The following is a 288,282-nucleotide window of genomic DNA, read 5'->3' as shown; positions in this document are numbered from 1 at the left end:
ACGCATTTGCAGCTTCTATATGTGCCGAGGCCTGATGATGCTAGTGCAATCAATGAAGGCACTGGCTGCCCCAGAGTTTACACTTGATCTTTTTTCTAATTTACCAGAGTTCTGAGATGAATCATGACTGACCACATAATAAAAGATGGCATTACGGCTCTGACACTGTTATCATACAGTCTCTGTTCGATACATGGGCTAAAATGACCCATTAGTGGTATTTCCAGTTTTCTTTCAAGCAGATAAGTATCATTCGAACACTAAATAATTACTGTCAGATGATACGAATCTCATGCTGGATCTATTAAGGTTACTTCACCACAATTCCCACCACAGTGTTTAAGATAATCAATAGCAATAATAAACGTTTAGTGTTTTATGTGCAGAAAAATATATGACCACAAAAAGGATCAAATAAACAGTGTGACCCAGTATGAGCGAGTCTGTACATTTAAGGAATCAAACTTATTCCTTATTCAAACGGGGACCAACAAAGAAAATCAATGTGTATTTCTCTCTCAGTCAACAATAACAATTCGCCATCAGGCAACAATGTTTTACATTTATTTAACTCCTTCAATGGTTGCCAAGCGGCATTAGACTGAATTGGATATTGTACTTCTATCCATCAGCCCTTTCCAAAAGCTTTAGAGTAGTCATCAATCTAAACTAGACTTAGAATAGAATTAAAGAAATACTTTCCTCCCAAGAAACCTAACATTATTTTCATCCTGTCATGTTCAGTGTAACACAGCACGGTCTGGCATAGAAGTAAAAGAAAAACACACAATAAATCTAAACAAGGACGTTAAAAGAAAACAACAAATATGGCTAATTATATAATTCAACATTTACATGAATGATCTGTCTCAAATACTCAATCTTCATTATAATCCATGAGAAATGTCTGTTCCTTTGGGTTGAAACAGTACCAGAATCATCTCCAATGTGGCTCCAGATATTTCTAATGATATTAAGAGTGTAAGGAAACGTTTATATTCCTTTTATGTTTTGTTCCATTTATGTTCACAAATACAGTATCACAATTTAACTTGATTGTGATATCTATCAAGTTATGAAGATATGTTATTAATTACTTTAAAATATTGTTTTTAAACATCCATAATTCTCAGGGCTTTAATAGGGCTTTAATTTTCTTAGAATGTAATATTGCTTTTATTTTCTGACTAATACCACGAACCACGAATTTGGTTCTAGCAAAACCGAGTTAAATCACGATGTCTATTTAAACACATATTTGAATAAATCCTCAACTGGTTCGTTTGTGGTATACCTCTTGAATAGTAAGCTACAGGCTCAAGCTACATCTCCCATACAAACATATTAAAATATTTCTATAAAAAAAATCTTATAAGGAATGCTTTGGAGAGACAACCAAATGCGGGTTTAGAAATGACCTCATAATCTGACATGAAAATATGAAGTCTTTGAATGTGTTGCACAGATTTTTTCCATTTTTGGAACGAGCAGGCTGTGTGGCCCCATGACGCAAAATCAGGCAATTATAATACGATGTTGAACTAATGGATGGATGTGGTGTAACTCAACTGACAATCTGAAAGCTGCGCAACTGCACAGACCGTTACTTCTAGACTTCAAATTTAGAAAGAGCATTAATTTACAATGTGTTTAAGCGTCAGTTTTTGGGGATGAATGGCAAACGACAGCGAGATGCTTCAGAACAACCATATTGAGAGATTTTCAAAATATATAAATAATTGCAGTAGGGCCTATATCGTAGCCATAAAAAAACGAACAAAAATAAAATGTTTCAATTGTAATATCAGAAAATCCTTAAAATGTAGTCCTAACATTCCAGGATATTGGATTTAGCCTAGATTAGAGTCAACACAATGTTGCATCTCGTTCATGTGATCTTTATATAGTTTGATTCCGCACATCGCTTGATCCTCAGTCGCTGTTTCGATAGACACTTTTAAAGCTATTAACCGTCAAAATGTGTCAATTATTTAAAAAAAAAATTTGACTTAATATAGGCTGACATGTTTTACGTGTAGGCCTAAACATCATATAATTGAATGAAATAATATATTATTATTAGAGAAATGCTAACCAGACAGACTAAAATTACCCTAATTTTGTCAAAAGTTCTGAACATAATTTAACCCACGCATCATCTACACACTCAGCAAAATGTTGAATTAACGGATTTCCTGCTGAAAGATGCAATCAAGTTCACTGCGCATTTAGGCCTACTATAGGTAAAAATGTGCAGCTATATTTCCACTGATTAAAGATATACGCTATGCAATAATCAGTGGTTAAAGGCATCAATTACAGATCTTCAATTTTGCCAACATTGACAGGTCAGTGACACAAAGGCCTATAAGAAAAATGAGTTAAATATATTGTTTTAAATAATTCACTTTATTTCTTTCCAAATGTAAAAGGAAACTCGTCAGTTAAATATTTGCATTTCAATGGACAAATGTAATTTCATACTTTACAAAGAAAAACGCAAGATGCTATGACAAATGTAATCAATGCAAGGCATACATCTACAGCATTCTTAAGAACTCTTCAAATAGGCCTAGATCAACAAGAAAGTCCATCCAATTACCATTTGCCAAATACCTGTGTTTCCACAAGAGCTTCAAAAATCTCTATCACCTGAGATACAAATACACAATTTAAAGTCTGAAACACAACTCAAATATTCACAAGCACTGCTCATTAGCCAGGTCAGAAGTGCTGCGCTGAGTTTGTAATTTCTGATATTCTTCATGTAAACTGACGAGATGTGGAGACGCCGCGGAGTGGAACAGCGCAGGGGACGCATAGGGAGCGCAGGAGGTCAAAGCGGAAGAAAAGGTGGCATAGCGGCTCGGATTGAAGGACCCGATAGTGACAGGCTGTTGTGATTGAAGAAAAGCCTTGGCAGCGAAAGTGTTCCGGGTAAACAGGCTCGACAAAGCCGGTAGCAGGGTGCTAACAGGTGGGATGGTGGGAGCGCATGATGAGTGCGCATGGTGATGGAAGCCGAATGGATATATCTCCAAACTGGGTAGCTGAAGACCCGCTGTGCCGAGTCCATAAGTACCATAAAAGTTGTGAAAGCCACTGGGCTCAAGGGATTGCTCCTTGAGCACCCCGAAACGAAAATGCTGGCGTTTGAACCTCTTCCTTCGACGCAGAAAGCTCCCATTCTCAAACATGTCCGAAGAATTGGGGTCCAGCGTCCAGTAGTTTCCCTTCCCTGGATTACCAGGCTCCCGGGGCATTTTGACAAAGCAGTCATTGAGCGAAAGATTGTGTCTGATGGAATTCTGCCAGGCAGGGAACTTCTCACGATAATAAACGAATCGGTGGCTGATAAAGTCACATATCTCGCTGAGGGTAAGTCGCTTTTTTGGGCTTTGTAATATGGCCATTGTTATTAAAGCGATGTAGGAGTACGGAGGCTTTACCGAAGCTGGGCTTTTAATTGCTGCTGGAGGACACTTCGATGTGGGTGAGTAGTCGTCCCTATCCTCATCCTGCCCACTAGAAGACAAAAAAGTTTCGGGTTCATGCTCTGCGCTTCTCGTCTCTTCCAAAGGTAAGGACACGAGATGCTCATCTCCGTTATCCCTGAGTCCCTCTCCTACTACGTCAATAACAAAATCTTCCATGGGCTCCAAGTCCAATGTCATAGTCCACGGGCAGAGCCAATATCACCTGCCCCAACAAGGTGGGAAAGGGTCAGTTCTTTGAAAGGGATAGATGCTCACGCGCAAGGCTTTGCTCTCTCCATTCACAAAAAAAAACAAGCTTAAAATATGTGCGCTCCAGCCCCCTCTCACGTTAGTCATTCAAGAGGAAAAAACAACCCTTCAAAAAATCCAAAGCCTTTTATCTCCAAACAAACACAAAAATGGAACAACCTTTTAGCCTTAAACAGAGAAAAGGGAGGCTGAGAAAGTTATGAAGCACGGCGAGTCTTCCACGATGTCCAGCATCCTCTCTCGTTGGTTTCCTGTTGGAACTGTAACAGCATTTGATCAGGTGACTGTGATGTCATGGTTATGCTCGAGGAGAAGCTCTTAACAATTCAAACAAGGCAATCGGTACCAAAGTACCACCCGTTAACTATCATCATCCCATCACTCCAACATCAACATCATATTTCAAATTCCATTCAGTAAATTACCATTCGTTTAATAAGTGACAACTATGGGATCAATATGGTGGTGGAAAATGTTCACGTATTGCCTAATTCTGTTATCCATAGGCCTACTTGCAGATGGTTATTCGAAATATCAAATATATGTTGGAGTAGACATATAGCTGCCCCTGACATCTGAACTCTCACCACATCAATAACACATTTTAAAAACAAAATGGCCTATAAATTGTCATTTCGTGAAGCGTCAAAAACAAAGACAACTCAAAATAAGCCTATAACCATGATACATTTTGTACATATATGCGCGAATTGAATGTGAGGGTGGGCTGAACCATGAATCAAATCGTCGTTTTTCTGAATAAATAATAATGTCCTACTAAGGGCGCTTCGAACATTTTTCTTTTACTATTTTAGGAACATATGCCCATGCGCAAAACATGGAGGAGAGTATGAATTGAAGTATGAGTATGAATGAAAAAATATTAGCCTTAAGCCTCCATCACACCGACAGCTTATTTGTGTTTTGGTGCACCAGAAGTACATTCCTTTCCAATGGAACGCTGCGTTTGCCATGCAGCATTGTGTTACAGAGGCAGTTGCAGTCCGTTCTGTGTGGTGCATAGGTTGGATTTATCGAACATATGCATCTTATTGTATGCATAGACGGCGTGACAGAAACAGTAGCAGATTGTGAATGTAGAACTTTTGTTGCACACATATCCAGATGACGCTGCGTACATTTAGCGAATATCACTACAGGTGTGATCGAGGCATAAATTCTAACATTTTGCACAAATGGCACCGACTAAACAACTATCATGTACGGAAGCGTGTTGAGTTATACATGTTGAAAATACGAAGTATTAACATTAAGTTTAATAAAATCAAAGCGAGGAATCATTTTTATTAGGCTATGCTTCTTTCAAGAAATGATGTGCTTTGGAGAAAGGCATAATGCTTGGGAAAATATCACTTCACATACTGCAGCAAGAGGCCCAAATTCTAAATTCTGCAATAATTTAAAGGCTAGATGAAATAAATCCATCTACTGTAGATCGATCAAAAATAAACGTGGTAGGCCTATTCATTTTAGTCAAGGTAAGTGAGACAAATCAAAGGAGAGTGAAGATTAACAACACAACAATAATTGTGTTGATATTGGGGACTTGCAGTGACGGAAGAGAAGTATGAGCCAAATCCATAATCTATATCTATAGTGGCAAAAACAATTGGTGGACCAGTAGGCCTATAGGTCACCTTCAGAAGGTGTCTACCCCTATAGACAGAGACAATTTACGGCGCCCTGCAACTTTTACAATTTATAGAGGGAAATATAGCATATAGAAATGTATAGTAGCCTACTTATGCTCATACCATGCTGCTATTATAATAGCAAAAGGAATAATATTCGAGCATATTGAAACTAGGCTAATATGTCAATTAAATGTAGCAGCTAGCCTACTTGTTATTTCGTGATAGGCATATATTTTTTTATTTCACCTTTATTTAACCAGGTTGGCAAGTTGAAAACAAGTTCTCATTTACAATTGCGACCTGGCCAAGATAAAGCAAAGCAGTTCGACACATACAACAACACAGAGTTACACATGGAGTAAAACAAACATACAGTCAATAATACAGTAGAAGACTAAGTCTATATACGATGTGAGCAAATGAGGTGAGATAAGGGAGGCAAAGGAAAAAAAAGGCCATGGTGGCGAAGTAAATACAATATAGCAAGTAAAACACTGGAATGGTAGATTTGCAGTGGAAGAATGTGCAAAGTAGAGATATAAATAATGGGGTGCAAAGGAGCAAAATAAATAAATAAATACAGTAGGGGGAGAGGTAGTTATTTGGACTAAATTATAGATGGGCTGTGTACAGGTGCAGTAATCTGTGAGCTGCTCTGACAGCTGGTGCTTAAAGCTAGTGAGGGAGATAAGTGTTTCCAGTTTCAGAGATTTTTGTAGTTCTTTTCAGTCATTGGCAGCAGAGAACTGGAAGGAGAGGCGGCCAAAGGAGGAATTGGTTTTGGGGGTGACCAGAGATATATACCTGTTGGAGCGCGTGCTACAGGTGGGTGCTGCTCTGGTGACCAGCGAGTTGAGAAAATGGGAGAATTTACTTAGCAGGGTCTGTAGCCAGTGGGTTTGGCGACGAGTATGAAGCGAGGGCCAGCCAACGAGAGCGTACAGGTCGCAGTGGTGGGTAAGTATATGGGGCTTTGGTGGCAAAACGGATGGCACTGTGATAGACTGCATCCAATTTATTGAGTATATGACTAGATCTGGCTAAGATAAAGGGCACTGTGCTTGCTGACATATTTTTTCCTCCACGAGAAGCCTATTTAGCGAGAGGTAACAGGACGGTCATAATGAGAAAAATGTCATTGCTATGCCTTATTTCTCATGGACAAGGAAACCATCGGCCTGCTACTCAATTGAAAACACACACCTTTAAATATATAACAGTCCGTAATGACACTGTTAAATTGTATTTTATATAGGCCTATAGCCAACGGAGAATAAACTGGTATTATGCTGAAAGTAATAGATTTGCACTTGCCAATATATACAAGGAATGCCAGAAGCGGAAGGCACTTTGTATTGTTCGAAGGCCCTGGGTTGTTTGTGTTTAATGATTTAGTCCTTTGTTGGGATTTCCACATTTCTCATTCATACCCCAGGGCAGCGGACGACTGGGCTGGTGTGGGTGGGCTACGTTACCGACAAAGCTGCAGCTGATTTGCCAAATTCATCACGCATGTCTTCAGATTGGAAACAGGTCCAATACCGTGGCGGAAAAACGCGATGTGTGGTTTCAATAACAAAAACGATAATAATAGAAATTCGTCTGAATTTCCACAGATATGGTGCTAAAATGACAACAGCTGGCACGAGAAACATTATTCATTTCTCGTTGAGAAACCAGAGATGGAAATGATCAAACCAACAAAGGCCCTATACTGAGATAGCCTATTGGCTAAGTGACAGTTCATTATAAGAAACAATTGAAAGTTAACGCCCCATCCGATATTGTTATTAGATGCGATATAAAATATGATGCTGTCGCGTAAAAGTTGTAATGCATCGTCATATCACATCGTACATTATATTTAAAGCAGCGTAGTCCTACAGAGAAATAGAGCTAAACCCAAGTTAAATTCACCTGCTGATGAACTTTTTAGTCATTTGAAGTAAAGTCGTTCCATTCATTTGTTCTTCAGACCCCAGACTCTCTCTCACTCACTCACAAACACACACACACACAAATAATTTAAAACTATTATTCTTCAGACATTCGTCTACATATGTCTGTTTCCAATTCGGTCACAATATCCCTTCAATGTGTAAGCCTGATCATACTGAAAACAAAAAATGTAGACTAACAAATGTTTTTTTATTAGGAAATATTGAATAGCACTTCAAAGACAGGATGTTTTCTGTCAATTTTACAAAAACACCTCCTCAGCTTTATCCACTTAAAACCTTGGCAGTGCAGTGTTGAATGACTCAGGCATAATGTGAGAGGCATTGTATATCATGAATTACTAGTCCATCCACATTTAAGGAACTGCTGAGTCAAACAATAGTGATGTAAGAAACGAAATAACGGGAAGTGTGTTCATGTCTAATATTCTGTCAATGATGCTTGACTCACTCTCTCTGCATTTAGGAGGGCTCAAGTAAAGGTTGGAATTTCATAAATCATCAGGTCAGTAGGTTTTGCTTTACTAGAGTTTTCACCATCGCCTTGATCTGATGTAATTTTTTTGTGCTATTATATTTACCCCCCATGCCTTCAGTTTCAAATAGCTTTTGGCAAATAAACAAATATTACAGCTCTATGGAGGAGCACATTTCCAAGGAGTCTACGTCAACCACATGTTAACTACAGAGGACCAAAAGCAATTTATATTCTAGAATACCTAATCATGTTGAGTGTGTACTGGAGAGACTTTGCTCCAAAAGCGAGCATGACGCCATCTTGTGGCATAAATGAAAAATCACACCATCACGTTCAAAAACACAAGACATCATCAATTAACACTTAGAGCAGGGATGTGCAACTGGCTGCCCAACCCTTTTGTAGGCCCGTGTACCAATAAAAAATAGTAATAATAATAAACTACCGGTAAAAAGTTTTAGTTCGTTCAAGAGTTTTTATTTGCACTATTTTCTACATTGTAGAGTAATAGTATAGACTTCAAAACTATGAAATAGAACATATGGAGTCATGTAGTAACCAAAAAAGTGTTAAAATAATCAAAATATATTTTATATTTGAGATTCTTCAAAGTAGCCACCCTTTGCCTTGATGACAGCTTTGTACACTCTTGTCATTCTCTCAACCAGCTTCACCTGGAATGCTTTTCCAACAGTCTTGAAGGAGTTCCCACATATTCTGAGCACTTGTTGGCTGCTTTTCCTTCATTCTGCGGTCCAACTCATCCCAAACCATCTCAATTGGGTTGAGGACAGGTGGTTGTGGAGGCCAAGTCATCTGATGCAGCTCTCCATCACTCTCCTTCTCGGTCAAATATCCCTTACACAGCCTGGAGGTGTGTTGGGTCATTGTCCTGTTGAAAAACAAATGATAGTGTCACTAAGCACAAACCAGATGGGATGGCGTATCGCTGAAGAATGCTGTGGTAGCCGTGCTGGGTAAGTGTGCCTTGAATTCCAAATAAATCACTGACAGTTTCACCAGCAAAGCACCCCCAGACCATCACAGCTCCTCCTCCGTGCTTCATGGTGGGCACCACACATGCGGTGATCATCTGTTCACCTACTCTGTGTCTCACAAAGACACGGCAGTTAGAACCAAAAATCTCCAATTTGGACTCATCAGACCAAAGGTCCAGATTTCCACCGGTCTAATGTCCATTGCTCGTGTTTCTTGGCCCAAGCAAGTCTCTTCTTATTATTGGTGTCCTTTAGCAGGGGTTCCTTTGCAGCAATTCGACCATGAAGGCCTGATTCAAGCAGTCTCTTCTGAACAGTTAATGTTGAGATGTGTCTGTTACTTGAATTCTGTGAAGCATTTATTTGGCCAGGAATTTTTGAGGCTGGTAACAGTAATGAACTATTCCTCTGCAGCAGAGGTAAATCTAGGTCTTCCTTTCCTGTGGCGGTCCTCATGAGAGCTAGTTTCATCATAGCGCTTGATGGTTTTTGCGACTGCACTTTAGGAATCTTATATAATTCTTGAAATGTTCCAGATTGACGGACCTTCATGTCTTAAAGTAATGATGGACTGTCATTTCTCTTTGCTTATTTGAGCTGCTCTTGCCATGAAATGGACTTGGTCTTTTACCAAATAGGGTTATCTTCTGTATAGCTCCCCTAACATGTCACAACACAACTGATTAGCTCAAACGCATTAAGAAGGAAAGTTCCACAAATTAACTTTTAACAAAGGAACACCTGTTAATTGAAATGCACATTGTAGTTTAGAATGCATAAGATTCTGTATTTACGATAGAGTAGCTGCCTACGGCCCGTTAGAGACATCGCTTCTCCCTTTGTTCCTCAGTCTTCCCGCTCTTTCACTCAAACCCAGCCCCCTTTTGTGTAACCAGCGGCTATATCTATTCTGTCCGCTAGGGACGTTTTCCTTTATGATATAATTTGTAATCAAGGTATGATTAATTCTGTGTATATGTAATTCTGTGTGATTAGTTAGGTATTTAGTAAATAAATGTAGTAAATAAATAATTAAACCCAATTTTGTATTGCTGATTCAACTTGTTAGCCAGGGTTCGTGAAGATAACCAAGAATTTACAACTTTCAGATGAGACTGAAATAAGGTGACAATTAATATTGACTGCTATTGATGTAAAGTATTACGAGGTCTTTAAGAGTTTATTCGGAAGATAACAGCTCTATAAATACTATTTTGTGATGCCCCGACTTTCTAGTTAATTACACATACATGATTAGCTCAATCAGGTAATATTAATTACGAAGAAAGGATTTTATAGAATGGAATGTCATATCACTTAATCCGGCATAATTTTGGGTATGCAGACCCACTAGCCACTGCAGCCGCTCACGAGTTCCGATTTGTTTGTGTCCCCCACCCCATCAAATTTGCCCATCCCTGACATAGAGTAATTCATTCATAATTTACCACTTAGTGTAATAGAGCAATCCGACATACTGTGTTTGTTGACTAATACAATAAACTCAGAAATGTGCTGAATAAAAATGTGTACTCTACATTCTACTGTACATTTATTTGTTAAATATTTAACAGCGGTCTCTGCCATTAAATAGAATAATGCAACTAATATACTAACATTATCTAAAATTGATTAAATACATTTGTGTTGGTCCACACCTACAGTACATCAACATGGCTAGTTTAAAGCAGAAGTAATCTGATGGGGACAAACAGCACCCTGGACATATGATCAGGACCAGTCCTAGCTGGCCCGGTTATAGAGAAAATAGGCATAGAGAAAATGTTGCAGTTTTAAAGCAAGTTTAATGCAATTCTACACATTTTCTCATGTGTCAGGGAGAACATCTAGCAATTGTGTAACTCATTTTGTGCAATTCTACTAATTTTGCTATGAGGCAGACAGACATTTTTATTACAAATGTTATGCAATTATATTCATCTTGCCATGGCGCTAAACCCTGCAATGCACAACCAAATCCCCTCCCCCCTTTCCCCGTCATAAACCCAGTCTCACTCCCAGGCCCTGGTGGGGTTTCACTTCCTTTGTGACATCATGATTTTGCCCCATATTAAAACATCCGATGAAGGGAGTAGGCTAGTTGAAACACATAGGGGAAATCCTAAATCCCCCCTTCCCCTCCCTCGCCCATCCATTTACGCGTTAATGCACAAGCGTCCCAAAGCTGATGGAGTGAAAATGATCGAGGGAGCTGTAGCATCTAATTAGACCCTCTGGTAGGCACTTCGATTGAGCCTGCAACACTGCAGGCTTTCTTAGCGAATTGGAATACCATAAAGCACCACGTTATTTCACACAAAATAATGGAGAGGCGTGCCTAATTATATGACACGTGTATTTGTTTACAGTGTGTCTGCTGTCGAGATTTGACAAATGCAAAATATTAAATACCTATCAAATTAAATGTTTAACTGTTACTGAGTTGCTGCCATGCTATGTTGTTGTCTTATATGTCTCTCTTTAAATAGTGTTGTGGTGTCTCTCTTGTCATGATGTGTGTTTTGTCCTATATTTTGATTTATTTTTAATCCCAGCCCCCATCCCGTAGGCCTTTTTCCTTTTGGTAGGCCATCATTGTAAATAAGAAATTGCTCTTAAGTGACTTGCATAGTTAAATAAATAAAGGTCAAATAAATAATAATATTATTTGGAAAACAACGGGGGGGATTTGTACATTAAAAAAAGTGAAACATGAATTGCATCACGAGTGTGTCCTGAGGTTGATGGGTTTACTTATCCCCTCACCACTCTCAGAAAGTACCCACAGAGATTCGTCAGCAACAACTGACAACAGAACGCCCACGAGACTGTGGTTTGGGATTCACAGAAAAGTTGTTTGTGATTTACCTTTTTTCTGATCACATGACCTGGCCAGCAAAAAAAACTCCGGGCGCCTTCGGATCACTTTTGTCAAGTCCTTTCAAAATGTGTTGCATTATGGGGATATAAATTGTCCTACATGTCGACTGCATAAACGTTACAAAAATCATGTGATCAAAAGTAACAATGTTTTGAACGCAGCCATCGCCTGCGTTGTGTGACTCTATTGTCAGCCAATCATTAGTGCGTTTTTGTTTGACCCACGCCAGGGTGACGAAAAACGTGATTTTAACAGGAACCAACTTTGCGCAAATCATGTATACAGTAGATATGTGATATTTGAGACTCTCTCACAGTAATTGATTATACAATGTACACATATATATGTTTCCAGTGTGAGTGTGTAATATGGGGGTTGGAGACATGTTTATTTGGACATAACAAAGAAAAACTTGTTTAAACAATGCGAACACTGTCATTTTGCACTGACCCTTGCTGTTGGAAAACCACATCAGTAGCTAGGTTTAAATCCAATTGGCTACAGATTTTCATGCAAATATGATAAAATCCGCATAAAGAAAATATGTCAATTTTCCCATCAGTGGTGTGTTGCCACCAAACTGACTTGTGGATTAAAATCAGTGTTATGAGGTAGTGCACAAAAAAAAAGTACTTTTTTGCTTACGTTTTCATGTACTTAATAAATATCGAAAGTTCAATGTGTTTCTATGGCATTTTCAACTCATATTTTTGTCACAAAAACTGTTGTATTAAATAGAAAATGTGTCTACTCTGGTCATGACACATGCTCTCTAGCCAACAGCTCACAGTTACAGTGAGGGTAGTCTACATGATGAGTTTACTATGGATAAACACCCGTCTAGCATCAATAATAAGATACAGTGAGGGTAGTCTACATGATGAGTTTACTAGGGATAAACACCCGTCTAGCATCAATAATCAGATACAGTGAGGGTAGTCTAGTCTACATGATGAGTTTACTAGGGATAAACACCCGTCTAGCATCAATAATCAGATACAGTGAGGGTAGTTGTAACGGCGTTCTTCGTTTGTGGAAAGACAGTCGGACCGAAATGCAGCGTGTTGGTTACTCATGACTTTAATGAATGAAATGCGGTACATGAAATAACTCAGAATACAAAACAACAAACAGAACGTGAAACTAATTACAGCCTATCTGGTGACTACAACACAGAGACAGGAACAAACACCCACGAAATACAAAGCGAAACTGAGGCTGCCTAAATACGGTTCCCAATCCAAGACAACAAGAATCACCTGACTGATTGGGAATCGCCTCAGGCAGCCAATCCTTTACCACACCCCTAATCAGCCGCGATCCCAAATATTACAAACCCCAATACGACAACAACATATAAACCCATGTCACACCCTGGCCTACCCAAACATATAACGAAAACACAAAATATATTGACCAAGGCGTGACAGTAGTCTACATGATGGGTTTACTATGGATAAACACCCGTCTAGCATCAATAATCAGATACAGTGATGGTAGTCTAGTCTACATGATGAGTTTACTAGGGATAAACACCCGTCTAGCATCAATAATCAGATACAGTGAGGGTAGTCTAGTCTACATGATGAGTTTACTAGGGACAAACACCCGTCTAGCATCAATAATCAGATACAGTGAGGGTAGTCTACATGATGAGTTTACTAGGGACAAACACCCGTCTAGCATCAATAATCAGATACAGTGAGGGTAGTCTAGTCTACATGATGAGTTTACTATGGATAAGACTGAGAATATGTATATTTGTCAAATGGCAGTCAAGCATCGATCATGTCACCAGAATAAGACCCTCAATATTTATTGGAAAGGAGCATCAATCTCATAACAGTGCACTTTCACCACCCTGTGATTTTCATAACTTATTTCATCTGTAGCCTAATAAACTGCATGGTTTCCCAAGTAGTAATAATGGGAGGACCACAACACCATATCATAGCGTGACTCCAAGTTTACAGAATTTTCACCACCATTTCTCGCAAAACTCATTTTAAAAGACACAATGTCGAACGAGCAAATGATCTGTCGGCATTTACAAAATTGTACAGCTGTTGTGATGTGTTTTATATGTATGACTTTAATTGCATAAAAACTGTGGCTGGAAACGTGGTTAGTGACGGATTGATATTACTGTGGGGGGGGGGCTGGTACAACTCAAAATAAAAATGACCCGCCCCCCCAACATTGAAAATATTTTCACATGACCCTCCCCTTGTACTGTAAAATAAATTGAGCACCCTCCCTCCTCATAGAATTAACTGAAACTAATGTTTATGACCAAAAAGAACAATAACTAGCAACCCTGTGTTTATAAACATGGATATCGACTTTGCTACTTCAGCATGCTTTTGTGGCACAGTCCATGAAACCCAAGGTTACATGCCAGAAGGTTGAGGGTTCCACGTGCCTGTATGACCTCCCTACAACGCCTGGGCATGCTCCTGATGAGGTGGCGGATGGTCTCCTGAGGGATCTCCTCCCAGACCTGGACTAAAGCATCTGCCAACTCCTTGACAGTCTGTGGTGCAACGTGACGTTGGTGGATGGAGCAAGACATGATGTCCCAGATGTGCTCAATTGGATTCAGGTCTGGGGAACGGGCGATTCCAGGCCATAGCATCAATGCCTTCCTCTTGCAGGAACTGCTGACACACTCCAGCCACATGAGGTCTAGCATTGTCTTGCATTAGGAGGAACCCAAGGCCAACCGCACCAGCATATGGTCTCACAAGGGGTCTGAGGATCTCATTATGGTACCTAATGGCAGTCAGGCTACCTCTGGCGAGCACATGGAGGGCTGTGCCGCCCCCCAAAGAAATGCCACCCCACACCATGACTGACCCACCGCCAAACCGGTCATGCTGGAGGATGTTACAGGCAGCAGATCGTTCTCCACGGCGTCTCCAGACTGTCACGTCTGTCACGTGCTCAGTGTGAAACTGCTTTCATCTGTGAAGAGCACAGGGCGCCAGTGGTGAATTTACCAATCTTGGTGTTCTCTGGCAAATGCCAAACGTCCTGCACGGTTTTGGGCTGTAAGCACAACCCCCACCTGTGGATGTCGGGCCCTCATTCCATCCTCATGGAGTCTGTTTCTGACCATTTCAGCAGACACATGCACATTTGTGGCCTGCTGGAGGTCATTTTGCAGGGCTCTGGCAGGGCTCCTCTTGCTCCTCCTTGCACAAAGGCGGAGGTAGCGGTCCTGCTGCTGGGTTGTTGCCCTCCTACGGCCTCCTCCACGTCTCCTGATGTACTGGCCTGTCTCCTGGTAGCTCCTCCATGCTCTGGACACTACGCTGACAGACACAGCAAACCTTCTTGCCACATCTCGCATTGATGTGCCATCCTGGAAGAGCTGCACTACCTGAGCCACTTGTGTGGGTTGTAGACTCCGTCTCATGCTACCACTAGAGTGAAAGCACCGCCAGCATTCAAAAATGACCAAAACATCAGCCAGGAAGCATAGGAACTGAGAAGTGGTCTGTGGTCCCCACCTGCAGAACCACTCCTTTATTGGGGGTGTCTTGCTAAATGCCTATAATTTCCACCTGTTGTCTATTCCATTGGCACAACAGCATGTGAAATGTATTGTCAATCAGTGTTGCTTCCTAAGTCGACAGTGTGATTTCACAGAAGTGTGATTGACTTGGAGTTACATTGTGTTGTTTAAGTGTTCCCTTTATTTATTTGAGCAGTATATATATATATTTATATCTATATATATATATATATATAGATAGATAGATAGATAGATAGATAGATAGATAGATATATAGATAGATAGATAGATAGATAGATAGATAGATAGATAGATAGATAGATAGATAGATAGATAGATAGATAGATAGAGATACACCTTAGAGATACACCTTAGCCAAATACATTTAAACTCAGTTTTTCACAATTCCTGAAATGTAATCCTAGTAAAAATTCCCTGTCTTAGGTCAGTTAGGATCACCACTTTATTTTAAGAATGTGAAATGCCCACAACCCACAACCAGATGCATCTGGTTGTTGGCAATTCCACTAAGGGTGACCCCTGGCTCTACATGGAGCACAACATCAGGAAGTAGCATTAGCCACTAGTATGGTGGTGGAAAATTGTGTTTTGTAAAGAAAGAACACATATTTTCCCGTTTTTTTCCCGCCTTCTCGTCATTAAATCGATTTGGAGAGTAAACCGACTCCATTGCAGCCTGAATGGAGAATGTTTTATGTACAAATATATAAAGGAAGAGAAGCTTAGACTTAACATCAGAGAGAGAGATATGCCAAGGGCATGCTACAAAACCTAGATGCATTTCTTTATGTCAAATGGCTCTTGCGTCAGCTATACAGATAGAGACGTACAAAAGGAGGCTAATTCATACATTTTCAATCCAAATATTTGTATAAAGATAAGCATTATATTGTTAGATTATAGGAGTAACTCTGGTAGGCCTAAAACAGACTTCCTCACCTCAAGTTCAACTGTCTGAGTCAGTTGGAGAGCCGGGTCGGGAGAGCTGGGGCGCACTGCCTTCATATCACAGGTCTGCAGTAGCTTAAGCTTAACAATGACCACACCATACCAAACCTTCACACATGTTTCTAAACTTTATTAGGATAATATAGAAAGTAAGTCAAGCCATTGTTTATAGGGAAAAAACGGACAGAAGATTGAATGTAAACCAGGGAAAAAACGCACTTGTCACGTTCTGACCTTTATTTCCTTTGTTTTGTCTTTATTTATTATGGTCAGGGCGTGAGTTGGGGTGGGCAGTCTATGTTTGTGTTTCTATGTTTGGTTTCTGTTTCGGCCTAGTATGGTTCTCAATCAGAGGCAGGTGTCGTTAGTTGTCTCTGATTGAGAATCATACTTAGGTAGCCTGAGTTTCACTGTTGGTTTGTGGGTGTTTGTTTCCGTGTGTGTGTTTGTCGCCACACTGTACTGTTTCGGTTTGGTTATTTCACATATTCGTTTATTGTTTTTGTATTTCATAGTGTTCAGTGCTTTTCTTATTAAAATCGTCATGAACACTTACCATGCCGCATCTTGGTCCGATCCTTACTCCTCTTCCTCTGAAGGAAATCTGCAGTTACAGCACTACCATTCCCTGTGCCCAATAAAAAAACACACAACCCTCCCCCCAGTAGATTTCGACCTGTCCCTATAGTGTCTGACTTTCAATTGTTGCAGATGCACCTTGCTGACTTCCCTCCTTGACTTTTGTATACAAGTTGGTTGCTTTTGCCTCACCACTTAAATGAGCCCTCTGTAATTAGTTACTGAGTTTTCCCAGTGAGGTCACTTTAAAGTCAGAAAAAACTCCCTTCCCTATTTATAGCACATGCATTGCAGCAAAATCGGTGAACTAATTTATATAAAACCCCCCATCAATCTTATTACAATTTTCAAAAAAGACACACTTCCTCTCATAGATGGGGGCTGAATGGTCATTCATGGTGTGATGTCGAAGTTGTACAGGCCAGATGTGTTGGTTCATGTTTTTTTTTAATGTGTTTAGTTCTCACGGAAAGCTGAGTCTCTGGCACCCTGCCTGTCTGGAGGAATGTCATTTCAGTTACTCAATGTTTACTTAAATTGTATTGTTTGTCACTTCCTGTTTTAGTGAATGTAATGTTTATTACAGAACATTGTATTTAAAGTGTGGACAGAGATTGTGATATAGACTGAATATACCAAAGATTAGGAACTCCCCCTTTTGCCGTCAGAACAGCCTCAATTCGTTGGGGGCATAGACTCTGCAAGGTGTCAAAAGTGTTCCCCAGGGATCCTGGCCCATGTTGACTCCAATGTTTTCCACAGTTGTTTCAAATTGGCTGGATGTCCTTTGAGTGGAGGACCATTCTTGAAAACACACAGGAAACGGTTGAGTGTGAAAAACCCAGCAGTGTTGCAGTTCTTGACACAAATCGGTGCACCTTGCATCTATAACCATACCCCCCTGTTCAAAGGCATTTAAATATTTTGTCTTGCCCATTCACTCTCTGAATGGCACATAGACCCAATCCATATCTCAATTGCCTCAAGGCTTAAAAATCCTTCTTTAACCTGTCTCCTCTCCTTCATCTACACTGATTTGAAGTGGATTTAACAAGTGACATCAATAAGGGATCATAGATTTCACCTGGATTAACCTGGTCAGTCTATGTCATGGAAAGAGCAGGTGTTCTTAATGTTTTATATACTCGGTGTAAAGCATGCACAGAGATGATGATTTAAAGTGTTATTAGGTAGGTCTATTTTTGTAAATAAAACATCAGTCAGCTTTAGAGGCCCGGGTGGTGTAAAGTAGCCCTACTTGGAATAAAATGTAGTACTTTTAATAAAAGATTATTGAATGTAATTCAATTGGATTCAATTCAAGCCTGCTTTCCTCTACTATGTCTTCATTGAAACTCCCCATCATACAGTAATAGGTGAGCGAACATACAGTATATCATGCCCCATTCAATGGTAGAATAAAATAAATAGGGTCTGAGGCCAGGCTGTCAGGGAAAACTACTGGCCCTCATATCATAGTTAGGGTCAGAAGTTTTGTGATCCGGTGAGCCTAATCACTGGCGATGATGATTCTTTGTTGAAACGTTCCATCCTGTGTGACGAATGTCTTGTGACACAATACGCATATTTCAGCCATTTTTCCACAGCTAGGTTGCATTAGAAATGTTCTATTAGTCGATGCCAGTTAGGATTCCAATGTACTCATCTTAAATGTGTTAATACATAGTTGTCAGTGAGCAGTATAGCACTGTGCACTTTACTCTGGTTAGTAAAGAAAAAATCTGGTTAGTAAAGAATCATCAATGCATTCAAAACTCAAGCATTTCATCAAATGTCATGACACTTTCACTTGGCATTTTTCCATCTGTATGATGTGACAGGTTGTTCCATGAGAAAGCTGTTGATAAATCAAAATCAAATCAAATTTCATTTGTCACATGTGCCGAATTACAACAGGTGTTGTATTACCGTGAAATGCTTACTTACAAGCGCTTAACCAACAATGCAGTTTTAAGAAAATAGAGTTAAGAAAATATTTACAAAGTAAACTAAAGTAAAAAATGAAATCTATAAAAAAGTAACACAATAAAATAACAATAATGAGGTTATATACAGGGGGTACCAGTACCAAGTCAATGTGTCTTACTGTCACTCATGAGTTAAAGGGAGAAATTCCCTACCTCAATCAGCCCTCAAAGTCAGCCAAATCCCCGATTTCACAATCTTTCACATGCCACAATGACTCACTTCCAGGACTCGGCTTTAAAACAGCTCTCTCCCCACAGTGGCAGACAAAGCGGTTTTCTTCTCATAGCGGCAGATTCAAACTCTCCACAGACAGAGAAGGAAGGAAAGAAAGAACTCGCAACTGGACTGACAAAGAGAGAAAGATATAACAATAAAATACTTTACAATACCTGTTACCAGCTAGATAACAACCGTGGACTTTATTAGAGGATTTCTAATAGGATCACCTGTAACCCCAAGATGAGCATCAGAATGTCAGCCAGCCTTGTCGTTGTGCTCCTGGCCCTCCTGACCATTACTGAGGGTGAGTTTATATTATTACCTACATCACTCTGACTCAATGCATTGACACCAATGGACATGAATATAATGGTTATGAGCAGTAGGATTACTATTTACCTTTATTGTACTGTATCTTGTATCTTATTGTACATACAAATAAATCTGCACCTCTCTCTCTCATATATATATATATATATATATATGAAATATATACTGTATATATGCCATTTAACACACACTTTTATCCAGAGCAACTTATAGTCATGCTTGGATGACTTTCTCTCTTTCCCTCTCTCTAACTAATCAAGTGTGTTTGTCATCACGGTGGATAACTGTGTATTCCTTCTACCGCTGACCCATGACCTCTTACCTCTAACAGGGATGAGTCTGAGAGGCATGGGGGCTGACCTGCGATGTCGCTGCATTGAGACGGAAAGCAGACGAATTGGTAGACTCATTAAGAAGGTGGAGATGTTCCCTCCCAGCTCGCACTGCAGAGACACTGAGATCATGTGAGTCCTGCTGCTTCCTGATTATAGTCATATTACACTGGCAAATGCTTACTGTAAAATATGGTTATTATATGATGTTGACATTAAATGTGGTTACTATATAATGTTCATTTCAAAAATATATAACTTCAATTAATCAGTCCTACTCCCTGACTACCATCCAATTTCACTAGCTAATGCTGACACTAAAATGTAGTTATTACCAGGTTTCATGATTGTCTGACTGTGCTGTGTGTCTGTCCTGTAGTGCCACTCTGAGCAAGAGCGGTCAGGAGATTTGTCTGGATGTCAGCGCTCCTTGGGTCAAGAGGGTCATTGAGAAGATGCTGGCCAAGTAAGTACAATAAAAACTTGTACAGCCTAAGGATATAAACCGACCGGGTAAAACAACACAGATAGGATTACTGTCTTTTAACAAAGACAAAATTGGACAAAATGATGTCATATATACAGCAGAGCATGACTTGCTTCACCTGACAGAAATATGTCTAGTGACATTATTTCATCTTTCCTTATCTTTCCGTATCCTGAGCTTGGTGAATTTTCTGATCTAGCTTCACAAAAAGTTGTGAATTATCTTCACATGGGCAATTATATTGTAATAACGTAATCTTTTATTTTCCTCAACAGCAACAAATGAAGAGGGGGAATCATTCCATGAATACTCTGGGATTCTGAAGATACAAACCAAATAAGTATTTATAAGATTGATAGGCTGAATTCTATCATGTTCTATCCAGGTTGAAATACAACATTAGATTTAGAGTGGCATGAGACTGTTTTAAGTGAAAAGACAGTCAGTTTCTTATATACAACCAAGTACTATGTACTAAACTTATATTTTATTTTAATTTATAAATTGTTTTTCTTTCATTGTTATAATCAAATTATGAGATTTACATGCATTCCGGTTGTATTGGAATGATTTCGTAATACAAACCTCAGTATATTTATTGATATATTTATTTGCCTATTTATTCATATTAAACTGTTGGATCATGTTGAAACTTCCAATCTAATTCAATTACAATAAATGCGTGAAAAAAACCTCTGAAATCTGCCTCTCGCTGTCTCTATTTCCTGTATATAACCATTACTCTAAAATGCAATCACAGCTTTTTATAACAGCTGGACTTAGACAAGCCTTATGACACTTTTCCCTGAAGCAAGGGAGGGTAGAGCATTGTAACAACAATACTAACAAGCAATCATTCAGTAAAAATAAGGACATCTCCTCACAGTAAACCAAAAGTTGGATTTCCATTTGAAAGGAAAAGGGTAATTCATTGTTGCCCGTTTGAGTCATGGATTAAGATAGTGCTTGTTTCTACACAGTGGCCAATGAGCTCGGCTTGGATACAAGTCACTTTAGAGCAGTGGTTCTCAGCTAATTTTGCATGGGGACCCAAATTTGACAATGACAATTGAGTTGCGACCCAATATGATGGACTGTTGATGATTACATTTTGTATTGTTGTATTGCAGCTGCTTTCTTGGGCAGGCTTCACTTGCAAAATAGACTCAATTATGGTATTAAAGAAAGGCATTACACAGCCATATTAACTGAGAAAACATGTAGTATAAATTCATGAGAATAAGCCATTTAACTAAGCAACCAGTTCAGGAGTTGGGTGTAATAAATTACCAGACTCACAACATGACAACAAATCCAGCCCAAGAATGTTAATGAACTGTAACACATACCAGTGTTTGAAATGGAAGAAAAAAAACAATCATTAGGAATTCTTAATCATCAATTACCATGTGAATAGTTTCACAGCTTTGAAAATATTTTTTTTAAAGGTGTAGGTTTTTAACCCGTTTAATGATATGTTATATGAATGTCAGAATTAATTAACAATAATAACTAACATAGTGAACAATAACTCATTAACCTGTTTATGTATCTTGTATGTGTGTGTGTGTGTGTGGCCTGACAGTGTGAAAGCTGGGGGTGTTTCTTTAGTTTGATAAGTTCATTGAAGTCTGGGGTGATGGTTGACAGGGCAACTCGGAGGTCATGCTGGCAGTGCAATTTGTTTCTACTTTTAGTTTTCAGCACGGCCATAGTAGAGAAGTCAGTTTCACACAGATAGGTAGTGCTGAACGGCAGCATGATCCATGACAGGCGAGAGCAAGATACTCTCCCATTACACCAGAACTGTGGCAGTGTCATTTCCGTGAACTTCATGCTCCGTCCGCGATCAAATGACAGCTCCAACAGCAGATCCTTTTCGTTGCTTGGCAACATGAGGCTTCCTATCTCCACTCGAAAGGTGTCCGGTGTCCAGTCATCTAGTCTCCTGTTCTCCTCCGACAAGTAGTCGCAAAACTTTCCCTGCAGGTTGACAAGATGCTGTTTAGCGGGTTTTTTCAGTGTGTCGTGATGCGCTATGCTGATCAGATTCTGAATCTCGAAATCAGCATTGGGAAACATGTCAAACCTCCTGTTAGAAACATGATATGCCCAAACAGTAAGCTTAATCTTGAAGGAATCCACTTTGTCCATCTGTTCAAATTGATTGTGCCCCCTCCCTTGCATTGACACATTGAGCAAATTCAGATGATCAAAAATATCCGCAAGGTAGGCAACCTGCGCAAGCCATTCCTCACAATCAAAATGTTTGAAGCTCATAAAAGTGACCCAAAAGTTTACCCTGGAAAGCCAGTAGACCTCTGCATGATAAAGCACCTGCTGGTGCTCCCTCCCCATATCCCTGCAGAAGGCATGGAGACACCTGCTGGTGCTCGCTCCCCATATCCCTGCAGAAGGCCTGGAAACACCTGCTGGTGCTCCCTCCCCATATCCCTGCAGAAGGCATGGAGACACCTGCTGGTGCTCCCTCCCCATATCCCTGCAGAAGGCCTGGAAACACCTGCTGGTGCTCCCTCCCCATATCCCTGCAGAAGGCCTGGAAACACCTGCTGGTGCTCCCTCCCCATATCCCTGCAGAAGGCCTGGAAACACCTGCTGGTGCTCCCTCCCCATATCCCCGCAGAAGGCCTGGAAACACCTGTTGGTGCTCCCTCCCCATATCCCTGCAGAAGGTCTGGAGACACCTGCTGGTGCTCCCTCCTTTTTGAATAAAACTGTACTAAATATATTCATATGTCACCAAATAATTGATTAAATAATTGATTAAAATACACTGTTTTGCAATGAAGGTTTGTGTGCATTTGCCCGGCCATGGAAACCCATTTTATGAAGCTCCCGACAAACAGTTATTGTGCTGACGTTGCTTCTAGAGGCAATTTGGAACTCAGGAGTGAGCTTTGCAACAGAGGACAGACCATTTTTACAAAATTTGATGAACTGACTTCTTGGAAAGGTGGAATCCTATGACGGTGCCACGTTGAATGTCACTGAGCTATTCAGTAAGGCCATTTTAATGCAAATGTTTGTTTATGGAGATTGCATGGCTGTGTGCTCGATTTGCTACACCTGTCAGCAACAGACGTCGCTGAAATAGACGAATCCACAAATTTGAAGGGCTGTTCACATACTTTTGTAATATAGTGTATGATCAGAGCTGGGCCTAGCCTTTTATGTTTTAAAGTTAATTTCCTGCAATTCTATACATTTTGCCATTGACTATAGAGGAAGTATTGCCATTTTAAAGCAGGTTTTCTGCAATTCTACACATTTTGCCATGTGTCAGAGAGAACATCTAGCAATTGTATAACTAATTTCATGCAATTCGGGCTAGGGCCAGCCCAGCTCCCACAGCTCACTAACAGCATCACAACAAAACACACATAGGCTTTTGTTGAAGTAAATACTTATTTTCCTCTCACACTATCGGTTCCTCAAAGTGGTCTAATTCTGCCCCCTCCATTGTCCACTGCCCACCCTTTTCCCATCGTAAACCCCATCTCACAATTCAACCCAGGCCCTGATGTGGTATCACTTCATGATTTTGCCCCATAGAACATCCGATGAAGGGATTAGGCTAGTTGAAACACACACTTGAATCCCAAATCACCCCCTTCCCCCCTCCATTTGCATGTTCACGTACAAGCGTCCATAAACTGAAGGAGCAAAATTGTAGCATCTTGCCTATGCCGTTCGGCCATCACTCTTCCATATATTTATATGTACATATTCTTATTCATTCCTTAACACTTGTGTGTAAAAGGTAGTTGTTGTGAAATTGTTAGATTACTTGTTAGACATTACTGCACCAATAAAATTAGATTTGATCTAATTAGACCCTCCCGTAGACACTTCTATTGAGCCTGCAACGCTGCCGCCTTCATAGCGAATTAGAATACCATAAGGAACAGTGTTATTTTTGAGTTTGCGCAATTTCACACAAGAATGGAGAAGCGTGACTAATTATATGACACGTGCATTTGTTTATGTCTGAATTCGAGACTTTACCAATACAAAAGATGAGATACTTATGAAATTAAATGTTTAGTGTTTATTTAGCCTACTGATGTTTTATTATTTAAAAGTGGAACATGAATTGTCCTGAAGTTGATGGGTTTACTGATCCTGTCACGGCTGATGAAAGGAGCGGACCAAGGTGCAGCGTTGTGAGCGTACATGTTCTTTAATAAAGAAAAAGACGCAGAACAAAACAACACACTACAAAACAAAACCGTGACGCTTAAGGCCAAGTGCCATAAAGAAAGTCATCCCCCCACACACACAGGTGGGAAAAGGGTACCTAAGTATGGTTCCCAATCAGACAACGATAGACAGCTGTCCCTGATTGAGAACCATACCAGGCCAAACACAAAGAAATAGAAAACATAGAACACAAAACATAGAATGCCCACCCCAACTCACGCCCTGACCAAACCAAAACAGAGACATAAAAAGGATCTCTAAGGTCAGGGCGTGGCAGATCCTCTCACCACTCAATTCAAGGGACTTTATTGGGTAGGCCGTCATTGTAAATAATAATTTGTTCTTAACTGACTTGCCTAGTTAAAGAAAAGGTTTAAAAAATTGCCAAAGCACCACTGGAAGTTACCCTCTGAGTTATGTCAGCAACACGTGACAATAGAGGGCACTCCGAGCGAGTTGGTAGCCGTGTTGCCAATTTAGCGACTTTGTCGCTATATTTAGCGATTATTCAGACCCCTCTAGCGACACATTTTCAAAAAAGTGACTAGCGACAAATCGAGTGAACTTTTTCTGGTGTTATTGGAGACTTTTGGAGACTCTGACTTGAAAGCACATATCGTTCTTACTCTTCTCAATGAGCAGCGGGTGGGCCTGTCCCAAAGCACTCACAGGCAGCGCAGTCCTCGTGCAGCAGTCCCTCCCAGCTGCAATCAGAGCAGGAGATGTTCAAACCCTCCTCGTCCGGACTGCAAATGAATCGTGCATGCGGGAAGCCGCCACTGGCTGATCCCGCCCTGGCTTACATAAAAACATTTTTTTTACCTGAATTAGGGCCAGACTAGTTACCATAATTTTCTCACATTGCCATTGACAGTTTTTTCTATTGTCTCTTTTTGGTCAATTTAGATTTGTAGATTGTATACAATTATTTTTTTTTTTAAATGTTATGGTTAAAAATGTTCATGTTTTACTGTAACTTGTTGTAGGCTCCTAAGTGGACCACACGGTCAAAAACCAAACTGAATTAAGAAAACTAAACAAAAAAAATACTATAAAAATTAAATTAAAAACGAAGTAACTCTGCCAGAGTGTCCTTTTGGGTCACTTTTGCCAGTCCCAAGCCCGGATAAAGGAGGAGGAGGGTTGGAATTGTGACATAAAAAAAAACAAGAATTGACAGAAGAAAGTTCATTTGTAGTTCTAAACATATTTAGGGTGTTTTGTTAGTCACTTTTTGTCTCTCCCACAGCGTTTATTCCTCTCTCCTACATCGTCCATCACAATTACATGCACATGGCCAATTATGCAAATTAGGTGATTACGTCATCTAGCGACTGCTAGCGACATTTAGGACAGCCAATAGCTACTTTCCTTACTGAGGAGTTGGCAACACTGGTTGGTCGGAGTGAGACGGTGTTTGGGAATAACCAAGAAGAGCTGCATTCCAAACACTTAAAAGACACACCCTTTCCCCTCAAATTATGTGGATACTTCTGATGTCTGACGAGTTGACACTTGCAGGGCAAGGGATGAGTTAATTAATTTTAGATGGACCGCTCTTGCCTGGAAATGTCTCACTCTTCCACTGTTGTGTTTTCAGTTTTCAGTCATAATTTTTTTAGCAGATGTACAATAATCGTGAATTATGTAAATAGTCTTGGTGGCCATTTGATTAATTGTTCAGTAGTCTTATGGCTTGGGGGTAGAAGCTGTTAAGGAGCCTTTTGGTCCTAGACTTGGAGCTCCTGTATCGCTTGCTTTGCGGTAGCAGAAAGAACAGTCTATGACTTGGGTGACTGGAGTCTGACAATTTTTTGGGCCTTCCTCTGACACCGCCTAGTCTATAGGTCCTGGATGGCAGGAAGCTTGGCCCCAGTGATGTACTGGGCCGTACGCACTATCCTCTGTAGTGCCTTACGGTCAGATGCCGAGCAGTTGCCATACTAGGCAGTGATGCAGCCGGTCAGGATACTCTTGATGGTGCAGATGTAGAACTTTGAGGATCTGAGGTCCCATGCCAAATATTTTCAGGTGTTGCCCTCTTCACGACTGTCTTGGTGTGTTTGGACCATGATAGTTCATTGGTGCTGTGGACAATGATAGTTCATTGGTGATGTGGACACCAAGGAACTTGAAACTCTCGACCTGCTCCACTACAACCCCATCAATGTTAATGGGGCCTGTTCGGCCCACTTTTTCCTGTAGTCCATGATCAGCTCCTTTGTTTTGCTTACATTGAGGTAGAGGTTGTTGTACTGGCACCACACTGAAATAAGTTCTGAACATTACAGTGTTTGTTTGACCCATGCGAGGGTGACTGAAACAGGAAACAACTTTTCTGCAGTTCATGTATACAGTGGATATGTACAAATTAATGTGATATTTGAGGCTCTCTCTCACACTAATTGATTGTACAATGTACACATATATATTTTCAGTTTGTGAGTGTGTAAATATGAGGTTTGGAGACATGTTTTTTTTTTTTGTTAACAATGGGAACACTGCCATTTTGCACTGAGCCTTGCTGTAGGAAAACCACATCAGTAGCTAGGTTTCCATCCATTCGGCAACAGATTTTCATGCAAATATTATGAGAAAAAAGAAGGAACTCGCACACTGCTCTTGATAGTATCACTGCTCTTTAATGAGCTTTACGTGTTGGCCTCACGGCCTTCATCAGAGCGTTTGTGAGTAAACATTTTTTTAAAAGATCACCCTTACGTTAACCTAGCCTCACCCACATCTGTTCCACGCATCGAATGGGGTTGGAGTCGATATGATAAAATCTGCATAAAGAGTGTGTTTCCACCAAACTGACTTGTTGTTAAGTCAGTGCATGATGACATAGTTGACACAACATGTACTTTTTCCCTTATGTTTTCATGTACCAAATATAAATCTAAAGTTCAATGTGTTTCAATCGCATTTTCTACTCTACCGCCATTTTTGTACAAAAATAAAAATGCAAATGTGTCTACTCTCAACTTGACACATGCACTCTAGCCAACAGCTCACAGTTACAGTGAGGGTAGTCTACATGATGAGTTTACTATGGATAAGACCGAGAATATGTATATTTGTCCCCCCAAAATGTATAATAATAAATATATATAATATATATATATATATATATATATATATATATATATATTATGGATAGCTATGTGCACACTCCAACACTAACATCATTTACAAACAAAGCGTTTGTGTTTAGTGAGTCTGCCAGATCATGGGCAGTAGAGATGACCAGGGATCTTCTCTTGATAAGTGTGTGAATTACACCATTTTCCTATCCTGCTAAGCATTCCAAATGTAATGAGTACTTTTGGGTGTCAGGGAAAATGTATGGGGTAAAAAGTACCTTATTTTCATAAGAATTAAGACCTTTTGCTGTGAGACTCGAAATTGAGCTTGGGTGCATCCTGTTTCCATTGATCGTCCTTAATATGTTTATACAACTTGATTGGAGTCCACCTGTGGTAAATTTAATTGATTGGACATGATTTGGAAAGGAACACACCTGTCTATACAAGGTCCCACAGTTGACAGTGCATGTCAGAGCAAAAGCCAAGCCATGCAGGCGAAGGAATTGTGCGTAGAGCTCCGAGATAGGATTGTGTCGAGGCACAGATCCGGGGAAGGGTACCAAAACATTTCTGCAGCATTAAGGGGCCCAAGAACACAGTGGCCTCCATCATTCTTAAATGGAAGAAGTTTGGAACCACCAAGAATCTTCCTGGAGCTAGCCAGCGAGTTTTGATTAGGGTTCGGTTCAAATCAGATTTTAAGAAGATAAATCGTAGAACTACATGGGGTTTATGACTGTGTGGCTGTGGTAACTAGTGACAACCATGCTAGAAGTGGCTAATGCCTAGGAATGCTAGTCCCGGATGCTGATTGCTGCAACCTGATTGGCTGAACGCATTAGTCTGTTGTTTATGCCTGGCTAACCTAACAAAGCAGGTGTAAAAGAAAACGTCTAAGCGGAGTTCCCACATCCGGTTTTCAGAGGGAAAAAAAGCTACACTACATGACCAAATGTATGTGGACACCTCATCGAACATCTCAGTCCAAAATCATGGGAATTAATATGGAGTTGTTCCCCCCTTTTATGCTATAACAGCCTAAACTTTTCTGGGAAGGTTTTCCACGAGATGTTGGAACATTGCTGGGTGGACTTGCTTCCATTCAGCCACAAGAGCATTCTACAAACATTTCTGTATGACTTTGTTCACTGGGGTATTGTCATGCTGAAACAGGAAAGGGGATTCCCCAAACTGTTGCCACAAGGTTGGAAGCACAGAATTGTCTAGAATGTCATTGTATGCTGTAGCGTTAAGATTTCCCTTCACTGGAACTAAGGGGCCTAACTCGAACCATGAAAAACAGCCCCAGACTGTTATTCCTCTTCCCCCTTACTTTACAGCTGACACTATGCATTCGGGCAGGTAGTGTTCTCCTGGCATCCGCCAAATTCGTCTGTCGGATTGCCAGATGGTGAAGCATGATGCAACACTCCAGAGAACGTGTTTCCACTGATCCAGAGTCCAATGGCGGTGAGCTTTACACCACTCCAGCCAAGGCTTGGCATTGCACGTGTTGATCTTAGGCTTGTATATGGCTGCTCAGCCATGGAAACCCATTTCATGACGCTCCCAACGATGTGCTGACATTGCATACTTTTGTATATATAGTGTAGGTTGAATTAGCTGTATCCCTGAAAACCGGATGCATCCGGTTGTTGGCAATTCCACTAAGGGTGACCCCTGGCTCTACACGGGGCACAACATCAGGAAGTAGCATTAGCCACTAGTATGGTGGTGGAAAATTACGTTTCGTAAAGAAAGAACACGTTTCCTGTTTTTTTCCCGCAGTCTCATCATTAAATCGAGTTACAGAGAAAATCGACACCTTTACAGCCTGAACGGAGAATATTTTATGTACGAACCGAACGGAGGATACAAGTTTATAACTAGCTGTATACAACGCCTTTGGACAGTAAGATGAAAACACCTCAGGATAAGCTCAAGACCTACTTTCAAGGATTTTTTTATCCTTATAACATTTGACTGGAGAGGCTTGGGAATTCCCCAGAACAGCGAGCGTCAGTGGAGGAAGTGCAATGATGCGACGGTGTAAAAATTGTGCTGTTAAGGTCAGAGATTTGTCTCCTGAATATACATCTTTGTTCAAGGTGTACATACCTACGTCTCCTGATTACAAACCAATATGACTTATAGGTATTCATGCTCTCTTGAGAACCTTGATGATCTTGAAATGGAGTGGCAGTGATGAAGGCTCAGAGGTTGAGCCAGTCCAGGATGAAGAAGGCCTACCTGCGGTGACAGGTGTAGTGGAGACTTCCAACGTTTGCCATGAGTATTCTACCAGAAATGAGTTTAGACAGGTAGGAGTGAGACTTTTGTAAAGAGTGGATTCTTGCTTTTTGGCCAACCTATACATTGTGTCGGGCTGGGTAAAGGACAAACTGGGAATGGATGCATGTGAAAGTTTCCAGAAGTGGAATTGTTTCCATTTGTTGTGTATCCCGCCGCCCAGAGTAAGCACACGCTTTGAGTCACACGGCTCGGGGCTCACACTGTGGTGTGCTTTGCTCTCTGGAGCTGCTAAAAGGGGTGATCAGTGGGGTAGTGTTGAGTGTAAAAGGGGTGATCAGTGGGGCAGCGTTGAGTGTAAAAGGGATGATCAGTGGGGCAGCGTTGAGTGTAAAAGGGGTGATCAGTAGGGCAGCGTTGAGTGTAAAAGGGGTGATCAGTGGGGCAGCGTTGAGTGTAAAAGGGGTGATCAGTGGGGTAGTGTTGAGTGTAAAAGGGGTGATCAGTGGGATAGTGTTGAGTGTAAAAGGGGTGATCAGTGGGGCAGCGTTGAGTGTAAAAGGGATGATCAGTGGGGCAGCGTTGAGTGTAAAAGGGGTGATCAGTGGGGCAGCGTTGAGTGTAAAAGGGGTGATCAGTGGGGCAGCGTTGAGTGTAAAAGGGGTGATCAGTGGGGTAGAGTTGAGTGTAAAAGGGGTGATCAGTGGGGCAGCGTTGAGTGTAAAAGGGGTGATCAGTGGGGCAGCGTTGAGTGTAAAAGGGGTGATCAGTGGGGCAGCGTTGAGTGTAAAAGGGGTGATCAGTGGGGCAGCGTTGAGTGTAAAAGGGGTGATCAGTGGGGCAGCGTTGAGTGTAAAAGGGGTGATCAGTGGGGCAGCGTTGAGTGTAAAAGGGGTGATCAGTGGGGCAGCGTTGAGTGTAAAGGGGTGATCAGTGGGGCAGCGTTGAGTGTAAAAGGGGTGATCAGTGGGGCAGCGTTGAGTGTAAAAGGGGTGATCAGTGGGGCAGTGTTGAGTGTAAAAGGGGTGATCAGTGGGGTAGTGTTGAGTGTAAAAGGGGTGATCAGTGGGGCAGCGTTGAGTGTAAAAGGGGTGATCAGTGGGGTAGTGTTGAGTGTAAAAGGGGTGATCAGTGGGGTAGTATTGAGTGTAAAAGGGGTGATCAGTGGGGCAGCGTTGAGTGTAAAAGGGGTGATCAGTGGGGTAGTGTTGAGTGTAAAAGGGGTGATCAGTGGGGCAGCGTTGAGTGTAAAAGGGGTGATCAGTGGGGTAGCGTTGAGTGTAAAAGGGGTGATCAGTGGGGCAGCGTTGAGTGTAAAAGGGGTGATCAGTGGGGTAGTGTTGAGTGTAAAAGGGGTGATCAGTGGGGTAGTGTTGAGTGTAAAGGGGTGATCAGTGGGGCAGCGTTGAGTGTAAAAGGGGTGATCAGTGGGGTAGCGTTGAGTGTAAAAGGGGTGATCAGTGGGGTAGTGTTGAGTGTAAAAGGGGTGATCAGTGGGGTAGTGTTGAGTGTAAAAGGGGTGATCAGTGGGGTAGTGTTGAGTGTAAAAGGGATGATCAGTGGGGCAGCGTTGAGTGTAAAAGGGGTGATCAGTGGGGTAGTGTTGAGTGTAAAAGGGTGATCAGTGGGGTAGTGTTGAGTGTAAAAGGGGTGATCAGTGGGGTAGTGTTGAGTGTAAAAGGGTGATCAGTGGGGTAGCGTTGAGTGTAAAAGGGGTGATCAGTGGGGTAGCGTTGAGTGTAAAAGGGGTGATCAGTGGGGCAGCGTTGAGTGTAAAAGGGGTGATCAGTGGGGCAGCGTTGAGTGTAAAGGGGTGATCAGTGGGGCAGTGTTGAGGTTAAAAGGGGTGATCAGTGGGGTAGTGTTGAGTGTAAAGGGGTGATCAGTGGGGCAGCGTTGAGTGTAAAGGGGTGATCAGTGGGGCAGCGTTGAGTGTAAAAGGGGTGATCAGTGGGGCAGCGTTGAGTGTAAAAGGGGTGATCAGTGGGGTAGCGTTGAGTGTAAAAGGGGTGATCAGTGGGGCAGCGTTGAGTGTAAAAGGGGTGATCAGTGGGGTAGCGTTGAGTGTAAAGGGGTGATCAGTGGGGTAGTGTTGAGTGTAAAAGGGGTGATCAGTGGGGTAGTGTTGAGTGTAAAAGGGATGATCAGTGGGGCAGCGTTGAGTGTAAAGGGGTGATCAGTGGGGTAGCGTTGAGTGTAAAAGGGGTGATCAGTGGGGCAGCGTTGAGTGTAAAGGGTGATCAGTGGGGCAGTGTTGAGGTTAAAAGGGGTGATCAGTGGGGTAGTGTTGAGTGTAAAGGGGTGATCAGTGGGGCAGCGTTGAGTGTAAAAGGGGTGATCAGTGGGGCAGCGTTGAGTGTAAAAGGGGTGATCAGTGGGGCAGCGTTGAGTGTAAAAGGGGTGATCAGTGGGGTAGCGTTGAGTGTAAAAGGGGTGATCAGTGGGGTAGTGTTGAGTGTAAAAGGGGTGATCAGTGGGGTAGTGTTGAGTGTAAAAGGGATGATCAGTGGGGCAGCGTTGAGTGTAAAGGGGTGATCAGTGGGGTAGTGTTGAGTGTAAAAGGGGTGATCAGTGGGGTAGTGTTGAGTGTAAAAGGGGTGATCAGTGGGGTAGTGTTGAGTGTAAAAGGGGTGATCAGTGGGGCAGCGTTGAGTGTAAAAGGGGTGATCAGTGGGGCAGCGTGAGTGTAAAGGGTGATCAGTAAGCGTTGAGTGTAAAAGGGGTGATCAGTGGGGCAGCGTTGAGTGTAAAAGGGGTGATCAGTGGGGCAGCGTTGAGTGTAAAGGGGTGATCAGTGGGGTAGCGTTGAGTGTAAAAGGGGTGATCAGTGGGGTAGTGTTGAGTGTAAAGGGGTGATCAGTGGGGTAGTGTTGAGTGTAAAAGGGGTGATCAGTGGGGCAGCGTTGAGTGTAAAGGGGTGATCAGTGGGGTAGCGTTGAGTGTAAAAGGGGTGATCAGTGTGGTAGCGTTGAGTGTAAAGGGGTGATCAGTGGGGTAGCGTTGAGTGTAAAGGGGTGATCAGTGGGGCAGCGTTGAGTGTAAAAGGGGTGATCAGTGGGGCAGCGTTGAGTGTAAAAGGGGTGATCAGTGGGGCAGCGTTGAGTGTAAAGGGGTGATCAGTGGGGCAGTGTTGAGTGTAAAGGGGTGATCAGTGGGGCAGTGTTGAGTGTAAAAGGGGTGATCAGTGGGGCAGCGTTGAGTGTAAAAGGGGTGATCAGTGGGGCAGTGTTGAGTGTAAAAGGGGTGATCAGTGGGGTAGTGTTGAGTGTAAAGGGGTGATCAGTGGGGCAGCGTTGAGTGTAAAAGGGGTGATCAGTGGGGCAGCGTTGAGTGTAAAGGGGTGATCAGTGGGGCAGGTTGAGTGTTGATCAGTGTAAAGGGGTGATCAGTGGGGCAGCGTTGAGTGTAAAAGGGGTGATCAGTGGGGTAGTGTTGAGTGTAAAGGGGTGATCAGTGGGGTAGCGTTGAGTGTAAAAGGGGTGATCAGTGGGGCAGCGTTGAGTGTAAAAGGGGTGATCAGTGGGGCAGCGTTGAGTGTAAAAGGGGTGATCAGTGGGGTAGCGTTGAGTGTAAAAGGGGTGATCAGTGGGGTAGTGTTGAGTGTAAAAGGGGTGATCAGTGGGGTAGTGTTGAGTGTAAAAGGGGTGATCAGTGGGGTAGTGTTGAGTGTAAAAGGGATGATCAGTGGGGCAGCGTTGAGTGTAAAAGGGGTGATCAGTGGGGTAGTGTTGAGTGTAAAAGGGGTGATCAGTGGGGTAGTTGTTGAGTGTTGAGTGTAAAGGGGTGATCAGTGGGGTAGTGTTGAGTGTAAAAGGGGTGATCAGTGGGGTAGCGTTGAGTGTAAAGGGGTGATCAGTGGGGTAGCGTTGAGTGTAAAAGGGGTGATCAGTGGGGCAGCGTTGAGTGTAAAAGGGGTGATCAGTGGGGCAGCGTTGAGTGTAAAAGGGGTGATCAGTGGGGCAGCGTTGAGTGTAAAAGGGGTGATCAGTGGGGCAGTGTTGAGGTTAAAAGGGGTGATCAGTGGGGTAGTGTTGAGTGTAAAAGGGGTGATCAGTGGGGCAGCGTTGAGTGTAAAAGGGGTGATCAGTGGGGCAGCGTTGAGTGTAAAAGGGGTGATCAGTGGGGCAGCGTTGAGTGTAAAAGGGGTGATCAAGCGTTGAGTGTAAAAGGGTGATCAGTGGGGTAGCGTTGAGTGTAAAAGGGGTGATCAGTGGGGCAGCGTTGAGTGTAAAAGGGGTGATCAGTGGGGTAGCGTTGAGTGTAAAAGGGGTGATCAGTGGGGTAGTGTTGAGTGTAAAGGGGTGATCAGTGGGGTAGTGTTGAGTGTAAAAGGGGTGATCAGTGGGGCAGCGTTGAGTGTAAAGGGGTGATCAGTGGGGTAGTGTTGAGTGTAAAAGGGGTGATCAGTGGGGTAGTGTTGAGTGTAAAGGGGTGATCAGTGGGGTAGTGTTGAGTGTAAAAGGGGTGATCAGTGGGGTAGTGTTGAGTGTAAAAGGGGTGATCAGTGGGGTAGCGTTGAGTGTAAAAGGGGTGATCAGTGGGGCAGCGTTGAGTGTAAAAGGGGTGATCAGTGGGGTAGCGTTGAGTGTAAAGGGGTGATCAGTGGGGCAGCGTTGAGTGTAAAGGGGTGATCAGTGGGGCAGCGTTGAGTGTAAAGGGGTGATCAGTGGGGCAGCGTTGAGTGTAAAAGGGGTGATCAGTGGGGCAGCGTTGAGTGTAAAAGGGGTGATCAGTGGGGCAGCGTTGAGGTTAAAAGGGGTGATCAGTGGGGCAGCGTTGAGTGTAAAAGGGGTGATCAGTGGGGTAGCGTTGAGTGTAAAAGGGGTGATCAAGCGTTGAGTGTAAAAGGGGTGATCAGTGGGGCAGCGTTGAGTGTAAAAGGGGTGATCAGTGGGGCAGCGTTGAGTGTAAAGGGTGATCAGTGGGGTAGTGTTGAGTGTAAAAGGGTGATCAGTGGGGCAGCGTTGAGTGTAAAAGGGGTGATCAGTGGGGCAGCGTTGAGTGTAAAAGGGGTGATCAGTGGGGTAGCGTTGAGTGTAAAAGGGGTGATCAGTGGGGCAGCGTTGAGTGTAAAAGGGGTGATCAGTGGGCAGCGTTGAGTGTAAAAGGGGTGATCAGTGGGGTAGCGTTGAGTGTAAAAGGGGTGATCAGTGGGGCAGCGTTGAGTGTAAAAGGGTGATCAGTGGGGCAGCGTTGAGTGTAAAAGGGGTGATCAGTGGGGCAGCGTTGAGTGTAAAGGGGTGATCAGTGGGGCAGCGTTGAGTGTAAAAGGGGTGATCAGTGGGGTAGCGTTGAGTGTAAAAGGGGTGATCAGTGGGGCAGCGTTGAGTGTAAAAGGGGTGATCAGTGGGGTAGCGTTGAGTGTAAAAGGGGTGATCAGTGGGGCAGCGTTGAGTGTAAAAGGGGTGATCAGTGGGGTAGCGTTGAGTGTAAAAGGGGTGATCAGTGGGGTAGCGTTGAGTGTAAAGGGGTGATCAGTGGGGTAGCGTTGAGTGTAAAAGGGGTGATCAGTGGGGCAGCGTTGAGTGTAAAAGGGTGATCAGTGGGGTAGCGTTGAGTGTAAAAGGGGTGATCAGTGGGGCAGCGTTGAGTGTAAAAGGGGTGATCAGTGGGGTAGCGTTGAGTGTAAAAGGGTGATCAGTGGGGCAGCGTTGAGTGTAAAAGGGGTGATCAGTGGGGTAGCGTTGAGTGTAAAAGGGGTGATCAGTGGGGCAGCGTTGAGTGTAAAAGGGGTGATCAGTGGGGCAGCGTTGAGTGTAAAAGGGGTGATCAGTGGGGCAGCGTTGAGTGTAAAAGGGGTGATCAGTGGGGGGTAGTGTTGAGTGTAAAAGGGGTGATCAGTGGGGTAGTGTTGAGTGTAAAAGGGGTGATCAGTGGGGTAGTGTTGAGTGTAAAAGGGGTGATCAGTGGGGTAGTGTTGAGTGTAAAAGGGTGATCAGTGGGGTAGTGTTGAGTGTAAAAGGGGTGATCAGTGGGGCAGCGTTGAGTGTAAAAGGGGTGATCAGTGGGGTAGCGTTGAGTGTAAAAGGGGTGATCAGTGGGGCAGCGTTGAGTGTAAAGGGGTGATCAGTGGGGTAGTGTTGAGTGTAAAAGGGGTGATCAGTGGGGTAGTGTTGAGTGTAAAAGGGGTGATCAGTGGGGTAGTGTTGAGTGTAAAAGGGGTGATCAGTGGGGTAGTGTTGAGTGTAAAAGGGGTGATCAGTGGGGTAGTGTTGAGTGTAAAAGGGGTGATCAGTGGGGTAGCGTTGAGTGTAAAAGGGGTGATCAGTGGGGCAGCGTTGAGTGTAAAAGGGGTGATCAGTGGGGCAGCGTTGAGTGTAAAAGGGGTGATCAGTGGGGCAGTGTTGACCTATGTTCCAAACTCGCTTCTGTGCCTTTGGGGCCAAGGATTCAGACATGTTGCAGCAGTTTGTAGAAGGGAGATCCCACGATGTGAGAGTGCATAGTCAGAGAGAGAGAGTACATTTGGGATAGAGAAAGCACTGTGTCAACTGTAGGCGTGTACAAAAGCTGAAGAACAAACGCACATCCAGGTACGTGCAACAGCACGTCTTCAACCTCCGGAGGCTGAAGAAATTTGGCTAGGACCCTAAGACTCTCACAAACTTCTACATATGGACCATTGAGAGCATCCTGTCGGGCTGTATCACAGCCTGGTACAGCAACTACACCGTCCTGTCCAGAGGGTGGTGCGGTCTGCCCAACTCATCACCGGGGGGCACACTGCCTGCCCTCCAGGACATCTACAGCACCCGGTGTCACAGTAAGGCCAAGAAGATCATTAATGACCTCAGCCACCCAAGCCATGGCCTGTTCACCCTGCTACTGTGTAGAAGGTGGGGTCAGTATACTGTAGGTGCATCAAAGCTGGGACTGAGATACTGAAAAACAGCTTCTATCTTAAGGCCATTCGACTGTTAAATAGTCACCACTAGCCGGCATACACTCAGTACCCTGCACTGAACTGTCACTGTCACTAGCCGGCTACCACCCTGTACTAATAGAGACAGCTACCTTATGTACATAGTCATGGAACACTGGTCACTTTAATAATGTTTACATACTGTTTTACCCACTTCATATGTAAATACTGTATTCTAGTCCAGGCCTATCTTATTTAACTATTGGTTTACATATACTATCCATAATGTCTATACATCCCATCATATCTACATGTATATTTACATTCCGAACTCTGACATTGCTCATCCTAATATTTACATATTTCTTCATTTGATTATTTTACTTTAGATTTTGTGTGTATTGTTTTGTATTGTCAGATATTACTTCACTGTTGAAGCTAGGAACATAAGCACTTCAGTACACCCGCAATAACATCGGCTAAATATGTGTATGCGACCAATAAAAGAAGAAGAAAAAGAAGAATGAAACGATTCAATATCACCATCTGCTGGCATTTGGGTAGAGCAGCCAGAAGTTGGAACAGCGAGAGGACTTCCACTTCCAATTAGATGTTTGCAGGCTTCTTGTCGTGGTTCTCAAAATGTCTGTGCTGTATTTCTCTGTCTGCTCAATATTCAAGTATTCAATTGAGGCAAATGAACATTGCCATGAGTGTGTTTAGGTCACATAAAATAGAATTGAACCTAGTCGAGAAACAATGTTGCCAGTTCGAAAAACAATGACACGAAGAAATGATTACATACAATGCTTGTGGAATTACAAAATGTGTCAATAGGCAAATTTTCTGTCTCTCGCGGGAAAGACAAAGCCACACAGTTTGTGTGGCACTTCAATTGCTTTTGACAACAGAGGGAGCTCTTGCGTTGCATTTTAAAGAATAGGGCCAACAAGAACCTTTCATCAACAACAAGCAGTGGTACGTTTTTTTTAATGTTGTTTGTTATTGAAATGGAAATAACTTTCCCAACAGCCTATACATTTTATGATAAACATTAAATTGAAAACAGTGAGGGTAAGGTTAAAACACTTGAAGGCATACACACACTTTCATGCTGTAATATGGCTGAGATATTCCCCAGAGCACAAACACCACTCTGTTAGGTGTCTCTCTCACACACACTGACAGACAAACTCCTACCTCATTTAGCTTGACTTAATTACCTTCTTTGACTGACACCATACTGCACTAGTTAAATACTGCCTAGTCAAGTAAAGGTTAAATACAATTAAAATAATACTAGCAGCTGTGCTGGCTGTTACCTCCTGAGAAAGCAGTGGGCTACCACTACACATGTGTTGTAGAGGCACTAATTAAGATACTATATAATGATGGAATATTGCCAACCTGGACTCAGGGGGTAGATGTAACATAGTAAATGTAAATCCTTTTAGTATGACATGTTATGTTTGGTATGGTATGTATTAATTTGTGGATGTCCATCATCCATTTTGTATAATATGTTATAAATTACAATTCATACAATATTTTAGGAATTTGCAAAACGTAAGATGTGTTACGAATTCCAATTTGTTGTGGCTAAAATTGGCTAGGTGCCTAACACTAAAGTTAGCTAGGTGGCTAAAGTTAAATTCAAGGGTTTGGGTTAGGATTAGGGGAAGATGAAGGTAACAACTAAAAAGTAGTAAATAGTTGCAAAGTTGCTAATTATCTGAAATGATCAGCTTGTCCGTGATGAAATTCAAACACGCATCCTTCGGGTTGCTAGACCTTCGCGTTATATGCCGATCCATCCACCCCGACCAGCCATCCTGCTTTTGTTTTTGCCTTAAGTAGCCTTCTGTTTTATGTAACCAAACTTAACATATCCTACTGATTTGAGCGTCCCAGATTTACATTTACTATGTTACGTCTAGTCTATGAGACCAGGCTGATATCGCTGATAAAGGTATTACCTCAGCAGTTGGACATGTCAATTGTGTAGCTCTGCAGTAAAGATGGAAGCACAGATGGAAATCTTACCACACTTCCCATTATTGTAGCTACGGTTCTTGGCACCTAGAACATCCCTTTACCCAGTTGGCCTTGGTCAGTTGTTTGATATTTTAGGATGTTTGAGGGGCATTAAACATTTGTGTAATATCAATGGTTTTTGGTTGTGTTCCTCACTCAACTCTATGCAGATTGACAGCAGTGGTTACAACTCTGAAACAGTAGTTTCCCCTGAGTTGTTGTCAGTAATCCCACAAAGACTGAGAGTGAGAGGAATGCAGATGTCTTTTTGTTTTAAAGCTCAGTGTGTATCAAATTGACAGACACTCTTGAGGTCAGAGTACTAGGGGGGGATTGTGTACAGCAGCGAGTTGTTGGAGCGTATGTGAGATGAACAGTGTTATGACTGGGCTCTACTGGGTGAGGAATGGGGAGTGTAAACGTTAGCTCTCAGGCTCTACGCCTCTACAACACAGACAGGATTCTGAGAGAGAGATAAGAGTGTGAAGATGTACTGTAAAGATGTGTACCTGACAGCTTTGTGCTCCTCTCACTTCCTGTATCCCCTTCCAGGATCTAAGGGCTGCGATGTAATGCCAGTCTTGTATCTCTCATTGTTATCATAACAAGCAGTGAGTTAGGACTTGTCCACAAGGACCATTGAATCACGGTGTGTTTTGAAAAGCGTGGTTTGAAAAGTGTATTGTTTGGTCTAAGATCTGGAGGAACTGTGGAACAATGGGCTAGCCTCAGAGTAACTGGCAGGGATGGATCCTCTGATGTGCATACATTGGGTCTTGGCAATGATACACAATTCCACTACACAAACACTACCAGAAGGGCTGCAGCCTGCATGTGGTTTTCAACGGTTAGGATTTGGTGGTCCTCAGAGGTCAATAGGATGGACCACCTGGTTTCAGTAATCCCCCCCAAATATTACTGTAACGAAAGCTAAAACATGAGATTCCGGAGAAATGAACTCTGAGGCAACTGCACCTCTAGATAATCACTCTAACAGCCGTAAGGGAAAGGTGAGCAATATGTAACTTTCTGAGATAACGAGTTGTAAAATGACTGTCTGAATTATATTTGTAGGCCGTGATTCTATCCGTAGCGCAGTACGCTGGACATCCTGCTATGCAATGTTTTAAAGGTAACTTTCCAATTGAGCTGACATCTTCACATATACAGCGTTTACTGTGAACATAATTTCTGCAAATGTGGGAACTTTGCCTTTCAAGGCCGCATTGTCTACAACGCCCGTTCGGATTGAATCGGGTTGAGTATCTGTATGTAGACATTTAATGATGGTTTATTACTATTGCAGTGTAGTGTTCTCATCAGACAGTGCCAGTGATGTCGTCTGAAATGTTTCTTGCTTCAATTTCATTTAAAAAATGTTACTTATCCCCGAGGGCCAATTCGTTAGGGTCTGCAGGAACGACAACAACAAGGCAACATACCACAATGACAATACCACACACAGGGTTGGAAAGGGAGGACATATTACTGGTAACTTTAACTTAAGTTTACCAGTAACTACCAGAATTTGGGTAAGTTTCAAGTATTTATTTTATTTTATCACATGACATCTAGTGGCCTTTTTGGGTGCTTAAGATTATCACAGATGTTTGTAGTTATCTCTGGCTCTCTGTGTGGCATTATCACATGTAAAATATATAAAATAATAAAATAAGATGATTTTCAAATACAAAATAGACAAAGCTGTAAAATATTATTCTAAAAATAAACTGTCAACTTAGTGAATACCTTTAGTGTTTAATATGAGGGTTTCAGCATGAAATATCCTTTCTTTTTTATACACTTAGATTGTTTACGATGTAAATATGTCTGTCTTTTGGCACCAAACTGGTGGCAGTTGTGAAAAAGAAATAGTTGGAAGAGTTGCAGAGTTAATAGAAAACAATTCCATTGTTGATTTGATGCTTTTTTCAGTAATTACGCTATTTTCTCTTGAACCATGTTGTCTATCCACTAGAAACTCATGGACAATATGGACACATGGATAGAAAAATGTAATACTATATATGAACATGTTTTTTAAAAAAGTTATTCAAGTATAAATTACCAAAGTTACCATAGATTGCAATAGATTTTGGTAACTTTGCTAAATGACTGGTAGTTTTGCAACTCTAACCACACACAAACATCACATCATCATTAAAATCATCATAGACCACAGGACAGGACAATACCGGCATTCACATTGACAGGTTTAAAAAGCATAATATAATTTATGTCCATAATAAAAGGTCAAAGATCAAGTCCATTACCTGATGATGTATGTCTTTACATGGATACAGCCAGACAGAGGGAGCACCAGGCAGCAACTGCTTTCAAAGAGCCCTGGGGGTCATGACCCTGGGGTGGTGTGTGGTTGAGAGAGGGGCGACCGCTGCACTGAGGCCGCGTTGTTCTCGTACCCTGCCCAACCACCCTACACCCCTAATAAAGACACACACACACACACACACACAACCATCCAGGCAACTGCTCCTGACCCCCTCAGCTGTGACGGCACCACATTCCTCGGACAATTCTGCTGACAGATACATTCCGTCAGTGGCATTCTTTACACCCACCTGGGTCTCTCTATAGTTTAGATCACACACAAAAGGCTCCTCCATAACTCCTGTCAAACTAAATATTTTCTGTACTTTCTGATGTGCTAGCACAGCAGTCATATATATGACAGCCAGGCCTTTGATTACTGGTGAAGTTGCATGTTGTTTGATATTGATGGAGTAGGGGATGCATTCCTACAGTGTCACCAGTCTGTGATGTTTGTACACTTGTGGATACCTCCTATGAATACATTTTCCATGTATTCATGTAGGAGTGAGGTTGTTTGTGCCTGTAGATGTGTAGGTGGTGATTATGCACGTGGATGTCTGTTGAACTGCTGGCCTACATTCTCTCTGGGCAACAGGCAAGAGAATCTGAGGGGATGTCCCACTGTTCTCTCTGACTGCCTGCGAAATCCATTACTATCAGACAGGCCCAGGCGTAACATCACACACTTCAACCCAAAACAGCAAAGAATACACATCGGAGGGGCCATTTCATCTCCAGCTCATCCATTTGGGCCCCCTCTCTCGACACACCTACTGTAGAGACTGGTTGGGGGCCATGCTAAGACGGGTTGGAACACGTGTCAGGACAGTGCTCTGGTCAAGGATAAACAGTATTTTGTAAACTTCCCTCTCCTGGAGTCATGTGTCTGTGGACTGGGAAGCTGATTTAATTGGTACAGTAGATGTTTTTAAACCTTTATAAAGCACTAAGGACCCGTGAAGCCAGCTACGAGCTGGATAGTCGATGTGTTTATTAAGTTTGGCAGGAGGTTTCTTAGGCATTGCCACAGGTGATACTACATTTAGATGTAGCATTACATTTGGACAGCTGTGAAATATGTTTTACAATAACTTTACTGCAGGGAGTTGCAGTATATATGTTAACGGGCAGTATAGTTGCCATCATATGTCTGTCAGGACTGGGCATCAGTGTGTGAAACGTGTGGATGGTAGATGATGGGTAACAGAACTGCCTGCTTCACGGCAGCTTGTCTCTCTCTCTCTCTCTCTCTCCCTCCCTCCCTCCCGGTGATGAGTGTTCCTGGTGATGGGAATCCGGGTCACACACACACACACACACACACCTCCATAAAGCATCAGCCCACTCATCCTAAACTCAGCAGCTTGCTCCCAGGAGGTTCCCCATCCTCACATTCCTCTCTGCTGTAAACCCTCCGTTTCCTCATCATGAGGACATTCTACAGACAGACAGCAGCCCCACTCCACTCATTAGCCCTGACTTTGATCCCTCTTCCTCCCTGTCTGACTGTCCATTACCTGTCTGACTGGCACTCCACTTTAATGGAAGAATCGTCTGAATGTAGCACATTCTTCACTCTTGCCTACTTTAGGTTATCATTCACTCAATGCATACTGTTTGTAATGCTAATTATTACATGGCCTTATTGGTCTTCCTCCAAGTTTGGGTTATTGACATAACATGACATGACATGACTAAAGGTATGTTCGACAGGAATATGACCTTAACCACTCTCTCTTTCTCTCTCTCTCTCACACACACACACACACACACACACACACACACACACACACACACACACACACACACACACACACACACACACACACACACACACACACACACACACACACACAAATGCAAACAGTACAAATGCAAACAGAAATGTTATTTGTCCACACAGGATCACACACCCATCACTTTGACACTATAAGCTCAGTAAGCATTCATGACAAAAGACAAACAGGTCACAACAAGTCTGCATATTGTTTACAGGGTTGCTCAATTTTCTCTAGAACCAGAGCTACAGTACATTACCAACTACCCTTGACAGAGGGCGAACCGCCTCTGCCACTCCAAGCCAACTCATTTAAAACAGGTTTCTCAATGTGACACCACTTTCAGTTGTGTATATGTGTGGGAAAATGTCACTCTATCTCAAACAAATGAGCAGAGACACTCAAACTATGAGGAAATGTTTTCCCTCCTATTACAGTGAGGTCCCAGCTTATCAAGGCCACCCTAACCTGGGTCTGGGCCAAGAATAGCAGCAATGAAAGAGTATTATCTCTTATCTCCTTTGATTGTGTCAATGCCTTCCAGCTATGAAACTGTCTGGTAAAGAAGTGGATGTTTTTTAAGCTATTATTTTCAATTTGGTAAAGTAAATGATATGGTTAATCACACATACTGGCCTAGGTGTCACAGAGGAAGCAGTGAGTCAAAGAGATGTTGCCATTATCTGTCATTTGATCTTGTTTCTCAGCTTACCTCAAACAGATTTACAGGCTTTTGTATTGATCTACCACTACGCTGTATTTCTTTTCCTTCTCATTCTTTCTGTAACAACAAAACAACCAAACAGAAAGTAAACACAAAGTTCAGTTGAAGGAGAGAGAGTCCGGAACAAAGATGTACCAGTTAAACCTCTCCACCAGTTAAACCTTTCCACCAGTTAAACCTTTCCACCAGTTAAACCTCTCCACCAGTTAAACCTCTCCACCAGTTAAACCTCTCCACCAGTTAAACCTTTCCACCAGTTAAACCTTTCCACCAGTTAAACCTCTCCACCAGTTAAACCTCTCCACCAGTTAAACCTCTCCACCAGTTAAACCTTTCCACCAGTTAAACCTCTCCACCAGTTAAACCTCTCCACCAGTTAAACCTCTCCACCAGTTAAACCTCTCCACCAGTTAAACCTTTCCACCAGTTAAACCTCTCTACCAGTTAAACCTCTCCACCAGTTAAACCTTTCCACCAGTTAAACCTTTCCACCAGTTAAACCTCTCTACCAGTTAAACCTCTCCACCAGTTAAACCTTTCCACCAGTTAAACCTCTCCACCAGTTAAACCTTTCCACCAGTTAAACCTCTCCACCAGTTAAACCTCTCCACCAGTTAAACCTCTCTACCAGTTAAACCTCTCCACCAGTTAAACCTCTCCACCAGTTAAACCTCTCCACCAGTTAAACCTTTCCACCAGTTAAACCTCTCCACCAGTTAAACCTCTCCACCAGTTAAACCTCTCCACCAGGTAAACCTTTCCACCAGTTAAACCTCTCCACCAGTTAAACCTCTCCACCAGTTAAACCTCTCCACCAGTTAAACCTTTCCACCAGTTAATTAAACCTCTCCACCAGTTAAACCTCTCCACCAGTTAAACCTTTCCACCAGTTAAACCTCTCCACCAGTTAAACCTCTCCACCAGTTAAACCTTTCCACCAGTTAAACCTTTCCACCAGTTAAACCTCTCCACCAGTTAAACCTCTCCACCAGTTAATTAAACCTCTCCACCAGTTAAACCTCTCCACCAGTTAAACCTTTCCACCAGTTAAACCTCTCCACCAGTTAAACCTCTCCACCAGTTAAACCTCTCCACCAGTTAAACCTTTCCACCAGTTAAACCTTTCCACCAGTTAAACCTCTCCACCAGTTAAACCTTTCCACCAGTTAAACCTCTCCACCAGTTAAACCTTTCCACCAGTTAAACCTCTCCACCAGTTAAACCTTTCCACCAGTTAAACCTCTCCACCAGTTAAACCTTTCCACCAGTTAAACCTCTCCACCAGTTAAACCTCTCCACCAGTTAAACCTCTCCACCAGGTAAACCTTTCCACCAGTTAAACCTCTCCACCAGTTAAATCTCTCCACCAGTTAAACCTTTCCACCAGTTAAACCTTTCCACCAGTTAAATCTCTCCACCAGTTAAACCTTTCCACCAGTTAAACCTCTCCACCAGTTAAACCTCTCCACCAGTTAATTAAACCTCTCCACCAGTTAAACCTTTCCACCAGTTAAACCTCTCCACCAGTTAAACCTCTCCACCAGTTAAACCTTTCCACCAGTTAAACCTTTCCACCAGTTAAACCTCTCCACCAGTTAAACCTCTCCACCAGTTAAACCTTTCCACCAGTTAAACCTTTCCACCAGTTAAACCTCTCCACCAGTTAAACCTTTCCACCAGTTAAACCTCTCCACCAGTTAAACCTCTCCACCAGTTAAACCTCTCCACCAGTTAATTAAACCTCTCCACCAGTTAAACCTTTCCACCAGTTAAACCTCTCCACCAGTTAAACCTCTCCACCAGGTAAACCTCTCCACCAGTTAAACCTCTCCACCAGTTAAACCTTTCCACCAGTTAAACCTCTCCACCAGTTAAACCTTTCCACCAGTTAAACCTCTCCACCAGTTAAACCTCTCCACCAGTTAAACCTTTCCACCAGTTAAACCTCTCCACCAGTTAAACCTCTCCACCAGTTAAACCTCTCCACCAGTTAAACCTTTCCACCAGTTAAACCTCTCCACCAGTTAAACCTCTCCACCAGTTAAACCTCTCCACCAGTTAAACCTCTCCACCAGTTAAACCTGTACACAAATGATGTCTCCACTCTCCACTTGATGTTTCCGCTTGGCTACCAGCCATCCACCATGGCTCCCGCAGTTCAGCTTATAGCTGTGTCAGCTCCCTGGTGATGTTACAGTAACTGCCTGGCCTGGCTGTATGCCTTTAGGACAGTGCACTTCTACATAGCTGTAGCGGCACATCCTCTGAGTGTGTGCCAGACATGGAGCAGCAGATCAGAGCGAGGCTCTCTCTGTCCACAGGGACTCTTTACTGAGCCAGGGGGAAGATTTATGGGTGCAACGGTCCTGAGGGATGCACACTACACTGAATGTCTTCACTGTGCTGAAAACATGTGTTGAGTGATATTGGGTGAAAGAGAGATGTGAGGCATTTCACAACCCTCCCATGGGATCTAAAGGGCAAACCATACACACATGCAGACAGACCCCCCCCCCCCCCACACACACAAAGATACATACCCACACAGACACACACACAAATCAGTGATAAGGTAGGCCTTGATGCTGTGGTGTTAGAAAGAGGTCAAATGTTATTTCTGTACCCAATTTGATGTGATTTATTAATCCATCACATCTTGGAAACATCCAAAACTTTGACTACTGAGAAAAAACAAATCTATAAAATGATTGGACAAACGATGAACATCTCAAGTCTTACTGTACTTCCCATTGATTTTATTTATAAATGTCATACCGGTCCAAACCGGAAATCAATAATAATAATAATAATTTATTACAGTTCTGTAGCGCTTTTCATAGAATCTCAAAGCGCTTCAAGAGCAAAAAAACAAACAAGCAATATATCATGACAGCTCAACGAATTGAGGCCAAGTCTTTGAAAGCTGAATCCGACGACGACGGAGAGAGGGACAGTTGATGGCTTGACAGAAGGGAGAAAGACAGAGGACGGTAGATGATGGTGATGGAGTCTGCTGATGATCTTGTAGAGGGCAAGTGTGGGAACCAGCCTGAGTCATACAGCCACTGGACTTGGCAGCCACTGGAGTGACGCCTCAGCAGCTCTGGGTGCCAGAAAGCTCACCACACAAAGTTCAGAACAGTAGCCAGTCGTCTTCTCTACGATTCCTCTGCCTCAGCACTGCTGGATTCCTCTGTCTCCCATTCCAATCAATCTTCAGGCCACTCCTCAAATTATGTTCTCAAAAGATCAGGAATTGGCAGCCAGATGAAACAAAAAAAATACTGTCATCACTAAGCAGATGCATATGTAACATGGGAAACATAATGACTGACCCACCCACCCAAGAGTTCTGGTCCTGGAGTAGACTTTACCCAGGAGCACTATGCTGTCTGAAAGCAAGGCTACAAATCAAGCCTCCTGGCTGTTTAGACCTGTTCCATTTAATCTGGGTTGAATCCACACAGCCAGAGAAAAGCTCTCAGCCTTGAGCCTTCTGCCCTGGCTCGATGTGCTTGGCAGGAAGGCAGAAATCACACCATACCAAAATCCCTCACACACCGCATGAATTATGTGAGCTGCATCCCTTTCTCGCATTCTTTCTCTTGCTTTAGGCGAGCTTTGTAAAATGGATTTATTTTGTCTTCTAATCTTGAGTTCCTTTCTTCACCAGAAGAATCATGTGCCAGAAATAAAGTTCTGTAATACCACAGTATGGGAAAAGGAGAGTAACACAGGCTTACAGTTCAAATAAACCAAGGTTGTTTGAAGTTTGAGTGGCAATAAATCATCTTTGTCAATTTGAAATATATTCTTTCAGTGCTTCAACCGCAGTAGAGTGACATTTGACTGATGTTTCAATTCCAGGCATCTATTCAGAAGGTCACCCCATATTCCCCTGAGTTCTATGGGAAAGATTACTCAAAAACATACTGATTTCCAAGGATGAGGTTAACAGCTTAGTGTGAGTGTGTTCGTTTGCTGCTGAACGGGTGGCAGGTAGCCTACAGGTTAAGAGCATTGGGCCAGTAACCGAAAAGTTGTTGGATCGAATCCCTGAGCCGACTAGGTAAAGAATCTGTCAATGTGTCCATGAGCAAGGCACTTAACCCTAATTGTTCCTGTAAATCACTCTGAAGAAGAGCATCTGCTAAATGACTAGCGTGTGCGCATGCATCTTCTTGAGTGCACTTCAACATTTGTTTGTTTGTTTTTGTGTGTACGCATACATTTGTCTGTTTAGTGCGAGTGTACTACTATGTGTGTGAGGCAACTCCCTCTGATTAGAGGGTGGCGTTCTGCTTGCAGAGTTCCCATTGGATCTATTCACCCTGTCATTTTCCTCCACAACCCACACTCTCAATGAGGAGAGAGGGTGCGTGACCTCCTACCTACACACGGCCACAGGAGGTGGAGTTCCCCATTCACACACCCCTGCAGTTTAGGCCTCACTGACCCCTGCAGTGCTCTACATTATAGTAAACAGGAGCTTCTAAAGCTCCAGCCTCTTGCTCTTTTGTACTGGAGCTAAAACTATATGTCCATTGTCCTCCATATGATACAGTATATACTATGTCTACAGAAGTCGTCAGTGGAGATGAACTGATGACATTTATACAGGTTTAAAGCTGTCTTGTGTGGATTTAGGCTTCCTTCCCTAAATCTCTCTGAGCTGGAGAAGACACATAAAAGGGCCTAAAAAGACACTAATGTTGACCCAGGCAGCATGTCTTTGAGGATTTCTTTGTCAACCTTGTCTCTTTCCCTTGCTCCTCCTGTCTCTCATACTCTCTCACTTTCTCTCCCAGTCATTTGGTTTCAGTCTCTCCTGTCCCTACTCTCTCCCTCTCTCCCTCTCCTCTCCCTCTCTCCTCTCTCCCTCTCCCTCTCTCCTCTCTCTCTCTCTCTCTCTCTCCCTCTCTCTCTCTCTCTCTTCTCTCCCTCTCTCTCTCTCTCTCTCTCTCTCTCTCTCTCTCTCTCTCTCTCTCTCTCTCTCTCTCCTCTCTCCTCTCTCTCTCTCTCTCTCTCTCTCTCTCTCTCTCTCTCTCTCTCTCTCTCTCTCTCCCTCTCTCCTCTCTCTCTCCCTCTCTCCTCTCTCTCTCCCTCTCCTCTCTCTCTCTCCCTCTCTCCTCTCTCTCCCTCTCTCCTCTCTCCTCTCTTGCACACTTACACTGCACTCACCCACATCCAAGTCCTTCTAAAGACGTCAGAGTCCAGAACCATCCAGAAAGACAGAGGCGCTGAAGCAGGCACCACCGCAAAACAAACAGCCCGAGGGCTCCTTGGCCAGGCCATGGCCTCTCTCTGACAGATGGGAAACCTAGTGCCTCTGAAGGAAAAACAAAGGGAAATTCCACACGCAGACAAAAACACTGGATTCCGTTGTGCTGAAAGTTTGACCTTCGGGACCATTTTAAGGAGAGCTACAACAATACTGGAGGTGGATTAGAGGCTGTACTTCAGAGCAGAACAATGGATGGCAAGCAGTGCTGTGGTCCTGCTGTCTACAGTTTGCAATCAGATGGATCTGATGAAACGCATGGGTCTGAATCCAGGGTTCTAATCTTCTCATAGGGAGGGAATGGGGAACCACACAGTCAGAGTGGGGTTCAGTCTGCAGTGTTGGGGGCCAAGACAGACTCCATGCAAAACAGGCACAATGCGTTTGGCAGGTACTGTACGTCTGAACTATGAGGGAGAGAAGTTAATGTGACGAAGACAGCTCTCCATGTGCTTTAGATGATAATAATCTAGAGCAACACCATTCCAATGACCTTGATATACAGCTTCAGCCTGGCTTCAATTAGCATTAACCTCTCATCTAACACCAAGCCTTGCCACTATAATTTATGGCAAGCTTATCTTTATAGGAAAGTAAGATCACCTGACAGATGGGACTCGCACAGGGCACAATATATGACTACTGTAACACCATGGGGAATACCATTTATCCGACAGGGACATTTATCCCCATAGGGATCTACCTGTAGGCCAACTTCAAAGGGCCAACATAGATAGGGTACCACAAGGGGCCTCAGTCAGCCCACAGGGCATGTATCTGACCCCACAGAGGAGGTCAATTTCCACTGTTGTGGTGGGAGTTTTCACCCTGGGGCAAAACATCATCATCATAGGGACTAATCCTCAGGCTCAACTCCACAGGGCCCCACACAAAGCCTTTCATTGACACCATAGAGACCACATAGACCCCACAGAACCAGGCCTATTCACCACTTTGTGATAGCAGGATTTTTTACAGGTGTTGTTTTATTCATTGTCCTTGTATCCTTCCAAGTAGAAACATAGTACTTTTTTTTTTAATTGTAAGGCTCAGAAATGTCTATACTCTTCTGTCAATATTGATTATCACCATGTAATACCAAGATGAAGAAAATAAGTAGTCTCTCATCTTCCTCTATGCCATGAATGAATTAAGGTGAAATGTAGTGTCACAGTTCCATTGAGAGAATGAGGCCACTTTGTTTCCCACAGATATTCTATATGTGTCCCTCACACTGGTCAGCATTCCTCATGGAGCCCCAGCTAACAGACAGACAGATACCACAGGGGCTACACTCATTGTTTGTGGTCACATGGAGACTGTGGCACACACACACACACACACACACACACACACACACACACACACACACACACACACACACACACACACACACACACACACAGATATATATACACACACACACACAGATCTATATACACACACACACACATAGATATACACACACACATGCGCATATATACACTCACATACACAGAGATATATATACACACACACACACACACAGATATACACACACACACACAGAGATATACACACACACACACAGATATACACACACACACACACACACACACACACACACAGAGACACACACACACACACATACACATACACACACACATATACATACACACACACACACACACAGATATATACACACACACACACAGAGATACAGTATATATACACACACACACAGCTACACACACACACACAGAGACACACACACACACATACACACACAAAGGGGTCCCCTAAGATAATGATGTTATCTGTTTCTACGTACAGGGATCCTAATCAGACAAAGGGATTTCTGGTAAGATTACCCAACCCTGAATGAGGGTTTGTTTTTAGTCAGAACCACTCAAAACGGTCATCACTGATAACACAGGCTGTCCAATGTTCAAAACATTGCATTGTGCATTCATATCTTTAAAGAAACCTTGCACTTGCAGAATCATTGGTTCAAATAACTCCTTTATCATGAAATACCATAGGAACATTCCTTTAGATCACCCACACACAAGATACTGATAGTTTCACTGTGTAGTTGTTCGTACAATCATTAAATATTGTAGTACAAAATATGTGATACATATTTCACTATGCTACTAAACGTAAATACATCACTGTAAAATAACTAGTAGAGAGAATATTACTCAGTGGAATCATTGAACAAAATATGACATTTATTGATGAAATACAATAAAATCACAACATAGGTTTCTTTGAATCAAAGCAAAAATAATTAGCTACAAAAAAAGAAAAAACAGTTAAAGGGTCAACTGCAGTGTTCCTCACCTGGCTTACTGTAAAACATCACTGCAGTGTTCCTCACCTGGCTTACTGTAAAACATCACTGCAGTGTTCCTCACCTGGCTTACTGTAAAACATCACTGCAGTGTTCCTCACCTGGCTTACTGTAAAACATCACTGCATTGTTCCTCACCTGGCTTACTGTAAAACATCACTGCAGTGTTCCTCACCTGGCTTACTGTAAAACATCACTGCAGTGTTCCTCACCTGGCTTACTGTAAAACATCACTGCAGTGTTCCTCACCTGGCTTACTGTAAAACATCACTGCAGTGTTCCTCACCTGGCTTACTGTAAAACATCACTGCAGTGTTCCTCGCCTGGCTTACTGTAAAACATCACTGCAGTGTTCCTCGCCTGGCTTACTGTAAAACATCACTGCAGTGTTCCTCGCCTGGCTTAATGTAAAACATCACTGCAGTGTTCCTCACCTGGCTTACTGTAAAACATCACTGCAGTGTTCCTCACCTGGCTTACTGTAAAACATCACTGCAGTGTTCCTCACCTGGCTTACTGTAAAACATCACTGCAGTGTTCCTCACCTGGCTTACTGTAAAACATCACTGCAGTGTTCCTCACCTGGCTTACTGTAAAACATCACTGCAGTGTTCCTCACCTGGCTTACTGTAAAAAGCAAAACAAAAGATTGATTACTGTACTTCTATATTTCCCTCAACCCTGTCTTGTGGATTTGGCCACAGGTTCTCATCAAATCAAATTCAAATCAAATTTATTTCTATAGCCCTTCGTACATCAGCTGATATCTCAAAGTGCTGTACAGAAACCCAGCCTAAAACCCCAAACAGCAAGCAATGCAGGTGTAGAAGCACGGTGGCTAGGAAAAACTCCCTAGAAAGGCCAAAACCTAGGAAGAAACCTAGAGAGGAACCAGGCTATGAGGGGTGGCCAGTCCTCTTCTGGTAGTGCCGGGTGGAGATTATAACAGAACATGGCCAAGATGTTCAAATGTTCATAAATGATGAGCATGGTCAAATAATAGGTCTGGGACAGGTAGCACGTCCGGTGAACAAGTCACGATTCCATAGCCTCAGGCAGAACAGTTGAAACTGGTGCAGCAGCACAGCCAGGTGGACTGGGGACAGCAAGGAGTCATCATGCCAGGTGGTCCTGAGGCATGGTCCTACGGCTCAGGTCCAACGAGAGAGAGAAAGAAAGAGAGAAAGAGAGAATTAGAGAAAGCATACTTAAATTCACACAGGACACCGGATAGGACAGGAGAAGTACTCCAGATATAACAAACTGACCCTAGCCCCCCGACACATAAACTACTGCAGCATACATACTGGAGGCTGAGACAGGAGGGGTCAGGAGACATCCACATCACAATGGATGTTTTCATTAGCCAAACATCTTGGGAAGAATCTTTGGGCATGGCGAATCCAGGCCTGACACTGGTCTGCCGTGATGTCATTGCATGCGTCATCCATGGCCTGGAGAAGGGTGGCTTGTTCATGAGGGCGCCTATCATATACCTTCCACCTCCACGTGGAGAAAAATTACTCAATCGGGTTAAGGAAAGGAGAGTATGGGGGTAAGTACAGGGTGGTAAATTGTGGATGGACCTGAAACTATGCTTGCACCATTTGAGCATGGTGGAACCTGACATTATCCCACACAATGACATAGGTCATGCTATCAGTTCTACAGACCTGATTTAGCTCATCAAGGAAGGTTACATTCAAACAGCGAATCATGTGGCTGCCTGCAACTCAATATATAGAGTATATAGAGTAGAGAGTTTTAGATGTTGTTCAACCAAACATTAGAACGGGTAAGATGCGTAATCTAAGCAACTTGGACCGTGGTATGATTGTTGATGCCACACATGGTGGTTCCAGCATCTCAGAAACAGCTGCCTTCCTGAGATTTTTATGCACTACAGTCTCTAGAGTTTACAGAGAATGGTGCGATAAACAAAACACATTCAGTGAGCGGCAGTTCTGTGGGCAAAAACACCTTGTTAATGAGAGAGGTCAGAGGAGGATGTCCAGACTCATTCAAGCTAACAGAAAGGCCACAAATGCTCAAATAACAGCTGTTTAAAACAGTGGTGTGCAGAAGGGCATCTCTTAACGTACAACACAGTGAATAATTCAGGCTGTTGTGGAGCCAGGGGGTTCCTACCCGGTACTAGATAGGTGTACCTAATAAAGTGGCCGGTGAGTGTACAGTAATGTCAAATCTGAAAACATGGTCTGGAAAAGTGGTACATGGGACCATAGAAACAGTGACTGATAAAGAATGATGATGAAATATTACATCCATAGATAATGTAGTCCAATTGGTTCATGTTCCACGGTAATTGGTGTCAATGGATCTCGTTATCCTGAAACTTTCATCATCTAAACATGGAATGTTGTTTGTCAGTTTCCATAAAACTATGCATTAAGAGTAATGCAACAGTTACTTATACTTTTGATCAGTTGTATCAATTGATAGTTAGATCATTGTAATGAAATGAATAGACAGTCATTTCAGATGTAATGTGTGAATTGCATTCTGAAATGGTAATACTTGGATGTTATGTTGTGTCATTTGGAACAGGTGATTTTGGTTCAATGAACAAATGATTTTAGCTTTATGTGTATTGTATCCAAGCAATTGGAAAAAGTGTTAGAGTTTTAAAAGATTTACATTTTGATCATTGATTTTGAGTTTTGTGTCTAGAGTTTTGAAAATGACGTCAAGGTTCCGAAATTAGTGCCAAAGTGACTGTAAAAACTGTGGTGTTGATTATGTCAGTGTTAATCATATGGGCATATACAGTGCCTTGCGAAAGTATTCGGCCCCCTTGAACTTTGCGACCTTTTGCCACATTTCAGGCTTCAAACATAAAGATATAAAACTGTAATTTTTGTGAAGAATCAACAACAAGTGGGACACAATCATGAAGTGGAACGACATTTATTGGATATTTCAAACTTTTTTAACAAATCAAAAACTGAAAAATTGGGCGTGCAAAATTATTCAGCCCCTTTACTTTCAGTGCAGCAAACTCTCTCCAGAAGTTCAGTGAGGATCTCTGAATGATCCAATGTTGACCTAAATGACTAATGATGATAAATACAATCCACCTGTGTGTAATCAAGTCTCCGTATAAATGCACCTGCGCTGTGATAGACTCAGAGGTCTGTTAAAAGCGCAGAGAGCATCGTGAAGAACAAGGAACCCACCAGGCAGGTCCGAGATACTGTTGTGAAGAAGTTTAAAGCCGGATTTGGATACAAAAAGATTTCCCAAGCTTCAAACATCCCAAGGAGCACTGTGCAAGCGATAATATTGAAATGGAAGGAGTATCAGACCACTGCAAATCTACCAAGACCTGGCCGTCCCTCTAAACTTTCAGCTCATACAAGGAGAAGACTGATCAGAGATGCAGCCAAGAGGCCCATGATCACTCTGGATGAACTGCAGAGATCTACAGCTGAGGTGGGAGACTCTGTCCATAGGACAACAATCAGTCGTATATTGCACAAATCTGGCCTTTATGGAGTGGCAAGAAGAAAGCCATTTCTTAAAGATATCCATAAAAAGTGTCGTTTAAAGTTTGCCACAAGCCACCTGGGAGTCACACCAAACATGTGGAAGAAGGTGCTCTGGTCAGATGAAACCAAAATTGAACTTTTTGGCAACAATGCAAAATGTTATGTTTGGCGTAAAAGCAACACAGCTCATCACCCTGAACACACCATCCCCACTGTCAAACATGGTGGTGGCAGCATCATGGTTTGGGCCTGCTTTTCTTCAGCAGGGACAGGGAAGATGGTTAAAATTGATGGGAAGATGGATGGAGCCAAATACAGGACCATTCTGGAAGAAAACCTGATGGAGTCTGCAAAAGACCTGAGACTGGGACGGAGATTTGTCTTCCAACAAGACAATGATCCAAAACATAAAGCAAAATCTACAATGGAATGGTTCAAAAATAAACATATCCAGGTGTTAGAATGGCCAAGTCAAAGTCCAGACCTGAATCCAATCGAGAATCTGTGGAAAGAACTGAAAACTGCTGTTCACAAATGCTCTCCATTCAACCTCACTGAGCTCGAGCTGTTTTGCAAGGAGGAATGGGAAAAAATGTCAGTCTCTCGATGTGCAAAACTGATAGAGACATACCTCAAGCGACTTACAGCTGTAATCGCAGCAAAAGGTGGTAAAGTATTAACTTAAAGGAGCTGAATAATTTTGCACGCCCAATTTTTCAGTTTTTGATTTGTTAAAAAAGTTTGAAATATCCAATAAATGTCGTTCCACTTCATGATTGTGTCCCACTTGTTGTTGATTCTTCACAAAAAAATACAGTTTTATATCTTTATGTTTGAAGCCTGAAATGTGGCAAAAGGTCGCAAAGTTCAAGGGGGCCGAATACTTTCGCAAGGCACTGTACTATAACAGGAGAAACTGCCCCACATACTTGACTATAGTAAATAGAAAGATTCTATTCTTAAGTGAACTGCACTTGATTGATGACACTGTTCAGTCAAAGCCTTAGAGGGCCCTGTCTTTAGGGCAGAATAGTTATACATCTCCACAGAGAGAACTAAAGGACATGTGAGCCTTCACAAATGCACCTCTTAATGGCATCCAAATGTTTGTGATTAGAACAGCTTAGCACTCTCCCTCTAGTTGGAGGATGACTCAATTATTTAATGCCCCAACTGTTCCTGTGTTCCCATGAACTGCGTGAAGTTTACAGACCCAACCTTTCCCCCCTCAAAAACTATCCCTAAATACTTCAGTCCCATAAATACTTCCAGTCCCCACAAATAACAGTAGGAAATAACCCCCAGGGGATTTTACAGTGTAGGAGGCTGTGGCTGGCTGCCTTTGCAAGGGCCTCAATGTCTGACAAAACCCAGTCAACCTCAAATGACAATGACCTGAACTGATAACAGATAAGGGTCAGACAGGCATGGGTCCAGCAGTCTGGTTTCCTGGGTCCTGGCATATGTTGGAGGACTGTCAAAATACATGATGAAGATCCTGCATAAGTAGTGTAAATCAAGGGTTGAGATGTTCTGAAATACATGCAGTGGTACAAAAGGCCTTACCGTACATCCAGAACACACAGAGAGAGATTGATAGGATACTTGGTTCTGCTGCTGTGGTACAGGATGCTCTGCACTGTGCTTGTCTGCTGGTGGCAGCATTCAACTCGTTTCCTCTCTGTCTAGGAGAGTTGTTGAGTTACTCTGTCTGTAAGTCAATGGGAATGTGAGCGTCCACAGGCACCTTGCCTTTTATCACCACAGGAAAAGAGAGGAAGTATGTATTAAACACATTATGTAATGAGGTTTCAAGGATTCGCCTAAAGAGTTTCTATATTACAGAGAAATGCAGTACTTAAGCACATTTTTTAAAAGTTATCTCGCCATTATCTTGGAGAGGCTTATCTGCATCGATGGTAGAAAGTCAATAAAAGCAGTGGTGAGGGATCCCTTGATGTTTTCTGGAGGTGAGTGGGGACATGTAGCTCTTCCTTTTCCAGTTATGCAGCTGTGGTGGACAGTCTGCCTGGTCACTGCTCTGGTCTGACCCCGCCTCCACCGCTGAACAGCACGTTCTCCAGACCTGGCACTGCGCCTACCCAAACACCCCTGTGCCTCCACTCGACCCAACAACCCTTCCGCTTGACCCCTACGTCACACACAGCCACAGCTGCATCCGCACAACCAGGGAGAGAGCTGTGTGTGAGGGATGAAGGTGGAGTGAGGAGGGTGACAAGAGCACCTCTACTCTAAATAGACACAAAGATGATCTTCAAGGACTCATGACTTGGGCAGATACAGCCAATGTGCCTTCTTAAAAGTTGCCTTGTTTTTGCCCAGGCACCCTTCCCCCTTCTCCTGAGATGGAGGGAGAACAAAACAGCGAGGAGTTGGACTGAGTTTATACTGTATCTACAGCTGAGAGGTCAGCTTTCCTCTGGGACAATGTGAGGATATGACTGTTTGATAGCAAGATACGATAAGCGACTCCAAGGGGGAGCAGGGGGGACGGGTGCAAGGCCAAGTACACTTTCTTTTATTTATTTTTGCCACAGCCCTGGCTTACCCTTTCATTTTGAGCTGCTGCTACATTTCTGAGAATATTACTAATGTGTCAGTGTCCTTGACTGACTGTGACTCTTTTTAACTAGAAAGTGTGTCTCTCAGAGCTGGGACTGTGTTGTAAACATGATGAACGGTCAGTCAAACTCACAATGACTTGTTTTCTTCTACTGTAAACTGAAAATAAACTTTGTTAAGAAGCTTTAAAAGACTCTCCTTGGCACTCTAATGTATTTGGAGGGACTTTCATGGGTCACTGTAGATATCATGCTCTAGAAATTCAGGGAATAGCTTGTACAACCATACTGTCGTTAGTTATATCACTGTAAAAATCTGTATTTATTTGAAAAAGTTTTATTTCCCGGCCATTCAGAGGAAATAAACAGCTCATCAGTGGTCAGAGACGGCACATGTTTTCCCATGGCAGAGTTAGTGATGAGCAAACATACATCCTTCACATCAAGGCCTCTATCTGTCGTACCAAACAATGGACTCAGGATTCCTGCTCTGTTCCGCAAAGAATCAGGTGGCAATTTAGATAACAATATCTCAGTGTTTAGCTAAGTCAATGATATCATTTGTTGAAACAGTGCAGTGTTAATAGCTATTCAAGAACAGTTGTTTCTAAGTAACAGAGCAAACAGTCAGTTGACAGAAGGATTCTGATTGTTCAGTGGCCTTTGATGTTTTAAACTTTGATTAGGCACGTTTGTGTTCTTCCTAGGTACACAGGAGATCTTTAAATGGTTACATCACATAATGTAAATGACACTGACCAGTGGAACATATGTACAACAGTGCCAAACATTCCCAAGATCAGAGGCACCGTTGTTCTGCGCTGGGGTATCTGATGCTGAATCTGTGATGGAGGGAGAGAGGGAGACTACTAAAACTAACACTGACATTTCAGCAAAGTCCACCATTGAGTAGTGGTTTTAGGAGAAATGGGCTAAAAACTGGACCCATATCTACTCTGTGTCAGACTCAAGAGACTCTAACAGTTAGACCACTCCCAACACCCACACCGATCTGAAGACTGAAGAAAGGATATAGAACTATGAGAATGGAATGGATTAGTAAGGATTGGCAAACAATGTCTTCTTGTAAAGAACGCATTGACGTAGAATTACCATTCCTCCATATCTCATTAACCCTATTAGACATTCTCCAATACAGAGCTCTGAAAACTATCAGCTCCCAGTTTTCTAGGGATCTTTTGTAATGGCAAGTTGTGCTCTTCGACTACCATACCCACAAAGATGTTAACATAGGCGAGACAGGGCAGCAGGAAAAGGAGGAGTGGGTTGAGCTGGCTCTTGGGTGAAGACTGTGAGTTTCATGGTTATAGGCTGCAGGGTGGTTAGTTACAGGGTGAAACAGCTTCAATCTAAGTTGCTGGCCACTCTTAGAAAGTGAGAACCTGAATGTCGTTCACCAGGCTTTATTGGCTATAGTGCTAACATTTCTATTGCCATTACCACCCATTCTGACTACATGTAGCACATGACGATGTGTGAAACTTATACCTCAGCCTGAAGTCTCCCCACTTGTGCCAGTGTACAGCTAGCTTTTTGTGTGGCGCCGACTGGTAAGAAGCTTCAGGAGAGCGGTCACTTGTGCTAGCAAGGCAGAGGTCTCCTAGTTTGCGCCTGGTATGGGCCGAATCGGGAGGAAGTGGTACTCGCTAAGCAAACAACGTGATGTCATTTATATATGTATGAATAAAACCTAGGAAGTCGCAAAACTCAAGGTTTGCTTTATACATGAAACAAGTTCCTCATAAATGGATGTGGTACATTTTTGGGTAATCTCACACTTTCACACATTCATATGAACTTATTTGACAAAAAGAAAGCTTAGAAGAAGTCACTAACATTGACAACACTTTTACGAGAAGCATAGGCCTATCTGAGTTCTTAGAAGTGTGATATTTTTTACTGAGGGGTGAAAACAACTGCAAAGCAAATGTGTCAGCCTAACTCCAGCCCGGCTGTTGTGGTGCAACGTGTCACATATTGTAATTAGGAGGTCTCTGAAAACAATGCAAACAGCTCATAAAAACAGACACACTCACCTCAGACCGTAAAGGCCTGAGTGATGCTATTAACAACTCCTCCACAGCTATGAGACTCCACACTGGAATTCTCTCACAAAACAAATATATAATTATAGCCTAAATGTAACACTGTAAGATTTAATGTTGTGACAAAGTCATAAAATAACTAAGATTTAAAAGTCATAAGTAATCTTTAAAATAATCTAGAAAACTTTTGAAATTGGATTGGATGCAATTAATCATCATAGTAAATGTAATATGATCCTCGTATAAGGTTGTAACTGTTAACCCCAGTCAGTCCAGCCTACATGGGCAAGCTTTAGCACCTTCTATTACCTCATGGTCATACCCCAAATTACCTCGAAGAGGCCTTTATGAGAACCTGAAATAACCACAACCGGTGTAAGTCTGTAATGAGAGTGGTGGTCTGCGACCCCACCTTTTTTTAAATGTATTTTATTTTCTTACCTTTATTTAACCAGGCAAGTCAGTTAAGAACAAATTCTTATTTTCAATGACGGCCTAGGAACAGTGGGTTAACTGCCTGTTTAGGGGCAGAACTTGCAACCTTTCGGTTACTTGTCCAACGCTCTAACCACTAGGCTACCCTGCCGCCCCTTAAAGCACCTCTCTAAGTAATATCACATTGATTTGATATATCAGGTTTCCTAAAAATGTAATTTCACATGATTAATAACAGTTGTTATCGGGTCCGTCTAACAGTCAAATGGTAGGAAGTAAAACTGCTGCTGTCTGCAGGAAATGGCCCTGCATCTGAAGAAGCCCCAACAAGATGGGCCAAACACAATCAGGCACAGATGATGAAAACTAAATGCAACCAATCAGAGAAATAACAGGAAAGTCAGACTTGATAACAATAGTATGTCAACCCTCCAGCTAACATTAGCAGGTCGGGAGAGATACCGTACATATCTGACCCCAATGTCATATTATCTGCTTATTGTGGATGTACTTTTTAATAGCAGTTGGGGCTTCATAGAGGGGTTTCGTCTTCCAGAGAGATTCACCTTCACTTTTCATAACTGCAGGGCTCCTCTGAGTTGATCTAAAATAACCCCTTCAATGATTAGTTAACAAACAGGGTTATTAAAGGGTTCAGGTGATTGGTCTGGCCTGTCATTATGGGCAAATGGTGAGCACTGGCTTGAATACAATGCATACAGTATGAAGGCATTAATTGAGGCGCTGTGGGGGATGAGCCAATATTAGGGAGGGTTTGGCCGGTAGGGATATCCTTGTTTCATCGCGCACTAGCACCTCCTGTGGCGGATTGAGCGCAGTGCACGCTGACCAGGTCGCTAGGTGCAGGGTGTTTCCTCCGACACATTGGTGAGGCTGGCTTGTGTTAAGAAGCAGTGCATGGCTCTCGACCTTCGTCTCCCCCGAGCCCGTACGGGAGTTGTAGTGACGAGACAAGATAGGTACTACTAACAATTGGATAACACGAAAAAGGGGGTGAAATTCAAAAGAAGAAAAAAAATCTTAAGGAACCAATTCCATAATCACATGGCTCGCTGCATAGGAGATGAACTACATAGTCCTAAATCAACATGATCCCTATAGAGTAGATCTTCGAGAGCAATGATAACTGGCTGCAAAGAGTTGCAGTTGCACTTCCTTGAGTGAGAACACAAAGGCTATTTCTGCACCTAGAGTTGGGTGTTAAATGAAACAACTACTCCATCCCAACAACCACAATGATGATGATGTGCACATTCTGCAAAATGGATTACTAGATAAGAGGCGGAGGGAGGTGTGTGTGTGTGCGTGTGTGTGTATTTCATTTCCTAATGGTTGCCCTCAGGTTACTGAACAAGTCTGAGCCTGAGTGTTGTGCCAGTGTAAAGAGTTGTGGTTAAGCAAATATCAATGGCAAACCTAAAGCTCAAATCCTTAATAGGTGAAACTACTACGTCCCTTTGGGATATTACGACAACAAACACAATTCTCTCCCGTCGGACATCACTGCACACGCAATAGAACAGCAGAATATGTACTGCAATGCTTTTTCCCACACTGCTGGATGCTTCTCTGCTCCGTTTTCATCAACAAAACAAAAACAATAGCAAAGGTACTAGGGGGCGAACGGTGGCTGCCGATTCAATCTTTAAAGAGCAACTGCCCCTAAAAACAACTTCTCATTTAGAAAACAGCCTATGTGGCATCAATATGAGTCAGAAACATTTATTCTACTGTTAAAGTGTGTCATAAGATCATTTTGGTCATAGTCAGTCTCGTCCAAAACAGAGTTTTGTGACACTTGTGGTCGTAACTGCATCACAACAAACATTTATGTTGGGTTTGTTTCAATCTTGCCCGCTTGCCCACAGCTGGCAGCACACAAGTAATCATCAATTCGGAGTGCAGTTGCACACAACCCAATTGTAATGGCTGTGGTAAATTTGGGTTGGCTTTGGATATACTGTACCTCTGGGACTAGTTAGGGACAATTGACCAATGACTTAATTAAAAACCTCAACCCAACTATAAATTGTAGAAATTCATATACAATATTGAAAGCATTTAATGAGAACTTAAAGCTGTGCAACATGAAAATATTGTCTCATATACATTCATAAATGATCGACGATCTCAAATTAGCCCCAGAGATAGGCTGTCCAAAGACAATCCAATTTTGCCACAGTCGCACACCAGCCAGCTGAAGGTAGTTGACAAAATAATTTGGCTTATTCTTCCCACATCAAACCACACCTAAAAAAACAACTCCCGCTTGAATTCAGTCATGACCACTTGAATTTCTTAGTGAACCAAACCTAAAACGAGGCAAAATCAGAAAGTGCAGTCACCCTTTAAGGTCAGTGTACTGAATAGGTTTGGTTGCACACTGATAAATGTCTGTCAGGCAATTTTTTTTGTCTTCATTTGAAGTGCTGAAATTACATCCTTTTCTCAGGTTCAACGCAATGCTTAACCCCTGTACTGCACTCAGCTCTATGCTGACTACAGTAGTTGCTGCCCTGTACCTTGTACGTGTTGTACAGTATGTGAAGGTTTTGTCCATTGTACTTCAAGGGCGCCTCAAGCATTCCATAAACCCCAGAGTCTTATACCGGCCAAAGACAGCCACAGGACACATGGTGGATCAGAACAGAGGTTTATGGGAAACCAGAGCTGTTCTACAATACCTCCGGTCATCTGCAGCCCTGCACATGGTCCAGCTAGTGCACCTCATAAAGCCCTGGCTGCTGCTGCCTAGTGTAAATATTTCACCTCCCATCGAAATGCTCTCCCTTTTTAACTGGCACAAAGAGCGGCTAGGCCTCTAAAACAACAAGGCTTTGTCCTCTGTCACTGGCCTGCTTCTCATTACTCCAGATCAGCCCTTTCATTTCACAGGTGTGCCCCCCATTGCATGGTTTAAGCCCTTATTTGTCACTGTGCCATTGTCCGTGCTCACTGCACCAGAGAATGACATCCGTTTGTGACTCAGTGGCCATCAATTGTGTTTGTCCGGGGCAGGAGGGTGGCGGGGACTGGAGGGGAGGTTGTATATGTCATTAAAGTTCCTGCTGTGTGAGTCATAGCAGGAGCTTTAATGACATACCACCACCACCACCCCCCCCCCCTCCCCCTCCTGCCCAGAAAAAAGTGTTAGTGGTTGAAGCAGCCTGTGCCTTACTTGTTTCAGTATGTGTTTCCTTACAGTGACTACAACATACTGGGAAGCCCGGCAGAGCAACTAATAACGATACACAGGCCACCCTCCAACCATCTTTCCCTTGTTTCCTGAGGAAATGCCCAGGGTCGCAACTTGCCTTTGCTTTTTTCCAGACCATTTGTAAACTGGATTCATGTTTGAGAGAGGGAGCATGGGCTTGTATCGCAGCAGAGGAGGAATGAGCAGAGGTTCTGCAGTGACATGAAACATAAAAGATTTCCTTCAGGGCATCCAACTTTCACAGCTCCTTACACACGATCATGCAATGGCCTACAGTCACCGTTCAAGCATGGCAATCGATCATCTCTCCCACTCCTTACCCTCTCATCACCTAGATTCATTCCCAGTATCTCTGAGAGACAGGTTACAATGAGTTACACTCATTGCCTTCAACTACCAAGACATCTGTATCTCAACTATAGAAGCCCTATATTAATGAAATGTTGATTCAGTCAAGTAATAGCCTACATTTTTATTTGATTACAACATTAATTCATACAGTAGAACCTTATCTGCACCAACCACAATCAAGTAAATCATTCAGGATCAAGACAAAAGATATGACATGCTTTTGTAAAACACATTAAGAAATATTTTCTACGAAAGACTCATGAACATGGCCAATAGCAAAGTTGGTTAACTATTAAAGCTCATCACTAAGCTAAGGACCCTGGGACAAAACACCTCGCTCTGCAACTGGATCCTGGACTTCCTGACGGGCTGCCCCAAAGGTGGTAAGGGTAGGTACATATACATCAATGATGTTGCTCTTGCTGCTGGTGATTCTCTGATCCACCTCTACGCAGATGACACCATTCTGTATACTTCTGGTCCTTGTTTGGACACTGTGTTAACAACCCTCCAGGCGAGCTTCAATGCCATACTACATCTCTCCTTCCGTGGCCTCCAACTGCTCTTAAATGCAAGTAAAACTAAATGCATGCTCTTCAATCGATCGCTGCCTGCACCTGCCCGCCCGTCCAGCATCACTACTCTGGACGGTTCTGACTTAGAATATGTGGACAACTACAAATGCCTAGGTGTCTGGTTAGACTGTAAACTCTCCTTCCAGACTCACATTAAGCATCTCCAATCCAAAATTAAATCTAGAATCGGCTTCCTATTTCACAACAAAGCATCCTTCACTCATTCTGCCAAACATACCCTCGTAAAACTCACTATCCTCCCGATCCTTGACTTCGGCGATGTCATTTACAAAATAGCCTCCAACACGCTACTCAGCAAATTGGAGGCAGACTATCACAGTGTCATCTGTTTTGTCACCAAAGCCCCATATACTACCCACCACTTCGACCTGTATGCTCTCGTTGGCTGGCCCAGGCTTCATATTCGTTGCCAAACCCACTGGCTCCAGGTCATCTATAAGTCTTTTCTAGGTAAAGCCCCGACTTATCTCAGTTCACTGGTCACCATAACAGCACCCACCCGTAGCACGCGCTCCGGCAGGTATATTTCACTGGTCACCCCCAAAGCCAATTCCTCCTTTGGCTGCCTTTCCTTCCAGTTCTCTGCTGCCAATGACTGGAACAAATTGCAAAAATGACTGAAGCTGGAGACTCATATCTCCCTCTCTAACTTTAAGCACCAGCTGTCAGAGCAGCTCACAGATCACCGCACCTGTACATAGCTCATCTGTAAATAGCCCATCCAACTACCTCATCCCCATACTGGTATTTTTTTCTCCTTTGCATCCCAGTATCTCTACTTGCACATTCATCTTCTGCTCATCTATCACTCCCGTGTTTAATTGCTAAACTGTAATTATTTTGCCACTGTGGTCTATTTATTTCTTACCTCCCTTACCTCATTTGCACACACTGTATATAGACTTTTCTATTGTGTTATTGACTGTATGTTTGTTTATTCCATGTGTAACTGCCATGTGTAAAAACTAAGGAGATGGGTTGGAGCGAGCAGTCGCATCCGCACTTCGGTCTGCACTTCGGTCTGCAGGTAGTATAACTTTTCATTACATTTCATTATAGTACAACGGTTTGATTTGTCTAATCTTAGCAATTTCTTCTTAGCTAGCTACATAGCCGTCTTTGTATCAAAGATAATTGCGTAATTATCGTATTTCGTCGTCTCTAACGTATCTGCCCAGCAGCTAGCCAGCTAGCTAACGCCCACCGTCTACATAGCTAGCTACATAGCCGTCTCTGTATCAAAGATAATTGTGTAGATAATTGTGTAGTCTAGAGCGATTTTCTAGGTTACCTAGCCAGCTATTGTCGTTCTTTTAACGCAACGTAACGTAATCAACACTGCTAGCTAGCTAGCCAGCTAGCCCCTGAATCAACAACGCAGCCAGCTATTTGTCGTCCTTAACGTAGGAGACACTGCTAGCTAGCCAACAGCTAGCCAACGTCTACCGATTAGAACTCAACAACCCGGTCGCATTCCGCCTCGCTCCACAGGTAGTATCACAGTTTCATTTCATTTCATTACAGTACAACGGTTTGATTTGTTTGATCGTAGCTAGCTACATAGCCGTCTCTGTATCAAAGATAATTGTGTAGTCTAGAGCGATTTTCTAGGTTACCTAGCCAGCTATTGTCGTTCTTTTAACGCAACGTAACATAATCAACACTGCTAGCTAGCCAGCTAGCCCCCGAATCAACATCGCAGCCACTGCCAGCTAGCCTACAAAGTCAACAACGCAGCCACTGCCAGCTAGCCTACTTCAGCAGTACTGTATCATTTTTAATCATTTTAGTCAATAAGATTCTTGCTACGTAAGCTCAACTTTCTGAACATTCGAGACGTGTAGTCCACTTGTCATTCCAATCTCCTTTGCATTAGCGTAGCCTCTTCTGTAGCCTGTCAACTATGTGTCTGTCTATCCCTGTTCTCTCCTCTCTGCACAGACCATACAAACGCTCCACACCGCGTGGCCGTGGCCACCCTAATCTGGTGGTCCCAGCGCGCACGACCCAGGTGGAGTTCCAGGTCTCCGGTAGCCTCTGGAACTGACGATCTGCGGCCAACAAGGCAGAGTTCATCTCAGCCTATGCCTCCCTCCAGTCCCTCGACTTCTTGGCACTGACGGAAACATGGATCACCACAGATAACACTGCTACTCCTACTGCTCTCTCTTCGTCCGCCCACGTGTTCTCGCACACCCGAAAGCTTCTGGTCAGCGGGGTGGTGGCACCGGGATCCTCATCTCTCCCAAGTGGTCATTCTCTCTTTCTCCCCTTACCCATCTGTCTATCGCCTCCTTTGAATTCCATGCTGTCACAGTTACCAGCCCTTTCAAGCTTAACATCCTTATCATTTATCGCCCTCCAGGTTCCCTCGGAGAGTTCATCAATGAGCTTGATGCCTTGATAAGCTCCTTTCTGAGGACGGCTCACCTCTCACAGTTCTGGGCGACTTTAACCTCCCCACGTCTACCTTTGACTCTTTCCTCTCTGCCTCCTTCTTTCCACTCCTCTCCTCTTTTGACCTCTCCCTCTCACCTTCCCCCCTACTCACAAGGCAGGCAATACGCTCGACCTCATCTTTACTAGATGCTGTTCTTCCACTAACCTCATTGCAACTCCCCTCCAAGTCTCCGACCACTACCTTGTATCCTTTTCCCTCTCGCTCTCATCCAACACTTCCCACACTGCCCCTACTCGGATGGTATCGCGCCGTCCCAACCTTCGCTCTCTCTCCCCGCTACTCTCTCCTCTTCCATCCTATCATCTCTTCCCTCTGCTCAATCCTTCTCCAACCTATCTCCTGATTCTGCCTCCTCAACCCTCCTCTCCTCCCTTTCTGCATCCTTTGACTCTCTATGTCCCCTATCCTCCAGGCCGGCGCGGTCCTCCCCTCCCGCTCCGTGGCTCGACGACTCATTGCGAGCTCACAGAACAGGGCTCCGGGCAGCCGAGCGGAAATGGAGGAAAACTCGCCTCCCTGCGGACCTGGCATCCTTTCACTCCCTCCTCTCTACATTTTCCTCTTCTGTCGCTGCTGCTAAAGCCACTTTCTACCACTCTAAATTCCAAGCATCTGCCTCTAACCCTAGGAAGCTCTTTGCCACCTTCTCCTCCCTCCTGAATCCCCCTCCCCCCCTCCTCCCTCTCTGCAGATGACTTCGTCAACCATTTTGAAAAGAAGGTCGACGACATCCGATCCTCGTTTGCTAAGTCAAACGACACCGCTGGTTCTGCTCACACTGCCCTACCCTGTGCTCTGACCTCTTTCTCCCCTCTCTCTCCAGATGAAATCTCGCGTCTTGTGACGGCCGGCCGCCCAACAACCTGCCCGCTTGACCCTATCCCCTCCTCTCTTCTCCAGACCATTTCCGGAGACCTTCTCCCTTACCTCACCTCGCTCATCAACTCATCCCTGACCGCTGGCTACGTCCCTTCCGTCTTCAAGAGAGCGAGAGTTGCACCCCTTCTGAAAAAACCTACACTCGATCCCTCCGATGTCAACAACTACAGACCAGTATCCCTTCTTTCTTTTCTCTCCAAAACCCTTGAACGTGCCGTCCTTGGCCAGCTCTCCCGCTATCTCTCTCAGAATGACCTTCTTGATCCAAATCAGTCAGGTTTCAAGACTAGTCATTCAACTGAGACTGCTCTTCTCTGTATCACGGAGGCGCTCCGCACTGCTAAAGCTAACTCTCTCTCCTCTGCTCTCATCCTTCTAGACCTATCGGCTGCCTTCGATACTGTGAACCATCAGATCCTCCTCTCCACCCTCTCCGAGTTGGGCATCTCCGGCACGGCCCACGCTTGGATTGCGTCCTACCTGACAGGTCGCGTGGCGAGAATCCGTCTCCTCACCACGTGCTCTCACCACTGGTGTCCCCCAGGGCTCTGTTCTAGGCCCTCTCCTATTCTCGCTATACACCAAGTCACTTGGCTCTGTCATAACCTCACATGGTCTCTCCTATCATTGCTATGCAAACGACACACAATTAATCTTCTCCTTTCCCCCTTCTGATGACCAGGTGGCGAATCGCATCTCTGCATGTCTGGCAGACATATCAGTGTGGATGACGGATCACCACCTCAAGCTGAACCTCGGCAAGACGGAGCTGCTCTTCCTCCCGGGGAAGGACTGCCCGTTCCATGATCTCGCCATCACGGTTGACAACTCCACTGTGTCCTCCTCCCAGAGCGCTAAGAACCTTGGCGTGATCCTGGACAACACCCTGTCGTTCTCAACTAACATCACGGCGGTGGCCCGTTCCTGTAGGTTCATGCTCTACAACATCCGCAGAGTACGACCCTGCCTCACACAGGAAGCGGCGCAGGTCCTAATCCAGGCACTTGTCATCTCCCGTCTGGATTACTGCAACTCGCTGTTGGCTGGGCTCCCTGCCTGTGCCATTAAACCCCTACAACTCATCCAGAACGCCGCAGCCCGTCTGGTGTTCAACCTTCCCAAGTTCTCTCACGTCACCCCGCTCCTCCGCTCTCTCCACTGGCTTCCAGTTGAAGCTCGCATCCGCTACAAGACCATGGTGCTTGCCTACGGAGCTGTGAGGGGAACGGCACCTCAGTACCTCCAGGCTCTGATCAGGCCCTACACCCAAACAAGGGCACTGCGTTCATCCACCTCTGGCCTGCTCGCCTCCCTACCACTGAGGAAGTACAGTTCCCGCTCAGCCCAGTCAAAACTGTTCGCTGCTCTGGCCCCCCAATGGTGGAACAAACTCCCTCACGACGCCAGGACAGCGGAGTCAATCACCACCTTCCGGAGACACCTGAAACCCCACCTCTTTAAGGAATACCTAGGATAGGATAAAGTAATCCTTCTCACCTCCCCCCCCCTTAGATGCACTATTGTAAAGTGGCTGCTCCACTGGATGTCATAAGGTGAATGCAACAATTTGTAAGTCGCTCTGGATAAGAGCGTCTGCTAAATGACTTAAATGTAAATGTAACTCTGTGTTGTTGTTTGTGTCACACTGCTTTGCTTTATCTTGGCCAGGTCAAAGTTGTAAATGAGAACTTGTTCTCAACTGGCCTACCTGGTTAAAGGTGAAATAAAAATAAATAAAAAACAAAAGGTAACAACACATTCACCACGCTGATCCTCAACACGGGGGCCCCTCAGGGGTGGGTGCTCAGTCCCCTCCTGTACTCCCTGTTCACTCACGACTGCACGGCCAGACACGAATCCAACACCATCTTTAAGTTTGGCGATGACACAACAGTGGTAGTCATGATCATCGACATCGACGAGACAGCCTATAGGGAGGAGGTGTCACACCCTGGCCATAGAGAGGCTTTTATTCTCTATTTTGGTTAGGCCAGGGTGTGACTAGTGTGGGCATTCTAGTTTCTTTATTTCTATGTTTTCTATTTCTTTGTGTTTGGCCGGGTGTGGTTCTCATTCAGAGGCAGCTGTCTATCGTTGTCTCTGATTGAGAATTATACTTAGGCAGCTTTTTCCCACCTGTGTTTGGTGGGTAGTTGTTTTCTGTTTTGTGTCTGTACCAGACAGAACTGTTTTGTCTTGTTCCACTTTGTTATTTTGTTTCAGTGTTCAGTTTTGAATAAATAATCATGAACACGTACCAAGCTGCGCTTTGGTCCTCTTCTTCAGACGAGCGTTACAGGAGGTCAGAGACCTAGTGGAGCAGGTTTTCCGGGTCTCTATGTTTTTGGTTGGACAGGTTCCTCAATTTCTTTCTTAGATTTTTGCATTCTTCATCAAACCATTTGTCATTGTTATTCATGCATGCAGAGCAGAATTACTTGACACATTGGAAAGAATTAACAAAAAAACAGAGCAAACTAGAATGCTATTTGGTCCTAAACAGAGAGTACACAGTGACAGAATACCTGACCACTGTGACTGACCCAAACTTAAGGAAAGCTTTGACTATGTACAGACTCAGTGAGCATAGCATTGCTATTGAGAAAGGCCACCGTAGGCAGACATGGCTCTCAAGAGAAGACAGGCTATGTGCACACTGCCCACAAAATGAGGTGGAAACTGAGCTGCACTTCCTAAACCTCCTGCCCAATGTATGACCATATTAGAGACACATATTTCCCTCAGATTACACAGATCAACAAAGAATTTGAAAACAAACCCAATTTGGATAAACTCCCATATCTACTGGGTGAAATTCCACAGTGTGCCATCACAGCAGCAAAATTTGTGACCTGTTGCCACAAGAAAAGGGCAACCAGTGAAGAACAAACACCATTGTAAATACAACCCATATTTATGCTTATTTATTTTCCCTTGTGTCCTTTAACCATTTGTACATTGTTACAACACTGTATATACATATACATATATATATACATAATATGACATTTGTAATGTCTTTATTGTTTTGAAATTTATGTATGTGTAATGTTTACTGTCAATTTCTATTGTTTGTTTCACTTTTGTATATTATCTACCTCACTTGCTTTGGCAATGTTAACACATGTTTCCCATGCCAATAAAGCCGAGAGAGAGAGAGAGAGAGAGAGAGAGAGAGACACAGAGAGAGAGAGAGAGAGAGAGAGAGAGAGAGAGAGAGAGAAGTCTCTATTGAAACAAGGTCATCCATTTACTGGTTTCAAAGCAATCACTCAACTCAACCTTTTATTTTGTATCCCCACACTCAACTTCAACCTCAAGTGGTGAAGGGCAGCAACGTACATCCTCGTATCTAAAATAGAGAGGCGTACACCACGTAGTGTGTTTCTTTTGTCTCTGTCTCATATGTAGGGCCCTGTGTTTTAGGTACGGTTGCGAAATTCTTGTAACTTTTGATAAATTCCCTGGTATTCACAAAATCCAGGTTGGATGTTTCACGGAATCAGGGAGTAAGCAGGAAAACTGTAATCCTCCAACCTGGATTTCTGGAAAACCAGGGAATTTATTGAAAGTTCCAGGAATGTTGTAACCCTAGTTATACATTTACATTTACATTTAAGTCATTTAGCAGACGCTCTTATCCAGAGCGACTTACAAATTGGTGCGTTCACCTTAAGACATCCAGTGGAACAGCCACTTTACAATAGTGCATCTAAATCTTTTAAGGGGGGGGGGGTTGAGAATGATTACTTTATCCTATCCTAGGTATTCCTGAAAGAGGTGGGGTTTCAGGTGTCTCCGGAAGGTGGTGATTGACTCCGCTGTCCTGGCGTCGTGAGGGAGTTTGTTATAGACTGTCATGTCAAGCCTTTTCTATAAATGAGAATTACACAAAAAATGTAAGTGATTATTTGAAGATAGTGCTGGACCATCTGACATAAAAATAAATCATATTTAAATTAAAGGTCCAGGTCATGTGACATGACTGTCCAAAACACAGGGCCCTAGTAGACCAGTGTCCCCCAGCACTACTACCACTATTTTTTTTTTTGAATTTTACCCCTTTTTCTCCCCAATTTCGTGGCATCCAATTGTTGTAGTAGCTACTATCTTGTCTCATCGCTACAACTCCCATACAGGCTCGGGAGAGACGAAGGTTGAAAGTCATGCGTCCTCCGATACACAACCCAGCCAGCCGTACTGCTTCTTAACACAGCGCGCATCCAACCCGGAAGCCAGCCACACCAATGTGTCGGAGGCTACACCGTGCACCTGGCAACCTTGGTTAGCGCGCACTGCGCCCTGCCCGCCACAGGAGTCGCTGGTGCGCGATGAGACAAGGACATCCCTACCGACCAAGCCCTCCCTAACCCGGACGACGCTGGGCCAATTGTGCGTCGCCCCACGGACCTCCCGGGTCGCGGCCAGTTACGACAGAGCCTGGGCGCGAACCCAGGGACGCTGCAGTACAGCGCCCTTAACCACTGCGCCACCCGGGAGGCCCCACTACTACCACTATTACCAATGTTCAGACAGAGGGCCTCCAGTCAATCCTATTCATTCCGTACCATGTGGCCTATTGTACATGCAGTCCAGAGTAACATATGCTCACCAGGTCCTGCTTGTTGCTCTCTTTGGGTCAGAATCCTCCATGATAAAAACTCACATGTGAGGAAACTGACATTCCTCCAGCTAGCGCTGGTTTGGAGGTTTGGAACCATGGACAGCTTATGAAAACCACTGGCATCCAAACAGGGCTCTGCTTTTCCCTCTAGTTAACAGTCCCCCAATAAGCCTTCCAATAAAACTACATTTTAAAACAGTCACCCCATTTAATCTTTTAAACATAATTGAACATGAACACCATGCCGGACCATTTACAAGCCATTTTTCAGGGTTGTAAACATGTGATGTACAGAGGAAAGAAGGACAGTGGGGTAAATGACTTGTGGTAATTGGGTTAAATGAACAGAAGATCAGGATATTGTAAACCTTCCAAAGGGATCACACATAAAGAACATGGAATCCATACGGGTAAATCATGTTTATGATAACAGAAACCATGTGTCCAAATAATCAGCCGTCCCAAACAATGATACATCTCTCAACTCAATTTAGACAGCTCATCAAAATAAACAGAGGGATGAGCCTGAATGGAAAGGCATGCTACTAATTTCCAAAGAACATCAACAAAGAGCTTAAGCCAATATGAGCCTGTGCTGTAATTCCTTGTCCCTGTGTGTGGATGAGGAAGGATTTGGGGATTTGAAACCCTCTCCTGGGTTGAAGAGGGGGCTGTTCCAGGGCTACAGTTACAAAGTGCAGGAGACAGGAGTTTGGAAATCATCTACTCCTTGTCTCCTGGATACGTTTTACAGCGGAATACCTCACATAGCTCCACAGCCATACGGTAACACAGACAGAGTGCAGACACAGTGGGGTGTTGATGTCCCCTTGCTGCCATGTGTTGAGCACTGTCACCATCATGCCCTTCACAGTTACCATACGCACTATCACCACCGGCAACTTGGCCCCACAGCTGTTTCCCATCTTTGATGCCTGTTTCCAACACGCACAGACTTGACATGATACATGATCGGAGAGAGACTGCCACAGACCACTACCGCCATGACCCAGATGAGGAAGTAACCGGTCCTGGTTTGTGTAGCCCAAGACAGGGAAGTTAATCGCTGGTGATGGGTAGAGAGAGGGAGGCAGGGACACAGATGTAGCTAGAGACCCATCAAACTCATGCCCATGTCTGAGTGTTCTGACTGTGTTCTCCAGATTGTGCTGGCTAGATCTACAGTAATGGGTTCTAGAGGGTTATTGTCAGCCAATGACAACACAGTCACAAAAGGCAGGACAATTCACTTCCTGTAGTGATGGGGGTTATCACCACCACAGGCAGCATGCACAGCATGCACACTTCTCTTACTAAAATATGTCAGGTTTCAATTATATTCTAACAATAGTTAGAATATAGTTAGATTCACAAGTTTTTAAGAGAAAATATAAGGCCTTTGGTTTGTAAGTCCAATTTAAGCCCTTCGCTACAATGAAAGACCAAATATTGCTCTCTCTTTTATGTGAGACGTAGTGCAGGAAATCAGAGAAGCAGAGACAACAATAGTTTTGGTTTGGGTTAAGCTGAGCATTAGTGGAACAGGCACGGCAGAACCTCTGTGATGGTCTGGGTAACTCTAACAGCTGCCTGGTTTCCCCCAGAGCGGCCCGTACCACATTGACAGAGCACAGACATAATTAAGGGTTTTACGTTCTGCTTTTAGGGAATGCTATGAAACAATATACGGAACATATATTTAACATATAGGCGAGGGGGGTGGAAGAAGACAGAAAGCGAGAGGTCTAGTGATAGCTGGGTGCTTAAAGCAAACTCATAGATTTGTTTAGTTTCTCACTAAGAAGGGTTTAAATCTAGCCTATTTGGTGGTTAGCATGGATTGAGCTAAGGAAATCCCATCCTTAGAAACATGGTCCAAGAGACAAACTTCTTGTTTATTCTTTGATTTGATTTAGTGCAATGATGGTTTGGTGAATCATGACTTATTAGAGATATTAGGTTTGTTTATTTGCTCGTGAAATGACAGATCCCATCATACTTTAGAAGTTACTGTCCAAACATCCTCACCACAGGTGAGTACGGGTTGAGCCAAGTGCATCTTATATGTAAACATCCATACCCTTGATTGAGAGAACTGTGCAGGCATACAACCTGAGGAATCTCCAGCACCACCATAGACCCTCACTTGAGGGAATCAGTGGGCTGGTTTCCCTCCACTGTGCTCATTTAACCCTAATAAACACACCAAAGGGCATAGGGGGAATAAAAGAAGGAACACTTAAATTGTCTCAAAACATTGTTAGTCACGCTTCACTGCACCCCGACTTGACTTGAACAGGGCCGTATCAACAGTCAAAACGCTTGAAGCAAACCGCATCCAAATGAAAAGAAAGAGCGGAACCAGGGAAGAAAAAGACTCCAGGGCAGCATGGCAGTAGTATCGCTCTGCCTTATCAGCCTTTACACATGTTTTAACCATTAACCTTCCTCTCGGGAAGACAGACACTCCAGTCCGGCTCACTTCTGACACTGTAGGTTCAACTATATGGTCTTATTTTTTTTGGAGGTAAAAAGGTTATACAATGGATTGGAGAATAGTGATGTTTGTGACGATGACTGGACTGTGGGTGGTCGTAGTTAGGTACGGCTATTGAATACAGACAATGGGCCTGAAAAAAGCTATTTTTAATGTTGACGTGTGCTTATTAGAATGGCTTTACATTACATATTAGGTCTGTACACTTCCAAATTCTGTCCTAAATACAAATCAGAGATATTATATTACTTCCCCCAAACCCATAAAAGGCATCACTGAGACACTGTTACACTAACCCATATCCTGTACCTCAGTAGCTAACACACAGGTGATGTGGTCAGAGGGTATGCTCTCCTCTCTACAGGAAGAGAGTATGAACCCCGGGGCTAGATCTCATTATTTCTGGAGTTCACCAGAGGAAAAATGAAGACAACTTTATTCACTCTTTTATCGTGTACCAGGGGAACACCAAAACTGGAAATGGTCCCAGGGTCCCAGGGTCGGATGCTGGATTTTCCCATCGTCTTGATGAAAAGAGTATTGCTGTTTATCATTTAATTTTGTATTCCGCCCCCCTCCAACGCGGCTGCCCAAACAGTGTGGAAGCGAGGGTGGCTCTTCCCAGAATCTGACTCCTGACTAAGACATGGTGGGCTGTTTGGTGCGTATTGGTCATTGAAAATGTTAGAATAAATCTTGTGATAGACCTAACTCATTCACATGACTCACCCAGAACGGTTACACCCCCACCCCTTCTCCCCTTCTCCATGGGAATGTTCTTTCTTCCATCCCTCCGTCCAGGATGAACTCATCCCAAACCACGATTCAGTGCGGCTTCGAGGAACAAAACAGCCTTTCATAAGACTCTTCATTCAAATCACACTCAGCAACAGCTAACCTGGAAAAAGACTTATGTAATTGCATGAGCAAAAATGTTAGGTCATCCAACATGATGCCAGCTAGGGAGCCTGAGAATTGAAAGTGACAGTAAGTGTAACATTGTCAGTAAAACCCTTTATCCTAAGGCCTGGGGAGGGACTGGGAACCAAACCAACCTCTAGAATGTAGTGTTTCAGAAGGTTGCTACGTCAGTGAAAAGGGCACCTGGAATGCTTTGTCATATTATGTTGATAGACGAGACACAGCAGCAGGGTAAATGTGGTGACACTGCACTTTTAGGGTGATATCTCTGTGGTAGGGGTTTGTATTCAAAAAGCAATGCACGTCAGCTTCAGAGTGAGGATTTGTAGAGGTTTAGATAAAAGCTGAGGATGTTTGTGTTTATGCATAGACAAAGTCACATTCACATTTGCGGAGTGTGTGTATAATCAAAATGTTCCCAAATGGGAGCCTCTTCCTGTTGTTTATTTGTCCCAGACAATCCCCGCTGACTGCAACGACAACATTAAACTGAACAAAGCGTTTTCCATCTCCTGTTCCACTCAAAAAGAGGAAAAATGTACATGGGAAAAGATTAAAACAAGTTTGTTTACCCAGTGAAATAAATGAATGCATTCCAGTGTCATTTCTGTTTTATTGCACCACCCCTCTCTATAAAGTCTGCCTGGCTTACACACAAAGGCTAAACTTCAAGAGTGTGTTTCCTTATAAAAACAAAAAGTCTGGATCACAGCAATTTGACATTCTGCTCTACTTGAGAATTTCAAACACACAAAGCTACAGACCTACAGCCTAGTAGAGACTATGGCCAATACACTTAATACAACAATTGCTGCCCATGTTTGATATATTTGCATGCATTTCCATGTAAGACATGCTAGTTCACATACTAGAAGTCACACACAGGGAATGTTCATCCACCTCTGGCCTGCTCGCCTCCCTACCACTGAGGAAGTACAGTTCCCGCGCAGCCCAGTCAAAACTGTTCGCTGCTCTGGCCCCCCAATGGTGGAACAAACTCCCTCACGACGCCAGGACAGCGGAGTCAATCACCACCTTCCGGAGACACCTGAAACCCCACCTCTTTCAGGAATACCTAGGATAGGATAAAGTAATCCTTCTCACCCCCCTCCCCCCTTAAAAGATTTAGATGCACTATTGTAAAGTGGCTGTTCCACTGGATGTCTTAAGGTGAACGCACCAATTTGTAAGTCGCTCTGGATAAGAGCGTCTGCTAAATGACTTAAATGAATGGACAAGAGAGGGAGGCAGATACAATCTTCATCCATCTATCCATATTCAAATTGTGAGAGAATAGTGTAGTGAGTCCTGTTGTGTGGTTTAGAAAAGGACTGCATCACAGGACAGCCTCAGAGTGCTCCAGACAGCCAGTGGCTGGGAGGAGAGTCAGGTGACGTGCCTGACAGAGGTAGGCAGACCAGTAATGGAAAGGAAACAAGTCCAGCAGTTTCATATGTTCCTCTTACTTCCTCTCATTTGGAACTTGGGCTGAGGTCATTGTTTGAACACTAAGCTGTAGTTAATCACCATCAAAACCTGGACATTCTACACAGAAAGGCAGGCGAGCAGCACATTCAGAGACATTTTTATGAACTCTGTCAGTCTGTCCTTTAGTCTCTCCACTGTAGTCTCTGTGAGAGGTTGTGATGGACTGAGGCTGTGTCCAAGCCACCCTACCCAGTTACGGTGCTCCAGACAGGAGGAGTGGAAATCCCATAACCTCACTTCACCCAGTGCAACATCGAGTCAACAAGCCGCCCAACTCAACAACTTCCAAATGAAAAAAAAACAGTCACTCCCTCAACCTACTGTACATCTGAAATATGACACCTTGCATATAACTAAGAGAGAAATAGAGAAGAGAGAAGAACGAGTGCAAACACTTTCTGCTCATGTGGATCTTATGGCTTGCATCTGTATGTTTTGTGTGCATCTGTACGCGCTGTATGTTCTGTGATGAATCCTGCCAAAAAGATAGTGTGGAACAAGTAAGGGAGCAAGGGGAACGGGGATAGATGAGAAGACATGTCCTTTTGAGGTCAACCAGTCATCCAGATTAAATATTGTTTAACCCCTCACTTTCATCCTCTGTTCTGTTGACCCTGTGAAGTGAAGGGGTCAACGTTGAATCAGAGGATGAGGATATCTAACAAGCTCTTGATTGGATAAACACACTAAAGAAACGCTGTTCTAAGCAGTGGGAAGGTGTGAGTGCTTTTCTCATGACCTTTTCAGGGTCCTTCATACAGTATGTATGACAGGCTCTGTGTTATTTTCAGGGTCCTTCATACAGTATGTATGACAGGCTCTGTGTTATTTTGACTGAGGTGAGAATATTATTCTGAGGTGAGAATGTTGCTCATCAACTGGATTAGCGCTGAAATGCTGCAGCCAAAGGAAGTTTTCATAGTCTCAGAATGTAATGCTACACTGAGGTGTGATTGGCTTTCTCACATCCCACAATGGACGAAATAGTAATGCATATCTTTTCAACAGAGAAATGATCCTGTATCATTATGAAACAAGCAGAATTGTCAGACTGATCAACAGGGTCCCTCTCTTTTTGGGGGTTTCTGGCTCATCAATCAAGACATGACAGCTGTACTGGCAACGTGCCTTCCCTAAAAGGACAACAACACACAGAGCACACAAAAAACAGATACATTAAAAGCTTATCTTTTCTCCCATTGAGTTCCACATTACAAGACCAACGTCACAGAAATATATCATCCAAATCCAAAGCACTTCATGCATGTACTATACTCCCTAGGGGCGATGGGCGACTAATGAAGAGTACAGACACAAGACCTGAAGGAGAATAATGGGGGACTGAGTAGATTCCTACTGTGGGAAGCAGCTGGGCTGAGTCGGGTGTCATTCTGTCTACTCTTTGTGTGTTAATGAGGGTGATATGGTGAGATAGTGTCACAGCAGGAGGCTAACTGCCACTTGGGTGACAAGCCCATGGAGAGGATCACCTCCTGAGCAAGCAGCCACTGGGTGGGCCTTAGGCCAGGGGACAACTGAAGCAGGCAGGACAAGTCAGGGCTTACCACCAGTTCTCTACTGCAGGGCCAACTGGAAATTAATGAGAGCAAGAAAATAAATAGTTTAACTCCAGAGAAGCAGGTGAAGTGAGAAGTATGCCTCCTCAACAGTTAAATAAAACAGCCTTACAGAGAAAAATGGCTTAAATAGATTTGGCCTCTAGAAGCTGATGGAGCATGTCAGAGGAATGGAACCCAATCAACTAAAAACGAGTCTCAAGTCTCATGCAGTAACAAAAACAATGTATGTGTGTTTGGTAAACAATGACTTGTTTACAACGTATTATGAGTCCTCTTGTAACTGGAAATGAGTACGGTGGCAAAGGACAGTGTGTTCAACGTCAAGCTGGAATGCACTGTGTCAGTGTCGAATCCGTCTTACTATGACTTCATAGGTGTTTCTCAAGGAAATCCCTCTCCCTTCTAGGCACAATGAGATGGCTTCCTGTTTAGAGAAAGTAGGATCCCGCCACTCAGCCACCCACCATCCCTTTACGTCATTTCCACATACTAATGTAGTACTTTATCATAACTGCACAAAGTGCACATATTGTTGTATTTCCATCATCCTCCTCATCCTCAGAAACATGTGCGGTTATGAGGAAGGTCTGCATACTCTATACGCATTGAGGTGGGGGACTGACAGAGAGCGTTGTCCAAATCATGAAAAAATAACCATGGCCCACGTTTTCATTCAGAATGTGAGTAAAGATAAGAAGTAAACCAATAAAACTGACAGTCTTTAAAAATTAAGTATCATTGTAGGAAGTGCAGCCTGGTCTCATATACTAGATGTAACATAGTAAATGTAAATCTGGGCCCTCAAAATATTCTGAATGCACATGTAACAATTTCAAAGATTTTACTGACATTTAGTTCATATAAGGAAATCAGTGAATTGAAATAAATTAATTAGGCCCTAATCTATGGATTTCACATGACTGGGCAGGGGCACAGCCATGGATGGGCCTGGGAGGGCATAGGCCCACCTACTTGGGAGCCAGGCCCACCCACTGGGGAGGCAGGCCTAGCCAATCATTATGAGTTTTTCCCCACAAAAGGGCTTTATTACAGACAGAAATACTCCTCAGTTTCATCAGCTGTCCGGGTTGCTGGTCTCAGTTGATCCCGCAGGTGAAGAAACCGGATTGGAGGGTCCTGGGCTGGCACGGTTACACGTGGTCTGCAGTTGTGAGGCCGGTTGGACGTTGTGCCAAATTCTCTAAAACAACATTGGAGGCGGCTTACGGTAGGGAAATTAACATTCTCTGGCAACAGCTCGAGTGGACATTCCTGCAGTCCGCATGCCAATTGCACGCTCCCTCAAAACTTGAGACATCTGTGGCATTGTGTTGTGTGACAAAATTGCATATTTTAGAGTTGCCTCTTATTGACCCAGGACAAGGAGCACCTGTGTAATGATCATGCTGTTTAATCAGCTTCTTGATATGCCACACCTGTCAGGTGGATGGATTATCTTGGCAAATGAGAAATGCTCACTAACAGGGATGTAAACAAATTTGTGCACAACATTTGAGAGAAATAAGCTTTTTGTGCGTATGGTACATTTCTGGGATGTTTTATTTCAGCTCATGAAACGTGGGACCAACACTTGACATAGTATGTATGATATGTTACGTTTGGTTACATGAGACAGAATGTTACTTAAGGCAAAACTAAAGGAGGGAAAGGGAAAGGGGGGTACCTGGTCAGTTGTACAACTGAATGCCTTCAACTGAAATGTGTCTTCCGCATTTAACCCACCCAACCCCTCTTAATCAGTGATTGTTCGAGCATGTAACGTGAACGTCTTGCAAGCCAAACGTTGCGTGTTCAAATCTCATCACGGAAAACTTGTGCATTTTAGTTCATTTGCAACTTTTCAACTACTTGCCACTTTTCAACTACTTTGCAACTAAGCATGTTAGCTAACCCTTCCCCTAAACCCTGACCTTAACCCTTTTAGCTAACCCTTCACCTAACCCTAACCTTAACCCTTTTAGTTAACCCTTCCCCTAACCCTAACCTTAACCCTTAACCTAAACCTTAACCCTAACCCCTAGCTAACATTAGCCAGGTAGCTAAGGTTAACGTTAGCCTCCTAGCCCCCTAGATAACATTAGCCACTACAAATTGTAATTCATAACATATCATACAATTAGCAAATTCGTAACATATTGTACAAATTGAAAATGTATAACATATCATACAAATTGTAATTCGGAACACATAATACGAAATGGATGATAAACATCCACAAATTAATAAATCCATACGAAACGTAACATATCATACTAAATGGAGTGTGATGTATTTATGTACAGAATCATATGAAATGCTCTGAGACCAGGTTGGGAAGTAGTATAGTGATCCATTTTACAACCACAGATCAAAACAGATCAGATGGCATTGACCTAGAAAGAATGCACCTTTATACCTTACAGCATGCGCGTCTGCCTGTAGCCAAAACAGATCATAAATGCCTCGCATCATAAATGCCTCACACATCCCTAAAATAATTGTAATCCAGAGAGTACTGCTATTTCATCTCCAAGCCAGCTCGGGCAATGTATTTACCTACAGTTATTGCGACTTCAGAAGCCAAGTAAAGGAGAGGTAGAGAGGAAGGCTGAGCGTTGGAGGGCAGAGTCCAGCCCAGCCCACTTCATGTCGAGTCTCGCACCAGTCTATTTTCTCCCATCACAATCTGTCACGTCTGATCGTCAGTCAGAGCGTACTGTATTCAAACGCAAGACAACTGCGCTAAATAAGAACACGTTGTCAGGCAAAGCTAAACTTCTAAAAGGTATGTTTTTGTAGTTATACTTGTGTAATAGCCTACTTATATTTGTACTGGGTATTATTCGTTTTTATAAATATTTGAATGATACTTGTTTGGTATTTATTTATTCAACAGATATTATGGTGTTTTAGACAGTTGATCGAAATTCTATAATTTGATGGCATATAATAACTAGGAAAAAGCAAGGACAGGTTTATTTGTCTTATATTTGAGAAAAACAGCAATGTTGGGGAAAATCCAGATATTTAGCTTCACAATTTTGATACAAGCCTGTAGCCTATACTTGCCCGCTGACACGTTGATGACAACAGATTTCAGTGTTGTCTTGTTCTTTTTCAGAAATAATAAAAACTTGAATAACTAATAATTATTTAAAAAACGTAACTTAATTCATACATTTGCATACCCAATCCATAATCATTTTGAAGTAGTGTTTTATCATATGCTATGTTTCAAACAGATAGGCAACAGTGCCTCAAATACAATTTAATACAATTGTATTTGCACATGCTTCATAAACAACAGGTGTAAGCTAACACTCAAATGCTTACTTACTGGTCCTTTTCCAACAATGCAGAGTTAAAGATTTAAAAAATGAATTAGAAATAGTGGGACAAGGAATAAATACACAGTGCACAACGAATAACGATAATGAGTAAAAATAACATGGCTATTCAGGGAGTACCTGTACCTGAGTCGATGTGCAAGGGTACAAGGTAATTGATGTAGCTGTGTATATATAGGTATGGGTAAAGTGACTGGACAACAGGATAGATAACAGACAGCAAATAGACAGTAGCAGAAGCATATGTGGTGAGTGGTCTGTGTGTGTGTGTGTGTGTGTGTGTGTGTGTGTGTGTGTGTGTGTGTGTGTGTGTGTGTGTGTGTGTGTGTGTGTGTGTGTGTGTGTGTGTGTGTGTGTGTGTGTGTGTGTGTGTGTGTGCGTGTTTTGAGGTGTTAGTGTAAGTATGTGTGATTGTAGAGTTCAGTGTGTGTGTGTGTATAGAGTCAATGCAGGAGATTTAGTGCATACAAAAAGTGTTTGTGTGTGTGTTGAGGTATGCATGTGTTTGTTGGGGTGTCAGTGGAAGTATATGTGTATGTATGTGAGTGTATGTGAGTGTGCCTACATTTCTGTTCATGTGTGCATCAAGATAATTAATCAAAGTTGACAGGCAGAATGATAGTTTTGCCCCCCAAAATAAAACTGAGCTGGAAGATAAAGATAAATGTGCTAAAGATCCATATGAATTAGTGACATAAATGACCAAGTTTCTCCAGGACAAAACACTCATATTTTCAATTGCGCCTTAGCTTGGTAATTTCTCATTTGTAAGGCACCTGTGGAGTAATGTCTTTGCTAGTTTCATACTCCAAAACATTCTATCAGAATTTGAACAAAGACAGGTACTGTTAATTACAAGATTAATGAGGAATGTACGCCCCCCTTCTTTACATGTGTGTGTTGTTACAGATAAATATGCTATTATACTGTATTTCAATACTGTTATTTTGTTTCCAGGTTTCTTGCTTGTCTGAGCCATCCAGTGGATTGTCCAGGCATTGCACAGTTTTGGATAATGCTATCACATTGAAGATTCTCATTACCATCCATTCTAATACTAAATACAAAAAACTGGACTGATCAGAAACAACATTCAAAGATAGATTTCCTAAGGAATGTACATTCCCCACTTCCAACATACTGAATTATGGACTGCCTAAGAACTATGTGACGCAGAGTGGAAAGCATCTTGTCAGCTAAAAAGAAAGCAACATTCCCAGAATACCAATGGAAGCATCGCATGCTGCTTACGCTGCTGTTGCTGCCCCCACTGTGGTTCCCATGTCCCACTCGGCAGGGTACCTGCTCCGGATGTTCCACGAGTACCAGAGCAATGCTGTCATCAGAGAACACTACAACTACACAGGCAAACTGAAGGAGAACAAGTACAAGGATGGACTAAAGCCAGAAGCCATAGCCTTCCTGCTGATCTGCTTGCTCATAGTGCTGGAGAATGCTGTGGTGCTGTTGGCCATCTGGAAGAATAAGAAATTCCATCTGCCCATGTACTATCTGTTAGGCAACCTAACACTCTCAGACCTGCTAGCAGGCTTCACCTACATGGTGAACATTGTGACTTCAGGGGCCAACACTTTAAAGTTGACCCCTGTGCTATGGTTCCTGAGGGAGGGGGGGGTCTTCATAACACTGGCTGCCTCCGTCATCAGCCTCCTGGCCATCGCCATTGAGCGCCACGTCACCATGGTGAGGATGAAGCCCTACCAGGGGGCCAAGCGAGGCCGGATGTTTGCCCTGATCGGGGCCAGCTGGGTTCTGTCAGTGTTCCTGGGGGTTCTGCCCGTCCTGGGCTGGAACTGTATGGGCCGTCTGGACCAGTGCTCCACTGTCCTGCCACTCTTTGCCAAAAGCTACATCCTCTTCTTCATCACCGTGTTCACCGCTGTGCTGCTGGCCATCGTGGTGCTTTATGTGCGCATCTTCCATACTGTCAAGTCCAACACAAAGCACCTGGGCTCTGGCTCGCAGCGCAAAGGCCTGGCCCGCAAGTCCCAGAAGTACATGGCCCTGCTAAAGACCGTCACCATCGTGCTGGGTGTCTTCATCGTCTGCTGGCTGCCTCTCTTCATCCTCCTCTTGCTGGACTTCTGCTGCCCGGCACGGAGCTGCCAGGTGCTCTTCAAGGCGGACTACTTCCTGGGCATCGCCATGATCAACTCTCTCCTCAATCCCATCATCTATACACTGACCAGTAAGGACATGAGGAGGGCCATCCTGAGGCTGCTGTGTCGACGCTGCCTCCTCACCAAGGATGGCCAGGTGAAGAAGATAGGGATGTCCTTTCTGGAGTGCAGTACCAGTAAGACTGAGGCACCCTCCCATAGGCTGGAGGGCCTGGAGATCACAGTCTCTTCTGCCAACTTCACCCCTTCCACTATTAAAGCCATCTACCCCAGGATATCAAAGACATGACTTGTCCATGATGGCCCAATGTGACTCAGCAGTAATAATGGGTCCAATTACAGTAAGAGCAGAGTTCTGGATACCCCCTTGACTGGACCACTCTTCGGCACCATCTTACAGCTGTGAGACTACTACATGTTACGTATGGGTTGTAAATGGAACTACAAGCAAGGAGGAAGTAATACTCTTCCTCTCACCTCAATGGTAGAGAACGTCAGCGGAACCCACCATTGTCCTATGTTTTGCCTTCCTCCCCTGGTCTGGCATTTTCTTCCTTGAAAGATAAGCTGGAGGTTTCCACTTAAAGACTGGTCGGTCTATTGTAAGGAAGTCAAACCTCAGTCACAGTGTTAGAGAAATAAATACCTTGTTGGTTTTTAGTCTTCGGCGCCAAGCATTTAATGGATAAATATGCTGTTCTCATACTGTGAAAATCATTTTCTCGTATGCTGAGATACAATATATCTTTCATACATTAACAAGCTTCCATAAATCCAAACTGCAGAAAAGAAAAACTCTCCTGAAGGAACGGATTCATGTTTGTAGCAGTATTTTGAATTCACCATTGACCGGTGTGTAAAGAGAACCACTCAACCAGCAGCTGTGAAATTAACATTATTCATGTTTTTTATTATACAAACATTGAAACACATTCAGTACATTTTATTTTGAGTCATACACATAAAGTATACATTTGAGTCATGCTAAGGCTCATCCTTATGTTCTCTCTCCAGAAAATACATAATACAAACATAATGACATGTAATTAAAACATGAAGCATCCACACCCCAAAACTGCTGCCAGAACCATGGCATTTTTGTCATCTGATCTCAGGTCTGCTGGAATTCTGGGTAGAGGTCCCCAGACCAACATTAGAGACTTGGTGGCTTTGACACAGAGAATGTCACGTTGATGCCTCTTCTGGTTTGCACATCTTTGGAGGTCTCTAAAACACACATAGCAGCAGACATGATTGAGAGCAATAAAAAGGACAGATTAGGCTTATTGACTGGCTCTAGTTTTGTGGACTCACAAGTATGGAAATCATATTGAACACAGCCTGTTCACAAAAACAATAGCCTTCAGAACTTTCCTGAACAAGCTGGAGAATATCCCTCTCATGCAATGAAGAGTTATGTCTATCTTCTGTAAACAGTGGTTAATAGACATTTGTAAAGAAAAACCACAAATGCTTCGGGTTCCATGTATAAAGTTCCATTGTGACAGCAGTGATGTTTGAAAAACAAGCAAGCAATTCAAAATCTGTTTTCACATTGTATATAAATGTACAAATGAAAATATTTATATTTCTGTCTTACTGTACTATACAGTATATTGTGTAAATAAAATGAACTATAGTTTCTGTATTTTGTTTATTCTGAAGTAAACTTAATTTATGAGGCCACTGCCAATTCAAACAATAAATACATGTATGTGAACAATATCTACAAAAACAGTATTTTTGGTAATTGTTTTGCAAAATAAACATCCTTACAAATAACATTTAATCTAGTTATTTCCTCTCAACATATATTTGTGAAGCCAGAGGCCTCATGTGTGAGAATATGAAAGGGTCAATGTGGTGAGTGCGAAGTTTCAGATCTTTCACAGGAAACATACCGTCCCATCATCCACCAGTTAGAAAAGGCTTTGACCTATATAGTCATCACATACCATATACTTCAACACTGATAAGCAAATGTCAACTTAATTCAATTGAGAAGACAGAACAGTCTACAAAATATACATATACACAAAGGTGTACTTTCCCACTATAGAGCAGAAACAGATGCCAAAGAAACAATGTAGTGTATATCAAAATAAAATGTAAATGTCTGATCGATGCTGAAGTTATTAAAGTAAACACACAAGCACACACGACAAACCCCCCACTTAACCCACAGTGCACCAAATCCATACCAGAAGCAACCACCCAAGAAGAAGACATATGCGCTTGTGGCAACACATAGAGAAGGCAGCAGTCATTGGGGACAATATACTTGACACTCCATTTCCAGTAAGATTATAAACAACCACCAGCTGACGAGGTTACACGAGTTGAGATCCAAACGAAACCTAACCCCCGCCCTGTATCAAATAAACTACTCACCACATGCTACACTGGCAGAAACCTACCTAAGCATTGACAATAAAATATGACTCATTTACAAAACGTGTGGGACATGCGATGAAGAGTAATGGTAAGATTCCCATAAATTGTGTGTGAGCAAAAAAACTGCCCTTTTCCATTCAAGACTAGAAACAAGTCCCCTCAACCATAAATGGTTGAACTTACTTTGTCAACACGGACTTTTGCAAAAGTGGGTCAAGTTTGGGGTGGCCACAAATTTAATAAATAGTTGCTCTAAAATGAGATAAATCTCCACAATAACTCATGTCAGGCTTTCTGCCCTGCCAAAAATTATTTTATCCCTTGGGCTTTTAGACTCACAGATGTTAATTAGGAAAATGTTATGGGTAGACAACTCATAACAGCAACACATTATTACTGCAGCAGTTACAATTATCTTTTTATTCAACCAAAACCTCAGAAACACTAGTCAATTGTGCATCCTCCTTGCTTGGAAAGCCCATGGAGGAATAGCATTTGCCATGAATAACAGTTAGCATTCCAGAAAATCTTGCAAAAAAAAGTTGTTTTTATTTTTATTGCTGCAATGCAGTACAGAATACTGTCTGTTGCCTAAACACACCTTCACATTGGACATTTATTGCATTAAAAAGGTGATCAGCACCCAACTTTTCAATACAGTAATTTCAGTAGCATATTAAAAAGTAGTGGGATTGCAATGACACCTATTGGCAGAAGATTGTCTTTATAAAAAAAACTGTCTATGGTGAAAGTAGATACAAATAAAAGCTAGGGTTATAGGTTACTACCCAAATAAGTATTCTAGGAAATGCTTAGAAAAACTGCTTTATTCAATATAACAAAATGTAATGCAAGTCAATACCAACAATAAGGAATACAATCTTATTATAAAACAAATGTATTACAACACACAACACATAAACAGACAATCCAACCACAGGACAAACAACTACTGGAGAGATATGGCAACTTCACTTTGATCTCTTCTACCATTCAGTGCTGACAAAGTTCCACAGCTCATCACTGACTGAACACCGAGACCACACAGAGGAGTCTATGTTGATTGGCGTGGCCAGGTCAGCTCCATAGTGCACTGCAAGAGATTAAAGTACACTCAAACGTTAGTTAAACGCAACCAAAACCCACATCAACCAGCCATTAAGTTCCACAGTTGTGACTTGTCAAAGGGTGATGGAAAAATAGTTATGCAGTGACAAATACCTCCTCTCAGAATGTGTGGCTCCGTGTCATACTCCCACTTGATCCTGGTCACTTTGTGGTACAACTGGGCCACGTATCTGCAGAATTAACAGTTTGTCAAGTTGCACCATGCTGTTCATGATGTGAGATCAATGCTCACCGACTATCATGGTTTAGTGTGGTGGGCTAGTGTGGTGTTGGGAGTGATTATTTCAGTATACTGTTAGTCCTACTCACATGGCTGATGGGATGACTTCTGTAGTGTCATCATCAACCTCCTGCTGCAGGGTCTGCAGCTCCTGCTCCGAGTCACGCAGACTCTCCAACTCCCTCTGCAGGAACCTGAGGAACAGGTCAAGGAAACCAACACGGGGAGAATCTCAATTGGTGCCGTTCGACTCCACGCTTCCTCAACTCCATCCTCTCCTTGCCTGATATTGAAAAAGGTCAAAGGGAATCGAGGAGCGGAGGCAAGGAAACAAATGCGCTTGTATTAAATAAGAATCCTTGTCCACTAGTATGTCATCAGGCAAATTATATTTACAGGGGTGGAGTCCCGAAATAAGTGTAAGGTGATAAAAACATTTAGCAAGTAGTTAAAATTTGCATAGATTTAAAAAAATGTGTGCATGCATTTCTTTTTCGAGAAAACAGCTGATTCAAAGGGGTTGTATAGCAGATTTTAACACACTTCCACACTAGTTACCAGGAGGATCCTCTGCATGCTCACTGTATGGCATAGAAACTGAAGTCTCAAAATACTTTCACCAATGGATTGGCAGCCTGGTCAGCCTGCAGCAATGGACAAGCTCTGGGTAGAATGTGACTGCTCCCTGTATGTATTATCTGGGCAACACACCATTCATGTGCACGTTAGAGAGCACCAATTGCAGTACATTTAGAACTTGTTCTGTGTAGAGAGAGCATGACTGGGTGAAGGATACTGTAGTTCTGAGTCCATGTTCTGGCTCCTTGCTGTACACTGCTGCAGCTCCTGCTCCAGACTGTCCAGCTCCCGCTCTGCCTGGCTCTTCTGCCCCTCCATGTCCAGCAGCTTCTGGCTCACCTCATCTTCACACTGAACTACACCTGAGGACAATGGCGAGCAAGATTAGGCTATATATCTTGACGGAATGGAAAGAAAGTAAGCGATCATATGACAGGATCTACAACTTGATTATTTTTCTTTACCGTTTAACACCAGTGTGATGGTTTTCTTCACGTCCAAGTGTCGCTCAAAGAAACACTGCTGCTTTTCTCTCACTTTTCTTAATTCATCGTCAGCTTTGCTGCTTTTCAGTATTTTGACCATCGACTCTCCCGTGTCCATAACATCCTGAAGCATGGTGACACGTCTTTTGTGGAATATTTTAGTAGAAATAAATAATAAATTACTGCCTGTTCTAGAGCAGACAAACTCGTGAATCATCAATACCACTCAAAATTGTTTGCTGCCTACGGTCAACAAAATCCAACGCTATGTCTAACTAACGTTAGCTGCAGAGGCTCTTGCTTGAAAACAGCAACTACTATTACTAACATCTTAATTAGATACGTTTAGAAAGGTATACAATAACAAGCATTGCCTTACCGTGTTTGCCGAATATAAACAGTTCACTGACAGTTTTGCTTCACTTCAGTCGTTTCCGTAATTCAAAGTTGTCCTGCGAACGCGCGCGCTTAAATGAGGTGCCAGCGAAAGTGCCTGACGGGATTTTTGTTCCTAAACAAAAACCTAAATTACAGGAGAAACTGTAAAATATTTATTCACATACACAATATAACAATAAGTAGATGCCTACAATTGAAAATATACAATTAATAGAAAGCACCAAAAATATCCAGCGTTCTGATTGGCTATATCCACATGGGGGCGCCAATGTCAAGAGATTGCAAGATTTATTTGACCTTTTTCGATTACTGTACCAACTGAATTTTGCACTGCCCAGAGGACCCCCTCGTGTTCATTTTACCAGTAGGCCTATGGTATATTCTTCTCAAGTACCCCTGGTTGAGAAACAATGAACATGCTCGTGCGGCAGAGTCGATTTCCGCGCGTATAAACCCAGGGTCGTTACAATACATACTCTCTTTAATGGAACTGCGATTGTGTTGTGAGATAGGTAGGTTCACTGTGCCTCCAGAGGTTATTTCTGGACAACATTTGTACATTTTAGAGAGCCATTTACTTCTCAAGTACAACAGTTGGAGTACACAAAATGGTCCTACAATTGTATTACAGTTGCCAAAATACAGTTAAGTAAATCACAATTGTTCCAAGAGTTGTTCAAGTTGATCTGAATAAGTTTCAGGAATAAAATACAAAATATACAATTCTAAGCGGCACTCAGAAAAATAGCTGGAACGGCAACTATCAGTGCCAATGCTATTGTAAGGTCATTCAACTTTGATTTATTAGGAACTATGCTGTTCTCTGGTCCATTTATATTGTGCAGTTTGTCACTTTATACCAACCATTCACAAAAATATAAGGGGACATAAATTATAATGGTGCCGTTCTCTCCCTCACTCCTTGATCCTCAGTCTTCGCTTGAGCCTTTCGTTTCTGCCTGCCAAGCTGCCTGAAGTGCAGTCTCTTGGGATTCAGTCCATAGGCCTTCAGTCTCTGTCCGCTGAACTCTCGCCCACCCATTTTCACCCTGAAGGGCCCCTTCCCCGACATGAGGCGGCTTCCTGGGTGCCTGTTTTTCTTCTTGGGCAATTTTGTCCTGTCAGTCCTTGTTTTGGCAGTCTCCTGAGTGGTAGCAACTTTTTCCTGCTCCAGTTTCAACTTCTTGGATTTGGGTACCAGGAACTCCTCTTCGTGGTCTCCTGCCTCTCTCAGTGCCTGGACTACCACCCCCTCCCCAGAGTCCAATGCAGAGCTTTGCTGACTGGGTCCAGCCTCATCATCATCCTCCAGATCCTTGTCATCCTTCTCTGCTTTCTTCATCCTGTCTCTTCTCTTCTTACCCACTTTGGTCTTGCCCTCTGCTTTGTCCTCCCTGCAAGGAAATATATAATATAATTCAGTTTTCTTAGAGAACATATTCTGCCAATCTGCATATGGTAGAATACTCACTCAGCATAGAAAGAGTTCAAGACTTCTATCTTTTTCTTCACATTTTGTCCTTTGATTTTGTAGTTCTGCAAATCACTCATCTCCTCCTTGTCAGACCTGAAAAAGTGATTGAAGAAAAAAATAGAAAAGGAAAAATCTGAAAGGCCATTTTCCCCATAGACTGATTAGTAAATGCCTACTGTTTTGAGACCAGGTTCAGTACCTGAACATGCAGGTCTTCTTTAGCGAGGCCCAGCGGTTCAGCTCTTTCTCATCTGCTCCCAGGATCTGAGGAGGGAAGAACAAGTTGCTTTCTGTAATATTCATACAGCCACTTTAACCTCTCTGGGGTAGGGGGCAGTATTTTGACATCCGGATGAAAAGCGTGCTCAATGTAAACTAACTGTTACTCAGGCCCAGAAGATAGGATATGCATACAATTGGTTGATTTAGATAGAAACTTTAGTGTTTTCTAAAACTGTTAAAATCATGTCTGTGAGTATAACAGAACTGATATGGCAGGCAAAATCCAGAGGACAAACCATCCCCCCCAAAAAAAGATTTCAGCTTACCACTATTTTCAATGGCTAACTATAATTATCAGCCCAAGTCCTCCCACATTGCAGTTCCTAGTGCTTCCACTAGATGTCAACAGTCACTAGAAAGAGTTTCAGGCTGGTTTTTGGAAAAATTACCCAGAAATTGTAGTTTTTCTAGGTGGCTTCCATTTTGGCTGTATTGTTTCCAAGCTCGTGGAGGAAAGTGCGTTCTTTCTTATTTTTCTCCGGTAATGAACATACTATTCTCAGTCTTAAATTTTATCGTTTATTTGCGTATTAGGATACCTAAGGTTTGATTAAAAACGTTGTTTGACTTGTTTGGAAAAGTTTATTAGTAGCGTTTGGGATTCATTTTGTATGCATTTTAATGGAGGGAAACAGTGGATTATTGACTGAAGCGCGCCGGGTAAACTGAGTTTTTATGGATATGAAGGACATTATCGAACAAAAGGACCATTTGTGATGTAACTGGGACCTTTTGGAATCCCAACAGAAGAAGACCATCAAAGGCATTTTTTTATATTGCTATTTATGACTTTCGTGTCGCACCTGTCTGGTTGAAATATGTTTTTCATATGTTTGTATGCGGGGTGCTGTCCTCAGATAATCGCATGGTTTGCTTTCGCCGTAAAGCCTTTTTGAAATCTGAGAAGGCGGCTGGATTAACAAAAAGTTCAGCTTTATTTTGATGTATAACACATTTTCAAGTTAAATATTTGAATTTAGAATTTTAGAATTTCGCTCTCTGCAATTTCACTGGATGTTGGGCAGGTGGGACACTACCGTCCCACATACCTGTAAGAAAAACAAAGACGCGAAATCCACAGAAATGACTTTAAACCTAATTTGTGCAGATAAGGCTCCAAAGCAAGTTGATAACTCAGTGAATACAAGCATTTCCCTTTCTATCATTCTCTCCTCATCCTCGTCTGCTCAGAGAGAAGATTAACTGAAGTCATGCCCTGGTCAGAGCCTTCCCCGGAGGGTGGCAATACCAGGTCAGTCACATCTCAGCTCATCAGTGCAGGACTCAGGGTCTGTACAGTGCAACACTATAGCACAACCCAGGGTTCGGGGGTCAATTATATTTAAATTCCAGACAACTAAAAAAGTTAACCAAACTAAAAACAATTCTAATTGAAAAGCATGGGAAAAAGTTAGAATTTTAGTGTACTTCCTGAATTGACTTGAACCCAACCCTGAAACAACCTATTAGGAACTAGAGCTCCCAGTCTCACCTCATCAGTGGACAGGCCAAAGTCATTGGCCAGGACCTGCCTGTAGCGAAACCTGCAGGGGATGTCGTCTATGATGTCCTCATAGTCCAGCTTATAGTACTCGTCCAGGTACTGCTCAAAGGACTTCTCCTCTGAAACACAAAGGATGGATGCATGAAAGAGCATTCAGTCTCAATATCTATAGTACATCAAACAGAATCGAAAAGGTTATGGAAAATAACCTAAGATTCATGGTGCTGAACCTCCTGAGACTTACGGGGGTCAAACACAGGCTTGTTTTGGGTAATGACCTCAGCAAAATGAGACTTCTTTCTCTTCTTTCCCATCAGCGGGGCATCCACCTTCATCTTCTCCTTTTTCTTCTGCTTCTTGGAGGTGCTTGGCTGACTGGGATCATAGTCTGCATCCATCTGGTCAAGTAAGAGTTCAGATGAGTGAGTCACATACAATCTCAAAGGCCTGACTATCTCCATCAACGACACTTATTTCTGACTAGCCTCCAATAAATGTTTTTCTGAAGGTCTGCAGGCAATGCTGAAGTGATGATCATATTAGAGGAACTCACAATAAAGTCTGGATCTTCACAGTTTGGCTGGTCATACTCTTCTCCTTCATGCTCTTCTTCCTCCCCTTCTTCACCACCATATTCCTTTTCTCCACCCTCTCCTGTCCATGTGTCCCAGTTCCAGTGTTCTGCAGGACAGAGAAAGCTACCTTATTACAATGCCACCGATTCTAAAGTATTCAATTCTACTTGAGATAATAAAATCAGTAACGAGTGACTTACCACCCTCTAGCTCTTCAACTTCAAACTGGGGCTTCTCCCCCTCTTCCTCTCCATAATATTCATCACCAAAGAATTTCTGGAAGAAGAAAAGAATACAGGGAGAGACAATAAGAGGAGTGTATTTCTTATTTACAATCCATCTCTCTTCTTGAGGTGTGTGAGTGGTCACCTGCATGAGCTGGTCATGCTGCTGGGGGTCAAAGTCTCCCTCCAGGTCCACCTGACTGAAGGCTAGCTGCTCGTTGCCTGTCAGCTCCTGCAGCCGCCGCAGTTTCTGCATGATCTCATTACGCTTCAGGTTCTTCAGCTGCTTCAGCTGCTCGTGCTTCTGCTCCTTCTCCTGCAGGGGCCAGAAGAGTGACAGGTCAGTTTGTTGGGAGGGTGAGAGAAATGGGGAAGGGATGGAGTGATGTATAAGATGAACTAAAAGAGAGAGCAGAGCGTCTACTGACCTTTTTCTTCCTATCCTTCACTTCCTCCCTTTTGAGCTTCCTGCGCTCGTCTTTGGAGCGGACAGAGGTGGCAATGGTACGGGGGTAAGTCTTGATCTGTAAGGAACAATAATATACTATATGAGACCAAGGTACATACACTTCACCATACAAACAAACATGTGCATGTAGAGACAGACGGGAAAGTCCACCTTCTGTGCATCAGGCTCCTCAAAGCGGAAGTTGTAGTGTCTTTCAAAGTCCTCCTGGCGCTCCAAGAATGACTCCCCATCCTCTTCTGAGTCCTCCACGTCATCATTCACCACTTCGTTATAGCTGGGGATCCTGCACACAGCCATGGCAGATTAGTACAGTCAGAGCGGTGCTGAGCACTGCTCTACGATTACAATTGAAAGCATACATGGACAAAACAAAAAAAACTGAAAAATGTATAAACACATAAAATAACTTATGTAAATAACCGTTACCTGTCCACGTCATCTTTCTCCATGTAGCCCTTATTCAGGACAAAATCCCTAAGGAAACACTCCTTCTCATCCAGCTCGGGGTCGTTCCAATAGTCCCTCAGGTATTTCTGTCTCAACACACAGCACATATTTCAGTCACAGCAGGTCATTACATAGCTCTCTCTTGCAGTCTATTCCAACAGTCTTCCATCACTCACCATGTCCTGCACCTCTTCTGGGCCCCCCAGCTCTGCCTGGCCTTTCAGCCAGTCCACATAATCCTCTTCCTCTTTATCCTGTTGTGTAGAAAGATAACAGTTTAGAAAAATAGAATGTTTATCTCTGCAGTGCTTTATACTGTAAGATAAGACAAAGTCAGGTACCGGTTCCCACAGACCTTCTCTTCCTGTGTTTTGGTCCTCCTCTTCAGCAGCTGAAAGTCGTCCTCACTGCACTCCTCATCACTGTCCTGTATGAACTTACGGAAGCTGGAGGAAGCATGACACAGTGGTTATGTTCCAAAAACAGATATAAAAGACAAAAAACAAGGGTGTATTTACACAAATAAAAAAACTGTTCTTTAGGACAAAGGACACAGTGATTATGAGAGAATTTAACCCTTACCTCTCTTTCAATTCTCTCTGCTCCTGGATGTAACTTGGAGATGCAGCTCTCTGTCAAAGAAAGCAAAGGCAAACAAATAACTTCTCGTGACATACCTCCATGTAAATGTGTCATAACATACAATGTATCATAACATGCCTCTCTCCTCTTTGCAGCCTCTTCATCATCACTCTCCTCCTCGTCATCCTCATATTTACTGGGAATGAGACAAATTGTTATTGTCAAACCATTTGCCGAAAATGAGATATAAAGATATGCACAGTAGGACATCTGCAGCTCACTCACCCTCCCCTTTCCAAGATAACTTTTCGCTCATAGTCTTTCAGATACATTGGCTTCTCTGTTTTATTTGAAGTTGAAGGCTGGGCATCATCCCCAATGGATGCATCTGATTAAGAATGAAACATTGGGTGGTGAAAGACACCTCTTAAACAAACAAACACATAATCAAAGTGTCATACTGTAATCAGTTGCAGCAACAAGACACGCTGACTGATGACATACCTTCCACCGTGTAGAACGTTGCATCAGCCTGATATATCTTAGGATCTTTCTTCTTCAGCAGAGACAATGTTCTGTAGAAGTCCCTTTCAACTTTGGGGTCAAGTTCCTAAGAAGACACACATCAGTCTGCATTGAAATTACAAATATACAGGTCAAGGACACAAAGGTAGGGCCAAAAACACTGACAAACCATAAACAGAACACCATGGCAGTGTTTGTATTGCGAACTTGAAAACGATATAGCTAGCCAAATTAGATACAGTAATAGCACTTACCACCTCGCTATCATCATCTGACTCTGAACCAGACTCACTCTCGTCAGCTTGGTCGCCATATTTGTCTTTCACTGAAATAAATCAATGGTGAACATGACAAGCCATCCAATGTGATGCACGCATTCCGCCAGGAAAACAAGTCAGAACTCAATTGCTATCTAGCTGGACATGCTAGCTACCTAGTTATAATAACCAAATATGTAACGATGACTAAGTTAACTTCTGAACGTGTAAGTATATATAAGTTAAGTTAAGTATATATACATTAAATAAGTTACAGAATAAGAATAATTTCAAATGGGATCAAAAAGTTAGCAAGCAAGTTGAAAAGGATAACTTTAGCTAACATGAGCTAAAGGGCTGGCTTGCTAGCCATCTAGCTAGCTAACAAGCTTGGGAAGTCACACTTACGCCTTTGTAACTCTTCTTTTTGTCTATATTTGTCATATTTCTCTGCAAACTTTGAATTAATCTTGAAATCCGATTTGCCTGACATGGTTACATGTGAACTGGATACTATTTATCGGGAAAAGAATTCAGTGAAATCTGGTCATGATGCTAACATCCACAGCAGCATGTATAGAACTACCACGTGGTTTCCTGAGGGGAGAGTCATAGTTCCAAACTACGATCAACCAATCATAGGTTTAGAAAAGATGTACGTTTTATCAACAAATATATTTGTTGCCAATATAAAAATGTTTTTTTTGTATATATAAAAAACATCACAAAATACATATTGATTTGCAAATATTTCTTAGAAATATTCATGTAGGGTCCTAGTTTGAGAGCATTGATGGCCTTTGCCTTTTGCGTTAGTAAGAATATTCGTATCATTTATGTTGAGTAATAATCTCCAACCTAGTAGCAATGTGGTTGTCAGATACAATGCGAATATACTCTGTAGCTATCTAATGTTTTTGTGTTGTCTGTGTGTAGTATGGTGCAGTAGCCCATCACAATGTTTTTGGAATGAGACTCAGTAGCACAGCTGGAGGCGCTCTAGTAGAAATTGTCAATATGTATAGGCCCCTATGTACCATGCTGGTCCATCCCTATGTTTTTTTTAAAGATCATAAGGTGACCAGACAGTGAAAGTACATTCAAGACTTATGAATGTATTTTAAAAACAGTAATGGAATTCAATATTCCAATTATCTGACTCAGAAAGAACAGGTCAAAGACACCAGTTTACTCACCCTGTTTTCAATTGCAATTATTGAGACAACTATTCTTTTTTTATACTTCATCAATATAATGTTCTGTTTTTGTCTAGTTGGACGATTTAGGCCTATGCCCAAATTCTCTCAGTATATTCTGTTTGTCACCTCAACATTCCTGTGGGTCTGACCTCTCTGAATTGGGCTTTACTCGGATCCTTTCAAACAACAACCTCGTACATGGTCTTACATGGCATCAATTATTATTCATGTTCTCTTTGCTGTTTGCTCTTTGTACTCAGCTACTCTGAGTCAGTCTTCATCTCCTTGGGCCCCACAATAAAACATCAGTTACGTTTACATTGCAATTCTTTGCCAATCTATGTAGCTTATCACCACTGTCAAACGAGTCTGTCAAATAATAACACATCCCACCTAAAGCAAATAATAGTGCCTGAGATAAAGAGACTGTTTCTGGAATAATTAATGACTTTAAGTAGCTTCATTCACCTCGTTCCCTGTGTCATGTCTTGAATAGTCGACCAGGTATTGGAGGGCTCTAGGGAGTAAGGCTGCAGTGGGATTCAGATAGGAGGAAGGTGTTTATTTGAGGTCGGAGGTGATAGCCAAGGGACAGCAATATAACTGGGTCGTTTCACGAAATGAGTGCCTTTTGTTGTTTTAAGTAGAAATTGTGCACCAATGTTTAATTTTTAAAGCTTGTTATATTTATTGAAGTGCTCTTTAATGTAGACCACATAGATAATTAAATAAATCCGATTTTTTTAATGTAAATGAAGACAACATTCTGTATTTTGACAAGTTCCTCAGTGCACCCTCTGTGACCTTCACCATCATTGTAAAGCCCCAGTTATTTTGCTGCTTTGACAATGTCATTTCTGAAGATCAATATATATTTAATGTGATTAGTGATTCATTTTAAGGTAAGAAAAACCCGAATTGTCCCTCATTTTAAGGTCAACACTATTACATGAACTGAACTCTCGTTTTAATATGGTGAAACTATTACTTAACATCTAATGATCAAATCATAGCGTTCAAGAAAGTGAGTTGGTTCTACTCTTTTTGGCCATTTTCTGGTGTTTTGGAAAACTGAGTGGTTCGAGCATAACGTGTAAACCCTGTTACCCATGGATAAACAAGCTAGAAATGTTTTAACAATTTCATTTTTTTGCATTCAATTGCACCTCCCTGTGGCACAGAACAAGCTTCCTTTTCCCCTGTCACAAGGGGATGTATGGCTAATTTAAGATTAAATCTTCAATCCTGTTACTTTGGGAGTCAGTGCCACTTACTGTAGTACTTTAGTTTTTGAACCTATTGAGTTGGGAAAACTAGTTTTTTATTCAATTGAACATGTGCTCTTTATCGCAGAATGTTAAAATGAAGTGAAATCAAACCGTTTTTTTAAACCAAGTTACACATCTCAAAAGGCACCAAATTGGTGTAATTTATGTATCCTTTTATAATAGCCTACCCCGTGGCTCAGGAGTTTTTCTCACCTGACCTGGTATAAATTGGAGTTAAAAATTAGATGAAGATTGTCTTCATCTGAAGAAAATAGATCAAGAAGGGATGAAGAATTTAACTGGAAGCAAAACTACAAATCAATGCTTTCTGATGTGTAGAATGACACTGTATCATGTCATCATTACGTGAGAGGGCTCACCAAAAAATGTCATGATATATAGGTAAACAATGGACAAAACATCAACAGGTTTCAGAAGGAAGCAGTGTCCTTCCCTGGCCTATCCCCCCCCCCGCCCACTGCTTCCCCTTCTGGGAAAAGTGAATAGGTCCAACCTCTGCATAGAATATTGGCAGATATTCAATGTACACAAAAGAACCTCAGGATGGCCTCACCATTTATCTCTTCTGTAATGTTTACTTAAAATGAGAGAGTATGGTTAATATGTTTCCATATAGATAGGCTGTATTTCATGTTAACTCCACTGATGATGTAAACTGTTTATTACACCAATCTTTATGAATACCAGTATAAAGAATACTGCCCCTATTAATAGTTTGTTACAGTTTTACACTCTGCTGTACCTCTAATAAACTCCAGCTCCAGTTCAGCTGTACTGAACTCATGTTGTTATGTTAATGATTAAGGACAACCCCAGGTTCTTTGCTTCAAAAAACAACCAGTCTAGGACACTGTGTTAGGAAATGAAGTTCCAGGGAGAAGTTATTAGTTTGGATGAATGTCACAAGTAAAGTAATCAAACAAAAGGAGGCTAAATATCCAGCTGAATAAGTGTCCTAGTTACTGACAGCTAGTTAACATTATTCAGCCAGTGATCCAAACCCAGCATCTACTTTATCTTTAAGTGTGTGCAGTATTGTCCTACTGTAACATGATAACCTAGTGTCCAAGGTCAGTTACCACCCATGATAGTCTAATAAGGATGGGGACTCTCCTCATTTTCCTAATTTTCCATCTTTCACGATGGCAGCCAGAGTCACAACCTGAATGGAATAGAGATGTATGTGTGTTTGTATGTTTTTATGTATTTACTGTATATTCATAAGTACAGACGTGACTGTGTGTGTTGTGTGTGTGTGTATGTATGTGTGTGTGTGTGTGTGTGTATGTGTGTGTGTGTGTATGTATGTGTGTGTATGTATGTGTGTGTGTGTGTATGTGTGTGTGTGTGTGTGTTTTCTTGGTATGTTATCATTTATCCTCCCTTCACAGCCTTGAACTTTGTCTACAGTAGGGAGCCTGCTGCCAGGACACATAGACAGTTTGACCTGAGCGATATAGCCTGAGACCTCATTTCTTTCTTGGATGCTGTTCCTGTTATTCTTGGACACTGTTTTTTAAGGCTGCCACCACAATGTGCAAAAATTGTTTCAGTTGGAGATTTGTACTGTAAAAAGTGTTCTCTTGAAGTGTTCTTGTGCAGTAGCTTTGACATAAACTGGTGTCATTATGACTTTGTAGACCAGAAAGCTCGTGGCAATATGACATGAAGATGAGATATTGCAGTCTACATATGGAAAGAAAGTACCCATACACACTACCTCCCAGCTTGAACAAAAAGTAGGCCTACGTCCCGTCAATAAATAATCAGATCTGTGCAGAAACAGAGTGCTCCTTTTTCTTTCTTTAAGACAAAAACAAGCTCACACTAAAAATCAGTCGTCTGAGTCCATATAATTAAACACAATAAATCAACATAGTCCGGAAATATAAAACACCTGTGTGATTTGTGTATTTACAATCATACAATTTCATAAATAAATACATCATACCTCCCATGCTTCTGTCAGGAATTACAGAACGTTTGTGTTATTCAACAGGCTGTCATCCTGCTAATGTAATAGCGATTGGTAGTGCCCTTATTATCTAAAAGTATAAAGAAATGTAATTCCGGAAAAATTTCATTCTCAAATTAGTGCTAAAAATCTGATGGAATTATAAAGTATAATAGATCTATGTGAAAGGTGACTATTTTGAAACTACTAAAGCATCTCAATATTAATTAATTATGGAAAACCAAAGGCAGTAAACACAATTAACACAGTTAACTTGTAACCTGTATTTTGTGTATGTATGACACATTTACAACACAAAAAGGCTTATCAGACCAAAACTTCAGGCTTCAAGTAAAGTACCAATCAGAGTGTAATGATTCTAAAATAAATATAAGCATTTATTTATGTACATCAAATGTTTAACGGTGTACAAATTCTACACTGGGACATCATGACCAATTTTTTTAATGAATATTTACAAATACATTATGAACATAATATTGACATATTCATGATCTGCACTGTTGATGTTAGTTAACACAAATGTCTGGATTTATTCCATATGGCTATTGAATTAAACAATATGTTTAGTCCCAACCCCACATTTTAAAAAAACACAACAGAAACATAAACAAACACTTTCACTGACTCAACAAAAATGTCTTTGTTAGGCTTAGGCCATATCCAAACTCTCTGTCTGTCTTATACCTGTAACACTGTGACATCCTCAAGGTCAAACACATGTCATTGTAAACAGTTAGACACATTCATTTCCCTCTGATCTCAGAGAAAGAGGTGTCAAACATTGTGGCCTTAAAGCCACCTCAACACTATCATGAGTATTTGAATAAATCATCTGGTTAAAAGATTATCAGCATGATATATAATGCACTTGGATGGCTTCTATTCCAGTACCTAGAACTGTCATAGTCAGTTTTTACAAATAAATCTCTCTCTCCAGTAAACAATGCTGTGAAAACCATTAAAAGGCAACTTGTGTTTCTGAACCTGAATGAAGACATGATTTGCTACACTCTTAGAAAAAAGGGTTTAAAAATGGTTCAGCTGTCCCCATAGTAGAACCCTTTTTGGTTCCTGGTAGAACCCTTTTGAATTCCATGTATAATCCTCTGTGGAAAGGGTTCTACATGGAACCCAAAAGGGTCCTATCTGGAACCCAAAAGGGTTCTTCAAATGGTTCTGCTATGGGGACAGCCCAATAACCCTTTTAGGTTCTAAATAGCACATTTTTTTCTAAAAGTGTAGTCTGTGTTCTACTGTCGCATGACACATGAACAATGAACATGGTTTAAGGCTTTCTGTCATAGAAGAATTACACAATTATATAGTGCTTTCACACAGTTGGGCTGAAAGAAAGGGAAGCTTGAGAAGGAGTGGATGACAGAAAGTAAGACAATGGAGAAAATGAGAAAGATACATCTCAGACAGACTGTCCTAAATCTACTGTCTTGGCTTGCAATTAAACACCATATTAGGGGAATTGAATGTTCCCACAGCAATAGTGTTAGAAATACAGTATAAGTGTCAGTGTGTTTAACCGTCCATTTGGATAGTGATCCACTAGTGAGGCAATGTGGACGATTGGTATAAAAAGCTATGATTTGACTTTGTCCCTGTCTGGTGATGATACAGAGGTAAAATTGGCTCATTTATAGAATTCAAGACGACATTCACTCTCAAAGGGTTTCATTTCAACAAGTGGCTCAGGTGTTATCAGATATCAGATGTTGATATTAAAACAATTCAGGAACAAAGAAATGAGTCTAGACATAGTAAATGATATGATCCGCTCATTATTTCTAAACATTTTGTCAGTCTCAGAAATAAGTCAAATATAAATACCTACGTTATTTACAATACCTCATTTCTGAATTCTACATAACAAGAAAGGGAGATTTTTCTCAATTCTAAGTGGTGTTAAATAAAGTTGCTGTCACCTCTTATATCAAGGGCACTTCTTCACAAACACAAAACACTCAAATATTACAATTACATTACTGTTCTTTCATAATGTGGTTCAACGTCTGAACAGTCTTGCATTTGTTAAACATTTCACAGTTCAGACAAATCAAATCGTCTCTGAGAAAAATACTATGGTGTAGAATGAGCCAATAAAACTCAAGCTTGGTGGAGATGAGTTGATGGTCTCTTATGGCTCTGGATTGTGCACAAATGGGCAAGAAAGACACATGAATGAGAAATCTTCCTCCTTTTCCTGCTTTTCTTTCTTTCTTTGTCTTTGAGCACACAGGGGTTTGGTCAGCGGTATGACACTTTCTCTGCCTTCTCATGTCTTTGAGGTTGTGAGGTAAAAAAAAAAAAAAAGATTGTCCAGGTAGCTTATATAAAATGTCTCTCTTACTCTTCTGCTCTCTCCTCTTAAAGCGTTTGTGTTGGCAGGGAACGGCAGCACTACGGTCAAGCCTCATCATCAAGACTCACAATCTGTCTCTGGGGGGAAGGAAACAAAGAGGAATACATTAGGTCACTGAACTACAGCTACTGTACAACATACCATAGGCTACATATGCTAATACAAAAACACAAACAAGTGACATTGAGATTGAGTGTGTATGACAGATTGGCCTCTTACCGGTGGGTAGGAGTAGCCGTCTGGACTGTGGCTCCTGCATATGTGCACCTGGTCTTCAGTGGTCTTCTGGTAGACTGGGTTTTCAAAGTGAATGGTGTTGGTGTTCTTCAGTCTGTAGTTCCTCCACAGCAGCACGGCAACAAATGCCACCAGACACACAATGGCTGAGAGACAGAGAGAGAGAGACATACAGGTCAGAGGGGATTTGTTGATGCTAAAGTGGGGTTTTTAAATCATTGGTGTGTAATAATCATGCTAACTGTGTGTCTAAGTCAGTGATGTTAAAGCAACTTACCTATAGGCAGCGCGATGTATAAAGCTGCAGGGGTTGAAGGGGCTGTGGGTATAGCAGCAAATTCATGGCGGATGTCTGAAGGGCAAAACAAGAACAATTTAGATCAATGATACACCATGTCAAAGTGTGATGTTCCAGGAAAGTTTCATCTTTCAAAATATTCATTGCTGATAACTCCTGCATTTAATGAGAGCACACATTTAAGTTGTGCTTACCCTGAGTGGTGGCTTGAGGCACTGTGGTAGTCTGGGCCTGGGGGATCCTGGGTGTATCTGGCTGGGCAGGCTGGGGTTGCGTGGCACAGGCTTGGTAGTGCGGGGAGGCGCAGGCGTAACTGTGGTAGTGATGATGGGGGCCTTAGTGGTGGCGCGGGCTGGAGGTGCAGGGGAGGTGTGGGCGGGTGCCGGTGGGGGGTTGGGGGAGGGAACAATGGGCTTGACTGGAGTTGCAGGTGTTGGTGCAGCTGGTCAATATACAGATAACACTTAGATTAGATATTATACAGGAAGCAAGGGATCATATATTTCCCCTGAGTTATGCTACATAGAGAGGCTGAGGGTGCTAGCTAGATATATACCTGGTACACATTTCCTCATGTCTTTGGCCAGCAGCATGTTGTCAGGGCATGCACAGGTGTACTTGGGGGAATGTAGGCCCACCTGGGGGGCTGCCAGACACATGAACTCACAGCCTCCGTTGGCCACCTTGCACCAGTCCCTGCCTGGAGTGGAGCAGAGGGGAGGAGGGGATTAAGTCTGGGGACTGGTTTGTCTCAATAGAAAGCACATTGCTATTGCTATGCTACTGCAGCATTGTAACTTAATTGTAATAGTCTGAGGCTCCAGACACAAAAATAGCACTTTGAATAAAATGCATCCCTGACGTGCAACCGTTACACCAAAACATATTGGTTCCTAACTCTATGGCTACTCTTGCATAAACAAACTACTGATCTAACTAACTATGGGAAGATTAAAAAGCTGAGAGACCTGATACATACCAGTTGGCTGTTTGAGGTTGTGGTACAACACAATGTCCTCTGGGGATACCAGGTGCTCTGCCACAGGCTTGATGTCCCTGCCTGTCACACGGTTGGCACTTAGAATGGCATTGTTGCTGACATCTGTCCAAAACACTCTTTCCTACACACAGAATACACAGTACTCCATTTAAACATTTCTCATCTCTGCATAAACATATGAAATATATATGGTTATTTTCAGACTTATTTTCATAGTGCCTCATTTAGTGCCTCACCTCAAACACAGTGATGCCTAGGGGATGGGCTAGCCTGTGTTCATCTATAATGAGTGTCCTTCGGCCGCCACCCTGGACGTCGATACTGGAGAGGGTGTGCAGCTTGGAGTCCACCCAGTACAGCCGCTGGTTCAGCAGGTCTGACCAGGGGATAGGACAAGAGAAACTAGTCAGACCAGAGTGACCATGCAGAAACACACACAATTATGCATGCACACCCTCACACACAAAGGTAGGAAGTTATGAATGTGCTCACCAAGGGTGATTCCATTGGGCCACACAATGTTGTCTGTGACCAGAGCAGCACGGTCTCCTCCGTTCAGACCTCCCTTCTCAATCTTGGCTGGAGTTCCCCAGTCAGTCCAGTACATGAAACTAGGAGGGCAGTAGAACACATTTATTGAAGCATGTCATCATTCAACAAATATCCTGTGTAGGCTCAATGTTTCTGTCATTGTGCTCAACCCTAAAGCCAATGTGTTATACCTACTTGCTGTGGGGGTCGACCACAATAGCGCGGGGCTTGGCCAGGTCATTCCGGAAGAGAGTCTTGCGGCGGCTCCCGTTGGCGGTTGACACAGAGATGCTGCTGCGGATACTGTCGGTCCAGTAGATGTTGCCGTGGACCCAGTCAAAGGCGATGCCCTCCGGAGCTTCGATGTCGCTGTCAATCACAACTTTGTGCTGCGCTGTGTCTGCAGCCAAGTCCATTGAGGTGCTGGATTGTAGGAGAAGGGTGGAAAATAGAGAGAAAATATATTTATTATACCATCATCATCATTCTAATCAACATCATCAAGATATCACTGGGAGCAATAGGAATACAACAGGGCTATATGGATAAAGGTAACATGGAAGCTTTGCTCACCTGTAGATCTTCTTCTGGGAGAGGTCAGACCAGTAAATCTCCTTGGAAACCATGTCCATGTCCAGAGCCACTGCATTCTTCAGGTGGGGGATGACACGCGTGTACTCACTCTTGTCCAGTGTCATCTTCCTCACCTCATGGCGATTGGTGAAGAACAGATAGGCTACAGTGCCTGTGTGATCAGACGAGAGAGTATCGTTCCAATAACTGCAATGCATGACCCATGCATGACATAAAAATAAACTTGATCAAAACATGAGCAAAGTAAGCATTCAGTCTTTCTTAGGACCAATGCTTACCGATGGCCTTGCAGGCTTTGGTCGCTGGGTCGACCTGGTAGCCCTCCTCACACTCGCACTTGTAGCTGCCCATATGATTGACACAGATCTGACTGCAGATGTCTGGGTTGGCACACTCATCGATATCTGTGGAAAGAGGTACAGGACAGATATGACGTCTGTGTAACTGGCACAGTGTTGGAGAAGGTAAACGGTGGCATAGGGTCAGACAAAGGGGGTGTGACAGTAACAGCACTGAGTCATCATGGCTCCACAGGGAAGTGGTCCAGTCAGGACAGAGACCTTCTCACCCCACTAGCACCAGCTTACACTGCCATACAGGGTTGAACTAAGGCAAAGGTATCAATGGGCACATCGCCTGGCTCTAGGCCTAAAGGATGTACAGTCTGAAGTCCACATTGGCATGGACATCAGATCCAATATGGCTGCTGATTGAGCCAACTTTTTGAGCTCTGTGGACACACATGCAGCTGCAGTGGTAAGGAGTTTTACCTTCACAGCGTTTCTTGTCCGTCAGGTAGTAGCCGGTGGGACATTGGCACTCATAGCCGAACTTCAGGTCATTGCAGATGTGTGAGCAGCCGCCATTGTTGTACAGGCACTCGTTGGAATCTGCAGGGAGGGTTAGAGGAGAGAAAAGTGACAGTTCAACACCAGTCCACAGCTCCTTCTTTCTTTCAGCAACCACAGCTAGATAGCATTCCCATTGTTTCCATCCAACTCATTTTACGTGAGAAGCTAACCATAGGCAAAACAACATTCCCCCTAAGTACATGTTCCACCTTCATACGGCGGCAGGGTAGCCTAGTGGTTAGAGCGTTGGACTAGTAACCGGAAGGTTGCAAGTTCAAACCCCCGAGCTGACAAGGTACAAATCTGTCGTTCTGCCCCTGAACAGGCAGTTAACCCGCTGTTCCTAGGCCGTCATTGAAAATAAGAATTTGTTCTTAACTGACTTGCCTAGTTAAATAAAGGTAAAATAAAAAAATAAAAATACTCACCACACTCTCTGAGAGGCTCATCTGACCAGTCCCTGCAGTCACGCTGCTTGTCACACACCTTCTCCATACTGATGCACTCCCCACTACGGCACTTAAACCTGGTGGGACCCTTGCAATGGCTCACTGTGGAGGAGAGGAGAGTGTGACTATAACACAAAGGTAGTATTACCGTCGCAGAGGTAGTAGCTTTATGTGGGGCAAGAGCCTACCATTGACACAGCCCATTTCATCACTCAAGTCTCTGCAGTCGTACTGGCGGTTACATTGGCGACCGCCGTGGATACAGGTGCCATCACCGCATTGGAACTCATCGGGGCGGCAGGTGAGGCGGCCTATGGAGAGAAGGAGAGATTGAGAGGTCAGTCAAAAATTCATATACAACTTACATATTAAAGACAGAAAATATTAAAGCGAATATAGCTAACAGAAGTAATAAACGGGTAATAAGAGAGAGGGAATGTACTCACTACAGTTGGTCTCGTCAGAGCGATCCAGGCAGTCGAATCCTCCATCACATTTCCAGCTGCTGTGGATACACTCCCCGCTGCCACATTGGAACTCCCGAAGGGAGCAGGGCTTGGGGGCACCCTCAGGGGCTCGCGTCCCACAGTTCTGGGGCCACTCGTCGGAGCCATCCGAGCAGTCAGCGTCTCCGTCGCAGGCCCACAGGTGCGGCACACATACAGAGTTGTTGCACTGGAAGGAGGTGGAGCTACAGGTGGTGGCTGGGCAGGAAGCCTCGTCGCTCCCGTCATCACAGTCCAACTCCTCATCACACACAAAGGAGGCCGACACACACTGGCCGTTACTGCAGTGGAATTTGTTATCTGTGCAGTGCTTGGGCGCTGTGGGAGGAACAGAGACGTGTGTGTTAGAGGGGAGCCTCATTTGTCAGGCTTATATCAGTTGGGAAAGAATGGGACTGAGAGGGAAAAGAGAGAGTAGATGAGAGAAGGGGAAATGTTGGGAGGTAAGTTGGGGAGAAAGGTACAATAGTGAGTGGAGAAGACAGGACCACTCACCACAGCTCTCCTCATCAGCTCCATTCTCACAGTCTGCTTTGCCGTCACAGAGCCAGGTACTGGGAACACACTGGTTCAGACGTCCACCACAGCTGAACTCTGTGGTTCCGCATGTTCTGGCCGCTACAGGTGCAACCGAAAAGAGAGAACAACCATCAGTGACTGAAACTGAAAAAGATGTTCAACTAGAAGTGTGGTTCAATCCTCTATTGTATTCCTATTAGCTACGGCGGTATGTGTTACTCACAGCAGGTTCCAGGGAGCTCGTCAGTTCCATCTCCACAATCATCTGTGTCGTCACACACCCATCTCAGCGTAATGCACTTCCCGTTCCCACACAGGAACTGCCCGATCCCGCATACTGTCTCTGTGTCTATAAGGGAAAAACACACGTACCCACATGGTCAGTCCATGACTATTCATTCTGGTGAACAACAAAATCTCAAAATCAAAATGGGCTTTAAGGAGCATTTAACTGAATAACATTTACAACCCCGGATACATTGTATAATGGGACAATAAATCTCTCATGAATGAAACCAATTGCTGTTCTATTTATTTCTGGGAAGCACACAAACCAGATGCTTTCCCGAGAGGACACTGTATATACGTAGCTACAAATTGATCTGGTACTGGTACTCCTGGCAAAGTACACAAATCAGACGCTTTTCTGAGAGGACACTGTATATAGCTGCACATTCATCTGGTACTTGTACTCCTGGCAAAGTACACAAATTAGACGCTTTACCGAGAGGGGTTGCGTGGCAAGCCAAGCCCATGGCACTGAAAAGCCTTAGCAGGATAGGACAACCAGTGGTATTTCTCTGCTTTATCATCTACATACTGTCAGGTCAGTCAAGAACACAATACATTATTTCAACACTTGTATCCTGACATAATAAACTACAGGAAAAGGAAAAAGTGTCTGTTTTCTGTAACTCTGTGGATGTTATCTGAGGCAAATACTTGAGCAGACCATAAATCAGAATATATAGTTAAAACAAAAGTGCTAGAGCAGGTTGCATCTTCTGGGTCTCATTTCCCAGCTTGCAGTCATACAGTATGTGACAGTGAGTGGTGGATGGTCTGGCTGTTCGGTGGGCTATGGCAGGGATGCTGGTAACACATCAACAAAGAGGCAGGGGGATGGGTGGGAGAGGCCCATTATGACCCTCTCCCTCAACATACACACATATACATGTACAGACACATACACATGCAAATTCCAACCTGCCTTATAGAGGAGGAATGTGGAGAATCTACAACTCAAACACACTGACACATGCACACACACTAATTTTACACCTGCCATTGGTAGTGGATAATGTACATTTTTGTCAGTAATTGGGTGGTGGTGACTGAAGACAAATTAGAAGAGATCGTAGACATACAGTACTGGCTGATGTTATGTTCTCCTTAACATCTTCATTATCCTCCATGCTGTTCTGAATGCTCTTCATCCATCAAACAAAGACCTTCTAGACCTCCTACAGCTCTCCACCCAACCCCCTATCTAAATCACCCTAGTTAGTGAACTGGAAGAATCAATTAAGACACTGTACTGTACATCAGTGCCCCTGGCCACAGAGATGACTCACAGCAGTGTCCAGATGCCACTGGGAATTCCTTATCCTGCACTTAGGCCTCAAAACACTGGATGGACACCTGTTTCTGATAGGAGCAAAGGGAGGAGCTTGACCAAAGGGAGGAGCTTGAATCACACCACTGGTAGCTGATTGGGTCAAGCGAAAGGTTTGCATGATAATAACAGTAGAGACAATAGTGGGCTAGGTACTCTTTTTACTGACCACTGAGGATGGATTTTCAAAACAGGACAGTTCCTGGGTGAGGTTTCTCACCAACGGTTTCAGTTGCAGGAACAATAATACCTACTGAATTGCACTACCATGTTATTTCAAGAATGTAAATAAGGGAATTTGGAAAGATTTAACAATTTATGCTCATTTAACAGAAGGCTCATAGTTTGGCCTACATTTTCTTTACTGAGATATTTTGGTCATAAACTGTGACAGTGCAGTTCTGTTGCTTTTCGTTCCGTTCTATTCAACAGATGTCAACAGCAGATCTGGGAAAGTGGATGGAAATTAAATGGGGAAATCTAGTACAGATATGACTCTGTGAACAAACAGTATGAACATGAGAAGTCAATGTCCTCATTCACCATGTCTCCACAGCTGAACAGGTTAATGCCATTCCAGTTCTGGACCCAGCTGTCCCCATATAAGAGTGTACTATGGGCGGCTGTATTGGTGGGACCCTCTTCCATGTGCACTCCCTTTCTTTAAAGGTTTTATCATTCGTGACTTTAATCTTATCTTACCTGGTTGTCTTATCTATAGAGGTCCCTTGTCAGTGAACAAGACTAGCCACAAAATAAGAGCAAAACAACAAGTGAATGAATACCCACACAACTGCGAGAGAACATAAAATAATACCCAGATGTGATCACATTTCCCACTGCCATCCCTTGGAAAACAGTTTGGGTTCTAGTAACTCACACAATATGACCCTCTAGGGCCAGGTGAGTATATTGACTTAATACCTGCAAACTCTAATCAAAAGCTATCAACGTCTCTCTCTCACTTTATCATGTCCACCTGTCCTCATTCTCAGAGAGAAATGATGGTCAGATGCAGGCGAATGCCCTGCCTTCAATAACATTTGGTTAGGCTTAAAGTTCAGTCCATCAAAGGCTCGGACTGACAAGGTTTACTGATTAACCTTGGGGAGAAATGTAACGTGGCATACTTGTTTGTCTGTCCTCTGATGTGTGGTGTGTTTAATTGATCTTCCGTTCTCTATCAGGACAAGCTGGAGGAGAGGAAACAGCTCTGCCCACTGTTTGATGAGCTGTTGAAGCTGGCGAATGAAGTAAAAATCTCTTCATATGACACTTAGAAGGCATGGACATGGTTTACAGATAGCATGATAAAGTGATTTGCACAGGCTTACAGTACCACTTTCTAAATAGGTGATGGAACAGATATTTTTTGAGATGGGGCATGTCATTCTGCAACTACTTTTATTTATCGCCCAGCACTCTCCATTTAGGCCCTCAGAAAATGTCATGGCAAAAACTGTATTCTTTCTGATTATTTGCAAATAGATTGAATCAAGTTCCCAGTGTGAGTCTCCCATTCGATGTCACCATTCGATGTCACATTCTCGATATATCTGCACGTTACAGATTGCGCAATATGAGGGATGTCCGCTCCTCCTGATAAGACAATAGACAATGTGAGAATGAGCACAGACTGTTTCAGATTGCTGATGCTCTCACAACAACACAACTCTGTTGTGTCAATGGATAGGAGTGTGAGAGCCAGTTCCAACCCGTTCCTGGCACTTTTTCCCAAACATTTCCATACTGGTCCCAACACTAACACTGGAAGTTATTGCATACAGGGCAGATGGTGTTGAAACAATATGTTGGAATGTTGCCTCAGGAGGAATACTTGAAAGTCATGCTTTGTGGAGGTGGGCAAGAGGGATTCCTTTCATTCTCAGGGTGGCCCACCACAATGATGTCATAGGGCCATCAATACATCATGAAAGAGTCAAAAACATGCGTGAACACCAGAGAATCTAGATTGCAATGTGACTGGTTATTGCATCAATTGAGAACACATTTAGTCTATTGCAGCCTTGCTATGTAGCCTAATTATACAATAACTCACTTGTAATCTGCTGTACCTGAATTTGGAAGATTTTTGCACTTTAAAGCTAGAATGAGCAGTTGAAAAAATAAAGCAACACCCGCCTCTGTTTTGGTAAAAAGCTGAGGAATAGGCCTGAAGAAATGTAACTCTCAAATTCATAGACATAGCCAGACTATAGATGCAAGGACTGACCATCCAGGATATCAACATTATAATCTGAACCATGTTTTGAGACTATGCAGGGTTTGTTTACATTTAGCCGGTATTGTTTACAAACATTGGAGGTAAAAACCACATATATTTTGGGTTCTGATGGTGCACAACAGCTGGACTAAGCTCATTAGTTATGTATAAGTGGCACAGCGGTCTAAGGCACTGCATCTGGGTGCTAGAGGCATCACTACAGTCCCTGGTTCGATTCCAGGCTGCATCACAGCTGGCCATGATTGGGAGTCCCTAAATTGGTCGAGCATCGTCCGGGTTTGGCCAGGGTAGGCCGTCATTGTAAATAAGAATATGTTCTTAACTTACTTGTCTAGTTAAATAAAAATATAATCAATGGGTGTATATATAATTAGGTAGATACCCATAAACTTCTAGTCATTGCGCTAATGCTAGTTAGCATTGGCTCGCTAAACTACCTCAGACTTCCTTCATACTGGCCAATGGTATCCACGAGTTCATCTGACTCCGACTCTTTACTTCCCAGTAAATTGGCAAAATCCCGTACTATCCATTTAATTTATAAATACTAAAATGGGTGTAGCAATGAAGGATTATAGCTTTAAAATAACAATAGCCTACTAACAAAATAATTGTCTTACACGAAAAAGTATTGCACAATAGCGCAAAAATGTAAACTGCTGCTCTTCTCAACATGCACTACAACGCAAACATAATTTAGCCTCGACCCGGCTCCTATACCACAATAAGCTTTCGGAAACGTCTTGTTGCACATTCTCAAATCTGATTGGCCACGGAATCTCATGGCCAACAACAAATCAGAGGCAGTGAATGTAGTTAAATCATACAAATGCCGGTAAAAATAGATAATGTAAATGTATCTAAAGGTAAATGTGAGTGCAATGACAAAATAAATAATCGCCTATGCATTGTGTTCTGATAATAATAAGAAACTATTTGTGTTGCACATTATCGCAGCTTCTTCAAGATGCAACACAAATTTGACCTACATTCTACAAATAACTGGCCCCCTCCCCCGTCGTGATGCATCAGGCGATGTCCAAGAGTGGGCTATTTAAACATTTCAAATCGATTGATAACTGCCATTTATATACATCATATTTAACAAGAAGGTAGGCTATGTTTAAAAAATATACTTACTTTGCCACTATGCATTAATGGAACAAATAACAAATAAGCCAAATGAATTGGGAATTTTCCCCGAAGTTTACGATACACTAGAGTAGACCTATGTTAGAATAAAGATACTTACTTGTTTGGACAACACAGCAAGCCAGGAACACCAACAGCAGGCACAGCAGCCGCCCCATAGTCTGCAGCCAAATTGTTCAAATTATTTACACTTTACTCTGACTGTCAATAAGGTACAACGACACAGCTATAACAATGTATATGATATGGTTATTCATTTACCAAGTTAAAACGATTGTTTTATTTTAAAGTCACTGCTTCCAAGCTATTCAGTTCCTCTGCTCTTATGTTCTGGATTAAGATGCGCTTGGGACGAGAGGTTAGGCAAGGATGCTCCTGACAGTGTAATCATGTTTGGCAACACCAGAGCAATTTCAATGTGGTCCAGGAGTGGGCTGGAACGGGAGGAGCCCAAGAAGCATAGGGCGGGGTTTGGAGTGGTGTGATCTCTGGAATACAGAGAGCCTCACTATCGAAAGGCGTGTCTCCAGACGCTCTATTTTACTACTGTTTAACCCTTTGTGTGTGCGTGTGTGTATGTGTGTCTTGAGTTAATTCTTAAAGCTCCATGCACGAACCGAACACACACACACACACACACACACACACACACACACACACTAGAGGGGGGCCTAGACATACCAATATTTGTCTATAAGCTCATTCTGACAGGCGCTTCTAAGTATTCAAAAGCAGGATCTCCCTGGTCAAAACAATAGATAAAGATTGTTTGAAGTTTTGGTCAAAACATATTTGCTTGCTTTTCCGTGGGTGTTGGTAAAAGTGGTAACTATAAAGGTGATTCTTAATAGTGATAGTTTTACTGAGATATGTAGAACCTATCTTGTGACATTTTGATAAAACTGTACAATTTCATGACTCAGCTCAATCCAGACACAAACAGAAAATGACATGGGGACAACCTCGAGGAACCCCAACAGCCTATGAAATACAACAGCACTGAGTTTGGGGAGAGAAGAAAAATAAATGGGATGTTAGTGAACCAAACACTAAGCACAGAACATGTGATCAGATCTATCATGATGGCCTTGAGGACTAATTCTCTTCTAGTTTGTACTTGCTCTATCTATTTTTAATATTGATCTATCCAATGTCCATCAGTGTACAATGACGCACCATCTCTTATACAAAACACAAAAATGCCACAGCCAAACGACTGTGCTTTTCCCTCATGGTCAGAGCAGCAATGCGTGACAACACAAATAATAGCAAAACAAGAAGTCAAACTGCTCTAGTTCTCATGGGTCTGCTGCACCGACCAGTAGTAGTATGACATCCTGCCATGCCTCTGTCAACCAGTAACTAACTACAGCTCCCTATCTTATTTCGGCCCAAATAGAACAAGCTAAAAACTGTAATCTAATAGTGGCTAGCTACACACAGTAGCTGGAAATAAGATGGCAGGAGAAGCCAAGGCTTTAATGATGACAGCAGATTATATAGCTATTATCCTCTCCTTCTGAGGCAATGGTGTTTTTTTATTTAGTAATAGGGAGTGGTAACACAGATGTAATCAAGATTATGTCAGACAGATTTGGATCATACTACACTACATCAAGATGAAAGAGTAACAATTCAATTTCATGTTACAATACCTTACAAAATAATCATTGCTAATTGGTTTTTACTCCAGGATTGAGATGTATTTCCTTCACATGGATTCGGAGAAAGCTAACCTAATATTTGAGACCATTAATAGGAGTTGACAGTCACCCAACTCTCTGCCCTCTGGTGAGAGTGGGTCCTCTCAGTGACCGGCACTTGAATAGCCCGCCATGGGGCATGAAAGCTTCTGAAACTGTGCAGAGGAGAAACACAGAAGTGCCTAATGAGACTGTCACTAATTGTGCTGCCCTCACTGCTCCCGCTATTGGAATGCTGATTGAGCAGATATGTCTCATTGCAGGGAAAAGCATTCTTCAGATATCATCTATTCAGTTTCCTATAAACACAGTCCTTAAAGAGCAGGAACAAAGCCATTCATTCAGAGTGGAGGTAAGGTGAGCATACTGTATCACTCCATCCTATTTTCACCTGAAACCAGAAAGTGCACCATCCCCACTGCCAACTAACCCATCTCTCCGCCCCCTACAGCATCTCACCATTTGCAATCCCTCCCACTGCAGCCTATGTAAACAATGAGGACAACAGTGGTGTAAAGTACTAAAGAAGAAATACTTTAAAGAACTTCTTAAATAATTTTTGGGGGTATCTGTACTTTACTATTTTTTTTTTTTTTTACAACTTTTACTTCACTACATTCCTGAAGAAAATGATGTACTTTTTACTCCATACATTTTCCCTTACACACAAAATGTATTTGTTACATTTTGAATGCTTAGCAGGGAAATGGTCAAATTCACACACGTATTGTATCAAGAGAACATCCTATGATCTGGCGGACATCCCAAACAAAAATCTAAGTTAATGAATAGGACTAAATAAAATCAAACTGTGAACGCACTTTAAATCAAGTTTGATTTGATTTAGTCTTATTCTTTACCTTCAATTTTTGGTTAAGATGGAGATATGAATCCAACATATCAATTATTCATTTGCAGACAAACTGGAAATAAAGACAAACTAAACCAGTGGCACAGATGGAGCTAATTTTGATATTTGAATGTTGATAACATTGCAGTGCCTTAGACAGCTGTGCCACTCAGGAGAATATGAGTGATAAAGTATGGTCACATTTCATTTGCTCTGTTAAACCTACCCTTTGGAATGATTTTGTTAGCAATAGTAGAATCTAATAGTAGTAGAATCTAATAATAGAATCTAGGCTGAATAAAAATATAAACGCAACATGTGAAGTGTTGGTCCCATATTTCATGAGCTGAAATAAAAGATCCCAGATATTTTCCATTCACACAAAAAAGCTTATTTCTCTCAAATTTTGTGCACTAATTTGTTTACATCCCTGTTAGTGATCATTTCTCCTTTGCCAAGATAATCCATCCACCTGACAGTTGTAGCATACCAAGAAGCTGATTGAACAGCATGATCATTACACAGGTCCACATTGTGCTGGGGACAATAAAAGGCCACTCTAAAATGTCGCATAGCCATTGAAGAGGAGTGGGACAACATTACACAGGCCATAATCAACAGCCTGATCAACTCTATGTGAAGGAGATGTGTTGCGCTGCATGGGGCAAATGGTGGTCACACCAGATACTGACTGGTTTTCTGATCCACGTCCCTACTTTTTTTTAAGGTATCTGTGACCAACAGATGCAGATCTGTATTTCCAGTCATGTGAAATCCATAGATTAGGGCCTCATTTATTTATTTAAATTGACTGATTTACTTATATGAACTGTAACGCAGTAAAATATTTGAAATTGTTGCATGTTGCGTTTTTATTTCTGTTCAGTGTATTTCATTTTTGGTTAAAACCCTGGATGGGAGACCAAAGGGTAACTGTAGACGGAAGGGGTTCTGCCCAGCCTGTTTTTTTTTCTTCTGATAGTGGCTATAACTTTGAAAATCTGACATTGTTTTAAAGGTATTCTACATATTTCATACACGTTTCATCTATGTTGGAATTTGGTTACCATGATAACATAATCCCGTGGTTGAAATTTCACTCTCAAAACAACAGTTTACATGGATGACTTTTTTCAAATCCAATGTATTTTCCATATAGATTCCACATCACAACACGTTGACAAATTACATTTGAACAACGTTGATTCAACCAGTTTGTGTCCAGTGGGTTGGCTGGGAATGAGAGTCATTTCTCCCTCACAAGAGAGGAGACATGAGAGTCAGATCAGGTCCCTCCAATTGCAGTAGAGCCTGTTGGCCCAGTGATCCATCCTGACAGACCTGGAAAGCATATGCTGCGTAGACATCAGGTGCCTTGCACTAGATGTATTATAAAGTTAAAATGAGGAAAGCACAAGATTCTTGGCGTGTAGCCTAGTCTGATGTTTCACGTGGAGGCCTTCACCTAGCAAACATCAGTCTGTAGACTACAGGGCAATCCATCACCAACCAACTGGAAGGACTGCCATTATTTATTTGCCAAGACTGTCAAACTCCAGAAAACACATGGCTCTAATATCTCAATACAAAAGCATCGTTTTATTTCTAATGGGAGGGAAGCATATCACTTTTAGAATTATTTTACAGTGTTTTGGCTTTGGACAATTGGATAAGGCCGAGATAAGCCATACTTTGGGTGGATACTGAATATACACTGCTCAAAAAAATAAAGGGAACACTTAAACAACACAATGTAACTCCAAGTCAATCACACTTCTGTGAAATCAAACTGTCCACTTAGGAAGCAACACTGATTGATAATACATTTCACATGCTGTTGTGCAAATGGAATAGACAACAGGTGGAAATTATAGGCATTTAGCAAGACACCCCCAATAAAGGAGTGGTTCTACAGGTGGTGACCAGACCACTTCTCAGTTCCTATGCTTCCTGGCTGATGTTTTGGTCACTTTTGAATGCTGGCGGTGCTTTCACTCTAGTGGTAGCATGAGATGGAGTCTACAACCCACACAGGTAGTGCAGCTCATCCAGGATGGGACATCAATGCGAGCTGTGGCAAGAAGGTTTGCTGTGTCTGTCAGCATAGTGTCCAGAGCATGGAGGCGCTACCAGGACACAGGCCAGTACATCAGGAGACGTGGAGGAGGCCGTAGGAGGGCAACAACCCAGCAGCAGGACCGCTACCTCCGCCTTTGTGCAAGGAGGAGCAGGAGGAGCACTGCCAGAGCCCTACAAAATGACCTCCAGCAGGCCACAAATGTGCATGTGTCTGCTCAAACGGTCAGAAACAGACTCCATGAGGGTGGTATGAGGGCCCGACGTCCACAGGTGGGGGTTGTGCTTACAGCCCAACACCGTGCAGGACATTTTTCATTTGCTAGAGAACACCAAGATTGGCAAATTCGCCACTGGCGCACTGTGCTCTTCACAGATGAAAGCAGTTTCACACTGAGCACATGTGACAGACGTGACAGTCTGGAGACGCCGTGGAGAACGTTCTGCTGCCTGTAACATCCTCCAGCATGACCGGTTTGGCGGTGGGTCAGTCATGGTGTGGGGTGGCATTTCTTTGGGGGGCCACACAGCCCTCCATGTGCTCCCCAGAGGTAGCCTGACTGCCATTAGGTACCGAGATGAGATTCTCAGACCCCTTGTGAGACCACATGCTGGTGTGGTTGGCCCTGGGTTCCTCCTAATGCAAGACAATGCTAGACCTCATGTGGCTGGAATGTGTCAGCAGTTCCTGCAAGAGGAAGGCATTGATGCTATGGACTGGCCCGCCCATTCCCCAGACCTGAATCCAATTGAGCACATCTGGGACATCATGTCTCGCTCCATCCACCAACGCCACGATGCACCACAGACTGTCCAGGAGTTGGCGGATGCTTTAGTCCAGGTCTGGGAGGACATCCCTCAGGAGACCATCCGCCACCTCATCAGGAGCATGCCCAGGTGTTGTAGGGAGGTCATACAGGCACGTGGAGGCCACACACACTACTGAGCCTCATTTTGACTTGTTTTAAGGACATCAAAGTTGGATCAGCCTGTAGTGTGGTTTTCCACTTTAATTTTGAGTGTGACTCCAAATCCAGACCTCCATGGGTTGATAAATTTGATTTCCTTTGATAATTTTTGCGTGATTTTGTTGTCAGCACATTCAACTATGTAAAGAAAAAAGGATTTAATAAGAATATTTCATTCATTCAGATCTAGGATGTGTTATTTTAGTGTTTAGTGTCCTCAAATGAGAGATTGTGTCCGACACTCAAGGTCACTTCTGTTGGAACCTTGCTATCCAGCTTCCTCTCGTATGCCACGAGTCTTGGAGATATGACAACGTGAGACAACTTGTGCAGATACATGTTGAAACATATAACCACTGGTTGCAACCCCTCCGCCTTGCCCTCCACTCAACCCCTCAAGACAGCTCACATGTGTGTCATGGATGTTGTTCATAACAGACCGTCTCCTCTGCCTGCCTACAGAGCAGTGAGAGGAACTGTTCCACTGGTGACTCGGTTCTTCCACCCCTGTGGTGGTACGCCCGCTATAAATCCTGTACACTGATCTGTTCTCCTGGTTTCAACACTCACATTCTTGTCCATCATCCATATCTCTTCAGATTTCACCTCAACTTCACCACTCCTGACTATCATCCCTCATAGCAAATAAGCTTTCTTATTGGAATGTATTTTTGATCAATGGCAAACTACAAAATAAACTGGCCATGTTAACCCTTAGGATAATAAGGCTAGTCAGAGGTTGATCTCAGCGCAGTCAGAATCCCTGGCATCATGTTTAATGTGGTGACAGTAGCTCTTCAGAGTCACTTGAAACGAGTCGACAAACCATTTGAGGAGAGAACGGACTCTACAGCAGATCCATTCAAAAACGTTCCACTGAAAAACGACTTTCCACACACACAAAAAAAAGTATTTGTCCAGGTGTTATGACATGAGCCCATGGCTGGAACAAAGCAGTGTGAGGGGGAGTGGGAAAAAACAGCAGGGTCAATGAGTGACCTGAGGAAGAAGAAACTGATGTGTATCTGAGATCAGAGGCATGGAAGCCCTGGCAGGATCTCACACATGCCCAGAGTAATACTGTTTGAAATACAACTGTGTGAGTGCTCCAAGCCTTTAAAAAGCACTGTGGCCTAAAATACTTAAACTGAATTGTATAAATTATCATACCAAACTAGCATTCATTTAGTGGTCAGCATGTTTACAGTTCAGACTCAAGGAGAAAATCTTAAACATCAACAAAACACCTAAATCTTCAAACCGTGGCTTTTCATCCAGAGTACTGTTATCTGGTCAAGGTGAGAGGGCCATCTAGTGTACATAAAAGATGACTACAATTTGTCAAAGATGGCTTAACAGTTCATTCTATTCAGCACATTTAGGATACAGCAATCAATCATGTGTAGTGCATAAAGTGAATAAAGACAACAGCAGAGAGGAAGGTTTAATTACGAGACGCCTTTATTGTACTTTTTGGAATCCAGTGACACAGACGCGAGACAGAGTCCCGCCCTTCCCTTCTCACTTGTAGCCGGAGGAAGGCCTAAGGGGGAACGTACCGTTTATCTCACTTGTATTCTTAAATTAAACAGAGATATAATAGAACGACACACCCAGGTGCATTTCCACAGACCAAACGACATGCATTCAGGGGACTTAAGAAACCACAGCGACTCCGGTCATACAGCTCCATCTCAAAGGAAACAAAACGACAAAACAAACTCACTTAAAAAGTCAGCACTCTCTCCCTGTGGTCCACGATCAGTCTGCTAATCAAACTCTGTCCACCTTAAATCACTTTCAGGAGAAAACAACAAGGCAAAAAGACATACAGTCCAGCTATTCATACCAGGATTGCTTAAATATGTAAGTGGGGTTTTTTTTGCGATCATTTTTTTTTTTTTTAATTGATGGTTTATTTTAATGATGGAATACATTTGTCTCACTAAAAATCAGCTCATCTAGCTAAAACTAGGCCCCTCTCCACTGGCTTGTCTCCCTGCTATAGAATCTAGGTAAAATATATAAGTTCCAGTCGAGGGTCTCAGTGGGCCGTTGGTCCTCGCAGAACAGGAGTGGTTCAGTTCAGTTCTCCTCACTGCCGCTGGCCGAACCCGCCTGAAATAGAAGCCCGAAGAAAAAAACACTTAATCCTTCAACCCAATAAAACATAGCTTGTTGATCACCAGCCTAGTCGACTGTAGACGTTTAAGAAAACATTTCTGAAAACAAAAAACGTAAGTGTTAAAGAAAATTCAAATAAAATACTGCTGGTTTGAGTTACACAAGTTAATCAGTGTTGCTAGACAGCCTTCAGTGCAGAGAGCTTAGAAGAGGTCAACTTCAGTCAGGGCAGTAGACAGCCTTCAGTGCAGAGAGCTTAGAAGAGGTCAACTTCAGACAGGACAGTAGACAGCTTCAAATGGAAGCTTAAATTGACAGTTAAGTAGTGTCTCAATGTATTTGTGCATGTGTCTTACCTCCTCCGGTTCCTCCTCGCTGTCGTCGTCGCTCACTACAGGTTTGGCCCGGGAGCCACGGCCCCTCCGGCGCTGGCCCTTCCCTCTGCCCTCCTTCTCCTTCCTCCCCAGCTTAATCTTCACCTTCACTGAACGAGCTGAAAGAGGCATGGACACAAATCCATGAGCTTACAATTCTTCAAAAGTTCAAGAAATTCTTAAATAGTTTAAAGGGGCAATCCCTGATTGCAACATCTATTTTTGGACTTTTAAATGAATGATTTACACCCATTGATTCTTGAAGAATATAAGTTCTAAATGCCTCATGAGCTGAGTTAAATTGGCACATTCCACCAGAATAAAAAATATAAACTTGTTTTACTCCTTGTAATTGTAAACAAACACTGTACAGCCTCAAAACATGGTTAAAACTATAATTATGCATTCATAGCTCAGTCTATGAATTTGAGAGTGGTTTCAACAGCCCCACCAGTCAGCTATTTACCAGACACTGGTGGGAGGAGGGTGGGATGCGTTGTTGTTTGAGCGGCAGATTGCCCTTTTAACAGTGGACTATGACACTAAGTGCATATGCTTTTAAACTGGAAGAACTTGCCCCGATTTGTGTTTTTAAATCACCGATGAAAGATTGAGGCTGATTCCCTGCCCGGTCAATGTTTTTAATTTGCAGTTTTATACTCGTGTGAATTCAATGGTTTTTACTGGATGTCTGTCTGTAATTTTTTTGTAATGACTTGGTGCTGCCTATCTTGGCCAGGGCGCTCTTGAAAAAGAGATTTTAATCTCAATGAGCCCTTCCTTGTTAAATAAAGGTTAAATAAATAAAAAATATATATGTAAATACTGTAACACTCACATTCAGACTCAGAGCCTTCGTCCACCTCCTCCTCTTCTTCCTCCTCACTGTCCTCTCCCTCACTCTCCTCCTCCTTCTCCTTTTCAATCTTCTGCCTGACACTGGTGAAGACTGACTGCAGTACGATGGAGTCCTCATAGATCTGGGGGGTGAGAGACGCCACAGAGAAATATAGAAGATGTCACCAGCAGGGTAACAGGCTACTGTGACATTTCTTCAGAGTATGAGAGATTCCATTCAATTCACCATAAAGGTTGTGACAAGTCTCCTCAGATCTGTAATACATTGGGCTGAAACAGGCCCTCCATATCCCAGCACCCCCACAGCGTTGTCTTATCATGCCCAACAACGGTCAGCCCTCCCCTCACTCGCTCCCTGTTGCCGGACACTCACCAGAGAGCCCTCCAGGTTGAAGGTCTGAGCGTTACTACACAGCAGCATCACATCCTTCTCCAGGTCATTCAGGCTGCGGTACTTATGGCTGCGGATCCTCTCCTGGAGGGGAACAGAGGAGAGGACATCAGAATAGTCATCAGACCAGTAGAGAACAACACAGGACTGAGAAGATCAGAACTAGACAGCTAGATGTGACTTGCCAGTCCCCGAACCTCCCACAAGGACTGTTCTACTGAATGTGATTCCCTAGCCGATTCCCGCGATGTCTAATATTAAAGAAGTCTCGAGGTATTGCTCGCCTGAGGTAGATTACCTTATGATAAGCTGTAGTCCACACTATCTTCATTATTCATAGCCGTCTATTTGCCACCACAGACAGATGCCGGCACTAAGACCGCAATCAACCCTACTCTAGAATGCCATAAGCAAACAAGAAAACTTAAATGCAGGCAAACTTAAATCAGTTTTACCACATTTTTTCCAGCATGTCACAAGTGCAACGAGACAAAAAAATAAATCTAGACCACCTTTACTACACACACAGCGATTCATACAAAGCTCTCCCCCGCCCTCCATTTGGCAAATTTTACCATAATTCCATCCTCCTGATTCCTGCTAACAAGCGAAAGCTAAAGCAGGAAGTACCAGTGACTCACGCTACAGGACTGTTTTGCTAGCACAGAGTGGAATATGTTCCCGGGATTCATCCAATGGCATTGAGGAGTATACAACCTCATTCATCGGCTTCATGAATAAGTGCCTCGACGACGTCGTCCCCACAGTGACCAGAAGCCAGAAGCCATGGATTACAGGCAACATCCGCATCGAGCTAAAGGCTAGAGCTGCCGCGTTCAAGGAGCGGGACACTACGCTTATAAGAAATCCCGCTATGCCCTCAGACGAACCATCAAACAAGCAAAGCGTCAATACAGGATTAAGATTGAATCCTACTACACCGGCTCTGAGGCTCGTCGGATGTGGCAGGACTTAAACTATTACGGACTATAAAGGGAAATCTAGACGCGAGATGCCCAGTGACACGTGGCTACCAGACGAGCTAAATGCCTTTCATGCTTGCTTCGAGGCAAGCAATACTGAAGCATGCACGAGAGCACCAGCTGTTCTGGATGACTGTGTGATGTAAGACCTTTAAACAGGTCAACATTCACAAGCCACAGGGCCAGACAGATTACCAGGATGTGTACTCAAAGCATGTGCGGACCAACTGTCAAGTGTCTTCACTGACATTTTCAACATCTCCCTAACCGAGTCCGTAATACCTATGTTTCAAGCAGACCACCATAGTCCCTGTGCCCAAGGAAGCGAATGTAAGCTAAATGATTACCGCACCGTAGCACTCACGTCGGTAGACATTAAGTGCTACCAACCTGAACAAAAGGAACACCTATGTGAGAATGCTGTTCATTGACTACAGTTCAGTGTTCAACACCATAGTGCCCACGAAGCTCATCACTAAGCTAAGGACCCTGGGATTAAACACCTCCCTCTGCAACTGGATCCTGGACTTCCTGACAGGCCGCCTCCAGGTAGTACGAGTAGGCAACAATACATCTGCCAGGCTGATCCTCAACACTGGGGCCCCTCAGGGGTGTGTACTTCATCCCCTCCTGTCCTCCCTGTTCACCTACGACTCCAACACCATCATTAAGTTTCCTGACGAAAACAGTGGTTGGCCTGATCACCGACAAGACAGCCAACAGGGAGGTCAGAGAACTGGTAGTGTGGTGCCAGGACAACAACCTCACCCTCAATGTGAGCAAGACAAAGGAGCTGATCGTGGACTACAGGAAAAGGCGGGCTGAACAGCACCTCATTAACAACGACGGGGCTGTAGTGGAGCGAGTCGAGTTTCACGGTCCTTGGTGTCCACGTCATCAATGAACTATCATGGTCCAAAACACACCAAGACAGTCGTGAAGAGACCACGACAAAACCTATTCCCCCTCAGGAGACTGAAAAGATTTGGCATGGGTCCCCAGATCCTCAAAAAGTAATACAGCTGCACCATCGAGAGCATCCTGACGGGTGGTATCCCCGCCTGGTAAGGCAACTGCTCGGCATCTGACCTTAAGGCGCTACAGAGGGTAGTACGTACGGCCCAGTACATCAGTGGACCAAGCTTCTTGCCATACAGGACCTATATAATAGGTGGTGTCAGAGGAAAGCCCATACAATTGTCAGAGACAACAGTCACCCAAGTCAGACTGTTTTCTTTGCTACCACACGGCAAGCGGTACCAGAGCGACAAGTTTAGGACCAAAAGGCTCCTTAACAGCTTCTACCCCAAGCCATAAGACTGCTGAACAATTCATCTAATGGCCACCCGACTATATACATCCATTTGTTTTGTACACTGCTGCTACTCACTGTTTATTATCTATGCATAGTCACTTCACCCCTACATACATGTACAAACTACCTCAACTAAAATGTACCCCTGCACACTGACTCGGTACCCCTTGTATATAGCCTTGTTATTGTTATATTTTTATTATTTTTTACTTTAGTTTATTTGGTGAATATTTTTTTTAAACTCTTCTTGAACTGCACTGTTGGTTAATAAGGGCTTGTAAGTAAGCATTTCACGGTTGTATTAGGCGCATGTGACAAATAAAGTTCGATTTGATTTAGTCTTATAACCGATACATTAAAGGGTTAGCGCCATACCTTAATCTTCCTGAAGTCGACAGGCTTGCGGATGAGCTCGTAGTACTCAGGCAGCTCCTTGCGGGAGGGCAGCTGGATGAAGACTTCACTCAGCTGGCGCCCATTGCTGCTGTGAAATAGGAGAACAGGGAAACTCCGGGATTAGTCCACCTCAACATGCTCTGCTCTGACCATTACATGACAAAGTAGGTTGCGTTTGTTGTCATGTGCTGACCTTCACTGAGTTATCTAGAAGAAAAAGAAAAGCACACCTATTTAGGCGAGGTGCTGGATAGCGGAGTAGAACACTTGAAAATCAAAGAGAGCCGCACACTCTAGGAGCTCAGATGCAAAAATGCAATTACCAACGTTTCGACAGCCAAGCTGTCTTCATCAGGGTATAATCAGGACCTTCACTGAGTTGTCATCCAGACATAGGAGCTCACCAACTCACCCGTCCTTGTACTTGATGACAGTGTCCACCACCTTCTTCATCTTCTTGGTGAGGGATGGGGGGTTGGGGGACAGTTTTTCAGCCGGAGGGCGCCCGCGTTTCTTGGCCTTCTTGACCTCCTCGTCCTTGTCACGGCTGCGACCACCGCCACTGGAGCTGGGTGTGGCCGGGCCGGGCATGTCGTCGCGGTCTCGCTTGCGCTTCCGCGTCGTCTTCTTGTGACGCACCTCCTCCTCGAGGTCCTCCAGATTACCGTCCTCTATGGCCTGTTGGAGGGGGAACCACACATCAGCATTGCAGGTCATAGATTTCAGTTATAGGACTTTCAATTATTAGCTAAAAGCTTTTTCAACTACAACAGCTGGATAGCTGACCTTGAGCCACTGCTTCTCTGTGAGTGAGTCGCTGTAGTCCACCTCCTTGCGCTGGCGAGAGCCGCGACCAAACATCTTCTCCTCCTCCTCCTCACAGGTGAGCCTCTCCACCTCGGCATCATCCTTTAGGATCCAGGTGGGCAGCTCGTCATCCTCCATCAGACGGGGCTTTCTCTTGGGGTTGCGGGCGTCCTCGCGGCGCCGGTCCAGGTCCATACGCTGGAGGGGAGAGGTACAGTGTAAGAAAAGAGGGGAAAAAAACAGTTGAAGAATGGTAGATTTCCATCTTAAGTCTATGCATGGATGTCATTTTATCAGACTTTAGGTTGTGTCAAAGCTTTTAACAGGGCAGTCTTGAGTTTAGAGGTTGACCGTGAAGCCTCAAGAAAGACTCATTACTGTAAATCCTGAAGAACTATGGGACTGACCATGAACTGGTCAAACTCCTCCTCGCTCCTGGCAATCATCTGGTTGACGGTCTCATCATCAGGCACCTCGTCCTCCTCCTGTCGACAATAGAAAGGGTGAACACAGGGCTGTTAGTGGTGCCTCAGAGCCACGCCTCTGAACTAGAATTATTGAATGCTTATCAGTTTTGTTAGTATCATATAAAGTGCATTATAACATGTAGTAGTGCGTGATGTATTGGAGTAAATATCCTACAATAGGTGTGATGCATACGTCTACCAGGAAACCACTGCTCCTACTAACTGTATAGATAGAACAGACTTCCAGCTAGGACGGCTACTATGTTATTGAAAAAGAGCTTCATTAAATAAATAAAAAGTAAACATTTTTTAAGAAAACGCAGGACGAGGAGAAGAGGGGAAACCAAACCTAAAAAAAGGAACAGCCCCTAAATCCAGAAGGTAGAGAGGAGGAGGAGAGAAAAGTAAAGAAAGGTTAAATGGTAGGGAGGTGTGTGGGCGGTTGGGTAGTATGGTGGACGGTCATGATCACACCCACCAACGCCCCCCCAGCGCGCCAGCCCCCCGGGGCCCCGACCTCGTCCTGTTCCTCATGCTCCAGGATGGCCTGCAGGAAGGCACGGCGCTCGTGACTCGACGACTTCTGGTCGAACATGCCGGCCTGGATGACCTTCTGGTCCACGTTCAGCTTGTACTTGGCCGCCGCCAGGATTTTCTCCTCCACACTCTGAACAGTGCAAAGACGCAACACACGCACCTCGTTCCGCTGCCCGATACGGTGGGCTCTGTCCTGGGCCTGCAGATCCTGTACAGGGGAGGGAGAGAGAAAGAGAGGGGTGAGTGATCAGAGTTAGGGGGAGGGCAGGACATGGGAGTTGGCTGTTACCTCACAAAATCACCTCAATAGCCACTAATCCTAGCTGTTTTCTAAATATATATCAATAACTCCAGTGAGATTCCTAGAGCATAATACTGCAGTAGAGGGTAATGAGCTGAACCTGATGTGGGTTCCAGTCGGAGTCAAAGATGACCACAGTGTCAGCAGACTGAAGGTTGAGGCCCAGCCCGCCGGCCCTGGTGCTGAGCAGGAACACAAAGTACTGAGAGGCGGGGTCATTGAAGGTCTTCAAAAGCATCCCACGATCCTCAGCCTTAGTGGTTCCTATGGAGACAAAGACCAATGGTGATAGTTACCAGTTTCCACAGGAAACAACAGCAGGAGGGATATGCAAATAACATGAGCTCAGCTTGTGATCGTACATCAGCCTCCCCACACCACAATGTTGAGCTATTGTGTTCCAGTAAACTGCATACTGTAAGTACAAAACAAATCCTACACATAGTACTGTTTTTCTCACAGTACAAAATACTTTGGAATTTGTCTTGAATTCATTTTCCGAGCACAAGCCACCAGACTAAATATCTCTCCTATCCCGCCTCTCACCGTCCAGACGCAGGTACTTAAAGTTGCGCCAGCCAAAGTAGTCCTCCATGATGGTCATGGTGGAAGTCATCTGACAGAAGAGCAGGACCTTGTGGCCGGTGACCATCAGCTTGGGCAGGATACGGTCTAGCAGCTCAAACTTCCCAGCGGCGCGGTACAGGTCAGGTCTGGAGGAGGCAGGGGACAAAAACAGAGGGGTGGATGAGGGAACGCGCCACACATAGTAAGATCAACCACAGCACCACGAAGCATCAACATGCAACGTCAGCAGATGCTTTGCTTACCCAGACACTACGCCTCCAGTGAATCCCAAATGCTCAGAGAAGGACTCCTGTGAACAGACGAGTCACAACTACTCGGTTAAAATGAGAAGCTTTAAGCACAATCTTACACCTCAGTCAACATCTCTTCTCAATTCATGGAAGAGTTGAGGTGGGCCCTTTGCACTGTACCTCGATCTGCTGGAACATGTAGGGATGGTTACAGATCTTCCTCAGCTGCATGATGGTGTTCATCAGGGTCTTGGTGCCTCCTTTACCCTGAAACACAACACTCCGCACTTAGTCATCCTGTAGTACCCATCTAAACAGCCCAGTATAACTGACCCCCAGTCAGTTGTTAGGGGGTGTATGGAGAGCAGTGAGGAGGTTCTCTACTCCTCCTTACCTTCTTGTCTTTCTCAGAGCCGTCGGTGAGCAGCACACCCTTAGCCTGCATGTGTCTGTACAGCACTCTCTGCAGGGCCGACATGTCACACTTGATCACATACTCCACCTGGGGAACACACACACACACACGCGCAGAGAGAACAGGTTAAAACATTGCATTGATTGGACTGATATGAGTTTAAAGTACTGAAATAATCAATTTATCTTTATTGTCCTTGGAGACTGAAAGCCAAGCGATTGACAGGAGTCAGACCTTCTCAGGCAGCTGGGACTCCACCTCCTTTTTCAGTCTGCGCAGCAGGAAGGGGCGGAGCACTTTGTGCAAACGACGGATAATCAGGATGGTCTCTTCCTCGTTCAGATCCACCTAGGGTCGAGAGAGAGGGGGGTAAGAGTCCAGCCATGATGACCCCAATGTCTCCAAAACACCCCTCTCCAGAGCCTTGACTAACTCACCTTCTCTCCGGTCATGGCGAAGGGGGCGTTGAACCACTGCTCAAAGGTAGTGCAGGACTTGAAGATGGTCGGCAGCAGGAAGTTGAGCAGGGCCCAGAGCTCCGGCAGCTTGTTCTGCAGTGGGGTGCCGGTCAGCAGCAGACGCCGCGGGGCCAGGTAGTGGGTGTTCAGAACCACAGTCAGCTTACAGTGGTGGTTTTTCATACGGTGGCCCTCGTCCACTATCATGTACTTCCATCGCAGCTGAGAGGGAAAGAGTACAGTGGCGTGAGAAGAAGAAATGGAAGTTTCCATAGGTTCACCTGTCTGACTAGGGACATTTCTAAGGCGGTGCACAGGGTGATTTGAAGAGGTGGGTCCCTACCTTAGCCAGCACTTGCTTGTCTTTGATGATGTACTCGTAGGTGGTGAGCAGTACGTTGAACTTGCCGCTGCGCAGGATAGGGAGGAATGCCCGGCGAGCCTGTGGGGAGCCCTGGACAGAGACATGGTAGAACACACATCAACTTTACATCTCCAGAACACTGTAATCAAAGGATATTCACATGTACATGCGGACCACCTACTCTGCAATTGTCAAACTTCACCCTGGAAGAAGCGTTGAAAGGGGCTACTCACTTTGTAAGAGACTTTCACCACCGTTGGAGCCCACTTATCAAACTCATACACCCAGTTGGACAGAGTTCTGAAAACAAAGACGGGAGATAAATTGATAAACATACACTTTCTCTGTCCACCTCGAGTCGCACTGACACAACACAAGGCACTGACACAACACAAGGCACTGACACAACACAAGGCACTGACACAACACAAGGCACTGACACAACACAAGGCACTGACACATCACAAGGCACTGACACATCACAAGGCAAAAATATCTATGACCGTGGAAAATACCCATAACAGCCCTTTCGGGCTTGTATCCGTATAATTACAGGTGAGAATCTCGATTGAAACAACAGAAATACTGCATCAGTTCCGGTCCATAAAGGAGCTGAGAACCAACTAGAGGAAAGGAGAGGGACTCACGAGAGGGGCACGATGATGAGGAAGGGGCCGTTGATGCGCTTGTGCTCCATGAGGTAGGTGATGAGGCCGATGGTCTGGATGGTCTTGCCCAGACCCATCTCATCAGCCAGGATCCCATTCAGGTTGTTGTTGTACAGAGACACCAGCCACTCCAAGCCCTTGATCTTAGAGGAGAAAGGGACACAAACCAGTCATTCTACTGTCTCACATGGTCATCAGGTACGCATGGCTTTGGTCATGTGTCATCTCTTCTTTTTTGAGACGTTACTTCTTGTAAGCATTGTGAAAGGTAATGAAACACTACAGCATGCATTGTGTATGTGAAATCACATCACCTGGTAATGTTTGAGCTGCCCGTTGACCAGCAGCGTGGACTGTTTGTCCACCGTCTCAGTGACGGCGTGGGCCACAGCATAGTAAGACTGCAGGCCTCGGGCGAACGCCGCCTCGGCACTGTTATACTCATCATCCACATCCTGCTTGGCTCCTTCGATGATGTAGCGGACGTCGACCTCGGACACGTCCTCTGTGTCGGGGTCTGGGATCTTCTTTTTCTCCTCGGTGGGAGCCTGGGAGGGCTGGGGCTCCACCTCTTCCTCCTGAGGGGTGCGGAGCAAGAGGATGGACTCAGATACAGACGCCACACAGCCTGGCTCAAACTGTCTCAGCCAAGGTCAAGTCCAAAGACGTTATCGAATCGGAATAAAATATGCTTTATGGAAACTAGAAGGATTAAAATTAATCTGGAAAAGATCTCTGTTCCAGTAAAGATATTTACAGCACAATATGTTTTGATTTACATTAATATAAGCTTTATAGTACACAATGCAGAGAAAGGGTTACATTGGTTTGACTTGGCAATGACCTAGTTTCTGAAAGCCAAAGGCAAGAGTGGTACGCCTCTGAACAGACTCCACACGCAAGGTCTCATCCACGGCGGTCTACATTTATTTAAAGGCGTCTTTAGGTTTACGATATACATATATTAAAGGGGAAAGTGGGGGGGTAAGGAGAGCATTGTGGTCTCTAAGGTACATACCTCCTCTTCCTCTGAGCCACTGTCCTCGCTGTCTGAACGAGGGGCCACTTCATACCTGCAGGAGAAAAGTTTAAATGATTAGTTGTGATGCCTGATGAAATTGTTTTGAGATGACAGTGTTGATGTACTTATGGCTAAGCAACCGTGTGAAAAGCATTTAGATTTGTACAATGTTCATCCTTTCCAAAGGAAAATGATATTTCATATTCCTCAGGCTCAGGAGTTAACTGACCCAGGGTTCATCTCCAGCCAGGTGTCCAGCTGGCCAGCCCGGGGCGCATCCAGCCCCGTCAGGATCTTCCCACTATCTACATGGATCACCTTCACAGGCAGGTCACTCATCTGACTGGTCTCATCCAGAGGCTGAGAGTGGAAGAGGGAGCGAGTGAGAAATTGACTGGAAACTGTGTGATATATTATTGCCTGTCAATATGATCATTTCATGGTAAATTAAACAAGTATTCCTGTGGCCTTGTGAAAAACAGAGCCTGGAAACAATGCTACCTTTTAGTTTCTTATCAACACATCATGGGGCAAATGGCCTATTACCAGACATGAAAGGGGCCTATTAGTTAAAATGTTGAGTGATGGGGCTTACATTCATTCATTATATTGTTCTTCACGAACTGATGGTAGAGAAGATGACTTTGTCAAAAAGCTTGGTGGGAAATTGTCTGGATTTTATCGGACCAAATCTTTCACTTGGGATCTGAAACTCACCTCTCCGTCGGGTCCCAGGGCAGGAGGCTGGCCCTCCCCACTCTCTGGCTTCTAGGGAACATGAACATCAGTTTCTCATATTGCAATGACAGGCTCAACAACGGAAACACAGGGGGCCACATATCGCAGTAAAACACAAGGTAACACAATACAACAAATGGAACTTCAGAAAGATGCACTTTCAACATTTGTCCTTGGTCTCATTCTTCACCTTCTTCTTCTTCTTCTTTTTCTTCTTCTTCTTATCCTTGAGGGCCTGATCAGCCTTGTGGGCTCTGACCAGATCGGTGAGGTTGGCCACGTACTCGTCTGTCTGCTGCAGCAGGTAGGCCAGGCGCTTGTCTTTCTTCTGGTCAATCAGCTTACGGTAGCCCTCCTCATCTTCCGCCTAGGGAAGGACACACATTGACTACGGGTGTTAGAGTAGATCTATGGCTATTTAATAGTGACTGTGTAAACGATCACACGGCTGTATGGTCACTCACCATCAGCCTCCTCATTCTCTCCTTCTCAATGCGCTCGTTCTCCTTCTTCTGCTCGCGCTCAGTGTTGGCGTGGTACGTGGCCACAGCTTTGGTGGCCTTCTGGAGCTTGGCTGTGATGGAGCGGTGGTACTCCTTGAAGTCTTTAGCATGCTGCAGGATGCTGTTAAGGTATTCCTGTACAAAAACCTCAGAATATTAGTGTCTATACAATACAACGCAAAGCACTGGAGGTCTTACAAGAATGTGAGGATCATCTGACATCTAGGTTGGGAACCTGGCGTCTCTGTCCCGACCCCTCTGTGTACCTGGCGTTTCAGTCCCGACCCCTCTGTGTACCTGGCGTTTCAGTCCCGACCCCTCTGTGTACCTGGCGTTTCAGTCCCGACCCCTCTGTGTACCTGGCGTTTCAGTCCCGACCCCTCTGTGTACCTGGCGTTTCAGTCCCGACCCCTCTGTGTACCTGGCGTTTCAGTCCCGACCCCTCTGTGTACCTGGCGTTTCAGTCCCGACCCCTCTGTGTACCTGGCGTTTCAGTCCCGACCCCTCTGTGTACCTGGCGTTTCAGTCCCGACCCCTCTGTGTACCTGGCGTTTCAGTCCCGACCCCTCTGTGTACCTGGCGTTTCAGTCCCGACCCCTCTGTGTACCTGGCGTTTCAGTCCCGACCCCTCTGTGTACCTGGCGTTTCAGTCCCGACCCCTCTGTGTACCTGCCGTTTCAGTCCCGACCCCTCTGTGTACCTGGTGTTTCTGTCCCGACCCCTCTGTGTACCTGGCGTTTCTGTCCCGACCCCTCTGTGTACCTGGCGTTTCTGTCCCGACCCCTCTGTGTACCTGGCGTTTCTGTCCCAACCCCTCTGTGTACCTGGCGTTTCTGTCCCAACCCCTGTGTACCTGACGTTTCTGTCCCAACCCCTCTGTGTACCTGGTGTTTCTGGCGTCGTTTGCGCTCCTGTTCAATCTTCTGTTGCTTCTCCAGTTTCTCTGTGATGCGGGCCTCGCGGAGGGATTGCCGCTTGCTGCGCTTGTAGGCCTTAGCGTTGAGGGCCGTCTCCAGGGCTGTGTCACGACGCATACACACCACTACCTCCTGACGCAGCTGTCTCTGGAAATTTAGCAGCCTCAGGGCCTTTAGCTCGATGTTGGCTTTGGTGCGCAGGTCTCCGGCCAGAGACCCTGGTAGATGCTCCAGCTCCTGGATACGGTGGGTGATACGAGCCTGCAGCCTGTACTCTCTCTCCTGGAGGATCTCCACTGGGTCCAGGCCACGGGGCTTCTGGATAGGCGTGATGCGGTTCTGTTTCTGGTGCAGCACCATGGGTGGGGGCTGGGGGGGCTGCCCGGGGGACTGGGTCTGGGGGCATGACCGGGGGAGGCAGCAGGGGGCACGGAGGGGGGAGCAGGGGAGGGTCTCCCAGTGGGCTGAGGGGGAATCAGCTTCTGGGGGGCACTGGATGGAGCAGCAGCATTCACCATGGGCCCTAGAACATATGGCATTGAAATAATTATTAGTTCTACCATTGATTCTACAGTGTTTTGGTGCAATTATTATCTGTTTAATATGCGTGTATTCCTTGTTTAATTTCTTTTTAACTAGACAAGTCAGTTTACAATGACGGCCTACCGTTGTGATAGGTCTGGTGAAACTATCAGCACGGACTAAAAACCCTACAGACTAGTGCCCTCTCCACACAGGTGAATCACTGCCCAGGGGTCAAGCTGAGGCTCACCTTCGGGCCATTGTTTAGGGGGTCCATTGGTGGGCTGGCCCTGCATACCGGGGGGAACACCTGACGGTCCTGGAGGAGGCATGTTTGGGCCTACCATTCCTGCAAGATGACATTAGAAATGATCAGACACTGCCTGGGCATTCATGCCTACTGAAGTCTAGTTAACGTAGAAAATGGTGCCTGAACTGAGAACATGTGTTCAAGTTTCACCACCAGGGGTCCCCGTTCAGCATTCAAATTATTTATTTTATTTGTTTGAGAGAGAGAACATTTGTGTGTCATTCATAGGGTTGCAAAACTCATTGACAGCCTGTGTAGCATAACTTTGTACATCCCCCCCCCCTCACCATGAGGTCTGTTGTAGTTTGCTGGTGGCTGTCCAGGCCCCGCTCCAGGCCCAGAGGAAGGGGGCATGTTGGGCATCCCTGGCTGCTGCTGCATCCCTGGCATGGGCCTCTTGCCCTGCACGGCCATCTGCAGGTGGTCTGGCAGGGGCTGGCTGCGAGACAGCATCTTGTAGGCCATTATCTGGGCCCTGAGCTGGTGTAGCTGGTTTTGGTTGAAGGGGGTGGGTCCACCTGGCCCAACACCGCCTGGCCCAGAACCACCACTCGGACCTGCGATCCCAACGCGGTTCTGCTGGCCCATGGCCTGGGGGTCACCTCCCTCCATGGGGACACCTGGGCCAGAGGGCATCATGGGGCCGGGGGGAGGGCCGTTGGCTGGCACGGGGCTGGGAGAGTGCTCAGAACCCCCCAGTGGAGAGGGGTAGCCTGGGGAGGAGAGACAACAGCACATGTGAGAAAAGTAATCTTCCCTGGGAATGGTAGGGCATGACTGTCCCTTTAACTGAGAACAGTGGAAAACTGGTTTGAATGACTAAAATAATGGCTAGATACATCGAAAATGGTGGCGAAATGGATGCCAACAGACCAGTAGAAATGTTAAACAAATCCAGACTGGTATTATGATTATGAGCTGGACTGGCGATACAAACACTTTACAAATCAGTCTAACAGACATGCACACATTACAGCTGAGCCTCGCCCTCTGTCACACCAGTCAATACAGGATAGAAGAGTCAACAGAAAAACACCCTCTCCTGTGTTACAGTATTTCAACAGCCCCTCTGTCCCTCTCTCCTTGGTGACTGAGTAGTTTTGTAGCAGACAGCTGCCACCAACATTGTCTGAAAGGGGAAGCCTCATGCCACCCCCCATCTGAGCGTCTGCTGCTCACGCTACCCAACAAAAGACAGAATTGAAAGAGGAGAAACCAGCTGGTTGAGTTCACAGTACAAGTGCACACGCATCTACACGAGTTAGCATACTCTTCTCAGGTAATTGGCTTTAAAAACAATTGTGCTTAACTCTAAAATCATAAGCACCATATTTAGAGCATATGGAAAGCTAATAAGTTGACCTTTTGTGTAAAGCTCCTTCAATAACAGAGTCAATGTTTCCTCTATCCAATCTAATCAGTACCCCATGGTATGGTACCTTGGGAATGTTGGTCCATGGGGCTAGGAGGGGGTCCCATTCCAATGTGGCCTCCACCTGGTCTCATGCCCATGCTCTTCATCGGTCCATAGCGAGGGTCATCAGACATGCCCTTCTCATGCATGCCTTCCATAGGCTGGGAGAACACAACAAACATTAATACATTAACATAAGCATGTCCTACTTAGATAGCACATACATTTCTTATGTACAGTAAAGGAAGAATAGATTAATGCTAACCTAGTATATATTTTTTTTAAAGTTGTCCTAAAATGTTACCGCATACATTACATTTAAGGATATGCCCGTTTTCTGTCTTACTTTGTGCATCTGATGCATATTCTCCTGAGGATATACTGAGGGCCCCTGTTGTGGGTGGGAGTGCCCAGAGGCTGGGGGACCTGGGCTGGGTCCCATCATGCTATGAGCAGAGCCCGGGGAAGGGCTGGGGCCCATCATTGCTCCTGGAGAAGGCCCTGGTCCTGGGGAGGGGCCCGGCCGAGGCGTCCCTCCCATGGGGGGGTCTGGGGTGGACATCTCAGCTGAATCTGAGAATGTGACAGCACCAAGCACCACTCTGCAGAGAGGACAAATTACAGATGATACTGACCAAATTGTAGTTGACAATCTTGCAATATTTGTTTGCGTTTGTTGGCTGAACCTGTACCAAATCTCCAGTGGTTTACCTTCATAGCTTGTTTTCCATTATCTTTTTTTTGTGCAATTTTATTTCCATGACGGATCAAAAAACATGTCGTTTTCTCATGACTTTGTCCCTCTGCAGCAGACATATGGTATTATAATTAGATTTTAAGGCTCGTATGAATATCCTGCTTAATATAATATTTGTGTCATTATCACAAATCAACTGCATTATACTTAAATACTTCAACCAGTAAAATGGCTAGCTTTTGCCACAGCATTTATCAATGAGCGTTAGGATTCTAGCTAACAATTGATGCATCCAAAAAAGTTATTCTGCAAAGACGACAACCAAATATAATCTTAGCAACTTTCAAGCAAGAATCAAAACATAATTGTAAGCATATGAGAACCCTAAAAAGTTATTTTGGTTCAAAAGTAAATCTTGGCTATGTTGAATGGGCGCAGATGGCAACAGATTCTTACTGCAGTCAAGAGTCACACGCATCTGTGTGTAACACTAGTATTTCATGTACTGTAAAAGGGTCTATAGAATCATGAGAATCACAATAAATATTTTATCGCACCTAAGTATCGTGATATCATATCGTGAGGTCCCTGGCAATTCCAAGCCCTAGTGCGTACCAGATCTCTATGTAGCCATCATCCACAAATGGACTTTGTGTTCACTGAGCTGTGGGTTCTCGGATGTGCCCAACTGACCCAAAATACACCAGTTGGTCTGAATAACAAGAACCAATTCTCAAGATAGCCTTTTTGTAGTCATTTGAGTATGTTTTGTGTTAATATGCACAGCTGGCACAAATATACACAAGTAGGATTAGAAAATAAGACACTAGACTGGTAGAACCTGAAAGCAAAGCTCACACATCTCCTGAGTTAGTTTATTTGAAAGCCAGTTCCTGCTTCAGTCACAAGGTGGCTAATTATGTCAAGATATTAGCCCAAGCAATCTTCTCAACTTAAGACAAAAGTAGGAGCGTAGGCAAAAACACATCAACCACACCGACTCTCGAAAAGGGGCCACCCCAGGGGTGCGTGCTTAGTCCCCTCCTGCACTCACTGTTCAGTCACGACTGCATGGCCGCGCACAACTCCATTAAAGAATGAACATGGTCCACACACACCAACACAGTCCCGAAGAAGGCACGACAATTCCCCACAGGAGGCTGAAAAGATTTGGCAAGGGCCCTCAGATCCTCAATAAGTTACACTGCTGCACCATTGAGAGCATCTTTTTTTTTATTTTCCCAATTTCGTGGTATCCAATTGTTGTAGTAGCTACTATCTTGTCTCATCGCTACAACTCCCGTACGGGCTCGGGAGAGACGAAGGTTGAAAGTCATGCGTCCTCCGATACACAACCCAACCAGCCGCACTGCTTCTTAACACAGCGCACATCCAACCCGGAAGCCAGCCGCACCAATGTGCCGGAGGAAACACTGTATACCTGGCAACCTTGGTTAGCGCGCACTACGCCCGTCCCGCCACAGGAGTCGCAGGTGCGATGAGACAAGGTCATCCCTACTGACCAAGCCCTCCCTAACCCGGACGACGCTAGGCCAATTGTGCGTCGCCCCACAGACCTCCCGGTCGGGGCCGGTTACGACAGAGCCTGGGTGCGAACCCAGAGTCTCTGATGGCACAGCTGGCGCTGCAGTACAGCGCGCTTAACCACTGCGCCACCCGGGAGGCCCCATTGAGAGCATCTTGACAGGCTGCATCATCGCTTGGCATCCAAATGCAAGGCACTACATAGGGTAGTGCGTAAGGCACAGTACATCACTGGGGCCGACCTCCCTGAATTCCATGACCTCTTTACCAGGCAGGGTCAGAGGAAAAACACTAGAAATTGTCAGACTCCAGTCACCCATGTCATAGACTGTTCTTTCTGCTACTGCACGGAAGCGGTACCAACGCTGGAACCAACAGGACCCTTAACAGTTTCTACCCCCAAGCCAAAGACTGCTAAATAGTTAACCAAATAGCTACACAGACTTTCTGCATTGACCCCCTTAAGCACTAACCCTGACTCATCATATACACTGCTGCTACTACTTATTATCTATCCTGTTGCCTAGTCACTTTACCCCTACCTATATGTATAGCTATCTACCTCAATTCCCTCGTACCTCTGCACATCGACTCGGTACGGGTACCTCTGTGTATAGCCAAGTTATCGTTACTCATTGTGTATTTAGGCTATTCATCATGTTATTTTAATATGTTCCCCTGCATTGCTGGGAAGTTAGTCTACACCTGTTCGTTGTGAAGCATTTGATTTGTTGAAAGACACCAATGTTCTGTTGATCTTCAGTTTGCACAGGCCCACCTAAAGACCTCTAGATGATTACATTGAGTGCCTGCCTTTGATAATACAACCCATATCACAAATCAATTATAAAATGGTATACTTTTATTAATAATTGCTTTCCTCAAATATAATAATTGCACAGATAGTTGGAGAGAAATATGCTCTAATGGCTAAATATTTTTCCCAGTGTGTGGCGATTGACAGAATGAGGAGAGTTCTTGTTTGGAAACCTTACACTCAGACGAGGTGATTCAGATGATGCTGCCCAGCAGCAGCTGCATGCATAAAAAGAACCCCCATACACTCCCGACAGAATAAACAACATAAAAGGTAAACAGCAACCATGATGTGTGGTTAAAGTTGTCGACATCATGACATTCATGTTAGTGAGACGAGTAACGTTATAGCTAGCTATTTAAACGATTGCGAGTGGAATCGATTGTCGTTCCTCCTCACTAGATATTGTTATGTTAACAGTTATGTCCAAGGAGTGATGCATTCTCTTTGGTGAGACAGTAGTAGCTTGATACTGTAAACCCTGCTACCGGCGACTTGACTTAAGCTAGCTAGCTTTAGTAAAACACGGATATTTAGCTAGCTAGTGGGCCATAGTTGCCGGTTGCAGTTGGTAATCGTAGAAATTTAATTACGGTAGCTAACTGGGTAAAGACTTCGTTCGTTAACTACTTGCTAAATATTTAGTTATAGACGCTAACTAACCAACGTTGTAAAAAAAAAAAACAGTTAACGGATGCTAAGCTAATGTGGTGTACGGTGTAGTTAGCATAGCTTGGCTAGAAAGCTAGCTATGTATAGTAGCTCAGTTCCGTTTACAACACAGGTCAGAAACCATTCAGTCATGTGCTAACAAACATTGTTTTCTAGCTACATAATGTGTATAAAATGAAAACTAAAAACACAAAGAAACACTGCCAGACAGTTGGCTAACGTTAACTGGTATAGTCTCTACTAGCCGAACATGCCGCCGTTACAAAATGTATGGTGAGAATTGGGTTATTTTGCTGACTTTGGAGATGCAGCAAGAGAGTAAAAGTTAAACAATCCTTTCAGTTGATTGATCCAACCTGCATCCCGTACCCCCGCTCTAGCTAGACAGATACATTTACCAAAAACACAATTCATTCATTTCACTCTGACGCCAGTCTGCACTGCAGACAAGACTAATAAATATGTCGGTCTTGATGCTAACGTTCCTTCCAACCCAACGATAAGCAAAGGGTATTAGAAACTGAAATTACGTCTCAATAATCCAAATAAGGATAACATCGACGAAGTATTAAAAATAAAACGGTTGAATCTGACTTACATTGAAATCACCCTTCGCCGATAGGTCCCTTCGATTTCCAACGCTAGCCAGAAACAAAGAGCGACCTAGCCTGTTAGCTTTTTTTCTCTCACCACCCCCACTTCTCGTCTGATTGTAATCACCAAGGAACGGCCTTCACTACAGCAACCGTGATACAAGAGCGCCCCCCCTACACGTTCATCCCCCATGAACGACTGGAAAATCAACGCATGCCCAGTCTAGGCCCCATTGCAGAGAAGAATGTGGGCGAAGTATGTCGACGTGGGGGATGGGTGTACAAGTTATTATAGAACAGCATTATTACACGTAGTAAAATAAGATAATGAGGGATCCTTGTTGATAGTAGTCATTGACAGTAACAATGAAATCTATTGAGCTCCGTTTACATAAATTTTTCTGCCTGAATAAAATGTGCAATGTCAAAAAAGCATTTGCCGATGTCAACACAAGCTTTTTTCTTTTTTTACCCTAGGCAAGTCAATTAAGAACAAATTCTTATTTACAATGACGGCCAAACCCGGACGACATTGAGCGTATTGTGCGCCACCCTATGGGACCCCCAATCACAGCTGGATTCGAACTGTCGTGACGCCTCTAGCACTGAGATGTAGTGCCTTACACCGAACCCAAACCGGCTGCGCGCGTGCGCTATCGTGCATAAATGTATCGCGCGCAGCCGGTTTGGGTTCCGCGTTTGACCGCTGCGCCGCTCAGGCTCGCCACTTAGTAGATGGCGTAGTATAGGCTTGGGCCTTCCGCAAATGACTTGTGTGGGAATGATACTATAAAGACACAGAAGAGCCTTGTCTAGAATAACTCCTGAGCTGCAAAATAGAAAGTAAACATGATTTAGGCTAGGCCTATTCCACTATCTAAATATGCGTGTTATTTAATGGACATATATTTGCATAATGTATTTTTGTAGCCATGTGGGGCTACTGTAGTGAGCATGTAACCTAATGAATCACACTTTTTCCAGTATTTGGGAGCGCAGACTTATATTAGGCATTATATTAGGTATTTTGACCGTTGTATTTGCAAATTCCAGTCTGTATGTAGGCTTGTTATAGCCATTTGCATTGCACAACCCCAGCACGCAGAGGCTATATCCATAACAAATAACAGACAAAACAAAATATTGATTAAGTGTTGGCTATAACCTGTCTTGAGCGAAATAGTCTTGACTATTTAGGACCCATTGGCTATCCATAGCCTATTCTTAGTGCCAGATCTGTTTTTCCCTATCAGCCACTGCATATGCTTCAACTGTTTTGTTTAAAATGTATTTAGAGGCCTGTGAGCTAGGGTCTTTTTTTAAGGGGAGGCCTATAATAAAAACAGTTATAAAACACAAATAGAATTCTACAATTATTCCACAATACACCTGTACCCAAAATGATAGCTTACATTGCAATGCTTGAAGTTGATGGCCCATTGTTTTATTTGGATAGGCCTAAATTAAACATTGAATAATTAAAATGATAGGCTACTTGATAATTTAGATATCCATGTGTGTATTCAAAGGTTTCAATAAACAAACATAAGACTGTTCTATTCTCTTTGATTTAGTTCCTATTGGAACTCAGACCATAAACAGAATGGATGACATACTGACTAAACTGAATGATGAATTAAATGTTGAAATATGTTGGGATGATGAGTTGCACGCATTGTGCATGCTCTGTACTTTATTTGGCTAGTAGGCAAATAGGCCTACATTAGGGTATAATGACTATGGCTGCATGCCCCCAGAAGGGCATGTTCTGAGGCTGAAGGGTGCTTTTCCGAAGGCGCATAGTGCTGTGGTGCTGCATGGAGATCACAAGCTCTTCAACTGGGCAGCTGTCACACAATGGAGGGAATAGCCTACATGGAGACTACTTAAGACCACTGCAACAGAGTTATTGTAACGTGTGGGAATAAGATCATGCTAGACTTGGCCTACGTTTAACCTCTCCCTTGTTCATTTTAAAGGCCATATGTCCATGACCCGATTCATATAAATCATGTCAAATTATTTTAAATTCATATTAACCCCTCCTACAGAATATGCTTTGGCAAGATTGAGTGATTAAATAAATGTCAAAATATTATAGAAAAAATATTTTGAGTGGCAGTCTCCAGTGGTCATACATAATTCATAGATTCACCAAACATCTGTTTCATTAATTCTGGTATATACTACTGGTTATGATTGCAGACAGAATGGGATGGTGCAGTACTAATTAGTCATATTTTGATTAAGTGCATGCATGGGGATGTCCACATAACCCAGAGATATGCCCATGCTGTAGAGATACACCTAGCTGACTGAAACTTCAGTTGTAGGCATAATACAGCTAGTGCTATCTAGACCTGCGAGGGCAAAGAAATCCATTACATTAGCTACCTAAATGTGAAGTAAACTCAACTAGGGAGTAATAGAGAATGGAGACTTTTTACTAGAAAACGTGCAGGATAACTTTTCCATTTGTTTTTATTTTTTACATTGTGTTATGGTTGTTCGTGTAGCACTCCACACAGGCCGTTTGGTGTACGTTTTTTTTGTTGGTGAGACGAAACTGCCAAAACTCTGAGAGGTATTATTGTACGTCAGAATTGCAACACAAGATTTGTTCAAGCCTAAAATGTTAGTCCGTAACCATAACGTGGTGTTTGTATGTTCACAGATTCAATTTCACGTTTACATTTTTTGTTTCACACATGGCTTTTCTTACGATCCTAACAATTTACATATGAATTTTCTTACGATCTTACCGATATGTACGTTCAACCTTTTGTCAGCTATCTGGCTCCATAGAAAAACTACGACATTTACCCGGATTTCACTCTGCAAGTAGCACTGCTGGTGATTTGAAAAGTCAGTCAATCAATCAATAATATAATACTTTAAAAAATTGTTTATATTTAATTTACAATCTGTAGAAAATATGACAATAGAAAGGTTCCAAACTTTTGTGAAACATCACATTACAGCTGAAAAATATATGGCAAATAGACATCAAAACTGAATGGTGTTCAGAGATGGATGGGAGGGGTGAGAGGAGCTGAAGGGTGGTACCAAAAAATAACAAAAAACAAGATAACTAAAGTAAAATGTACTGTGTCCATAAAATGTACAGTATGTATAAGCTGGAAGTAGAAGCCTAAGTGTTGTTGCCCATTAGTTTAATCCGAAAAGGGGAGGGGTGGCAGTGTTATGGGAAAATAAAACGGACAATATATATATATAAAAAGTTATATATATAAAAAGTTTGGGGACAGACCTAGTCATTCAACGGTTTTTCTTTATTTGTACTATTCTATACATTGTAGAATAATAGTGAAGACATCAAAACTATGAAATAACACATGAAATCATGTAGTAACCAAAAATAAGTGTTAAGCAAATCAAAATATGTAATATTTTTCAAAGTTGCCACCCTTTGCCTTGATGACAGCTTTACACACTCTTGGCATTCTCTCAACCAGCTTCATGAGGTAGTCACCTGGAATACTTTTCCAACAGTCTTGAAGGAGTTCCCACATATGCTGAACTCTTGATGGCTGCTTTTCTTCACTCTGTGGTCCAACAAATCCCAAACCATCTCAATTGGTTTGAGGTCGGGTGATTGTGGAGGCCAGGTCATCTGATGCAGCACTCCATCACTCTCCTTCTTGGTCAAATAGGACTTACACAGCCTGAAGGTGTGTTGATTCATTGTCCTGTTGAAAAACAAATGATAGTCCCACTAAGCGGAAACCAGATGGGATGGCGTATCGCTGAAGAATGCTGTCGTAGCCATGCAAGTTAAGTGTGCCTTGAATTCTAAATAAATCACAGTGTCAACAGCAAAGCACCCCCACACCATCACACTTCCTTCTCCATGCTTCACGGTGGGAACCACACATGCAGAGATCATCTGTTCACCTACTCTGCGTCTCACAAAGACACGGCAGTTGGAGCCAAAAATGTCACATTTGGACTCAGCAGACCAAAGGACAGATGTCCAAGGTCTAATGTTCATTGCCTGTGTTTCTTGGCCCAAGCTGGTGTCCTTTAGTAGTGGTTTCTTTGCAGCAGTTTGACCATGAATGCCTGATTCACGCAGTCTCCTCTGAACAGTTGATGATGAGATGTCTGTTACTTGAACTCTGTGAAGCATTTATTTGGGCTACAATCTGAGGTGCAGTTAATTGCCGATTTTTGAGGCTGGTAACTGTAATGAACTTATCTTCTGCATCAGAGGTAACTCTGGGTCTTCCTTTCCTGTGGCGGTCCTCATGAGAGCCAGTTTCATCATAGCGCTTGATGGTTTTTGCGACTGCACTTAAAGAAACGTTTAAAGTTCTTGACATTTTCCGGATTGACTGACCTTTGTGTCTTAAAGTAAATATGGTCTATTGTTTCTCTTTGCTTATTTGAGCTGTTCTTACCATAATATGGACTTGGTATTTTACTCAGGTATCTTCTGTATACCACCCCGACCTTGTAACAACACAACTGATTGGCTCAAGCGCATTAAGGAAATAAATTCCACAAATTAACTTTATCAAGGCACACCTGTTAATTGAAATGCATTTCAGATGACTTCCTCATGAAGCTGGTTGAGAGAATGCCAAGAGTGTGAAAAGCTGTCATCAAGGCAACAGGTGGCTACTTTTGACGAATCTCAAATATAAAATATATTTTGATTTGTTTAACACTTTTTTGGTTACTACATGATTCCATGTGTGTTATTTCATAGTTTCAGAGTCTATACTATTATTCTACAATGTAGAAAATAGTAAAAATAAAGAAACTCTGGAATGAGTAGGTGTGTCTAAACCTTTGACTGGTACTGTAAATAAACAGCCAAAAAATATATGTGGGATTGGAAATGATGCAGATATTTACACTGATAGAAGCCACAATCAATTTGCAACATTTGAGCTTATCTAACACCCCCTGCACATAAAAATAGTGTACACTACATTATCAAAAGTATGTGGACACATGTATGGTGACACTGCTTTTTGAACATATTATTCCAAAATTCATGGACATTAATGTGGAGTTGGTCCCCCCTTTGCTGCTATAACAGCCTCTACTCTTCTGGGAAGGCTTTCCACTAGATGTTGGAACATTGCTGCGGGGACTTGCTTCCATTCAGCCATAAGAGCATTAGTTAGATCGGGCACTGATGTTGGGCGATTAGGCCTGGCTCTCAGTCTGCGTTCTAATTCATCCCAAAGGTGTTCGATGGGATTGAGGTCAGGGCTCTGTGCAGGCCAGTCAAGTTCTTCCACACCGATCTCTGTAAACCATTTCTGTATGGACCTCACTTTGTGCATTGGGCTATTGTCATGCTGAAACAGGAAAGGGCCTTCCCCAAACTGTTGCCACAAAGTTGGAAGCACAGAATCGTCTAGAATGTCATTGTACGCTGTAGCGTTAAGATTTCCCTTCACTGGAACTAAGGGGCCTAACCCGAACCATGAAAAACATCCCCAGACCATTATTCCTCCTCCACCAAACTTTACAGTTGGCACTATGCAGTCGGTCAGGAAGCTTTCTCCTGGCATCCGCCAAAGCCAGATTCGTCCGTCGGACTGCCAGATGGTGAAGCATGATTCATCACTCCAGAGAACGCGTTTCCACTGTTCCAGAGTCCAATGGCGGCGAGCTTTACACCACTCCAGTCGACGCTTGGCATTGCGCATGGTGATCTTAGGCTTGTGTGCGTCTGCTCGGCCATGGAAACCCATTTCATGAAGCTCCCGACGAACAGTTCTTGTGCTGACGTTGCTTCCAGAGGCAGTTCGAAACTCGGTAGTGAGTGTTGCAACGGAGGACAGACGATTTTTACTCGCTACGCTCCTCAGCACTCGAGCCTGCAGCCTGTACTCTCTCTCCTGGAGGATCTCCACTGGGTCCAGGCCACGGGGCTTCTGGATGGGCGTGATGCGGTTCTGTTTCTGGTGTAGCACCATGGGTGGGGGCTGCCCTGGGGACTGAGTCTGGGGGGGCATGACCGGGAAGGCAGCAGGGGGCACGGAGGGGGGAGCAGGGGAGGGTCTCCCAGTGGGCTGAGGGGGAATCAGCTTCTGGGGGGCACTGGATGGAGCAGCAGCATTCACCATGGGCCCTAGAACATATGGCATTGAAATAATTATTAGTTCTACCATTGATTCTACAGTGTTTTGGTGCAATTATTATCTGTTTAATATGCGTGTATTCCTTGTTTAATTTCTTTTTAACTAGACAAGTCAGTTTACAATGACGGCCTACCGTTGTGATAGGTCTGGTGAAACTATCAGCACAGGAAAGAGAAGAACATGGACTAAAAACCCTACAGACTAGTGCCCTCTCCACACAGGTGAATCACTGCCCAGGGGTCAAGCTGAGGCTTACCTTCGGGCCATTGTTTAGGGGGTCCATTGGTGGGCTGGCCCTGCATACCGGGGGAAACACCTGAGGGTCCTGAAGGAGGCATGTTTGGGCCTACCATTCCTGCAAGATGACATTAGAAATGATCAGACACTGCCTGGGCATTCATGCCTACTGAAGTCTAGTTAACGTAGAAAATGGTGCCTGAACCAGTTTCACCACCAAGGGTCCGTGTTAAGCATTTAAATTATTTATTTTCTTTGTTTGAGATGAGCAGCATGTGCGTGATTGACTGTAATTATGCGCATTTGTGTGTCATTCATAGGGTTGCCAAACTCATTGACAGGCTGTGTAGCATAAACTTGCATGTGCCCACCCCACTCACCATGAGGTCTGTTGTAGTTTGCTGGTTGCTGTCCAGGCCCCGCTCCAGGCCCAGAGGAAGGGGGCATGTTGGGCATCCCTGGCTGCTGCTGCATCCCTGGCATGGGCCTCTTGCCCTGCACGGACATCTGCAGGTGGTCTGGCAGGGGCTGGCTGCAGTCCAGCATCTTGTAGGCCATGATCTGGGCCCTGAGCTGGTGCAGCTGGTTTTGGTTGAAGGGGGTGGGTCCACCTGGCCCAACCCCACCTGGCACAGAACCACCACTCAGGACACCACTGAGGTTCTGCTGGGCCATGGCCTGGGGGTCACCGCCCTCCAAGGGGACACCTGGGCCAGAAGGCATCATGGGGCAGGGTGGAGGGCCGTTGGCTGGCACAGGGCTGGGAGAGTGTTCAGAACCCCCCAGTGGAGAGGGGTAGCCTGGGGAGGAGAGACAACAGCACAGGTGAGAAAAGTAATCTTCCCTGGGAATGGTAGGGCATGACTGTCCCTTTAACTGAGAACAGTGGGAAACTGATTTGAATGACTAAAATAATGGCTAGATACATCGAAAATGGTGGTGAAATGGATGCTAACAGACCAGGAGAAATGTTAATCATAATACCAGTCTGGATTTGGTTATGAGCTGGACTGGCGATACAAACACTTTACAAATCAGTCTCTAACAGACATGCACACATTACAGCTGAGCCTCGCGCTCTGTAAGAGCGTCTGCTAAATGACTTAAATGTAAATGTAAATATTACCTGAATTACCTCAACACCCCCGCACATTGACTCTGTACCGGTACCCACTGTACATAACCCTGCTACTGTTATTTACTGCTGCTCTTTATTATTTGTTCATCTTATCTCTTACTTTTTTAAAGGTATTTTCCTAAAACTGCTTTGTTGGTTAAGGGCTTGTAAGTAAGCATTTCACTGTAAGGTCTACACCTGTTGTATTCAGCACATGTGACAAATACAATTTGATTTGTCACCAGTCAATACAGGGTAGAAGAGTCAACAGAAAAACACCCTCTCCTGTGTTACAGTATTTCAACAGCCCCTCTATCCCTCTTTCCTTGGTGACTGAGTAATTTTATAGCAGACAGCTGCCACCAACATTGTCTGAAAGGGGAAGCCTCATGCCCCCCCCCCCCCCATCTGAGCGTCTGCTGCTCACGCTACCCAACAAAAGACAGAAGTGAAAGAGGAGAAACCAGCTGGTTGAGTTCACAGTACAAGTGCACACACATCTACACGAGTTAGCATACTCTTCTCAGGTAATTGGCTTTAAAAACAATTGTGCCTAACTCTAAAATCATAAGCACCATAATTAGAGCATATGGAAAGCTAATAAGTTGACCTTTTGTGTAAAGCTACTTCAATAACAGAGTCAATGTTTCCTCTATCCAATCTAATCAGTACCCCATGGTATGGTACCTTGGGAATGTTGGTCCACGGGGCTAGGAGGGGGTCCCATTCCAATGTGGCCTCCACCTGGTCTCATGCCCATGCTCTTCATCGGTCCATAGCGAGGGTCATCAGACATGCCCTTCTCATGCATGCCTTCCATAGGCTGGGAGAACACAACAAACATTAATACATTAACATAAGCATGTCCTACTTAGATAGCACATACATTTCTTATGTACAGTAAAGGAAGAATAGATGAATGCAAAAAAAGTATCATAAAATGGTACCACAGACCATAGCAGACATTTGACATACATTACAGTTATGGATATGACCATTTTCTGTCTTACTTTGTGCATCTGATGCATATTCTCCTGAGGATATACTGAGGGCCCCTGTTGTGGGTGGGAGTGCCCAGAGGCTGGGGGACCTGGGCTGGGTCCTATCATGGGGAATTTTGCTTAAAACAGCGAACCTTTAAAAAAAAAAATTGTTACCTTATTTAACTAGGCAAGTCCGTTAAGAACAAATTCTTATTTTCAATGACGGCCTAGGAACAGTGGGTTAACTGTCTGTTCAGGGACACATGGCAATTCTAGGTCGTGTGGCATATTTTGGTTAAACTATCCCCAATTAAATGGAATTGCAACTCTCTGCATGGACAGTGCATTCTTCCATCACATGTACAGCTGATTCTCAAGATCTTGCACAATAATGAGATGATATTCAGCCCACACTACTACACTGTCTGAGCCCAAAACTACATGCTTTCTGGTAAGTTTTGATTGCAATATTGGGTGGGGTTAATATTTTTTGGGTTAACTAGTAAATAGTAGCCTACAGTAAAGTGTGTTTAAATCATTTCTAACTTGTTAACAATTTCTGCTAGTTAGTTTTTGCTACCATGTGGGATTTAGCTTGCTTGAGCCTGCTAACTGAGGAGTGTTAATTCACCTGTTTCCATACATGTTTCATTTTAAAACATTTATCTTACAAAGTGAGTTGTTTAATCTAACTGCTTAACTATTTATCTGTACATGGAATTGTATTTCGTTTTTTTAACTCATTTTTTTCTGATCTTTACAGGAAAATGTCACAGGCATTATCTGATGTGTGGAGACATTTCACTGCAGCTAACGTTGAAGGAAAAGCTTTGTACATTTGCAAATACTGTGCCAAATCATATGTGAAAAATGCTAAAAAGATATAGAATCATCTGGCCAAGTGCATAAAGTTACCTCAGCGCTCACAACAAGCAACCTCTGACAAAAGTCCCTCTACTTCTATTTGAGGTGAATATTATGAATCAGACACCTTATCGATAGCAACAGCTCATGGTCCTCCTGGAATCAGAAGTTTGTTTTGACTCAATGGGGGAACGTAGTCAGAGAAATGCTGATGAATGTCTTGCTTGAGCTGTGTATGCAACTGGTTCACCTCTGATGCTCAAAGGCAATGTGTATTGGAAAAGATTTCTGAATGTTCTTCGCCCAGCATACACCCCTCCAACCAGACATGCTTTATCTACTAATTTGCTGGATGCAGAGTTCAAGTCAAGATCAAGCAAAGCAAATCATAGAAAAAGCAGAGTGCATTGCAATCATCTCCTGATGGGTGGTTGAATGTTCGTGGCCAAGGAATAATTAACTACATCATCTCCACCCCTCAACCAGTATTCTACAAGAGCACAGACACAAAGGACAACAGACACACCAGTCTCTACATTGCAGATTAGCTGTCATCAATGACCTTGGACCACAGAAGGTATTTGCGCTGGTGACAGACAATGCTGCGAACATGAAGGCTGCTTGGTCTAAGGTGGAGGAGTCCTACCCTCACATCACACCCATTGGCTGTGCTGCTCATGCATTGAATTTGCTCCTCAAGGACATCATGGCACTGAAAACAATGGATAAACTCTACAAGAGAGCCAAGGAAATGGTTAGATATGTGAAGGGTCATCAAGTTAAAGCAGCAATCTATCTCACCAAGCAAAGTGAGAAGAATAAGAGCACCACATTGAAGCTGCCCAGCAACACCCGTTGGGGTGGTGTTGTCATCATGTTTGACAGTCTCCTGGAGGGGAAGGAGTCTCTCCAAGAAATGGCCATATCACAGTCTGCTGATATGGACAGCCCCATCAAGAGGAACCTCCTGGATGATGTATTTTGGGAGAGTGGTAAGCAGCCTGAAACTCCTGAAACATATAGCAGGATTGAGGGTGACAATGCCATCCTGTCTGATGTTCACACTCTGCTTGCAGATGTAAGAGAAGAAATCTATACTACCCTGCCCACTTCACTGTTGCTCCAAGCAGAGGAAACTGCAGTTCTGAAATACATCAAAAAGCATAAAAACTTCTGCCTGAAGCCCATACACGCCGCGTGTACATGTTGGACCCCAAGTATGCTGCCAAGAGCATTCTGTCTGGTGCAAAGATCAACAAGGCCTATGGTGTCATCACTACCGTGTCTCACCACCATGACCTGGATGAGGGCAAGATTCTTAACAGTCTGGTGAAGTACACTTCCAAGCAAGGGCTTTGGGATGGAGATGCAATCGTGCCAACATATGGCAGTCATGCCAACATATCTCATCAGCTACCTGGTGGAAGGGACTTTGTGGATCTGAGGCTGTTTCCCCTGTTGCCTCCATTATCCTCCAAATCCCACCAACAGCCGCCATCTCAGAGCGCAACGGGTCCTTGTTTGTGAACACACACACCAAAGCACACAACAGGCTGACAAATTGGTAGCCATCCAGGCAAATTTGAGGCTTTTTGAGCCAACCTCAACAAGGTGGGAAAATGACCGTGAAGATGAGGCCTCAGAGTCTGATGATCAAGAGGTGGACATTGAGGCGGTCCAGGGAGAAGACATGGAAGCCTGAGAGGAAGACAACCAAAGCATTAGTTTCATTTTAAAGATGTATGTTGAAAACATTTTGGGAGATGCGATGGATCATTGGGGACCATTCCCTTTATTTTGTTGTTCATCCCATGTGAAGAGTCAACTCATTTAATGAAAGTTCAATTCATAACATGTTTTATTATTATTATTATATTGGAAGGATTTTAACATTTTAAATTATGTTTACTTATGATAAGGTAAAAGATTTATGTTTCTGTCTCCATATGATATGGTAAATATATCCAATGCAAAAAACATCTACATTTAAATGGTATTAATTTGGCATATTCCCGTTCCCGTTAATTCCCACGGAAAGTTTCCACCTCTGAATATTCCCCAAAATTTGAGATTCTTCAAAGTAACCACCCTTTGCCTTGACAGCTTTGCACACTTGGCATTCTCACAACCAAAATTCACCAACGCTACACATACCTTTGTCTCATGCCCTTCTGCACACCTATGAACCTCCCTCCTATACTGCTGTCACATGCCCATTAGCATGACACACCTGTAACGTTAACATCGTAATGCATTCGGTACAAAAGCTCGTACAGGGAGGGATAACCGATATAACATCACTTTGCCGGGCTAAGACTCAACATTTAAAAAAACACAACGACTCCCCTGTTTCTCCACTCAAGCCACACAGTCCGCGTCGCACCAAACGAAGAGCATCACAAACACCGGGAATCTTCCCCTGGCTTCAGATGGTCCACTTTCACCCCTACCCCGATACCTACCTCACTCATTTTAATGGCGCCCTATACTTGAGAGCAAAACAATTCACATATCGCGAAGCGCCAGCTTCATCTGACCCAACACAGAAACACAAACAATCACAAGACCACTTCGGGTTACCTTCACCGATTCCACACCACCAAACTCCATTTTCACCCACCCTGAAACCACAGATGGATCAGCCAAAGGGCAAGGGTCCACTTATTCCGTAATTTCACTCCTACTGTCACAGACTAATCTTTATCCTAACCCTCCGTGTAATCCTCGGGCTCTGAGAACTTCACCACACCTACCACCTCCGATACTTCGCCCTCATTCACTTTCATTTCTCCGGTCTTCGATCCAGGGTACAGATCACACTTTCTACCATTCTTCAACAAACCATCTCCCTTTTCCTCCACTGTTGGCCAATTCAAACTCACCTTCCTCTATTTTTCCTTCCATTCGTCCTCCGTAATCCAAGTATATGTATCCTGATAAATCTAGGACGCCATTCCCCGCTCGCCCCAGCCCTCCGCATCCAGCTGCGACAGACACTTCAAGTTTGATCACGCCAAACATTTCCCCCACCAAAGATAATGGTAACTCCTTATCGGTCATAACACTTTCAAAACTCGCAGAGATCTACAGTATTGCAGAGCGCGAGGCACCTAATGTGGTGCATAGCTTGACTAGAAAGCTAGCTAGCAGCAAAACAACCTCCATTCGCTCCGTTTACAACATAGTAGCACGCTATATTTGTTTGAGGTCAGAAACCATTCACCCATGTGATGGGCTACATTTCAAACATTGTTTCCTACATAATAAATGCGAATAAACTGTTACACTGCCAGACAGTTGGCCAACGTTAGCTAATGGTATGGTCTCTGCTAGACGAATATGCTGTTTTAACAAAATGTATGGTGTGAATGACATTGTTTTGCTGACTTTAGAGATGCGGCAAAGAGTAAAAGAAAATATATATATTTCAGATTATTGATCCAACCCGCATCCCGTACCCCGGCTCTAGTTAACTAGATACATTTACCAGAAACGTATTAATTTCAGTCTGCCGCCACTGTACAGAGAGACAGACGAATCATGTCGGTCCTGACTACCGTTCCTTCCCAACCAAACGACGAAGTATTATAAATAAAACACCTGAATCTGACTTACATTGAAATTCACCCTTCGCGAGTAGGTCCTTTCGAAGTATGTCGACGTGGGGGATGGGTGTACAAATTATTATAGAACAGCATTATTACATGTAGTAAAATAAGATCATGAGGCGTCATTGTTGATAGTAGTCACTGACAATAATAATGAAAGCAGTTGAGCTCTGTTTACGTGCATTTTTTCTATCTAAATAAAATGTGCACGTCAAAAAATAATTGACCGTTATCAACACTAACTATATTGACTCGTTTAATAACCACAACCAAAGGCGCTGTTTTGTAGATTGGAATATGTACCAGTCCGCTTTACAGTAAACAAAAAATATGATAATACAGGTTATTGAAATTAAATGCACAGGGACTAGATAGAACCACGGAGAGAACTGGGTAGTGGTGGATAGTCGACTCCAAAATAATCGATTCCTCGACTCCTTGCCTGTCGACTCCCTTTTCTGGGTGTCAAGCTTCGACTCCTAAGATTCAGTATTTTTGCAATGGAGGAAACTATTTTCCGTAGAACACAAACTCTCGCATCTTTCACCGCAAAGAAAGAGCGAGGGAGAGATGGGAGGGGCACAGCCAGGCATGTCCGCCGCCAGGCAGAACTGTGCATCGATTATCAAAATATGTAGGTTATAGCAATGCTGTATTTCACAATTTATTGCCTTGTAATGCCTCGTGCAAATTCACTAAAGTAAGGGCTATCAATGAGTAGGCGGAGCTATTCTACACGCACACACTAAGCGTTTTTCATAGCGAAGGGAAAGAGGAGCAGGCGAGGGAGAGAGAAGATAGGGTCAGGCAGAAAGACTGTTAGAACCATGCGCATAGGCTGTATTTTGGTAATCTGTATCTAGCTATGCCTCGTAAATTACCAAAAGTATATTAAAGTATATATTAGGCAGTCAGTGAGTATGGCTAAACTGATCTTCATAGTGCCAGTGAATTGAAGTTAAACATTTCCAAATGCATCAGTTAAATTAGGCCTAAAGGTGCAATAAAAATGATTGCCTATAGCTTATTTAATGAAACTCTGTCTGGCTTTTGATGACCTAGGTCAGGGCTCCCCAACCCTGTTCATGGAGAGTTCCTGTAGGTTTTTGTTCCAGACCCAGTTGTAGCCTAACTAACTTGATTTCAATTTATCAAGCAGCTCATTTTTGAATAAAATGCGCTAGATTAGGGTTGGAGAGCCATGTCCTAGTTAATAGTTCCCAAAGCAGGATCCCCGCTGAACTTTTTGTAAATGGCAAGTTCACTCTCTCATCCATATACACAATCAAATGTGCATATACCGTTCAGCAGCTGAAATCAGCAGGATGTGGGGCATTGTTATTAGGAAGGACGTCTACCATGAATGGATCGCAAAAATAATGGTTAACAAATCTAATTTTATTTCAAATTTAATCAAATTTATTTATATAGCCCTTCGTACATCAGCTGATATCTCAAAGTGCTATACAGAAACCCAGGCTAAAACCCCAAACAGCAAGCAATGCAGGTGTAGAAGCACGGTGGCTAGGAAAAACTCCCTAGAAAGGCCAAAACCTAGGAAGAAACCTAGAGAGGAACCAGGCTATGAGGGGTGGCCAGTCCTCTTCTGGCTGTGCCGGGTGGAGATTATAACAGAACATGGCCAAAATTTTCATAAATGACCAGCATGGTCAAATAATAATAATCACAGACAGAACAGTTGAAACTGGAGCAGCAGCACGGCCAGGTGGACTGGGGACAGCAAGGAGTCATCATGCCAGGTAGGTCTGAGGCATGGTCCTCCGAGAGAGAGAAAGAAAGAGAGAATTAGAGAGAGCATACTTAAATTCACACAGGACACGGATAAGACAGGAGAAGTACTCCAGATATAACAAAATGACCCTAGCTCCCCGACACAAACTACTGCAGCATAAATACTAGAGGCTGAGACAGGAGGGGTCAGGAGACACTGTGGCCCCATCCGATGATACACCCGGACAGGGCCAAACAGGAAGGATATAACCCCACCCACTTTGCCAAGGCACAGCCCCCACACCACTAGAGGGATATCTTGAACCACCAATTTACCATCCTGAGACAAGGCCGAGTATAGCCCACAAAGATCTCCGCCACGGCCCAACCCAGACAGGAAGATCACATCTGTGACTCAACCCACTCAAGTGACGCACCCCTCCTAGGGACGGCATGAAAGAGCACCAGTAAGACAGTGACTCAGCCCCTGTAATAGGGTTAGAGGCAGAGAATCCCAGTGGAAAGAGGGGAACCGGCCAGGCAGAGACAGCAAGGGCAGTTCGTTGCTCCAGAGCCTTTCCGTTCACCATCACACTTCTGGGCCAGACTACACTCAATCATATGACCCACTGTAAGCAAGCCCATGCAATGCTTTGTAGGTTAGCAGTAAAACCTTGAAATCAGCCCTTGCCTTGACAGGAAGCCAGTGTAGGGAGGCTAGCACTGGAGTAATATGATAACATTTTTTGGTTCTAGTCAGGATTCTAGCAGCCATATTTAGCACTAACTTGAAGTTTATTTAGTGCTTTATCCGGGTAGCCGGAAAGTAGAGCATTGCAGTAGTCTAACCTAGAAGTAACAAAAGCATGGATTAATTTTTCTGCATAATTTTTGGACAGAAAGTTACTGATTTTTGCAATGTTACGTAGAAGGGAAAAAAACTGTCCTTGAAACAGTCTTGATATGTTCGTCAAAAGAGAGATCGGGGTCCAGAGTAACGCCGAGGTCCTTCACAGTTTTATTTGAGACCACTGTACAACCATTAAGATTAATTGTCAGATTCAACAGAAGATCTCTTTGTTTCTCGGGACCTAGAACAAGCATCTCTGTTTTGTCCGAGTTTAAAAGTAGAACGTTTGCAGCCATCCACTTCCTTATGTCTGAAACACAGGCTTCTAGCGAGGGCAATTTTGGGGCTTCACCATGTTTCATTGCAATGTACAGCTGTATGTCATCCGCATAGCAGTGAAAGTTAACATTATGTTTTCGAATGACATCCCCAAGAGGTCAAATATATAGTGAAAACAATAGTGGTCCTAAAACGGAACCTTGAGGAACACCGGAATTTACAGTTGATTTGTCAGAGAACAAACCATTCACAGAGACAAACTGATATCTTTCCGACAGATAAGATCTAAACCAGGCCAGAACTTGTCCATGTAGACCAATTTGTGTTTCCAATCTCTCCAAAAGAATGTGGTAATCGATGGTATCAAAACAGCACTAAGATCTAAGAGCACGAGGACAGATGCAAAGCCTCGGTCTGATGCCATTAAAAGCTCATTTACCACCTTCACAAGTGCAGTCTCAGTGCCATGATGGGGTCTAAAACCAGACTAAAGCATTTCGTATACATTGTTTGTCTTCAGGAAGGCAGTGAGTTGCTGCACAACAGCCTTTTCTAAAATTTTTGAGAGGAATGGAAGATTCGATATAGGCAGATAGTTTTTTATATTTTCTGGGTCAAGGTTTGGCTTTTTCAAGAGAGGCTTTATTACTGCCACTTTTAGTGAGTTTGGTACACATCCGGTGGATAGAGAGCCGTTTATTATGTTCAACATAGGAGGGCCAAGCACAGGAAGCAGCTCTTTCAGTAGTTTAGTTGGAATAGGGCCCAGTATGCAGCTTGTATGTTATGACCACTCCTCATCAATATAAATATTATGGGGAGACCTATATTTTTGTCAACGCACATACTTGGATAATAATGACAAAACCAACGTCCCTAGTAATACCCGTCCGAATAGGGCTATAACATGTAAAATAATAGGCTTATCAGCATCGAGTGCACAGTTTCATCGCATGGGATCTGTGGAGGTTGCACACAGCAGAAATATCACGGAAATATTATGGATGTTACTTCTTACATCACCTTCTATATTCAAACAAAATAGTCCTTTAATATGCATCTGGGGGGCATCATGCTCTTGCCAGTCCTCTGAAACGCAAATATAACCTTCCTAGTAGGACGCAATAATGAGGTGGCGCGTATGTGTGTGTGCATCCCATTCAGCGTGTTTTTGTAGTTGAGCAAGATTCGACTCCAATCACAGGAGTCGGAGTCGACTCCAAAAATCCTGAAGTCGCGCACCACTGGAACCGCGTTCATCAGGACAATTTTTTAAAAATGGTTTTATTTTATTTAACCTTTATTTAACTAGGCAAGTCAGTTAAGAACAAATTCTTATTTACAATGACGGCCTACCAAAAGGTAAAGGCCTCCTGCGGGGCCCTGGGATTAAAAATACAAAATAAATACAATATACATATAGGACAAAACACACATAACAACAGAGACAACACAACACTATTATAAAGGGAGACCTAAGATAACAAAATAGCAAGGCAGCAACACATGACAACACAACATGGTAGCAGCACAAAACATGGTACAAACATTATTGGGCACAGACAACAGCACAAAGGGCAGAGACTACAATACATCATACAAAGCAGCTACAACTGTCAGTAAGAGTGTCCATGATTGAGTTTTTGAATGAAGAGATTGAGATAAAACTGTCCAGTTTGAGTGTTTGTTGTAGCTTGTTCCAGTCAACATTTTGGCCAATGTTCAGATAGAAATGTATTATGCAGAACAAACACAGCTATCTCTTTAGGTGGTTTTACTGTTCTTTGTGTTGGGGAATTTTCTGTTCTTATTTATTTTCATTGTATCTAATTTATTGTATTTATTTATTTTCCTTAATGTCCTTGTCTCTCATCCAATTTAGCTTTTAGTATTTGGCATCCCTAATATACAAAACCAGTGATTGCTGCTCTTATCATGTGAATAAGGACTTTAGCCTTGTCATATTGCAGTTGCATCTTATGACTGTTTACAGCAGCAAAGCTTGAGAATAGACAGTCTCAAATCTTATATTAGCCAAAAACTCAATCACAACTTCTTGGCTGGAGAGTTGCTTGCTGCGTGACGTCTTGCTGAGCCAGCTTAGAGGGTGAGGTCAGGTCTCAGTTTCTTTAAGCTCCGGAACCCAGTCTCACCTTCAAAGTCCCAGAGTCTATTTACCATGCTAGGAGGGAAGAAGGTTCCAGAGGAAAGTGTTTCGGGTGGGCCACAGAAAGGAGATGACCCTCCGCTGGTTGTCCACCCAACTTTGGAGACACCGTGTGATGGGTCTCCTGCTGGCTTTGTGTGTCACCTTGTTACTCATGCTCCTGGCTACTCAGTCATTGCAGCATCCAAGGTAAGGGACAGTCTGTCTCTCTCTTTCTCCCCACACCATTATGCACTGTCTGTAGCTGTAGGTGGTGGTAAAACTAATAGATTTAGCTCAGTGGTTATTGTGAATGTACCAGAGAAATTCTACATATACTTGTGTAAATGCGTTACGGATTAAAAAAGCTTTTACATACAGAATTGATTACCAAGGAGTTTTTTGTCATGGCATACAGCTAAGCTGCATAAGTCCTGTTGAGACTTTGTTTACCTAGACGTCTGATGAAATCCTCTGTCTCTTTCCTTTTTCAAAAGCCACTATGCTGGGCACAAGGGCCATAAGGTGGAGGAGAGGGGAGCACTTTCTGACAATGCTCTTCCAAACACCCCTGTCCCGTCCCACACTGCCCCTAACAGGAGGAAGGCGGTTCAGACACCCAATCTGCAGCATCAAAGTGACCCCAATGGGTACACCTTTATGAGGACAAGTAGGAGCCCTCCACCTGTAGCTTTCCTCAAAACACACAAGACTGGAAGCAGCACTGTTCAGAATCTGATGTTCCGCCTTGGGGAGAAGGAGAACCTCACTTTCGCCTTCCCCTATTACGCATACCAGTTCAGCTACCCAGATAGGTATGGGCACGACTACTATCTTCTGTAAGATACGGTTACCTCTATTCATCTGATGAGTAGATATATTCTATTGCAATGTTCAGATTATCAAATTTACTGTCAGGTCTCTGGTACATTTGGAGCCCCTCCATTTAGTGGATATTAACTGCAGATAACTTTCACTGCTTTAACGTGCTTAACCTTCCTTATGGCTCCAGGTTCCGAGCAGACTTTGTAGATGAGCTGCCACCGGGTTCCTCTCAGTTCGACATGCTCTGCAGCCACATGCGGCTGGACCTGGGACAGGTGAAACAGGTGATGCCCAGGAACACCATCTATATCACCCTGCTGCGTGATCCTCTACAGACCTTTGAGTCCGTTTTCAGCTACTACACTTCCACTGTACCCGCCTTCACTCTAGCCAAAAAGGCAGCTGACACAGCTAACAGGAAGTCCGCCCTCTCGGTCTTCCTGGAGGCCCCAGAGTCCTACTGGGACCCTACAGAACCTGGGAATGGCCTAGCCAGGAACCCTATGAGCTTTGACCTGGGCCTCAGCAGCCAAGAGTGGAACGCATCCTGGCCCATGGAGCTGACTCAGCTGGAGGAGGCCTTCCAGCTGGTGATGATCGCTGAGCACTTTGATGAGTCTCTGGTTCTCCTGGGGGCTCTGCTGCAGCTGGAGCCTGAGGAGCTGGCCTATGTGCACCTGAACGTCCGCGCCCCATCGGACATCACCCCGCTGGAGGACGACACCAAGGCCATGCTCTGGGCCTGGAACAGTCTGGACGTGCTGCTCTACAACTTATTTCTGCAGGTGTTCTGGGAGAAAGCTGAGCAGTATGGCCTGGGGAGACTGAAAAGGGAGGTGGCCCTACTGAGGGCCTCCACACAGAGGCTCAGACAGAAGTGTGTGGCCAGAGAAGGAGTCCCCCCTGGTGAGCTGGAGGATCTGGTCAGGCCCCGGCAGACCGACACAGTCACCATCCTGGGATACAAGGTACGAGGGAACCTGACTCTGCAGGAAGAGGGGCTCTGTGTGCGACTAGTGCTGCCTGAGCTACAGTACCACTCTCACCTGTATTTCCAGCAGTATGGCCATGACATGAGGTCCATACCTACAGACTAATGTGCAGCACTTTCCCTTTTAGATACACCACTCAGTATTTCTGCTTTTGATGTACTTTTCCAATAAACCAAAAATACTAACATTGTTAGGTCTCTTTCCACATGTATTTTTATTTTTTAAATGTGGACCTTCTTGTTAAAATACTATAACGACCTTAATTCAACTCATAGCGACCTAATCAAGAGATGTTAGCCTCTTTGGGAAGCTAAAAGAGGCATAGTTACGCCACTTCCTGTCGGATTATGGCTGATCTTTTTACTAGAAGATCAAGGACATTATTTTAGCTATAATCGTAATAATTTTGGGATTTTAGTACAATTTTGGGATTTTTTGGGTGGGGAGAAACCCCTCTTCAGTTATCAAACAAATGTATTTATAAAGCCCTTTTTACATCAGCAGGTCACAAAGTGCTATACAGAAACCCTACCTAAAACCCAAAATAACAAGCAATGTAGTAGCACTGTAGGGTATCCTTTAAACATATCATTAAAATGTGTATGGCCTAAACTAAAATCAGTCTGATGAAGTTGAGTGATTTTATTTATTTTTACTGAGCTTTTATTGAATGCATTGTGCCACTCATTTTCCATGTAAAAAAATATTCATTCCAAAAACAACAGGGCAAATGCAACCCCATAATTGACTGATAGCAATTTAAAAATTATTATTTTATACTCTCCCCACTCAACCTCAAAACCAACATCTCTAAGACAAATTGATTCCTTCACCGGTTCCATGTGCACATCACAAGGTCTAAGGAATCCAATTTCCTAATCCATTCACAGAGCAGACATCCTGTCACATGACGTCAAACAGCAGCTCAGAGTCTAATGCTGGACAAAGTAGTTCAACAAAAGGTTGTAGTGGAGAGGACTATGGGATGAGCAGCCTATCTACACAATGATGAAATGGGGCCAGTTAGTGTCTTTCAGCCAGGCATAGAGTCACCCATGACTTCATGTAGAATAGTAAACAACCAAGTTGAAGGCAGGTTATTTAACGTAAGAACCTCAAAACCATACTAATATCAAAATCTTAAATTAAAAACAATTATACAAAAAACTTCATTTAAAAACATTGTTACATTCATAAACACGTCCCCTTAAAACAAATAATTAGCCCAAACAAATAAATATACAAGAATAGTGTCATTGGCCTGTTCTATTCAGCAACACCTCACCCAGCCTGGTTATTGCCTGTGGAGGTTGGGGATAAAGGCTAATGCTGGAGCATGTGCCCCGTCAGTAGCTGCCACTGATAAAGCTCAGTTCAGTAACCGTGTGTATGAGTTAGTATGTGAATTATGTTCCCTGCTGGCCACATTCAGTCAGTCTGTTCACAGCACCCTTAGTGGAGTTGCCAACAACCGGATGTTCCGGTTTTCAGAGATACAGCTAATTCAACCTAGCTTAGAACTTTTATACCTGCTACGTTAGATCACAATAACACAAACTCATCCATGCTGTTGCTGTTATTGGTCCTTCTCAGCCTCGCCTTGTCCTTGGTCAGGATATGGGTGATAGAGTTTGGGGGTGCATCGCTCTCATCCTCCTGCCCCCCATCCTGTCCCTGACCCTCTGCAATGGTGAAGATGGGGTACTTTTCTGTTGATGATGAGAGAGCCTGGGGAAGAGAAAGAGATGAACGAGAGAACCAACTCTAGGAGCTCTTATATTTCCCGTCATCTCGATTGAACCATTAACCAATGACTGTATTACAACATATTGTAAAAGCAATAATGTACTTGGCTCCTTGCAACTAAAACATCTGCATCAAGTTATACAGCACACTCTTCATATATGTATATTTGATCTCAAGAGTAAACAGCAGCATCTTGGCCAGGGTTCAAATCCATAGCCAGCCTATTCCCCTGACATGGACACCACAAATAAAATCAAGTTGGTCACATTCACAGGATACAGGGTATAAACGGTACAGTGAAATGCTTACTTGCAAGCTTTCCTCAATAGTGCAATATCCATTTATAAACAGTATACACATTAAGTAATAGAAATTAGTAACAAAACCATTTTAATGTTTGGAATTTTTATGTTTGGAAATATATACACAAAAATAATATACAGTACAGCTTAGATAAATAATAAATAGTAGCAGCAATAGTGCCTGTGTGTCCCACATACCGTGCTAACAGCTGAGCACAGTAACTCAAATTCCTTCTGGCTCTTGGCATAGAAGCCTATAGTGCAGCTGGGATCCATGCGACTGAAGGAGATCTTCCTGGGACACTTACAGTGAAACGACTGCAGGGGGAGTGGAGAGGAGAAGGCCCCATTAAGGCGAGAGATGGTGGCGTCAGGGTAGCCCAGTTTCTAGACCGAGTTTTTATCACGAAAGCGTGGCCAACAGGCACAGACAGGTTGGTAAATAAGTGGCTTAGTGTTACACTGCTAGACCGAGATGCAATCTTGGCCTAGGACCTGGTCTAGAGTCATGGATATAGAATAATGTATAGGGTTTGCAAACAACACAGACAGCCAAAACAGGAAGAGAGCGCCTTCCATTACCTCTAAGGGGAAGTTATCCTGTGTAATATCCACTGTGGACTGGCTGTAGTGGGGGTCCAAGCACAACAGCTGTTCGTCTAGCACAGGAGACATGAGCATGGTCAGAGTGAGGGTACAAGGACTGTAAAATTACAGAATGACAACAGGAAGACCATACACCTACCTTGGTACCCAACGAAGAACAGAGAGTGCTTGGGTTTGCCACCAATGATTCCAATGCAGCATTCTAACCTCAGGAGATTCTATGGAAAGAAAAAGACAAGAATGGTTTACCAATCTCTCACTGTGTTCTGTGGTTGTCAGTGTCTGTGTGCATGTCTCTAGCATGTTACTCTGACTTGACACATACTTTGACACATTTGATGTAGGTGGGGTTGAGGACTTCTCCTCCCAGGCGCACAGGGACCAGGATGATGACAGACTTCCAGGCTGGACTGGGTCCTGTGGAGCCCTCAGATAGAGGTCTCTCACACAGCCTCACCACATCATCTATGTACACTATACAGGGACCACACAATGATACAACCTATTACTATGGTCTGATGTGCACCTTGCCAAATAGTGAGAATGAGATAACAACACTCACCAGTGCAGTCCTGTGCTACATACACGGTCAGATTGGACACCTCTGCTGATGCTGCGTCAACAGCCTTACTAAAACAAACAGACACCCCACATCACTAAGGGAAGATGTATTGTATGGAATGCAGATGGCTGGGAGGGGGCAGGTTTAGCTTCTAAGTTCTCACCGAAGTATGTGTGCTACGATGGAGGGGCCATACCAGTCCCCTGCCTTCTTCCCTGAGCTTGTGCCCTGTTCCACCAGCTGATGCAGCCCGAACGGGGCGATGGGATGGTCCCCAAACCAGGACACCACCCGTCTGTGAGTAACTTCAGTCCGGCTCTCCAGGAAGGACACTATGCTCTTCCTCCTTCCCTTCTTAGTCACCTCTGGACCCAAGGAGCGAGACTCCTGTGCCTCCATGTCATCTTTAGACACATGGTTGGCAGAGAGCCAGGTCCAGCCTGGCAACAATGGAGAGACAAGGGACAAGGCTAAGTAGTGATAAACTGTAGTAGTGTGTTACTCAGGAGATACTTTGAGATGCTGCTGGAAACATGTACCTGTATGTATGTATGTATGTATGTATGCATGTACCTGTATGTATGTATGTATGTATGTATGCATGTACCTGTATGTATGTATGTATGTATGTACCTGTATGTATGTATGTATATATGTACCTGTATGTATGCATGTATGTATGTATGTATGCATGTATGTATGTATGTATGACCCACGTGCACAAGTGCGTTTTTTCTTTTACCTGGCGGCAGCAGGTGTAGCAGCAGCCCCTGTGCCAGGAGCATCTGTCCACTGCGCAGCATGCAGCCCCACCCACTGTCTGTGGTCAGAGAGGAACCATTCAGCTGTGGGAAGCCCCGCCTGTATGTCAGCCACAGCAGAGTGGCAAAGGCCCGGCGAAAGCACTCCCTCTCCACTGACAAAACAAAGGACAGACACTGTCCTTGAATATATACAATGTTCTCAAATCCAGTTACATACCAGTTAGGTGTGGGTCTTTAATTGAAGGTCCCCAAGAACACATTCTTAAATGGAAGAAGTTTGGCACAACCAAGACTCTTCCTAGAGCTGGCCTCCCGGCAAACTGAGCAGTTACCCAACCAACAAAACATCTCTCACCTCCATGACTGAGCAGATAAGACTGTCCAAGCATGGTCAGAGGAGAGGTCTTGCTGAAGCGGGCCTTTGACTTGAACGACCAGCCTGGATGGGCAAAGGAAAGCAAACTATAAAATGACAAACAATAACTTGCCCAAGCCTCCCCATTTCTCCTTCACCCAAATCCAGATAGCTGATGTTCTGAAAGAGCTGCAAAATCTGGACCCCTACAAACCAGCCGGGATAGACGATCTGGACCCTCTAAGATTATCTGCTGAAATTGTTGCAAACCCTATTACTAGCCTGTTCAACCTCTCTTTCGTATCGTCTGAGATTTCCATAGATTGGAAATCTGCCATGGTCATCCCCCTCTACAAAGGGGGACACACTCTAGACCCAAATTGCTACAGACCTATATCTATCCTAACAAGCCAAGTTAACAAACAGATTACCAACCATAACCGCCATCGATAAGAGACATTACTGTACAGCCGTATTCATTGACCTGGCTAAGGCTTTCGACTCTGTCAATCACAACATTCTTATTGGCAGACTCAACAGCCTTGGTTTCTCAAATTATTGCCTCGCCTGGTTCACCAGCTACTTCTCTGATAGAGTTCAGTGTGTCAAATCAGAGGACCTGTTGTCCGGACCTCTGGCAGTCTCTATGGGGGTGCCACAGGGTTCAATTCTCGGGCCGACTCTCTTCTCTGTATACATCAATGATGTTGCTCTTTCTGCTGGTGATTCTTTGATCCACCTCTTACGCAGACGACACCATTCTGTATACCTCTGGCCCTACTTTGGACACTGTGTTAACTAACTTCCAGACAAGCTTCAATGCCATACAACTCTCCTTCCGTGGCCTCCAACTGCATGCACTTCAAACGATCACTGCCCGCACCCGCCCAGCACCACTACTCTGGACGGTTCTGACTTAGAATGTGGAAACTACAAATACCTAGATGTCTGGTTAAACTGTAAATTTTCCTTCCAGACTCACATTAAACCAAATCCAATCCAATCTAAATCTAGAATCAGCTTCCTATTTCGCAACAAAGCATCCTTCACTCATGCTGCCAAACATACCCTCGTAAAACTGACCATCCTACCGATCCTCGATATTTACAAAATAGCCTCCAACACTCTACTCAACAAATTGGATGCAGTCTATCACAGTGCCATCCATTTTGTCACCAAAGCCCCATATAGTACCCACCACTGCGACCTGTACGCTCTCGTTGGCTGGCCCTCGCTTCATACACGTCGCAAAACCCACTGGCTCCAGGTCATCTACAAGTCTCTGCTAGGTAAAGCCCTGCCTTATCTCAGCTCACTGGTCCCCATAGCAGCACCCACTCCAGCAGGTATATCTCACTGGTCACCCACAAAGCCAATTCTTCCTTTGGCCGCCTCTCCTTCCAGTTCTCTGCTGCCAATGACTGGAACGAACTGCAAAAATCACTAAAGCTGGAGACTCATATCTCCCTCACTAGCTTTAAGCACCAGCTGTCAGAGCAGCTCACATATCACTGCACTTGTATATAGCCCATTTGTAAATAGCCCATCCAACAACCTCAGCCCCATACTGTATTTATTTATTTTAGAGGTCGACCGATTAATCGGAATGGCCGGTAATTCTGGATGAGAATTGTTTTCTTTTCTACACCTTTATTGCATCTTTATTTAACTAGGCAAGTCAGTTAAGACATTCTTATTTTCAATGACGGCCTAGGAACAGTGGGTTAACTGCCTTGTTCAGGGGCAGAACGACAGATTCAGGGTATATGCAACAGTTTGGGCCTCCTGGCTCATTCCAAACTAATTTGCCAGAATTGTACGTATTTATGACATAACGTTGAAGGTTGTGCAATGTAACAGGAATATTTAGACTGATGGATGCCACCCATTAGATCAAATATGGAACAGTTCCGTATTTCACTGAAAGAATAAAGTCTTGTTTTCGAGTTGATAGTTTCCGGATTCGATCATATTCATGAATGAATGAATTAATTAGTGTGTGTTATGATGTTATAATTAAGTCTATGATTTGATAGAGCAGACTGACTGAGCGATAGGCACCAGCAGACTCATAAGCATGCATTCAAACAGCACTTTCGTGCATTTTGCCAGCAGCTCTGCTGTTTATGACTTCAAGCCTATCAACTCTTGAGATTAGGCTGGTGTAACGATGTGATGTGAAATGGCTAGCTAGTTAGCGGGGTGCGTGCTAATAGCGTTTCAAACGTCACTCGCTCTGCGACTTGGAGTAGTTGTTCCCCTTGCTCTGCAAGGGCCACGGCTTTTGTGGAGCAATGGGTAACGCTGCTACGAGGGTGGTTGTTGTCGTTGTGTTCCTGGTTCGAGCCCAGGTAAGAGCGAGGAGAGGTACGGAAGCTATACTGTTACACTGGCATACTAAAGTGCCTAAAAGAACATCCAATAGTCAAAGGTATATGAAATACAAATGGTAGAGAGAGAAATATTCCTATAATAACTACAACCTAAAACTTCTTACCTGGGAATATTGAAGACTGGAACCACCAGAAAGGAACCACCAGCTTTCATATGTTCTCATTTTCTGAGCAAGGAACTTAAACTTTAGCTTTCTGATATGGCACATATTGCACTTTTACTTTCTTCTCCAACACTTTGTTTTTGCATTATTTAAACCAAATTGAACATGTTTCATTATTTATTTGAGGCTAAATTGATTTTATTGATGTACACTGCTCAAAAAAATAAAGGGAACACTTAAACAACACAATGTAACTCCAAGTCAATCACACTTCTGTGAAATCAAACTGTCCACTTAGGAAGCAACACTGATTGACAATACATTTCACATGCTGTTGTGCAAATGGAATAGACAACAGGTGGAAATTATAGGCAATTAGCAAGACACCCCCAATAAAGGAGTGGTTCTGCAGGTGGTGACCACAGACCACTTCTCAGTTCCTATGCTTCCTGGCTGATGTTTTGGTTACTTTTGAATGCTGGCGGTGCTTTCACTCTAGTGGTAGCATGAGATGGAGTCTACAACCCACGCAAGTGGCTCAGGTAGTGCAGCTCATCCAGGATGGCACATCAATGCGAGCTGTGGCAAGAAGGTTTGCTGTGTCTGTCAGCGTAGTCTCCAGCGCATGGAGGCGCTACCAGGAGACAGGCCAGTACATCAGGAGACGTGGAGGAGGCCGTAGGAGGGCAACAACCCAGCAGCAGGACCGCTACCTCCGCCTTTGTGCAAGGAGGAGCACTGCCAGAGCCCTGCAAAATGACCTCCAGCAGGCCACAAATGTGCATGTGTCTGCTCAAACGGTCAGAAACAGACTCCATGAGGGTGGTATGAGGGCCTGACGTCCACAGGTGGGGGTTGTTCTTACAGCCCAACACTGTGCAGGACGTTTGGCATTTGCCAGAGAAAACCAAGATTGGCAAATTCGCCACTGGCGCCCTGTGCTCTTCACAGATGAAAGCAGGTTCACACTAAGCACATGTGACAGACGTGACAGAGTCTGGAGACGCCGTGGAGAACGTTCTGCTGCCTGCAACATCCTCCAGCATGACCGGTTTGGCGGTGGGTCAGTCATGGTGTGGGGTGGCATTTCTTTGGGGGGGGCCGCACAGCCCTCCATGTGCTCGCCAGAGGTAGCCTGACTGCCATTAGGTACCGAGATGAGATCCTCAGACCCCTTGTGAGACCATATGCTGGTGCGGTTGGCCTTGGGTTCCTCCTAATGCAAGACAATGCTATACCTCATGTGGCTGGAGTGTGTCAGCAGTTCCTGCAAGAGGAAGGCATTGATGCTATGGACTGGCCCACCCGTTCCCCAGACCTGAATCCAATTGAGCACATCTGGGACATCATGTCTCGCTCCATCCACCAACGCCACGTTGCACCACAGACTGTCCAGGAGTTGGCGGATGCTTTAGTCCAGGTCTGGGAGGAGATCCCTCAGGAGACCATCCGCCACCTCATCAGGAGCATGCCCAGGTGTTGTAGGGAGGTCATACAGGCACGTGAAGGCCACACACACTACTGAGCCTCATTTTGACTTGTTTTAAGGACATTACATCAAAGTTGGATCAGCCTGTAATGTGGTTTTCCACTTTAATTTTGAGTGTGACTCCAAATCCAGACCTCCATGGGTTGATAAATTTGATTTCCATTGATAATTTGTGTGATTTTGTTGTCAGCACATTCAACTATGTAAAGAAAAAAGTATTTAATAAGAATATTCCATTCATTCAGATCTAGGATGTGTTATTTTAGTGTTCCCTTAATTTTTTTGAACAGTGTATTATATTAAGTTAAAATAAGTGTTCATTCAGTATTGTTGTAATTGTCATTATTACAAATACAATTTTTTAAATAAATCAGCCGAATAATCGGTATCGGCATTGAAAAATCATAATCGGTCGAACTCTAATTTATTTATCTTGCTCCTTTGCACCCCCAGTATTTCTGCAAATTCTACCATTCCAGTGTTTAATTTCTATATTGTCATTACTTTGCCACCATGGCCTATGTATTGCCTTACCTCCCTTATCCTTCCTCATTTTACATGCTGTATATATACTTTTTCTACTGTATTATTGATTGTATGTTTGTTTATTCCATGTGTAACTCTGTGTTGCTGTATGTGTCTAACTGCTTTGCTTTATCTTGGCCAGGTCGCAGTTGCAAATGAGAACTTGTTCTCAACTGGCCTACCTGGTAAAATAAAAAAATTCACCTTTAAAGTGACTGGTCACTTAGGTCAAAACGGTTTTAGGCACACATACCATATTTGACATTGTTCCATGCTGACACCAGCTTGGACTTGAGTCTGCCTCTCTCCTCAGGTTCCTCTGGGTCATCCTGGCTTCCATCAGAGCCCTGAGTTCCCAGAGACATGGTGGAAAGGTGGAACCAATCGTCTGGAGGGTCACCCTCAGGGCTCTGGCCCTCACAGGGAGAACTGGGGTTCATGACTACTGGGCTTGTCCAACTGTCTGGAGGTCGTTTCCTTATCGCCATATCAACCTGAGAGTGGACACAGCATTGAGTATTCAGCCAAGAAGAAACCTTGATTACCATCAGGGGCAAAGCTCAGATGTAAGCTGAGAGGTATTGACTGCACAGATCATAGTAGTAGCTTATACTAAGTCTTCTCTCCAGGAAGTAGCTACAAACATAAGTTAAACTGCATGACATGTTAATAATTCCCCTCAGTGAGTTAGACTGAGGGCATGTGACAAGCTTGTGATGACAGTAAGAATTTCAGACATGTATGGGTTTCTTTCAAATAGATAGACTATAATAAAAGATACCAACCCTACTGTTAGGCTTGTTTACACTGAGCTCCACTGGGGTCGAAACACAATCATGATTAAATTAAGACAATGGGGAGCCAGCGTGAGATATGGGTCGGAATATAAATCTCAATGTAGGGATGGGATATGTATTATTACTAACGTATGCTAGCTAGCAGTAACCACCTTAGCCATTTTCGAATGGCAGTGTCAGCCAATCAGCTCCTTTGTTGTTCAACGGACTTGCCATTCCATAACGGCTGCTGTGGTTATAATCCTGATTGCGTTCCGACCCCAGTGCAGCTCAGTTTAAACAATCGTTATGGTAGGGTCAGTATCTTCTGGCAAATAATTGTGGAGCAGCACTTTCTTTTCAGCAGACACTGAAAATGCAGTTACTCACACAGTAGAGCTCCATCTGCCTTCGCATGTAGCAAGTATCCAACTGTTTAATATACATTGAAAGACTTTATAGCTGGCTAGTCTACAGTGCATTCGAAAATTATTCAGACCCCTTGACTTTTTCCACATTGTTACGTTACAGCCTTATTCTAAACTGGATTAAATAGTCCCCCCCCTCAATCTAAACACAATACCCCATAACGACAAACCAAAAACAGGTTTAGACATTTTGGCAAATGTATATATACAGTGGGGCAAAAAAGTATTTAGTCAGCCACCAATTGTGCAAGTTCTCCCACTTAAAAAGATGAGAGGCCTGTAATTTTCATCATAGGTACACTTAAACTATGACAGACAAAATAGAGAATTTTTAAAAAATCCGGAAAATCACATTGTAGGATTTTTAATGAATTTATTTGCAAATTATGGTGGAAAATAAGTATTGCCCGGGCAATACACGCTGTGCTATAAGTCAGCACCTGAATTGTTTAACTTAAGTAATACAATTCGTGTTGACAACCAGCTAACATTACAGTGACACGACTAGGGTTGAGGTAACTACATGTCTCAACATTAGAGATGAATCGTAAACATTTTTTACAACACAATGCCAATGGCAAGCACGTAGGCATTAATTTGTCACTGACTAGCTTCTTGCTGGCTGAATGTGTTCTAACGTTGCATTGTAAAAATATAGCTAACAAAAATATTGTATATTGCTTTCAAATCTTAAGCTAACTCAATGTAGGGAAACTTGCTAGTGAGTGAGCTAATAGCTAATTGACAACGGGTTAACGATATCTAGCTAGCCAACGACGTCCATGTCTTTATTATATTCTGTAAACAAGCTAAGATTAGCTGTTCTTCTCTCCTGAGCTCTTTATAGTTGGTTATCATTTGTCCTCTTACCTTTATTTACATATGTCATCTTGTATGTTTCACTTACAAACTACTGTCAACGAAATAATCGTCTGAATTGGAGATGACTTTCAAGAACAAGTTATCCCATCATTAGCTAGCGGCCTGACTTCCTGTTTGTCTACTTGGCAATCGGTATCGTGATTGGTCAATAAATGACCAACGTGTCATTTACATCCATTGATTTACTCCCTCCACAGCGGCGTGTTCAGCATGACGCAACGTTTTGGAACGTTCATGTATATGCTACTTAAAACAAACATGCCTCTCTGACGTATAGAATAAGGATTTATGTATTGCTCTACTCCTGAAATGTCTGTCTGCATGTTTGGACAAAGTTTTGCTGAACGTGGCCCTGTTGATATCCATTTAGAAGTTGTCTGTCAAAGTTATGTCTCACAACAAGAACACAAACAGGCACGTGGTAATTTAAGGATTATCTTGAAGGATTTTATTACTCTATAGGCTTTTTTTGCATTGGTTTCATAACAGTGTCTAGGGAATAAAATGACAGGGACAACAATGAACTGAGAGAAGTGTCATAAAAAAGTCAAAACTCACAAATAAGTCAACATGGACAGAGGCCATGGTGTATTGCAACTCTCTTATGGAATGACAGAAGTATAACTGCACAAAATATGACAACCACACAGATTTGGTAAATTCTCTCATTTGTAGACTTACAATTTAGAGATAAAAATAACAATGCACAAGTAAACCGTTTGAGAGCAATTGACAAGTAATCAAATACAATAAATAAAGTGTAATAAATAGATAAATAAATACATTTGACACAAAATAAAGTGCAATTTCCACGCACACCCCCACATACACAAACACAAGCTTTTAACTAGCATTCATCTAAATATGAGCTGTTTGTCGTTTCCTAGGAGCTCTGTATCTGTATCATACAGCTCTCTTTATCGGTCATAATACAAACAACAAAAGTTTTTTCAAATTGTATTTAGACAAACAAACAAGTTTCTAGTAGCTATATGAATGGAACAGTGGTTACAATAGAAAATCATGAAGATATGAGGGTAATATCTCGGATAAAATCTAATCTTGTGTCATTCAAATGTGAACTGATTATGTGTCAATTACATTTTTACCTCAAATACTATGTTCAGGACAGTCGTGTGATGACCACAAGATGGCAGTCTGATACAGGTATGGGCATGAACATATTAAGTTACGTCCCTGACGAAAGTGCTGCCTAGTTCTACGGTGGGCTCTCAGATCTCACTAGGAATTCTACATAGAACTTGCATATCATTACTCATCACTGTAAACAACATATCCCTCAAATAAACTGGCACTTTTATTCGCACATTACATTATACAAGGCTAATTTTGCATACATTGAAAAGGGAGAGTTCCAGCCTACGTTGCCAGAGTACGAGTAAGTCTCAAACAAGACTCCCATTCTATAGTATCAATTTCATCACCTGACCACACTTAATTCACACGCAGAGACATATGGGTTCCACTTCTTTAGTTCAATTCATTAGCACTGTATTCATGTCAGAACCTAAATAATTGCACATTTCACAATGCCCACTGGGCACAGATGTCAATTCGATGTCTATTCCATGTTGGTTCAACGTAATTTCATTGAAATTTCGTGGAAACAACATTGACTTCAACCAGTGTGTGCCCAGTGGGTTTGAGTCAATGCAGACAATTCGTAGAACAATATATCTGCTTGCTTGGCTTATTGCAAACCTTTACCTCCCTAACATCCGTTCATGGGTACATTGTAGGGGACACACAGGAAAATACTTAAAAAGCCCATTGCATAGTGTCCCTGTGCAAGTTCAGATAGTCCACCTAAATCCAACCAGGACTCAGCCCTTAAAACACTCAAATAAATTCATTCAGCTCTCCTTTACATAATACAATTCCAAGTTCCACATTTAGCAAGCAGGTCATCTTCTTTCTCCAGTTAGAAACAGATCTCAATGTGTTACACCAATGCATGTTACACCAATACAACAATTCTTCTCTCAATCTATTTTCCAGGTACTGTGTGAGAAAAAGAACAAGGTGCTATCTTTAGGTATTTTTAACTGAGTGAAAAGATGGCACCGGAGGAGTTGACGGACATGGGTAATGTTCTTCGTGTTGACAGACTGTGACAGAAGCCTGCCTATAGACATGCTGTTTACATTGGGAACATGTGGGGGCTGTTGACATGATGTTCACAGTGTTCACTACCATCAGGTCTGTTAGATGTTTTTTTTCCTCATCTCTTTAAATATTCTCTTTCATCTCTCGTGTACAATTTGGAACATGCAAGCAGACACGCTTTTACTATATACATTACACATACAGTACATACACACACACATTTGAGAACAGCATTAAAGCACATTCCTCAACATATTCTTGTTTTATCTACAGGTCTGTATTTTCTAGCTATTTGGTGTGTTTCTGTTTCTTTAGGCGTACATGTTTTTGTCCCTTTTTCGAGGGTGCCCTGTAGGTGCCTGATATGGTGCCTGATATGGTGGCATGATCTTCTGGTCCAAAAGGCATTTTCTGGGAGATCCCAGGTTTGTCCCTCACTTGCAGATCAGGAGTGGTGCTTACCTGAATTCCTTGTGTTTGCCTTTTCAGGCTGAGCTGAGCCGGTAGGACTTGGAGATGTCCCCTGAGCGCCCCGTCGACCACCTCCAGACGGAGCCTCAGACTTTCCTGCTGAACTTCCCCGTTTCTCCTCACCACCCTTGGGCCCTTCCTGGGATCCCATCTTCATAGGCCCCAGCACGTTTTTGGCCACACTGGTCAGCTGAGTCACAAAGCTTGGCTTGTCACCAGGGGAGACGGGGCGTGACTTGCTGGAGCAGGGGGAGGCAGCGTTGGAGGAGGGGGACATAGGGTTCTCCTCCACCACCTCCAGGTGACTCCTCTCCTCCTTGGCCCCTCGGTAGCTGCTCAACGGGACAGAAACCTTGTCTGCTCTGGATTTTGTTGAAGCAGGAACTGGGCCTATGGTAAGAGGGGATGGGGCCGGGGTCGGGGCTGGGGCTTGGGTTGGGACTGAAGGAGCAGGTCCTTTAACCTTGGTCTCAGTGGCTTTGTCAATGCCACCCATCCCTCCTTTCAAAGTGCTCTCTCCCATCTGTGTGTCTTTACTTGCCTTGGCCAACTCTGTAGCTCCCGCCCTCTGTGTGGTGACTTTGTCTGGACCCACACTCCCTTTCTCCTCACTCTTCTCCTGGCTTCTGCTTGCTGGGGTGGTGTCTGTCTGGACAACCTGGTGCTTACGCTCCTGGGAGAGCGGACTCTGGGATGTAGCCTGGACTGGGGCCCTGTAAGTGGGATTAGGGCCACCACTGGTTGTCTCAGAGCTTGGAGCACTAGAGCTTAGAGGTTTGTCTGCTGGGCTGGACTTGGCCCCTGGAGTGGAGGGGGTTGAGGCTGGGCTAGGCTGGGCCTCACCTGGTACTGGTGAAGCTTTTTTCTTCAGAGCCTCACAAGGGGTTAATGTCTTAGCTGTCTCACTAGCGCAGGTCTTGGGCTCTACTTTAACAGGTGTGCTGTCAGTGTGTGGGTCATATGCTGTAGTCTGGGCAGCTCTCTCCCTCCCTGTCAGCAGTGTGTCCCGGCTCAGGGGCGACTCCTGTCTCCCCAGCCTCCTCGCAAGCTTCAGGCACCCTGTCTCTCCAACCGTGGGGGGAGAAGGGGAGGAGGAAGATGAGGAAGAGGGGGGAACGGGCCCGTTCTCTCCCTCCATCTCCAGCAGACTCTGCAGGCTGTGCTCGCAGTGGAAAGACTCCCTCCTGTAGTCCCCATGTGACACCTCCAGGCTGTGCTTACGCATTGACACCCCTCCTGCAAGGGGTGAGGAAGCTGAAGATGAAAAGGAGGGTAGAAGGGTTGCACCCAGTTTCTCTGACGACTGAACCCGCTGTAGCAAAGGTGAGCGTGGGGGCTCTGCGCTTTTGGGCCTGGGACGGGTCACAGGGGGAGAGGAGTGGAGCTTTGCTGGGAAGGCCTGAGTGGTGTTGGAGCTACCCACTGTGTGGCCAGACAGGGGTGGGGGAGAGGATGTGGTGGGGGAGGGTGTGTGGGCCAGGGGGAGAGAGGGATGTTGCCAGCTGACTTGCAGCGGGCTGAGCGGTACTGGCGGTGCAGCTTGGGGGAGAGGCCGTGCAGGGAGCTGGGTCTCATGTGCTGGGAGGCAGCCGGAGAGTTAGGGGTGCTGGAGACTGGAGAACTGCTCTGAGAAGTGTTGCCTGAGGAGTGAAGAGGAGACATATAGCAATCATTCAAACTATTATTTTGTTATGTGAGGGTGCAGATGCTAAGAGGAGTGCTGTACAGTAATGTATTGCCCTTCATACTGACCCAGGTAGGTGGAGTCGGGGGTGGAGCGGTAGCTCTGTGTGGGGGAGCGGGCAGAGAGGTTGTGGGTGGGGGAGCCTGGTAGGCTGTCCCCTGATGACAGAGAGCGGTTCAGAGAGGACAGGCTGCGGCTGGTGTGGAGCAGGTTCGACTGCTTAGTGATCTTCCTGAACAACGAGCTGCGCTTCTTACTGCGAGTGAGAAGTGAAAAGAGAGAGGTGGGAGGATGAGAGAGTTAGAAGAACAGAGTCAATGACATTGATTTTCTAGAGCGCTCATCTGAAATCATAGTGTAGCATCTGCTGTGCAGAGAAACCCACTTGTACCTTTCTTGTCCCTCCTTAGCCCCTGTCTTCTTGTTGCGCCGTGCCATCTTGGACTTGTAGCTGGACTTGCGGGCAGGACCAATCTTGATGGAGGTGTTTTCAAAGGGAGTGGTGGTCACCATCACATTGTTTCCACTCTGGAGAAACAACGGACCAAAAAAGTACAGTATACACTGCTTGCACAATTATTGAATCTCAAACCTGAATATTTAACAAAGGAATAGTGAGTTTTGTCTTTCTCATGGGAATATATAAGTGTGCACAATTATTAGGCAACTACATTACAAAAATAATTTCTCCCAACTCACTTTTTACTCTCAATTTGTAGAGTAAGTGTAACAAATAAGTAACACAAAATGACAATTAAATAACATTTTTGGCCTTTCAAAAATATTCAGTGACCAATACAGCCACCCTTCTTTTCACTAACTGCCTTGAGCCTTCCATCCATGGAGTCTGTCAGTTTCTTGATCTGTTCTCGATCAACTTTCGCTGAAGCAGCAACCACAGCCTCCCAAATGCTGTTCAAAGAGGTGTATTGTCTTCCCTCACTGTAAATCTCACGTTTGGGAAGGACCCACTAGTTCTCAAGAGGATTTAAGTCAGGTGAGGAAGGGGGCAAGGTCACTATTTGGGCATCGTTGAGGCCCTTGCTGGCTAGCCAAGCAGTGGAGTACTTGGATGCATGTGATGGAGCATTGTCCTGCATAAAGATCCTGGCCTTATTGAATGCTGAGGACGTCTTCCTGTACCACTGCTTGAAGAAAGTATCTTCCAGTTTCAGTCCATCTTCAACCCGAAAAGGTCCAACTACCTCATCCTTAATGATAGCAGCCTATACCAGTACCCCTCCTTCACCTTGCCTGACTCGAAGTGGTACCCTGTGTCCATTATTGATCCAACCACGGGCCCATCCATCTGGACCATCAAGAGTCACTCTCATTTCATCTGTCCGTAAAACCTTAGAAAAATCTGTCTTCAGGTGTTTCTTTGCCCAATCTTGATGCTTCAACTGTTGAATCTTATTCAGTGGTGGTGGTGTTTCAGCCTTCTTGACCTTGGCCATGTCTCTGAACACTTGACACCTTGTACTTCTGGACACTCCAGGTAGGTTGCAGTTCTGGATTATGGTGGCACTGGAGGATAATGGGTTCTTGGTAGCTTGAATTTTAATTATTCTCCAGTCTTTTGCAGTTAATTTGCACCTTTTCTTCTCCATGTGTTTTATGCGCCCCCAGTTGACTGTTCGCAACAAAACGTTTGATTGTCCGGTGAAGCTGCCTGGTAATTATGCACACCTTGACATAAGGTGTTATTCACTTTCACCACACCCTCCCTCATTACACAAATACATATCACCTGAAAATGGTTCAATCCAATAAGTATTCAAGTTTATATGGTTTGGAGCTGGAAAATGTGCATAGAAATAATGATAAGATCAGAATACTCACTGGCCTAATAATTGTGCATGCAGTGTATGATAGGCTTCACCTGTATTCTATACTGTAGAAAAAACACCTGTTGTTTCTTTCCTTTCCTCTCACCTTCAGAATGAGCTCCACCACCTCAGTGTGCACCAGCCCGTGGACAGACTCCCCGTTCACTTGAGCGATGAGGTCACCAGCGCAGAGTCCCGCCTCCTGGGCAGGGCCTCCGTCCTCCACATGCTGTGATTGAAGCAGATCAACATCAATCAAACAAGTCATCATGCTATTGGACAAGTCTGTTTTTCCACTACAAATTGTAGCGATGCTTTTTTATGATACAGAACTTCTCAAAAGAGTGATGTCTACTCAACACTACTTTGTCCATGGAAACGAATACAGAACATATCATCTCTATCGCCGTCTCACCCAGACCATGTGGTGTACGCTATAGACATCACTGTCTCCCATGTAGACTCGAATGGCTCGGAGGGTGAAACCGTACTTCTTCCCAGAGCGGTGGATAGTGATGGGAGAACGCAGCACGTTGACGGTGGGCGAGTAGTCTCGGCTGGGGGAGGAGTCACGAGACGACAGGTCGGAGGAGATGGATCGAGGAGACATGGGGCTGGCCAGGGGGGACGTACCATGCTGCTCCACTGAGGAGGGGGGAGGGAATCACAGGAATAAAGTGTGAGAAAAACCATCTGAATAAGTCAATTGAAGGTCAAAGCAATTGATAGTTTTTAAGAAATGTACAATTTTCCATAACAAGCCCAGTTAACCATTTTACTGTTTAACATTAATATTGTCATTAGCAACAGACAGCCCCGTTCTTCTCACACTCCCTTGCCTTCCAGCTCCTCACCTGTAGGTATGATGACAGACAGGGCTGTGGTGGAGGCAGACTTGATGACCTTGGTCACGGGTCGCGAGTTGCGCTTCTCTCCCTCAGCTGAGAGCTGGCTGTGGCGGACCCTCCTCAGGACCAGCTCGTTGGTAGCCCGGGACCCCTGGGGCTCTGTTGCCCCAGCAGTCACAGTACTGTTGGGGCTGGGGATGACTCCCATTGGTACATCAGCTGGCCTCAGCAGCTTGTCTGGAGCAGAGCAGAAAGATGGAGGAATAATATCATATAGGTATCAAAGTGTATGTCAAGCCAGGATTCATCCATTATCTAATGCCAAATGCCCTCACCTCCAGCAGTCAACCCATTGCCCTCCTTTTCCTTCCTAAAATCCCCCTGGCTGGATGTGGTGCCCACGGATGTGGTGCCCATGGCCCCCTCCAGAGAGGTGCCCCTGGCCTTGACTGGGGGCTGCCTGGTGGGCACTGGCAGCTCAGGATCGGCCTCTAGTGGGGAGGCGAAGCGGTGAGTGTCCATGAGGGCAGAAAAGCGTCGCCGGGCCCCAGATGGAGGACTGGAGTCACTCTCAGTGAAGGATGACTCTGAGCATGACAGTCGCTTCCTACACACAACAACACAGCACAGAATAGATTTATTGTATTTATGAAAACAAACAATGAGTAATGATAATGAGAGCCTTGATAATGAGGACCAACAATGTCACATTTCCAACTTGTTATGCAAGGTAAGAGGGTACTAGTACTAGTCAGAGTACAGTAGTGGTCATACTCACATCTCAGGTGATCCTGTCCTCCAGCTCTTGTCTCTCAAGGTCAGGCTGCCCAGACTCTCTCTCTTGGCCGCCCGGTCCTCCCTGGGGCCCTTGTGCTCCCGTCGGGTCACCATCGGGGGCTTGTGCTCCAGCTGGGACAGGTGCTCCATGCTGCTGTACACCTGTAGTTCCCAACAGAGAGAGGACCAATAAGCTTTCAGAACCCACAGAGGGAAAAATTACACATTTTCCCATGACTTTTACAATAGGTTCAGGGGCACAATTAGCTTTCACAGATGAGTCAAGAAGGGGAGATCTGAGCAGAAAGAGACATACGCCTGAGGCATGTGTGTCAATAAAATCCAAGGTTACAAAATTGGTTCTTTCATGACTTAGTCTACCATGTGTGATAGTCACATTAAGTCACTTGGCTCAGACGTTATTATTGACACACATGCCTCAGGCGTATGTCTCTTTCTACTCAGATCTCCCCTTCTTGACTAATCTGTGAAAGCTAATTGTGCCACTGAACCTATACAATGAGGGGCATCAAGTTAATCTCGATCAGCAAGGAGTGTTGGAGAAGGGAGGTGAGACAGAAGAACTAATTAGGCCAAAATATAGGTTTTACGTAAACATCAATTAATAGCCCAGGCATTTATTTGCTTGAATCACTAAACACAACATGTGCTTATTAGACACTGGCTTCTATCTGAGTCAGGTGTCTATTTGCTTAAAGCACACAGCGTTTGCTCACTTGCATAGTTAATTGTTTAATTCCTGAATTCACTTCCAGTATTTTAAGCAATATCTTAATTTCCTACACTAATGTGCTATCATTTACACACTGTGCCACGTTTTGTCTTAGTATGCCTCTAATAAAAATTTGTAAAAACCCCCACCCTTGACAGAATAATTGTTCTCGTTGAATCTGCATTTTTTTCTGCAGGTCTTACTTTCGTCACAAGAGCGAACAGCTGCTTTCTGAGGGGGGGGGGGTCTGTATTCCTGATGTTTGCCAGTTAGCTAGCAGTTCTCATCTGTTAGCAGCCAATGGCTAGCAGTTCTCATCTGTTAGCAGCCAATGGCTAGCAGTTCTCATCTGTTAGCAGCCAATGGCTAGCAGTTCTCATCTGTTAGCAGCCAATGGCTAGCAGTTCTCATCTGTTAGCAGCCAGTGGCTAGCAGTTCTCATCTGTTAGCAGCCAATGGCTAGCAGTTCTCATCTGTTAGCAGCCAATGGCTAGCAGTTCTCATCTGTTAGCAGCCAATGGCTAGCAGTTCTCATCTGTTAGCAGCCAATGGCTAGCAGTTCTCATCTGTTAGCAGCCAGTGGCTAGCAGTTCTCATCTGTTAGCAGCCAATGGCTAGCAGTTCTCATCTGTTAGCAGCCAATGGCTAGCAGTTCTCAGCTGTTAGCAGCCAGTGGCTAGCAGTTCTCATCTGTTAGCAGCCAATGGCTAGCAGTTCTCATCTGTTAGCAGCCCATGGCTAGCAGTTCTCATCTGTTAGCAGCCAATGTTAGCAGCCAATGGCTAGCAGTTCTCATCTGTTAGCAGCCAATGGCTAGCAGTTCTCATCTGTTAGCAGCCAATGGCTAGCAGTTCTCATCTGTTAGCAGCCAATGGCTAGCAGTTCTCATCTGTTAGCAGCCAATGGCTAGCAGTTCTCAGCTGTTAGCAGCCAATGGCTAGCAGTTCTCATCTGTTAGCAGCCAATGGCTAGCAGTTCTCATCTGTTAGCAGCCAATGGCTAGCAGTTCTCAGCTGTTAGCAGCCAATGGCTAGCAGTTTCTTACTGGCGATAAAAACTGATGATTGCCATCACTTTTTTGAGTCATTACTGAATTATTTAATGTAACAAATTAAACGTTAAACCTTGTAAACAATTCATGGTAATTCATGGAAACGTTGTAAACAATTCATTTAGACCCAGTGTTTATTTCAAACAGCCGTTTATTTGCTGAAATGTGTAGTGTGGGCCGGCTATTAAAATGAACAGGTCGGCTATTTGAGACTGTGTTTAACTGAAGTTTAAAGATGAGTAAGTGTAGAGTTTGACCTTGCTGAAGCGAGGGGAGCAGGACGAGAAACGACGGATCTCGACAGGTTCATCATCATTTGTGTCGTCCTCATCATAAGAGTGGACGTGGTGGTAGCGGTCTGAGCGGGCTGGGGACGGAAGAGGACACACACACACACACACACACACACACACACACACACACACACACACAGACACATAGTATGGACAAGTGCCTCAAAGCTCCAAACACAGCTAGTTCATATCTCTATCCCATATGCCAGTGGTATTCAAAGTTGGGGTTGTGACCAAACTGCAGTTATTTTTTGAGGAACAGAGTAAAGATTATTGTATAGGACAATATGCAAACCTTTTTGAGAAATACAATTTTATTAAGTAAATGTATTTATTGGGTTCTTTGATAAGAGATTCAAATGTTATTGAAGGTTATTTGCTGATGTAAAAATCAACATTTTTGTCAATAGATTAGGGGTGGGGTGGGCTTGGGTAACGAGAAATTGTGGCAAAAAAATGCGTTCCCCAGAAATTCTGGAGAAGAGAACGGGGTCCCCGTTGAAAAAGTTTGAATACCACTGCCTTATTCTATACATTAAGTATGCAACGAGTCAGCACAGTTCTCCTCCATGTGACCAGGGGGCAGTGCAGTTAGAGAGAGACTCACTGTCGAAGTAGCTGGTGTCCTCCTCTGACTCTAGGTGGGGGATGAACTCAGCTTTCTGTCTCAGCAGACTGTTCCAGTCCAGTTCAGTGAAGAACGAGTGCTGCTTCACCTCAAATGCACCGCCTGGGGTAGCGAAAGAGAAAGAGAGCGAGAGAGAGAGAGAGAGAGAGAGAATTAATGAAAGGGAGAGTGAGAATGAAAGGGCGAGCGAGAGAGGGGGAGAGAGAGGGAGAGAGAGATAAGATGTGTGTTGTTGAGTGAATCTATATTTTCACTATGAATAGGCAATTTAGTCCATTTCTGCTACAGCACACGTCTGATGTTAAGCATTTTGTCAACATGCACGTGTATGCTGACCTGTGCCCAGTCGGACCAGTGGGTTGGTCTGAAGCAGAGTAGAGATCAGATGCTGGGCATCGGCAGGAAGAGCATCCTCATCTTCTGGCCACACTATGTCGTCTACAAGAGACAGACAGAGATAAGTTGCATTGGACAATGTAGATGTGAGAAAGATGGCTTCAAAATGGCTGTAAGATGCTGCTCAATGAAACCACTAACCCCTGACCTCTCACCTGTGATGACCTGTCCAAAGAGCTCCTCAGGCGTGTCTCCAAAGAACGGCACACAACCCACCAGGAACTCATAGAGGATGATGCCCATAGCCCACCAGTCTACTGGCTTCCCATAGCCCTGTCTCAGGATCACCTCCGGGGCGATGTACTCTGGCGTGCCACACACCTGATGGAGGACAGAACCACAGCGCTCCTATGAGAGGCTCTGTATTCATATTTATGAATAAAACACTACTGGTGAGATGCTAAGGCCACTCTCTCTCAAAACGTGAGTGAGAGACATGTGTGGCCAATGCACGTGTTTTCCAAGCTGATGGGATCAATGTGAGAATGCCAGGATGAAACATGAAAGCTTTGGACGTTGTGTTTTCATGTGCAGATGGGTATTCATCAAATGCTAACAGATCTGTGGCTGTGAGAAAAAGCCGAGCCAATAAATAATTGGGGATTTAATTGAAGCAGCACCATTCAAAGGGTGGGAAAAACAAAACATCTGAAAAGACAGTTGATTATAATAACTGAGGCATATTTGGTTATCATTTTGTTTGATGTCGATCATTTCATTTCTTCACGCTTTGACAACTATATGCACACATTTATAAACTCAGCATTTATTTATTACATTTGTCTAGAAATAGTTTTTGGTCTGAGTGGTAATGGAAAATGTAGAAATCTAAATATATTACTGCAAATTCATTTTGAACGCCTGCCAAGGTTGTGTATACTGTGGTGGGTTTCTCTGCTCTATATACAATGCACACCTGTTTGTCCAGGAACTCTCTGGTGTCCTTCTCAATGTGTCCCTCGTACAGGTTAGTGGTGAGGCTCATCAGACCCATCTTAGACAGGCCGAAGTCAGTCAGCTTGATGTGCCCCATGGAAGTGATCAGAAGACTGGGGACAGACAGGTCAAAGGTTACCTGAAACACTCTTCGTGTTTGTAATATAATCAAAATTTGAGTTCACTCCAATGAGTCCCATATGATAATTGTTCAATGCCAACCCAAGTGAGGTCTTACTTGTCTGGTTTGAGGTCGCGGTGCACGATGCCATAGTTGTGGATGTACTCCAGTGCCAAGACGGTCTCGGCAAAGTACATGCGCGTCATCTCCACGGGCAATGCCCCAATGTTTTTCAGCAGGGTGGCACAGTCTCCCCCTGGCAACAGATAACACGTGATCAGGCTGACTGCTAACATTCCCATCACCAGCAATGTCCTAAATGCTGCTCTTGTCCTAAACAGACAACAAGTGGTGCCCAGTGTATTATTGTGTTAACTTACCCTCCACATACTCCATGACCATACAGAGGTGCCTGCGGGTCTCAAAGGAGCAGAACATGGAGACCACGAATGGGTTCTCAGCGAAGGTCAGGATGTCTCTCTCTACGAAGGCCTGCTGGATCTGGTTCCTCAGTATCAGGTTCTGCTTGTTGATCTTCTTCATGGCGAAACGCTGACGGGTCTCCAGGTGACGGACCAGGTAAACAGCTCTGGAGACACACACACGCATACACACAGTTAGTAATCTGATTTTTTACACATTTTACTGAGTAAATCCAGTGTTTTCTCCTAAAACCATTTAATGGACATCAACAATATGGCTCAGAGACATGTACTAATGTAACATTCATATGCGTGAACACACCCACACCAACACTCACACCCACACCCACACTCACCCATAGGCTCCATTGCTGATCAGCTTTATGGTCTGGAAGTCAGCCTCTTCGGGCGTCTTCATAGCGCTCATCTTGCCCTGAGGGAGAGAGCATAACAGCAGGGTAAGATGAGACTGGATCTGGCCAGACCTCCAACACCAGGCCCACAGGAGTGACGTCATCTTTTTCCCCCAGTGCTACCCTTGTCTTCCTGACTTCTTGTCCAGTTAGCTGAATTTTGGCACCTGTCCTGATGGTTGAAGGAGGGCTGATTGCAGGCCTACAAGGCACTAGAGGATATCCTGCTTTGACTTCAGACTCTAATCAAAGCAAATGGACTCAATTACGTAGAGTATTGTCCACTGTGCCAAGTAATTAGTAGAGGAAGCAGTCATATTCATTAGTCAGCAGGGCCTTGGACTACAGTTTGACTTAACTCAAAGGGACAGAGGGAGAGGGGGGTTGATGGTGGGTGGGCTGGGAAGAGGTGGAGTAGGGACAATGTTCTCACCTCTGTTGAGTCGTCTGTTTCTGGGGTGAGAGGTCCCTCACTGTCGTAGCTGTCCAGGTTCACCATTTCTGGGGACATACAGAGGGAGTACCTATGAGCTGCCTTTCAGCAATACATAGAGTGAGAGAGCAACAGTAGTCAACACAAGTCAAGGTTTCCTCTTTCTCTCTCTCTCTCGGACTCATTCTCTCGCTCACCCTCTATAGGGTCTCGTGTCAGTCCCAGCTGGCTGATAATGTAGCGAGGGATGTCCGTCTTCATCAGGTGTCCCTCCTTGGCGTGGTCCTCTGCTGCCTCCAGCAGGTGGTAGAACTCCTCTGGATTAAACTCCTGAGGGACAGGAACAGGGTGACCACATTCAGTGTGACACAGGTATAACACTGCTTGAATCAAGATATAACTAATTTTATTGCACGCACTACAGACGTTATATCGGTTCGTACACTACTTTTATGAAGCCATTTTTTAAAAATAAATATTTGAATTTTCAAGGGGGCCCTCAGCACCCTCAGCACCCTTACTTCCCGCGTCTATGCATGTACCAAATAAAAAATACAAGTTAAATGGGTTTCCATCACATTTTCAACTGTATTTTGTCACAATTCTTTTTTGTATATAGCGAGTGTGCCCACTCTGGTATTGGCACAGTACTGTATCTGTTGATCCCTGCGATCCCTGCGATCTGTTGACTAGAGCACAGCCTACATCATGGGTATTACACTCTTAACCTACGAGGTCGGAACCTGATGGTTTTCTGTTTTATCAGATAATTAATTGCACTCACCTGGTGTCCCAGGTCTAAATCATTCTCTGATTAGAGGGGAACAATGAAAGAAATGCAGTAGACCTGGCTTCGAGGTCCAGAATTGAGTTGATGAGATTATTGTGGACAAAAGAGCGACATCATTTTTATTCGTCAAACAGCACCCAATCATCGATGATGATGTCACCAGAATAAGACCCTGGATATTTATTGGAAAGGAGCATCAAGCTCACCTTGCACTTTCACCACCCTGTGAAGTTCATCATAAATGATTTAATCTGTAGCCTAATAAACTGCATACTTCCCTAACTAGTTGTAGTGGGAGGACCATACAACATGTCATTGCAAGACACTAAGTTAACTTCCATTTGATGGGTTGTTATTTCAATATTTGAGCATAAAAGAGTCAGAGTGCAGTATAACTACAGTATGCTGCAAATACTGCGTCCAGTTTCCATCGGGCCTGTCATGTCATTTTTTTATCCAACATGCCCTTTACGCACATAAAAAGGTTGGATGGAAGCCAAGTTCATGAGGCCTGCTGGCTGCGGTCACCCAGAGGACAGGACTACTGCTCTGCCAGAGACCCTGAGTCAGTCTGGGCTACACACACAGGCTCAAACTATAAATGACACAGTCACGGTCTGTGAGACTCAGACAGCACTTCAGGGGGCCGCTGGTATTTGTAATACTGTAGCGAGGCAAATGAAATTTTAATCTAAATGCAAATGGAATGGCTAGCCAGTCAGATTGGGCCTTTTATCAAGGTGCTTAGTTGGAGCTCAGTATTTTTGCCCTAATGTGTAATAAACCCCCTGTTTAAATGTTCATAATGATTTGTCTTTGGTCCAGGCCAGGGATATGGTCTGTTAAATAATTAGTGGGGCCATGGACCGTGAATATGACTGTGAACACTCCCATGACCATTACCATGACTGTGATTGTGTTGAGAGTTCTGTGTTCTGTTCTCACCAAGCACTCCAGCAGCCTTGCTGGGCGAGAGATGATGATGAGGAGTTTCTTCACCAGCTCTGTGACGAAGGCCACCTCTGAGCTCTCTGATCGCTCATACGCCTGAGAGAGAGAGGAATAGTTGGAGGAAGAGAGAGAGAAACATTGAGGGAGAGAGAGAAGTAGAGAGAGGGAGAGACAGACAGCGACAGACAGAACAAGACAAAATAAATCAAAGCTTTGCAGCAACGTGGGATGTGAGAACAGTTATATTCCAGGCAAAACTAATCCAATCAAACAGAATACTGGCAACCCAGAATAATCAGAACGATTTAATCAACCCGTCAAACAAAGGGTGCAGATTAAGTTCCTTGATAGCTTCTATCCACTCAGACAAATCACACACACAATTAGCCTTATTTTACTCCTTTACTCGTTCTTATCCTTCTGAAAGGCATAGTGCTGTCATTTGAAATGAGATGATAGGAACTAACTGTGCCTCTCAGCAGCCTGCAGCTATGCCACCCAGACCTGAGAAGAGCCTGATATTGAGACAATGTGGCTCCCATTCAACAATTCCACTCAGGGCTATGCTGATGTTATACACTGCAACAGTGGCTTATGGGCAGCTCTATAACCCCAGAACTGACCTGTCCTGGCACCTATCATAACATCTTAGCCTATAGTTGCAGTGCTTCTGTGACTCACGTCATTGAGCAGCTTCTCCAGGTTCTCCTGCAGCTCAAAGAAGTAGACAGTAGTGATGAGGCCCTTGCGAGCTTTGGACAGGCAGTCCCTGGACAGCTCTGCTATCTGATGGTGGATGAAGCTGATGACCCCGTCGGCCAGCGGCAGCACGCTCTCAGGGTAGAAGGCATTGATGAACTCTGCTAGATGCTCCTCCATCTGAGCCGTGGCCTGGGAGAGGGAGATACAGGAAACAGATTTAGGAGAGTTCTATCTATTTCAAGCTGAAATAGTTCCGTTTTGCTCCACTGAGCCGTGGTATTTCCATCATTCTCACTTCCACCTGTTTAAAAGTAGACATAACTCCTGACATACAAATCAGAGAGGAGGCAGCCTCGTTTCCCCTCAACTTCCATAGGAGAGAGTTTCTCTGACATACAGTACCACACTGAGCAAACACCATAACCTGCTTCCTTTTGATACCAGTCTGCTCTAATCAATCCTTACTTGCACTTGAAAGTGTGTGAGAAAATTATGTTTTTTGTGTGTGTGTGTGTGTGTGTGTGTGTCATGTCTTACTTTGGGGAAGCGCTCCTTGTACACATGGTTCATCATGACGATCTCATTGTCATAGCAGGAGGGGGAGCGTCCAGGACTGAGGCTGCGGGAGCGCGGTCGCATTTGTGGTGAGCAGCGGCCCCCATCATCGTCGGTGATGCTCTCCGTGCTGCCAAAGTGCTTGGACAGGAAGTGCAACTCGTCCATGGTGGGCTGGAAGGGCAGCTGGTGTAGCCGCTCCTGAGACGAGCTGGAGGACTGGAGGGGGAGGAAGAGAGGGAGAAGGAGGAGAAAGAGAAGGGAGGAAGAGTGGAGGTGTTGGACAGGAGACAAAAGAGGATGAAAATTGATGTTCTCTCATACATGAAATCCAGTTTTTGTATTGGCCAGAACCATAGCTAATCATGTACTCTGGTGGCTCTGGCTATACTGGGAAATGGGGACAGTTAACCTCATTCATCTGTCTCACCTCTGAGAGACAGAGAGAGACACTAATGAAGTGAGCACAGCACCAGGGTCTGCTACATTAATCTGTCCCTTTCAGACACAGACTCATTTACCTGCTGAGTCAAAGCAATGGGACTTGACATTCACCACAGGCTCAATCCCAAATCAATCCCAATTGGCATCCCTGCTTAAAACAATCAGGACAAGGATGGATGGAAGGACGGGAAGATTATCTCTGTCACTGCATTTCATGGTTATAAATGTTATGTTATTCATCGATGCTGCTTTCTCAATATGTCTGCCAGGGTTTTGAAAAAGCACAGTTTTCACTCCCAAATGGATCTGTCTCCAAAATAGTCATGGTCAGACTCAGTCCAGGGGAGAGGAGTATATAGCCTGGTTATTGTTATTCTATTGTGTTACTTTTTACACTTAGTTTATTTGGTAAATATTTATTTTTATTTTTTTTATTTTTTTTATTAGAAGCCACCCTGCCAGCTCCATACTAAGTTCCATGTCTGGGCTCATTCAGATATATATGTGTTGTTTGTTGATGTATTATTTCCAGTGGGGTTATTTAGCTAAATAGAGCCTGTGGTGAATTGGGCACCGAACAGCGTGTACTATCTATTTTCTCCTCTTTTCTACTCTCCTCTCTCATCCCACCGGTCTGGTTCTTATCTAGCTACCCTCTGTTCCTCCCTCTCTCACTGGCCAGACGAGAGCAGTCCCCAGGCCTCTGATGTTGTGTTACATAAGTGAGAAAAAGAGAGAGAGAGAGAGAGAGAGAGAGAGAGAGAGAGAGAGAGAGAGAGAGAGAGAGAGAGAGAGAAAGAATCCTGAGGGAGGAGAATCAAATACAGAGAAAATGTGGGTCGAGATGATGTGTGTGCCGGTATTTGTGTGTGTCTATGAGTGTGTGAATGAGAGAGAGAAACTGAAGAAGTCCCCGAGGCAATGACAAAGACAGTAAGAGTGTACCATAGTGTTAGAAAGAGAAAGGAGACAGAGACAGTAAGTGTACCATAGTGTTAGAAAGAGAAAGGAGACAGAGACAGTAAGAGTGTACCATGGTGTTAGAAAGAGAAAGGAGACAGAGACAGTAAGAGTGTACCATAGTGTTAGAAAGAGAAAGGAGACAGAGACAGTAAGAGTGTACCATAGTGTTAGAAAGAGAAAGGAGACAGAGACAGTAAGAGTGTACCATAGTGTTAGAAAGAGAAAGGAGACAGAGACAGTAAGAGTGTACCATAGTGTTAGAAAGAGAAAGGAGACAGAGACAGTAAGAGTGTGCCATGGTGTTAGAAAGAGAAAGGAGACAGAGACAGTAAGAGTGTAGAAAGAGAAAGGAGACCATGGTGTTTAGTGTACCATGGTGTTAGAGAAAGGAGACAGAGACAGTAAGAGTGTACCATAGTGTTAGAAAGAGAAAGGAGACAGAGACAGTAAGAGTGTACCATAGTGTTAGAAAGAGAAAGGAGACAGAGACAGTAAGTACCAGTGTACCATAGTGTTAGAAAGAGAAAGGAGACAGAGACAGTAAGAGTGTACCATAGTGTTAGAAAGAGAAAGGAGACAGAGACAGTAAGAGTGTACCATGGTGTTAGTGTAAAGTTAGAAAGGAGACAGAGACAGTAAGAGTGAGTGTTGCCATGGTGTTAGAAAGAGAAAGGAGACAGAGACAGTAAGAGTGTGCCATGGTGTTAGAAAGAGAAAGGAGACAGAGACAGTAAGAGTGTGCCATGGTGTTAGAAAGAGAAAGGAGACAGAGACAGTAAGAGTGTACCATAGTGTTAGAAAGAGAAAGGAGACAGAGACAGTAAGAGTGTACCATGGTGTTAGAAAAGAGAAAGGAGATAGTGTTAGAAAGAGAAAGAGACAGAGACAGTAAGAGTGTACCATAGTGTTAGAAAGAGAAAGGAGACAGAGACAGTAAGAGTGTGCCATGGTGTTAGAAAGAGAAAGGAGACAGAGACAGTAAGTGTACCAGTGTTAGAAAGAGAAAGGAGACCATAAGAGTGTTACCATAGTGTTAGAAAGAGAAAGGAGACAGAGACAGTAAGAGTGTACCATAGTGTTAGAAAGAGAAAGGAGACAGAGACAGTAAGTGTACCAGTGTTAGAAAGAAAGGAGACAGAGACAGTAAGAGTGTTAGAAAGAGAAAGGAGACAGAGACAGTAAGAGTGTACCATAGTGTTAGAAAGAGAAAGGAGACAGAGACAGTAAGAGTGTACCATAGTGTTAGAAAGAGAAAGGAGACAGAGACAGTAAGAGTGTACCATAGTGTTAGAAAGAGAAAGGAGACAGAGACAGTAAGAGTGTACCATAGTGTTAGAAAGAGAAAGGAGACAGAGACATAGTGTAGAAAAGAGTGTACAGTAAGAGTGTACCATAGTGTTAGAAAGAGTTAGAAAGAGAAAGGAGACAGAGACAGTAAGAGTGTACCATAGTGTTAGAAAGAGAAAGGAGACAGAGACAGTAAGAGTGTACCATAGTTTTAGAAAGAGAAAGGAGACAGAGACAGTAAGAGTGTACCATAGTGTTAGAAAGAGAAAAGACAGAGAAGTAGAAGAAGTGTGCCATAGTGTTAGAAAGAGAAAAGACAGAGACAGAGAAGTTAGAAAGAGAAAGGAGACAGAGACAGTAAGAGTGTACCATAGTGTTTCCTTTGTCTGACTTCAGTTTTAAAGAAAAGACTAAGAGCTTTTTAGGAAAAGGCCATTGATGCATGAGACAAAGCAGGGTAAATCTGTGCTACCGTGGAGCTGGGCGTGTTGGTGCCATATCCAGAGGAGGGCAGAGATGCCAGGGACCATCGACAGTAAGAGTGTACCATAGTGTTAGAAAGAGAAAGGAGACCATCATAGTGTTAGAAAGAGAAAGGAGCCCTTCAGAAGAGAAAAACAATGTACAGTATTAAACCTGAGAGCATCAGACTTCTGCCCAACATCCTCAATGCATCCACCAATGGAAGTAATATGGAAATATGCGAAGGAGGCGACATACATCCTGTATAACACAACTGATCCACCGTATTGTGTTAGTCATACAAGCCATCCGAAGGGAGAGGGAATAGAGTGGAGTGGCCTGGCCATTGTGTTTCTATGGGGCTGCAGCATGCTGCAGTGACAGACTGGCAGAAGGATTTGATAAATGAGAGCCGTGAGTACAGGAAGCTATTACTGCTCCTGCCTCTGGTCCTCTAACTCTGACTGACTGACTGGGAAGAGATGGGATGACCTCCTGGCTAGGCTCTTTGGCTTCCTCTCACCACTGATTCTGAGAGGTGTGATCATTCTCACTGGGAGGTGCTAGACCTGCATCTAACAGGTATTCACCTCTCCCTCCCTCTCTCACACACACATACACACGCATGCATACACACAGTGTCAGGGAGCTGTTACCTTCTGGAGGAGGCGAATGAGAAGTGTGCCGGGGTGCTGGAAGAGAAGTTGCGTGGGCTGTCCAGAGGGCTACTTCCTGGAAACATAAAGGAATGGGAATAGAGAAACAGACAGAGCATGAAAGAGGAGGAGAGGTACTGTATAATGACGTGTTTACAGTAGGATGTTTGCAGTCCGAGATGGCTGTAGTCCGTACCGAGGTGTCCAGGGAGGGGCAGAGGAGAGTGTGGGCGGTGGGGCAGAGTGGGGGAGGTGGTGGTCAGGATCAGACTCTTCCTGTTACTGGTACGACAACTGGAAACACAGAGAAAGACAAATAGAGGGAGTTTTATGAACAATGATGTATTAGCAGGAGACCTTCTGTGAAGGTTTAGTGTGGTACATAAAAGAGAGAGTGTGTTACTGCAAGTGTGTGTGTGTGTGTTTTCAAATGTGTGTGTGTGTGTGTTCGTGTGTGTGTGTGTATGTGTGTGTGTGGACATGTGCGTATGCAGGGCTCACTGCAGGAGGACCAAGGCGATAAAGAAAATTCTATTTGCCATCAATCCCCAGCCGTCGCCTCTCATGCAAGATAAGGGTGAAGAGTAGGAAGGAGGGAGAGATACAGAGAGAGAGAGAGAGAGAGAGAGAGAGAGAGAGAGAGAGAGAGAGAGAGAGAATGGGAAGACAACAGGATCCTCTCAAATCCATGGGAGAATCTCAATCCTAATTGGAACCTCCACTCCACACACTCTCATCCATGTCGTACTACACATGATGACTCTGAGTCACACACAGGCGTTCTCAGTAATGGCACAAGGTCTCTTTAATGACACTAAAAGCCCACAGCTCAGATCCATTTGAAACACACTCAGATAGCTCCATCACCAGCACTATGACATATTGCCCCATCCACTCATACACTTAATACTGTATGCACTACCAGTCAGTCAGTGTAGCTTGGCTTTTACCGTCAAGGAAAGGAGGAGAGATGCTGCGTTCATATGCTGGTCGGAAATAGGAAACTCGAAAATGTCCGACTTGCTGATTTGTGGAATGCGGCAAGTGTATAACAACAACCAGTTAGCAAGATATTCCTAGTTCCATATAGCATGTTAATGCGGGAAGAGTCCTGCTGTTTTTCCACATCCTACCTCTGTCACACAGGGGAGAGGTTATACAGACGTGCTTGTTGCCATAGCTGCAGGAAGTAGGGGTGTTGAGGGTGCAGAAACACCCCCTAAGAAATCTGAATTTTAAAAATATATAAATAACAATAAAAAAATAGACATTGTTTTTTCTCCACAAAAGTGGCGCACTGGGCCTTTACTAGTACTTTATTAGCCCTCCGTAGCCCGGAAATATTTTTCCCCAAAAAGTGTCTCAAGCTTGAACAATACAACATTTAACTGATTGAAAGTAAGAGGAAATCAGTGAACAAATTCCATGGTCAAGGCTACGATGGCGCCAGAGCAATGAATGAAGCTTACTCAGGTGTTCAAAAGCGCATATCAGACCGGGAGCCTAATGGTTTTTAGGCAGGCCTAGCTCTTCATGTGTTTAAGTTTAGAAAACTATCTCTCTGCAGAAGCGACAGTTACAGGGTTGGTAAAAACAGCTTGATTGCTTTAGCAACATCCGAGAAACTGGGCAGAAGGGAATGGTACTTCAAATACAGCAATTGGACATCTTTAATTGAGCCTCTCATTCTCCTTCAACACGTTATTGAAAGAGATTAATTGCATCGAAAAGTTATTTAACAATCTGCAATGTTTGAATTTCCAACTTCAATTACTGAACAAGAAATTACATTATTTCCGCCAGCAAGCAGTCTAAAGATGGCAGCATTGCGACACCATGTATAGTGTTGTGAAATGTTAACACCATGTATAGTGTTGTGAAATGTTAACACCATGTATAGTGTTGTGAAATGTTAACACCATGTATAGTGTTGTGAACCATGTATAGTGTTGTGAAATGTTAACACCATGTATAGTGTTGTGAAATGTTAACACCATGTATAGTGTTGTGAAATGTTAACACCATGTATAGTGTTGTGAAATGTTAACACCATGTATAGTGTTGTGAAATGTTAACACCATGTATAGTGTTGTGAAATGTTAACACCATGTATAGTGTTGTGAAATGTTAACACCATGTATAGTGTTGTGAAATGTTAACACCATGTATAGTGTTGTGAAATGTTAACACCATGTATAGTGTTGTGTAACACCATGTATAGTGTTGTGAAACACCATGCATAGTGTTGTGAAATGTTAACACCATGTATAGTGTTGTGAAATGTTAACACCATGTATAGTGTTGTGAAATGTTAACACCATGTATAGTGTTGTGAAATGTTAACACCATGTATAGTGTTGTGAAATGTTAACACCATGTATAGTGTTGTGAAATGTTAACACCATGTATAGTGTTGTGAAATGTTAACATGAGGAACTGGGTACTGGACTTCCTGACGGGCAGCCCCCAGGTGGTGAGGGTAGGTAACAACATCTCCACCCCGCTGATCCACAACACGGGGGCCCCACAAGGGTGCGTTCTGAGCCCTCTCCTGTACTCCCTGTTCGCCAACGACTGCGTGGCCATGCACGCCTCCAACTCAATCATCAAGTTTGTGGAAGACACTACAGTGGTAGGCTTGATTACCAACAACGACGAGACGGCCTACAGGGAGGAGGTGAGGGCCCTCGGAGTGTGGTGTCAGAAAAATAACCTCACACTCAACGTCAACAAAACAAAGGAGATAATCTTGGACTTCAGGAAACAGCAGAGGGAGCACCCCCCTATCCACATCGACGGGACAGTAGTGGAGAGGATAGTAAGTTTTAAGTTCCTCGGCGTACACATCACGGACAAACTGAATTGTTCCACCCACACAGACAGCGTTGTGAAGAAGGCGCAGAAACGCCTCTTCAACCTCAGGAGGCTGAAAAAATTTGGCTTGTCACAAAAAGCACTCACAAACTTTTACAGATGCACAATCGAGAGCATCCTGTCGGGCTGTATCACCGCCTGGTACGGCAACTGCGCCGCCCACAACCGTAAGGCTCTCCAGAGGGTAGTGAGGTCTGCACAACGCATCACCGGGGGCAAACTACCTGCCCTCCAGGACACCTACACCACCCAATGTCACAGGAAGGCCATAAAGATTATCAAGGACAACAACCACCCGAGCCACTGCCTGTTCACTCCGCTATCATCCAGTTCACCCCGCTATCATCCGCTATCATCCAGAAAGCGAGGTCAGTACAGGGACCGAGAGACTGAAAAACAGCTTCTATCTCAAGGCCATCAGACTGTTAAACATCCACCACTAACATTGAGTGGCTGCTGCCAACATACTGACTCAACTCCAGCCACTTCAATAATGGAAATTGATGTAAAAAATGTATCACTAGCCACTTTAAACAATGCCACTATATAATGTTTACATACCCTACATTACTCATCTCATATGTATATACTGTACTCTATACCATCTACTGCATCTTGCCATCTTTATGTAATACATGTATCACTAGCCACTTTAAACTATGCCACTTTTATGTTTACATACCCTACATTGCTCATCTCATATGTATATACTGTACCCGATACCATCTCCTGCATCTTGCCTATGCCGTTCTGTACCATCACTCATTCATATATCTTTATGTACATATTCTTTATCCCTTTACACTTGTGTGTATAAGGTAGTAGTTGTGGAATTGTTAGGTTAGATTACTCGTTGGTTATTACTGAATTGTCGGAACTAGAAGCACAAGCATTTCGCTACACTCGCATTAACATCTGCTAACCATGTGTATGTGACAAATAACATTTGATTTGATTTGAAATACATGGGTAGCCATGAGAAAGCCCCCCATAGCGATCAACTATCGAGGATCGTAATCGGGCGATGTAGGCTTGTACACAATCGCCCAACCTTACACACACACACACACACACACACTGTGTGTAGTTACAGTAGGTTAACGTATATCAATGGTTTTAGGAACAGCAGTGACATCAGGCAGGATTTACGCTACCAACTGCCTAGCCAGTTGTAGCTCAATCTTGGGTGCAATGATCACGTTCCCGCACTGACTGACTGTGTGGAGGATCATTGATTTAACGTTACGTTAGCCTACATGATACTGTCGTGTCTTTACTATCATTAAATTGAAGACTTATAATTTTTATCAAAGATTCTCTGTAACTAGTATTACGCGATCAACTTATTAATCATGTAAATGTAATTAATTAGGAAGTCGGGGCACCAAGGAAAAATATTCAGATTACAAAGTTATAATTTCCTAAAATAACTTTTCAGATATTTTATCTGATCAATTAGTCTTGGAATTCATGAATTATTTACTTTACCTCACATTAGTCTCATTCCAAACTTTGTAAATTGTTGGTTATCTGCACGAACCTAGTATCATACTCACTCATTCATCCTTTGATCATATTACTCCAGTGCTAGCCTCTCTACACTGGCTTCCTGTCAAAGCAAGGGCTGATTTCAAGGTTTTACTGCTAACCTACAAAGCATTACATGGGCTTGCTCCTACCTATCTCTCTGATTTGGTCCTGCCGTACATACCTACACGTACGCTACGGTCACAAGACGCAGGCCTCCTAATTGGCTGGAGGCAGGGCTTTCCCCTATAGAGCTCCATTTTTATGGAACGGTCTGCCTACCCATGTCAGAGACGCAAACTCGGTCTCAACCTTTAAGTCTTTACTGAAGACTCATCTCTTCAGTGGGTCATATGATTGAGTGTAGTCTGGCCCAGGAGTGGGAAGGTGAACGGAAAGGCTCTGGAGCAACAAACCGCCCTTGCTGTCTCTGCCTGGCCGGTTCCCTTCTTTCCACTGGGATTCTCTGCCTCTAACCCTATTACAAGGGCTGAGTCACTGGCTTACTGGGGCTCTCTCATGCCGTCCCTGGAAGGGGTGCGTCACCTGAGTGGGTTGAGTCACTGATGTGGTCATCCTGTCTGGGTTGGCGCCCCCCCCCTTGGGTTGTGTCGTGGCGGAGATCTTTGTGGGCTATACTCAGCCTTGTCTCAGGATGGTAAGTTGGTGGTTGAAGATATCCCTCTAGTGGTGTGGGGGCTGTGCTTTGGCAAAGTGGGTGGGGTTATATCCTTCCTGTTTGGCCCTGTCCGGGGGTGTCCTCGGATGGGGCCACAGTGTCTCCTGACCCTTCCTGTCTCAGCCTCCAGTATTTATGCTGCAGTAGTTTATGTGTCGGGGGGCTAGGGTCAGTTTGTTATATCTGGAGTACTTCTCCTGTCCTATTCGGTGTCCTGTGTGAATCTAAGTGTGCGTTCTCTAATTCTCTCCTTCTCTCTTTCTTTCTCTCTCTCGGAAGACCTGAGCCCTAGGACCATGCCCCAGGACTACCTGACATGATGACTCCTTGCTGTCCCCAGTCCACCTGGCCGTGCTGCTGCTCCAGTTTCAACTGTTCTGCCTTATTATTATTCGACCATGCTGGTCATTTATGAACATTTGAACATCTTGGCCATGTTCTGTTATAATCTCCACCCGGCACAGCCAGAAGAGGACTGGCCACCCCACATAGCCTGGTTCCTCTCTAGGTTTCTTCCTAGGTTTTGGGCTTTCTAGGGAGTTTTTCCTAGCCACCGTGCTTCTACACCTGCATTGCTTGCTGTTTGGAGTTTTAGGCTGGGTTTCTGTACAGCACTTTGAGATATCAGCTGATGTACGAAGGGCTATATAAATAAATTTGATTTGATTTGATTTGATCCTATACAACAATTAGATGTAAACCCCATATCTGAGGCTATTATATAAACAGCATTATGGCAATGTGGCCACACCATCTCCCATGAGCCTCCCCAAGTTGTAACAAACAGACCAGTTCGTAGCTGGATTCTTCACCGATCTTTTATACTTTCTCCGGAACATGAAATTTGTTCGTACCTCAAGTTCTGTGAGGTGGAAGGAATTCCTTTGTTCTCTATGAAAATGTACTCTCTCTATACTGTGTGTCCATGAGGAGATCCTCAGGAATTTACGACGTCTCTCTGGCCACAGCAGCCTAGTTGAAGGAGGAAAGGGGGAGGCAGGGAGAGGGGGTTGGGCTCGCCACACCCAGAGGCAACGTCATGACAATACACTAGTAAAGTAATAAAATATATAGCTGTCGGCTATATTAGCCAGCACTTACCATTCTTTGTGCATCTTCAAATGTCGAACAAAGTTGGAAGTTGTTGCGCCTCCGTCTGTAATTTCCTTCCAGCATGTTTTGTAAGTTGCAATCCGTTTTTTGTTGATACAGCGTTGTCTTTATATCCGAAAATAATAATTTTGTTTATCATCTTTCCAAGGGCTCCATCTGAATTCACCCGCCGACATTCCTCTGCACTGCCACGAACAATTTTTTCTCAGCTGGCACAATTTGATTGGCTGCTGTCCGATTCAAACTGTAATCTGTTAAATGAAGAGTTGATGCGCTGCACACTTTTTTAATAGCATCATTTTTCATATCTGAGCTTGGGGAGGGTATCAAGTAAGGTCGAGTCAAAAGGCTCAAGTCCAAGTTAATAAGTCACAAGTCATTGGTGTTAAAGTCAAAGTCGAGTTGCATGTCATCATATTTGTGACTCAAGTCTGACTCGAGTCCAAGTCATGTGACTCGAGTCCACACCTCTGCCAAATAGGCCTACCAATAAACATTTATCCATTAGCTAAAGCTCTAGGCTACATGCCGTGGCACCACAGAAAGCCTATCATCGAATAGATGTCACAATTTCAGCACCATGGACAGTGATCAGAAGTCTATACTTTGTTAGTGCCTGTCTGGTTAACAGGAGGACGAACTCCTACCTTGTGGGGATCCAGAGAAGCTGCTTTATGCCAATGGCACAGATAGGGGGGTCTACCTATGTCAGAGGACCTTCCCCTTTGCCCTCCCACTCCTCAAGTGCCCTTTTGGGTATTTTTCTGTTTCTATTTCTATGTTTCTACTTTTTCTATTTCTTCAAAATACAGTTTTTGTCATTGTTGTTCTGAACCCACTGACCCCAAGTAATCGTGATGTCATCACCCACTTCCTACCCCGTCTGTTGGTTTGCACTGTACAGAGCTCACATACTGCCGGTTGTGCCTTTTCCCAATCTGCTCTATATGGAGATTGCGTGCTCATGGTATCCAAACATGCATGGCTTGAAATGCAGTCACCGTTCGAGTGTGTGTAGCAAGCAGGAGAGGCTGGTGAGAGGAGCTATAGGAGGACGGGCTCATTGTAATGGCTGGAATATAATACATGGAACAGAGTCAAACGTGGTTTCCATATGTTTGATACCTTTACATTTATTGCATTACAATGAGTCTGTCCTCCTATAGCTCATCCCACCAGCCTCCTCTGGTAGCAAGCCACAGCAACATAGCATTTGAGTAACACTTGATAACACTTCATTTAAATAGCCATCCATATTCGGTCTGGTGGTTGACTGTTACTGTGACAATCCAATTACTAACTCAACGACAAGCCGATGTGGATGACCAGTGCAACAGTGGTGCAATTCCATCGAGGTGCAATTCCCACTCTTTCTTCCTTCCGACTGGGCAGAAGCAGAGAGGCAGCAGTTGGTTCCCATACCTGTGTGAAGCTAGCCACAATAAGGATTAGCCACAATAGTGGAATTTGTGCTTCGCTTAAAAATTAAAGTCCCCAATTAATACTGACCAAAACAGATACAGAGTGGAATAATGCCATATTTGGACTAGATATTAATGCTAAACAAGGTTGGAATGTTGTTATATAACTTAAAAATAAATGCAATAATTTATTAATTGGACAATGAACAGTCAAAAGAAACCATTAATTGGTGGTATACATACATGCACATGTACAGCCTATAGAGTGTGTACCCATTAAATGGGGTATCAGACTATTCAGTGATACCTACAGATGACAATTCCAAAGATTTTACACAAATATTAGAGTCTTAGCTCTTAATGCAGGACTTTGACTGTGTGAAATCACCTCCCCAGTCAACCTACTACTTTTAGTGGACATTCATATTGGACTGTACAGCCTTACCTATAGAGTGTGCACCCATGGAATGGGGTATTAGCCTACTCAGTGACACCCACAGAACACAGCTATGTCTCGGGTCAGATCTTGGGTATTCGGGTTATGAGTGGACCAGAGAAAGAATTCTAATCCCCACCCAACTATTGCTGAACAACATATGTCATCCATTATTTTAGGGCACCAGGCATATCCCTTCAGCCTTTCCCAGCACACAGGCAGATAGGCGAGAGGAACTCTCCTTGACCACACACATACCCACTATCACCACACCCCACCACCACACACACAGTTTCTTTGACGTTGTTTCAGAGGAGTGTTTTTCAGTCTGAATAAATGCAGAGTCACTGGGACTAATAGGCTGATCGCTGAGTCATGACGTGAGCTGACTGTAGGATCACCCAGTCGGACAGACACAGAGGCAGTCGCAGAGACAACCTCCTCTATTCCATTGGGAGACAGTGACAGAGTGCTGCTATCAACCAATCACAGACAGTCTAGTCAGGCTGCAGGTAATGCTAATGATTAGCATGACTCTGCAACAAATCTGTTCAATCAACCCGTGTTTGCTCTATCTGTTTGTTTCAGTTGTGAAGATTATACTCCTGTGCTTGTGGTTATTACTGAGAATGTTGATAAAGAGTTGATCACAAAACCAGCTGTTAGCCTAAACCCAAATATCATCAACCACTATCCAGAGTGAGGAGTTAATTCATTTTTGTTTTCATTCCCTATCCTATAAAATATGATCCATCATCAAGCTTATAGTTATGGTCATTTACGGTCTCGACTCTTTAGCCTTTGCTACAGATGGATGCCTCTGTAATCCTAATTTGTGGTCCTCATCCCCAGCACTGGGCCTCTCCAGATTCAATCCTAATTAAACGTGAGGGAGAGGCTTTGGAGACGTATTAATTAAAGTTTCATTTCACTGCAGATGATGGTGGGACCAGAAAGCGACGGCGAGCACATTAAACACTGTTTCACTTGGCTTTCATCACGTTCGTGGTTAATTGTTTCTTCAGCGACTGGGGCTATTTAAAGAAGTGCAGGGCGCTCTGGGGCATCAGTGAGAAACCCAGAGTACAAAGAGCCTCACTGGCTGAGATTCTACTTCTGTGGTTCTCAAACTAGCAGGGTAAATTCACTCTCAATGCCGTGGGAAATAAATAGGGCTAAGTGTTCACACAAATATGTACACACGCACACAAAGGCACGCATGCAAACACACACACATGCAATTTAAGATGCACTACATGGCCAAAAAGATGTGGACACCCCTTCAAATTAGTAGATTCAACTATTTCAGCCACATCCGTTGCTGACAGGTGTATAAAATCTAGCACACCACCATGCAATCTCCATAGACAAACATTGCCAGTAGAATGGCCCATTCGGAAGAGCTCAGTTACTTTCAATGTGGCACCGTCATAGGATGCCACCTTTCCAACAAGTCAGTTCGTAAAATTTCTGCCCTGCTAGAGCTTCTCTGGTCAAGTGCTATTATTGTGAAATGGAAATGTCTAGGAGCAACAACGGCTCAGCCGCGAAGTGGTAGGCCATATAAGTGCGCAGAATGGGACCGCCTAGTGCTGAAGAGTGTTGCGCGTAAAAATCAAATGTCCAACACTCACTAATGAGTTCCAAACTTCCTCTGGAAACAACGTCAGCACAAGAACTGTTTGTCGGGAGCTTCAAGAAATGGGTTTCCATGGCCGAGCAGCCGCACACAAGCCTAAGATCACCATGTGCAATGCCAAGCGACGACTGGAGTGGTGTAAAGCTCACCGCCATTGGACTCTGGGGCAGTGAAAACACGTTTTCTGGAGTGATGAGTCACGCTTCACTATCTGGCAGTCCAACGGATGAATCTGGGTTTTGCGGATTCCAGGAGAACGCTACCTGCCCCATAGTGCGAATTTTAAAGTTTGGTGGAGGAGGAATAATGGTCTCTGCCTGTTTTTCATGGTGAAGGGAACTCTTAACACTACAGCATACAATGACATTTTAGATTTACATTTTTATTTAACCTTTATTTAACTAGGCAAGTCAATTAAGAACTAATTCTTATTTACAATGATGGCCTATCGGGGAACAGTGGGTTAACTGCCTTGTTCAGGAGCAGAACAACAGATTGTCAGCTCGGGGATTCGATCCAGCAACCTTTCGGTTAGTGTCCCAACGCTCTAACCACAAGGCTATCTGCCGCCCTGAATGATGATTCTGTGTTTCCAACTTTGTGGCAACAGTTTGTCGAAGGCCCTTTCCTGTTTCAGCATGACAATATCCCCCTGCACAAAGCATACAGAAATAGTTTGTCGAGATCGGTGTGGAAGAACTTTATTGACCTGCACAGAGCCCTGACCTCAACCCCATCGAAGTCCTTCAGTACACCCCCTTACTCATTATTTTAAAGGACAATTAGTGTTGGTGTAATGGCTATATAATTTAGGACCAGTCCCCCATGGCCCCGGGGCCCAGGCCTATTCTCTGGTTGCTCATTCAGGGTCACAGCCGGACAGGACAGTGGGGAGATGTGGCTGTTTGTTTCAGCCCCAGTGCCTAAGGCTGGACAGAACCGGCTGACTCCACACAACCTCCCAGCTGACAGGCTTCTCACTGCCTGGGGTTTCTCACTGAAGAGGAGGGAGGGAGATTGAGAGGAGGGAATAAATTAGGAGGGATGAAAAGGAAGGGAGAGATGGAGAAAGAAATATAGGTGGGAAGAAGACATGGAAAAGAACAAGGACAAGGGAAGAAAGGGATGGATAGAGAAAATAAAATCAAGTGGAAGAGAAAAAAGGAGTGAGGAAAGAGAGAGAGAGACAAAGAGAAATGAGGTAGGGAAAGGGAGGATGTTCTCCCAGTGGTGCTCATCATCCTTGCAGGTGTAACCAGTGTGAAATGTCTAGCTAATTAGCGGTGCGCGCTAGTAGCGTTTCAATCGGTGACGTCACTCACTCTGAGACCTTGAAGTAGTTGTTTACCTGGTTGTCGATGTGTTCAGAGGGTCCCTGGTTCAAGTCCAGGTTAGGACGAGGAGAGGGACGACAGCAACACTGTTACACAGGTGTCATGATGTTGGCCTGGGGGTAGGTTTATGATAGTCATAAATACCTCTGCCCCCCTTTTTCCTCTCTCTACCCTACTGATGTTACATTTGCAAAACCCCTTGGTTAACATAGAGATTCTGGGAACATCAGAAGGTGGGGGGAAATGAACTATATTCTGGTAACATTTACATTTACATTTAAGTCATTTAGCAGACGCTCTTATCCAGAGCGACTTACAAATTGGTGCGTTCACCTTAAGACATCCAGTGGAACAGCCACTTTACAATAGTGCATCTAAATCTTTTAAGGGGGAGGGGGTGAGAAGGATTACTTTATCCTATCCTAGGTATTCCTGAAAGAGGTGGGGTTTCAGGTGTCTCCGGAAGGTGGTGATTGACTCCGCTGTCCTGGCCGTGAGGGAGTTTGTTCCACCATTGGGGGCCAGAGCAGCGAACAGTTTTGACTGGGCTGCGGGAACTGTACTTCCTCAGTGGTAGGGAGGCGAGCAGGCCAGAGGTGGATGAACGCAGTGCCCTTGTTTGGGTGTAGGGCCTGATCAGAGCCTGGAGGTACTGAGGTGCCGTTCCCCTCACAGCTCCGTAGGCAAGCACCATGGTCTTGTAGCGGATGCGAGCTTCAACTGGAAGCCAGTGGAGAGAGCGGAGGAGCGGGGTGACGTGAGAGAACTTGGGAAGGTTGAACACCAGACGGGCTGCGGCGTTCTGGATGAGTTGTAGGGTTTAATGGCACAGGCAGGGAGCCCAGCCAACAGCGAGTTGCAGTAATCCAGACGGGAGATGACAAGTGCCTGGATTAGGACCTGCGCCGCTTCCTGTGTGAGGCAGGGTCGTACTCTGCGGATGTTGTAGAGCATGAACCTACAAGAACGGGCCACCGCCTTGATGTTAGTTGAGAACGACAGGGTGTTGTCCAGGATCACGCCAAGGTTCTTAGCGCTCTGAGAGGAGGACACAATGGAGTTGTCAACCGTGATGGCGAGATCATGGAACGGGCAGTCCCTTCCCGGGAGGAAGAGCAGCTCCGTCTTGCCGAGGTTCAGCTTGAGGTGGTGATCCGTCATCCACACTGATATGTCTGCCAGACATGCAGAGATGCGATTCGCCATCTGGTCATCAGAAGGGGAAAGGAGAAGATTAATTGTGTGTCGTCTGCATAGCAATGATAGGAGAGACCATGTGAGGTTATGACAGAGCCAAGTGACTTGGTGTATAGCGAGAATAGGAGAGGGCCTAGAACAGAGCCCTGGGGGACGCCAGTGGTGAGAGCGCGTGGTGAGGAGACAGATTCTCGCCACGCCACCTGGTAGGAGCGACCTGTCAGGTAGGACGCAATCAAGCGTGGGCCGCGCCGGAGATGCCCAACTTCGGAGAGGTGGAGAGGAGGATCTGATGGTTCACAGTATCGAAGGCAGCCGATAGGTCTAGAAGGATGAGAGCAGAGGAGAGAGAGTTAGCTTTAGCAGTGCGGAGGGCCTCCGTGATACAGAGAAGAGCAGTCTCAGTTGAATGACTAGTCTTGAAACCTGACTGATTTGGATCAAAAGGTCATTCTGAGAGAGATAGCCAAGGACGGCACGTTCAAGAGTTTTGGAGAGAAAAGAAAGAAGGGATACTGGTCTGTAGTTGTTGACATCGGAGGGATCGAGTGTAGGTTTTTTTCAGAAGGGTGCAACTCTCGCTCTCTTGAAGACAGAAGGGACGTAGCCAGCGGTCAGGGATGAGTTGATGAGCGAGGTGAGGTAAGGGAGAAGGTCTCCGGAAATGGTCTGGAGAAGAGAGGAGGGAATAGGGTCAAGCGGGCAGGTTGTTGGGCGGCCGGCCGTCACAAGACGCGAGATTTCATCTGGAGAGAGAGGGAAAAGAGGTCAGAGCACAGGGTAGGGCAGTGTGAGCAGAACCAGCGGTGCCGTTTGACTTAGCAAACGAGGATCGGATGTCGTCGACCTTCTTTTCAAAATGGTTGAAAAGTCATCTGCAGAGAGGGAGGAGGGGGAGGGGGAGGAGGATTCAGGAGGGAGGAGAAGGTGGCAAGAGCTTCCTAGGGTTAGAGGCAGATGCTTGGACTTTAGAGTGGTAGAAAGTGGCTTTAGCAGCAGAGACAGAAGAGGAAAATGTAGAGAGGAGGGAGTGAAAGGATGCCAGGTCCGCAGGAGGCGGTTTTCCTCCATTTCCGCTCGGCTGCCCGGAGCCCTGTTCTGTGAGCTCGCAATGAGTCTCGAGCCACGGAGCAGGAGGGGAGGACCGAGCCGGCCTGGAGGATAGGGGACATAGAGAATCAAGGGATGCAGAAAGGGGGAGAGGAGGAGGGTTGAGGAGGCAGAATCAGGAGATAGGTTGGAGAAGGTTTGAGCAGAGGGAAGAGATGATAGGATGGAAGAGGAGAGAGTAGCGGGGGAGAGAGAGCGAAGATTGGGACGGCGCGATACCATCCGAGTAGGGGCAGTGTGGGAAGTGTTGGATGAGAGCAAGAGGGAAAAGGATACAAGGTAGTGGTCGGAGACTTGGAGGGGAGTTGCAGTGAGGTTAGTGGAAGAACAGCATCTAGTAAAGATGAGGTCAAGCGTATTGCCTGCCTTGTGAGTAGAGGGGGAAGGTGAGAGGGTGAGGTTAAAAGAGGAGAGGAGTGGAAAGAAGGAGGCAGAGAGGAATGAGTCAAAGGTAGACGTGGGGAGGTTAAAGTCGCCCAGAACTGTGAGAGGTGAGCCATCCTCAGGAAAGGAGCTTATCAAGGCATCAAGCTCATTGATGAACTCTCCGAGGGAACCTGGAGGGCGATAAATGATAAGGATGTTAAGCTTGAAAGGGCTGGTAACTGTGACAGCATGGAATTCAAAGGAGGCGATAGACAGATGGGTAAGGGGAGAAAGAGAGAATGACCACTTGGGAGAGATGAGGATCCCGGTGCCACCACCCCGCTGACCAGAAGCTCTCGGGGTGTGCGAGAACACGTGGGCGGACGAACAGAGAGCAGTAGGAGAGCAGTGTTATCTGTGGTGATCCATGTTTCCGTCAGTGCCAAGAAGTCGAGGACTGGAGGGAGGCATAGGCTGAGATGAACTCTGCCTTGTTGGCCGCAGATCGGCAGTTCCAGAGGCTACCGGAGACCTGGAACTCCACGTGGGTCGTGCGCGCTGGGACCACCAGATTAGAGTGGCCGCGGCCACGCGGTGTGGAGCGTTTGTATGGTCTGTGCAGAGAGGAGAGAACAGGGATAGACAGACACATAGTTGACAGGCTACAGAAGAGGCTACGCTAATGCAAAGAAGATTGGAATGACAAATGGACTACACGTCTCGAATGTTCAGAAAGTTAAGCTTACGTAGCAGGAATCTTATTGACTAAAATAATTCAAATGATACAGTACTGCTGAAGTAGGCTAGCTGGCAGTGGTTGCGTTGTTGTTGTTCTATCTCTCTATAGTGCTGTTTCTTGTATTATGGTCTCTTGTTTCTTTAGAGGTTTCACTTTGTTGTCCTTTTTCTTTTCCTTTTTCTTCTGTCCTTATTTTGTCTTCCTTTCTTCTGTTAACTAGATATTTTTTGTTGTTATTCTTTGTAAGCTAGCTAGCTTCTTCCAGGAGAGTCCCTAGCAACTGCTTAGCAACAAGTAAACAATTCAGCTAGCAATTCAGCTAGCTAAGATAACTGTACAATTTTATGAAAAATAGTTACTTCTTCAATAGCCTGTCTTTTTTTGTCTGTCTTTTCTGTCTTTTGGTAATCTGACCAATTGAACATATGCGGTGGTACTTAATGAATATGATGTCAGTTTGGTTGTCATCTGAGACATTCTCATTAATGATACGATGACATAAACTCTACAGTGGAAAGTCTACATATCAGAGTTATAGGATTAACTTGGAATTATTGTTCAATTTAAATGTTTGAATATGAAATCATTCGTGATGGGATGAAATGTGATTTTAGCTTCTAAAATGTGAGAATTTGGTTTTCATAAGGTTAGGGCTCTGCTCAATCAGTGGCCCGCCCCTGTGAAGAGTCATGGGTTATAAAACTTTTCAGACACACCCTTCTCGCGCCACTATATAAAGCCTTGACGAAAATGTAACCTCCTGTTCCGAGGATATGACGACGGTCCGATGTCAGAATGGTTCAGATAATAACTACAGAACGAAGCCAACATCAGTGTGAGCTTTGGTTGCGAATGGTATGAACTTTGAACTCTTATTCACAACAGAAGTGATACCTCCTAGCCGTTGAGTTAGCAACAGCAACTGCAAACGAGGGTTAGGAAGGAACAGACAGAGTATCCCGTCTATCACACAACGATGTTACTACAACGTATCCAATTGACCACCAGAGACATTATTCAAAGGACAAAGGACTTGGTTTGGCAACACGACCTTCCATCTACCACCAACCTAACGAAGCGCAGCTCAGAGGAAAAATTTATTGCATTTTCCTTTTCCAAATGGGCGGTAATTTAAAATGCATAAAATGCTGTATTTACGATAGCACAGCATCTTCCTTTGGTCCTCAGTCTTCCCGCTCTTTCACTCAAACCCAGCCCTTTTCTTTTGTGTAACCAGCTGTCATATCTGTTCCGCCCGCTATGGACGTTTTCCTTTATGACGTAATTTGTAATCAAGTTATGATTAATTATGTGTATGTGTAATTCTGTGAAGAATTCGGGTTCGTGAAGATAACCAAGAATTTACAACTTTCAGATGAGACTGAGGTGACGATTAATATTGACTGCTATTGATGTAAAATATTATTAGGTCTTTAAGAGTTTATTCGGAAGATAACAGCTCTATAAATATTATTTTGTGGTGCCCCGACTCTCTAGTTAATTACACATACATGATTAGCTCAATCAGGTAATATTAATAGCATGTCATATCACTTAATCCGGCATAGCCAAAGACACGACACAGGTGTAAGGTAAACATGACCCAGTTCTTTCACAGTGCACACACACACACACACACACACACACACACACACACACACACACTATAATGTAAACACATGGAAACATAGCGAACACACACATTCACAAAAAAACATAGGCCCTTCTGCTTGAACAAAATGCCTGACAAATAGGAGCCCTCATCACCTTATTTATGCTTATCCTCTGCCTTTTCATCTATTCCCTGTCTCTCTTCCTCCATTCACAGCAGAGGGAACAGACCTCATTAATACTGAGCAAACCAAACCATGTCTCCCTCCATGCTAACAAACAGGCAGGTGCAACATTACATTTTTATGGATGTGATAACAAATTTGAAACGGATTATATTCTGAAGGACAAAGAGAATGCGAGAACGTGAAAGAGAGCAAGAAAGAGAGACACAGAGCTGCGATGGAGGGAGGACAAGAGAGAGAGAGCAAGAAAGAAAGAGAGAAGCTGAGGTTGAGATGAGGTACAGCAGGTGTTTACATCTGGCACTGGAGAGATGGATAGAGGAGGGGGAAAGAGATGGGTGGAGAAGAGCTGAGACTGGTAGAGGAAAGGAGGGGAAAGATGGATAGAGGAGGGGGAAAGAGATGGGTGGAGAAGAGCTGAGACTGGTAGAGGAAAGTAGGGGTAAGATGGATAGAGGGTAGCGTGAGCGATGGGTGGAGAAGAGCTGAGACTGGTAGAGGAAAGGAGGGGTAAGATGGATAGAGGGTAGCGTGAGCGATGGGTGGAGAAGGGGAGATATTAGTAGAGGAAAGGAGGGGAGAGAGATATAGGTAGAATAGGAGACTACTGGGTACAGGAGAGGTGGGAAGGAGGCAGAGGAGAGAGTTAGTGGAGAGGAGAGAGCACTGAGCGGTGGGCTCAGATCACATGTTGGCTTGTTGCTACGCAATGTGCAGCAGGGGAGACACAGATAAGAGTTGAGAGAGGGTGACCAGTGAGACGAGGAGAGGAGACAGAGGAGAGAGACACTTGACTCCACAGTTATTCAACTTCACAGACCATGTGAGATGAAAAGAAAATGACAAAGGAGAAGCAATAATGTGAAAGAGCGAAATAACAAAATACAGTGAATGTATGATGTGGGTGCAATAAGATTTTTTTTAAATGGTGTAAACAATGGCTACAATAGCACCAAAAAGTTACAATTTTTGTAACAACCCGAGCTAGGCCACAGCTTGTCATTTCCATTGTGAGCAAATTAAGCATAGTGGGCAGAACAAGCATTGAGGTGGGCAGAGCCAATCGAAATCCTATTGGCGTGGTCTAGTATGTATTAGCATATTTCCGTTAAGGAACGCCTACTCTGCGAAGTGCGTGTGTGCAATAACTCAATTCGCCCCTGCAATCATTCTAAGGGACTGTACGTTATTTATAATGAGGGATATCTGAAGATAATCGGACCACTCTGAAATGAAAATGGATGGCCCTCCCTTCGGTAAAATATATTTTTACCCAACCCTACTTGAACTTTTGAAAAAAAACAAGTGAACCTCCCTATGCCCAAAATAATAATTAAAACATGAAGTGGATAGCAGAGGACATGCCTACCATTTACCCTCACTCAGAGCAGAGACCTGAGCCTTTAGATATGCAGTTTCAGAAACTGTCCTTCATTTTGTAAGCATTAGCCTACATGGCAAAGTATCCAGAAGGTTGTGGATTCACATTACACCGTGGACAAGGTTAGGTGTGAAAAGATCTCCATTATAATAAAAACACTGCATGAATGTATCTGAGAAAACATTTTCCCTGACACCCTAAAGTACTCGTTACATTTTGGATTCTTAGCAGGACAGGAACAAGGTCCATTCATGCATTTATTAAGAGAACATCCCTGGTCATCCCTAGTGCCTCTGATCTGGTGGACTCACTAAACACACATGCTTTGTTTGTAAATGACGTCCTAAATGTAATGTAAATGTAGTGATGTTGTGTGCCCCTGGCTATCTGTAAAATCAAATGAAAAAACAGAAAATGGTGCTGTCTGGTTTGCTTAACATAAGGAATTTAAAATGATTAATACTTTTACTTTTGATACTTAAGTATATTTTAGCAATTACATTTACTTTTGATACCTAAGTATATTTAAAACCAAATACTTTAAGACTTTTACTCAAGTACTATTTTACAGTATGACTTTCACTTTTATTTGAGTCATTTTCTATTTAGGTATCTTTACTTTGACAGAAGTATGACAATTAGGTACTTTTTCCACCACTGGTATGTTGTTTAATAGTCTGTTGAAATGTTGATTAGTGACAGAATGTCAATTAGTGACAGAATCACACATTACTTCCCAAGCAAAGATATTCCTTTAGCATCGGTCACGTCTTTCCCCTGCATTTATAACTTGCTTCTAGCATAAAGCTCCGCGGACTAAAGCGTCGATATAGATTGCGTTATATCAATATCATTATCAATATCATCATCATTATATCATATTTCATTGTGTTATATCAATCAGGCCTTTTTAAAAACATGTATCCAAAGCTAACAAGGGGTAGGCCCAGTAGGCCCAGTGGCCATTTTAGCCTGTAAATCCTGGTGGGGCTAATTCCCCCCCCCCCAAAGTTAATTGCACTATAACGGTGACAAACGGTGCCCAGAAACTGTTAGGGCCTACATAAAGCTGTACCAACAGCAGAGCTTTCTTTTCAGCAGTGTGGAGTGAATCTTTACCACTACTACACCTGGCTATCAGCTGAACCTTGTCTGGCAATGAAACAGTTCATTCAGCTTCATTTACTGCCTTCAAAAATATATAACTATTTGTTCAGCACTTTTGAAATGTACAGCCACAGAATTCAGAACATAGGCCGTTCTTACAGTATTCTCCCTGTTCACCAAGACAGAACCGTAGGACAAATAAAGTGGGCATATGAGCCTACAATGAAAGGTCTTACAATATTTGATGATGACATTTCACTAAAACAGGCTATAGGCTACATGTACATCACCAAGTCAGGAACAAATGGCTAAATTATGAGGGGAAAAGGGGCCAAATTATTAGGGTGAGGAACATAGGCTAATAACAGCTTACTATTTTATTGATTTTTTATTTTTATTTCACCTTTATTTAACCAGGTAGGCTAGTTGAGAACAAGTTCTCATTTACAACTGCGACCTGGCCAAGATAAAGCATAGCAGTGTGAACAGACAGCAACACAGAGTTACACATGGAGTAAACAATAAACAAGTCAATAACACAGTATTATTTTTTTATTTTTTTTATTTAAAAAAAAAGTCTACATTGTGTGCAAAAGGCATGAGGAGGTAGGCGAATAATTACAATTTAGCATATTAACACTGGAGTGATAAATGATTAGATGGTCATGTGCAGGTAGAGATACTGGTGTGCAAAAGAGCAGAAAAGTAAATAAATAAAAACAGTATGGGGATGAGGTAGGTAAATTCGGTGGGCTATTTACCGATGGACTATGTACAGCTGCTGCGATCGGTTAGCTGCTCAGATAGCAGATGTTTAAAGTTGGTGAGGGAGATAAAAGTCTCCAACTTCAGCGATATTTGCAATTCGTTCCAGTCACAGGTAGCAGAGAACTGGAAGGAAAGGCGGCCAAATGAGGTGTTGGCTTTAGGGATGATCAGTGAGATACACCTGTTGGAGCGCGTGCTACGGGTGGGTGTTGCCATCGTGACCAGTGAACTGAGATAAGGCGGAGCTTTACCTAGCATGGACTTGTAGATGACCTGGAGCCAGTGGGTCTGACGACGAATATGTAGCGAGGGCCAGCCGACTAGAGCATACAGGTCGCAGTGGTGGGTAGTATAAGGTGCTTTAGTAACAAAGCGGATGGCACTGTGATAAACTGCATCCAGTTTGCTGAGTAGAGTACTGGAAGCCATTTTGTAGATGACATCGCCGAAGTCGGGGATCGGTAGGATAGTCAGTTTTACTAGGGTAAGTTTGGCGTCGTGAGTGAAGGAGGCTTTGTTGCGAAATAGAAAGCCGATTCTAGATTTGATTTTGGATTGGAGATGTTTGATATGAGTCTGGAAGGAGAGTTTACAGTCTAGCCAGACACCTAGTTACTTATAGATGTCCACATATTCTAGGTCGGAACCATCCAGGGTGGTGATGCTAGTCGGGCGTGCGGGTGCAGGCAGAGAACGGTTGAAAAGCATGCATTTGGTTTAACTAGTGTTTAAGTGCAGTTAGAGGCCACGGAAGGAGTGTTGTATGGCATTGAAGCTCGTTTGGAGGTTAGATAGCACAGTGTCCAAGGAAGGGCTAGAAGTATACAGAATGGTGTCGTCTGTGTAGAGGTGGATCAGGGAATCTCCCGCAGCAAGAGCAACATCATTGATATATACAGAGAAAAGAGTCTGGCCGAGAATTGAAACCTGTGGCACCCCCATAGAGACTGCCAGAGGACCGGACAACATGCCCTCCAATTTGACACACTGAACTCTGTCTGCAAAGTAGTTGGAGAACCAGGCAAGGCAGTCATTAGAAAAACCGAGGCTACTGAATCTGCCGATAAGAATATGGTGATTGACAGAGTCGAAAGCCTTGGCCAGGTCGATGAAGATGGCTGCACAGTACTGTCTTTTATCGATGGCGGTTATGATATCGTTTAGTACCTTGAACGTGGCTGAGGCGCAACCGTGACCGGCTCGGAAATCAGATTGCACAGCGGAGAAGGTACGGTGGGATTCGAGATGGTCAGTGATCTGTTTGTTGACTTGGCTTTCGAAGACCTTAGATAGGCAGGGCAGGATGGATATAGGTCTGTAACAGTTTGGGTCCAGGGTGTCTCCCCCTTTGAAGAGGGGCATGACCGTGGCAGCTTTCCAGTCCTTGGGGATCTCAGACGATATGAAAGAGAGGTTGAACAGGCTGGTAATAGGGGTTGCGACAATGGCAGCGGATAGTTTCAGAAATAGAGGGTCCAGATTGTTAAGCCCAGCTGATTTGTACGGGTCCAGGTTTTGCAGCTCTTTCAGAACATCTGCTATCTGGATTTGGGTAAAGGAGAAGCTGGGGAGTCTTGGACGAGTAGCTTCAGGGGGGGTGGAGCTGTTGGCCGAGGTTGGAGTAGCCAGGAGGAAGGCATGGCCAGCCGTTGAGAAATGCAGCATTTATGCAGCAGCATACAAGACATTTGTGGACTCACCATGTTGTGCTGTGCTCACTTGAACAGAGGAGTGGAGCGGAGGTCCCTTGTGGGCAAACTTTGTCATCAAAGTCTCTGGATTTATGGTGCTTTCAAGGCAACTGAAAACTTGAAGAAAAACCCCAAAAGTAGAATCATGATGTCAGTGATCTTCAGGTCGGAGCTCTAGAAAGAGGCTCAAGTTCCAGACTTGGAATTCCAAGTTGGATGACCGTTCAAAACGTATTTTCCCAGTGTGGCAAAATTGCAAGATGATGTTATAATACTTTTATTGCATCATGGTTGTTTTATTCAACAGAATAGAGTATTCTTAACTATTGTGTGTGTGTGTTCTTCTGAGGATGGGCCTCTGGGAGGTAACACTGACAGGAGATGTACGATGTCTTTTGGATGATAAAACCTAAAGAGCATTCCAGAGCATGACTTAATGTTTCTGTTCTATACCGTACAAGGGAGAGATGGTTCCAGTTTGGAGTCTGTAAACTATTGACACAGTAGATACTGTCTGCTATGTATTATAGCTATCTTTCATACAGATCTTAACCTTGTGACCCGTTATATATATATGTTGTTCGTCATGTAGGTTGAGTGTGTATTCCTGTGTGAAGGGGGCACCTTGGAGGCGTAAGAAGGGCCGAGTCAGTGGAGGATGATCTGAGAGTTAGTCGACTCAAAGACACCTATCATTGGTCGGTTGCGGGCGACCTAGAGCCGTCCTGACACTGAATTGATCACAGTGGGGATTGGTGCGGTTTGTAGGGGTGAGGGGCCAGGGTGACTGTGGGTTCTGTGTGAAGTACGGTACCTGGTGTAACCCTATGGGAAGAAAGACCTCGTTCTGAAAAGTGTCTGTGTGACTGTCTAAGAGACCCTCAGAAGTGGTGAATTCCAATTATTTTAAATGTGCTAGCCAGGTATGCCCTGGGTTTGGTAATTTAGCCTTAATTATCTAGAATGTGTGTGAACTAGTTTTGGTCATTTAATGTTAAAACATCTGGAATCTGTGTGAACTAGTTAAGACCATTTATGATACAGTATAAGATAGTAAGGTGAACCTGTAATTGTTTTGGACCTGTACTTGTTTTAAACCGGTAATTGTTTTAAACCTGTAACTCATTTTAGAAGTATTGAAAGATGCAAATGTATGAGTTGCATTATCCTAGGAACTAATCATGAGATAGAAATGAGAAAATATTCCTGCATGTTCAAATATTGTTGAAAACAACTAATTGATTGGGTATGTTTGAGAATAGCATTGTGTGACTGTGATATGAGAGTTGTGTGAATATGGAAATGAGTCTTAATCTGAAGTTTGGATAGTAACATATAGAAATATGCTTAAACAGATGATTGAAATGTGGATAATAAGCTTTGATATAATGTTATCTTGGGGTTCTGTTCCTTCACTGCCCATCATAGAAGATCACAGGGTGGTACTGAGAGCGAGATGATAGTTTTAGAAAGAAGCAGAAGGTCTTGAGGATCCCATGGTCATTGTCCGGGAAACTAAAGTACTTTTTTTTTGGTTCTGCTGGGAGTATGTTTGGAGAGCTGCTTCGTAGCTATGGAGAGTCCTTGAAAAAGCAAATGGAATGGTTGTCGTAAGTACCTAAGAATTTATTACGTTTTATATGGATTCTGTGAATATATGAAAATATGATAAATTGTATGTGTGTAAAATCGATTACTAGAGATTTGATCAAGTAATACTGGGAATATAATTAGATACAATTTAAAACAACCCATTCATAGACGTACGTAGGTTTTGAGTTGGTATCTTTAATGGATAATTTGATAAAGATGAAGTTTAAGCATTATTAAACTGTCTACAAAGTCTGGGCAATTGTCTTAGAAACTGAGTGTGTCCACTTTTGGTTAACTTACCCTAATGATGTAACTATAAAACGCTTATTGGATTTTCTCCTTCTGGGTACTACATTTGAAGTAAAACTGCCCTTAAGGCCTGAAGATGTGTTTTTTAGAGTATCATAGATTTGAAATACAGTTTTGTTAACTCTGTAGTCAAACAATTTCATATGTTTTGGAAATTAGCTAGGTTGAATTTGGTTATTTGAGTTACCTTTTTCATTTGCCTTTTAAAAGAGGTTGGAATCAAGTATGATGCCGTGGTACTTAAAATCGGATACCACCTGGAGCTTTTCCCCTGATACATAGACATGTGTCAGGGGTAAAATAATAAAGGTCAAATAGGTAAAGGTCAAATAAATAGACATCTGGCTTAGTGGCATCAGTTGTCCTCTTTGTGAGGAACATGCAGACTGTGTGTTTTTTCATTTAGATGCAAATATGAGTCCCTGAGCAACTTTGTCATCTGGACCATTACAGTAGTGAGTTCTTCTGTAGCTTGTTGTTTGCTATTTGCATGCATATATCACTGTATCATCTGCATACATTGGAACTTCAGACCCTGTACAGACAGAAGGAAGATCATTAATGTAAGAGCTGAACCTTTGGGGCATGCCCACATTGTAGCTATGAGTGGAAAAAAGTTTGTTTTGACTATTATGCTGATGCGACAGCACCAACTTTTTAAAGGTTTTAGATTTGTTAAACAACAGGTTTGTTTTTACTAACTTTATGCAACAGGTTGAGATGATTAGATTACTGGAAATAGGTTATGGGTTTGTTTGTTTCTTTTAGGTGTAATGTTCACTTAATTAAACACTGTATTATCTGATGTGTTTTGAGTAGGATTCTTTCTTCCGGGATGGATGGAAGTCACGTAAAGTAGGTAGGTATGTTACAGGAGTCATAGGTCACGTCTCAAAAACAAATGTTCATTAAATGCCTGGGATTAAACATCACTAATTCCTTATGCTGAGAAATGTACAACATTTGCGACAGAAACATTTTTACATTTAGAGGGGTAACAGGAACAATCTAAGGAGAAACATCTATCACATATTTGTTGGACATTGGTCTAGTAACGATACCAGGATAATTGTTTCTAAGGGTAGCGAATGCTAAATTAAGCATACATAAACATTGAGGTAGATTAAAACTGATGATTAATGATTTGAGAGAGTACTGTGGACTTATCATTATTATCAGGTTTTGTTTGTAGTTAAAACTTTCGGCTTGCTGAATCGGTGTAGTATAATGAAGATTTCATTGTCTCTCTTTGAAATGTTTCCTGGGGCTATAATCTTAGGGAGAGTGAGTGAGATTGAGGCCGTAAATTACCAAATTAAATAAAGCCTGACATTTTTTGTTTGATTTTACCTTAAGGTTTGCAAATACACACACACACAACACATTTGTTATGACTATTTGTTGGTGTTTTTAAAATACTATGTTTGATTTGTGTGTTCTATTTCCTTTGGGTTTTGTGAGTTGTCCATTTGTCTTAATGCCAAGGTATCTTAAAGGGGCAAGCACACATTTAAAAATAAGTTTTTAGTTTCTGAATTTGAATTAAACACATGGATTATTTTGATAAAGGGATGTACTGGAAACCTGACATGCAACAAGTATGACATTTTTGTCTGATTTTCATTACTTTGTCTAATATGGTAAGAAACACTTCTTTGAAGGGTTTGTATGACCTCTGATCTCTGTTATGACTTTCCATTGTGGTTTGATCACCCTCATTGGAAAGCCCTTTGGATAATGAATTTAAGGTCATTTGTAATACCGATTTCAGGGTAATTTATAATGATAATTATGATGAAGTTTCTGGTTCTTAGCCATATTTGTGATTTGGACCAATGTGAAGGAGAGTGCGTTGCCTTTGACTGAGGGTAGGCTGCCTTAAGTCTATTTTCCTATGACCATATGGGTACAATTATGTTTCTTTATGGAGTTCTGATGAGTAGTGATTTTTATTCGATTTTGTTATTTGAAATTTATTTGTATTTTTTGACCAGTAGTAGTGTTTTTTTTATTTTTATTTTTTTTACAAATGACTGACATGGAGAGTTGTGTTAAAAATGTCCTTTGAGTTTTTGTATTGAAGTTTACACACTTTGAGTGATGTGTAGGAGTGTATGGAATTATATGTGAAGGAGTGTATTGTTGTGTTGTTTGTTCTGTTCTATTCCCGATGGGTTATAGGTCTAACTTCTTGATCCTGTGGCTCTGCAATAAAGTTGACAGTGTGATGGGAGTATAAGCCCATTTGAAAGAATAGTTTCAATAGAATGTGTTGTTTTTCTCTTTGACATATATTTAGACATTTGTATTAGGAATAATTGGTAAAAGTAATAATTTATCATATAGTTAATGAACTGAACTAAACTGTTGTTCTGATCTGTCCTCTTGAGGTTATAATGAAAGTGACATCAGACGGTATCTTAATGCATGGAAGAGGTAATTGGACCGAACAGTGTGTGTACCTCAAACCCCCCTCGAACAGTGTGTGTACCTCAAACCCCCCTCGAACAGTGTGTGTACCTCAAACCCCCCTCGAACAGTGTGTGTACCTCAAACCCCCCTCGAACAGTGTGTGTACCTCAAACCCTACTGAAGAATAGTGACAAAGATGTTCAATACAGCCCTGTCCGCACCACTTCTACCGAGAGAAATGAGTCCGAGCCAGCAACCAGTGTACAGCATCCAATCTAAGCTATCAACTGCTTTTCTATCATGTTTTTCTCAGGAGTGTGAGAGGAGTCCACGTGGAGTGAGCGTGGGGAGAGATCTGTTCTAAACTGCTCTTATGTTACTGGTATACTGGTTGATGAATGGACAAGACATAATGGGTGGTGAAGGTGATGGCTGCTCAGGTGAGACATTGAAATTTGGACATTATCATGGCCATCCACTTTTAACTGTAAAGCTATGAAGAAGACGAAAAGGACACCAGAAGAATCAGTGCCTGAAGGAGGGGGTTGGTCAACTGTGCCCAAAATTGATTTAGACTTTTGGGGTATCAGGTTGATTGTAGAGGTCTGCACTACAGAAAATGATAGTAATTTAGATTAAGAATGCATTGAGATACTGATCTGTATTATAATCAAGATTTTAAAAAGTTAATAGTATAATTATGGCCCAATTATACTGGATGCTAATATAAATGTACATTCTGCCAATGTTGATGTGTGTTAAATTATTTATTTTTTACTTTGAGTGATAGGACCAATTTGAATCACTGAGCAATGTCATTCTAAATTTTGGTTGGATAATTCATTGGGTTTTTAATTATGATTTGGAAACTTAATGATTTTTAAAACTGAAGGATTGATTTGAGTTTAGTATGTTAATAATTATATGTGAGAGGCCATTAATGTATTAGGGATTTATTGTTTTGATTGTTGTTATGAACTAAAGGTGTTGAAACGATTCTCATCATGCCCTGGTGAATGGAGAGGGTGAGCTCCGATCTGGAGAGTGAAACTGATCCTAATCTATTTGATCTATAGGCATTGCCATATAAATAGTGGAATCATGATGCTTGTCTTGGGTCATGTTCATTAGGCACCAATGGAATAAAATGTACTTTAACTAAGAGTCACAACCTGGATTTGTCCAACAAGATATGTTAATTTTAGTTTCTGGGATGGAAATAGTCATTTGCACCCCACCATACCATGCTGATCCATTGGAGTGTGTTGGACAACTTAATATTATTTTTTATTAAACTCCATTGTTGCATGCACTGCATTATGCATTAAATATGTGATTTTCACTGTCTATGAAGATATAGCTTTGAATCTCAAACTGTATGCATTTTTTGTTTTTCTTCATGGGATTCGTGCAGGTGACTGTGTATCATAACCTTCACAGACAAATTCCTAGAGTGCTTAGAAAATGTGTTGGAGGTTGAAATGGGAGACAGTGCTGAGTTTCTTGAAAGGAGGCTGAGCCAGTGCTATAGCAGCCAGTCATGTGTGTAACGGTATTCGTCGTCTGAAGAAGAGGAATGATCGGACCAAAGCGCAGCGTGGTAAGTCTTCATGCTTTCTTTATTAAAACTCAACACTATAACAAAAAATAACAAAGAGAATAACTGAAACAGTCCTGAAAGGTGCAAAACACTAAACAGAAATGAACAGAAAAGCTACCTAAGTATGGTTCCCAATTAAAGACAACGATAGACAGCTGTCCCTGATTGACAACCATACCCGGCCAAAAACAAAGAAATACAAAAACATAGAAAAAGGAACATAGAATGCCCACCCAAATCACACCCGGACCAAACCAAAATTGCAAAATTATGTTATAATACTTGTATTGCATCGTGGTTGTTTTATTCAACAGAATAGAATATTCTTAACTATTGTGTGTGTGTGTTCTTCTGAGGATGGGCCTCTGGGAGGTAACACTGACAGGAGATTTACGATGTCTTTTGGATGATAAAACCGAAAGAGCATTCCAGAGCATGACTTAATGTTTCTGTTCTATACCGTACAAGGGAGATGTAACGAATCTCCTCTTCATCTGATCGGACCAACACGCAGCGTGGTAAATGTCCATGTTAATATTTTAATATAACAGAACACGAAACAAAAATAACAACGAGAATGTAAGAAACAAAACAGTCCTGTCAGGTGAAACAACACAAAACAGGAAACAACTACCCACAAACACAGGTGGGAACAGGCTACCTAAGTATGGTTCTCAATCAGAGACAACGATTGACAGCTGCCTCTGATTGGGAACCATACCAGGCCAAACACATAGAAGTAAAAAACATAGAACAAAACATAGAATGCCCACCCCAACTCACGCCCTGACCAAACCAAAATAGAGACATAAAAAAGGAATTAAGGTCAGGACGTGACAGGAGAGATGGTTCCAGTTTGGAGTCGGAGGGCCAGACACTGGTCTATACAATGAAAACTGTTGACACAGCAGATACTGTCTGCTATGTATTATAGCTATCTTTCATTCAGATCTTAACCTTGACCCATTCTATATATCTGTTGTTTGTCATGTAGGTTGAAAGGGGTGTATCTTGGCTATAAAAGACCTTTGTACTTTTGTCTCGGCGCCCTCAACGGATCATCAGAGATGGTGATTCGTCGACCAGCCATCGCTATTGCAAAGCTCTCACTATCAAAGATTTAGTTTAAGTATAACTCTGACTTTGTGTGATAAGTTTGTCTCTCCTCATTTGATAGTAAAGAAATGAACCACCACACCAGTCGGAGCTAATTCTTTTCAGAGTTCCCAGTTGTCTTAAACGCACTTAAGTCTGAGATTTCCCAGTTCCGAGTTTCCATTTGTTTTGAACAAGGCAGAAGTCCTGCTGGATTGACAGCATGACCAATGTATTCAACCTTTTCTGGCCCATCGTGTTAATTAAATGTTTATCCTTTTAATCTTGGAAAAGAGACGCTTAAACCGAGACCACACCCCCACTCCACTGAATTTATTCATCTAAACCCAGACCTTTTTGTGCCAGCATTGCACCGATCATTTTTGGCTGTGAAAAGGGAAAACATATTTCTGGCACACCCCCGAATCTAAAGGTCTACCGCCAGCACTTAGATTTACTATTGCAATAGGTTTGGTTCTGTTTTTAACTAGGCAAGTCAGTTAAGAACAATAATCTTTACTCTTATTTACAATGATGAGCTACCCCTCCCATAACCCGGATGACGCTGGGTCAATTGTACACCGCCCTATGGCCAATCACGGCCGGTTGTGATACAGCCCGGGATCAAACCCGAGTCTGTAGTGACGCCTCTAACACTGTGATGCAGTGCCTTAGACCACTGCGCCACTCAGGATCCCTGTTAATTGATTACAAATTAGATAACCCTCCTCTGGACAAAATAGAAAAATAGTAAACCCTCCCCCTGACTTAAATTGTAAAAGCATGACCCTCCCCCATTTTCCACCAGGTAACAATTGTGTACATTTCGACAACTCCCTAAACAATCTATTTGTTTTTCTAAACTTTGGCAAAGGGTAAAGTCTACAAAACTTAGTCCAGTTTTCATCTTGCTACATCTTCTCCCACTGCCGGCCACTAGGCTTCCTCGCGTCACCATATTTGGTGGTGAGTGGAAATTCCAACCGTATGCTTCAGATTTATACATCCGGTGAAACATCTAAGCTCATTCTTCTATCTGTGATAGTACTGTATAGGCTACACTATGTGACCACAATCGATGACATACCAAGCAAAGAAAACCAGGGCAGAGAGAAGAATATTACAGTGAAAAAGAGAGTGCCTTGTCTTGTCCTCTATCCTGACACTCCTTCCATTTCCCAGCATCCTCTCCTCCTCCTGACCGCCATGGGCTGGGACAAAGTCGCCAGGGTCAGCACATCACAGCAACCCAATCTAGACAGACGTCCGAGGAGAGGCGATGCCACCCCAGCTTGGAAGATGATGGATGTGGTTTTATTGTCCCTGAAAGTTTAAACACTGACAGATGTTGAAATGGACATGCCAGCTCTCAAGCAGAGCTCTGACTAACACAGCTTTGTCACAGCTCCACTGGACCACATGTGTGTTAAATGGCAAATTGTGTGGCCTAATTTCATCATTTTCAATTTAATTTCATTACCGCCACCAGAGAAGTCAAACCGAGCCTAGTCACCTTCTACTGACCCTCTTACAGCTGTCTGAGACACAAGTTCCAGATCCTCGAACAAGATGCCCCGATGCAAAGATCTAGGATCAGCTCACCTTCCCCAGATCCTTATAACTGTTCAAAACAAAAACAAACTTTTTAAGTGAGAAGTAGGCATTGGTCTGAAGCCGAAAAAGAAAGGATATTCACGAGTACCACAATTCCTACTCCACCTATGCTCTATCAAGGTTTTCCAGCACACAGCTTTGACGTAACATTGGTCTACTGTACTTTAAACAATGTGTATGCAGGTTGCTTAGAATGTAAACCTTATCAAACAACCACAGTAACTCAATATTAGGAAGTTTTTGTTTAAATGTATATTTTTTTAGTTAACAAGGCAAGTCAGTTAAGAACAAATGATTATCTACAATGACACCAGCCAAACCCAGACAACACTGGGCACACTGCCCTATGGGACTCCCAAGCAGAGCCGGCTGTGACACAGCCTGGAGTCAAACCAGGGTGTCTGTAGTGACACCTCTAGCACTGAGATGCAGTGCCTTAGACCACTGCGCCACTCGGGTTCCCATTCTAAACTTTGGTGTCCTTAATGTTTTGTACAGTCAGTGTATGCAGACATTATAGTTTTTGCACCATAAGACAGCAATACAAGTAAAGTAAAAATACACAATAATGACAAATGGCAACAGAAATAATGTAGTTATTAGTATTTATTTCATATTAACAGCTGATTTTCCAGAGGGAAGTGAAAAACCAGAAACACATTTAAGCCAATATGGAGTAAACTGGAAAAATATCCCTGAACTCATTTAACAAGACAATCGAGCAAGCTACTGGAAAATATACAAATAATCAACATGTAGCCTACCAATGAACTATTCACATACATTCTTGACTGTCACATTAGGTGGTTCGGAGAGCAAAGCATGAAGTGGCACAAACTGCTCTGTGTTCTGCGTCAGCTCCCCCTGACATCCTGCGTCTCCCCCTGGCATCCTAGTCTTCCACCTCGGTGGAAACGACTTGGGATATACCAGGGGGACGGCACTGGTGCAGCAGATGCATAGATTTAGAGGTGGTCATCCAAATGTTTCCCGGGACAACAATGGTCTTTTCTGATATCGCGCAGTGGAGGAGCTGGATGTTCCAGTGGGGCCAGAGGATAAACAAGTGCATAGAGAGGGCCTGGTTACGTATTTCCGGGAACACAATCCGCCACCCTGATAAGCAGTGTGTCCCTGGGATGTCCCGTAGGGATGGAGTGCATTTGACGGAGGGGCAACAACGTATTCCTTGAAAGTTTAGAGTTGGTCTCTCCAGTCTCTCCAGCGTGGCAGTTTCCCAAGGTTTGGTGTTGACAATGAACTTTATTTAGCTAGCTAGCTGTGCTTTGTGGACGAATGTGGGAGATATTGTCAACATTGAGTTGTGCCGGCCGGTTCATGATCAGTCCACACAGCTAATGTTAAAGCCTTGTTAGCTTGTAGCTAGCTAGTTAGCTAACATTAGTTGGCTAGCGAACTGGCAATAGCAGCCAAGGACATTTACTATCTTATTTGTGCTTATTTGTTTGTACTCTGATTACACGCAAGTTTCAAGGCCAACAGTTTGCACAGATGATTTCAGCCAGATGACTTCCATAACAAAATATAGCTATCTTCCTTAGCTTGTAGCTTGCCTCTCATCCGACTGGCTAAAGCTAGCTAATAGCGCTGTTGCTGCGCAATCCAAGTGCTTTGGTCTGGTTTTAGAACTCCTGAGATTCGCTTTAAAAGATGCCCAGCTAACATGAGGAATCTTCCCAGAAGTGGCCCTTTTCCGGGGGGCCATAACTGATTGAATCGGCCCGGAATCGGGTGTCGGACTCGGCCGGAAATACCTCATATTACTGAGTCTACCTTTAAGTACTGTGTAATAGTGGTCTGATGGCCTTGTTTGTTTGTAAGGGTTAAGGTGTGGCCATGTGTGTGTGTGTGTGTGTGTGTGTGTGTGCGTGTGTTCTAGGGAGGGGTTGGGGATGGAGACGTGTTGTTTTCGCTCTGATCATTTTTGTGATGAGGTACACCTGAGCCCAGCACCTGAGGGACATACACTGTCTGATTATCAACACTCATTATCTCTCCTTTTATCTCTCCTTCCCTCTTTATCTTCTTTACCTCTCACTCCTTCCATCCTGAACACACCCACCCACTACATCTGTATTTAGCTAACACACACACATGGAAACACACACACCCCCACATAAAAAGAGGAGAGACTCGTGTGCACGCATGTGCCTGACTACAGCTGAATGGACACTCATCCCAGGACGTTCTCTCGCTCATGAGCTCTCTTTCTCTCTGTCATCCTCTCTTTCGTGTTTAAACTGTAAAGAGCTGGATACAGACAGAAAGAAATAAGGAGAGGGAAAGAGAGAGAGAGAGAGAGAGAGAGAGGCCTGTGCATGTCTTCACTGCTCACATAACCCCAGTGTGTTGGTCCTTGATGGAGGCTGAGATAGAGATATTACCCCTGGGCCCTGTGCTCTTACTCACTCCCGCTCTCATTTTCTCTACCCCTTTCTTTCTCCCTCACTCTCTCTCCTCACTTGCTAAGCCACTTTGACTTGAGGATGTGACTGGAAGATAATGTAGTGTGATAATGGCATGTCCATTCAAAACAAATAGGGAATGCCATTGATGAACCTGCTGTAGCAGAGCACCAGCTAACTTAAAATGGCAACAAAGGCTGATAGATCTATGACACTGCAGTGTAATGGGAAGATATACATTTGTTTGAAAGCAATTATATAGGGGCACTATGAGATTATTGAAGACACAAATTCATATGAAACATCAGCACAACAGACTTCTTGTTAATCAGCATGCTGACTAAGTCGTGTATCTTCTGTCTGGTGGGTGTTTGTGTGTGTTGGTGTGTGTGTTAAAACTGCAGTAATAACAGGCCAGAGGCAGCCTAATCCCTGGCCAATCAGCAGGAGAGAATGAAGTCATTGGGAGTAGGAGGAACTGGGGCACAGTAGGAGAACTTCTCTGAGATTAAAGCAAAATGATCTTGATCATGGCTAGAACTAACTGTTTTAGAATATGCTATGTGTCAGACAGCTACGTATCCCCTTGCAGTCATCGCTCAACAAAGAGTTTATCTCAGCATCACTGAGTCAACCTGATTCAAACAGAGACATGGATATAATCAAACAGTCACCTTTCATTTGAGTCACTGATTAGTAAATACTATGTTAAGCCTCAAATAATGCTACAGTCCTATCTTAGCTGGTACATAGAGGATATCCGTAGAAACACTGACACAGCGATCTTCATAAACACTACTCTGAGCCACTCAACAGCCTCACTCAGCAGAACTGAGCAGAAATACAAAACCAGATGGACACACACACACACACTCGGTGACCTTACAAGCACAAACACATCAGTCGCACTGTAAATGCTAACCACCTCCTCATGTACACTTAGCTGCTACACAAACACAGAGACGGAGAGAAACACAGATAGATGAGGTGATGGACAGAGGGAGGGAAACACAGATAGATGAGGTGATGGAGGGAGGGAGAGAAACACAGATAGATGAGGTGATGGAGGGAGGGAGAGAAACACAGATAGATGAGGTGATGGAGGGAGGGAGAGAAACACAGATAGATGAGGGAGGGAGGGAAACACAGATAGATGAGGTGATGGGGGGAGGGAGAGAAACACAGATAGATAAGGTGATGGGGGAGGGAGAGAAACACAGATAGATGAGGTGATGAAGGGAGGGAGAGAAACACAGATAGATGAGGTGATGAAGGGAGGGAGAGAAACACAGATAGATGAGGTGATGGAGGGAGGGAGAGAAACACAGATAGATGAGGTGATGAAGGGAGGGAGAGAAACAGATAGATGAGGTGATGAAGGGAGGGAGAGAAACACAGATAGATGAGGTGATGGAGGGAGATAAACACAGATAGATGAGGTGATGAAGGGAGGGAGGGAGGGAGATAAACACAGATAGATGAGGTGATGGAGGGAGGGAGAGAAACACAGATAGATGAGGTGATGGAGGGAGGGAGAGAAACACAGATAGATGAGGTGATGGAGGGAGAGAGATAAACACAGATAGATGAGGTGATGAGGGAGGGAGATAAACACAGATAGATGAGGTGATGAAGGGAGGGAGAGAAACAGATAGATGAGGTGCTGAAGGGAGGGAGAGAAACAGATAGATGAGGTGATGAAGGGAGGGAGAGAAACACAGATAGATGAGGTGATGGAGGGAGATAAACACAGATAGATGAGGTGATGGAGGGAGGGAGAGAAACACAGATAGATGAGGTGATGGAGGGAGGGAGAGAAACACAGATAGATGAGGTGATGGAGGGAGGGAGAGAAACACAGATAGATGAGGTGATGGAGGGAGGGAGGGGGAGATAAACACAGATAGATGAGGTGATGGAGGGAGGGAGAGAAACACAGATAGATGAGGTGATGGAGGGAGGGAGAGAAACACAGATAGATGAGGTGATGGAGGGAGGGAGGGAGATAAACACAGATAGATGAGGTGATGGAGGGAGGGAGAGAAACACAGATAGATGAGGTGATGAAGGGAGGGAGAGAAACACAGATAGATGAGGTGATGGAGGGAGATAAACACAGATAGATGAGGTGATGGAGGGAGGGAGGGAGATAAACACAGATAGATGAGGTGATGGAGGGAGGGAGATAAACACAGATAGATGAGGTGATGGAGGGAGGGAAATAAACACAGATAGATGAGGTGATGGAGGGAGGGAGATAAACACAGATAGATGAGGTGATGGAGGGAGGGAGATAAACACAGATAGATGAGGTGATGGGGGGAGGGAGATAAACACAGATAGATGAGGTGATGGAGGGAGGGAGATAAACACAGATAGATGAGGTGATGGAGGGAGGGAGATAAACACAGATAGATGAGGTGATGGAGGGAGGGAGAGAAACACAGATAGATGAGGTGATGGAGGGAGGGAGAGAAACACAGATAGATGAGGTGATGGAGGGGGGAGAGAAACACAGATAGATGAGGTGATGGAGGGAGGGAGAGAAACACAGATAGATGAGGTGATGGAGGGAGGGAGGGATTAGAGGATAAAACAAAATGGAGTACAGGGAACAAAATCACGTATTACAAAGACAGAATCCCTCAGGACACACTGACCTATTTAAGAGTGCCCTTTGTTTTATATTGTACCTTTTGGTGCCTCAGAACATGTTGCTTGCGTAGGGAGGGTAGCGTAGCGTAATGCTAAACAACGAGAGCAGTTGAGAAGTGAGAGTCAGGAAGCCCCAGGGTCCCTTGAAAATGTTGTCGCAAACGCTCTCTCAACCTTTAGATGTGCACCGGTGTCTGAGTGATGTGGCGGTGGACAAACGACAGTAAAGGAGAGAGAGAGAGAGAGGCTGTCTTTGGTTTTAAATAGGAACAAAAAAGCAGACAGGGTATTGCGGATCGTGTCTCAGGGGTAAGGGTCGTGGCGAGGAAAGGGCTTACCAAGAAAAACTTTCAAAAGGACTAATTTGAGACAGAAAGAAGTTGGGGGGGGGGGGGTAATGTCATAAGAATGCGCTCTCTCTCTCTTGCTGTGTGTGTGCTTGAGGGGAAATCTGTGTGAAAAGCTTTTTACTTGAGGCTACTGTAAATATGAATGAGAGAAAAGAGAGCGAGGGAAGAAGGGATGATGAATTCATAATCCTAGGGTTGAGGAGAAGACACTTAAAGAAGTCCAGAGCGTGTTAAGTGAAGCTGATGCTAGGAGGTGGTAGAGATGTGTGTGTTTATCTGCAATATGTGTGTATACAAGCGGACGTTTCTTACATAACAAAAAACAGATTAGATTAGATATGAGCACATCCATTCCGTAATTCATCCAAGCAAATCTAAAACCTCAACAGTGCTGATAAATACAAGCCTACTGAGAACAATAGAGGAGACACCCCATCCAGATGAATAGATCAAGGCAGTAGATGAATGTGAGGCCTGCTCCAGTGAGCTCATTTATAATGGATGATATGGATGATACTGGTCTAAGGGGAGGGAGGCCTAGAATGGGAACCAGACTGAGACAGAATGAACCCAGATGGTACATCTCTGGAGGAGAGCATAGAGTTGATGACTAAATGGGGGACAAAATGAAAGCTGAATACCACTGTGAGGGAAAGATAGAGATGACCAGTGGTCACTGAGGTCAGAGGTCAGCACGGTCCCCAGGTTCATTTCCTGGTTTATTTCCCAGGGGTATGGTGTGGGTGATATGGGCAGGGGGAAGAGACGGGTTACAGAGAAAGGCAGAGAGAGGGACTGGATGGAAGTAGGGACAGAGACTACACAGAGAGACTGCTTGGGTCTGTGTTCTGTATGCTGTGATTATAAACACACACAAGCGTGCATGCGCACACACACACGAATTATAGAATAATGAAAGCTTCATCTACCACATTATTAACATATTATAACATTTCATTAACACAATAAATTATTTCAGCCATATCTTTGTCTTGCTGACACAGACAATAACACACTGGAGCTGTTTCCTTACCACACACAAGCTAGGGTATGAGAAGGGTGAGCGAGAGACAGACAAAGACGGAGGAGGAAGTGTTTCAGCACCATGGAAAGCGATCAGACGCAGAGCGCTGTCTACCCAGACAGATGGCAGGATTGCCTCCTCCATTCATTCTAATTCCCCTCTAAGTACCTCTAAAGTATCCTCAAACCCTCAATAGGGTGTTGAAATGCTAATCATGTCTCAACAGGGATGAAATCTTCCAACCAGGACAGTAGAGCCCTCGGCTGATAAAAGAGTTGTTGTTTCCAAACACACACTTCCCCTGGCTCAGGGTGTGTTTCTTAGGGAGTGCCCAGTTGGCCAGGAGGGAGGGAGGATGTACTAACCTGCTGTTCTTGCGGGGCAGTGGCAGATCCTTCTGGAAGAAAGGCAGAAAAAGAGAGGACAACAGAGATCAGGTACTGGTAACATTAGAGGGATTCACAGGTTACGAGGTGGTTAGAAGCAGAGAAACAGACATCAACTACGTCACCTCACCACATTAGTACATAAGCTAAGCAATGGAGTGTTATGATATGACACCTCCCTTCAGTCTCTTAGTCCACTTGGACCTCGCCTCTGCTATAAAGACTCACATATACAGGACATGAATCTTTATTTATTTATTATTTATTTCACCTTTATTTAACCAGGTAAGCTAGTTGAGAACAAGTTCTCATTTACAACTGCGACCTGGCCAAGACAAAGCAAAGCAGTGCGACACAAACAACAACACAGAGTTACACATGGAATAAACAAGTGTACAGTCAATAACACAATAGAAAAAAAAGAATGTCTATATACAGTGTGTGCAAATGGCATGAGGAGGTAAGGCAATAAATATGCCATAGTAGCAAAGTAATTACAATTTAGCAGATTAACACTGGAGTGATAGATGAATAGATGATGATGAGCAGATGATGCTGTGTAAGTAGTGATACTGGTGTGCAAAAGAGCAGCAAAGTAAATAAAAACAATATGGGGATGAGGTAGGTAGATTGGGTGGGCTATTTACAGATGGACTATGTACAGCTGCAGCGATCGGTTAGCTGCTCAGATAGCTGATGTTTAAAGTTAGTGAGGGAACGAATTTTGCAATTATTGTGACCAGTGAGCTGAGATAAGGCATAGCATAGACTTATAGATGACCTGGAGCCAGTGGGTCTGGCGACGAATATGTAGCGAGGGCCAGCCGACTAGAGCATACAGGTCGCAGTGGTGGGTGGCTTTGGTAACAAAACGGATGGCACTGTGATAGACTGCATCCAATATGCTGAGTAGAGTATTGGAAGCTATTTTGTAGATGACATCGCCAAAGTCAAGGGTCGGTAGGATAGTAAGTTTTACTAGGGTAATTTTTGTGACGTGAGTGAAGGAGTCTTTTTGCGAAATAGAAAGCCGATTCTAGATTGGATTTTGGATTGGAGATGTTTGATATGAGTCTAAAAGGAGAGTTTACAGTCTAGCCAGACGGGCAGCAAACAGTTGAAAAGCATGCATTTGGTTTTGCTAGCGTTTTAGAGCAGTTGGAGGCCACAGAATGAGTGTTGTATGGCATTGAAGCTCGTTTAGATGTTAGTTAACACAGTGTCCAAAGAAGGAGCAGATGTATACAGAATGGTGTCGTCTGCGTAGAGGTGGATCAGGGAATCACCCGCAGCAAGAGTGACATCGTTGATATATACAGAGAACAGAGTCGGCCCAATAATTGAACCCTGTGGTGCCCCCATAGAGACTGCCAGAGGTCCGGACAACATATATATACAGTACATGGTATTCTGTGTGTCTTTGTTTGTGAATTCCGTTGAGGGAGAGATACCAGGAAACAGCAGAACAGAGAGGATGGGTAAGTGCATTATGTGCTTGTATATGTGAGTGTGTGCTTCAGTAATGTGGACCAGTGCTTTGAAGTGGACCAACGCTCTCGCTATCTCTCCCTCTCTGTCTCTCTCTTTCTCTTTCTGTGTTCCCCCAGCAGAAAAGAACACTGTGTCCACCCCTATCTCTCCCCTGGGTCCCAGATGGACACAGAACACTGTGCTGGAACAGCAGCAAACGCTGAGAAGTGCCAAATCCTACACCAGCCCAGCCTGGCTATTTGAAATGCTTCTAACTGAGACAGTGGTTTAGTTTCCCTGACACTGTTTTAGCATTTGTGGCAAAAATCCCATTCAAGTCATGGTACCGATATTTGCATTTTTCATGCATCATGTTCAAATCATCTATAGTGACATTTGTTGAGCTTCACAGTCAATTTGAGAAATTTTCGGAGGATTTGGACATGCGCAAAAAATGCTAATATTGGTACCATGACTTGAATGGGATTTGTGCCACAAATGCTAAAACATTAGCATTTGGAAACAATGCCAGGAAAATAAAACTAATGCATGGATTGCTGTCATACCTTGTCTATAGACTGCTTACAGGGAAACCAATGTGTCATTTTGTAATTTGGGATGAACTATCCCTTTAAGCTCTGTGGTGCCTAGAACTTCAGCCTCAACCAGAGCCTGATTCTGCTTCTGTCTGTGTCCCTGACTGCTTACTTCTTACACACACATTCACTGCAGCAGACTCCCACTCTCTCCAGACATACATGTAGAACATGAAAGAGATAGAGAAATTGCAAATTGACCAAGAGGTACTGCAAAATAAATCAGGAGAGAGGAGCCAAGAGAGACACTGAGCACATTTCCCAGGTGTGTGTTGTGTAGAGCATTAATTAATGCATTAGCCACTCCACATCCACTCCTGTCAACAAGGGGTGACTCCGTCAAGATGCCATTAGCATTGACTGACAGGCAACCAGTGACAATTAATACAATATTTGGTTAATCTTGAGCTAAAGTGTACCTGATTGTTTGAGTGAGAGAGAGAGAGAGAGAGAGAGAGAGAGAGAGAGAGAGAGAGAGTGTGTGTGTGTGTGTGCTTACATGTATACTATAAGCTATTAGGGCTGGGAATTTCCAGGGACTTCACAATATGATATTATCACAATATTTAGGAGCTGATATGATATGTATTGCGATTGTCATGATTTTATATTGCGATTCACTATATGTCTGCTGCAGAGAGAGAGAGAGCGATCATAAGAAAATAAGAAATAAAAGTGCTGAAGACTTGTTGGCTCACTTTTTAAAAGGAAGATGGAGAACAAGCTACAGGACTTGCTGCTAAAGCCACTTTCTACCACTCTAAATTCCAAGCATCTGCCTCTAACCCTAGGAAGCTCTTTGCCACCTTCTCCTCCCTCCTGAATCCTCCTCCCCCTCCCCCCCCTCCTCCCTCTCTGCAGATGACTTCGTCAACCATTTTGAAAAGAAGGTCGACGACATCCGATCCTCGTTTGCTACAACGACACCGCTGGTTCTGCTCACACTGCCCTACCCTGTGCTCTGACCTCTTTCTCCCCTCTCTCTCCAGATGAAATCTCGCGTCTTGTGACGGCCGGCCGCCCAACAACCTGCCCGCTTGACCCTATCCCCTCCTCTCTTCTCCAGACCATTTCCGGAGACCTTCTCCCTTACCTCACCTCGCTCATCAACTCATCCCTGACCGCTGGCTACGTCCCTTCCGTCTTCAAGAGAGCGAGAGTTGCACCCCTTCTGAAAAAACCTACACTCGATCCCTCCGATGTCAACAACTACAGACCAGTATCCCTTCTTTCTTTTCTCTCCAAAACTCTTGAACGTGCCGTCCTTGGCCAGCTCTCCCGCTATCTCTCTCAGAATGACCTTCTTGATCCAAATCAGTCAGGTTTCAAGACTAGTCATTCAACTGAGACTGCTCTTCTCTGTATCACGGAGGCGCTCCGCACTGCTAAAGCTAACTCTCTCTCCTCTGCTCTCATCCTTCTAGACCTATCGGCTGCCTTCGATACTGTGAACCATCAGATCCTCCTCTCCACCCTCTCCGAGTTGGGCATCTCCGGCGCGGCCCACGCTTGGATTGCGTCCTACCTGACAGGTCGCTCCTACCAGGTGGTGTGGCGAGAATCTGTCTCCTCACCACGTGCTCTCACCACTGGTGTCCCCCAGGGCTCTGTTCTAGGCCCTCTCCTATTCTCGCTATACACCAAGTCACTTGGCTCTGTCATAACCTCACATGGTCTCTCCTATCATTGCTATGCAGACGACACACAATTAATCTTCTCCTTTCCCCCTTCTGATGACCAGGTGGCGAATCGCATCTCTGCATGTCTGGCAGACATATCAGTGTGGATGACGGATCACCACCTCAAGCTGAACCTCGGCAAGACGGAGCTGCTCTTCCTCCCGGGGAAGGACTGCCCGTTCCATGATCTCGCCATCACGGTTGACAACTCCATTGTGTCCTCCTCCCAGAGCGCTAAGAACCTTGGCGTGATCCTGGACAACACCCTGTCGTTCTCAAATAACATCAAGGCGGTGGCCCGTTCCTGTAGGTTCATGCTCTACAACATCCGCAGAGTACGACCCTGCCTCACACAGGAAGCGGCGCAGGTCCTAATCCAGGCACTTGTCATCTCCCGTCTGGATTACTGCAACTCGCTGTTGGCTGGGCTCCCTGCCTGTGCCATTAAACCCCTACAACTCATCCAAAACGCCGCAGCCCGTCTGGTGTTCAACCTTCCCAAGTTCTCTCACGTCACCCCGCTCCTCCGCTCTCTCCACTGGCTTCCAGTTGAAGCTCGCATCCGCTACAAGACCATGGTGCTTGCCTACGGAGCTGTGAGGGGAACGGCACCTCAGTACCTCCAGGCTCTGATCAGGCCCTACACCCAAACAAGGGCACTGCGTTCATCCACCTCTGGCCTGCTCGCCTCCCTACCACTGAGGAAGTACAGTTCCCGCTCAGCCCAGTCAAAACTGTTCGCTGCTCTGGCCCCCCAATGGTGGAACAAACTCCCTCACGACGCCAGGACAGCGGAGTCAATCACCACCTTCCGGAGACACCTGAAACCCCACCTCTTTAAGGAATACCTAGGATAGGATAAAGTAATCCTTCTCACCCCCCTTAAAAGATTTAGATGCACTATTGTAAAGTGGCTGTTCCACTGGATGTCATAAGGTGAATGCACCAATTTGTAAGTCGCTCTGGATAAGAGCGTCTGCTAAATGACTTAAATGTAAATGTAAATGTAAAAATACCGGAGTTTTGGCGCAGGTACAGCCGACTAGCGCTAGCTACAATTATTTTGTATCATTTTCTATTATTACAAATCAATACTTAATATCATCCAAAAATAATGTTGCGATATGTAACTGTATCAATTTTTTCCCCATCACTATAGGAAATAGACTGAATCATGTGTGTGTGTGATCCTCTTCATCCTCTGGAACAACTAGAGAAACCCTCTCCACAGTGTGTGCTTGTCTAGTGGAATGTCTTTGACAAACCTCCCACATAGCAGAATACCACACTCAGTTACCTTGAAGTGTCAAACGGAACACTCCACAGATTTAGTCTTACCCCAGAGAGAGCTGGTAAAAGCTATGAATGCTTTGGAGAGAAGGCAGTAGGACCTTGATTGAGGACTGAATATGAAATAAATCATTTTGGATCAAAAGAGAAGTGACCTCACCATTGTAAGGTCAGATTCTCACATGAGTTTTACACCCAGCACAAGCCGAAGGTCATCGATAGTTGTTGGTGTATATTAAGCTCCTCTCATGGGTTTATGTGTTAATAGAAACAAATCCCTCTTTACAAGGACAACCAAATATTCAACCTATTGATTCCTCCTCACTCCTCCTCCATTGGTCAGACTAATTGATCCTGAGCCATCAGAGCTCTGTACATTACTTGAAAGTGTGGATTGAGGGAAGACAGTGCAGGGAAAGACTGGTGATGGGGAAGGTGTATGAACATATCTCAGACACAACATCATAACGATATCTGTCTCGTACCCGTCATACTACACATACCAGTAAATCACTTTATAATTGCCACTTTAAGAGCTGTGGCATAGATCCATATTGAGTCTATGCCTGTACTGAAATGCACTTTCAATAGATACTCTCCATTGTGCATACTTTTTCATCCAGGTCATGTAACCTCTCATAACATGATTATGAAGAGAACGTCTAGTTCGCTTTGACACACAAGGAGTGGAAATCTTTTTATGCTACAAGTGCAGACTAGTTAGAGTAAGAAAGAATGAAGAGAAAACCTTCCGAATATAGAGGTATGAAACCAAAGGAACAAAGCAGGATGCACTAAGCCGACTGTGGCATTGCATCAAAATGAGTCTGCTCATTGGCTGATGTCCTCAGTAGGGCCCTTTAGTGCTGTGGCGTGTCTGAGGCATGTCTAGACAACAAAGAGAACAATGTGGTGCATCAAAGAGATTGCAACCTTCTATTTGTCGGGGAGGAAGGAATCAGATCCATGGACAGGGCCCAACAGGTGTAGGATCTTAATTTGAGTCAGTTTTCTACTTCAGGAAAATAATCCAGCAGCAACAGGAAATGTGAATTATGATGTTGATTATAATTCATGGAATTGTTTGTCGGGGGTTGATACATTTTAAGCAAGAGAAAATCAAGTCTGAAATTTCAAAATGTAAATTTCTGTCACAGATCCCTCCGTAACTTTCATCACGCACACCTGTCCACTATTCCCACTGATTTGTTTTCTATATATGTGCCCTTTGGTTTCCATTGGGGGGTCGATTATTGTTCCCATGACCGTCGGTGGTGTGAGTACCTATGTGTTGGTGTAGCTGTTATGCTGCGTGCTTTATATATTGTGTATCACGGGCAGAGGTGTGGACTCGAGTCACATGACTTGGACTCGCGTCAGACTCGAGTCACAAATATGACGACTTGCAATTCGACTTTGACTTTAACACCAATAACTTGTGACTTATCTTGGACTTAAGCCTTATGATTTGACCTGACTTGATACCCTCCCCAAGCTCAGATATTAAAAATGATGCTATTATGCAGCGCATCAACTCTTCATTAAACAGATTACAGTTTGAATCGGACAATAACCGATCAAATTGTGCCCGCTGAGAAAAAGTTGTGCATGGCAGTGCAGAGGAACGTCGTCGGGTGAATTCAGATGAAGCCCTTGGAAAGATGATACCCCAAATTATTATTTTCGGATATAAAGACAACGCTGTATCAACAAAAAATGGATTGCAACTTACAAAACATGCTGGAAGGAAATTACAGACGGAGGCGCAACAACTTCCAACTTTGTTCGACATTTGAAGCTGCACAAAGAACGGTAAGTCGTGGCTAATATAACCGACAGCTATATATTTGATTACTTTACTAGTGTATCATGTAGGCTAACGTAACGTTAAATCAATGATCCTCCACACAGTCAGTCAGTGCGGGAACGTGATCATTGCACCCAAGATTGTGCTACAACTGGTTAGGCAGTTGGTAGCCTAAATCCTGCCTGATGTCACTGCTGTTCCTAAAACCATTGATATACATTAGCCTACTGTAACCACACAGAGAGAGAGAGTGTGTGTGTGTGTGTGTGTGTTAAGGTTGGGCGATTGTGTACAAGCCTACATTGCCCAATTGCGCCCCATTGCGATCCTCGATAGTCGATCACTATTGGGGGGGGTCCTTCTCATGGCTACCCATGTATTTCCATGGAAATATAACGTTTATTTGGAAAGTAATAAATATATATATATTTTTAAAAGCATTCATGATTTGAGTAAATGTAATATACTAACTATTACTCTTGTTAAACATATGAAATGGTATTACATTTGGTGAAGAGCACATTATGACTTGTTTAGGACTCGAAACTCAAAGTTTAGGACTTGAGACTTGACTTGATGCTTGACTGTCTTGACTTGGGACTTGAGTGCTAAGACTTGAGACTTATTTGTGACTTGTAAACAATGACTTGGTCCCACCTCTGATTACGGGTATTGTCCCGTGTCGTTCAAAGAGGTTTACCCTCGCTCTTTTGTTTGGGTACAGCCCAGTGTTTTTGTATACGTGTTTGTTTTGGGTGTATTAAAAACCCCTATTGTGTATTCCTGCGCGTGTCTCCAAAATCCTTTATACCAGCGTGACAATTGCAAACTTCAGAAGCCTTTTAAAATGTCAAATTGTCAAAAGTTTTAAATGTCCTGCATTGCAGGAAGGAATCAGCACCATGGACAGGGCCCCACCTTGATGATGATTTGATTTGACCTTGGAGGTAGGAATCAGCACCATGGACAGGGCCCCACCTTGGAGGAAGGAATCAGCACCATGGACAGGGCGCTACCTTGGAGGAAGGAATCAGCACCATGGACAGGGCCCTACCTTGGAGGAAGGAAACTGGACCATGGACCGGGGATACTTTACATTTACATTACATTTAAGTCATTTAGCAGACGCTCTTATCCAGAGCGACTTACAAATTAGGAGGAGGTCACTCCACAGAGCCAACTCAGGAGTGGGATATGGAAGAGAGATATAGTAAAGGGATTCAGGAAAGCGTATAGGTTCAAAAAGACCAAATGAGTTCAGGAGAGGAGATTAGCTGTTTGAGGGCCAATGTATCCAATCAGCTCCTATATGATGGAATAACATCGGGTCTGGAGAGTGGTCTGACAAAATGTGCCTCCCCTCCTGACTATTCTTTTGCTTTAGATTTGCATCAGAATGTCAGATAATGTACGTTATAATGTCATGTTTTCGAATAAAAAAAAATGCAATGAATAACGGTCACCCTCTCAAACTTCCCTACAAACAACACGATTTTCATGATTGAACTAATATTTTAATGCTCTCTCACTTTGTCAGGCCATATGGGGAGAAACTCATGTCACACTGAAATATAGACTTTATCAATGGCCAGACATTGTGTCATTGACACGGTCAATCCAGGAAGCTGAGACTAATGGAAGGGATTGTAATTGAGTTTCCTCTTTCTGAATGTTAAACACAATAAAAGTGCAGTGACTGGCTGACGGTAGAGATTGGTGCTCTGAATCTGATAGATCTGGAGCGGATTGACAACAGATGGAGCTCTGACACAACCGTACCGTTCCCACTGACTGATCACAGATTTGAAAGCAAAACAATTACACTCCATATTTACCCCCTCTCCCTGACGAGGATGACTGCTCTTCCAGAAGGTTCTGCACTGTGGTTTGAGGAGTCTAAATCGCCCCTCTGAGACGCAACCACATTGGGATGTTTGTGACACAAATGACAAAACATACGTCAAATGTCTATGATTATTCAAATAGACTTTATTGTCATGTGATTGCTGTGGTTGACAACATTACAAACACAGTTCAGGATGCTGTGTACAGTACAGTATACTATGCTGTGACCCAGGGGGAGGTGGAACTCCCAGTTACAAGTCACTGTTCCAACGGATGCACCACAATATACTTGTGTATTCAGCCCAGAACAGAACATGGTGCGCTGGTGGCCATTTCAACACGGGATGGTGCATCTCACGGGGTTATATCCTTTCAATAAGAATTCCTAATTAATAGAATACATGTGATTGTGATGTACAGCGCATTCGAATAGTATTCAGACCCCTTGACATTTTCCACATTTTGTTACCTTACAGCCTTATTCTAAAATGGATTAAATAGTTTCCCCCCCTCATCAATCTACACATAATACCCCATAATGGCAAAGCAAAAACAGGTTTTTAGAAATGTATGCAAAATTCTTAAAAAACAGAAATATTTCATTTACATAAGTTTTCAGACCCTTTACTCAGTACTTCGTTGAAGCACCTTTGGCTGTGATTACAGCCTCGAGTCTTCTTGGGTATGATACTACAAGCTTGGCACACCTGTATTTGGGGAGTTTCTTCCATTCTTCTCTGCAGATCCTCACAAGTTCTGTCAGGTTGGATGGGAAGCGTCGCTGCACAGCTATTTTCAGGTCTCTCCAGAGATGCTCAATCGGGTTCAAGTCCCGGGCTCTGGCTGGGTCACCCAAGGACATTCAGAGACTTGTCCCGGAGCCACTCCTGCGTTGTCTTGGCTGTTTGCTTAGGGTCGTTGTCCTGTTGGAAGGTGAACTTTCACCTCAGTCTGAGGTTCTGAGCGCTCTGGAGCAGGTTTTCATCAAAGATCTCTCTGTACTTTGCTCCGTTCATCTTTCCCTCGATCCTGACTAGTCTCCCAGTCCCTGCCGCTGAAAAACATCCCCACAGCATGATGCTGCCACCACCATGCTTCACCATAGGGATGGTGACAGGTTTGCTCAACGTGACGCTTGGCATTCAGGCCAATGAGTTCAAGCTTGGTTTCATCAGACCAGAGAATCTTGTTTCTCATGGTCTGAGAGTCTTTAGGTGCCTTCTGGCAAACTCCGAGCGGGCTGTCATGTGCCTTTTACTGAGGAGTGGCTTCCATCTGATCACTCTAACATGAAGGCCTAATTGGTGGAGTGCTGCAGAGATGGTTGTCCTTCTGGAAGGTTCTCCCATCTCCACAGAGGAATGCTGGAGCTCTGTCAGAGTGACCATGGGGTTCTTGGTCACCTCCCTGACCAAGGCCCTTCTCCCACGATTGCTCAGTTTGGCCGGGCGGCAAGCTCTAGGAAGAGTCTTGGTGGTTCCAAACGTCTTCCATTTAAGAACAATGGAGGCCACTATGTTCTCGGGGACCTTCAATGCTGCAGAAATGTTTTGGTACCCTTCCCCAGGTATGCGCCTCGACACAATCCTGTCTCAGAGCTCTACGGACAATTCCTTCGACCTCATGGCTTGGTTTTTGCTCTGACATTCACTGTCATCTGTGGGACCTTATATATACAGGTGTGTGCCTTTCCAAATCATGCCCAATCAATTGAATTTAGCACAGCTGGACTCCACTCAAGATGTAGAAACATCTCAAGGATGATCAGTGGAAACAGGATGCACCTGAGCTCAATAATCGAGACTCATAGCAAAGGGTCTGAATACTTATGTAAATAAGGTATCTGTTTTTTTTGTAATACATTTGCAAAAAAGATGTATAACTTTGGTACAAGTCTCCGAATGTCCTTGAGTGGCCCAGCCAGAGCCCGGACTTAAACCCGATCTAACATCTCTGGAGAGACCTGAAAATAGCAACGCTCTCCATCCAACCTGACAGAGCACACCAAATACAGGTGTGCCAAGATTGTAGCGTCACACCCAAGAAAACTTTAGGTTGTAATCGCTGCCAAAGGTGCTTCAACAAAGTACTGAGTACAGGGTATGAATACTTATGTAAATATGATATTTCTGTTTTTCATTTTTAATAAATGTGCAACCATTTCTAAAAACCTGTTTTTGCTTTGCCATTATGGGGTGTGTAGATTGTGTGTAGATTGATGAGGGGGAAAAAAACAATTTAAATGTGGAAAACATCAAGGGGTCTGAATACATTCTGAAAGCACTGTATATAGAACCTTCCACCCCCAGCTGGGATATGGATGCTGAGGAAGACCTAATGGTCGAAACGTTGTTGTAATAAAATCCCCTGGGAGCATGAGCAGCAGTGGGCAGTGTTTTCCTTTCTATTAAACATAAATTCACCTAGAACTCCAGAACCTGCAAAAAGTACCTGGATGAACGTATGTTCTTCAGCTTTTGTACAACACCTCAATATCAGCAATATGGTGCTACTTTAATTATCTTCCCCCAGACCACTTCCTGGCAGTAATCTCTGTGAAGCTCTCTGATAATGAGATGGGCTGGCTAAGACACCAGCCAGCCATGAGGATCAGACAGAGGCAGGCAGAGAGTAATGCTGCTGCCGGACCCTGCCATGAGATAGGAGAAACAGCAGCACTATAAATGGTCGTCCGACGTCATGCCCTTCAGCTCCTCTCCTCTGAGCCGGAGGAGAAATGTCCCCAGCTGTTATGAAACAGTACTGGCTGGGCTCCCTGCCCACAGCTACACCACCGCTGGCCCCATCATTTCGTGAACACACGAAGGACAATGGTGAGAAAGTCAGTCTGGGGAGCTGATCGGAACCTAGACAGGGGCCTGCTCATCACCTCAGTCAGTGTCAGTGATTGGCTCACCATCCCATATATCATATCATATCAAATGTATTTATATAGCCCTTCGTACATCAACTGATATCTCAAAGTGTTGTACAGAAACCCAGCCTAAAACCCCAAACAGCAAGCAATGCAGGTGTAGAAACACCCATGTCTGACAGATGGAGAGGGGCTGGAGAGGAGGGTGATGCTGTAGTATGGAAGTGTCATATCATCCCCAAGGGCTGGCACACCATCCTCAATACCCCACACATGATTCAGATCGGTCCTTCCCCTGTATGCTACTGTACATACTGTACATGTATATATGTGTGTGTGTGTGTGTGTGTGTGTGTGTGTGTGTGTGTGTGTGTGTGTGTGTGTGTGTGTGTGTGTGTGTGTGTGTGTGGAGGCTGAAAGGATAGTGTCTGGAGCAGATACAAAGATGTTTTTTTATTTTGTTATGTTAGTCATGTTGAAGCAGTGCCTTATGGGGCTGACCCTTGACCTGCTCTCTCTGTGGGAGTAGGGTGTGTCACCATATGGCGCAGAGAGATGAGAGATGCGCCAGAAGGGGGATTTTAAACAGACACTAACGTTTGTGAGAGTGGCTGAGATGATGAGACTCCAGGGAGATGAGCTGTTGGATGTATCTGAAGGATGGTCATCCAGACACTATCCATCCTCATAAACACACAGAGACACACTGGTATACACACACATCTGCCTTATGCACATTCATGACTCATGCTTGTTGTTGAGACATGTAGATGTTCCTAGTTGTCACTAGTTTGCTTTGCCTTATGTTTTACTTCACGCACACATGCACTGTTTGTTTGCTGTTGTGTTTGTGCTGTTGTGTTTGTGCTGTTGTGTTTGTGCTGTTGTGTTTGTGCTGGTGTGTTTGTGCTGTTGTGTTTGTGCTGTTGTGTTTGTGCTGTTGTGTTTGTGCTGTTGTGTTTGTGCTGTTGTGATTGTGCTGTTGTGTTTGTGCTGTTGTGTTTGTGCTGTTGCCAATGTCTTCTGTCTGTGTTGTCCATTTTGTCTTACATTGCCTTTTGCCTCTTGCCAGGCCATCATTGTAATTAATGATTTGTTCTTAATTGAATTGCCTGGTAAAATAAAGGTAAAATAAAAAATGAAATACTGTGAAGTTAAGCATATGTGCACAGACACATACCACACACACACAGGATGGAATTGAGAGTGTTGATAATGCCGTGAGGTGGATTTTCCCAGCACAATAAAGAAACAGTGTAATGGTCAACCCCAGTCTCTCCATCCCCAGCTCTCTATCCCTCCCTACTCTTCATCACTATACTGCCCAGTCCTAACGACGCCCTAAGGCACTCTGCCCGCCTGGCTGGCCGCTCAGCTCAGTTCACTTGACTGAATCACACTCCAAGGGGGAGGGGTGACCCGTACTTAACCAGGCTACTTCATAATGGATGAACACGTCGGCTTTAGTAATATGAACATGTCATATCAATATGCATGGCGGTACATTTTCATTATGGAGATATTACCTTGAATGGCATTATAGACATAGAGTCGCCAAGTATCTTATGAATATGACCTCTGCTGAGATACATTAAATCAAGATTTCTGCAGCTGAGCATATGAAGTCATAAATACATAGCACAGTTGTTATAACACATGCTCTAAAAAGGATGTTGTGTCTGGGTAGTTGGTTATTAACATATGAGCCTAAAAATTGTATTGAACATCATCTCAACTCAATGGCACATTCTGTACGATTTCTATGGACATGAGTGTAGCCTACATGGAACTAACTGTCAATTAGAGATACTATCAAACACATTACACCCGGACCTCACCTGCAGCCTCCGACGCCGAATTATCCCCGAGTCATCCATGGTGAAATAAGGCGCAGGCGGATGGGGAATTCCCAAAAACAGCTCCCTGACCCTTCACTTGTTTCGGTTTCGACCCAAACAACTCTGCGGCATCCACTGGCTGTCCGGTTCTCACTCAAATAACACAGCCGAGACGGCGGCGTTGCTCACTTTGAGCCAAAGCGCACAGTGCGCGTGCAGTGTCACGTTGAGGAACCGCTTGAAAACCACCAAATGCCAGGGTGTCACGTTGAGGAACCGCTTGAAAACCACCAAATTCCAGGATGTCCCGTAGCATCTGAAACGAGCAGGGTCTTCGGGCTTTTAAGTCTCTAAAATAAAGTTATTCCGCTGTAGCCTATAGGTGAATTAAATGATTAAGTCAATGACTCATAAATCCCCATGTTGATAGTCGATTGTCACCTTCACTTCTTCCGGTTGTTTTTAGAGCATCTTTGTGCACCACCAACAATGTCTTTAGAGACTTCACTTGCAATATAGTCTACTGCACCAATTCTTTGGCGGTGTCTAAAATAAGTTACACCTACAGCATTAAATGTTCACAATACACCAGAATGTTCATTTCGTGGTTGATGCTGCTTGAGCAATGGTGAGAGACGTGCAAAGATGCTTCGTCGAGCTCAGTCAGTCCCGTTGACATTGCCGCTGATTCGCCCAGGAATCCATCCACTTCTTTGGACTCCCAGGGCAATAACAGTCCATGACATAACAAAACACATCGTCTTTCCGCTCAAACTTTAAACATTCGAGAGAATGTTCTTCTCCCTGGCTGCATATCGCGGTCCACTCATTCTTCCACCTTCACTTCCTTTGATAACGGACGACAATAGCGCGATATCTGTAACCCTTCCGTGCCCGGGATTCCCTCACGCCCCTCCTCCACGCGCAATCCGCAACTGGGCCAGTGTGATGAACTAAACATCCCTCTCATCTCGCCACAGGTAAATGAGGGGGGGGGGGATAAGAAGGATAATATGGGGTGAACTACTTCATTGCTGGGCAACGATGGGAACCGCATGCGTGTGAACGGCCATACTGGTCATTCAGGACCATGGACAGCGCCACGTAGTCTATGAATGAGTACATTAGCTTTTAGATAGTTTTACTGCGGGCCATTGCATTGTCATTATTATTTTTTTTACCAGTATTACAATCAATGTGTTGTACCTTGTATACGATATACAGTGGCACTCAAAAGTTTGGACACGCCTACTCATTCAAGGGTTTTTCTTTATTTTTACTATTGTCTACATTGTAGAATAATAGATAAAACATTGAAACTATGAAATAACACATATGGAATCATGTAGTAACCAAAAGAGTGTTAACCACATCTAAATATATTTTATATTTGAGATTTTTCAAAGTAGCCACCCTTTACCTTGATGACAGCTTTGCACACTCTTGGCATTCTCTCAACCTGCTTCACCTGGAATGCTTTTCCAATAGTCTTGAGGGAGTTCCCACATATGCTGAGCACTTGTTGACTGTTTTTCCTTCACTCTGCGGTCCAACTCATTCCAAGTCATCTCAATTGGGTTGAGGTCGGGTGATTGTGGAGGCCATGTCATCAAAAATAAATGATAGTCCAGACGGCATAAACCAGACGGGATGGCGTATTGCTGCAGAATGCTGTGGTAGCCATGTTGGTTAAGTGTGCCTTAAATTCTAAATAAATCACAGTGTCACCAGCAAAGCACCCCCACACCATCACATCTCCTCCTCCTATATGCTTCACGGTGGGAACCACACATGCAGAGATCATCTGTTCACCTACTCTGCGTCTCACAAAGTCACAGCGGTTGGAATCAAAAATCTCAAATTTGGACTCCTCAGACCAAAGGACAGATTTCCTTTGATCTAATGTCCATTGCTCGTGTTTCTTGGCCCAAGTCTCTTATTATTACTGATGTCCTTTAGTAGTGGTTTCTTTGCAACAATTCCACAATGAAGGCCTGATTCACACAGTCTCCTCTGAACAGTTGATGTTGAGATGTTTCTGTTACTTGAACTTTGTGAAGCATTTATTTTGACTGCAATTTCTGAGGCTGGTAACTAATGAATTAATCCTCCTCAGCAGAAGTAACTTTGGGTCTTCTTCCTGTGGCGGTCCTCATGGGAGACAGTTTCATAACAGCACTTGGTGGTTTTTGCAACTGCACGTGAAGAAACTTTCAAAGTTCTTAAAATGTTCCCGATTAATGGACTTTCATGTCTTTTTGCTTATTTGAGCTGTTCTTGCCATAATATGGACTTGGTCTTTTACCAAGTAGGTCTATCTTCTGCATTCTGCATACCATTCCTACATTGTCACAACACAACTGATTGGCTAAAACGCATTAAGAAGGAACAAAATTCCACAAAAATAACTTTTAACAAGGCACACCTGTTTATACATTCCAGGTGACTACCTCATGAAGCTGATTGAGAGAATACCAAGAGTGTGCAACGCTGTCATCAAGGCAAAGGGTGGAGAATCATTTCAAATATAAACTATATTTTAGGTTACTACATGATTCCATATGTGTTATTTCATAGTTTTGATGTCTTCACTATTATTCTGCAATGTAGAAAATAGTAAAAGAAATAAAGAAAAACCCTGGAAAGAGTAGGTGTGTCCAAACGTTTGAGTGGTACTGTATATATTTATCCTTTTGCAATATCTGTTCATGGTGTATGTTGGTCTCAAAGCTCATATCAGTAGACCATGCAAATGGACTCCAGTAAGTCTACTGACCTGCTGTTGATCAAGCATGGATCATCTTTATCATCTTTGTCATGCATGGCATACCCATATCCATTATCTTTAGTTCCTGGTGTTTGATCAAATAGGCCTATGTGCAGCAAACAGGTTAGATCTCAAACATTTGTCATCCATTTTTTGCATAAGAAATTAGCATGAATGACTAGAGGGCTGGGAGCTGAAACTTTTGAATGTCTCTCTCCATCAGAAAAATGCTTGAGTGGAGAGAATGTTTTACTCGTGGTTTGGTGCCCTCAACATGTGTGAACAAACTGAAACAGACAGTCAGACAGTGCATGACCTGAGTGAAAAGAAGGAGCACAAACAATGGCCAATGTTTGCCCTTGGACAGTTGGCCATTGGATAGATCTACAGATCTACTATAATGAGTTCCTCTCATCATATTTGTTTGCCTGGGTTGATGATGAGGGACAGATGGGTTGCCCTTTGGCAGAGAGAGGTTGCATAATGCTTTGCGATCAAGGATTAGGACTTTCACGCTGTTTTTATGTAACATATGGTCGGTCCGAGTGTATTGCCCACGCAATGGGGGACAGAGCAACACACAAACACACACAGTCCAGCTAGACCATCCCGTCCAAACAGCTATACTGTAACCAATTTAAATATATTCAACAGATTACTTCTCTACATAGAATTGCAATGCCACTTGAATTAGTACATTGCTCATAATGCAAAATCATGGAGAACAGCTGTGGTAAGCAGGCTTTGATTCATTTGATTAAATAGCAACCATCAGGGCTTTCTGGCTGGCTGGCACACTTTCTTAATGCTGATGGCTGCTCTTTATGTTCAATTTCTATGCAGCCAACATCCACCTCACAGAGACAAACACTCACAACACAATCAGGAAGCCATTGGAGTTCCTTTCCCCCACCCACTCAGCCAGAAGACAAACCAACCATTACCAAAGACAACCGTAAAGCTGTCACTCAGTGCTCAGAATGCTCTCTTCTTGGTGTTCTGAGTGTTACTGTTACAGACAGTTTCAAACACTGTTATGAAATGCAAGGACACACAAACCGCTGTGCAAAGGAGCATTACTGTTTGACATGATCTCCACAATATCAAATGCCTTTGACCTAAGATGACATAGCCCTGCTAAGTGTGTATGTGTGTGAGATGACATAGCCCTGCTAAGTGTGTATGTGTGTGCATGAGAAAAAAATCTCTAGCTTGTCTAGATGTCTGTTTTCATTATTACAATGTTAACCATAATGTTTCCCTCTCCCACTCTCCATAGTAAAGAAGTGGGTCACAGTTTCCACACACACACACACACACACACACACACACACACACACACACGCACGCACATGCACACGCGCACACACACACACACCGCCTGCGTGGAAAGACTCCCCAGAGGATCATCATTAAGAGGCAACAGACGTGGCTCTGGACTTCAGAGAACACATTCAGCCACACAGGGGGCTTGTTCCAATGCCAAGGCATGAGGAGTGTAAACATCACATAAACGAGGGGATGAGAGGGAGGAGAGGAGAATAGACAGAGATGAAAACACAACTGATGATGGCAGTTATTTTTCCCTCTTCCTCTCTGAACCATCCATTGACATTCCCATAGGAACATCAGTTTCCTTGTTTCCCTTTTCCTTGCCTTTCCCAAAACACTGTAACCTTAGACCAGACTGTTCTATACTCAATCCCATTATTCTTAATGAGTAGTTTAATTTTATTTCAATTTGAAGAGGTGGTGAACTATAGTTTCATACCACTGCCGCTGTGGCGGGTCATGAGTCTGGTAAACAAGACCAGGTTCACTGTAATAAATCCCAACTGTGCCACTGTTACCCTGTGGTGACATGTGACAATGCAGAAAAATTTCCGCACTTATTTGAACAGCACTGAGTGGACCCATGTTGGCCTTCTCCCAGTGAGGAGTGACTGACAATCTATTTTACATAGGAAATCCACGAGGCAATAAAAGGATCAGGCAGTTTAATGTAAACCAGTCTTCAGGCAGTCTTTCAGTTATTGTTCATGGTGGTACAGTCAGATCTGGATTGGCCTGCTTTGTATTATACAAATGCAGATGACACACTGCCCCATCATAGAGTCACTAACAAATCAAAGTCACAGTGTTAGACATCACAGAAAACAGTATCCTATCTATTCTCTCTCTGTCTGTCTGTCTGTCTGTCTGTCTGTCTGTCTGTCTGTCTGTCTGTCTGTCTGTCTGTCTGTCTGTCTGTCTGTCTGTCTGTCTGTCTGTCTGTCTGTCTGTCTGTCTGTCTGTCTGTCTGTCTGTCTGTCTGTCTGTCTGTCTGTCTGTCTGTCTGTCTGTGTGTGTCTCTCTCTCTCTCTCTCTCTCACGCACAAGCATTAACAAGATCCCCCACCCGAGCACTAACAAGATGATGTCATTACTAGATGATGACAGGAGGCATGGTGTGTAATCCGTGTGTCTGTGTCTGAGTCAGGAGGTGAGTCCCCTCTGTTAAACCAATGGATGAGCCCAGCAGGATGCCACTAAGCTCTGATCAGCACCACAGTCATCACCCACTGTTAGGGACAGCCACTCTAAGAGGATTGGTCAAACACACACACACACACACACACACACACACACACACACACACACACACACCTCAAATGGCTCACAACCAACCAGCCAGGGACTGAGGGAACAGCCTGGCCTTATGACCATGGCTTCTTTCTTTTGGGTAGCTAGATATTCTCCTGGATCAGACTCTTTTTACTGTGACTGAGAGAACAGCAGACGGTAACCGTAAACCCATATGTGCCAGATAACTGTATTAGAGATCCAGGTAAATTAATCCTTGTTCCTGACTGACTGGGGATTTCAAGGCAGGATTTGCCCTGTTCATGTTGGGTCTTACAATCTTTATTTTTTTTATTCAATGGGGCCTTCTGGTAAAAAAAAAAGAAAGTGAAACAACTTTACTTATGAGAGAGGTTTTGCCGTCACTCTTTTAAGCCAACTTCTAAAGAGAACCTCCTTTTTATGTATAATTCATAGTTACTTAGCTCAGGCAGAAGGCAGCATACCTGAGATAAAAGGCAACAACAAAGACAGACACAGCAAACGACATTAGAGGAAAGTGTTTTCAGAGAGCAAATTGAGATAGATTAAAGTCTTAGTGCAGTCTTTGTGTGTGTGTGTGTGTGTCACTGTGGAGTAGAAAACAATGTTTAGCACTGTTGCCAAGTGGCTCTGCAGGCACTGTGAGTGAAACATGGCGATCAGAATGGATGTCATGCACAGCATGTATATAGGATGTACTACTTCCCTGTTGATTTGATGACCACAGAGACAGCTGGAGTTATGGTCTCCCTGGACACCTCCTGTCACACTCACACACATACATGCAGGCTTTACACTCACACTCTGTTCCTGTCCAACTAAGCCTATTAAATAGAAGCAGAGGGTCTGTGTGTGAATCTGTTAGAGAGCGTGTGACGGCGTGTGAAAAACAGTACCCTGCTGCAGTAACAGGCTTAGAAGTGGTAATGCCCCACTGACCCTCTGAACATAGGTCACAGGGGTGTTCCATCAGAAACAAGTCTTTCTCAAGGTTTTTTCATTAACAGTGGTTACAGCCTGCCCCTCGTCTACAACACTGAATGATGATGAATGCCAAAACAAAGTGTGATCAGCATGCATACGGCTGGTCGCGCTCCAGAGATGGCAGAGAGGGGGAGGTCAGTGTGGTGTATTGATCTGTTCCCTCTGAGGTGTCAATGTATAGGTAGAGTTATGGGACAAACAGGGCCTTACGAGAGGACGCTCCCCTCCAATCCATCTACAGGAGACGAGATTAAGTGCAGAGACTGCTCGTAATACAAACATGAATCTGTCCACGTGGTGTCTCATGCAATCTACACTGAGTGTACAAAACATTAGGAACACCTTCCCAATGTTGAGTTACACCCCCACAGCCTCAATTCGTTGAGGAATGGACTCTACAAGGTGTCGAAAACATTCCACAAGGATGCTGTCTCATGTTGACTCCAATGCTTTTCACACTTGTGACAAGATGGCTAGATGTCCTTTGGGTGGAAGACCATTCTTGATACACACGTCAAACTATTGAGTATGAAAAACCCAGCAGCGTTGCAGTTCTTGACACACTCAAACCGTTGCGCCTGGCCCCTACTACCATACCCCGTTCAAAGGCACTTCATTATTTTGTCTTGACCATTCACCCTCTGAATGGCACACATACACAATCCATGTCTCAATTGTCTCAATGCTTAAAAAATATTATTCAACCTGTCTCCTCCCCTTCATCTACACTGATTGAAGTGGTGACATAAATAAGTGATCCTAGCTTTCACTTGGATTCACCTGGTCATTCTATGTCATGGAAAGAGCAGGTGTTCCTAATGTTTTGTACACTCAGTGTATCTTCCCTGTGTGTACACACAGACAGACACTGGAACTATACTCTCAAATAAAGGTCATAACACTGTGGGTGCTTAAATGTCACCAAGTTTCTGTCAGCATTAAGGTGTGTTGGGAGTGATGAAAAGAGAGAGAGAGAGAGAGAGAGAGAGAGAGAGAGAGAGAGAGAGAGAGAGAGTGTGTGTGTGTGTGTGTCTGTCAGTGCACCTCTGTCAAAATCAAATCTGATCATTACTCATTGATTCCTTCTCTCTGTTCATCACTCCATTTTTCTTTGAGGCTGTCAGTCACGAAAAGGAAATGAAAAAAATATACTCTTGGAAAGCGTAAAATGTCTACCGCCTCCCCCAGCCAAGTCATAGGCTGGATGAATGCCAAAAGAAGATGAAAAAGACAACGAAAAAGCATTGCTTCCCCCACTGTCGTTTTATTGAAAACAAACTTAATCTATATAACCATATGATATGCTCTGTTGTAGACAGAGTCCAATAATGTTACTGTTGTTTGTTTAGAGACACAGTATATAGGCAATCCCATTAAGAAAAGAATGGGAGGTAAGTTAGTATAGGCCTTGGCCCCATAGAGAGGGGTAACAGAGCTAGGTTGGCCTGGCCTGCTGTTGTTAGGTCACAGGCTCTTTCGGAAGGCTGTGGTGCTATCCATGGTCCTGATTTAGGTACTGGAGTAGAAGCAGTATGATGTTGTGTAGGACTTTTCTTCAGAAAATAGATGAATGCATGACATCTCTTTGGCATGGCAGGAATCTATTGATTGATTCTGATACCTTCCAAGTGGGAAACTCGAACCTCACCTTTCTACAACAAGTTTCCAAGTCAGAAATGTTGGAGTTTCCGAGTTCCAAGGCAACTTGTCTTGAATACAAGAAGAAGGTTAGAAACATTGTCCTACATCAGATACTTTCAAGACAACTCGGAAACTCTGAACTTCTGAGTTAAAATATGGGTCTGTTTTTTGCGTAGAGCTTGAAATTGGTTGATTTTTTTTCTGATACTTTCCAATTGGGAATCTCTGAGCTCATCTTTCCACAACGTGTTTCCAAGTCGGACATTTCTTAGTTTCCGAGTTCTGAGTTGTCTTGAATTGGTTGAGGGACACGCGTTGTATAGGAGTGACGCCATCTGACATAAAACAATGGGTTAGTTATGCCGTGTTCAAATCATGTCAGGGACTCGTAAATATATCCTTCCTATTGGGAAAAATGCACGTGTATGATGGTATGATGTCTGGGTCCTGATCTTTCCAACATGCTGAACTCTGCAATGCATTTCAACATTATACTGAACCATTTAAAAAGTGTCTCTCCTAATTTCCTTTTTTTCTTTACTATTGAGCATGACATGTTACGTACTATTATATGGTTTGTTTTTCTATGTTCTTCATGTAGGTCTGATGGACCTCAGGTGCCATCAGGCTGAGAATAACCAACCAACCATAACAAAGTGTAATAACATAGTAGAACCACAGGGTGGGAGTCTTCAGTTGGGCTTCAAACAGATGCGCCATGCTCTACCAACTGACACACACACACGCACACACGCACACACGCACATACACTCACACACACGCACACACACGCACACACGCACACACGCACACACACTCACACACGCTCACACACGCGCACACACACGCACACACTCACACACGCGCACACACACACACGCACACACGCGCACACACGCACACACACGCACACACTCACACACACGCACATACACACACACACTCACGCACACACATGCACACACACGCACACACACGCACACACACTCTCTCTTTATTTTCATCACACCCAACACACCTTAATGAAACATGGTGACATTAAAGCACCCAGGTTGGTGTGACCTTTATTTACATGATTTCTTTTTGAAATCCTCATCAATCTACACACAACACAATATCATGACAAAGCAAAAACAGGTTTACATTTTCGTTGCAAATGTATTGAAAAGAAGAAAGGGAAAAAAACATATTTACACAAGTGTAATGAGACTCAAAATTTAGCTCAGGTGCATCCTGTTTCCATTGATCATTCTTGAGATGTTTCTTCAACTGCATGTCAGAAGAAAATGCATGTCAGAAGAAAAACCAAGCCATGAGATCGAAGGAATTGTCCGTAGAGCTCCGAGACAGGATTGTGTCGAGGCACAGATCTGGGGAAGGGTTCCAAAACATTTCTTCAGCATTGAAGGTCTCCAAGAACACAGTGTCCTCCATCATTCTTAAATGGAAGAAGTTTGGAAACACCAAGACTCTTCCTAGAGCTGGCTGCCTGGCCAAACTGAGCAATCGGGGGAGAAGGGCCTTGGTCAGGGAGGTGACGTGACCAATAACCTGATGGTCACTCTGATAGAGCTCTAGAGTTCCTCTGTGGAGATGGGAGAACCTTCCAGAAGGACAACCATCTCTGGACACTCCACCAATCAGGCCTTTATGGTAGAGTGGCCAGACGGAAGGCACTCCTTAGTACAAGGCACATGACAGCCCGCTTGGAGTTTGTTGAAAGCCACCTAAAGACTCTCAGATCATGAGAAACAAGATTCTCTGATCTGATGAAACCAAGATTGAACACTTTAGCCTGAATGCCAAGCGTCACTTCTGGAGGAAACCTGTCACCATGAAGCATGATAGTGTCAGCATCATGCTGTGGGGATGTTTTTCAGCCAAGAAGACTCAAGGCTGAGTAATAGGTCTGAATACTTATGTAAATTTGATATTTCCGTTTTATACCTGTTGTTTTGTCATTATGGTGTATTGTGTGTAGATTAAGTAAAACAAACTATTACATTTTTAAAAAATAAGGCTGTAACCTACAAAAATGCATAAAAAGTCAAGGTGTCTGGATACTTTCCAAAGGTCTGTGTCAAGGTGTCTGAATACTTTCCAAAGGCCTGTGTCAAGGTGTCTGAATACTTTCCAAAGGCCTGTGTCAAGGTGTCTGAATACTTTCCAAAGGCCTGTGTCAAGGTGTCTGAATACTTTCCAAAGGCCTGTGTCAAGGTGTCTTAATACTTTCCAAAGGCCTGTGTCAAGGTGTCTGAATACTTTCCAAAGGCCTGTGTCAAGGTGTCTGAATACTTTCCAAAGGCCTGTGTCAAGGTGTCTGAATACTTTCCAAAGGCCTGTGTCAAGGTGTCTGTATACTTTCCAAAGGCCTGTGTCAAGGTGTCTGAATACTTTCCAAAGGCCTGTGTCAAGGTGTCTGAATACTTTCCAAAGGCCTGTGTCAAGGTGTCTGAATACTTTCCAAAGGCCTGTGTCAAGGTGTCTGAATACTTTCCAAAGGCCTGTGTCAAGGTGTCTGAATACTTTCCAAAGGCCTGTGTCAAGGTGTCTGAATACTTTCCAAAGGCCTGTGTCAAGGTGTCTGAATACTTTCCAAAGGCCTGTGTCAAGGTGTCTGAATACTTTCCAAAGGCCTGTGTCAAGGTGTCTGAATACTTTCCAAAGGCCTGTGTCAAGGTGTCTGAATACTTTCCAAAGGCCTGTGTCAAGGTGTCTGAATACTTTCCAAAGGTCTGTGTCAAGGTGTCTGAATACTTTCCAAAGGCCTGTGTCAAGGTGTCTGAATACTTTCCAAAGGCCTGTGTCAAGGTGTCTGAATACTTTCCATAGGTCTGTGTCAAGGTGTCTGAATACTTTCCAAAGGCCTGTGTCAAGGTGTCTGAATACTTTCCAAAGGCCTGTGTCAAGGTGTCTGAATACTTTCCAAAGGTCTGTGTCAAGGTGTCTGAATACTTTCCAAAGGCCTGTGTCAAGGTGTCTGAATACTTTCCAAAGGCCTGTGTCAAGGTGTCTGAATACTTTCCAAAGGCCTGTGTCAAGGTGTCTGAATACTTTCCAAAGGTCTGTGTCAAGGTGTCTGAATACTTTCCAAAGGCCTGTGTCAAGGTGTCTGAATACTTTCCAAAGGCCTGTGTCAAGGTGTCTGAATACTTTCCAAAGGCCTGTGTCAAGGTGTCTGAATACTTTCCAAAGGTCTGTGTCAAGGTGTCTGAATACTTTCCAAAGGCCTGTGTCAAGGTGTCTGAATACTTTCCAAAGGTCTGTGTCAAGGTGTCTGAATACTTTCCAAAGGCCTGTGTCAAGGTGTCTGAATACTTTCCAAAGGCCTGTGTCAAGGTGTCTGAATACTTTCCAAAGGCCTGTGTCAAGGTGTCTGAATACTTTCCAAAGGCCTGTGTCAAGGTGCCTGAAAACTTTCCAAAGGCCTGTGTCAAGGTGTCTGTAAAGAGTTGTAGTTTTCTTTTTTTGATCATGTAACATTATCAATATTCTGCCATTTCACAGAATATTTTTTCAGATCATTTCTAGGGTCCAGTCTTCAGGAAGTAATACTCAGGCCACATTCTGTTGGCCTGGAATTCCAATCAGTCTGTATTTCACTTGTCATTGTGTGAGAGGTCAGGTTGTGTCTGGCCTCTCTTAGCTTACATAACCACACTACACAGCCTCTGCAAAGCAACACAGACTACACTAATATTTTTGATTTGTTTGGAAATTCAAAAGGGATTAGTATTTTGAGTTGTCTTCCTTTTTAGTTGTCCACAACTCTTAAACCGATCAGAAAACCAAAACAAAAGCTTAAGAAATGGATCAGTGGATCAAAGCAAAGAATGTTTTGCAATTAGTGAGACAACAAGGATCGTTACACTGTTTGCCAACTCTAGGACTGGTTCCCGGCAACCTCGCGGTTAATTAAAAACAACAGTCCACAGCAATGCAAATCTCTGTCCCCCATTTCATTGGTCCCTGAATAGCTCCAACACAAAGGATATCATTATTCGCCTTCTAATTGCCAAAGGGAAATTGTTTCTGTCTGCCTCTCGCCCCCTCATCCTCGTAAATAAGTGCATTGCGAACGGCCCCTGATTGTGAAACTGTCTGGTGAATTTGGGCCCATGTGAGGCAAATGTGTAGAATCCTCCTCCTATAGGATGATGTGAATCTAGGCATTCTATAGGTCTACTATATGTTATTGGTCCATTAAGCTCCATCCTTTTCTTCTATGAATACACTTGAACTCAATACTGTACAATGGATTTATATAAGACTCAAGGTATTGCACACCAATGCTACCAAAACCAATAATGGATCAGAATGTCATTATCTTATTGCCATATCTTATTGTTATATCATTTCAGATTCTTGGTTTTAGGCGATCGTATCTAGGCCACAAGGAACTACATCTGCTGTGATGAGGCCAAAAGGCTCGTGACGACACAGGGAGTCTGGGGCAGGGATTAGTTGGCACCTAGTTGGTCTTAGTTGGTCTGAGGGGGAGAGAGATTACAGGACAAGAGTACAGGACAGGATGAGCACTGGGCAAAGTGTCTGTTTAGATCTCTATTCTCACCAACATAAGGTAGGTCACACAGGCCCAAACATCAAAACAAACATTGAAACAAATGTATGCCTCATTGGGGGGGGGGGGGGGGGGGATTAAGTGCGGATTTTGCTGCAAGTGGCAGATTGAAGTTATTTGTGGGGCAATGGTTGTCAACAGGGAGATGTATTCCAATGCTCTCAGCATATCATACAGTATCAAATCTCATCCTTCACCTACCCTTCACACAAAGCCCTGACCTCTGGGTTTGAGGGAGGAGGGGAGGACAGGTGACTCAGTACTTGAGGAGGATGCATTTATACCAAGGACAACGCCGCGCCAACATGTTCATATAGGAACAAATCAATTTGACCAATCCACTGACAACCACATCCTGGTGTTTTTCAGTAACTGGTGCTTGATACAGAATGACAGTATGTTTGATACAGAATGACACTACCTGGACATAATATGCTCAGGCCAAAACATTTAAAGGTCATCATATTGCATGGATATCTTTCTAATGTATATGATACAAATGTGTGTGTGTGTGTGTGTGTGTGTGTGTGTGTGTGTGTGTGTGTGTGTGTGTGATATGGATTACCAGCAAGGGGAGGTTGGTGGGGGAGGTGGCCAGGAGCTTAGATGTCCTTCGGTTAAACCAGTGAGAAACTGTCGTGCTGCCCCTGAGAATAAGAGATCATAACAAGCATTCAGCCCGGAGGAAGAGCTGCGTAGAGTGGTGCTGATTCGACGACGATTCCAAAGCTGAGGAGACACGTCGCACAAGACCAAGCAGAATCAAAAGGAAAACGGTTTCTCCCACCGACAGGTAGGCTAAGGCAGGCAAGGCGTAAAGTATTTTTGTCGATAGTGGAAAATAAACAAATGGACATAGATTGCAAACTACGCAGTTGGGATGTTGTGGTGTGAAATCTTGTCATGCCCGTTATTTTGTTTAAAGCTAATCAAACATGGTTTTACAGTAGTCTAGCTTTGCATTTGTTCAAGTCTCAATTATTTTCTCGTCAAATTATTAGTTGATAGTTTAGTTTGTCGGGTATGGTCATCGTTTAACTGAAAGAAAGTCAGTCATTTGTAGGTTTGTAGCTGATAGTCTCAAGTAGCCTACATACAGACGATCTACAATAACCAGCCTAAATTGTTATACATTTAACAAAGCGCTTAGTAAACTCTGAAATGTGTTAAACAAGTCTGTAACTCATTTTCTATAGAATACTTAAACGGAAGTTCATAAGAAAATACCATATTTATTATTTAATCAGTTGTTGTTATGCATGCTTAGCGTTATCCAATGGCTAGATAGGCTATAGCTTAATATTTCACAGGCTGTGTCATACATCACACCAATCTTTGAATCTCCATATTCAGGCTAGATGCTCCATGGCACGTCATTGAATACAAGCTATGTTATGGACAGACTAGACAGTTTTTGATCAGTGGTGGTTGACCTTACTCCCTTTTTGAGGGAAACATTCTCTTTAGTGCTATAGGCAATAGAGAAACGTTCAAATGTCACATTATTTAAAAAACTGATCTTCATGTTGAATGGTTCACTGAACCCGCTTTGTCTCCCGCTCCGCTGTCCAAGGTCCTGATTATAGCCGGTTAGGTTGAAGAAATGGCTATCACGTCAAACTCCCTGCCGTTGGTCTGTGCATATTTAGCGGCTACCCTGATTGGTCGCATTTTGTGTTTGGAGGGTGCGTGTCTACAGGACGGTAGACAGAAGGCCACGCCCAGCCAGGAACCTCACCTGAAAGAGTGCACAATCTATGCTGAGAGTGAGTGAGAGCACTGTGCTTTTTAAAGACAACAACATGCATTGTCAGACCATGATAATGAGAGAAAACTGCTGTTGGAAGTTTGCTATCTAAATCCTCAATCCTCCTATGAGATGAGGTGTCTCCCCATGGTCATAATCTATCCATATCTGTTCCCTCATCAGATGCATGTTGTTCAGGGGATGACATCCAGGATCTTAATCCCATGACCAGTGAGAAGAACAGCCCCTGGGACAAGTGTGGGAAACTGAGCCCGAAGTAAGTCTTTGATCATGACTAGCTGATATAACCAATATTTTCAATCTATCACATCAAAGCTAATAGCCAACAGAGACAAAACCATTGCACTGCTGGAGCAAAGAGAGTTACATGCTGTGGTCTACCTCTCTCTCCTCTCTCTCTCTCTCTCTCTCTCTCTCTCTCTCTCTCTCTCTCTCTCTCTCTCTCTCTCTCTCTCTCTCTCTCTCTCTCTCTCTCTCTCTCTCTCTCTCTCTCTCTCTCTCTCTCTCTCTCTCTCTCTCTCTCTCTCTCTCTCTCTCTCTCTCTCTCTCTCTCTCTCTCTCTCTCTCTCTCTCTCTCTCTCTCTCTCTCTCTCTCTCTCTCTCTCTCTCTCTCTCTCTCTCTCTCTCTCTCTCTCTCTCTCTCTCTCTCTCTCTCATCCATCTCTATGACCAGGTGTGAGGACTTCCTGAAGCGTGTGACCTGTTTCTACCGTTGTTCCCCTGATGCAGCCCGCTGGCCACACTCTCACCTCCAGTCCTCCATGCAGGCCGTGCCACTGTGCCACAGCTTCTGCCGTGACTGGTGAGCTCACTACAATAATCTAGGGTCCCCAATGTAAACTGTACTGAAGGCTCTGCGCTAATCACATCATCCAGCAGTATCAAATGTTGATCTGTCATCTGGTCATTGCAACATAACATTTTTCTTCAGGTATGAGGCCTGCAGGATGGACATGACATGTGCTCGTAACTGGGCCAGAGACCCCAGAGGACAGAACTGCACTGGGAACTGTGTGCCGTATCAGCAGGTAGGCTGTTGATTGGATGGGCAGCAGCCAGTCTCATGGGAGGGAGCCATGTTGAGTTGGCTGTAATGCTGTGTTGAGCTGTGTTTTAACCTTGCTATAAATATATATGTTTATTTCAAAAAGAGATATTTAGACTCAATGATTAATTTATTTGAGGAAGTTAAGAACCGTCCTAGTCTCTTTCTCCAGCTGTGTCTCATGATAGAGCTGTAGGAAGATATAGAAGCCTGGCATGCAAGGCTAGGTTAGCAAAGAATCATGGTAGTATAGCTGAGTCAGTGTTAGTTGTACTGGTACTGCTGGTCTCAGTGGTCAGTGAGGGGCTAAGGACACAGAGCCTGGCTCAGTGGAATAAAGGAGGGGGCTCTGCCAGGGGCGGATTGGGACCAGAATTTGGCCCTGGCATTTCTATCAAACCTGCTATTTTTTTCCTTGAGGCCCACACTGGCCCATTTATTTCCTCGAGGTCCCCACACTGGCCCATTTCTTTCCTCGAGGCCCCCACATTGGCCCATTTCTTTCCTCGAGGCCCCCACATTGGCCCATTTCTTTCCTCGAGGCCCCCATTATTAGCCAGATAATGATTATTTTGCACAAAAAAATCCAAGTTAGATAGGCCCACTGTGATAAAAAATGGTCCAGCCTGCCTGGCATTTGTCCAGAATGCCAGATGGCCAGTCCGCCCCTGAGCTCTGCTCTGTACTGTTCCACTGGACAGAGGAGGATATAAAAAGAGGCAGAGTGACCCAGGGCGTGTGCACAGCTGGGACCAACTGCGAACCTCCCAGTCACACACAAACATGCACGCACACCAGAGGAGGCTGATGGGAGGAGATGTAGGAGGACGTGCTCATTGTAATGGCTGTATTGGAATGAATGGAATGGTACCAAACACATCAAACACATGGAAAAACAATGGTTCCATTGATTCCATTCCAGCCGTTACAGTGAGCCCGTTCTCCTATAGCTCCTCCCACCAGCACCCTCTGACACACACACACACACACGTAATCAGTGGTTGGATGTGATGATGAGAGGTGACAGGAGTGTGTGTATGTTTATGTGGAAGAGACAGGTCAGGGAACCACAAATATACCAAATAAAAACTTAATTATTGTGAGGCCATTCAATTAAAGTTAAACTGTTCTGAATATGAGGGTCCTGCTACACAGAGACCTTCAAAAGAACCCAAAAGGAGGAGTCAGAATGTTTGAACAAAACAGCTCGCATCTAATAGAAATATTGTTAACACAATAACAATATGTTCTCAGATTTATGCTATTCATTAGTTTGACCCTTTTCTTAAGAGCAACTGACTTTGGAACTCAAATGAGGTTGGAAGCTATTTGTGTCCTGGCATTTTAATGACGGCTATTTTAATGATCTTCAGCTGTTCAAAAAACAATTAGTCTGAGGTAAACAGTTTGTAGGTTAGACTGCAATGTTTCATTTGATTCCTCATCAGAGAAAGGAATTGGGAAGCTAACTGCACCTCACGCATTCACATGTCCTCTCTAATCGAGATGACAGCGCTTCAGTCTGCCTCAGGGCCACTGTACACAGCACGGGCAGGCTCCAAATATATACACGGAAACACATACACACAAACACATGCACATTCTGCACTCACATATAGGCTACACACACACACAAACAAACACATGCTCATTCTGCACTCACATATAGGCTACACACACACACAAACAAACACATGATCATTCTGCACTCACATATAGGCTACACACACACACAAACAAACACATGCTCATTCTGTACTCACATATAGGCTACACACACAAACAAACACATGCACATATTGCATTCCCACATAAGCTAGACACACACAAAAACATTTGTACATGCACACACACGTACAAACCATGAAAATGTCCCCCTGGCCCTTCTCCCAGGCTCCTCTCTGGCTTTCTCCCTCGTCATCTGTAAGCTCTGCTGGCTCCTCTCCATATTCTCACTGGCCACAGCAATGTGCTGGGGCTTCTTAACATCATCAACAAGGAAACCAACACTCTCTTCACGCTCTCCACTCAAACACTGGTTCTGAAGTGGGCAGTGACTCTGCACTAACATGCCCACAGACTGGCAAGCCTGTGTTGCGATAACAGCAGGTTGACATTTATTGGGATGAATCTTATCCTTATGGCAGAACTGAGCGATTTCCTCTAGATTCAGCCAACGGCAAAGTAAAAATATTTTCTATATTGTAAAAATTAATGAAAACAAATGTAAGGTCAGGGTTAGGCACTAGGGTTAGGCACATGACCATGGCCACCCCAGGAGAGGAGGCTAGTAATAAGACCAGCTAGTAGCTATCTGCTGCACAGCAACAGCGCTGTCCTTTTAACACAGTCAATATAGCAGTGCTTCCTAAATGTTTTGGGTGACTCATTCACTCCTTATCCCTCAGACAGACAGGATGAGAGGAGAGGAGAGGAGAGGAGTGAGGAGAGAGAGAAGAGGGAGAGTGGGGAGAGAGGAGAGGATAAGGGGAGAGGAGAGAGGAGAGAGGAGAGAGGAGAGGGGGAGAGGATAGAGGAGGAGAGAGGAGAGGGGGAGAGGAGAGGAGAGAGGAGAGGGGGAGAGGAGAGAGGAGAGGGGGAGGGAGGAGAAGGGAGAGTGGGGAGGGATGAGAGAGGAGATGGGGAGAGGAGAGAGGAGAGGGGGAGGGAGGAGAGAGGGAGAGGAGAGGAGAGGGGGAGGCAGGAGAGAGGAGAGTTGTAATGGTAGCACTTCTTACAAAGTGGGGATGACTCACTCCCCAGAGAATCAGAGCTTACAGATATAGGCTCTTCGTTTGACCTATATTGTCACAGCAAAATAATCATTCAGCAACAGGATTTAAGTGCTTAGTCCATAATGTAGCTGGAGCTGTGGTTAAGCTATTAGCTGGCCAAAAGTAGGCTACATGAAAAGTGTAATACTGTTAATATAATTGTCTGTTAGATTGGGTTTTCAGTTCATTTATCTAAATAACAAAGCTCATCTGCATTGCTCGGGGTACAGGAAAATTCTCAGCAACAAAGAGTGATCAAATTAAGAACCTACATCTGTAAATGTGTAGACCCACGGTGTCACTACCATTCTACTAATAAGCTTTTCCAATATCAAGCTTTTCTGAGAAATGTAGACTTAATGATGGTTTTTTTGGCCCTAAAACCTGAATTTGGATTAAAGTGAAGGGAAAAACATGTTTATTTCTCTCTATCAGTTGGCTTTTAGATGACAGATGAAGCATGACCTTGTGTGCTGCTCCCCCGTGCCTCTAAAAGCCTTTCTCTGTATGACGAGGGCACTAATGGATGGGTGAGAGAGGGGTGGGAGTGGCAGCTGCTGCCTGGCAAAGGCTTTGTTCTGTTTTTTCAGAAAAGGTACACCTATGTGTAATCAATAGTCCCAATTAAAACGAGTGCCTTAATCAGAGGTATACTTTGCAACACACAGAACAGATAAGGGTCATATTGAATCTAATGTCAAACTACACCTCCAATGATTTGCTCTTTGCTACCTCAGATGTACCAACACGGCCGGGACCTGTGTGAGAGCCTGTGGGGGGACGCCTTCATGACGGTGGAGGATGAGGAGGAGGAACGGGAGGGGGGTGAGGGTATTAGCAATGGTAATGGTGGACGTCCCTGTGGATGCCTGACCCTCAGCCCCTCGGACAGGGAGGTGATCGCTGCCCTCAGGGCCCTGGAGGAAGACCCAGAGGAGCTGGACACCACCAAGAGTGGCTTGCCTCAGTATCGTGCCCCCTGCCACACGCAGCCCCAGACCAAGCCTGCCACACTGCCCCTGCAGGCGCGGAGGAGCAACGGCAACATTGTGATGCGGAAACGCTCGGTCGTGGTGGATGATGTGGAGGGTAGTGGGAGTGGGCTGTAGATGAACTGACAGAATCTGATCTCTGAATCTGTAGCTCTGTCCCCAAGCTGGGGTTGTCATATCTTGCTCCTATAACTAACCTTACCTCACATACTGTACCTCTCATGACTCACCATTATAACCCATCAATCAAATGTTGCTTAGAGACGCTCCATGTTTTGAAGTATTACAAAACATATAAACCATTATGACATGACATGCCCTTAACACTGTGTAAATAATGTACGAATAGTGACATTGACCGTAACATTATTCTGAAAGGTTAAACAATCAACAGCTACAATCAAAGTGTATGACATCATATTGTATTACAGTCTGTTGTTACATGGTACTTGGCCCAGGGACTGCAGTTGAGAATTAGCCGGCTGGCTAAAACTTTTATACAGTAGTAATGTTGATTAATGTCCCCTGTCCCTGTAAAAGTAAATCTAATAAAGTAAAGTAGTTGCTAAAACAGGTGACACCATTCATGATCGCCATCAATGTTTGGTATGTAATTGTCAGTCATGTAAGCTCATTATTAACATATGTAGTCTTGCAGCTACATTAGTAGGCCTACAAATGAAAATATCTATCATCTTGTGAGGTGCCTGGGACTGCCTCGGTACATATCATACTGTAGAGTTGTGTTTACCCATCAGTGGACTGCAGTAGTTTCTAAACTGTATTGTGTAACTATGCCATCAGACTAGGCATACAGGAGATATATCCATATCCATACTGAAGCGTCCAAAATTCCTCTATTCCTCAATCCTAAACACCTTTTTTTAGACATACCTGTACAACTGTCAACATGCTTGGCATATTTAACTGTCGTGATATAACGTAATGTACTACTGTGTTCTTGTCATGAAATGTTTGAGAGTGGAGGAGGGAGGTAGGGTGTGTGTGGTGCACAGCCACATCATTAGAGTGGTTGCCATCCTGCAACCATAGGATTCAGATGTAAAAAAAAAAAATGATGAAGTATTCTTTATAGCTGGAGGAAGTCTTGAATTTCAAAAAGAGAATCTGCGCAAAGGACAGACTTAGACTGCTGATGTAGAAACATGACTCATGCCAGTAAGGCTTTTGTGTTAGTATGATAATGCATCAGAACTCTATTCAGGCAATGCCATTCAAGATGCTGTGAAGTAGAATTAGAGCCAAACTCTATAGAATGTCTATAGAATGGAGGACCAAAAGGGAACCTGTTTGTCTGAGTGTGACATGAATACCTATTTGGGGTTCTTTTGTTTCTTGACATCCTCAATAAACACTGGATTTCAAATTCATTCCATTGGTATTTGCTATTGTGTTGTTATTAGAGCCATTGCCAGATCAAAATACATAGCAAATACGTGTTCTGTGTTCTCCATATGCAGCACTGTCCAACCGTTTGACCGGTCACCTCAGGATAAGAACACTGTGTATTGCAGGGAGGATGTCATCACCCAACACGGCCGAAGGGTCGGTCCACCGCTGACGTTCTCACCAGTCCAGCTCAAGCAGGCAGACAGCTTGACAGTTTGATTATGGGAGTGAATAAAAATAGTATATGTATTGTTCAAATTACAAAGGCGCCACATCAGAGGTTAAAGCCATCAATATGGTTGTTTTTGTGACACTCAAATTAGTAGTTTGAGTGTGTGTGTGTGTGTGTGTGTGTGTGTGTGTGTGTGTGTGCACGTGCATACGTGTGTGTGCGTGTGTGTGCAATTGCAGCCTGCTCCACCCTCTCCAATTCTCCTGCCTATTATCAAGGCACACTCCCTTCGTTCTTCTGTATAATTCCTAGGATTGATAGATCATGTTTCTGCCCATGTACAGTACATTACGGGGAGATTATAAATATGTACAAGCAACTGCCAAAATAATGGAAACACTTGAATAAATGAGGGATTCAAATGATATTGAAAGCAGATACTTCCACACAGGTGTGGTTCCTGAGTTAATTAAGCATTTTAACATCCCATCATTCTGGGCAGGCCATTATTTTGGCTAGCATAGCTATAGGATGACAATGCCCCTATCCACAGGGCACGAGTAGTCAATGAATGGTTTGATTAGCATGAAAATGATGTAAACCATATGCCATGGCCTTCTCAGTCAACAGATCTCATCCCAAATTGAACACTTATGGGAGATTATGGAGTGATGCCTGAGACAGCATTTTCCACCACCATCAACAAAACCCCAAATGATGGACTTTCTCGTGGAAGAATGGTGTTGCATCCCTCCAATAGAGTTCCAGACACGTGTATAATTTTTGCCAAGGTTTATTGAAGCTGTTCTGGCTCGTGGTGCCCAACGCCCTATTAAGACACTTTATGTGGGTGGTGTTTCCTTTATTCTGCCAGTTACCTGTAGCTCTATATCATTTTACACAGCGGGTCTGTAGACTCTGACAGGCCTGTTTTTTCCCCTTTGCGCTTTATTAAAAATATTGTCAAGGGCCAGTGTCATTGAACTCCAGCAGTAGAATACATTGCTTGTCAAATCATTGTTCAAAATCATTAGGCCTGTCTATGCTTTATTGCTTAAAGGTCTAAGCCGCTGATACCATGGATCATTTATTTGGCCTTTACTACTATAGCCCATAGAAACACGTTGAATTACGTATTCATAAATGGCAACAACATAATAGAGTCCAAAAATAAATCACATGGAATAAGGTTTTGAAGTGTCTGTCCTAAAAGTTCAAAGATGATACATAATAATTGTAGTCAGAATACAATATTTTTTTGTTTTTGTTTTTGAATTTTACCCCTTTTTCTCCTCAATTTCGTGATATCCAATTGTTACTATCTTGTCTCATCGCTTCAACTCCCGTACGGGCTCCGGAGAGACGAAGGTTGAAAGTCATGCGTCCTCCGATACACAACCCAACCAAGCCGCACTACTTCTTAACACAGCGCACATCCAACCCGGAAGCCAGCCGCACCAATGTGTGGAGGAAACACCTTGCACCTGGCAACCTTGGTTAGCGCGCACAATTTTGACATTTCTATGCATTCTCGACAATCGCTAATCAACATCGAAAAATAGCACGGTTTTTCTGCGAACCTGCACATCATCATCTTCTGTCTTTCGTGGCATCAATGTGATTGGTTATGTCAGGGGAATCGGTGGTCCAGTAGTCTAGTGTATGTCAAGCGATCCTGGGGAGCTTTGTGTTCACATTGTCCTAAAAAAAATGGGAACAGGACTATAAAATTTAAGCGAACCTGAACTCAGACCAACGAGTTAGGTTCGCTTTCTCTGAGGTCCTTTGGAGTATTCACACTACACAAAATAATAAGCGAACCGCACTGAGTTCACAAAAATCGGATGGCAGTCTTTCTGACGCTTTTGCGCAAAATAGTTAACAACATCATCTGGATATGTATGCAACAAAAGTTCAACATTCAGCTTCTGCGACCATTTCTGTCAACGCATACAGTTTGACGCATACGTTCGATAAATCCAGCACATGCACCACACCGAACGCACTACAACTGCCTCTGCAACGCAATGCTGCAAGGCAAACGCAGCGTTTCACTGGAAATTAATGTAATTGTCGCCACCAGACAATTTACATTGACCCCCTTTTGTACAGTGCTGCTACTCGCTGTTTATTATCTATACATAATCACTTCACCCCCACCTACATGTACAAATAACCAGTACCCCGCACACTGACTCAGTGCAGTTGCCCGCTGTATATAACCTCATTATTGTTATTGTTATTGTGTTACTTTTTTATTATTACTTTTTATTTTAGTCTACTTGGTAAATATTTTCTTAACTCTTCATGAACTGCACTGTTGGTTAAGGTTACTTGTTGTTCTCGGCACATGTGACTAATAAAGTTTGACTTGATTTGATGAATTCTGGTGTACCAAAATGCAATGACATGGTGTGTTCGAAGCATGAATCCTTGATGGGTGCACATCCCGGTCTATAGTTATACATGAAATGCCATGTTCACTTGCTGGTCGGAACTAGGAAACTTAGACATTTTTCTGAAATGTGAACTATACTTAACAAAAATATAAACACAACATGCAGAAATGTTAAAATCAATTGAAATAACATTGTTAGGCCCTATCTATGGATTTCACATGACTGGGCAGCCATGGGTGAACCTTGGAGGCAGTGGTGTAAAGTACTTCAAAGTACTACTTAAGTCGTTTTTGTTGGGGTATCTGTACTTTACTATTTATTTTTTTGGCTACTTTTACTTCACTACATTCCAAACGAAAAGAATGTACTTTTTACTCCATTACATTTTCTCTGGCACCCAACAGTACTCATTACATTTTGAATGCTAGCAGGACAGGACAATTGTCAAATTCATGCACTTATCAAGAGAACATCTCTGGTCATCCCTATTGCCTCTGATCTAGCAGAATCACTAAACATAAATGCCTCATTTGTAAATTATGTCTGAGTGTTGGAAAGCGGTATGCTTAAGTATATTTTAGCAATCACATTTACTTTTGATACTTAAGTATATTTAAAACCAAATACTGTTAGACTTGTACTCAAGTAGTATTTTACTGGGTGACTTTCACTTTTACTTAATTTTCTATTAAAGTATCTTTACTTTTACACAAGTATGACAACTGGGTACTTTTTCCACCACTGCTTGGAGGGCATATGTCCACCCACTTGGCAGCCAGGCCCACCCACTGGGGAGTCAGGCCCAGCCAATCAGAATGAGTTTTTCCCCACAAATGGGATTTATTACAGACAGAAATACTTCTCATTTGATCTTGGCAAATGAGAAATGTTCACTAACAGGGATGTAAAACAAATGTTGACGTTTTTGAGAAATAAGCTGTTTGTGCGGTATGGACGTTTTCTGGTATTTTTTATTTCAGCTACTGAAACATGGGGCCAACACTTTAAACGTTGCACTCATATTTTTGTTCAGTGTAGTTGTAGTTATACACGTGCTGCGTTAAACGAATCAGCATGTCTGACATTTCCGAGTTTCCTAGTTCCGATTAGGATGTGAGTGCGGCATATCCCCCCCAAAAACAGTAGCCTAGTAGGAAGATAGGCAGAAACGGTTTCTCCTTTAGAAATCCCGATCACGCTTTTGTAGGCGATGTCATGGCGACGTTTGCTAGCTAAAAGCTCATGAGCAGAAACACGTCATCGGGTCTAACGGTCTTCTCACGCCGAACTGCGCATGTGCATGCCGTCAATTCTAAGCCACACCTTGGATATAAAGTTGTTTTTGACGAAAATATAAACGTGTCAGTTTGACACTTTCACGAAGTTCAGGTAATAATATGTTAAACTACTTAAGACATTGGCTCGAATCTAGGTTGTGCCTTCATATTTACAAAATTAACAGCTAATTAACATAACTTTTTAGTTCTCTCATTGACTTCTCAAACTCCGGCCTAGTCTGCTTGGTCATTTTCCCGGAAGTCTCGCGATGTTGTGTCTCTGGGTTTAGAAACTCTGTGCTATACATTTTCCACGATCTGTTGCCACTTGATTGTGCACTTTCTTTGACACAAACTCAGACACCTGTACTATTTCTTATTACTTGTGTGGCGGTGACCTAAGAAAGTAGCAATAGCATGTGTACCTCTACACTCTACTGACAGTCAAACTGACACTATCAAACGGCTGACATACTAGGTGGAGTAGGCTAGACTGTAGAGAGGGGTAATAGATCAGACAGCCTAAGCTAGTTTGGTTGTTGGCTGTGTGAACTGCAGTGTTATTTTATTAGGCTATTGTAGACTACACGTTTTATCTTACAATGTTTGGAATGCAGTAGATTGATAGAAGAACAGTTTAATGTTTAATACTAGCTTTAACTCTACCAAACTCTTATCGGAAGTTCATGTTTCATGCGCTGTCCAGCTCTCTCCCCCTCCTGTGCAAGATCAACACAGAGAGGAAAGACAGAGGTCTGGGCCCTATGAAGAGCCCTCTGCTGGCTGACCCCACCCAGGCCATCTCCAGGGACTACGGAGTGCTGAAGGAGGATGAGGGCATAGCCTACAGGTCTGTTACCAAGCTCTGGGACAAGTCTTATAATCCTATTCTCTCTCTCTCACTCCCTCACTCCTCACTCACTCACTCACTCACTCACAGCTGCCCATTTCCTGACCTTTATAAAGTGTTCAGCCCTAAACCTGTTCTAACCTTCCTCCAAACTGCCCAGAGGTCTGTTTGTGATTGATGACAAGGGCATCCCGAGACAGATCCCCATCAACGACCTGCCAGTGGGGTTCTCTGTGGATGAGACACTGCACCTGGTGCAGGCCTTCCAGCACACTGACAAGTTTGGAGAGGATGAGGGGACAGAGAACAGCTTGGGCATTTAGAGTAGGATGTGCAGACATCTCAGGACATGGCAGGAAACTCATATTGTTATGCACCAATAGACCTCCATTGTATGCACTCTAGTGCTACTTGACCTCTAGCCCCTCTTCAGCACAGTTCCCATTCTTATTAGAATGTACAGTACATTTAGTGAGCAAATGTGTTTGATATACACTGTATGTTCACAGGGCAGATGTGTGACTTGTTTTTTCTCTTTACATTGTGCCCAGCAGGATGGAGACCAGGGAGAGACACCATCGTCCCAAACGTCCAGAAGAGCAAGGAGTTTTTCTCCAAACAGAACTGATCCATCCACACCTCCTTAGAGGTGCTACGTCTATACAGGGTACTAACTGAGCACTTACTGTTGTTAGCTGGATCGCTGACTCACTGAGTCTGCTGATCGCATTGATTCTGTGTAAACTACACAGTCAGTGGGGATGTGTTTTGTGAGACTTCTTGAAAATGATATATTATTTGTGTATTAGGCTTGGTGTTGGTTCCATCATGGGGCTTATTTTACTGCTGTTCTCTAGTGATTTTTTATTTTTTATTATCTAATTTTTATTTAACACTTATTTTTTATTAAAACTGCATTGTTGGTTAAGGGCTTGTAATTAAGCATTTCACTGTAAGGTTGTATTCGGTGCAAATGACAACTAACATTTGATTTGATTACAATTCAAACAATGCTATGTGAGTCTTTTCAAATAAAATCAAATGTATTTGTCACATACACATGGTTAGCAGATGTTAATGCGAGTGTAGCGAAATGCTTGTGCTTCTAGTTCCGACAATGCAGTAATAACCAACGAGTAATCTAACTAACAATTCCAAAACTACTACCTTATACACACAAGAATAAAGGGATAAAGAATATGTACATAAAGATACAGTGCCTTGTGAAAGTATTCGGCCCCCTTGAACTTTGCGACCTTTTGCCACATTTCAGGCTTCAAACATAAAGATATAAAACTGTATTTTTTTTGTGAAGAATCAACAAGTGGGACACAATCATGAAGTGAAACGACATTTATTGGATATTTCAAACTTTTTTAACAAATGAAAAATGAAAAATTGGGCATGCAAAATTACTCAGCCCCTTTACTTTCAGTGCAGCAAACTCTCTCCAGAAGTTCAGTGAGGATCTCTGAATGATCCAATGTTGACCTAAATGACTAATGATGATAAATACAATCCACCTGTGTGTAATCAAGTCTCCGTATAAATGCACCTGCACTGTGATAGTCTCAGAGGTCCGTTAAAAGCGCAGAGAGCATCGTGAAGAACAAGGAACACACCAGGCAGGTCCGAGATACTGTTGTGAAGAAGTTTAAAGCCGGATTTGGATACAAAAAGATTTCCCAAGCTTTAAACATCCCAAGGAGCACTGTGCAAGCGATAATATTGAAATGGAAGGAGTATCAGACCACTGCAAATCTACCAAGACCTGGCCGTCCCTCTAAACTTTCAGCTCATACAAGGAGAAGACTGATCAGAGATGCAGCCAAGAGGCCCATGATCACTCTGGATGAACTGCAGAGATCTACAGCTGAGGTGGGAGACTCTGTCCATAGGACAACAATCAGTCGTATATTGCACAAATCTGGCCTTTATGGAAGAGTGGCAAGAAGAAAGCCATTTCTTAAAGATATCCATAAAAAGTGTCGTTTAAAGTTTGCCACAAGCCACCTGGGAGACACACCAAACATGTGGAAGAAGGTGCTCTGGTCAGATGAAACCAAAATGGAACTTTTTGGCAACAATGCAAAACGTTATGTTTGGTGTAAAAGCAACACAGCTCATCACCCTGAACACACCATCCCCACTGTCAAACATGGTGGTGGCAGCATCATGGTTTGGGCCTGCTTTTCTTCAGCAGGGACAGGGAAGATGGTTAAAATTGATGGGAAGATGGATGGAGCCAAATACAGGACCATTCTGGAAGAAAACCTGATGGAGTCTGCAAAAGACCTGAGACTGGGACGGAGATTTGTCTTCCAACAAGACAATGATCAAAACATAAAGCAAAATCTACAATGGAATGGTTCAAAAATAAACATATCCAGGTGTTAGAATGGCCAAGTCAAAGTCCAGACCTGAATCCAATCGAGAATCTGTGGAAAGAACTGAAAACTGCTGTTCACAAATGCTCTCCATCCAACCTCACTGAGCTCGAGCTGTTTTGCAAGGAGGAATGGGAAAAAATGTCAGTCTCTCGATGTGCAAAACTGACAGAGACATACCCCAAGCGACTTACAGCTGTAATCGCAGCAAAAGGTGGCGCTACAAAGTATTAACTTAAGGGGGCTGAATAATTTTGCACGCCCAATTTTTCAGTTTTTGATTTGTTAAAAAAGTTTGAAATATCCAATACATTTTGTTCCACTTCATGATTGTGTCCCACTTGTTGTTGATTCTTCACCAAAAAATACAGTTTTATATTTTTATGTTTGAAGCCTGAAATGTGGTAAAAGGTCGCAAAGTTCAAGGGGGCCGAATACTTTCGCAAAGCACTGTATATGAATGAGTGATGGTACAGAGCGGCATAGGCAAGATGCAGTAGATGGTATCGAGTACACTATATACATAAGAGTATGTAAACAAAGTGGCATAGTTTAAAGTGGCTAGTGATACATGTATTACATAAAGATGCAGTAGATGATAGAGTACAGTATATACGTATACATATGAGATGAATAATGTAGGCTATGTAAACATTATATTAAGTAGCATTGTTTAAAGTGGCTAATGATATATTTTACATCAATTCCCATTATTAAAGTGGCTGGAGTTGAGTCAGTGTGTTGGCAGCAGCCACTCAATGTTAGTGGTTTTGTTGATGAACTTGAATGTTAATAAAAAAAAACAGAATTTATAGCTACATTTTTCTCTAGTTTTGTAGTGATGAGGCATTTGGAAGTTGCTTTTGCCTTTTTAAAGAAAATATAGTTTAAAACCAAGTGTTTTATTCAGTACTTTTCTATTGGAGTATGAGATTAACATTATGACATTATAGAGTTAATAGTAAGCTTTAGTTACTAACCACTAGATGGTGCTATGCACACATTCAACAAGCAATGTCTCTTTTTCTGGAACACTGGTTTTGTATAGGTTTTGTTTATTGATATGATACAAACAAATTAGTTTTAAAGAGCAACTTCCCCTAAAAAACAACTTCTCATTTAGAAAACAGCCTATGTGGCATCGAGTCAGAGACATTTATTCTGCTGTCTAAATTTATAGAATAGAATAATTTTGGTTGTAGACTCATCCAAAACTGAGTTTTGTGGGACTTGTGGTCATGACTGCATCACAATGTAAACGAAGGTTGGGTTTGTTTCAATCCTGCCCACAGCTGGCAGCACACAAGTAATCATTCATTAGGAGTGCAGCTGCATGTGAACTAATTGTAATGCCTGTGCTTGGGTTGACTTTGGATATACTGTACCAATAGGGCTAGTTAGGGACCATTGCTAAATTACACAATGTAGATGGGACAATATGATAAAATTCCAATAGCTGCAAATTTCAATGACTTAAACACCTCAAACCAACTATAAATTGTAGAAATGATAATACAAAAATGTAAAGCATGACGAGAACTAAAAGGTGTACAACATGAAAATATTCACATTTACATTGTGTAGTTTATTGACAGTCCCCAATTTGCCCTAACCAACCTTGTCACAGTCGGACACCAGTCAGCTGAAGCTAATTGGCAAAATAGTTTGGTTAACTCATCCCACCTGCGAACACACACATCAAACCACACCCCGATATCAACTCATACTTTGAATTCAGTCATGGCCGTTAGCATTTCTTAATTAACCTAATCTAAAACGAGGCCAGATCAGGAAGTGTAGTTGCCCTTTTAAAGTTTTAATATTATAATATATTATAAACATTCTCTATTTTTGAATGACCAAACTGCTCCCAGGGTGATAATCTGATCCCTGTGTTCCAGAGGTCATTCATGGTGAGCTGCACACTTTACACTGCATGTCAACTCCATTCTATTACAACTTAACTCACTCCTCTGGTGACACATGGGACTGAGAAACCAGACATTATGTAGACTCCTACTTATTACAAATTGACTGTCTTTAAAAGATTATGGGATTACCTCCCTCGGTTTGAGATAGATGGAAAAAGCTTGTAGTAGTGTTTTAGACGATTCCTATTGAAGACCTATGTCGCCTTTACATACACATTCAGCATGCAAAATCCCATTCAAACTGCATTGTCCTACGTAGGCCTAAAATGTCTCTGAAATTAGTTATGTAATTATTGAAAGAAGCTCAGATGGCCATGGTGAGGTGGGAGGAATATGTATGATGCGAGAGAAATGTGGGAGATGGAGCGAGAGAGTGAGGCCTGTAGGAGTGAAAGGGGGCTAGAGGGGAGGAAAATAAACCCACCCCAGATCTTCATACATCATCACCTGCATCACAGATGTTCCCACAGACGCTGATGGTTGTGGGCTGTGGTAGCAAGACGCTGAAATGGGCAGGTTGTGCGTGTGTATTTATACATATTGTGTAGGCCTATACATAAATAACCATGTTAACATCATGTTTTTATGTATTTCCCCCTTGGTGGGATCTGAGAAATCAAGTATCCAAAAAACATTGGTTCCATCTGGAAATGGAACATTTACACTCCCACCAATGTGTTAAGAAGTGAAAACAATAGAAGAGTACAATAAATTGGTATAGGAAAGAGAAGTGTTAAATTAGGACACCTTAGCTCGACTATCACATTTTAATTATGTATGTGTTATAACAAAATAAATAAATAGAAAATCTTACAAGATTTTTTTACTAAAACACAGAAACTGCACTTGTTTTTATGAATACTAGTAGGACTATTTAAACTGAAAGATACACAAATGGAATACACGTAGGTGTCGTAGCTGATATTTTCCATATTGGGGCATAATTTTTTTTTTTTAAGATTGAACCTCTCTCCAAAACAGCTGAGGTGAGAAAGTGTGTCAAAACCCCAGCGTTCAGCGATTCTTTTGAAGTGGTTTTCTTTTATTTTCTTAAGTGTGTTGAAGGTTGTGGAGAGCAGACTGGCTGGGTTGTTTGCCTAGCTGGCTGCGGTAGCCTACATCATTAACTGCTTAACAGGACAGAATTCCCCTCCTGGTTTCCTGAGAACAGCTTGTGCATACTCAATAACTCCTCTGTCTGCCAAAGACCGCAAAACAACAGGAGTTGCAACTGTTGCCAACTTTGAAGGGCTTGAATTTAAAAAACTGTTTGGATAAGAAGTTAATGTATGATGACTAATCCTCAATTAATTAGACTTTAAATGGGACTTTTCCCATATCCCTAACTCAATTCAAAGAGAACAGGGCCTCACATATTTCTCTGATGTCCCCACAATGTTCTTGTCCTTGGCAATGCCAACCCAACCATACACACAGATGCTCTCACACACCAGATGCCCACTCACTTCTACTGCTCTGCCAAGCGGTGTGGCAACTTTAAACACCCCCGGCATTCCAAAGGCCACTGTCACTTCCTTCCATGTGCGCTCATTCAAATATAAGACCCGAATCTGTCTTAACTGTGGTGTGTACGCAACCACCATGTTTACTTACCCTGGCTGGGCATCATGGGAAACAATGTGCCCAGAATGAGCTGGTGGCCATTGGACATCAGTCTTTATACAAATAGATGATCCAACCAGAGAATTGGACTGAGGACAGACACCTTGAATATGGGATGACTGAATATTTTTGTCTAGTGGTAGACCACTTCATGCCATAAGAAAAATGTAGTAATATACTGTAATTTAAAATAGCCAAGAAAAGTTAGTGGCTGAACTTTGTAGTCATTTGTTAACCCTTGCGAAATGATGACTGTGCCAAGTCCATATCTGGTCAAAGTTTGTTTCCCTTGTCATGCTTCTTATCGCAGTTCTTAATTACCCTATGCGCCAGCTTAGTTTCAATAATAATATTGGAAATTCCGTTAAGCCAAACCCTCTTATTGATAGTGTTAGATGAAGTGGAATGAAACTAATTTGCAAGGAAGGCGGGAGTTCCCAGAAATCTTCGCTCACAGTGACGTAATCGCAACCAAAAATGTCCCTATATGGACACGCTGTGCGTAAAGGAAAGGTAACGCAACGCGCTGACGTCCTGGAAATGAAGGCGCTGAATGTAGTCTAATGGCATCGATTGCATAGAATTTATCACTGTAAAGTAGCATGAACTAAACCTATTTAATTCACACGCTTTAGGTTGTTTAGGCATAACACTGGGCTTCAGTAAATGTGTAAAATCCTCTGTGCATATACCCTACTTCAACGACCAACAATTTCTAAATGTCATTTATCGAACACCATGGATGGCATAATGACACCAACAGACAAACATGAAGCCAAAATCATTTTGAAAAGAGACTTTACTTAAATATACATTGCACAAATAAAAAAAAGACATCGTAAACATGACAAAATATTAATTTGTCAGGATCAACCTGGCAAACAAAATAACTTACACATTTAATGAATGCAGTATTGCATGACGATATGCAAAATTACAAACAATACCATTTCCATTTGATACCTAAGCAAACCAACATATCAAGCGGTCTCTGGTTTGTTTTTCTAGTCACTCAGTGTTAGTGTCTATGTTCCGTCTAGATGCTGTTCCTGTTGTCATGTATTTGGATGATATGGTCCCTTGTGCGGTGTCCAGCATCCGGAAGTACCATTTCTGTCAGTCTTTTACCCGAAATGAGAGTAGCCAACACACAGCCTGCGACCGTATTGTCATTACTAACAATAGCCTGCCGGTATATGGCTTATTGCAGTGCGGTTCATGTAGAACATTCCTCCAGTGTTGTCACGTCTAAATCATGAATTACTCTGCGTAATGCCCTCGCCTCTCCATTTAAAATGCCTCCATTTTGCTCGTCAACATCAGCTGACAGCCGCTGCTTACATGTGTCAGGACTTTCTGTTTGAGCTGGGCGACTTGTTCACGAAGCACAGTCGCCGTATTGGAGAGCCCAGCATTGTCCGACTTCAGAACTTTCACCTTGTCCTCCAGTCGGGAGATGCGCTCCAGTTTGCGGCGCCGGCATTTGGTTGCTGCTAGTCGGTTTCTAAGCCTCTTCCGCTCGGCCTTGATTATCTCTTGGTTTTCCATGTCGATTGGGGACATTGGCGGGGAACCGTCGCTGCTGTGTAGATCAGGGACGGTTTGTGGTTCTTCTTTGAAAGCCACAAGGCGCTGTGGATGGACCCCAGCGCCAGGTAGAGAGTACTGAAAGGGGTGTGACGCGTGCGTCGAGGTCTGTTGGTGATGGCTCTGCTGGTGAAGCGGCGGTAAGTAGTTGATGGTGGTACTGGGGTAACTGGATGCGGAAGAGAGGTTAGTGTTTGGGCAATAAGCGTTCAGTGTTGTGTAGATTGGAGGCTCGGGCTGCAGGGAGGAGCCGAAGACACTAGAGGCCGCCGCCGAACAGGTCGTCACACCACCCGCTCCAATAGACACGTTGGGCGGGGCTATGGGCATATGGTTTATCTTGTGGAGCTCATCCAGGGCTTTCACGAAGCCCTCCGCAAAGCCCTCCTGCTCATCGGTGATGCTCCGGTTGTAGAAGTACTGGCCTGGGGTGGGAGTAGTAATTATGCCGTTACTGTTTTGGATGATAAGCCTTTCGAGTTCGGGGGAAGCAAGCTTCAGTGACCCGACGTCCTGGTGCGCTGCCTGGTACAAGTCAGACTTGAGGTTGCGATATGGCTCTGTCATGTTCAAATTCATATTCTGCTTTAGGTGTTTGTAGTCGTGCAATGCAGCATCAGAGTGGCCGTATGCCGAGAGAAAAGAGTCGTCATGATAAAAAGGCTGCTCCATTTTTGTAGACATAAAGTCGTAGGAAAGTGAGCTTACCAGTTGTTTAAACAGTCTCAGGATATTGGTCAACAAATGACGGCGTCAGCAAAATGTAGGCTACGCATCAACGCAAGCACCGGTCTTCTTTTTCAGCAATGACCCAAGTTCAAAACTAAAAATTATTTCACTTCTAAAAGTGTGAGGGAAAATCCAAGATGTAGAACAGAGCAGTGGTCCACGAAGGCTGTTAACAGATGAATGACCGCAGTATTGACGTGATCCAATGTCTTGAACTGTCTTTTTCAACCTTGTATAAGAAAACACTAAACTTTATACCCACACATAAGGTTGCGTTCCCGGTATGTTGTTCTATGTGATAAATTCACTGAGTGAGCAGCTAGTAACATGCCGTTTTATATACACACCAAACATTGGGCGAGTTCGTGTTGCATGGCCCGGTGCCCCGGGTGAGCGGAGTCTATATATTTTAGACTATTCCATTGGTCCATAAACGAAATCTCCATCCACCCGGTGCACTGGCCATGCAAAACGAATCAGCCCACACACAATGCTGTCAAGATTGGCAAAGGGAATTGATTGGATAGAACTATTTGTGCACGCCCAACAACATAACGTCAGGGTTATGACGCGATTGCCAGGAACCACTTCGATTGTATAAACCGATCGTTGACACGCTCATGTAGGCAAGAAAAGTGAACAGTGAAGCAAGGGCTGGATTAAGAATATATTTAGATACATTCTTCACCTACTTCATTGAAATCGCTGTGCAGACTAATGCACAACGAGGTTTAGACTCATTTGTCAACATGTTCGTAGGCTGTTGATATGTTGTTTTGTGATCTGACTGTTACATTGTAACTACAGTAGAGTACGTTATTGTGATGTTGCACGGTCCACGTTGTTACATTGTTCCAAATTGATAGGCATTGTCCATCAGACGCTGAGCTGCGCTTCCTAGGCCTACATATTATGTGGACACTATATTGTGTAGGTCTTTAAGATGATTTGCAATTCACTTGTTAATTTTACAGGAAGTTTGTTTGATGAATTGTATGTAGCGGGGATAGCTATTAGCCTAATGTTCTGCTGAAATTATATTTAATTGTTCCGTGTGCAAATGTAATGAACAATGTCGCGATGGGGTTAACGTAACCGTGGAGGAGACCACATAATGTATACCATGTATTAACTATATATATATATATATATTGATGGGATCGAGTACTTCGTTCTGAGGAGAAAATCCGCGTTCCATATTTGGGCATGCCGACGCGTTAGTTCCTCTGAGAGGCCCCCCTCAGCCTCATTCCAGCAGCATTCCTATTGTATAAAGCTCATCCGTGTGAGAGCTAGGGACGTTTTGTTTGAATAATTTTAGATAAAAGCAAATATTTCTCAGCTATATTTACTGAGTTCATTGTTATCAATTGATTTAATGTACCGCACGAGTCTTATTTAATTTGAATTTATCAGTTAAAATTAATAATTCATTGTTTTCCAATTTTAGCAGCGATATTGCCTTTCTCATCTTATTTACAGTACATTCGGAAAGTATTCAGACCCCTTGACTTTTTCCACATTTCGTTATGTTACAGCCTTATTCTAAAATTGATAAAATGGTTGTTGTTTTTCTCGTCAATCTACACACAATAATGACAAAGCAAAAACACGTTTTTAGAAATGTTTGCAAATGTATTAAAAAAACTGAAATATCACATTTACTTAAGTATTCAGACACTTTACTCAGTACTTTGTTGAATCACCTCTGGCAGTGATTACAGCCTCTAGTCTTGGGTATGACACTACACACTTGGCACACCTGTATTTGGGGAGTTTCTCCCATTCTTCTCTGCAGGTCTTTAAAATATATATATTTTTCTTTATTATATTCTTTATTTAACCAGGTAGGCCAGCTGAGAACAAGTTCTCATTTTCAACTGCGACCTGGCCAATATAAAGCAAAGCAGTGCGACACAAACAACACAGAGTAACACATGGGATAAACAAACGTACAGTCAATAACACAATAGAAAAATCTATATACAGTGTGTGCATATGTAGTAAGATTAGGGAGGTAAGGCAAAAAACAGGCCATAGTGGTGAAATAATTACAATTTAGCAAATAAATACTGGAGTGATAGATGTGCAGAAGATGAATGTGCAAGTAGAGATAGTGGGGTGCAAAGGAGCAAATAAATAAATAACAATGTGGGGATGAGGTAGTTGGGTGGGCTATTTACAGATGGGCTGTATACAGGTGAGATGATCGGTAAGCTGATGCCTAAAGTTAGTGAGGGAGATATAAGACTCCAGCTTCAGTGATTTTTGCAATTAGTTCCAGTTGTTGGCAGCAGAGAACAGGAAGGAAAGGCAGCCAAAGCAGGAGTTTGCTTTGGGGATGACCAGTGAAATATACCTGCTGGAGCCTGTGCTACGGGTGGGTGCTGATGTGGTGCCCAGTCAGCTGAGATAAGGCGGGGCTTTACCTATCAAAAACGTATAGATGACCTGGAGCCAGTGGGTTTGGCGATGACTATGAAGCGATGGCAGCCAACGAGAGCATACAGGTCACAGTGGTGGGTAGTATATGGGGCTTTGGTGACAAAACCAGGTGGAAAGCATGGCCAGCCGTAGAAAAATGCTTATTGAAATTCTCGATTATTGTAGATTTATCGGTGTTGACAGTGTTTCCTATCCTCAGTGCAGTGGGCAGCTGGGAGGAGGTGCTCTTATTCTCCATGGACTTTACAGTGTCCCATAACTTTTTGGAGTTTGTGCTACAGGATGCAAATTTATGTCTGAAAAAGCTAGCCTTCGCTTTCCTAACTGCCTGTGTATATTGGTTCCTAACTTCCCTGAAAGGTTGCATATCACGGGGGCTATTTGATGCTAATGCAGTACGCCACAGGGTGTTTTTGTGCTGGTCCAGGGCAGTCAAGTCTGGAGTGAACCAAAGGCTATATCTTTTCTTAGTTCTACATTTTTTTTTAATGTGGCATGCTTATTTAAGATGATGAGGAAAGCGCTTTTAAAGAATAACCAGGCATCCTCTACTGACAGAATGATGTCAATATCCTTCCAGGATACCCGGGCCAGGTTGATTATAAAGGCCTGCTCGCTGAAGTGTGTTATGGAGCGTTTGACAGTGATGAGGGGTGGTAGTTTGACCGTGGACCCATTATGGACGCAGGCAATGAGGAAGTGTTCGCTGAGATCCTGGTTGAAGACAGCAGAGGTGTATTTAGAGGGCAGGTTGGTCAGGATGATATTAATGAGGGTGCCGGTGAGGGTTCCTTGATAATTTGTATGAGATTTAGGGCATCTATGTTAGATTGTAGGACGGCCGGGGTGTTAAGCAAATCCAAGTTTAGGTCACCTAACAGTACAAACTCTGAAGATAAATGGGGGGCAATTATTTCACATATGGTGTCCAGGGCACAGCTGGGGGCTGAGGGGGGTCTATAACAAGTGGCAACAGTGGGGAGACGTATTTCTGGAAAGGTGAATTTTTAAAAGTAGAAGCTCGTACTGTTTGGGAACAGACCTGGATAGCATGACATAACTCTGCAGGCTATCTCTGCAGTAGATTGCAACTCCGCCCCCTTTGGCAGTTCTATCTTGGTGGAAAATGTTGTAGTTGGGGATGGAAATTTCAGATTTTTTGGTAGTCTTCCTAAGCCAGGATTCAGACACTGTTAGGACATCAGTGTTGGCGGAGTGTGCTAAAGCAGTGAATAAAACAAACTTAGGTAGGAGGGCCTGGGTTAACCTCTACATCACCTGAGGAACAGTGGAGGAGTAGGATAAGGGTACGGCTAAAGGCTATAAGAACTGGTCGTCTAGCGAGCTGGGGACAGAGAATAAAAGTAGCAGATCCTTGGGGTGGTAGGATAGATTCAGGGCACAATGTACAGACAATGGTATGTTAGGATGTAAGTACATTGGAGATAAACCTAGGCGTTAAGTGACGATGAGAGAAGTTTTGTCTCTCGAGGCACCAGTTAAGCCAGGTGAGGTCTCCGCATGTGTGTGCGGTGGGACAAAAGAGCTATCTAAGGCATTTTGAGCGAGACTGAGGGCTCTACAGTGAAATAAAACAATAAGAACTAGCCAAGACAGCTTTAGACAAGGCATATTGACATTAGAGAGAGGCATAAAGCAAACAAAGGTGTTGATCAGGAGTGCTAAGACAACAACGGGTAAATGGCAATGAATGGGCAGAGCGGGTCAGTTAAGTATATACAGGACCTGAGTTTGAGGCTGGGGCCAACAGGTAAACAAAATGAGGTACCGTGTTATTGAAACAGTCCAGGGGGCATCAGCTGTGTAGCCGAGTGATCATAGGGTCAAAAGAGCAGCAATAGGTGAGTCAGGGTGCCATTCGGTAGTCACTACTATGCTAGGTGAGCAGGAGACACAGAAAAGGAGCAGGAGTTCAGAAAAGCTAACGGGCCGGGGCTAGTAGATGGTTCTTCTGCGACATCATAACAGAATGGCCTGTTGAGACCACATCGGGCGATCACGTCGGCAGTCCAGTTGTGATGGATCGGCGGGGCTCTGTGTCGACAATAATGGGTCCAGGCCAATTGGCAAAGGAGGCCCTAGAATTAGCTGGTATATGGGCCTAGCTTGAGGCTAGCTGGTGCTTGCTTCGGGACAGAGGCGTTAGCTAACAGTAGCCACTCGTTTGCAGCTAGCTAGCTGCGATGGTCTGGTGTAATGATCCAGAGCGGCAGGAATCCGGTGATGTGGTAGAGAAAAGCAGTCCGATATGCTCTGGGTTGATATCGCGCTGTGCACGACAGGCAGGTGTTGTCCGAGCGAAGGCTGGCTGGTGACCGGGAAAAAGGTGAAGACCGCTAGTAGCTAGCTCCTGATGGAAGTTCCAGTTATAAGGAATACAAATAGCAGATCCATGCCACATTGGGTGAGGCAGGTTGCAGGAAAGTATATTTAGTTTGTAGATAGAAAGTGAGATTAAGATATATATGAAAAATACCGGCTATTTACAAGACATGGGATAAGACAAAGACAAACACACATGTCCCACTGCTACGCCATCTTGGGTATAGTAGTATATCTTCTCAAGCTCTGTCAGGTTGGATGGGGAGCTGCACAGCTATTTTCTCTCCAGAGATTTTCGATCGGGTTCAAGTCCAATGCTGGGCCACCCAAGCACATTCAGAGGCTTGTCCCGAAGCCACTCCTGTGTTGTCTTGGCTGTGTGCTTAGGTATCATTGTCCTATTGGAAGGTGAACCTTTACCCCAGTCTGAGGTCCTGAGTGCTCTGGAGAAGGTTTTCATCACGGATCGCTCTGTACTTTCCCTCGATCCTGACTAGTTTCCCAGTCCTTGCCGCTGAAAAACATCCCCACAGCATGATGCTGCCACCACCATGCTTCACAGTAGGGATGGTGCCAGGTTTCCTTCAGACGTGACGCTTGGCATTCAGGCCAAACTCCAACCCGCCCGTCTTGCATTTTACTGAGGATTGGCTACAGTCTGACCACTCTACTATAAAGTTCTGATTGGTGGAGTGCTGCAGAGATGGTTGTCCTTCTATAAGGTTCTCCCATCTACACAGAGAAACTTGGTTTCTTGGTCACCTCCCTGACCTAGGCCCTTCTCCCCCGATGGCCCAGTTTGGCCAGGCAGCTAGTTCTAGGAAGAGTCTTGGTGTTTCCAAACTTCTTCCAATTAAGAATGATGGAGGCCACTGTGTTCTTGGGGACCTTCAATGCTGCAGATATTTTTGATAGCCTTCCCCAGATCTGTGCCTCGACACAATCCTATCTCTGAGCTCTATGGACAATTCCTTCAACATCATGGCTTGGATTTTGATCTGACATGCACTGTCAACTGTGGGAACTTACAAGTGTGTGCCTTTCAAAATCATGTCCAATCAATTGAATTTACCACAGAGGAACTCCAATCAAGTTGTAGAAACATCTCAAGGATGATCAATGGAAACAGGATGCACCTGAGCTCAATTTCGAATCTCATAGCAAAGGGTCTGAATACTTATGTAAATAAGGTATTTCTGTTTTCAAAAATGTCTTAAAAACCTGTTTTCATTTTGTCATTATGGGGTATTGTGTGTAGATTGATGAGCAAAATGTTTTATTTAATCAATTTTAGAATAAGGCTGTAACGTAACAAAATGTGGAAAAAGGGAAAGGTTTTTTGAATACTTTTAGAATACGCTGTTTGTCTTTCATGACTGCTCAGAGAGGGATACAATTTGTCCCAGGAGTCGAGGATCATAGGGGGTCAACCTTTCTCTCCTCAACTGTTGTGGCTTAATTGGTTTCGCCACCAGTCAGTGTTACACAGAGCAGAGTCATTGTAACTGGCACCCTGTCTGTGTGAGCTGATTGACTGTGTGAGAATGGGAGAGATTTTTTGCCACTCTCCATCACCGAAAATACACCTTCTACCTGTAACTAATATAATGAACAACTCCATCTAGCCTGCTGTGTTAGAACTTTTTGTGCTACAGATGGGGTTTCATTTGGAATCTTGCCACGAGTTCTATTCCTTTCATCATAGATTGGATTCAGAGGCAATGTCAAACAATGGGAAGATAAGCCAGGCTACAAGCAGAATCTTGTTCCATAAATTGCTCCAGTGCTCAGGTTGAATTTGACCCTTAGTTTGTCCCAATAAACCACATTTGATTTGTGTTTCTGCAGATCAGTTTCTGTTTACTCCCCATCCCAACTCAGTGGATTTTGAGAGGAGGGAAATGTGATTCCCTCACAGTGCTCCAGCTTTGGTTGATGAGAAGGATGCCTTTGTCTCGTGTGTAATCTTTCCATCACCCACACAAACACGGCTCAAACCTGCAGATCCCATTGTGGTTCAAAAACATGACAGTGAAAATGTACCGCTTTGTCTCACTAACTCATACATGCATCAGGAGCTTACTTGAAAAATCCATATCCCTCATCTTAAGCATATTCAAACCTAGAATTTATGTGTTGTGTTGATATCACAATTCTTGACACCCTCATTCACACGGGTTAGTAGAGCTGTGCTGGAGCGAAGGGGCTGGGTTAAGCTTTCAACACATTTACCGCCTTGGAACAAACCAGAAACAGCAACCTGTGTCAACATGTATTTAATGTGAATGGCACAGTCAGCATATATATTTGTTAAGAATATACTGTTGTCATGTTTAGGCCTGTGGTCCAACTTCTCACGAGGCTAGAGGATAACTGATCACTGTGTTATGTCAGCACACAAACTCAAAAACTGCACATTATTGTCATGATTTTACGTGACACTTGAAATCGAATTATCCAGAGCCCATGCTGAAACTTGAGGCTGTGGCTTGCCACTGCTTTATTTCCTATCCTGAATGATGCCCATATAATGTCTGTCTTTCTGGTAAATTTAAAGTATTTAAAAACTATTATTGAGTCTGCCTTTTTGTAAGTATCCATGGGAACAGACCTTAACAGAGGAAAACAGTTACTGGCAACGTTAACAGTCCCAAACTGCCACCTCCCTCATACATTCTATTCTGTCTCTGCTAGCTCTGGTCAGGTTGGTTTTGGTTTAATGCATCATTGTGGTAGAGTTTGGACCTCAGCTCCTGTGGCATTTGGCATTGACTGCAGCCCAGTGGGGTTCCGCGTAGTGAGTGTTTCCCGTAACACCCATGAGAGTACATGATGCCACTGCCACACCTTACTCTAAAACACTCCCAGGTTATCCAAGAGGGAAGACGGATGAATGTGTGCAAGAAGGACACAGAAAACATGGTTATTGAATGCACACTTCCAGTTGTATATTCAATGTGCTGTACCACCCTCCCATCTAATAAAATCATTATAACAGAACAATGTGCTTCATCAGCCCCACCTCTGTTTACAATAGAGATTGGATTCAACAACCTTTTTATAATATGTCTTTCTGAAGATCTCTATTCTATTTTATCAGTGTTTGTACTTGTCTTGTGCCAATGTGTAATTGTGTTTTTCTGTAAACTCTCTGAGATAGGAGGGGCAGGCATCTTGGGAAGAGACATGGTTGTGATCACATGGATGAAGGCCAACTCAATGTTACCTGCTGTTTCTCCTGGGTGAGTTTGGGAAAGGCTAGCCTTAAGGGGTGGGGTGTAAGTCATTTACAGTAAGAGTTCAAACTGTGTGTGTACAACAGTATGTGTTACAACAGATGCCCATGCAGCTGTGTGAACATCTGCAGGGAAAGAGGAGGATAACGTGATCATCATTATTTCCTTTCTGCATATATTGTTTTTCAGTATCGAAAATGACTCCTGCACATGATAACATCTGCCTGTTTTATTGTGTTGACATTTTCAAGAGCTTTATTACAAGGAGTGTAATTATCTATGATGAACTAAGCAACGGGGCTTTTGCTCACTGCACCACATGGAGAGACTGTGTGATGTTGTCCATGTTAGCATTCACCTCAAAAGTTATCTATAGTTCAAACTATTACAATATCTGTTCTCTTCTTTACAATGGTTGTGAGAAAAACATGAACTAGGATCAGCCTGATAGTCATTAACCCATATACCGTGATAATATCACGGTTGGCTATAACCTCTAGCCTACTAACCAGTAGGTAGACCTGCATAACTCTATTCCTCAGTTTTTTCATTTGCCATGTTATGCAATATTACCTCCAGGGGAAGAAATTTGGGACTTTGGGACTTTTCCAAAGGCACCCCAGACAATGCAGGCTCTCACAATAAGACACTGAGCTGAGTCTTCAGCCCTCCACACCACCTCTTCACAACTATCTCATTGTCCCTCTCCACCTCCTCACAACCCTGCTATTGTCAGTCCCGGCTCACAACAGCCTCAGCCACTGTCCTGGGCTCTGATTGGCTGGAAGCTCCCGCTCTCTGACTCACCCTGGCTGGAGGAGTCTGTGCCAATCAGAGAGAGGGATGAGAGAGGGAAAGAAAGACATGCTTGGTTGGATGAGGGTTGTGAATGCCCTCTCGGCTGACTCTTGACTGAGTGGGTGATTCTCCCATTGGGACACAATGGGGCCTCTCATGCTGTTGTTGTCTTCTGTGGTCAGTGTTGTGAGGCTATAAATAGAACCATCCATCATCATTATCATCATCATCATCATCATCACATGATGGTTACTTACAATGGTGTTTTTCTCAAGTCCAAGCTGTTGACCCAAACAGCTTGAACTCATGTCGATTGATTGGCATCTATTGATGTCATGGTAGGCCAATGGACGGCACAAAGAGAATCCTGGTTTCATCTGCTCACCTGCAGTTTACCGTGCTTACTAACTGATGGGTGGTTCCATGATTCTGTAATTCTCATGTTCAGCTACTGCAAAGTCAACTCTTGTTTAAGTCAGGAAAGGACAAGACAGCCTTTACCCCTGGAGACCAGCAGCCTCTGCAGCCCATTCTAGGCCTGTCACAACCTTTTGCTCACATCTTTTTGATAAAAGGGGAAAAGCCTGTTGGGCAGAAATGCGTCCCCATGCTTTAGCACTGGCTAAAGCAGCTAATGGGGCAAAGCTAAATCTAGCCAGCCTTCCTCCTTTGCATAGTACCACACTCGCCAAGCTCACTCAACCTAAAGGAGCCTGTAGGAGAAGTGAGTCAGGTAGTTGGCCAGGGCATGCCCCAGGGTAACCGTCCCTCTGTTCGGCCAACCAGGACGGAGAGGTCCTGTTAGTCAGCTATATGTGGGGGTCAGTGATGTCAGCGCCAGAGGTCAACACATTCTCTTTACCTTATGGCTCTGTCAACCCCCTCCTCCTCTGCTCTATCATGTAGCGCTCTCTCCGTTCATTATTCTGTTAGTGCAGTGGTGTATAATCATTATAATGAAGGCTGAATGTGCTCTTAATGAGCTTGGCCTATACAGAACTACAAGTTAAAAGGCAAAGAGCCTGTAGCGCAAGGGAACATTTACTGTAACACTGGAATGAGGGGGTGAGCGAGCATGGCATGATAAAACAATTGTCTCCTGATTTTTCTGTGTGTGTGCATGCATGTGAGAGAGATAGAGGAGTTTGTGAGTGAGAGAGTGAGCGAGCGAGGGAGAGAGAGAGAGCCAAGATTTTGTTCCCATGACTTAGAAAAGACAAATCAAAGATAAGAGGATTTTTCTCTTCCCTCCAAATCCAATCGCATGTATGATCTCTGTCTTCGTCTTCTGCTGACTCTTTCTGGGTTCTTTGTGATTTCCTTTGAGTTTGTCCAGTTAGTTACGGTTTGGCCCGGCACGAATGTCATCTGTTTGTTTTAGCTAGTTCTTGATCTTCCACATGGCTGAAATGAGCCTTTGTTTTTTATTAAAAGTGAATGCCACAAGGTTATTGCCATGTCAGGTCATACAGTGCTCATAAAGTGGGGTTTTATAATAACATAATTTATACAGCACTCTGGGAGTTATTTCTCCCTTAGGAGGTTCTGCCCGACCCAGGCACTTTTCAAAGCAGCAGCCTACTGATTTACAGCTTTCATTACAAACCAGATCTCATAAATTTAAAAAACTCAAAGAGCCCCTTAGACAAATCAAAAATGTATGTGTGACCTGACAATCAATCTGTGGCACGCTGTGGAGAGGCTTCGTTCTCAGTCAGCAGTTGTTGATGTTTAGTGGAGTCACATCCACTCCCAGAGTCTGGTCTGTTTCCTGATATCTCAACTTGGCCGTCTGAACTGGCTGAGCTGCTGGGGAAAGTTGGCAGTGTTAACTCATCATCATAGCATTGACCTGCTGGCCAGGGAATCCCTTCATGGGTGATATAGATTTTGAGGTCATGACCTTCAAAGGGAAAACGTCATTGGCTGGGGAGAGGGAGCGATAAAGAGTGAGAGGGGATGACGGTGCAGTGAGTAAGTTACAACTCACACACACATTGTAACCGGAAACTCAAAACAAATGTAAACACATCATACATCTAAAGACTGGCATATTACTCAGTTTATTATTCCACAAACATAATGTGCAATGAAATGTCTCACAAAATATCATAGTTAAGAAAAAGTTGGTCTATAAAAGGAACCACAGTGCCAGCAGTTTCTGGGGGCAAAAGCACTCAAAACCAAAAAGATCTGACTTTGGCCACGTCTGCAACTCCTGTAAAGCCCAAGGGAGCCGTGTGTGATTTTGTAACCGAGTGTCATTCCCAAGGCCTTGAATTGAGCATGTCTTAAACAAGCCCAGACATGGTTGTCCTCAAGTAAAGTAGTGCATGTAAAAATTATCAATTCCCCTCCCACACACACACACACGCATATACCCATTCGCTGCTTCGCAAGCACAAACACACATAAAACTCAAGCTCAGAATTATTGCTCTCATCTCCACTCTGTGCCATCACAATGTTCCAGTTTTTTCCCCCCACGTCAGACGATAGTTCCGGGCAGAGCCTTTGGTTCAGTGAGGTGATGTTGTGAAGGTTACCCTCCAAGGTTGGTGTTTACAGCGGTGGAGGTTCTGTAGGGTGGAGACGGGCTGGGACTACCACATGCAGCTCAATTAGCAGTCTGCGGTCACTGTGTGGCACGGTAATTACCTCACATTTGACTTTAAGTAGTGCATTTAGGAACCTCCGCTCCAAATATAGACTCTCTCTGGCAATTTCATGGTCTCGTTTTGGCACAAATCACAATTGAATTGTTTGTGCGTTGTTTACTTGTGGCAAATGTTTTGGACATTTGGAGGCCAGTCAGTACAAATCCTTTACGTACAGTATATACTGTATGCACTATATATAGGCCACAGTAATGCATAACATATATAATGTACAATCACATTTGTCAGGTAACTGCCAAAATAAAGGAAACTACTTGAGTAAATGAGGGATACAAAGTATATTGGAAGCAGGTGCTTCCACACAGGTGTGGTTCCTGAGTTAATTAAGCAATTAACGTCTCATGCTTAGGGTCATGTATAAAAATGCCCACTTACCCATCATTTTGGTTACCATGGCTAGAAGAAGAGATCTCAGTGACTTTAAAAAGAGGGGTTTCAAAGGAGCATGGGGGTTTAAAATGTGTCTGTGTATGCTTGTATTACTATCCTTGTGGGTACCTGAAATCAAGATCCCACAAGGATAATAAAACAAGGAAAATTCTCCCTCGTGGAGACATTTCCCAGGTCCCCACAAGGACAAAGGCTATTTTAGGCATAGGGTTAAGTTTAGGGTTACAATTAGGGTTAGGGTTTAAGGTTTAGGGATAGGATTTTAAATGGAAATACATTCTAGGTCTCCACAAGGATAGTAAACCCAAACGTGTGTGTCTTATTCACCAGATCTCAACCCAATTGAACACTTATAGGAGATTCTGAGAAGGCTTTTTCCAGCAAATTATGGAATTTCTCATTGAAGAATGGCATTGCATCCCTTCAGACACTTCTAGAATCTATGCCAAGGCACATTGAAGCTTTTCTGGTGGCTTGTGGTGCCCAACGTCCTATTAAGACACTTATTGGTGTTTCCTTTATTTTGGCAGTTACCTGTAGCCTTCCTCTCCCAACTGCCCTCAGAAATGTGATAAACTAACTCCTAAAAGTTGAAGGAGACCAGAGCAGACAGCAACATACAAACAACTATCACCACACGAAAAACTCCCACCACAGGAAAAACTACCACCATAGAAAAACTACCACACAGGAAAAGCTTGTTAAGGTCTCTGCGACATCAAAAGCCTCCTCAACTTGTTTTCCCTGAAGAAGAGACAGAACTTCCATTCATCCCTCAGTCTGAAAGTTAAGTTAGTCATCTTCTCAGTGCCTGTCAAACAGCTCGCCGCTTCGTCACTCCACATCAGTGATGGACTAGGCCAAGTTGGGTGTCTTCATGTGTTATCATGTGTATACTTAATGAAGGCACTTAATCATTAATGTGTTGCGAGTTTACAAGAATTAGGTTGTTTATGTGTCATCATGGGTAGTGAGCTGTCATTGGCAATTAATCATTCATTTATTTGTTGTGTGTCTCTACTGTATTCTGCATAAAGAGGTTTCCAAACATCTGAGGAACATATAGAAAATGACATGCTAATTCACCCAAGCATTATTATTATTTCTTACCTCTGGACGGAGTTGATGTATCTAAGGTTGTCATTATATTCAACCCAAATAAGATGTAAATCTGATTTGAATGATCTAGATTTAGTTGACACTAAAAGCAAACCAGTTTTCTTTCAGTAATGTACAACACTGCCAGCTCACATTTTCCCTACAAGATGTACTGGTACAGTAATGCCGTCTCTCTAGCTGTTCATTTTTATCCTCCGTTTTAATGGGGCTCTGGTGGATCTTTCAGTGTAAGGCGAGCGGACAGAAATAGCTAAACAATGCCTGGCGGCTAGAGGCTCACATCTATAATGACCCTTATGTTGTTTGAAGAGGCCCCTCTAAAAGGCTGAGCAGGTGGGAGTGTAGGTGGTCTCCAAACTCCCTCAGCATCCTCCTGCATACGTACACACAGCTGCCCCACGACACACACACACACCTGATACATGTTCTTGGTTTTCTCTCTCTAAAAGACACATAATACTGATTAGTTCTCTCTCACTCTCAGTCTCTCACACACACACACACGTACAAAAATACAACTCTAAACCATCTCAGATTCCTTCTCTAAGATGTCTTCCTCCTCTCACTCTCTCTGCTGAAAGTGAATGTTTACCCCATATTTAAAGGTGACTGAAATTATATTCCTGCTGTTTTCATATGGAAATAAATCAACCACTATCGTTCTTGCATCCTTTTACCCAATAGCATTTGATGAGCTCTACTTTTGGGTCTCTCTATGAAACAGTGTGTATATTCATGTCTGTACTGTGTTTGTACTCTTCTGATTCCGGTTGGAGAAAACAGCCTACTTCAGGGACTGATGATAATAATTACAACTCTTACTTGCGTCACACATCCAGAGTCCTGCTTTCTGTAGAAGCGGATGCATGGACTCTACATTTAATCCCTTTGAAGATTGATAACTTTTCTTTATATACTGAACAAAAATATAAACGCAACATGTAAAGTGTTGGTCCCTTGTTTCATGAGCTGAGAGAAAAGATCCCAGAAATGTTCCATACACACAAAAAGCATATTTTCCATAATTATTGGTTTACATCCCTGTTAGTGAGCATTTCTCCTTTGCCAAGATAATCCATCCAACTGACAGGTGTGTGGCATATCAAGAAGCTGATTAAACTGCATTATCATTAAACAGGTGCACCTTGTGCTGAGGACAATAAAAGGCCACTCTAAAATGTGCAGCTTTGTCACACAACACAATGCCACAGATGTCTCAAGTTGTGAGGGAGCGTGCAATTGTCATGCGGTCTGCATGAAAATCCACCAAAACTGTTGCCAGAGAATTGAATGTTACTTTTTCGACCATTATCTGCCTCCAATGTCTTTTTAAAGAATTTGGCAGTACGTTCAACCGGCCTCACAACTGCAGCCCAGGTGTAACCACGCCAGCCCAGGTGTAACCACGCCAGCCCAGGTGTAACCACGCCAGCCCAGGTGTAACCACGCCAGACCAGGGGTAACCACGCCAGACCAGGGGTAACCACGCCCGCCCAGGTGTAACCACGCCCGCCCAGGTGTAACCACGCCAGACCAGGTGTAACCACGCCAGACCAGGTGTAACCACGCCAGACCAGGGGTAACCACGCCCGCCCAGGTGTAACCACGCCCGCCCAGGTGTAACCACGCCAGACCAGGTGTAACCACGCCACCTCCACATCTGTCTTCTTCACCTGTAGGAATAATCTGAGACCAGCCACCCGTACAGCTGATGAAACTGAGGAGTATTCTTCGTCTGTAATAAAGCCCCTTTGTGTCGAAAAACTCATTCTGATTGGCTGTGCCTGGCTTCCCAATGGGTGGGCCTATGCCCTCCCAGGCCTACCCATGGCTGCGCACCTGCCCAGTCATATGAAATCCATAGATTAGGGCCTAATTAATGTATTTCAATTAATTGATTTCCCTATATGAACTGTGACTCAGTCAAATCATTGAAATTGTTGCATGTTGCATTTATATTTCTTTCAGTATAGCAATACTATAGCAAAATATATATGTGTGTAACTCTGTGTTGTTTTTGTCGCACTGCTTTGCTTTATCTTGTCCAGGTTGCAGTTGTAAATGAGAACTTCTCAACTGGCCTATCTGGTTAAATAAAGATGAAATAAAATAAATTAATAAAAATACCAGAAGTAGCACTGAATTATTTGCTAATAAATATTGTACTGTAGGCCTATTAATAAAAACACAATTAAAGTATTTTCAAAGCAGCACTAGTTTAATTGAGTCCTTGTACTTTCCCACTGTAATAATGACTAATAGTGAGAGTTGTACTCTCATCACATCGTCTTTGT

At 43.6% G+C, this 288,282-nt stretch overlaps 11 protein-coding genes, 1 non-coding gene and 3 pseudogenes across 18 annotated transcripts; 5 read left to right on the top strand and 10 right to left on the bottom strand.

Moving 5' to 3' along the window:
• Positions 1-2,390: 2,390 nt before the first annotated feature.
• On the bottom strand, positions 2,391-3,992 carry foxd7 (forkhead box D7). The gene has a single exon (XM_029636432.1). It carries the CDS (start codon positions 3,672-3,674, stop codon positions 2,700-2,702), a length of 975 nt encoding a protein of 324 aa, XP_029492292.1. The 5' UTR covers positions 3,675-3,992; the 3' UTR covers positions 2,391-2,699.
• Positions 3,993-18,878: 14,886 nt separating this feature from the next.
• On the top strand, positions 18,879-20,839 carry LOC115110626 (interleukin-8-like). Its single transcript, XM_029636440.2, has 4 exons — positions 18,879-19,293; positions 19,651-19,783; positions 20,031-20,117; positions 20,414-20,839. The coding sequence occupies exons 1-4, from the start codon at positions 19,230-19,232 to the stop codon at positions 20,421-20,423; spliced, it is 294 nt and encodes a 97-aa protein (XP_029492300.1). The 5' UTR covers positions 18,879-19,229; the 3' UTR covers positions 20,424-20,839.
• A 59,999-nt stretch (positions 20,840-80,838) lies between these two features.
• On the top strand, positions 80,839-85,540 carry LOC115110618 (sphingosine 1-phosphate receptor 1-like). Its single transcript, XM_029636428.2, has 2 exons — positions 80,839-81,055; positions 82,575-85,540. The coding sequence occupies exon 2, from the start codon at positions 82,845-82,847 to the stop codon at positions 84,045-84,047; it is 1,203 nt and encodes a 400-aa protein (XP_029492288.1). The 5' UTR covers positions 80,839-81,055; positions 82,575-82,844; the 3' UTR covers positions 84,048-85,540.
• Positions 85,541-86,679: 1,139 nt separating this feature from the next.
• On the bottom strand, positions 86,680-89,035 carry LOC115110623 (kinetochore protein Spc24-like). Its single transcript, XM_029636436.2, has 6 exons — positions 88,944-89,035; positions 88,544-88,707; positions 88,297-88,441; positions 87,590-87,694; positions 87,374-87,450; positions 86,680-87,245 (listed from the first exon to the last, which is right to left on the bottom strand). Exons 2-6 carry the CDS (start codon positions 88,695-88,697, stop codon positions 87,139-87,141), a joined length of 588 nt encoding a protein of 195 aa, XP_029492296.1. The 5' UTR covers positions 88,698-88,707; positions 88,944-89,035; the 3' UTR covers positions 86,680-87,138.
• A 67-nt stretch (positions 89,036-89,102) lies between these two features.
• LOC115110610 (protein KRI1 homolog) lies at positions 89,103-95,894 on the bottom strand. The gene is made up of 19 exons (XM_029636420.2): positions 95,711-95,894; positions 95,300-95,370; positions 95,025-95,130; positions 94,806-94,908; positions 94,659-94,716; positions 94,521-94,570; positions 94,294-94,384; positions 94,115-94,192; positions 93,918-94,024; positions 93,642-93,774; positions 93,451-93,546; positions 93,168-93,338; positions 92,999-93,074; positions 92,777-92,904; positions 92,468-92,621; positions 92,212-92,342; positions 90,637-90,701; positions 90,435-90,530; positions 89,103-90,357 (listed from the first exon to the last, which is right to left on the bottom strand). The coding sequence occupies exons 1-19, from the start codon at positions 95,793-95,795 to the stop codon at positions 89,856-89,858; spliced, it is 2,301 nt and encodes a 766-aa protein (XP_029492280.1). The 5' UTR covers positions 95,796-95,894; the 3' UTR covers positions 89,103-89,855.
• Positions 91,903-92,000, bottom strand: LOC115110940 (Z30 small nucleolar RNA). Its single transcript, XR_003860700.1, has one exon. It is a non-coding gene; the product is annotated as a Z30 small nucleolar RNA (small nucleolar RNA).
• A 4,297-nt stretch (positions 95,895-100,191) lies between the features above and the next one.
• Positions 100,192-112,536, bottom strand: LOC115110608 (low-density lipoprotein receptor-like). The gene is given in 20 exon segments (XM_029636416.2): positions 100,192-102,216; positions 102,359-102,522; positions 102,654-102,728; positions 102,869-102,943; positions 102,946-103,116; positions 103,231-103,374; positions 103,654-103,795; positions 103,911-104,050; positions 104,167-104,285; positions 104,401-104,628; positions 104,779-104,950; positions 105,078-105,203; positions 105,570-105,689; positions 106,079-106,201; positions 106,288-106,410; positions 106,546-106,923; positions 107,101-107,223; positions 107,348-107,473; positions 112,237-112,297; positions 112,398-112,536. Coding segments are annotated over 19 exon segments (2,640 nt in total). The 5' UTR covers positions 112,295-112,297; positions 112,398-112,536; the 3' UTR covers positions 100,192-102,183.
• Positions 112,537-119,176: 6,640 nt separating this feature from the next.
• LOC115110605 (transcription activator BRG1-like) lies at positions 119,177-138,984 on the bottom strand (annotated as a pseudogene).
• A 2,664-nt stretch (positions 138,985-141,648) lies between these two features.
• Positions 141,649-152,295, bottom strand: LOC115110900 (transcription activator BRG1-like). 6 transcript variants are annotated; one of them, XM_065006601.1, is made up of 6 exons: positions 151,697-152,295; positions 149,499-149,779; positions 146,922-147,057; positions 145,498-145,917; positions 145,137-145,235; positions 141,649-144,870 (listed from the first exon to the last, which is right to left on the bottom strand). In XM_065006601.1, the coding sequence occupies exons 2-6, from the start codon at positions 149,577-149,579 to the stop codon at positions 143,789-143,791; spliced, it is 1,818 nt and encodes a 605-aa protein (XP_064862673.1). In that variant the 5' UTR covers positions 149,580-149,779; positions 151,697-152,295; the 3' UTR covers positions 141,649-143,788. The 6 variants fall into 6 exon arrangements, with proteins under 6 accessions (XP_064862673.1, XP_064862671.1, XP_064862672.1 ...); XM_065006599.1 differs by lacking the exon at positions 149,499-149,779 and adding an exon at positions 147,245-147,369 and having other exon boundaries at positions 151,697-152,289; XM_065006600.1 differs by lacking the exon at positions 151,697-152,295 and adding an exon at positions 150,964-151,668.
• Positions 152,296-156,504: 4,209 nt separating this feature from the next.
• LOC115110614 (galactose-3-O-sulfotransferase 2-like) lies at positions 156,505-158,701 on the top strand. Its single transcript, XM_029636425.2, has 3 exons — positions 156,505-156,905; positions 157,193-157,510; positions 157,708-158,701. Exons 1-3 carry the CDS (start codon positions 156,787-156,789, stop codon positions 158,615-158,617), a joined length of 1,347 nt encoding a protein of 448 aa, XP_029492285.1. The 5' UTR covers positions 156,505-156,786; the 3' UTR covers positions 158,618-158,701.
• A 438-nt stretch (positions 158,702-159,139) lies between these two features.
• Positions 159,140-169,578, bottom strand: LOC115110612 (cysteine protease atg4da-like). 2 transcript variants are annotated; one of them, XM_029636422.2, is made up of 11 exons: positions 169,433-169,578; positions 167,612-167,852; positions 162,848-162,931; positions 162,471-162,644; positions 161,892-162,168; positions 161,729-161,796; positions 161,492-161,640; positions 161,306-161,384; positions 161,143-161,219; positions 160,759-160,878; positions 159,140-160,240 (listed from the first exon to the last, which is right to left on the bottom strand). In XM_029636422.2, exons 2-11 carry the CDS (start codon positions 167,844-167,846, stop codon positions 160,055-160,057), a joined length of 1,449 nt encoding a protein of 482 aa, XP_029492282.1. In that variant the 5' UTR covers positions 167,847-167,852; positions 169,433-169,578; the 3' UTR covers positions 159,140-160,054. The 2 variants fall into 2 exon arrangements, with proteins under 2 accessions (XP_029492282.1, XP_064862669.1); XM_065006597.1 differs by lacking the exon at positions 169,433-169,578 and adding an exon at positions 168,308-168,496.
• Positions 169,579-169,866: 288 nt separating this feature from the next.
• Positions 169,867-240,416, bottom strand: LOC115122166 (microtubule-associated serine/threonine-protein kinase 1-like; annotated as a pseudogene).
• Positions 240,417-252,649: 12,233 nt separating this feature from the next.
• Positions 252,650-260,006, top strand: LOC115122170 (riboflavin-binding protein-like). The gene is made up of 6 exons (XM_065006595.1): positions 252,650-252,829; positions 253,610-253,802; positions 253,967-254,060; positions 254,478-254,606; positions 254,736-254,832; positions 258,361-260,006. The coding sequence occupies exons 2-6, from the start codon at positions 253,640-253,642 to the stop codon at positions 258,730-258,732; spliced, it is 855 nt and encodes a 284-aa protein (XP_064862667.1). The 5' UTR covers positions 252,650-252,829; positions 253,610-253,639; the 3' UTR covers positions 258,733-260,006.
• Positions 260,007-264,040: 4,034 nt separating this feature from the next.
• LOC115122167 (peroxiredoxin-like) lies at positions 264,041-267,922 on the top strand (annotated as a pseudogene).
• A 3,523-nt stretch (positions 267,923-271,445) lies between these two features.
• LOC115122168 (transcription factor JunB-like) lies at positions 271,446-273,296 on the bottom strand. Its single transcript, XM_029651364.2, has one exon. It carries the CDS (start codon positions 272,933-272,935, stop codon positions 271,955-271,957), a length of 981 nt encoding a protein of 326 aa, XP_029507224.1. The 5' UTR covers positions 272,936-273,296; the 3' UTR covers positions 271,446-271,954.
• Positions 273,297-288,282: the final 14,986 nt, after the last annotated feature.

This window comes from Oncorhynchus nerka, linkage group LG21 (assembly GCF_034236695.1).
Source record: "Oncorhynchus nerka isolate Pitt River linkage group LG21, Oner_Uvic_2.0, whole genome shotgun sequence".
Classification (NCBI taxonomy): Eukaryota; Metazoa; Chordata; class Actinopteri; order Salmoniformes; family Salmonidae; genus Oncorhynchus; species Oncorhynchus nerka.
This window is presented reverse-complemented; position numbering and strand designations above follow the sequence as displayed.

What these genes read in the sequence shown, in the direction of transcription:
- foxd7 (XM_029636432.1), bottom strand. Translation starts at nt 3,674, where the DNA reads ATGACATTGGACTTGGAGCCCATGGAAGATTTTGTTATTGACGTAGTA.
- LOC115110626 (XM_029636440.2), top strand. Translation starts at nt 19,230, where the DNA reads ATGAGCATCAGAATGTCAGCCAGCCTTGTCGTTGTGCTCCTGGCCCTC. An exon ending in CCTCCTGACCATTACTGAGG is followed by an intron (nt 19,294 to 19,650) that starts GTGAGTTTATAT and finishes TACCTCTAACAG; the next exon opens with GGATGAGTCTGAGAGGCATG. An exon ending in TGCAGAGACACTGAGATCAT is followed by an intron (nt 19,784 to 20,030) that starts GTGAGTCCTGCT and finishes TCTGTCCTGTAG; the next exon opens with TGCCACTCTGAGCAAGAGCG.
- LOC115110618 (XM_029636428.2), top strand. Translation starts at nt 82,845, where the DNA reads ATGGAAGCATCGCATGCTGCTTACGCTGCTGTTGCTGCCCCCACTGTG.
- LOC115110623 (XM_029636436.2), bottom strand. Translation starts at nt 88,697, where the DNA reads ATGCTTCAGGATGTTATGGACACGGGAGAGTCGATGGTCAAAATACTG. An exon ending in CATCACACTGGTGTTAAACG is followed by an intron (nt 88,442 to 88,543) that starts GTAAAGAAAAAT and finishes CATTGTCCTCAG; the next exon opens with GTGTAGTTCAGTGTGAAGAT. An exon ending in GCCACACATTCTGAGAGGAG is followed by an intron (nt 87,246 to 87,373) that starts GTATTTGTCACT and finishes AATCTCTTGCAG; the next exon opens with TGCACTATGGAGCTGACCTG.
- LOC115110610 (XM_029636420.2), bottom strand. Translation starts at nt 95,795, where the DNA reads ATGTCAGGCAAATCGGATTTCAAGATTAATTCAAAGTTTGCAGAGAAA. An exon ending in GAGAAAGATGACGTGGACAG is followed by an intron (nt 93,775 to 93,917) that starts GTAACGGTTATT and finishes GGCTGTGTGCAG; the next exon opens with GATCCCCAGCTATAACGAAG. An exon ending in TTGGCCTGTCCACTGATGAG is followed by an intron (nt 90,702 to 92,211) that starts GTGAGACTGGGA and finishes TTCCCTCCTCAG; the next exon opens with ATCCTGGGAGCAGATGAGAA.
- LOC115110900 (XM_065006599.1), bottom strand. Translation starts at nt 147,343, where the DNA reads ATGATAGGACCCAGCCCAGGTCCCCCAGCCTCTGGGCACTCCCACCCA. An exon ending in ATATGCATCAGATGCACAAA is followed by an intron (nt 147,058 to 147,244) that starts GTAAGACAGAAA and finishes GTGTTCTCCCAG; the next exon opens with CCTATGGAAGGCATGCATGA. An exon ending in CGTGGACCAACATTCCCAAG is followed by an intron (nt 145,918 to 146,921) that starts GTACCATACCAT and finishes TCTCCTCCCCAG; the next exon opens with GCTACCCCTCTCCACTGGGG.
- LOC115110614 (XM_029636425.2), top strand. Translation starts at nt 156,787, where the DNA reads ATGACCCTCCGCTGGTTGTCCACCCAACTTTGGAGACACCGTGTGATG. An exon ending in CAGTCATTGCAGCATCCAAG is followed by an intron (nt 156,906 to 157,192) that starts GTAAGGGACAGT and finishes CTTTTTCAAAAG; the next exon opens with CCACTATGCTGGGCACAAGG. An exon ending in CAGTTCAGCTACCCAGATAG is followed by an intron (nt 157,511 to 157,707) that starts GTATGGGCACGA and finishes TTATGGCTCCAG; the next exon opens with GTTCCGAGCAGACTTTGTAG.
- LOC115110612 (XM_065006597.1), bottom strand. An exon ending in TTATCTGCTCAGTCATGGAG is followed by an intron (nt 162,645 to 162,847) that starts GTGAGAGATGTT and finishes TTGTTTTGTCAG; the next exon opens with TGGAGAGGGAGTGCTTTCGC. An exon ending in GTTCTTCGTTGGGTACCAAG is followed by an intron (nt 161,220 to 161,305) that starts GTAGGTGTATGG and finishes CTCCTGTGCTAG; the next exon opens with ACGAACAGCTGTTGTGCTTG.
- LOC115122170 (XM_065006595.1), top strand. Translation starts at nt 253,640, where the DNA reads ATGGCTATCACGTCAAACTCCCTGCCGTTGGTCTGTGCATATTTAGCG. An exon ending in TGTGGGAAACTGAGCCCGAA is followed by an intron (nt 254,061 to 254,477) that starts GTAAGTCTTTGA and finishes CTCTATGACCAG; the next exon opens with GTGTGAGGACTTCCTGAAGC. An exon ending in ACTGTGTGCCGTATCAGCAG is followed by an intron (nt 254,833 to 258,360) that starts GTAGGCTGTTGA and finishes TTGCTACCTCAG; the next exon opens with ATGTACCAACACGGCCGGGA.
- LOC115122168 (XM_029651364.2), bottom strand. Translation starts at nt 272,935, where the DNA reads ATGTCTACAAAAATGGAGCAGCCTTTTTATCATGACGACTCTTTTCTC.